The sequence below is a fragment of the Phycomyces blakesleeanus genome, assembly GCF_001638985.1.
Source record: "Phycomyces blakesleeanus NRRL 1555(-) unplaced genomic scaffold PHYBLscaffold_45, whole genome shotgun sequence".
NCBI classification, from domain to species: domain Eukaryota; kingdom Fungi; phylum Mucoromycota; class Mucoromycetes; order Mucorales; family Phycomycetaceae; genus Phycomyces; species Phycomyces blakesleeanus.
Window position 1 is genome coordinate 1 of NW_017265191.1, and position 261,060 is coordinate 261,060.

Below are 261,060 nucleotides of genomic sequence, written 5' to 3' on the forward strand. Positions count from 1 at the left end.
TTCTAGACCTACAAGAAGTCATTGCACGGAATGTACTCTTGTACTGTGTCTTCAGTGGTTCGCTGCTGATGTACATAGCAATTTTTTAAATTGCATAAGTGTCTAGCCGAGTTGGTTCTTGTGTGCGCGATGCGGTTGCGGTGTCAGCCGATACTCTAGAGAAAGCTAGCTGGTTGTAAAGGTGTAGGCTGACGTGCAGCGCTGCCTGAGCACTGGTTATCTTTCTCCACACTACCTTTGTCACTATTGAGGAGATTCTGTCTCCGAGGAAATACTGGCGTCAAAAGGTAAAACCAACAGATTCCTTTATCTCTCTGGGCGTTTAGTTCCCAGATGGGACCCCATTTCTTTCTAGACCTACAAGGGGACATTGCACGGAATGCACCTTTGTACATTGCAAGTATTTATACTTGCGCCAAGTGTCTAGCCGAGCTAGTTTGTCGTGCGTTTGATGCAGTTGCGGTTGCCAATTCGTACTTCAGAGAAAGATGGTTAGTTGAGAGGGTGTAGGCTGACGTGCAGCGCTGCCTGATCACTAGCTGTCGATCTCCGCACCACCCTTAACATGGAGGAAGATAAGTTCCTGTGAAGTGTTATTGTTCAAAGGGTAAACTAGTTCATTTTCCCTCCCCGCTGTCAGATCAGGTCTTCGTCCTGGGGAGGATGGATCTACTTTTATAAGTAGAGAACTAAGAATCTGACATTATTTTTTTTTCTCGTTTTTTTTTGCTAATAAATATAATATATTCTTTAGCCTTGACTTTAATTTTTTTTATTAATAAAAACCAAATCTTTTTAAACCATTCCAATTGAGCTCTATTTTAACAATGATTGTAATAAGCATTTCCCTATTAATAAAAGCTAGATATGTATGTAATAATTTAATTGATTAAAAAGACATTAAGATGAATATGAGATGTGAGTACGGTGAGACAGGAGAGAGTTGATTTGATTGAAGTGAAAGAGAGAAGAAGAGTGAGAGTGATTATATTTAAAGATATTAAGGAAACTTTGATGGTTGAGTATTTGTGTTGGGTGAAGTTTGTTTGGTGTAGAAGTGGTTATTTAAAGATATACTAGAAGGTGGAAGCTTTGAAAATTATGTCTGATGGGATGGGGGGCATTGGGATCGAAGAAGGTGTTGGAAGTATAAGCATATGAATGTTGTGTGTGTGCGAGAGTTGAAAGCCAGATTTGAGAATGGTGATATATGAGACCTTGGGCTTAGAGGAATATAATGTACGGTTTTGGAGTGTCGAAGTTTTATTATATGGCTATGATTTTGAGCTGTATCTTGTAGTGGTAATAAAAAAAAAAGATATGTTATGGTTGTTGGTATCAATTCTGATAGTATTTTGAAGTTGATGTTAGTAGTGTCAAAAAAAAAAGCGATATGTTATGGTTGCTGGTGTTAGTTTTGATAGCATTCTGAAGTTGGTGCCGATTCCAGTAGATTTGTAAAGTCAATGTATGCATGGAGGTTTGACTGAGGATTCCCGAAATGAATGAGGTATGTAAAAAGAAGATTCAAGACATTGCTAAAAAAAAAAGATTTTTTTTTGTTTCTGTTGCAGCTCTGTTAAGGTTATTTCTGATAGACAGTCCTCTCCGAACAGTATTGACTGAACACTAGACAGCATTTCAACCTTTGTATGGGCGGTAGTGTCACTGTGGATTGGCCTGCTATGTTTCTTTCTCTTATGGGTACACATAGGCTGTTTGCACCACAAATTGATAATTTTAGTCTACAAAAAGACTTTTGTAAGAAGCCGTAGACTCTAATTTATCAGTGAGCATCTACACAGTCTACAAGAAGACATAAAAAGCAAATCACCTTATACTCTATATTTTATTATGGCACAGTCAAGGTATTGGCAGAAAAGCTGGTGTGTGCGTCTTTATATAAAGAAAGACTGGGATTTATACAGTATACTTATACATCTTGGAGACAGGTATTTAACCCAAAAAAAGAAAAAAAATGCCCTGATAAATTTAAATTTTCCAAATATAGTACCGAGCCCGCAAAGATATCCGCCACGGCAGATTTTTTTCATGTAACATTTTTGTAATTCAGCCCGTGAGTTTATGTTACCATTTTGGGAATAGGTTTCTCGTTGAAGTTTCATGTTCGAAAGAATCGCAAAATTGAAAAATGGAATCGCAAAAAAAAATAATTGGCTGGTAAAATACGATTTTATTTATTTTTGTGGGTTAAAAATATTGGGAAAGATAATTTTAGGCTTCCCATACACTATACGCCTATTACTGGTTACATGAACAACACTTTTCATTGGTTCCTGAGAGAAATCGACTAGTTGTTTCAAGATGCAGAAAGAAATAAATATATGGTGGTCGTCTATACTCCTTTATCACGTTAGATAATACGTTGCATCACAAAAGCCCTGTGATGCAGCGTATTATTAACCATAAAAAAATTCTAGTGTGGTAGTCTTTGTTCCCAAAGGACCAGGTCAACACAATTTTGCCTTTGACGATATCGGAAAGACCTGCTCACTTTGTGATCAGGGGCGGTCGGCTCGGCAGTGTTCATGGTCTGTCTTTGTGACACTAGGTTTCCATCGGCATATTGAGAGCTGATATCGTTAGCAATATGAGCTGCTAACTTTTGATATCTGGTAAGATGACGTCGTAGATTCCATACCCGATCGAAATCTTTTCCACAATGACGATTCCGTTAACGAAGACCTACACGTTGAATCCGATTTGGAGGATGACGACAGCAGCGATGTTGACGACATGAACAGCGATGGCGACCATAATGTTAGCGAGTTTGAACTCGATTCCGGTGAGAGTATTATCGAGATGGATGAGGATACCAGCCCCTTTGAAAGCCCGAGTTCAGGTAACCACCTATACATGCATATAAGAAATTGTATGTTGTCTTCTGCATCCAATACCAGCTCATCGTTGGATGCAGATCTCGATTTACTGAGAGAAGCAACTGGATCGCATACGACACGGAACCAGTATACATCAGACACCCACCCGTTCCCGGATCTCCAGTCTATGGTACTGCTTGCCTTTGTTGATGGCGATAATGACATGGTATCTCGCAGGATCTTGAAAAAGATCCTGTTTACCATAAGTCTTGTCCTTAAGCTTCACGAGGAAGCTATCCGAAAGAAGTCCCCGTTCAAGTTACCTCGTTTGGATGCCCTCTTGAACTATCAGACCAGGAAAAAGTCCAAGATTCCTGTATTTCCATCCACAAAAGTCGATATCCAGTTGCCGGAAAACAAGACCACGTCTGCTTATATCAACTTGCCTTCAGACCACGTCCGGTTTCTTGCTGCCAGCCCCAAGAAAGCAAGAAACATGTTTTCCCTCCCTGACCGCACTCCTAACCAGTCCATTTGTCTACAACAAGGCGAAAAGTGGAGAACACATTGGTACTATCAACAACCTATGTTCACCCACAACGGCGCAGATTTTTGGTCTGGTGATATTGTTAACTTTATGAATGGTTCTACTCTAGCCCGTTTCCTAGTAGAATCATTCCATACCATGGATAACTCAGCCGTTTTTGTTCAAGGCTACATGGTTTATATTCTGGAAGGCGGTCAGTTCATTGGCATCGAAGTTGAATCTACTAGCATAAAGCTTGAAACTCTTTTCGGTGTTGACTCGACCCCTGTTGATGTTGCCCTATGCTACAGCGTCTCACCTGGGAAATTCTTTCATTTGATTCCCAGGCACAAGTCCTTGCTGGAAGAGCCTCATTTCTTAAAACGGCACGTACTAGACGAAACCGGAAAGCCGATAGATCCAAAGTTGTTTTACAAGGTGAGGATATCGCCCATTATACTCTTCACCGACGACACCTCCGGAAACCGATCAAAGCAATATAACCCGTACGAAAGCTGGTCAATGAAGTTTGCTGCTCTCTCCTACGAAGAGAGGTCTTCAATTGAAAACATCTACTTTCTCTCTGCTATTCCCAAGAAAAAGGGGGCAAGTGGGATGTCCTTGTTGCCTAAAATCGTTGAAGATTTCAAAAGGCTCGAAAACGGACTGGTGATGTTCTCTGCCAAAGACAACGAAAACGTCTTAATAGCATCACCACTCCTTTGGATCGAGGCAGACACTCCATGCCATTCTGAACTATGTGGTTTGCGCGCGCCGACAAGTCTGTACCCATGCCGCAAATATTATGTCCGTTTACAAAGATCCATGCCCAACCTCCAAAGCTCTTCGTATTATACTGGTAGACACACAGCAAGAACAAAGGCACACTATCTTGCTGCTGCGTCTACCTCGGGACGTGGATAGACTATTCCAGATGCTCTTTTACTTGAAAATGCTCTGACAGCAAGTGACCTATGCTTCGCAAATAGGGCAACAGATGCATTGTTGGAACTACAGTCATTCGATCCATCGACAGATACTCCAGTTGAAGTTCTGCATAACATACTTCTTGGAGTTGCTAAGTATCTAGTCAATGATTTGGTAAAGGTTGTACTAAAGAAAAATCCTAACCAAATGGCTAGATTGTCCAAAGCCCTCAAGGATTATGAAAACTCTCAAGGAATGTCAAGAAAGTTCACTCGAGAGTTACGACACTGTGGCTCATTCCTTGGGAGGGATTACAAAGTTCTTCTGCAAATTCTACCCGCTATCTTAGTTACAGAATTTGCAAATGATAGTATACTCTCTCTCATAACTCCATCTTTTGTCCGCCTTGGCCGTATTTGCTCCTTGGTGTTTGTTAGAGCAGTAAGGTATGATTATAATATGTATATCGACGAAGTTGAAAAGGCAGTTACAAGCCTTATCCAAGAACTGCATTATTATGACATTACCTGTGAAATCGAAGGACATAATCCGTATTCCTCGAAGCCCAAGGTTCATCTGCTCACACATCTGCCCGACGATCTACGAAGATTTGGAACTGCTCTACACTACGAGACCGAAAAAGGTGAGCAGTTTAACAAACACATCCGTGAACACCTAATGCATACCAATAGGTTAAACACCTCAAGAGATGTATGTCTCAAGTTCGCCAAGCAATCTGCAATGAGACACATCATTGATGGTGGTTCATGGGTGAGCAAAGACAAAATGAGAGATAAGTATGGTAATTCCACGGCAGAATTTCTTAAAGAAAACTTTAACGACAATGTTAAGAATATCCTGTTTGGTGGATCAAGAGACTTTGCTGATAATAACAACACTGATGACATTACAGCAAAAGCACTCTGTGACAATACCTTTGCGGTGTTCATGCTCAAGAAGAGTAGAGACCAACATGCCCATCCATTTATTGGAAAGGTCTCCTCTTTGAGAGTAGAACACTATCGAGTTGAGAGTAGTCCCCACGCTCAAGTTAACAACTACCTCCTCGCGCAAAGGGTTTCCAATGATGCATCTACTCCACTCGATCAGCTGAAGATTGTATGTAAGCTTGATATGCACACAGAATTTAACAACAAGCTTGTCATCAATCTCAGTAAATTTGGCTCCTACTGGTTCTTTGTTTTCTTGTTTTCGAATCGACAATATTGATTTTTTTTTATCTATTAATAAAAAAAAATTATTCAATAAAAAAAAATTGTGGTTTTCACCAAGTCATTTTTCGGTTTTGCCAAAATATTGAGAGAGTCCATTTATGGATACTTGCCCTTTTAAAATTGCCTTATGTAGTTGGCAAGTCTCATAAAATGGGTCAAATTCGATATCCCGATTAATCTGGGTTATATAGACCAATCAAAATGTATGTGAGTAAAATATTTCCAAATTTGATATCGAAAATCTCCCGTGGTGTATGACCCAAAGACCCACGCCATGGCCGGTGGCTTGGCCGGTATGGTAGCATCCTCAGTTACCACACCGCTCAATGTCGAAAAGACTCTGCTGCAGACACGCGGCCAGAGCCACGATTCACGCATCAGAGCTGCAACCGGCCTACGGGACGCAGCCAGAATCATCAAAGAGCGATACGGTCTCTGGGGATTCTTCTGTGGATTCAAGCCTCGTGTGTTGACCCACATGCCCAGTGCAGAAATCAGCTGGAGTGTCTATGAGTACTTCAAGTGGTTTGTAACCAAAAACGATAATGTCAACAACACATCCTCGTCAACAAACAATGACTCAGCCAACCTCCTTCACCTCTAATATATATATAACAAGATCTGAATGGATTTCAGCTGAAGAAAAAAAGAAATTCCCATTACACAGTACACAGTGCACAGTGTACACACAAAACAACCCTCTCTCTCTCTCTCTCTCTCTCTCTCTCTCACTCACTCACACACACACACACACACACACACACGCGCGCGCGCGCATCAACTTTGATTGATTGATTGATTGACTTGATTAGGAGACAGAAACAATGTCATCAACCAATCAACCAATCAAGAAAGTCAACGAAATCAACCAATCAAAAATGAAGGAAATTGTCGAAATCCTGCTTTTTCTTTCCTTATTCTTATTCTCATGGGCATACCTTTATTTCTCTTATTTTTATTTTTTTATTTTATTTTATTTTCGTTCTTTCCTTGTACTATACACATTTAACTTCTTTACCTTTCTTTCTCTTTTATTCCCTTCTTTATTATCATATTGGAAGTTAACTGGTTAGTATATATATATGCTTTCCTAAAAAAGAAAAAGAAAAAACCTTCCTTTCACAACCCCCACTTGTACATACTTTATTTTTACAACAACAACAACAATAAAAAAATAATCAATGCTGATTATATATATATATATATATTTATATCAATATGTCAATAGTGAATTATAAATAATATAAAGTCTTTAATATGTTATATCAACAGTCACTGTGTTTCTCTTTGTCTGTCTGTTACTCTGTCTGTCACTTTGCTTGCCACTCTCTCTCTCTCTCTCTTTCTCTCTCTATTTATTTATTTATTTATTTATTTATTAAGTGACAATGTCAGAGTCATCGAGTAATCAGACAGCAAAACAAGATCCAAAAAAGATGAATGAGAACACTTTGATCTGTGATCAAGAATCAATGTTTGATTTAGAAATGAAGCAATCATATGAAAATAATGAAGAAGAAAACAAAGGAACAGCAACAGCAGTAACAGAAGCAGAAGTAGTAGCAGTAGCAGAATCAGTAACAGCAGAAGAAACATTAGAAGATATAGAAATAAAAAAACCCCAAGTCAAAGCCAAAAATCATAATTTGGAAACCCAAAAACTTAATCAAAAACCAAAAGAACGATGGGTAGATAAAGACCCAGTATCCGGTATAAGACTTAAGTAATAACCAAATAATCAAATATTTAAATAAGTAATTATTTAAATGTAAAATTTACAGGTCTCGGACAAGTTCAGTAGTTGAACAAGAAATGCAACTATTGGACCTTGAGTTTATTCCAGTCCATTCATTAGAAGCCCATGCTTCGTTGTTTTATTCAACTCGAATTGGAACCAAACCCTTGACAAAATGGGGCACAAAGGGTGTAGTCGAGCGTATAATCTGTAGCCAAAAGTTTTCAGTAGCCAAGGTTACCAATCTAAGAGGAAACTATTTTCATCTGTTTCTGTTTGGACAAGCATTCAAAACCCACACAAAACGTATTACTGTCGGTAGTGTCTTGTGTGTCTGTAATCCTGTCGTCACTCGACCTACACAAGTAGGTAAAAAATAACAATAATAATTATTAGTTTGCTTTGGCTGTGTATACAAACTGTACTAATAAACCATGTTAATACCAATACCAATACCAATACCAATAATGATAATGATAATAATCTTGAAATATTTCTATGTATATATAAACATTCTTTCAAGTTAAACTCGGCCGTGGGATTATACGTATCTGATTCAAAACAGATTTCCGTGGTGGGAATGAGTATGGATCTAGCCCAATGTAATGCATTTGTAAGTGACACTAAACAATGTGATTCAATGATTGATAGGTAAGGATTTCTCTTTCTATATATATATATATATATATTTAAATAAATAACTATGTGAATTACATTACATTACACTATACCATACCATATCATACTATAATGTAATGTAATGTACAAAAGAAGGTTTTCTTGTTTGGCTTCCACTAAACACATATATATGTACTTGTACATGTACATCTGCATGTGTTTGAATTTGTATTTATATGTGTATTAAAAATATATATTCATCTATTATAAACCTAGTCGTGCTGGAGAGTTCTGTGATGTACACATCAAAAGAGCATTTGGCATGTCACGTAACACTCGCATGGAGTTAGCCTCTGGGTAAGTTATATACAAATATTCTCGGACATTTCAAAAACACTTGGCGTAAAGAGTACACTTGACCAATCTTAAATTCAATACAATACAAAAGAACTACTGGGTTAGATGTGTGTTGGATTCAAAAGCAACAATCTATCCAAGGCACTCTCTTCAAGGCCACGACAGAAAGAAAAAAGAGAGATCGCAAGGAAGATAGTTACATCATTGAAGGAAAGGGAACCTTTACTTCAGATGGCATTGAAACCAAAGTCAAATCGACGCCCACAGAGAAACCACAACCTCAAAATGAAGCAGACTTGCGGTAATAAAGTGACATAAATATGTACATATATATTTATCAACTAACTATCAAACAATCAGTGAGTTCTTAAAGGGCAAGTCAGATCCTGGTGCAGAAATGATCCGAAGACTAAGAGGAATTAAAGAAACAACAACAGGTTAGTCTGGATAATCACAGAACTTTATATTATTATATCTAAATACAACCAATTCTGTAGCGTCGGCCTTATCTAAAGAAGCCATGGCTAAAATGGGCATGAGCCGTAGAGATGTTGAGTTAACAAATGAAGATAATGCAGCAAAGGTAAAGTAATATAAATCAGTATAGTATATTTTCTCTCTTTCACGCACTAATTATCACTATAATTATACATATATTTAGAAACGTGCTATCGATGCTCTCATGGCAAGCCAATCAAAGACAATCAAAAAAGATCCAAAGAAGCCTCGCTACATTGACCTTTAGAGTATTTAAAATCTAATGTTGTGTTTAGTTTATTTAATTAAATAAATAATAAAATAAAGTATAAATATGCTATAAGTGTTCAATGTAAAATAGAGAGAGAGAAAGATATACAAAAAAGAAGAAGCAATAGTAATAAAGATGCTGTGATATGATATGATATGATAAAATGGGGTGAATGAAACTATCATGCAAAAAGAAAAAAAGAAAGGCAAACTATGGTAGTGGCGGTTGTGGTGATAATCTTTCTTTCTTTCTATCTATATGTATACTTCTTTTTTATAATTTCAAATTGTAGTCTTGTTCTTCTTTTTGGCTTTAGGTTCTGTCGTGTTTGGCTTTTGCAATGGCAAGGAGCTCATTGTACTCTCCACTACGGTGGCACATACTCTGGAACACGCCTCCTTCGCGAGTCATCAGTGCATAAGGAGTGTCATACTCAACCAACTTTCCATGATCCAACACAAGAATACGGTCATAATCTGCTACTGTACGGATACGATGGGCGATACACAACAGTGCAGAGTTCACAAACTCGCTACGAATAGTCTCTTGGATCTTGTGATCCGTGTCAAAATCAACAGATGAAGTGGCCTCATCCAGAACAATCAAAGACGATTTCTTGACCAATGCACGCGCAAGAGCAATCAATTGACGCTGTCCCTGAGACCAGTTGTTGCCATTCTCAGTAACCACGGCATCCAGTGAAATCGCATTCTCGGCTTCGCTATTGTTCTTCTTGTTGCTATCGCTACTACTTTCATTTTCATTATTGTTATCAGCACCAGTGTTAGTGAGATGTGCACGTTTAATGGCGGCCCACAACTCAAGATCGTTATGCTGTCCAAATGGATCCAAGTTGCTGCGAAGCGTGCCAGAGAACAAAACAGGGTCCTGGGGAATAATGGTCAGGCGCGAACGAAGATCCTCAAGTCCAATAGTATGAATATCAACACCGTCCACCAAAATACGTCCAGACGTTGGCTCCATAAACCGGAACAGCGACAATGCCAAGGTAGATTTTCCGGATCCAGTCCGGCCAACGATTCCAACCTTTTCCATTGGCTTGACACTAAATGAGATATCTCTCAGGACAGGTGGGTTCTCGGGACTGTATTGCATCACCAGATTCTCGACCTTGAGCGAGCCAGTGGCTGGCCAGCTGGGTGGCGGTGTTGTTTCTGGGATATGGACCGCCGGCTCTTCCTCGATTGCCATGTACTCATCCACACGTTCAATCGCATTCATGTTCATCTCGTTAACAGCATACATTCGAACGACCCACAGTACGTGGTTGGTAAATGTCAAGGCATAACTGAGCGAAAGACCGGCTAGACCAGGATCAACCCAGTTTCTAGAGGACACCAGTACAAACCCAGTGCAGAAACTGACAAATGCTCCTAATGTGTCGACACGGCAATGCAACCAGCGGTTGGTGGCCCACATCCACAGGAAAGGCCGGTTGTTACTGTCAATCTTTTTATAATTCTCTTCCAAAAAGCGGTTTTGGCTGCCAAAAGCACGGATTGTGGCCACACCATTCACTGTCTCGCCAAACTGCACATAAATTGGACTGCGCGAAACAGAGTTGAGGCGCTTCATGTCACGGGAGGTCTTGAGGTAGTAGGATCCGATCAACCAAAACAGCAGTGTGATAACCGTGCCAGGAACCAAAAACGCAGGTGTGATGCAAGAAATCAGAATAACCACACACAGGGTGGCGGCAGTGGCGAATAACAAAAACGACAGAGATGGGCCAACTTCTTGGTCAATGGTGGCCAGGTCGGATGAAAACCGGTTCACAATACGGCCCATTGGTGTTGTGTCAAAGAAACGGACCTTGGCACGCAGAATACGGTCCAGCAACTGAACATGGATGTTGCGCGATGCAGTCAGAGATCCTTGGTAGAGAATGTAGGTACGCAACGAACTGACCACAAGAGCAATCATACCAATCAAAAAGTACACGCCGAGATAGTATTTCACATCGACCTCATCGGTGCCATCCTGACCTACAGCATACGAGCCAAGTCCAGAGCTAATGCCAACAGGATGGCTGTAGCTTGCGGCCATCATGTCGGACCCAATTGAGCCAAAGCTAGCAATTGAAAATATTCCAACGAAAGACGAAGACGAAGAAGAGGCATTTTCATCGGCGATTGTAGCAGTAAGGTTGCTTGGGCTGGGGTTGGCACTGTATGCAGAAGCCCAGACCTTGATCCAGTAATCTTGACCCAGTACACAGGCCTGTGCGAGACAGAACAAAATCAGGACCGAAATCCAGAAGAAAAATCCACCCGAAGCATAAAAGTAAGACGCATAGACTGACAAGGCAACACTGCCGACTGCGCGGGACTCTTCCTGAGTCAACTTGCCAGCACCATCGAGTTTCTTGACCTTATCTTTTTTCTCGAGCTCATGAACACTGCGAATAGGACCATCTAGCGCAGCCTCTTCTTCCTCAGCTGCCTTTTCCTCTTCGGCCTGGGCAAGTTCCTCACCAAGAACACCACTCTTGAGCACCGATGCAGGATCACCACTACCAGCAACTTCACCATCCTTGAGAGCAACAATGTAGGCCGCAGCCTTGAGGCACAGACCAACATGATGAGTAACCAAAATAACTGTCCTGTCCTTCATCAATCGACCGGTCAAGCAATAATCAAACAAGTGTTTGGCAGTGTGGGCATCCACGGCACTAAGACAATCATCCAGAATTACTGTGGTCGCCTGGGAGTACACGGCACGAGCAATGGCAACACGCTGCTTCTGTCCGCCACTGAGTGTTATACCCTTTTCTCCAACTTCGGTCGAATCTCCAAACTCAAGAATGTCAATATCGCGGGTCAGTGCAGTCATGTAGAGCACGTCCTGGTAGCGATGTTCGTCATACGGAAGACCAAACAGGATGTTGTCCCGAATACTGCAGTTTTGAAGCCAGGCGGTCTGGGCGACGTAGGCAATTCCAGAGACAGCTCCACCAAGTGTGTTTGAGCGCGAAACGTGTTGGCGTGGCAGAATAGCTGCACCGCTCACGCAATGGGTCTCACCAAGCAAACTGGCCAAAAGGGTTGTCTTTCCAGAACCAGTTGGGCCACAGACAATCGAAAGCTTGTTGGCTGGGAAGGAAATGTTGAGGTTGCGCAGAGCCGGCTTGCTGCTGGTGCTGTTGTTGTTAGTGTCATCATTCTCGGTCTTGGTGGACGACTTTTCCCAGCTAAACGAAGCATTGTTGACGAATCCAGTGTAGACACCCTGGGTGGCTTTGGTTTCGACAGTCTCGACTTCTTCCTCGGCCAAAAACGCTTCGATACGACGGAGAGAGACCATGGCTTGGAGAATAAAAGAAATGAACATTGGCAACTCGTCGAGTGCAGAACGGAAAGTGTTGAAGAGTGCGAGGGCAGTAAAGGCTACGGATGCTGTCAGGACCGATGTCATGGTGTATATGTAGAACACAGTGACCATGATCATAATTGGGATAAAGAACCAGATGTTGGCCATCCACATGAACGCCATCAGTCTTCCACGGATCGCCTTGAGTTCGACCTCACGCGCCTCTACCACTCGGTTCTTGAACTGTTTTTCCCAGGCAAAGAACTTGACGATTCTGATGGCCGACAAGAGTTCGTTCATCAGTTTCAGGCGTTTGTCGGTAGCAGTCATGACGGCGTCCTGGAGGTTTTCAAAGTGTCTGCTGATCATATAGGTCAGGGGTTGCGAGATGACCATGACCAATACACCCCAAAGACTGGCGTTACCGAGAAGCTTGTAAAGACCGCAGATACTGATGATAATTTGGACTGGGTATGAGTAGATATAGAATAGATATGCAATGAATTCGGCAATCTTTTGGGTATCGACAGACAACAGATTGTTCACGTTTCCTTTCTTGTCTTCGCTGTCAGCTTCCTGGCTACCGGTCTGATCTCGGCGACGCAGAGATTTGCTGAACACTTCACCGATGAGGATTGATTGGACACGGATGCCTAGGGTACGACCGATGTAGAGAGCCTGCTGCATAGAGAGAGACTGAATTGTGGAGGTGACAAACAAGCCAAATACGTACAAAAATGCTGTCAAGGCGGGTACTTGATAGACCGGATCGCTGTACTCGATGTACTTGATGATCTTGTTGAGGAAGTAAGGTGGGCCAAACATGACAATAGACCAGAACATACAATAGACGAATTGATGAATGAGCGGCCACTTGAAGTTGTAGAACAGTGCAACTGCCATATTTGGTCGCTTGTACTTGCGATAGTCGGCCAGGGTGTGTTTGGCGCGGTTCTCAACAGGAAGTTCGACAAGATCCTTGTCATCCAATGTGCGCTTATAGCCTTCCTTCATCATCACGTTGACCCAGCTGAACATAAACTTTGAATAGATCGATGCCCAGTTCTCACTCGACAAGGTGCGTCCCGATTCAGTCAAGACAGGTGAGCTTGGAGCGAGTGGTTCTTCATGGAACACAAAGATAAGCATGATGAGATTCAATGTGGCACTGTAAAGAGTGACGCTGTAGCCGAGACCAATATCCTCGACACCGTGAGCATTATAGAAAGAACGCAAGTCAACCAAGCCAAACAAAAATGCACCGGCATAAAGAGCATTTAGACGAGTGCACAGGGCTGGAGAGAACTCGTTGGGTCTGGCGGATGTAATGAGATTTACGACAGCCAAGATAAATGCAATCAACTATATAATTATTAAAATAATTTGGAATACCCAAAAAGCCAAAAGAACGTATGTGTGTAAATTGTTAAGTTATCGGTTGTTTTTTTTTACTTCTTTCTTTCAAGTCTGTCTTTCACTTAAGACGCTAAAACTTACCCAAAATGTAGCTAAGGAAATATGTGAAATCAAGAGTTGAGACTTTGTGCCTTCGACAATATCAATAGGATAAGTATCCTGAACCAGTTGGACCAGAGATGAAATGTACATGGCAGCCTGGAAACCGGCCAAGAGTCTGATCCAACTTACGACTGTCCATCGAAGTGGCTTTTTCTCATAGTCAGGGGCAAGAGTACTTGCGGAAGCGGAAGAGGAAGTCGAAGAGGAGGCATCGTCGTCATTGTCATTGTCATTGCTGCTGCTATTGTGATTTACACAATCTGGACTACGTGTGGCACCATATGAGAATGTTGGCAAGGAGTCTTTGAGGGGGGTATAGAGAGAAGAATTTGATTTGCGGTACTCCAACCAGGCTTTTGAGATTCCAACGAGGGATGAGATCAGAAGAATGAGTGGGAATACGGAATCTAATACACTGAGATCGTTGTAAGGAGAATGAGGAAAAGTTTTTGTGTGTGAGTTAATGTGATAATAATATTATTACTTTGATAAACATAATTTATCAAAGTCGTTTATTATTATTATTTCTTTATTTTATTTTTTTGCGTTTGTTGTTGTTGTTTTTAAAGATCTTACATTTCACGGAAGCATGGAGTGAAATCAGAATCTACCCAAGGATCCTACGCAAAACTTGTGTGAATAGAGAACGACAGCAACAATAACAACAACAAAAAACTCGGGAATAATATTGTTCATTGTTATAGACATATTTATTTGAAGAAGAAGAAAGTTAGCTTACTGCAATAATACAGCCAATACCCATCGTGAGTGTAGAGGGAGAGGGAGAAGCGAAGACAGAGAGATGTCTTGAGAAGTCAAGAAATAAAAATGAAAATGAAAATGTATATATAAAGGCCAAGCAAGATAAGACTTGTCACAAACGAAAAGACAAAAAGACAATTGAGTCTGAGTCAGGAAATATGCAAAGAAAGGGTAAAGGGGTAAGAAGGAGAGGAAAAGACAGATGTCGATATATATATATATATATATATTGAAAATCTGTATAAATATATATATATATATATATAGTAGATAGATGTAGATAGTGCGTATGTGTAAATAAAGTCTATCAAAAAGATCACTGGTATGTCTACAAGAAATAAGCGAAAAAAAAATATTGGATGATTTAGACGGCGAATTAACGAATGTGTCTTTGGTAGTGTGGACTTAGCCAGTTTTACTCGTAATTACTCTATTTGTAACTATTTGATTCCTTGATATATATACATTTGTACACCATTTTATACTTCCGTTGGCTCGGAGATCACCCAGGTCAAATCATTGTATTCATTTTTATTATTTATATTGGGAAAAGGCTCTCAATAGTCTTTCCCATTTGACAGGTCATTAAACAATCACAATCGCAATCGCAATTACATACACAATGTATATATATATATATATAACTTATCTATATACACAGCTGAAAATATTACTCAAAGAAGTATGTGTATATATAATATTGTGTTTGTCATCAAGTTGAATTTGGGTTGAATTCGGATTATTATTTTTTTTTTTAAAAAAAAAAAAAAGATAAAAATTGGTGTAAATTTTTTTTTTTAATAATTTTACTCTATTTATTTATTTTTACTGCGGCAAGCATAAGATTTCAATAAACCCAAAAGGTAAATTGTATCTATATATCTACCGCAGTAAAATGTATATATGTATATATAGATATATCAAGAATAAATAATAAATGTCATTCTACTAAAATAGTGTTGAAACATCTGGAAATATGTCGTGAGCTTTGCCAAGCAAGTTCTACAGTACAAGATAATACAGACATTCCCTTTTTTAGACGACAATGGTTACAAGCCATGAGTCCAAGACCATGGCCATAGCACCCTGTAGCACCTGAAAAAGTCTTATTCTTATTCTTATTCTTATTGTTAGTGGTAGCGGTGGAATTTTAGTTGCAGGTGTTCTTGATAGATTGGGTCAAAAATGACATTGCTAAACCATGATTTGATAAAATCCTTGGCTACCACATAAACAGACAAACATATAAACAAGTAGGTGGAGGTTTATCGATATAGAGATATATTCCAAAGATAAAAATGAAATTTAAACAATGACAGTGTCCAGGCTAAGCTCAAGACCAAGGATAAAACTAAAACTAAAAAAATAATAAAAAAATAGAGTGTTTAATACATATAGCCGGGTAAGTATTACGTTGGATAGAATAGATTTACATATTCATGCTCATGCTCATGCTCAAAACCATTCTCTGGGTTCTGCTTGTGAACCAGTAATCAAAACAGGAAATAACTGATAAAAGATGTGTATAAAGCACGCTGTTTATCTGATATGATTTATGCTCTTTATCTCCACTAAAGGCAAGATATCACCAAATAAAGATCATTTCCTTCAAATAATTACTGCAATAAATAAATGTATATATATATATGAAAAGAAAGCGTACAACGTAGTACATTTCTTTTACTCTATTCTATTCTATTCTACTTTGCTTTACTTTATTGCTTTGAACCTTTTTTTTATTTATTTATTTATTTGATCTGTATCAATTAACCTGTTTTATTGCATTATTCTTATTATTTATTATTCCTATTATTTTAGTATCACAATATATTTATATATAGCTTTATAAAGAACCTTGACCACCTCATCTAAAAAAAACAAACTACTTTGACTGATTGAAAACATTCTCAACCAAAACAAACTAGCCAATTAACACAATACAAAGCAGATATTGGTGAATTAAACCTCACATACCAATAAACCAAAAATAAAATAAAGAGCATAAATATCATCAAGATTTAAAGAGAAAACCGGGGAGTTTCGGTCAATTACCTGTATTTTAACGATACTGTCTAGAAATCTCAAGCGTCCCATTACAGTAACACACAGTCCATTATTTCCTTTCCTTTTGAACATCATTCTTCTTTGCAATTTAGAATTCACAGTCAACCTTCTTTATTTTCTTTCCTACATAAAATAGCAATAAGAAGGAAGAAAGAAAGAAAGAAAGAAAGAAAGAAAGAAAAGCCTCCCCAAAATAAATACGGATATAATGTACAAAAATGAAAAATGAAATCAGATCAAATTTAAGTATATTATTATTTATTATTACTCTTATTCTTATTATGAAAATACCTGAATTAATACATGCATTTTATAAAAGTACAAATGTCTTTAATCTTTTGGATCCAATATACTACCCGTGATTTAACTGCTCATACGCTTTACTTTGTTTATTTTTTGACCCATATGCTATTTAGTATTCACAAAAAGAAAAAATTAATTGGTTACTTTGTGTCTAATGTCAATGGTAAATCTTTTTTATATATATAAATATCTAATATAATTAAATAAAACTAAAAGATTCGGATTTCTAAAGGTGCAAAACCCATATTTTTGGGAAAACTTAATCGCTTTTTGTCATCGTAATACAAATCTATATTATTTCTCGGTCAGTCTGGGTACAACACAACCAGAGATTTTTCTTGTGTAATCATATTCCCAAAAGGGTTTAACGTATCTGGGTTAATTTTATTTCTATTTATGGATTTAACAATTTTTGCGATAAATCCCGGCCGCAAAAAAATCGCGGATTTAAAGACGCGTTCTCGCAAATAATAATAAAAATGGTTCAAAATATAATATGTTTCAAAGTAGAAAAAAAAATGCAGAGGCACTTGTTCATTATAAATTTCTAGAAAACAAAAACTCTTTTAACGTTTGTAAGTATTGCCATCAAAGTTAATTATAATGATATGGCTGTTGTGCATAATTGAATTGAAATGGTTATTGAGTCCAGAACTAGCACTTAGCTACAGTCAACAAAAACACCAAAAAAAAAGAGGACTCGAAAAAGAGCAAGTCTTCTATAAAGCTGCAAGGTTATTGCGTCTAAAGAAAGCAAGTATAGACTTTTTTATGTTAAGAGAAATCTTGATTTTACAAGCAGTGGGACACGACCAGCTTCTAAGAAATTATCCCTGCAGAAAGAGTATGTTGCTCATCTCTTATTCAGTGTAAAACTCTAAAGTGTATATATGGAAGGCAATATTAAACATTCAAACAAACTTAAAGTCCTGGACTTCTCTATTTTATACACTGCTCATCTTTCAGACCGTTTCATCTCTCTCTCTCTCTCTCTCCTTATATCTTTTTTTTTTACTTGTACAAAAAATCACAATAATAAATATTACAATGGGCGCGTGTCTTCTCAGTTCAGATAATGAATTATTTAATGTTGACAAGGAGATCGCAGAACGATCTATTCTAATCAAGAACAAGTTGGAAGGTGTCTATTATAATTATTAGTAATATATAGTAATATAAAAGAGGATAAACATATACTTCTTTATGGAAAAGAGGTATCTCTTTTTTTTCTTTTGTTGTGTCTTGCATGTATTGGGATTAGATCTTACCTTTTCTTTTCTTCTTATTTTTTCTGTGTATATTTGTGATTAAAAAGAAATGGAAGAAAGCGATGCTACTATTCCTCTTCCCAGCGTCACTGCAAAGACCTTGCAGAAGGTAAATACAAATATATACACAGTTATATACGATTATTTTAACTAATCTATATTTTACCTACCTTTAAAACCCAATCTAGGTTATTGAATGGTGTGAACATCATCGCGAGGATCCCGTCACTCAGGATAGTCAAGAGAGACGTAATACTGACATTGAGGAGTGGGACGAGAAGTATATGGAGGTTGACCAGGAAACTCTCTTTGATATAATTTTGGTAAGGCAAACACACATATAAAAGGAATATATCGTGTTAGTCAATTGATATTCTTTTTATGGGTCTATCTGTCTTTGTATCTTGTACAATTTCTTTTCCTTTGCTCTCTTTTCCTTTTCTAGGCTGCCAGATTACCTTAAAATCGAGCTTCTTCTTAGTATTTGCTGCAAGACTGTTGCCAACATGATCAGGGGTAGAAATGCCGAAGATATGATGAGAATCTTTGATATCCCTAATAATTTTACACCACAAGAACTAGTTTTGATCAATCGGGAGAATGTAAGTCGTTTGATAGAATTCTTTCTTCCTAACTACAAACACACTTTGCGCACACTACACTTTAATGCCAAACTTCACCCTACTCTTTTGGTCTGCTTTGCTAGTATACTTTTATTTATCTTATTTAACTGCTTTAGGAATGGGCTGAGGACCGATAAGGTGGCGTAAATCTCTCTTTCTTTCTTTTTATTAAAATATATTGACAGCCCTTAGCATTTCAATATATATTTTCTGACTGGCGTAAAGAATTTTTTTATTTTGCAATAAGTCATGCAAAAACATCTTCATACAAACAAAGGTACGCGCATTTTCATAAATGTCATCAGAAGTGTTATCAATGTGATATTTGGTAACAATAATCATATAGAAATCATATTTCAAAAAGAATCCCCTGGCATAAAAGCTATCCAAACACTTGTTTGCCTAGTGTTATTCACTAAGAAACCCTTTTGTAACCATATTCGACTCATTATGATTTTGTATTATGGCAAGAATACTCTTGAAAAAAAATACTTCATTTTGCAATTGGCTTTTCATTATCAGCAGTGATACTGGTATGATGCTTGTTAAAGCTGCTTACAATTTATTTTACAGCACACACGTCTCCTATTTATATCAAAAACCCATTTCATTTAAAGAAAAATTTCAAGTATAGCTCTTGTATAGGGTCTGCTTGACATTACTCTAGGAGCAGAAAGAAAAAACTCTAAAATTTGCGACATTTTTGCTAAGATATATACCGTCTTATTTGTAAAAATATAGAACATCGAAATGTTTATAAGCGAATATGTATTTTAATAATAGAAAAGGTTTATTTTAAAGGTTGTTAATTAGTAAAAACATCTACACTCTTACCAGGCTTTTCCGCCTTCTAGTATTATGAGTTTAAAGATAAAGAAGTCTGCACTTTCTTTATGCAAGCTATATTATTTAAAGAAGATATTTAAATAGTACAGTGGTCCCTCGATAATTTCAAGGCCTAGGGGGGGGGGGCAGGTGCCTTGAAATTATCGAAGAGTGAAATTGACGAGTTCGGAGTATATCTTTCCCGCTAATGATGAGATGAGTTTAAAATATGACTTGTTGAATAAAAGAAAACTAGCGCTTATAAGCTATTAACTGCATTTTTTTTGCCAACAGCTTAAAAAAAAACGTTATTATTGATTAGAATTTGTTAAAACGATCTGTAGTAAGATATGTAGCGAAATCTCTGAGCTATTAGCTGGTTAAAATCATAAAAGGTCACCATCATAACTCACCACTATTTTTGGACACCTATATATAATCACTAAGAAACACATTTCAATAAACTCAGTCTTCTTCCTGATAAAATATCAAAAGCCCTACGCGTAACTGTTAGGCAGAATTTTCACTAAACTTAACCCCAACCATTGATCTATAAGATCGTAACTTAACCAATCTCTAATGCACCTAAGTGTCCTACGCCAAAAAGGTTCAAAGAGAGACGTTCTGTATCATAATCGATAAAGTACTATAGAAATAGCAATAATTATATCAAGTAGTGATTTGGTATGTGCCAATTCTCTGCTTAAATCCATTCTTGTTAAATGAAGCCCCCGGCTGTATTGGTGTTTTTCACCCTCTGTCTCATGATCTATTGTTTCCTTCGGATTCTTATTCAATCAAACAACAATTCGTGAGAACTTGTGTAGGTTGTTTATTTCAAAAGAAAGGTAAAGAATAATAAAATTCGATTGTTTTTCTACAGGGAACTATCTACTGATATTTATATATTTTTCTAATTTGTAATTCATTATGTGCTTAAGTAATCTTTATCACGATGAGTCATCTTCCAGAAGTATTGTTCTTCTGGAAAGATCCGGAAAGACCAATTGATATGATGCTTTTCCAGTCAGATTAGTCAGAGAGTTTTGGTAAAGAAGGGCATATATGTTACAATATTTTTTACTTTCTTTTCAATTTCAAAATACCACATCAACAACTAAATAATATAGTGAGTAAGAATAGTATGCATACTTGATGAAAGTAGTAAAGGAAACTCAACTTAAAAAAAACTCATAGTGACTTACTTTAAAAAACAAAAGTGATGATGACTAATCTTCTTCAGAAGGCAGAGATTGTTCAATAATTTGCTATGGTGACAATAAAAAGGCATAGTAAGAAACGAATAATCATATATATGTTTAATTATAGAGTAAAACCTACTTTAAAGATATACAAATTTTCAAAAAAAAAAATTCAATTGATTCGTAGGCTTTGTTTCGCCCTTGAATTTCAATTGTCTTAATAATTGAATAGTTGTATTCTCTATTATTAAATTGCAGCTTTGTCAGCTCTAATACCATTCCTATTTCTTTATATTAGCACAAGCATTTATTAACATTATAGGCACTCCATACCTCCAACAAGTATTCCAAATGTACAATGTTCTTTGGTTGATGAACTTGTTTGAAGGCGAAGGTGTAATTGCCTTTTGCAGATTTCGGCTATTCTTGCTCTGTCAATGTCTATAAGATCTCTGCTTTTTTTAGGAGGCTTAACCTCTCCACAGCCCACTTCAACACGTTCATAACAAATTATTATGATGTCCGGGCGTGTCGTAAGGTACTCCTTGGGCACTCCTTCTAGCAACGAGAAAGAAGAAGTATCTCTATTTAAATAATGATCCGTCAGTATTTTGCTACTATATATATAATCAGCGTGATATCTCCATTTACCAATCACTAGAGATTCTGTTGCTAGAAGCAAAGATGTTTTGAGCCAGAACGGAGGCAACTTTGATAATAAAGTCTATTTCAGACTGGTTATACTTGTATCGAACAGCTCTTCCGGTTTTTCTCGTCCATTCCTTGTCGAATAAAAACTTTTTAAAAAAATGAATGATGGCATCTTACTTTTTATATATAATTTAATCTTACAAGGTAGAGAGAATATTGGCAATTATCATTTCTTCTCTGTTTGTAGGAGGAGGTTTTTGTAAAAACACGTCCACTTTGTCATTGAGAGCCTACAATCTGTTTTTAGTGCACATAACAAACAATTTTAAACATATATTATAACCTTCTTCCAATTTTTTATCAAAGAATGGCTGTTATTAGGTAATTGGTATTCAGGAAGCTTTACTTGATTTGATATTTTAATTGAGGATAAAGCGCTAAAGTAAACAAAGAATAAATAACCTTTATTTTGCTATGTACAAAGTAGTATACTTACAGACGCTCTTCAACTGACAGAATCTTCTTTGTTTTATGTATTTTTTAGCTCCATAACATCTACTGCATTAATTTCCATAAAATCCAAAATATAATGCCAATCTTTTGTCTAATGAGTTAGCAACTAAAAAAAACAAAATATTTTCTTTATGGTTGTTACCTTTTTTTTATCTTCCTCTTCTTTTTCTCTTTCTTATTTTCTTTCTCTACAACTGCCTTTATTTTATTTTATTGCTATTTTCTCCCTCTGCTACATCGAATCTTCTTTTCTCAGAAAGCCTTCTCGTTTTGTTTTTATTCAAATCTGCAAATACAGACTCATCAACTTCAATATTAATACTCGATTGGGGTCGTTTCTGAACATAAGCAGCTTTTAGCATTTTGTACTGAGCGTTCTTTTTTTTCCCAAAAAAAAGTGTGAATGTTTACGCTAACATTAAGGGGACGACATTTTCAGGATGGGGCACTACCTTTTTGATGGGAAACATATTTTTTTTGTATGAGACAAAGTTTTATTATTAAATTGCCCAAAAACAGGTCGTACTTCCTAAAGAAAGAGAGGTAGATGTCTGGGGAGATATTGATGAACATACAAAGTGTGAGGACTATGTAATAGAACAATGCGTACAATGGGAAGAGGAAATGGTAAAATTACAGAGAAGAGGAAATGTCATTTTGATTTTATCTGACCACAAATTGTGACTTATTGTTCGGTATCAGATAATTATATCTGGTCCGTAAGGATTCATACTTATCATAATAAAGATACTTTAATATAAGGCAGGATAATAGCTTTGGCTAAGTGTAAAAGCACCCTCTTAAATATATAATGATATACTTAAAGCCTTATACTACCTGCAATATATTAACGAATATATAGAAAATAATAAAATAGTTACCTAACATTCTACTTCAAGACATAATATCATAACAAGAAATGACGTGCTCTTCCCTTATGACATATTCCAAGTACATTCGAGTTGGTTTACTCACTCTAGCTATAGATACAAACTACTGCATCTTTGAAATTACTATTGACATGCCACTGTAACTTTCAACTGGTGAAACAGGAAGAGGTTTTTGAGCAAAAAAATACTCTTCTCAATTGAAAAAAACAGGTATTTTTATTAGTAGGATTCATATTGAAGTGATTTCTAGAAAGTACTTATTAACACTATAATTTTTAATTGCTAATCAACAATGAGCAAAATAGTCTCTTTGCTATCTCCAAGAAAAATGATATATTTTTCAATACAATTAATTAATAGTTCTTATGAGATGAGTATAGAATAGAAAAGAAGGTTTTATATTTAAATATTGAGTTAAGAATTTCAGGACACATCGTTTTGCCCTGAAGGATTGGAGAAAAGACCTCGGACCTCGGACAAGTAGTCACAAAAGTTAGTATGGCAAAAAAAAATGTTGTCTCATCCTGAAAATGTCGTCCCCGTAAGATTGCTGATTTCACCTCTTACATGTAATAATACTATCACTGTAGTAAATGGCAAACACTATAATTCCTACGGTCACGGAGTTATAATGTTTGCCAATAGAATCTTGGATTTTAGTAAATTAAAAGTATTTACAGCGAATACTATTTATGGGAGTTAAAATTACTTTTTATCTAATCCAATAAAATCGTTTAAAGTAGCAAAATTATACCATTTTTAGGTACATATTTCTCTTTTTATAACAAATTTGGATAGTACAATTCGTTGGATTTCAGATCATTTTTGCATATAATCCAATCAAATATTCTAAATATGGCAAATCTATACCTTTTTTTTTTAGATATCTCTATTCTTATAATTGGTTCAACAAATACACGGTTTTATATTGGAATTTTATAGTTTTTATTGATCAAAATAATACAAATTGAATATAAAGAAGTATGGAAAGAGGAAGTATTATTTTTTATGATATTTAGTAGCAGTTTAAGCTATACATTCATTAAATAATATAAATATATCTATTTTTATGTGATACTTTTTACATTGTTTTATCTAAAAAAAAGCTATTTTCTAAGTACTATGATATTGATGAAGATATGTATATTTCTTAATTGATTCTTTTAATCAAAGAGTATAAATCTGCTTTGTGTTAATATTGCTATGTCTGATTTCTACTTTTGAGAAACCAGAAGACAGATTCCCTGCGATTCTCTAAATCTACCGAGATTTCTAATGAGCATGCGAGCAATCTTGACAACCAAATTGTACTTGATGCAGATATTTTTCTGTCAATTCTTCTCAAGTTACTTTCTTTTGTCAACTTTGCTGATTCGGATTTTATTAATACTAGCCTTCATAGTTATTAAGTGTGTTTCTTTTAGAGACTTTTAATAATTTTAGACCAGGTGAAAAAAAATAGAAACAAGTCCTTTTAGATGTACCAATCTAAATTGCTTGGAGAACATGGACGGGTCAGAGGTTATGCATCGTTTGTGGAATCGGGATCTTGCTGCTGTCCTGAACTTCTGACATATACTTAACAATCTGAGATATGATGGGACTATACCTGTAAGGTTCACCCGCGTCATTCGGATTGGACGTATCAGAAGGCAAGCAGAAGAAGATCTCCAGGAGGGTCGTCGTTTGAGACAAAGACTGACTAGAATTCAAAGAAGATGAAGAAATTCCGTCCTGGTTACCGCTTAGGACCCACCCAAGCTACCGCTGGTAAACCATTAGATTTGAATAACTTGATATTTAGTTTTGTAATGGGTTGAAAAAGCTAAGAAAAAGATGTTTTGCTTTGACTGCAAAAAACACGGTGGGGTAAAAAAATAAGTAGAATATAAAAGAGAGCGAGAGAGAAATTGGTGCTTAATTAAAACTCAAGTACAAGACACTTTAAACCCCGGAAAACTTGCAACAATTCACTAAAATCGTCTATTTTTTTTCTATAGGGTATACAGCATCAAAACACTGTTGGTAATACTTTGCTCTCTTCTTCTATGCTAAGAGTAAACATATATATATATATATATATTAGATATCTAAGACAATAAACCTGCTACGTTGAAATTCTACATAAATTACATAACCACAATTTAATTTCTTGATTGGTTGTTATTAGTTGTAGTAAGGTAGCTTTCAAGTTAGGGCAACAGAATAAGGGTAAATGATGGATCAAGGCCAGACCTGACTGAGATTGACTCTCAATCCCATAAATATCCAATCAGAAACAGCTGCCTCAAAATGAAAGCTAATTAACAGCGACTACACCTCCCCGCAAACAAGAAATCATTCACCCCTGTCATTTTCTTCTTCGTCTTCTTTTATTGCATGTGCAGTGTACAGTGTGTGTATGTGTGTGTGTGTGTACCTGGTTAAAGAAAATTAGAGAAAAGGGATCGTCAACCATCCAAAATGTTTAATAAATAAATAGAAACTCCGCTATATTCGAACAGACAAGTGAACAAAATGAATTACCAACCTTTGAGAATTTGTATAGTACAAAATTAATTTTTATTTTAATTAAATAAAATAAAAGCGTTGTTCATCATGTCCAGCTTCGACCATGTGCAATACATTCTTCTTGCCGAGTTTGATATTGATAAAGGAGCGTCTCTGAAATACCAGTATCCTAATGAGACCGGAACCGATGAACAGTTAATATTCATTCAATCTATACCTCAACTTTTGTTCCTAACTTTTAATTATGTTTAATCTACAGTATTCTATCCGAGCTGATGCTTCCTGATGGAGCTCATCTAAGAGCAGAAGATTGGACAATCTTTTGTCTAAACCAGATGATCCCTGATCCAGAAACCGAACAAGATGTCCTTCGTAGTGATAATGAGAAACCATTACTGTATGTTCTGAATCTGGTACGAACTAAACACGATGTAACAGCCCGAAGGTTCGTTTTGATTTTTCTTTTTCTTTATATATATATATATATATATTTATATATTTATCTTTGTTCGAAGCTAATCTCTTTTGAAGAGGTGCTCGGGTCAAAGCCATGGCGATTTGCACACACCATCAATTCCTTCACATATACAAAGTATAAAACCCCCACTCCAAAGACAAGACTTTTTATCATTATTATTACTTTTAATATTTTTTGTCTAATTTATATATATATGTGTGTGTGATGTATGTATATCAATTAATCAATTGACTTTTATATGTATTATATAGCCGGTATTATTGTTAGCCATGGAAAAGTATTTCGAGAATCCGTCCAGAGAAATCCTTGAATCACTTCACAAGGCTGTCAATTCAATGGACCTATCAAACATGCCAAGACTAACCTGGCATGAGCGTCAGATCCTGAGAGCTTCGGACAACAAGTCAATGTTTGAGGAGATGTTTGTTGGAGACGATATAGACAAACTGGCGCTGTCGCCAGTGACATCTCCATTAATTGAAAAGTCTGAAAACCGAACGCTTGAGGATGAAGAAGGAAAATGTAGGAGAGGAACCTACATTGATTTGGCATCTGGTCAAATGCGTGAGATCTCGGCAGCCTTGGGAAAAGATCGAAGATTCTTTGATACAAGAATCGAATACGAAGGCATAAAATTGCCTATTCGTATTCCATTAACTGTCAATGCAGAGGAAGTAGGAGATGTATGTCACCCCACATTTGAGTATATGTATATGTATCAATAACTATAACCTTTTTTTCCATATTATTCACTTGTTTATTTATTCTAGTTTTCTTTAATCAAACTCATTTCCACCTTTTCACCAGCAGCTCACAGTGGCTCGCCTAATCCACACCATCCTCATCTCGACAGTCCTGGTGCTTACACTCACCCAATAATGATTTTATTAAATGCGCTTTTGACACAAAAGAGGATTGTATTCTTGGGCTACGGACATCCTTCGGGCGAGGTAGCCAATTATGTATTGGCTGCATGTGCACTTGGCAGCGGCTGTGGAACAGTTCTCAGAGGATTCACAGAACGAGCATTTCCTTACACGAATCTGACAAGTGTTGATGACCTCTTGAAATGGTAAAAGACAAATTGAGAAAGGGATGGGTGAAATAGAAAGAGAAATTGTCCTAAGCTATGAGACTTTGTATGTTTTTTTTTAAAATATATATATATATTATCGTGTGGATTAATAGCCCAGGATTTGTGGCAGGCGTAACAAATCCCACGTATGAGGAGCACACCGGATGGTGGGACGTGCTTTGTAACATCAGTACCGGAAAAATAACTGTCAGCAAAGACATGGCCCCAGCAATTATTCGGAAAAACATACACACTGACGAGCCTTCTTTCTCTACACTCTCGATCAACCGTGCCTCGACTGCAGCCAGTCTCAATCTACGTATGGATGACAAGAGCAATCGTGAAAGGGAAATGGACAATGATTTTATGGCAGAAGTAAGTTTTAGACTTACACAAAAAAAATAGGATCAAATCAGGTTGCTTAGATAATAACTTACACAGCTTGTGCTCATTTTAACAAACTAGGTTCTTGCTGCTATTCATGCGCATTATGGCGAAACGTCGATCCGTTCCAAATTCCAGGAATATGTCATGCGTTTTGTGCGCCTGGCTGGTTTGTACGAAGAAGAAGTCTATCATCAGACGAAAATAGGAGGATCACAGCGTGAGGATGCCTTTGATCCAACCGGTCTATTAGGATATGGCCCTGTGTTCCCAGACGAAGCAACAAAACAACGTGAATTTGCTGCAAATGCACAACGTATCGAAGGCTGGAGACAGACTATATCATACAAATATTATCAGAAAGATTTTGTAGCACTGTCACAGAAGAGTAGTCTCAAGAACATTGATGTGTATCGTCAGATTTACAAGCTGCGGCAGTTGCGCAATCTTCCGGATACAGAGATCATTGCGATCTATGAAGCATTTCTTGACACGACTACCACTGACCGTCAGATGATTGAGGTTGGTTATCAGGGCTTGTTTCACAAAACAAAAAAGAACGATTGTTTAAGTGTATTGATTGCATTTTGAAAATTAGTTTTTGTCTTTCTTGCCACAGCACCAAGGAGGACTTGCGCCTCTTGGACTCGGATTCTTCCATTCTTCACCAACTGTACGCCGATGTACCATTGAGCTGTTTAAGCGGCTACAGAAAAACCCTGTATGTGTTAAAGAAAAAGAAAAAAGAGTTACATCAGTATACAATGTGTCTTGAAGTTCTTTGTTCACTCATCTGTATGCCATTATCATTCTTTTCTAGACTGGTGATAAGTTTATTCAAGGTCTATCTAAATTCCAGAGGCTTGCTTACGAAAGATTGTGCCGATCTACTTCCGTTGATGAACATGAGAATACCCCTCCAGTTTCTGTTGTGTGAAATTATATATAAAATATATATAATATATACCTTTAAACTTATCAACTGCTATTTCTCTCGTCATAATTTAATACCGCCTTTATTGAAATATACAAGTATAGCTATAAGCACTTTCTTGCTTCATTGTGAACTGTTATATTTTATCCATATATAAAATAAGGCTTATGTATTTCTTAAAAAGGATATATAAAGAAATCCGCAGTAAACATGTGCGGATAAGCATTTACTCTTTTATGGTTTAATTTGATAAGATTATAAAAGCTATATAGCTATATATATATAAATATATAAGCACTAAATCAAATACACATCATAGTTTAAGTGATTTTCATTAACTTATTACTAGTATTCAGTTTGTTTAAATAGAAAAGTAACACACCAATAGCTTCTTCTGTCGACCCCAGAATTTCATCTCAAAGACTTTTAATCAAAGGAGTTAATTAGGGTATCCTTTAATTCCCTTTTTATACGTTGGACCTCAAGAGGTTCTTTTTGTTTTGATTAAAAATAAAGAATCAAGTTATTGACCGTGAGCTAGGGTGAACCTTTCTACAGTTGAGATCATTAAGCTTGTGTTGTATATGCGAGGGAAGATAGAAAGGCAGAATTATACTATTTTCAGGACACAAGTATTCTGAAGATACTTACTTAAACACTGCTTGTTGATCTTTTAGACTTTAACACTTGTCTATTTTTTAGGCATGTCTCCATTATTTCTTAACCTTTGTGTGCTAATGTATATCACAAAGCCTTTTTCTTTTCTTTTCTAACTGTCTCTGCATTCTATTCATTTACCCGGGATTTTTCTTTTAAAATCAACTTGTCCGGCACTCATCAAAGTCTATTGTTTTCGCTCCTTTCTCTCTGTTTGGATGTGTGTGTGGTTCGCCTTCCAATTCCGATGCTTTCAAATGACATATCGTGTGGCAATTTTGATCCAATGTTACTTTTTGTGTAATTTTTTGCTCTTATACCTGCGCTAAGGTACTATATATCCTAAGTTTGTATAATTTATTTAAATACCAAAACTTAATAATAAAGAAGTAGAAAATAAAAGATTGTACTATACTGGGCGCTAATTGCTGAGATGTTATCGCATATTTGTACTTCCACAAATTGCCCTCTTTTATTTTAACTTTATTCTTTTATTTTCTTTTCATATCTTTTCTCTTCTTTCTAATCCGCAGTAAAATGATAATAGCAATTAATTAATAAAATCATCATAAGCTTTCTCTAGAGTAACCATAGCTCACTGAATATATATTATACTCAATATCTGATTTTTCTTTCTAGAAATCTTTTGTATATCAAATGGGTTGCTTCACAAAGACTATTTGCTTCTTCTTTTTTGGAGAAGAAGAAGAGGGGGAGGAGGAAGAGGAGAAAAAAGAATAAGAATAAGAAAGTAAATAGGAGACTGAAAAGGTACAACGGCATACACACACACACAAGCATGACTTTCTAGTATGACAAGAAATAGGAAAGCGTGTACAAGCTTTTTTGATCTTGGACTTTGCTAGTCTTAATATCAAACAAGAAAATGAACTTTTAACCTTTTGTAAGCCTCCAGTGACAAGACATATATTAAACCTTGTCCATTAAAACAAGAAACCATGCCATTCCATACCACACTTTCCTTTTGATCATTTAAGAGCTGCTAAAATAAGCTTTCTATATATATATATACATTTGGTACGTATATTTAATCTATATTGTTCAATATAAATGCACTTTTTTTTTTAAAAAAAAAAAAGAGTAATCAATTGAACACCTCCATTTATTTACTTATTTTTGTTTTGTTTCTTTTCAAAATATTATGTTGTATTTAATACACATATAGGTGCTCCATAAACGTCACAAATTATGTATATATGTATATAAAAAGGAGATAATTAAACAAGAGCTATATATTGAAAGGTCCCATCAAAATTCCTGATATATATATGACTTGTCAAAGAATAGCTTATTCAGTCGGTATGATTGGTTAAATTAAGAATCTTTTTCAAAATATATTCAATTGACTACCCTTTTTATATTTATATTTGTACCAATGTATAAATATATATATTTTATTTATTTTGTAAAAATACGGTATTGACTAAAAAGAGATGAGCAAGTCTACGTCATTCAAAAAAAAGCACAATGGTTATAGTTTGGTTATTTATTCTGCCCATCCTTCAGCCTATTTCTTCTTTCTTTTTTCTATCCTTTTTACTTCCAAAAAGAAATAACAATAATAAATACCACAATGAGTGTACATCTTCTCAGTTCAGATAGTGATTCCTTTACCGTTGACAAGGAAGTAGCCGAGCGCTCTGTTCTAATCAAGAACATGTTGGAAGGTAACTATTAGTAATATTATTACTACTAACAACAGTATATATATATATATATATACATATACATATACGTTATTATGAAGAGGAGGATTTTTGTTTTGTTCTCTCGTATCTTGCATGTATTGACATTAGATCTTACTTTTCTCTTCTTCTTTCTTTTGTGTGTGTGTATGTGTGTATGTCTGTGTGTGTTTATGATTGAAAAGATATTGGTGAGAGCGATGCACCCATTCCTCTTCCCAACGTCACCGCAAAGGTCTTGAAGAAGGTAAATACAAATACATGCATAGTTCTATACAATTACTCTAATCAAGGTTCAATTCATCAACCTTTAAAAACCAATCTAGGTTATTGAATGGTGTGAACATCATCGTGAGGACCCCGTCACTCAGGATGATCAAGAGAGACGTAATACTGACATTGAGGAGTGGGACCAAAAGTATATGGAGGTTGACCAGGAAACTCTCTTTGATATCATTTTGGTAAGGCAAACATATATATGTATATATGTATATATATATATACGCAACGCGTAAAGCAGTACATATATATATATAAGGAATATTTCGTATTAATTGATCTATATTCTTTTTTTGGTCTTTGTTTTTGTATCTTGTATATAATTCCATTCCATTCCGTTCCATTCCATTCTATTTCATATTCTATTCTATTTCCTTCCTTCCCGTTTCTTTTTTTCTTCTAGGCTGCCAACTACCTTGACATCAAGCCTCTTCTTGATGTTGGTTGCAAGACTGTTGCCAACATGATCAAGGGAAAGAGTGCCGAAGAAATCAGAAAGACATTTAACATCCCCAATGATTTCACACCCGAAGAAGAGGCTCAGATCAAGAAGGAGAACGTAAGTGGTTTGATAAACATCCTTCTTCCTCACTACCAACTCACCCATACTGCGCGCAATACACTTTAATACTCTACCTCACTCGACTCTTTTGGGATGGCTTTACTAATATATGTATATCTATTTATTTTCATTTGACTACTTTAGGAATGGGCTGAGGACCGATAAAGTGGTGTAGTTTTCTTATTTTCTTTTTCTTTCTTTTTTTTAAAGTTGCTTGAAAGTGTATTTTTGTATCCTGTGGGAGCTAATATACAAGGGCTTCATTGTTGCCTTTAAGATTCCTCTCCTTTTTATATATACAATATTTATATATATATATCAAATCAAACTAAACCAAACCAAATCAAATTATAAACAAAAATAGTCTTCACTTTACCAGTTTGATAGAATAATGAACGAGTTAATGAATGAATGAATGAATGAACCAAGTATCTAGTAGCTAGTTAGTCAGTTGGGTAGTTCTTATTTGATGATGCTTAGTGACCCTACGTTACACCTTGTGTAATTGATGGGGAAGGGTATTTAGGCTAAAATTCTGAATATCACAAAGAAAAAAAAACGAAAAGCCATGCCTAAGCCTTGTGTATTTTATTTTATTTATTATATCGAGTTGTAACTAAAGAAGTTAAGTATCACAAAAAAAAGATGAGAAAATAATGGTAACAATGCTGCTAATTCCTCTTTGACTGATCAAATACTCCCCAATATTTGATCCTTCTTGTTCTTCTTATTCTTGTTTTTTTTAGATCGATATTTTTGTAGGTTTCAAAGATTAATTTTTTTTAAAAAAAAAAGCAGAAATATATCATACATTTCATTTATTTTCTTTAATTATTTCTTGTCATTAAAAGGTTTATTAAGCAAGATATAGTCTAACCCCAAAAACCAAGACTAAGCAATGAAGATATCCTTGAAGCTCATCCGTGTTTAATTTATTTTGGTTGCCTATGAAAAAAAAATAGATTTTATGATAGTCTTTGATACAAAACCAAATCAAGTACCAAAAATTAATCAACCCTTTTTATAGATTATTCAGATTTATACATATATTAATTAAAGCCTCTTTACTTTTAAAAGGAAGAAAATGATAAAGAAAGCAATCCCCTATTCTATCAAAAATAATCATTGATCTTAATCAACCGAACAAAATGTTTGAAGAACACTCTACACTGTGTGTAGTTTGAGTGACTGGTTTTTCAATCAACCCATAAGAAAACACTTTCAATTTCTGATAATGCATGAATTTCTAAATACGCTCAACTTACCTTTGTTCAATAATGTCAGATGAGCTTTTAGAACAGCCTGTCAATCTTGTTCTCAAGCAATACGAGTTGCTAGAGGTAAAAATACAAGAGGCCCAATAAAGAAAACAACTATCTGAATGAGTTTTTTTTTTAAAAATAATAATAATAATAATAATATTCTATTTTATTTGTGGACTCACCGACCCATTTAATAGATCACAGGATTTCAAGAAACATGTACAATCAACATGGTTAATACCATGCCCTGGGTAATTTAATCAATGTGTGGATGCTTTGAATTTAAGCCATGTAACAACAAGCATCTCATTCTTATTATTATTGTCCCTACTTTTTTCTTCTTCTTCTGACTAGCGCATGAACCTCTGTGCTGCAAGCCAAGTCGATACCTCTACCTTTTATGTTGGTAAATACTAATAGAAAATACTGATAACAAATATATTATTTCCTAAACTTTGGAATTGTTAACCCACATACACAAATTGTGGATAGCTATGGATCGGTTTATATATGTCTACAAACGGAACCACCTACCAGGATCTTTAGGTCAAGCTATCAAAAAAATTGATAGCAGAGGGTCCAGACCATCAGAAGAAAGTCAAGTGGTAAGGAAACATATATAATACACATGTGTATTCTTTCTTTAATTCGACAATCATTATATACATATATTTCTGTTTTTTCTTTTTAAAAAAAAAGGGATATACTATCAATGCAATAAAAGTCGCTCAATTATTGGACAAAGAAGTTCTTGTAACAGTAGCAGAAAACGGCCATGTTGGTGTTTGGATAACAGAAGATTTGGATAAAGAACCACTGGTTCTTAGGTAAATTTCTACAACGAGTAAAACACGCACACAACACACACACCGATCTATATAAGTTTTGACTTAGGCATGAAGACGTTTCAACCTGGGGACTTGCTATACACAAAGATGGTCTTGTGGCCGTCTCCACGAACAACAAGATAGTCACGGTCTTCAACATACTAGAATTAACCAAAACCAGCAGAATGTTCGAAAACGATCCTGACTCCAAAAGAAAACGAAGAAAAAGAAATGCCCTCAAGGATAAAAAGGTCGTCAATCTTGTTGGGCATGAACACAATATACCAAATATCGATTTCAGTCACTCTGGAAGATATATCGCGAGCTGTTCTATTGATCGTACGTGTCGTGTCTGGGATCTTACTAAAGAAAAGGTGGTTACTCAACGCAAGACTGCTCTTAGTTCACAAGAAAGTGATTCTTGGTGAGTAGGAAAAATATATGTATATGCTTATATGTATATGTGTGTATCAACCTTATTTTACTTCTTTTATTTTTGATGATAATTAATGTAAATCTAAACGTATAAATGTATAAAACAAATAACAACAAAAGGGGGTGGTGCGTCAAGTTTATTTCAAAGGGAGACTTCAAATACACGGTGTGCGATAATGAGGCGATATGTCAGACAATTCGCAAAAAACTATCCAAGGGACGTTCTATTCACCTGTCCTCACTTGGAATGCGACATTCAGCCGCATTACCAGTTTATCGTTTCAATTCTGCCAGTCTTGAGGCTGACATTGAAGAGTATCGTTCCGAATTCAATGAAATTGGGTCTGAAATGGAAGCATGGGGTCAGGATCTTATGTTGGATACCTTTGTGAGCGACGATGAAGCACCACTTGGAGATTCTGATTTTGGGATGGAGTATGATCCTGATGATCCATATAATAATTATGGAGGAGACCAACCAGATTATAGTGAGGCGAATATCGATGCTCAGAACAACTCACCTGGTACCTCTGTCCAACAAGGCCACGAATTGTGGCTAGAAACGATGTTGGAACCTGATGAAGAAGAATTCGATATGCATGCAACTGACGGTCACTATGCTGCAGAGCAAGCGTGGTTAGATAGCAGAGTCGAGCAAAGGGATAACGACGATGAACATTACGACATGCAACTATCTGACGCATACGACCATGTAGAGCATGGGTGGGAAGATAGCAGATTCGAGCAAGGAGACGATGAAAATTTTATGGATGGATCTAACGACCTGGAAGCGCAAACATGGCCAGCTGCTCTAGGAACGCTAGATGGTGAATGATACATTAATCACCAAGTTAATCCTTAAATGTGGAACGCTAATATCAGTACAACGTGAACGATTATAGAGGATCCAATGCAGTCGCCTGATTTAGACAGAGTATATGGTAAGTGTCAACTAATCATCAAGCACCTTATATACAAAAGAAAACATAAAAATCTAACCTTAGTATACTTCACCTGAAGACTCAAGATCTCACTTGTGGCTAAATCCTAGAAGCTTAACAGACGGTAAGGAATAACGATGTCTTGATTAGCCTAAATAAATAAAAAGAAGTGTATTAGTATTAATACATGTTACTTTTTAGAAGAAACAACATGGCCAGAGTTTCCAGAAATACCGGATGGTGAGTTAAATAGTAGTAATAGCACTAACAGTAGCTAGTTGGTGTAGAGAAACTAATGCATATGTATCTAACACTTTATAAGATCCATCATGGCCAGAATCTCTAGAAATACCAGATGGTAAATATCATATATATATAACAAATCCCCAAAAACAAAAAAGTCAATGTCGGTATATATTAAGATTATGACGGGCGATCTTGGCCAGTTAATGATGAGGCGCAAAACGGTAATGGATCTTACTTATGTCCTACAAATTTACAAATATGATGCTGATAAATATATACTTTTTAGATGAAGAAGATTGGCCAGATTCTGCTGAACCATCATATGAAGGGGATTTTGAGTCTCGCCAACTAGACTCTACTATTTGGAATCCAGAAATAAATCACGATATGCTAGAATTAGATTCTCGTAGTGATGAATCCAGGTCTTCACATCCCAATGATGATCGTTTACGCTCAGGGCAAATACAATCGCAGGTTCAAGGTGTAGATGGTACAGATCAGTCAAGAGAAGCAAATAATCGTCCATCCGGTAACTTAGAGGGGGCGCAGCAACCTCACTCGGATGAAGCTCATTTACCTGGTTCCTCTAACCAAGTCTTCCCAAATGTATCCGGGGGCAACAGATTAAGTACAGCTCAATCTACACAGAATAGAGAGGACAATGCGGGTAATAGTGCAAGGCGAATTAACAGGGGGATACATGAACCAGGCAGACTCTTTCGACGCTGGCAGGAATTAGCTCAACAAGCAGAAGTGGAAAATCGGAGGAATACTGCCAATAATAATAATAATAATAATAATAATAATAATTCAGGTGTTGCAGAAGATGGGTGGCAGAACGACTCGTTAGATTCGGACAATGCATGGAACGAACAACCGACTGGTATTTTTGTTCCAACAGATCCACTTGTAATAAGGTATGGCGGTTAAGGCTTGACTGCATTGCAAAGTACAACGACAACGACGGCTCCCCTTCTAGTCTCCTAAAAAAAAAGTCATATTGAATAGACTTCTTCAACAGCGTATGGGACTGCCTAACTTACAACGGCAACGCAGAAGAGGATTTCTTGACGTCCCAGAGGGTAGCTGGGATGATGTTATTTCACCCAGCGCACAACAGCAACCCAACCAAGAAGAAGAAAGTGAGAGTGAGAGCGAGGATGAAGCAAGTTCAGATGAGGTAGTATCTTCTGGTCGTCGTATTCCACGTGTTGTACACCTTAAGACCGATCCAAAAATACCAAACGCTGGTGCAGAAATATCCGAGCAAAAAAAAGGAGAAAAGAAGAAGAAACGAGAGGTTGGTGAGTACCTTGTGTTTACAACAGCCAAGGATGTGTACCTCTTGAACACAACAAGACCGCGCATAACTACCATTAGAGTAGAACATGAGGCAATTTCAAAGATCGATGTTCGATCGGATAGAATGTTGTTGACTATGGATAGAATTAATATGGTCGAATGGATTCCCGAACTTGAACTTCTGGTGGCGGCTAGTCAAAAGGGCACAGTGGCATTGACCCGTGTATTACAAGTAGAATTAGATGATGGAAGGCAGACCTGCCTTTTTAACAATGAATGTTACCTTCCGCTCGGTGGTCTTCAACCCACTCCACTTTATGGTAATAATTCAAACAAACAAGTACCCATTTCTTTTAGAAATATATATATTACGGATAACAAATAGCTTACATTTTACAATTGGCCCTGTAGGAATGACCGTCCAGCGGATAGCCAGAGATAACTTGTCACCGCCAATATTTTACATATATCTCTTCTATTACGACGGTGCAGTTCTTGGGTACAAGTTGTCGCGTAACAAAACTGAAGTCGATGTCAATTCATTTATTGTTTAATTTGGCTTTGTTTTTGGAGAGCAAACTAATAATAATAAAGTAAATACACCCTACCTTCCTATGTCAAGTATGGTAAAGTTACTTAATTTTTGCTTATCCATTGATTTAAATTGAAAACCGTTTAGGTCCATTACTTAATGCAAGAATCGAGTAATAAGATTATGCACATCTCAATGTTTGACGTGAAGGTTTTAAATAAACACGCATACACAAAAATACATCTTTCAAACCTGTATTAGACCGATAGATAAGAAAAATATTAGAACAGTATTTTTAAGTATATAATTAATGATTTACAGACTAATCCTTGTGCCAATTCATTAAACACAATAGGCTTAATAATATCAGCCATTTCAACAACTCTTTTTTTTCTCGTTTTGAAAGCTTTCACTAAGAGTCATGATCTTAAGATTATTGTATTTTCTTATATATATAATATAGCTTATCAATTACTGTTAATCATACAAATAAAAAGTCAAGATAAATAGACCAAAGTAAATTATATTTATATATGTAAATATGTGGAAAGAATACAAAGTGAGTATTAATGTGAACATACAAAACAGCAAGACTGAACACCGCTTCAACAGAACTTACAACTTAATCAAGTGACTGTTATACTGATTCATTATAGAAAGGAAAAAAAAAGAAGGCCAAAATTAACCCAGAGAGGTCTGACTTCTTGGCTGAGAGGAGAAGGAGGCGTATTTCTTTTCTTTTGGTTATTGTTTTTTTTTCTTCTTTTTTTTTTTCTTTTTACCGAAAAGTAATGCCAAAAAGAAAAAGATCTCAATCCACAAGTACAAATCTGGTTCAAAAATGTACAAAAACTCAGAAACCTAAAGAGCCTTCTGGACCAGTGGCTGCTTCAAAGAAAAAGCCTAATGGCATAAACGAACCCAAGACAACCATAATATCCGACGTCTCAGAAACTACACTTACATTGAACCCAAGCATTCCATCTGCTGATCAACCTGGTTACATTGACAGCAATATAATTCAAAATAATCTCGCGCAAGGGCACACAAAGACTCTCACCATACAAGATCGTAATTGCCAGGTCATTATAGAACGTCGTTACAACTGTCGAGCATGTATAATGAAGAGGAATGGAGACGCTTGTCGATTCAAAGATTTTCGTGCAGTTGATCAGCTACTTAATAAAGGGGATACAGTGCCCAGCCCTTATTTTATAAGCACAGAGCTTGGGGACATGGTCCGGTCGAGAGTACAGAATAACATCGTGGCTCCTTCAGAGAAATTCAAAGCTTACGCACTAAAGAAACTCTCGGGTCCACTATACGACATATTGAAAAAAGAAAACGAATTCATTAAAAAGTACAATATATTAATCCGACGTCGTGCACCTGTCAACTACGCTCGTCATATATGCGATTACTGCGAGACAAGTATTCTCAACGCACACTTTACATGCGGAGTTTGTGGAAGTGATATGTGCTTGCATTGTTATGGTTCAGACTGGAGTTTGGACACAATAGTAAGATTAACAAGATGCTCCCGATATCGGGCTCATGCCAAAGAGCACTTTCTTCCTGTCACAAAATATGAGGAAAACACTATAAGAGAGCTTGCAAAAGAAGTCCAGAGTGTGAAGGATAGTCAAGAAGACTGCATTATGCAAGATAATCAAGATGAAGTGAGCTACAGTATGTACCTATTAACTATTACCATCGTATACATATATGTATATTTATGATTTCTTTATATTTCTATAATTACTATTGCTATTTCTATAACTGCTGCTGCTACTACTACTACTACTACTACTACTACTACTACTACTACTACTACTACTACTACTACTACTACTACTACTATTATTATTATTATTATTATTATTATTTAGAGGAAGTACTTTATATTCCAATAGAAGAATCAACCATTGATGCATTTCAAAGCGAATGGAGAAAAGGAAAACCTGTGGTGATACGTGGTGTTCGAACAAACAGTGATGTATCATGGACTCCTAGCTATTTTATCAAGAATTACAAAAAAGAAATCATTGAAGTGATCAATTGCAAAACAAAAGAAGTCGATGAATCAACGGTCAAGAAATACTTTTCCGGGTTTATTAAACACAGCAGACGTCCAGGATACAATAAATCTACTGGAGGATCGGACATATTAAAGATAAAGGTAAGCATATGCATCAAGGATTATGTGGTAATGACACTAATATTACCCAAAAAAAAGAAAAGGCAAAGAAGCATTTTTTGGATTCTATTAACGTTACTTTCTTAGGACTGGCCTCCCACCGAGAATTTTAGTGACCATTCACCTAAACTTTACAAAGACTTTATGGATATGCTTCCGGTTAAAGAATACTGTACCGCAGACGGATACTTTAATTTCTCCAATCGATTACCCGAAGAATATATTCCTTCTGATCTCGGGCCAAAGATGTTTATCGCATACGGTTCCGCGAATGGCGAAAAGGGAGTGGGTACAACCAATCTGCACTGTGACATGGCAGATGCAGTCAATGTGATGTGCTACGCAGACAAGACCGATGAAAATTCTGCAGCGGTGTGGGATATATACGCATATGAAGATCTCGCCGAGATCAAGAACTTTGTGGACAAGATTGCCAAAGAGATGGGCGTCAAAGGGATCCTTGATCCAGTACACAGTCAGTGGATTTATCTGAATGACAGTCTTCAACAGAGACTTCTCGAAGAACACAATATCACGAGCTGGAGAATATACCAGAATCCTGGTGATGCAGTTTACATTCCTGCAGGCTGTGCTCACCAAGTTTCCAACTACCACAGTGCTATCAAGTGTGCATTCGATTTTATCAGTCCAGAAAATATCGACCGGTGCATTGACGTTACCAATCAATTCAGACATAGTAAACGTGTAGATGCTCTACAGCTGAATAACATCTTGTTGTTTGCATGGAGAAGTATTTATGATGAGAATAATTCACAAAACACATCACTCTATACGGATAAGTAAACTCTAATCAGAAGCGTCCTGTCTCTTTTTATAATATTATTGATTATAAAAGAAAATGCTTCATCATTTCTTGGATTATATCATTCAAGAAGAGGTATCTTTTAACTATTTTCCTGCTATATTTCTTTTGTGTATTAAGATGTAACTGTAACTGTAATAATTGCAAATATAATAATCGACTTGTTAATAAATAAATATATCTTTACGACTGTTGTATTTAATTAGGGGAATTCAATAATCATAAACTTTTAGTAATATTATATTCTGTATTATATGATTGGTCGAAGTTATTCGAAGAGCATAAAAGTCTATAAGACTGTTGAACCCCCCCCCCCCTTTTTTTTTCCTTGTCTTTGCGACGTCGTCTCGACCAGAGCTTACATTCTTTATTCATTTTATCTTTACCACTGATCTGTGCTGTCTATGTACCCTAATTTCAATTACATATCTATTCAATTAACCAAACTTACAAATTGTATTTTGGGTGTTATTTTTATTAAGATTCATATTCATATTCTAAATAAAGAAATATCTCAAATTTTACTTTGAAATGCTTAAATACAAAAGAAATAGATAAAAAGGGAAATGAAGTTTCCAGATAAAAAACAAATCAAGGGACTATATCCAAAAGATATTTAGCCTCTTCAGCATCAGCAATTTTCGCTGCCTCATCCCAGTCAATTCCATCTTCGAACATATACTCATCCTCATCTTCTTCATTGACATCTTCTTTTGCCTCTGGTTTATCTTCACTTTCAGCTTCCATGGCATCAGCGAGTTTAGCCACTTCACACCAATCGATTCCACCGTCATCGCTATCAAATTCATTGTCTAGAAATAAAATAAATTCGAAACAAAGTAGTCTTCAATATGCAGTACAAGAATATATGAACATTCAAGATATATGCATATACATATACAAACCTTCGTCACTTGTGAATTCTTCAATCTCTTCTTCCCACTCCGAAGAAGGTAATCCATACCTGCTTGATGAACAAGCATCCATCACAGATTTTGGGAAAATAAACTGGCGATTCTCTAGATATACGTACAAGACAAATTACATATTCCCGTCTTCTTTTTGGCAATGCTTTTTTATTTCCTTTTTACCTTTCTTCTTTTCAATAATATCCCATTTTGATATTATGGTCGGTTTCTTCATACAAAACATCGATCCTTTCTTTTTAGGAGGGGGAATAGACATAATGCCACCTATTGTAGACGCAGCCTGATACATCAACGGGGCAGTATCCTATATTTCAATACATACATATTTGTATTTATTTAGACCTCTTTGCCTTCTTTTTTTTTAAAAAAAAAAGAGGTATATTATATTATTTCTTACCCTCCAATCTCCCAAAGAAGCTAATAAGTCTCCTTCACTAAAGCATTGCATTGCAGTGTTTAATTGACTTATATCGTCGCAGAAATACGGGGTGTTTTCATGTAAATAAGATAGGAAATTGTCCAAATTATCAGGTAGTGTTTCAATTAAATTCTATGTTTTATTTGATTTATTTGATTTATTTATTTATTCAAAAATAATTAATTTCACATGGCAATTTAAAACAAACTAGACAGACAAGGATTTTTCTTTACCTTTGGGGAAGTCTCTAGTTTTCCAGCCAGGTCTCCTAACGCAGTACATTAGAAGCATACTTCTTTATATAAAAGTATATATGATTTACGTTTTCGGTAGAGCGCCTTTCCAAGCGAATGAAACAGTCCCGGTATTTCTGTCCGTTCACTAAAGCTGTATCTTGTTAATTAAATGAAAGCCAAAAAAAAAGAGGGACCCCATCTCCTCCTTCAATTCTCCCTCTATATATATATTATATACTTTGTTTACCTTTCAGTCTGAGTGCCGTGTCGATTACGGCTATTGCGATTAGTTTTTAGTGTTGATGCCAATGAAAAAAAATTGGATTGTAAAGTGTTGATAGCGAATCGAATGTCTCCTTGACTTGCTTCAGAAATAGACTCGATTTCAGCTGAGCTCATACAGACCAACTGGTCCATGTTTTCTGTGACATTTCCAATGGATTTCGCTCTTTGACTCAAAAATGATTTGGTTTCTGCATCATGGATTTGGTGAAGGAAGGTAGATATTCTCTTCTTGGTTACACCATTCAACCTTGGATTAATGAGTGACATATATACATACAAGTACACACACTCATACGCGTGTGTTTGTGTGCATTTGTATTGATTATGTTATTATATACTTACTTTAATTCTTTGTAAAAAGGGCTGTTTTTTATATCCTCTGGTATAATATCTCGCAAGCCAATGAGTCTATCTCCGGATTGTATTTTCCAACTCAAGTCTGTCTCCATCCAAGCTTCACTGACAACAATGACTACCAACACCGGGTTATTGTTAACTAAACAAGCTCTCAAAATTCTATGAAATCGATCCTTGATTGCCGCAGTGGTAAGGTCAGGAATATCATCGAGCAAGATGACTTTTCTGGGCATTTTGGTATTTTTTGGAGCCATGCTTCCATTAAGAGTATCAAGCTGAATGGCACGCCTCATAAAGTCTTCAAAATCATCGATGCCCGACACATATTCGCTTGGGTCATAATGATTCAAATCGTAATCATTGGTTGTGTCGTTAATCCATTCTGATAGGGTGTATGGCATTGTTTTTGCTAGCAACCGAATCGTTGTACTCTTTCCACATCCAGCGTTTCCTGTGAGTGTGAGAATCTGAAATTTAATATTGCATGAAAAGCATTGTGAGTAGATATGTGCCTAATTAACAAATGCATAAAGAAAAATACCTTACACCTATTATGTGGTATACGCCCGGCTGCACTAATAATGCACTCTTTGATTGCATTGATTCTCCTTGGATCAACTGCAAGATTTTCCTGCGTTAATTGTACCAGCCAAAAGTAAGAATGTTGAGTATTCTTCTTCTTTTTTTATATTCTTTATATTCACGTCGATACCTCTATTTGTGGCTCATATTTATCAGCCCAGAGCTGGTTTGCTTCTGCCTTTTTATTTTCTAAAATAAGAAAAAAAAATATATATTTATTTAGATTGAATATTTTTATTTTATTTTTCGATAATATATATATATATATACGTGTTTTTGTGGGTGGGTGTGTATGACCTGATTCTTTATTCGAGGTAATATTGATATTATCAACAAGACGTGCTTTTAACTTGGTAGGCCTTGTCTCTGGCTGCCTATTCTTCCGTCGTTTCGTTTGGGTAGGTACATCTGGCATTATGAAATCCTAAGGAAACATTCTAATGATCACAATGTTCATTAAGTCTTGTACACATTCTTACCTCAGGATTGAAGGTCCATGGTTTTTTACTCATTATATGAAAGCTAATGATTTAGCTCAGAAGAGTCAAAAATTTATTTTTATTGTAAGTATTATTATTTTAGAAAGAAACAGTAATAATAACAACAACAAAGTATCTTAAATCATTTTGATTGACCGTCGCATAAAAGAGCTGGTGCGATAAAGTCACAAAGAAAATAATCAAATATGATATATGATATATATATAATAAGGAGAAGAGACTTTGGTCAATTGAAGGGAAGAAAAGACTGTGTTATGTATCATGATAATCCTAAGGTTAATATCCCACAAATTGAATCACAATATGCGCTCATATGTGTTATTATTTTATTTGAATAAGAGAAGAAATATACATCTTGCGTTTACGACTTGTGTGATCCAGTTTTAGTCATTTTGGACCTTTAAATGATCAACAGCCCAAAATATATAATGAGATTAATTTAATAGTCTATTTTATCTGTGCTAATTCAATCAGTAAAACTTGAGTAGAAATCATTATTGCTGTTGCTCTAAAGATATTGTATGTGGTTATTTACAGATACTTGCGTTTGCAAGTGATGAAGATATATTTTCACATTAACTGTAGCAAATTCGCCCTCAGAATCTTACGCTTTAGCAAGAAAAAATATTGAGTCTCAAATCCCAAAATGATCGTAAAAAGCAATATCCTACCATGTTCCTGACATATTCCGATGATATCATTGGACTTCTGAATACAACCAATGAAAATAGCTCGTGAAAAATAGTATTGGGCTATACATCTTGTGTATTCGAGAACTCTATGAACATATCATAACAGCAAAAAAATGGTACAATTGTATTTCTCTATTTGGTTGCAAGCAGCTATATAAATTTCTTGTTGTGTCTTAGCCTAAGCATATAATAATCACTTTAATAGCTTGTTTGTACTTGGACTGGATCTGGTAGTCAACACCCTTGTTTTTTTTTTGTTTTTGTTTTAGTTAGAAATAGCATGTCATTTGCAATCTTATCGATGATGTGTTTAGAAATAACCCCTCTCTTTGCCCATTGTAGACAGACAAACACAGGCATTTGTTTCGATTCGCATTCCCTGTATGTGAAATATATACGAAGCGTTTGAGGTATTCAACACACCGGTTCAAAACTCTCTAATTAGTAACAAACACAATTCTAAACGTTTTGAATAAAGATCTAAATCCAACTTGACAGACAAGGGGCTATGCTGTTTATTTGGTAAGTGTCAAGTCTAGTGAGGTCCTTCTTTTATTAGTGCTTGCGCAAATGTTATTCACCTTTATTAATTTAATCCCAGTCAGTAAATTGGGGTTAATCTTGATTAAATCCTTTAACACCCACACACACGCTATATACATTTATCCGATAGTGTTTCGGGCACCACATGATATCCAGTTCAACAATATTTCTTTGAACATTCGGACAGAATATTTCGTAGTGATCCAGAAGTCTAAACAACCCATTTTTGCCTTGTGCATGATTAAACCATGCTGAGCACAGAATGGAAACATAAAGAGAAATGTTTGTACAAAAAATTGAAACAATCGAGTGATTTAATTCAACATTGCAAGATAGAAAGAACTAAATAATACCAATGTTAGCATATAAAACACATAGTATTTCTCTGATTTAAGCATACTTTACTTTACATATTAATCCAAAGAAAAGGACAAGCAGTCTAAAGGTAAATATGGCTTTTATTCTTGTGTATACCGTACTTATCTATCATGATAAAAATGCTCATAAATTACAATCTTAACCACACTTTAACCTTTTTTTCCCCAACTTCTTGTAAACGGTGAATTTATCTAATAATCTTAACCCGAGATTTTTTAATTAAAAAAAGTTAAAGTAGAGTTCTTTGACGCACGTCATAACTAACAAATTATCCGTCCAAATTAGACAAGATGTTCGATCATCTCTATAGATAAAGATTAATATATAAAGGATAAACCAATGCAAATAAAGATAATTATAAATTAAAAGATTTTGAACCCCCCCCCCTCTTATGTCTATATATTCTTTGATATTATATTATGCTTGATATAGATGACAATCTTTAAGCTTTCAGAGCTAAAGACTCCATCTGCGAGTTTTAATTTAATACTAAATATATATATATATCTCGGCCTATTAATTCATTAATTGTATAGTCGATATATTCGAAATTTATCGGTTGCATAACTGAGATATAATAGAAAGAAGAAACCAAGTCATTGTGTATGCAATCTGTGAAAAGCATTTATTAAATATATTACCACTACTTTTTTTTAATAAAAAAAAACTTTATGAGATTTTAGGGATCTTTTGACTATTGGTAGATACCTATACAAATACAAACAAATATGTATATATATATATACATTCTCTCTGTCTATGTGTGTGTGTCAGAACAATCACAAAAAGAATCATGATTATAAAAGATAGACTGATAAGAGGTCCTCTCGGAATGTTACTACTGTTCAATTTACTCAAATACCAAAGGGGGTAGTATAGTTTCAAATCAATTATTTTTCTCAAAGAGCAACAAAACCTATACTACAATCATTTATATATGGGGCATTGGCCAGTCACAGCAGATCCACAAAATAGGGTTCACCACAACCCTCCTTCTTAACACTACAAAGTAAAAAAAAAAAAAACATATCAACAGCAGAAAAAATTCCTAATTTGAACGTAGTGCAAAATGTTATATATGGGTATTGCATATATAATTATAAATCGGTGTTGTAGGAAATACTATACTCCAAAGATCAAACCTTGCTTGAAAGAATGGCAAATAGAAAGCTCTTTATCTTGCATTTATTATTAATGGAGTACAAATATATTACTATTAAAAAAAACAGTTTTTACTAACCGTGATATGTTTTATTCTAATTTGACTAAAAGAGGTACCAGTTTATAGAGCAAACAAAAGAACGAAAAAAAAGGCACTGGGCAATAAGATAAGAAGTATTTTCACAGGCAGTACTGATAGTAGTCAAAATATGCTTCTATATATGTGTATTGGAAATATTTTATACCTGCTCTTTATCAGGCATTTTTTTTCGTATTTTCACGATATCGTTCCTTTTTTGAAAGAAATATACTTCTAAAAATGGACCTCTTTCTGCTATCGATAAAAGTTTTTTACTTCGTTGTAACATTCCGAGAGCAGCTTTATTATTCCGAGAGTACCTAAGCATTCATTTTTTTTTTCCTTTTGGGGTCCGAGTTTTTTCGTTTCAAGTCCCGTGTAAGCCACATAGATTATTGCGATTACTTGATCCGTGACGAAGGTACCCAGTTTTATATAGGTATATTCATTGCTACCATTCTTAATTCTTTTTTCTTCTTCTTCTTCTTTATTATCTACCCTTTTTAATTTTCTTTCTTTTTTTTAAAATATATATATATATATATAACTAGAATGCCTCTTGGTCTTTCACATGTTGTACTCAACGCACCTTCCCTAGAGGAACTAAACAAAGCTGTAGCATTTTATAATAATCTTGGTTTCCAAACCCTTTCACCTACAAAGGAAGGCGATGTTTGGCTCAAACTTCCGGCCAAGTGCTCGCAAAATGCTACTGACCTCACCCTCCGTATTCTTATCTCCACTGTCGATTTGTCTCCAAGACCAACGCTTGAAGAAGACTGGTCAAGGCTGTCGGGCGGGCTAGTCCTTTTATCGAATGATTTGGAAGTACGTATAAAGATGACGAAGGATACGCTTTGATCAAGGTTTTCCAACAACGACAACAAAAATCTTGCTAGAGAGAAAGATAAAGAAAATACAAAAGGAATACACGGCTGTCCTGTTATACTATATCTGTGTATATTTTATTATTGTTATTATTATTATTATTATTATTACTATCGTCGGCTCACATACTTTCAAATACGGTATTCTTATTATTGTTTTGGTAACCATAGAAACGAAAATCACATCTGAACAGTATCGACGCAAAATATCAAGAGTACGCCGAAGACGGTGAACTGTACACCCTTGACCCACTCAACAACGTGATTGTGTTTACCGATCGACCAGCACTTCCCAATTTGCTGGATCTGCCTCAAATTGACAGCAACTCATCCAAAAAAGATCATGCTGTACCACGAAAAATTGCCGTTCTTACCTCTGGAGGTGATGCAGCAGGCATGAACGCTAGTGTGCGAGCCGTTGTCCGATATGGTATTTCAAAGGGATGTCATGTATACGGTGTGTATGAAGGTTACCAGGGTCTTGTTGATGGTGGTGATCGTATCCGTCGTATGGACTGGAAGAGTGTACGAGGATGGTTGTCAGTCGTAAGTTATATTGTGATTATATATATATATATTTGTGTGTGTGTATATTCATAGCAAACAATAAGCTAAATATATATATACATGTGTGTGTGTGTGTGTGTATTTAGGGTGGCACAAGTATTGGTACTGCACGTTGCATGCCATTCAAGACTCGTGAAGGTCGTCTTAGAGCTGCCGAGAATCTTGTTCATCACGGCATTGATTCGCTGATTGTTTGTGGAGGTGATGGTTCTTTAACTGGTGCAGACGTATTCAGATCCGAGTGGCCAGGTCTGCTTGATGAACTCAAAAAGGCCAACAGAATTACAGAAGAAGATGCCACAACTTACGGTCATTTGACAATTGTCGGTCTGGTGGGTTCGATTGACAACGACATGGCTGGAACAGACATTACTATTGGTGCTGTTACATCACTGCACCGTATTTGTGAGAGCGTGGACTCGATTGGAACGACTGCCTTGTCTCACTCGCGTGCATTCGTTATCGAAGTCATGGGCCGTCACTGCGGCTGGTTGGCTCTCATGGCTGGTATTGCCACCGGTGCTGATTTTGTCTTTATTCCTGAGCGTCCTCCAATGGAAGACGACTGGGAATCGACCATGTGTGCCGTTGCTCATCGTCATCGTATGCTTGGCAAGCGCAAGACCGTAATTATTGTGGCCGAAGGTGCAATCGACAAGTCTCTCAAGCCAATCAGACCAGAATACATCAAAGACATCTTGACTGACCGTCTTGGTCTCGACACCAGAGTCACCACTCTTGGCCACACCCAACGTGGTGGATCTCCAGCCGCATTTGATCGTATTCTCGCGACTATCCAAGGCGTAGCCTCTGTGGATGCCGTCTTACGCTCTACTCCCGAGACACCATCACCTTTAATCGGAATGACAAGCAATAAAGTAACGTGTGGGCCATTGATGAAAGCCGTCGAGCTTACTCACGAGGTGGCAAAGGCTATCGGAGAAAAGAACTTTGCGCGTGCCATGGAATTGCGTGATCCTCAGTTTGCCGAAGAATTCAACGCCTACACTGCTAGCACAATTTTGGACGACGAGTCAGACCTGTTGCCGGCACACTTGCGTTTGCGCATTGGTATTGTCCATATGGGTGCGCCTGCTGGTGGTATGAATGCTGCCACTCGTACTGCTGTTCGCTATGCTCTCAACCGGGGCCACACTCCATTTGCAATTTTTAATGGCTTCCCTGGTTTGGTACATGGATCTATTGAAGAGCTTACATGGATTGGCGTTGATGGCTGGATTTCTCATGGTGGATCTGAATTGGGTACAAACCGTGCTGTCCCGGGTGAAGATGTCGACATGGGAATGGTTGCATATCAGCTCCAGAAATTCAACATCCAGGCTCTCATGATCGTAGGTGGCTTCGAAGCTTTCTCGGGTTTGATCAAGTTGAATGAAGCTCGTGAAAAGTACCCTTCGCTTTGTATTCCAATCGGTCTCATCCCTGCCACTGTTTCCAACAATGTACCCGGCACAGACTTCTCACTTGGCTCTGATACTTCGCTCAACTCAATTATCAATGCATGCGACTCTATTATGCAGTCTGCACGTTCTTCACGCCGACGTGTATTTGTGGTTGAGGTTCAAGGCGGAATGTCTGGTTACTTGGCCGTTGAGGGCGGCCTTGCTACGGGTGCTAACACTGTGTATATCCCTGAAGAAGGTATCAAACTTGAGCGTCTCCAGTCGGATGTTCGTCACCTCATGGCACTCTACCTCGATGATGACGCTGACAAATCTGAGGGTCGTATTATCTTGCGTAACGAAAAGGCCTCAAAGACTTACACTACGGATGTAATCAGTAATATTCTCAAAGATGAGGGACGTGGTCTCTTTGATTCCCGTACAGCTGTCTTGGGTCACATCCAACAGGGTAATACCCCATCACCCATGGACCGTATCCATGCCACACGCCTTGCAATGCGTTGTATCGATTTTATTGAACAGCACACAGGTGCTGCACTTGAAAAGGCTCATCTTTTGGGTGAGCCTGTTCCCATTGAACTCACTAATGTTCCCGAATCAGTGGCTGTGGTTGGTTTGACTGGTGCAGAAGTTCATTTCCCCTCTGTTAAAGAGCTAGTGCCAAAAGCAGATCTTGCTAATCGTAAACCAAACAAGGCATGGTGGTTTGAACATAGAGATCTTGTTGATCTTCTTTCGGGCCGTGGACTTTTTACTCCAGAAGCTCAAGAATCTCTCAAACAACAGTAAAGCTAAATAAATAAAGTGATTAAATAGAGCAAAAAAGAGACAATAGAGAATGTTAACCAAAAAAAATAAACTCATTAAATATATTTTACCTTGCCTTGCTTATTTTTCTTAAAATAATAATATTGCCTGTTAATTTTGATATAATTCAACTATACACAATATTTTTAAGATACTAAATAGATTACAGATAGTTTCATATAGTATTATACGTTATTTTCCGTCGTCTTACATTTTTACAAACCTTCCTTTCTTATAAAGAAACCCCGGCTACACAATAAGTTAGTTTCTTATTAATAATAGAAGCAATACATGAAATACCGAATTGAAAAACATTTCAAAAAATAAATTACAGGCTAAAAACTCCAAAAGAAAACCATGGTATATCAAAATGACATACGAAAAGTATATACATGCGCAATGTAAGTTAGACCCCATTGTAAAAAGAAAGGGGTAAACTAGGAAGCAATAGTTGTAGTATAATATCGACATACAAATGGTGGTAATGTATTTTAGTGAATAACAGTAATAATTAGCAACGATTACATTTTGGCATTTACCTGAGAATTAAGCATGGCTTCGTTATTCGCACATTACGCAACAATATAAACGGCTTGTGATTTTAAATTCTTTTTGTGCGTATTTATTAAACACAAACTTACAAAGAGATATGATGAATATTGATTTTGAGTATAGAGTGTGTTTATTTGAAAGCTCATAGAAGAATAAATTAATAAGCTCCCTATCTTTGTGTTTTATTAAAACCCTATGTCAGGCAGACCAACCAACCTTTTTTTTTCTTGTATCTTTTCGTTTTAGAATTCTGATTCGATGTTTGATAATAAAAAGAGTTCTGTTGGCAATGAGGTCAATTATAAAAGGCAATAAAAAACAGCAGTAAGGTCGATCAGCATAGTGGTGGTTTTTGGTATTATTTACGACGCTGATTAAGAGAAGGAAAATAATGTTGATGTTAAAATTTCGATCGAGAAGTTTGATGGTGAAGATCAGTGGTAAATAGTCAAACTATAAGAAAAAAATTGAGTGTCAATATATAGCTTTTATTTTATATTATAATGTAATTATGATTGTTACTTTTTTATGATTGAGAATTCAGTGCATATGTATGTCTCCAAACTTGCTGTTTGTTTTAATCATCAATTTATGATGCGAGAGAGTAATTGAGCACACTAGCTATTTTCATGGCAATTTATATAGAACTTCTGACCATCCACTATCTCCATTTACTCGATAACTGAGGTATCAATTAGCAATGTAGTCCGTTGTTTTTCTTTTTCGTAATACTACTATTCTGTAACAAGCAGGCACAATACGCCCACACGTATATAACACAATCAATAGCCTCTGTCATTTATTAATTATTGCCACCCCCAGATCCGACTTATTCCTCCACTTGTCTTACTCACGGATACAAAGATTATTTTACATTTGAAAAAATAAAGATTTCGATGAATCCAAATAGAGTACAGCGAAAATACAGGGTTGCAGTCTCTACTTACAGCTTATATTCAAATCATAATATCACTTTGTAAGTGCATTGGATTATTCTATCTCCATTGAACACTTGTAAAATAATATGGGGATGATGAAGATAGAGAAATACAAATAATTCCAAGTTTATTCCAAAAATCTCGTCTATCACAATAAAAAAGCAAGTTAGAGCTTACCAGCTCCCGGTATAATGTATAATAGCGCTGATGATTTTAGGATGCGGCAAGTGGTCTAGATTTGATGAAAAGCGGATGTGTTTCGACTTAAGAGCACGACATTAAGGCAAAAAAGTCGGTGATCATATCAGGTGGAATTAAATCGAGAAATCTGGTAAATGATGTGAGCTGCCATGAGAAAAGCGAATCGCTGTAGTAACTAGGAGGTCATGAGATCCTCCCTATGGTTTCTAAAATGTCAATTCCATACAGATGGGCGATGTTTATAACGTTTGACATCATTACTGGACAAAGGCTCAGGTATTATGATTATTATCTGGCTACTTTTTTTTTGTTTCTTTTACAACGTTTAGTGGATACATATTTAAAATAAAAATGCAAAGAAAAGAAAAGCACATTTTCAATTTTTGTGTTTTGAAACCGACTTTTTCATCATTTCCAACCCAAGTGGTACAAGTAAAAACGAATTATTTCACTTTCTCTTACAGTGTCGATAATTGTTTAGACCTTGGCTGTCTAGAGTCGTACTTGGCCCTATTCTTTCTCGACTTACTTTTTCTTTTCACTTTTGATATTCATAACTTTATCCGACAAGGCAACCTACATTTAATAAATCTTTACCGAGTAAAATTAATTTATTCTGCCATCATAGACACCCTCATTCAAAACACATCATACTGACAATGCGCATGCACAGGAATCAAGATTAGTTCCGGCTATAATTTCACGCTCGCCATAATCAGCAAAAATCATTCTGTTGGCTAATTCGATATACAAATACATACATTTCTCTATAACTGGGTAATCTATTCACGGACACGGCTTGTTCTAAAAGAACATAGTGTTTTCTTTGGCTATAATGCAGGCCACTTTTATAAAAGGGTGTTCTTTTTTTGTTGGGCGAAAATATCTTCTATAGTAAGATCAACCAGATTTAAATCCCATTTTTTCAAATAGTTACCCTTCTTGATTTTTTATCCTATACTATTCAAGTCTTTCCTATCCAAGTTCATTCTTTACACTCATGCCAGAAACAGAAATAAAAATACAGCAGCTATCAATATATCAAACAAAAGCCTGTTATTTACAACCCATATGTTGAGGACATTCTTTTAAAAAATGATCGTGTCTATCATTATTTTTATACAAGTGTATACGTATGCCTATAAAGTATAGCTTTAATCAATTCACTCCATGTCTCAAATATGAGCTAAATTATACCAAAGTATTACAATACTGATAATATGTGTGCCAATACGTACTTCTTGTAATATTAAACATATAATGGTCTTGTTTTTTTGTTAAAGAACAATCAAAAAATAAATAAAAACAAATAAAAACAAATAAAAAAATAAATATCGGTTTCAGTCGGCATTTATAATATTTTTTTTTTATTTATTTTTTTGAGAAATCAATATTTTATCAAAAAATAAAATTCATAATATTCTACTTTTCTCGACGTCTACTGATCGTATTTACATGCTTCTTAGCTATATCAATAGCTAATACAGAAGAGTAACAGAAAAATGGTATTAGAGGCGCATTGTCGGTCTTTAGAATTTGTCGGAGTGTGGCTCATGCTACTATTAGATTGCCGCCGTGGTTAGTTACAGTGCGCAAGTCAGTAGAAAACTAAAATAAATCGAACTGCTATTCAAATAAAACACAATCGTTATATAAATATATTTATTTATTTATTAGAAGATAAAATTGAATAAATTCACAAAAAATATATGCATTTACTTAATGTTTTTTTATTAAATAAACATTTATAATAGGTAAAATAAAATTAAAAATAAAATAAAATTAAATAAATATAATAATAAAACGGTTTTGAAAATACTTGTACATAAAATAAATATTAAAAAATATGAATGGCACAAAAAAAGACCTCTCAATAATTTTTTTTAAAAAAAAAAGAATACGTATAAGATGAAAATAAAATGGGGGTACTCAGCCAGATTGATCGATCAAATTTTGAATTCAGAACGCCATATTATTGGACTACAATTGTAATAGCGACGATAAAAATTTGATCGTCTTTTTGAAAGATTAAATTTCGATCAAATTTTGATCGAAAAACGTACGGCTCTCTGATTAACCTAATCCTTACTTTTTATATGCAATACGATACTGTTTTTATCTTTCTCCTTAATAAATCATAGAATTTATTGCCAACAGTTATATAATACTTCTTTCTCTCCATCTTACATGCCAAAATATAGTACAAAGCAACAAGCAATTGATGCCTTGAAGAAATCGCATAAAATCAGGGAATTTATTGTGAAAAAAAAACACTGGTAGAGTCTTTATCAGCAAGTGCAGACGAACTTATTAAAGATATTTTAGAAGTAATCAAAAAGGAAGTTAATATAAAGTTGGAGCAGATGACTGCCATGAAGGAGCTTAAACAAACACTTAAAACCAATAAATACATACACAAAGTTAACAATGTATTGCCAGATGTTGAGTAAAGGGAAAGAGCACTTGATTTCTTTGAGAGTCTAGATGCCTACACGTTCAAAGAAGAAATCAGAATGTGCAAAGATTATTCTATAAATGTTATAAAATCTATGAATTTTGTACAAATTTTGTACTTTTGTCTTTTGGTATCCTCAACTACAAATTGATACCATTGGCCAAGATTCACACAAGAATTTGATCGATCAATCTGGCTGAGTACCCCCAATATAGTTAAAAAATTGCTTATCAACCGATTATTTAGATTATTCACATTAAATCGTATTTTTTGACAGATTAAATACACTATTTCCTGAAATTATTGGTGCAAGAATAAAAACAAATTTGGTGAAAAATGAAATGTACCAAAAACAACAAAAAAGATAAATTAAGCAGAGAAATGGTAAAAAATACACCAAATTAAAATCATTGTTCAATCTTGTCAAAAAATATCAGATATAATATTTTGTTTCACAAATTGCTATATATGAAAGAAAAAATCTTCCATCACAATTTAATTTTTTTTTATTAATTGACATATATTTCTATATACGTTTTTTTTATTTTCAGCAAACATAAAGTAGTTGTGTATTCTTTTAACAAAACACAATGTTTATTAATGATTTCAAATATTACTTTGTTTCTTAACTAACAATCTCTTATATAGAATATTAATTTCATTATCTTATGCGATATACTTTTATTTTGTCTATTATAATATTATTTCAAAAATAATTAATTCGATTATTTACTATAAAACACAAATAAAATTCATTCACATAAAAAAACAGGTTTAAAAAGATTATACGACTAAATCTCTTGGATTACAAAAGTAAATGAAATAAAATATATCATAGAATGCTTTAATAATAACAAAAAGATTCTTTATAGTGTATTTTTATTAAAATCAGGAATTTTAGAATTTGTGTCAATTTTTCATTTAAAACACCGATAACAAAAACCAGTATTAAATGTCCGCTAGTTTTTGAAAAAAAAACTGAAATATTGAAACTTATACACAGGCACAGCATTTTATATTATAAATTATAAATTTTTATTTTTTTTATTTTTTTTAATCATGGATGCCAATGCTGCAGTGAGATTTACTGATTCTTGAGATGAATTTCTTCACCTCAGCATCAGCATCCTTAGCATCCAAAAACTTGCTGTAAGCTTCAATATATCTCCAAGTCTTTTTATAAAATCTCCTGATCATGGAAGGAGAACCAGCCACAGGAGAGGCACTGTCCAAGAAAGACAGGAGATTCTTTTCTAATGACTTGAAAGAATAATCGCAGTTTAGGCAAGCCACACGTTTGGCTGCACCCTAGTAATGCTCGATCCAATTGCATTCACAATGGAACTTGGGGTACAGCTCAAATATGTGACCCGCCTCTTCCACCACCTCTTGAATAGCTGACTTCTGTCCAGAAAAGTCGGGCTGAGAGGCCAAGAGGTGGCGGGCACAGCAACAGTGGTTCTCTGCTTCTTCTTCATTGCAGTCCATTCTCCATCTTCTAGAAAGATTGGATGGATCCAGTTCCATTCACAGTCCACGCTCCTGAAGGATCTGCTGGACACTAACAAATTGTCTCTTCTCCACCGGCCCCTTTCCTTCCCTTCCAGCTTCAAAAACTGTCTCATAAAACGATTGAGGGATAATACGTCCATCCCTCAAAAATGTTGTATCTTTGAAAATGACAAGGTCATTTTCAGAAACGACCTTTGGCTTTAGAACCATGCGGGTGGCAACCAAGGCATCTGTGGCATATGCTTTGTGGTTGCTGCTTTGGTCAAAAATGAAGACACCAGTGCATCCCTCGTGCAAGCTTTCGAACAGAGGGATAGCATGGTTCTTCAGCTGGTCAAGCATGTCTTCTCTTGTTCAGTAACTGTCATATGCTGCCCCAACGTTAAATATTCTGCAGGAGACCCATCCCTTCACTCGCATAATGTCATGACAAGCACACTGAAACTCGCTGACCATCAGAGATCTTCCCTGACCTTTTTTGCGGATGTGGCTTTCACCTTCCTCAAGCCACATGTCCACCTTTCCATCATGGGCATAAAAGGTGGACTCGTCATGGGTCACTATAACCAGCTTCTTCTGGTTCTCCAAAAGAAGAGGGGTCACCTCAATTTCTTCATCTTCCCCAGTAAAGTCTGACATACATTGTTTGTATCCCATCATTCACGTTGCCCAAGCATGGCAATACTGAACAATGTCTTGTCTTTTGTGTCCATCGTAATATACGTTCTGGTTGTTCTTGTGGTGGACGTACCCCCAAGCTCTCATGCATTTCCATGCTGTGCTTATGGCCACGTTGCCTTTTACACCAAGGTATGATGGAAAAAGCATTTCATCAAGATACTTTTTCAAATCCACAACAGTTTGTCTTTCTGCTTTTTGAGCACGAAGCCAAACGATTGCTTTCTTTTTAAGGTCTTCATTGTCTACAATTGAAGACCACTTGGCATGCTTGCCCTGTTGATGTTCAGAAATTTTGCCAAACTGAAGAAATTCTTTGGCCCAACCGCAGACAGCCTCTCCACGGTACTTGGAAGGTGTTGTCCAAAAAATCTCTGCTGCTTTTTCAGATGCCTCGATTTTCTTGCAATTGTTCAATAGGCGTCGGAAATACTTTTTCACAACAATGTATTTGCTTACTTCAAACGAAGCAAACTTGCCCAACTCGCTATCTGAACTGACTGGAGGCTTTATCATCTCAGAGGTTTTCTCATAAGCTTCACGAATCTCTTCAAGTTCCTCATCTTTCGATTGCTTGTATACAGTTAATGCTTCTGTTACAGGCGAAACTGGTGCAACAGGAACCGAGAAACTGAAATCAGCAAGTGTTCTGACCTTCTTGTCTTTATTTGTCTCAAGCTCTTCTTTCATTTTTCTCTTGTTGCGCATAATTGATGATCTCGAGTCTTCTTTGTAGAGTCCACGCAAATTTTTTTCTGTATCTGGTCTCCATGTCAGAAAGCTATTATAGTACGCAGCAATCATTGTATCTGTATCTAAATCTAAGAGCTCCCAGTCATACTCTTCTACAGGTTGATCTTCAACAGGTTTTTTTTCTCCAGCTTCCTTTTCTATATCAATAGTAATAATTGGAGACTTGGCGCAGAATTTTCCGCCCTCTCTTCGAGTCATTTTAGAAGTAAGAATAGAGCAAGTTTTTACGACCCATTTTTAAGAATTTGTTTTGGTAAAAGTAAAAGAAGTGTTTTCAGGGCAGTCTTGATAGACAGCTGTCACATCTAAAAACGTGGTTTATACTCCGCATGTTACATGTAATTACTAATTTAGGATATATAATTCTCTACATCTGCCTTGAGATGACATCAGAGATGTAGATTCAAGTCTCAATATTTCTCTTCCCCTGCTATTAAATTGGAACACTGCACTTTTTCAAAAGTCAAAAACTTTGTTGGAAATGTCACTACAAACAAGCTACTTGCACAGTTCTTTTCAGAAACACTTTCTCCATGTCCATGAGCGACAGTTTTTTTGTATTGACATTTCCGACAAAGTTTTTGCCTTTTGAAAAAAATGTCAGAGTCAAATAATTCTTCCTGATTATAAGAAAAATACACTATATATGTTGAACATTATTTTGATGAATCCAAGAAATCGGGATAATTGACCGCAGCAGTTCTGTGTGTCAAAGATACCTCATAGATAACAAACCACAGTAATGTCTTGTAAAGATTAACCACAGTAATATCTTCTGAGCATCAACCGCAGTAAAAGGACTTCTCTTGTAATTAAATAGAGTATAATAGTTTACTGCGGATAATGCGCAGTATTAGTTTAGAAAACTATATAAGACAATTCAATTCCTATCAATAAAAAGTACCTTTTATCCTCTCTTCGATTTTACATATACTCTCCGATCCCCAGTGGGTTTGACCTTTTGACTTTGCTATAGTAAAAGGAAGACCATCCCAGATCAGGAACAACAAAGACTTGACAAAAATAATGTCTAACAATATGAAAATTGTTAAAAGGCCCGAACCGGGATTTGAACCCGGGACCTCACGCATCCGAAGCGTGAATGATACCACTACACCATCCGGGCATATTGGTCTACCGCGTGTATTATAGGTATTTAAACAATGTACTTATTTTTAGTGTAAGGCACCAGACGGTGGGTCTCTGGTGCACTATGGCAGAGAAAATGGTAACATGTTACCACTTTGGTAACATAACTGCCATTTTTTACTTAATAAAAAATGGCAGTTATGACTCTGTATAAGGCCAAAACAGGCACTGTTACCATTTTTTACATAGTAAAAAATGGCAGTTATTTATTATGTAAAAAGCCAAAACAAGCACTGTTACTATTTTTTTCATAATAAAAAATGGCAGTTATTTATTATGTAAAAAGCCAAAACAGGCACTGTTACCATTTTTCAAAAAAAAATCAAGCGTCCTTCCTTTCCTCTATTACATTCTTTCTTTTGTTCTATTGCTTTCAATTCTAGCACAATCTCTTGTTTTTCCTTTGCAGCTTTAACAGAATGGTTTATTTTTTATTATACAATATTGAATCGGGTTTAATTGAATTGAATCTTTATTTCAATGCATGTTTTATTAAATGAAAATGATAATAATAATAGTAATAATGAAAAAACAATTCTATCGACCACTCACAATAAAAAATGATTCTGTTTAGCTACTGCAAAATATATGCAGTAAAACACTACTATTCAAATTGTATTTCATATACTTTGGATATTCTAATATATCTTAGATAGCACTTATTATTTTTTACCAATTTCTATAAATATACTAATATTAGAGAAAAAACTTAAAATAAATAAATAGATATAATATTATTATAATGCTTATCTTTATATAATATGCTTACTTGTTCAGTAAAATAAGCATTTACTCTAAGAATATATATATATATTAAAGAATGTATTAATATTTAAGATTTATATATAAGAAAAGCAATAAAACATAAGCACTATAGAAAGTCATTATTGTAGAAGAAGAAAAACTTGAGCAAAGATTCAAGTCATGTAACATGAAGCTAATTCGAATCTGATTCATACAACCGGAATGAGCATTTTGTTAGAAAGCTTAACGTGTTTATTCTACTCAATATACTTACATATAATAGAACAACTTCCAAGTATAATATATCAGTACAAAAATATTACTATTAATTTTTTTCCCCAAAAAAAAGGCTATATACTATTTCCTTTTATATTTGAATGTAGTGGAATTGTAAATGCTGTATATTAGCTTCAAATTCTTGTAATCACAACATTAGCAATCATATGAAAGAGGTTAATAAATTTTTTATATGAAAGAAAAAAGGAATAAAAAACATAAAAAGAAAAATGACAAGATAAGAAAAAAAATGCACTAAAGACAGCCAAAAAAAATCAAACTCGGCCAATCACAGCAGCCAAACTACGATCTTCGACTTCTCTTGCGAGCAGGCTTGACACTTGCTGTGGGTGGAGGAGACCTACATAAAAGAGTAAAAAGTTTATATTAGTTTTGTATTAACAGCGCATGAGAAAAAGCAACAATGGTAACTTACAGCACATCTGCCATTATGGGCGACTCAACATCACCAGTTTCTGACATATCAGAAGAAGAAAGCGAAGAATCACTTATGTCTCGCTGTGTCTATAGCATAATAAAAAGAAATGATGTTAATTAAAGTTTACAATATATAGATTTGTTAATTGATAAACTTACTTTGTTCTTCTCTGCCATTCTTCTCTTGTGCGTCTAGTTGTTGCTCTTGAAGCTTTCCCAAAGAAGGCTTCTTGCACACCACATTCTTTTACATTGGTGGATGTGGTATTTCAGATACAAAACAATAGAAAAATAAAATATTTGATAATAGAGACGTATAGAAATACTTTGAGACTGTATATAAGTTGTCTTTCTTCATAAATAAAAAGTGTCCCTTTTTATAAGAAAACACAATCTGCTCTTGTCATTACGTCTTAGTTTCTTAAGGCTTTCTTCCTTTACTATATTTGGTTATTAGAGTGTATTTACTGCTTAACTAGTGTTGGTGTTACAATTATGACATCAAGTCATAAATCGTATTTCTTTAGCTCTTAGCTATTCTTTTCTCTTTTATACTAGAGCTTTAGGACTTCCTACTAAATTAGCTCCATATTGATCTGACACAGTTTACCCAGCAGTATGATATAATTATCTTAACAATCTTTAAGATATTATCTACAGTACTAACTGTAATAATTATTGGGCTGATTACTTAATCATTTATATAAATTTTATACTGACAAGATGATAGCTACTACGCTATCCCAATATGAATATGCTCTTATATGTGATAAATCCAACATCTAAGTGTCTGGATCACCACAGTGGATGTGCAATCAACCATTCTTCGCCAACCTCTCCAAATGCATCATGTAGTATTCCCTGTTTTTCTCTGGGACATTCTTCCATTCTTTTGAGGCCGCAGGATAGTCTTTATCAATGATATCATGCTTTACCGTACGGCCTAATGTTTTGAGATGCAGTCTTTTTACTATCAAATCATGGTCTGAAAGAGGGACTAATGGGGGTAAAGGCTGCCCTTGTGCAACTTCTTTGCAGCGCGCCTTCCAGCCCTGCTCGTGAAGAATCTGAAGCAACAGATTATATTTTTGTGCTTTGTTTTTTCCTTTGAACTTGCCGCCAGTATTGATTACTTCCTTACTGAGCTGATCAGGGTACTCTGTGAGCTGGGCTCTTTTCACAGACTCGGCAATGCGCTCAAGAGCTATAAAAAATGTATGACAATATTAATAAAGTAAATAAACATCTAAGCACAGAATATATATGACTTACAACTCTGCTCAATAATGCTTTGTTGCATTGTAGTTAGATCTTCTACACTGACTGCTGGCGCAAATTGATTGCTGAATTGCCTTTGAAGCTCATGCAATGCTTGCTTGATTTCAGCAAGACTAACCTCAATCTTTTGAATTGAGTTGAGGAGAGTTGTGTTAATATCAGACATGTTTAAGTTTTTTTTTAGCTATAAGCAGTGAGTTGAAAAGAAAAGGTGATAGTTTAGACAAGTAGAATAAGAGCGATTTAAGTTTGAGAAAGGCAATGATTTATTACAAGCAATTGATAGCTATTTATATGAAAAAGATACAGACAGATATACAAACAAAACATATAAAAGAAGGGATGCTTATGCACTTGTATGCACCTGTCTGCACCTGTCTGCAGTAGCTCATGTGAACATGATACAGTCTTTTTGTGTCAACACAAAAAAATTGTAAGAAATATAAAGATAAAATGAATTAGACTTTAAATCAATATTATATGTATAAATGTTCATACTTTGCACCGTCTACATATTAAACATTTTAAAGTATATGATATAATAATATAACTCTATACATATTGCAGATATAGCATGAAATTTGGTTAAAGTTCTCGATGACAAAACCCTGTACCAGTTAAAATTATAACTTTAAATATACTCTACAGTAGCTATATAACATCTGAACATCATATAGTTAATTAGCCCCTTTTTATCAACATTAAAGTAAATGTTATGATACTCAAGCTCATATCATACTTATTATTATTATCGACTAAAACGCGTTTTGATTGATGCTGTCATCAAAGGTAAAAATAATTTTAACTGTCATTGCTATTATTTACCAAGGGGCATTTTTGACTGAAACCATACATTTTTGAAAAAGGTATGCTTTAACTCACATCGGCACTTTCAATTAACACCCCTTTCGATCAGTAGTGCTTATCTTGATGATGTCAGTAAAAGAGTATCAGACTATAGCCCTCATTATCTATATCTATTTCTTTAAGTTTTATACATAAACAAGAAAATAATGCTATTAGCTAAATATATATTCACTATCTCAAAAATATTATTAGTACAACACAGATAATATAAATATGTCTTTTCTACCAATGTGTTTAGACAATACTACTTTTTTTTAACTGTTAATTATTAGAAGGCTGTTTTTCTTTGCCTTTGGTATTAGAGAGTAATTGATAATTTATTTAAAAAAAAACATAAATTATTTGGTCATTAATTATCCTAAATATACATATACCTCTTTATAAAGCCCAAAGAATATCTAATCGCTCACAAGTAAAGAGTATGTGTCTGTTTCACCGGTGCTCTTTTAATGGTACCCCCTTGTCAACCAAGAAGTATTTTAACTTACATCATAATTATTAATGAAGAAGAATCTTTCCAACCACGGGAATTATTTACTGACAGGTGTTTCACCTAGCATTGACATTACTGTAATCATTGCTATATCATCACTATGAGAGAGAAAAAGAAAAAGAGCCACAAGCATTTTGGTTAAAAAATAAAGAGTATATAAAGATGTCTTTTACATTTAATGAATAGCACCAAAATTCTCTTCGCAGCTTTATTTTATATATTATATACGTACCAACCCAACCAATATGTCTTCTTCCAACGCCAGCCAGCAAAGATAAAGAATATCTACACAGCAATACCAATGTGATCAATGTGTCTTGTTTTTTGATAACTACCAGAAGCTGCAAAACCACAAGAGAATTCACAAAGAAGATTCAGCAACAATGACTGAAATTGACCAGTCTATTCTGGATGATGTTGACATGTACCATGACGAAAATGATACTAGTAATGAAGATGAATCTGTTAGCAATTCAGGTAATGAAAAGAGCTGTAATTGTATTATTTATTTTCCAATTACTAAATAATGTATTACAGAATATACTATGGAGTCTATGGAGCTTGATAATACTATTTCATATAAGTGCGCATGTAATTTTGAGGACAGTGAGGGTGAAGCTCACATTTACAACAGCAGTCGAATCAGTACAAATACTTTTACCAAGGCCGAGTTGATGAGTATTCATCTGTCTCAATTGATGCTACAGCATAGAATTGCTAGAGCAGCATATAGAGACATTGTTCAATTTATAAACACTGTCATCCGAGGCCATGACAATATAATGATGGGTAAAATATTATATTTTCTGTTACCTTGTACTTTAATTCCAGATCACTAACATGTAGTGATATCGTTTTCTTTAGAACCTGGGGCTAAGATCAGTCATGGCGAAACTGTTGATGCTTTGCTCAAGTCAAAGTCAAGTGTCAAGGGCCATGAGTATGATGTCTGCTCTAGTGGTTGTTGATTGTATGGCATTAATGACGACCAGGAATCTTGTGTTGACTGCAGCAAACCGCGATACAAGACTGATTCCAATCAAAGTCAGACACCAGCAGCCAGTATGAAACTTATGTTAGTTGGGGATATGCTTTCTCAAATGTTGGCAAATCCAGCCACAAGAGAACTCCTCTGTTACAGAGCAAACCGGAAATCTGTAGCTGGTCAGCTAACCAACATTTTTGATGGTGACAATTACAAGCAGTTGGTGCAGCAGGGCCTGTTCTCCAATCCCGATGATATTGCCATTGGGCTTTATACTGATGGGTTTGTCAATCAAAAGAAAGGCAAAAACTCATATACCATCATCCATTGCATAATATTCAACCTAGACCCATCCATCAGATAATTAATTAATTTATTACTATTTATTATTATTATTACATTTTTTTTTAAAAAAAAATTACTAATAAAATACTTAGATATACCAACAAATACCTTTTGCAACTGGCAATCTTGCCTGGCCCCAAGAAGCCAACTCATTTGGACTCCTTTCTTATACCCATCATCAATGAATTGTGAGATCTTGAGGCACATGACTTGGTTGTCAAGCACAATGGAGTGGAGCTTTGCAGATCCAAGGTCTATCTTCTGCTTGCTTCTGACGATATTCCAGCTGTAGCTGATATGGCCCACATTGGTTCCCATACAAGTTTATTTGGTTGCCGTTTTTGTGAGACCAAAGGCAAATGTCCTACTAACAGACGGCATGGCATGTACTTTGATGACATTTCCGCCTGGTTAAGACCTTTGGAAGACTTCAAAGTAGGCAACCCTGTAAGTATACAAATGTTTAATTAGCCATCTTTTTCTCATACTAAATAACTGCTTGTAATAGTCGAAGAACATATACCAGCCGAGCATATATACCCAACTCTCAACCTTCTCTGAATCATCATTTTTTGCATTAGATGAACTTCATTTAATTGCAAGAGGGATTGGAAAGCTTGTGTATGACCTGATTACCGTCACCCTCACAAAGGAAACCAAATTTTATTATACCCATCCAGACAATACCCTCAATACCATCGAATACCCTTTTCATATACCAAGAGCAGACCTTGTAACAATTGGAAACTGTATCACCAGCTCACAAAAATATATACCCACCTCATTTCAAGGCAGTTTCGACAACGTATTTGCCAAGATCAATGGTATTCATGCAGTGGACTGGCTTGACTTTCTCTTATACCTTGTCCCCACTTTGGTCGTGCCTTATTTACCAAATAGGGCTGTCAAAACAGCTCTATTATCTCTCGTGAAAGGTTGCGCACTTGCCTTGCAATGGACGTTGACATCAGAATTGCTTGATGAGATGGAGTCGTAAGTTATTATACGTCTCATATATTATCATTACAAATAGCTGATTGTTACCATTTTTTAAATATTAATAATAGACACTTCAAGCACTAGTACTCGTTTTTATACCAACAAGTCCAGAATAATACCCTGTCTTGTAGTGTTTTCCGACTAGTGCAACATTACCTGGTCCATATACCCTATATCATCAAGCAGCAAGGCCCCCTGCGATGCTACTCCACTTGCTCAATGGAGAGAGTAATTGGCATCTTCTTGAAATTGATAAAGTCCAAATCAAAGGGTGGCCAAAACGCCAGTTTTCTTGTTGAGCGATTTGCAATTCACAATTATACCAGCACGGCAATCAGCATCTGTGATGAAATCAACCTCATTTGGCCAAAGCCATATGGAAGAGAGAGCTACATGGACCTTCCTAATGATCCTAGTGGTGCGCAGTTGTGGGAGCCATTTCATCAGTTTGTTAATTTGAACGATGATTCAGTGGAAGGTGTAGGTGGCCCTAGTGTGAAGGAAGCTTTATTGAAATACTACCAGAGAACAACAGACTTGACTGGCCACGAGTTTGGTGACTCTGTTGTTGTTGTAGCTGCACGTCTGTGGATGGACTCGACTGTATATTCCTCATGCATGTACCAAAGAAAGAAAAACAAGACCAGCCGTAGCAACCATTACGTGATGTTTACTTGCCCCTATAGAAAGTAAGTATAATATTTTTCGATATACAATCAAAAGTTGCTTACATTCTATTTATTTATTTATTTTAGCAACCGTAATGTAATTGTTCACAGCTGGCTCGTCGGTACAGTACAGTTCTACTTTCAGCATGTAGATTTCTATGGCTTCCCACACTTTCTTGCTTTCGTGGAGGTCATGAAGGAACATGACGTGGCTGACCATGACTCATCAGTACCTATCATCAAACAACAGTCACAAAGCACCCGTACACTAGGCCACTAAATGCAACCGACTTATGCAGTTATAAGTGTAAATGACATTTGTCATCAAGTTGGTCAAGTCCAATACCCACCAAATGGAAACCAGTTTTATGTAATCGCACCCTATTATATCTTTAACAACAACATGCACATTACTAAAGGCAATCTTTCCATTCTGTAATCCTTTTTATTTTTATCTTATTTTTCTATATGCTCTATATCCTTATATCTTTTATATTTTTTATATCATCCTTGTATCTTATATTCTTTTTTTAATTTTCTATATTTCTTATGTTTTTTTTAATCTCTATATGCCCCGTCTTTCTTTTCTTCTTTATATACTCCGGTTTTTTTCTATTCTCTATACACCTTATGCTTTTCTCTTCATTCCCTATATGCTCTATACACCATTACGCGATTTAAATAAAATCAAATTGCCAATTCATCAAGATAAAAAGAATATCTAAAAAAAAAGAACGTAGTTTAAAAAATAAAAAAATGGCAGTTATGTTACCATTTTGTTCACACATTCCAAAAATTATTAATCTTAATAATTGTTGACATCTTTGATATTCAATAAAACATATATTTCAATACTCAAAGTGGTCGTTACAACTTACAAACATTTTTTACAGTATTGAAAATATTGTACAGCAACAAAAAAAGTGTTTTCATGTTACTTTTTTAAATTGCTACGAATGACATTACCATCTTACAACAAACAGCGGAGATTTTATTGGGTTTTGACCAAAAAAATGGCAGTTATGTGCCTACTTTCAGCCCAACTGCCATTCATCCCACCGTAGTGGTAGTTTGGGCCAGCAGTTAGGCATGATGGGCCATATCAGACTCATGGACATTGATGTTGATGATAAGTCAACTAGGTAATGTGTCTTGGTGTACAAGAGTGGTCCCTCAGGTTTCTTGGAAAATTTTGCTTCTGATACTCCTTATTTCTAAATTCCTAACTTATATTCAGCTCTTAAAAATTAAAATATCCATCTATATTATTACCTCAGAAACATCTGTCACCTACTAAAAAAACTGTATTTTTTTCCCCTAATTTTATACACTTCTTTGTTGCCAATATCTCTTTACAATATTTTTATTTTATTTTTATTATTTTATTATTATATTATTACTATATTTTTTTACTTTATTTCACTATATTATTATCATATTATTATTTTACTTCTATTCTATCTCACTATATTTTTACTTTACTTTTATTTAACTATTATACGTTTATTATATTCTTTTTCATTCTCTTTATATTTTTATTATATTTTATTTATTTCACTTCTATCATCAATATCAGTTGCATATAGTAAAAAATTTCACTTGACTTTCTTTTTCTTTCTCTTAAAAAATATTTAACAAAATATTTTTATTTATAAAAAAAACAATTTAATCACACTACGGGAAAAAAAAGTGGGGTTTTATGGCTGCTTTATGGCGGTTTGACAAGGCGGCTTTGTGGCGGTTTTTTGCCAAATATCCACTTTGCCCCCCTGGAGTTTAAATACATATTACAGATCTCCGCTTTCTGATTCTCCTTTGTTGGCTCTTCTATTGGACAGTGTTTCATTCTTTATTATATAAAGTATATTATATAATCGATTACTTTTATTGGGTACTCTCTTAAATGTCATTTATTACTTTAATATTTTAGCTTAGAAAGGAATTCTATTGGACACTAGTAATTTTTTTTTAATGTTACTTTTATGAAAACAGTTTTTTATTGGATAATATACATGTAAGTGTTTGATCATTTTAATAAATACAAATTTTTATTGGTTATTACAATAGAAGATCATTTTTATTAATCATTTTTATTGGTTGTTATGACAGAAAAAAAATTATATTGCTCATTTTACTGGTTATTATGACAGAAAAATAAATAATATTGTTTATTTTATTGGCTGTTAAAGCATAAAAAAATCTATAGATACATTTTATTGGCTATTTACTATTTAATATTCTAGGTTTTCATAGTAAAATATCCTATTCAATTCCACTACACCGGATTACTTACGAGACTGTAATCTTTTATGGCGGTCCCTCCAGAGATGTGCAACTCTTGCAGTTGATGCCCAGTTTCCGAGACATCTAGTGAAGTCTATACCAGAATCCTTCATTATATTTGCGTGCCTGGCACACATTTCTTTCTTAAGTGCTACTGGTATAGACCCCCAGCTAGGATTAGGACCAAGAGCGATCACTGAAGGATGGGCAGCCATATCATCACATATAAGCTTTGTACACATATTGAGTGTGGCCTTTTCGTTACTTGTTACTTCAATGTCAAGGTCTTCACTTATCATCTTGAAGATATGCTTTAAAGTTATTTCACGGAATATGCTCACCGGTTTGCGGATGGTATTAGCACTAGACTATTAAATGACATATTAATATATATTCAACTCGTTTTATTTTTTGTCTTACAATGGCAGAGACAGAAGGCAAAGTGTGTTGGTTGGAAATGTTTCTATTCTCCAGTTGGCTCTGGAGAGCAGTAATCTCCAAATTCAAATCTTCGATGCTCGTCTTCATTTCGAGCTTCAACTCTTCGATCTGTGCCTTCATTTCAAGTTTGGCCTTTTCTTGGCCTGCCTTCAAAGATAGTATCTCATTGTACATGGCGTGTAGCAAAGAGATGGAATTGTTATCTGTGTTATTTATGTTGAAAGTTTGGTTTACCTGAGAAAAAGGATTGTTGTGAAAGAAAGATAAAGGCTGAAAAAATTTTCTATTGTCTATTATTAGTTTCATATAAATGAGTTTAATCTATTGGTCCAACCAATATTATTATTGGGCTACTGTAGTTCTAATAACAGCTATTACGCAATGTTTTAGCTTCTGTTCCTGAGTTTATATTTGTATCATCTATGTCATTGCCTACTTGTAGTCATTAAGTCTATACAAATCCCAACGCTATTAAGTATAAAGGCATATTATTTAAAAGGAATTATCAATATTCATACCTTTATTCTTAAGTGTTTATTTCCAACCTAAAAAATGTCTTCAAATTCAATCCTTGATAGTTACCAATGCAATCAATGCAAAGAGCGTCACACCAATTTAAAAAAAGCCAAGAGTTGTAGAGCTCAATGCTTTAAGAACCGTCATAGAAGACATAATGATATCCAGACTTCACAGACCACGCCTGTTCCTGGACAAGTCAGTGTTGTTTTGAACACTGTCTCGAACGACACTATCGAGTAAGACTACAAATCACATACATACTATTAGAAAGTGTAATTAATTATATTGTTACCTTCATAAACAAGCAGAGAACATACTGATGCAATCGAAGATCAGATCATGGATACACTCAACAGCAAAGATAATGATGATCCAATTATGAATATCTTCAGTAATGATGACAATGATGAGTCTATGGTAAGATATATATATATGTCTTATTATATAATGCTAATTATTATTTACCTTGTTAAAGTATGATGCGGAACTTGGCAACGACATGGATATCATTGAAAACGAAACATCTCCTTTGGTTTTTGACTTCAGTCAGTCTGCACCTACCCCTGACAAAGATGATGCAAAGAACCTTGAGTTTCTCAAGATCATTAAGGATTTTGGTATCTCCCGCAATGCTCATGAAATGATAGTCAAGCATTTCAACAGCATTTTGGAAACGTTGACTTGTATTACATACAGAGCATGTACTCCCCATCTTGGCAAAAAGCTTTTGAAGCGTTTCTCGGGTGTTGAAGAGACAGTCCATGATATCTGTCAGAGGGGATGTATGCTCTTTACCAGTCCATCCCAGACTGAGTGCTCCAACTGTGGACAAAGCCGGTACAAAACAAGACGCGGAGAAACCGAGGGTGGTGATCTGGTTGCTGCTGCCACAATGATACAGCTTCCATTGGCGAGACAACTGGCTCTTGCGTTAGCCAACGAGAATACAAGAGCAGATATGCATTACCGCCATAATCATGAGCCAAGCTCGGATGGAAGTAAAACCGATGTGTTTGATGGCCAGGTTTACCAGCAAGTAAAACATCTGTTTTCCGGAAAAGATGACATTGCAATTTCGTTGTCTGTTGATGGATTCACGCCACACAATGTTCCTGGTTCTGTAACGATCCTCCATGCCACCATTCTTAACCTGAATCCCATGGTCCGGTATGAGAGAAGCAGAATGCTCCAGATCGCAATGATCCCAGGTCCAGGTGCACCTGCCAATTTCTGGTCGTTCATGGAACCAATGATGAAAGAGCTCCTGGTGTTGGAGAGCGAAGGGATGGTCATCAAGACACCGAACGAGACCATTCGTGCCAAGGTACATGTCTTAATGGTCACTGGTGACATTCCCGCCTTAGCAAAGTTGGCATGTCATTCTGGACATATGAGCAAAGACGGTTGCCGTATCTGTCATGTTGTTGGCCAATGTCCCAAGCACGGACAATACTTCAGAACTTTGCCCAGCACCAATATCCATACGCTGGAAAGTTTCCAGAATTTTTCCCAGGCCAGTGCATCCAGCCACAAAGGGTTAAACGGACAATCCCCCCTGGCAACATTGAAGGTATTCTCTGGACCATTGTTTTTTGCCCTCGATGAGATGCATGGACTTTGCCATGGAATAAGCAAGCAGATCTGGGGTTTGGTTTCTGGTACCTACAGAACAGACCATTGTTTTGCTCTTTCTTCTGGTGTTCAGAAGGAGATTGGTACAGCAATGTACAAAACAAGAAATACCATCCCTACATCCTTCCATGGCGATTGGAGGGATGTATACAAGAACCCCAGGTCATTCAAGGCCGTCGATTGGGCAGACTTTCTTCTGTTCGTCATCCCTACGCTGGTGGCAGAGCATATTGGAGATGCAACTGCCCGGAACGCGTTACTTGGCTTGGTTCAAGCATGTAACCTACTCATGAGCTGGGAGTTATCAGCAGAGGAACAAACCTCTATCAAAAGGTATATTTTAGTAAAAGCTATGTGTTATTCTATTATTTATTCTAACTATTTTTCTTCAGTAAACTTGAAATATGGAACATGTACCTGGAATCGCTGCTTACAAGTGGAAAAATCAAAATCAATATTTTCACTATAAACCAGCATCTTCTTCAGCACTATCCTCTCATGATTGACGCATACGGCCCACCTTGTGCATATAGCGCCAGATCCGTGGAACGGGCAATCGGTGAATACTCAAGGACTATCAAGAGTAATTCTGCTATAAATGTTAACGCTGGCAATATCATGCTTGGCTTAGCACAAATACGACAAGCAGAGGCCGGAGCCACTGTCATGATTACAGAAGCAAGAACAGCACAACACTTACAATATGAAGATTCCACTGCTGGTTGGCCGTTGACAGATGAGGGTGAGCGTGTTGGTGCTGGGTCTGATATTGAGTTCTGGGAACCTTTGAGGAATAGAACGATCCGAGATAGTTTTGAAGGCATTTCTTGTCTTTCGAAACTTCTTGAAGACTTCTACAAATCAAAGGGGGAAGAGTGTAGTATGATTGAAGCAGCTATACAAACTAGCCACAAGGCATTTGTCAATGGTTGTGTAATTGACTCTGCACTTGACCAAAATTGTGTAAGGGAGGCACATAGCATCAGATTACAGATTCAGGTTGATGAAAACCGCAACATAAATTCTGCATACTCCCCGGTTTACAAGGATTTCTTCGGAAAAGTTGTTGTCTTCTTTGAGCACAAGCTCAACAACAAGAGATGGCCGCTTGCTCTTGTAGAGATTGCGGCAGTCCGTTTGGTAAATGGTATACCAGTTGTTAACAATGGGCAAATGAAGCCAAAGGTAGTTCACCTGGCAGATGTCAAAGAATTGGTTGGTTTGGTGAAGTCGGATGCGACTATAAATACAACAACAACAACAACATACATAGTGTGGCCAGAGCTTAACCGCGGCCCAAAATTGTCACTTGGTTCTCTTGCAGACCTATAATTTGTTTTTTTTTTGTAATACATTTTTTTTTTCAAATTGTCTTAACATATTTTATTTTCTCAGCAGAAAGTTTAGATATTTTCTTCTCTTTTTCTTCTGACTTTTAATAGTCATCAAATGCAATCTACATTTACTAAAAATGAAAAGTCTGTAGTTAAAGCTTACTTTTGTCTATCAGGAGATTTAATTTTAGGTGGTCAATTTGCTTTTTGTCAACCTTTTCAAAAAACAGAGATTTTCTAGTTTCAAATTAGATTTTTAGTGATTTTTTAATTATTATAGGCCGAAAACATAGTCACAAAAGCAAAAAACCGCCATTTTTTCCCGTAGTGTCATTCAATAAAATTCTTATCCTATTCTTGATCTTATTTTTTTGTCAGTTATTATTATTATTCTTCATTTATACATATTGTTCTTATTATTTGAAGTGTTATCTGTCAATCTTAATTTATTTTGTTTTTTGTTTTTCTTCTTTTATCTCTCACAACTTTTGTTATTGCCACAATTTTCATTTTCATTTTCTTATTTTTTCTACTTGTCTGTCACTAATTTTTATCTATCAAATTATTTATTCTTTCCAATTATTTCTGTATTCTTTTTCTTGTATTTTATAATTCATATTATAATTATTTATCAAGTGATACTATTACAATACACAATGAACAAATACATCACATATCAGATCTGTCTCATGTGTTATAAGCTCGTCTGATACTTAGATATGTTATAGTATCTGATATCAGAAAATCAGTCTGCTTGATGAGTTTGTCTAGTGGTTTGTCATGATATATCATTCTGGTTATAAAAGACTGATGTTAATAGTTTCTTGATGTGATTTTGTATCTTTGGTGATAAAAAAAACTTCTATGCACTAGAAAATCTTATTTCTATTCCATGTTGTGTTATTTCAGATACAAAACAATAGAAAAACAATAGATTTGATAATAGAGACATATAGAAATACTTTGAGACTGTATATAAGTTGTCTTTATTCATAAATAAAAAGTGTCCCTTTTTATAAGAAAACACAATCTGCTCTTGTCATTACGTCTTAATTTCTTAAGGCTTTCTTTCTTTACTATATTTGATTATTAGAGTGTATTTACTGCTTAACTAGTGTTGGTGTTACAATTAGGATATCAAGTCATAAATTGTACTTCTTTAGCTCTTAGCTATTCTTTTCTCTTTTATACTAGAGCTTTAGAACTTTCTACTAAATTAGCTCCATATTGATCTGACACAGTTTACCCAGCAGTATGATATAATTATCTTAACAATCTTTAAGATATTATCTACAGTACTAACTGTAATAATTATTGACCCGATTACTTAATTATTTATATATATTTTATACTGACAAGATGATAGCTACTACGCTATTCCAATATGAATATGCTCTTATATGTGATAAATCCAACATTCGAGTGTCTGGATCACTACAAGTTACGTTTAGTAAAAATTCTGTCTAACAGTTACATGTAGGGCTTTTGATATTTTATTAGGAAGAAGACTGAGTTTATTGAAATGTATTTGTTAGAGTATTCATAACAGTTTGTATAATTAAAATATTTAAGTCAAACCAAAAACACATATTTAAATGAGATAATTTAGACTATTCACAGCTGGTTTATTTAAATCTGAAGTTGCATCTTTTTTATTGCTTAAATGTTTTAGTGAAACACCAAATTCAAACGGCTACTAAATAAATATCAAAATCTTTTTGTTAAAACATTCACTGTGGTAAATGACAGCATTTATAACTTTGTACTTGTAGCTTTTATATGCACTTTTATTGAATGTATATACTTGTAGATATGTTGGGGAAGATTTTTCAGCTAATAGAACTATTAAAATATGAAGAGCTTATAGCTCCAGGCTCATAGCTTTTCTATGCACTTGTATCAAATCTACGCTCTTGTAAATTCTCCAGAAAATGCGATTTGTGAGATTTCATATTTTTTTGTATCTAATCCAATCAATTGCTCTAAATATATTCGATCTATACTTTTCTAGGTACTTGATTCTTCTTATAATTGGTCCAACAAATACATGATGTTTTATATGAAAATCTTTTTATTAAAAAAATAGAAATCAATGAAAAAATAATAGAAAATAAAATTAAAGAAGTATGTTAAGAGAAAAGTTTAGATTATATCAATCTCACTTAAAAAGCCTATAATTTGATTTCATCAAATAAATTAATTAATGTGTGTGATTTTTGTTTCAGTAACCAGATGTAATTTCTTTGAATAATATATTATTATTTTAATAATTAATAGCTCATTATTACTTAAGTATACCTTTCTCTTTTTTCTCACATTATTAATTATAGTTCTCTACTTTTGAGAAAGCATGTAATATGTTGTCCATAATTCTTGAAATGTGTTAAGGGGTATATTTTTCTGTGCGGCTTTTATTTCAATCTTTTCAATAAGGATATTCTTCTGTATTGATGTCAAGTAACCCCATAAAGAAATAATTTCCTCCTTTTGGAAGTATACTTTGAATGTGTTGTTCATCACATTTCATACAATTCTACCAGCTACATTATACATATCTTGAGCAGCATCTTTATCACCTTTAGTCAGATGTCCAGCTATTATAACATTCATCACACTGGCCAAGAGAATCTATGACTTAAGATTATGATTATTATCTGGCCATGAGATGTCTCTATTTTCATCTATATTGCCAATTTGCCATGGAGGAGTCTCATGTGGCTGAATGTATGGGCTGTATTTTCTGGAAATACTTCCAGAATTAACCAACAAACTGAAGACAGAGGCTCTTTCTGTCACAACCCCTTGGAAAGCAGTTGAACTAGCACTTGATTGTATGTTTTGAGTGTTTGACATTTTTATTTTATGCTAAAAATGAAGAAATAATTATTTAAATTATGAAAATGTTAATTAAAATATATATTTTCACAGTTATGATTATGCTTAGAAACAAGCGAATTATTATATAAGAGTTCAATTTTAATAAATTTTTTTTAAAGGCAATGCATATGATGATATCCATGTAAAATCATAAACTTTTATTTCATACAACTTACAATCTTAATATCCTTCTTTAAACTCTTCTTTATAACCATATCTGAAGCAAAAATGAATACCAACTTTCTTACAACTCATTCATCTGGAAGTGACAGCAACTTTAGTGAAGCTGATTACATGAATATTGCTCAAGAGGTTTTCGCCCTTGCTTCTTCTCAACAAGAAAGAATTTAAAATGAGCTTAATCATGATGATGGAGCCTTCTTGACCGCAATCCATGATCAAGACATGACTAGCACAGAAGAGAATGACTATGAAGCATTTGTAGCTGCAGGAGAAGTACAAAACACTGGTGATCCAATGGCTATTGAATTTGAAAGCAATTATATTAAAAGCAACGAATATGGAAGCAATAACTACGATAGTGACAGTAGCAATGACTATTCGTCTGGTAAGAAGAAAAAACAAAAGTTAAAATAGTCTTACAAGGTTTGATTATACCAATATTTATTTATATATATGTATGTGTGTGTATTTAAGAACATGCTCATGGTTATTTGCATATTTGCAACCCATTAAATTCCAGAAATATACCAATTGAGTCTGAGGTTACAGAAAACGGGAATGAAGAGACCCAAGTTTTTTTTTACAAGGCAAATACTAATGCAGAGGCTGCCACATTAGAGTTATTCTCCATATTTGTCAAAAATAACATATCTCATAATGTTTTTGACAAGTGTGTCAAAATTGTAAATAAGTATATGATAGAATGTGAATTGCATAAGTGTATAGTTAACATTTAATTATTTATATTATGAAAGCTTATCAACATTTTAGCTACAACCAGTTCATTTATGACATACTACAAGAAGAATATGCTGCTGAAGGAGGAATACACTGTCCATACAGATGTTTATGATATGTATAAGAAAGGTTGTGTGTGCTTCTGTGTTGTAAAAGCTGGACATCAGGTAGATGGGGAAGAACAGTGTTCTCATTACAATAGCCGATGATTTAAACGTGATAGAGACATTCTAATTTCTGTACAGATATTCAAGATTGTGACTCTCTCACAACAGTTGAAATTCAAACTAAGCCATAGCCAGAAACAAGCCAGAATGGCATATGGTAGAAGCTGTATCATGGCTGATCACGTCAGTGAGTTTTTGGATGTGTTCAATGGTAATGTTGTCTACAGACTGTGTGAAAGCAGTATAGTTGGCCAGGATAACATTTTGATTACTATATTCATTGACCAGTTCAACTCATTTGATGATACTAAGATGTCGGCAACTATAATTCATATTGTCAATTTTAATATTAATCTAGAAGAAAGGTATAAAACTCAATAATATATATAAATTTACTAAAAGATATATATATTTAGATATAAGAGTGACAACATGATACAGCTGGCAATTATATCTGAATCAAAGCATCCAAAAAATATTGGATCCTTCTTGGAGTCAATTATTCAAGATTTGCAGATACTGACAACTTCAGATATCTGGATACAGGCCTTTACAGAGCAGGTGAATGTAAAAGTTCATCTTACAATAGCAACTGGTAATACTCCAGCTGTGACAGACTTGATGAACCTGTTGCATTACAATTCATTCTTTGGATGTCAAAATTGTCTTATTTGAAGAAACACAGAAACAAGAACTATGTGTTTTGAAGGAAGTGATATTATGGCTGAAATGAGAAGTGTAGAGAGTCTCTATCAGTTCGAAGAAAACATAAATACTTAATTATAGAATAATTGAAATATTAATACTTTATTTTCAGAGATATGGTTTCAAGGGTCTAAATGTGTTCAGAGATCTCCCTACGTTAACCAGCTATGTTTTCTTTGGGCTTGATGAGATGCATCTACTTGGATATGATATAGGCAAACAACTATATACAGCATTGGGTGGCAAGTTTCAGATTAGTTCAGAGATCACACACAATGAAAATCAATAACAGCAACAACAGCAACAGGAGCAGCAGCAGCAAATATATATGTTTTCTTTAAATGTGTCTATTGTCAAGATCAACAAGACAATCAGCAAGTCCAGAGCAGATATCACAGCAATATTCACTAACAGTTGAAGGTTACTGAACAAGATAACTGGCAGACAAAAGGCAGTCAACTGATTAGATTTCCTTTTGTTTGTTGTTCCAACGATAGCAGTAAAAAACTTTGTCCTTAGCAACTCCAGAGAGACAGTAATGAACCTAATCAATATCTGCTCTATTGTCTAGCAATGGAAAGTTACAGAGAAAGAGATCCAAACTGTTGTGGGGAGTGTGGTGATCCAGACACTCGGATGTTGGATTTATCACATATAAGAACATATTCATATTGGGATAGCGTAGTAGCTATCATCTTGTCAGTATAAAATATATATAAACGATTAAGTAATCAGCCCAATAATTATTACAGTTAGTACTGTAGATAATATCTTAAAGATTGTTAAGATAATTATATCATACTGCCGGGTAAACTGTGTCAGATCGATATGGAGCTAATTTAGTAGGAAGTCCTAAAGCTCTAGTATAAAAGAGAAAAGAATAGCTAAGAGCTAAAGAAGTACGATTTATGACTTGATGTCATAATTGTAACACCGACACTAGTTAAGCAGTAAATACACTCTAATAACCAAATATAGTAAAGGAAGAAAGCCTTAAGAAACTAAGACATAATGACAAGAGCAGATTGTGTTTTCTTATAAAAAGGGACACTTTTTATTTATGAATAAAAAAAACTTATATACAGTCTCAAAGTATTTCTATACGTCTCTATTCTCAAATATTTTATTTTTCTATTGTTTCGTACCTGAAATACCACAGGGAGAAAATAAAGCAAAATATAATATAGAGGAAAGAATTCGTAAGAACTTGTGTAGGTTGTTTATTTCAAAAGAAAAGTAAAGAATGATAAAATTCCTTTTTCTATACGAAACTATCTACTGATATTTATATGTTTTTCTAATTTGTAATTCAGTGTGTGCTTAAGTAATCTTTATCACAATGAGTCATCTTCCAGGAGTATTGTTTTTCTGGAAAGATCTGGAAAGACCAATTGATATGATACTTCTCCAGTCAGATCAGTCCAAGAGTTTTGGTAAAGAAGAACATTTATGCTATTGGTAATATTTTAGTATTCCGACCCAGATACTTGGGTAATGTTTCATAATATTAAATAGTTGTAGTTGTAGTCTCTCAATTAAGTATTTGTATAATAAAAGAAGTATGTAGATGAAATATAATGATTCCATATATATAATGTATATGTATTTGTATATCCCATGTCATGGTGATAATAATAAATAATCAATTATGTGTATGATGATCTGTGTATTAGATAATATCATAAAGGGAGATCCGTTTGACTGGAATAGCTGAGGATATTATTTTATCCTTCAGTCTTACTCTCAGATTCAGCAGTAATCAATACTCATTCACAACACAAACAATGAAAGAGTAAGTGAATTATATATATAAAAAATGGTTATTTAATCACATTTATAGATCTATTACTTGATGGCATTCTTTCCTTCACAACGAGATTGGAGAGAAAAGACTTAAGTCTACCATCTTTATAATCAACCAACATATGCTTGTATATCTTGGATATATAATGAGAGAGATGAGCTCACTGCGAGCATACATCTGCTGCCTGATTGAACATACTATTGGCTCATACAGAACAGCAATTGAGTCGAGAAAAGAGCCAGAAAAAAATATAGAAAATGTTTTATTTCGCAAGACTGAGATATGTCATTACCTCTGTGGTCAGTCTGCTGTTCTGAAACCAACCAATAGAAGAACCAGCAATTTCGAGGTTGTGAGTGATGATGTTGCTAGTTCCCAGCTTTGGTCTAGCCTAACAAGAATATCTCTTGGTACTGTGGCAAGGGAAACCGGCATAGATCATGGTAATTTGGTGGGCCAAATAGCGTCTCTCTGGGGCCAAGACAACCAGACTCTGTTAGCAGAAAATGAGGAGGTCATCTGCACTACTAAGATGTGAAAGGATGATATGATGTACAGAGTCCAGTCCTTATTTGACAGCAGACATATTTGAGCCAATGATCTTGTTGTGCTTGGAGGCCTGTGGGAGTAAGTAATACAAGTTATATTTTATGTCATTATAATATTAATCCTGCTTCATTTTTATTTTTAAAAGGTATGGATTTGTTTGAAGATTCTTCTCTCATTCTGTCTTGGGAGAGATGAGACTCTTTGCTGTTATTAAGCATCTGTGTGATGCTTTGGCTGGTAATAAAGAGATGTTTTCTGTGTGGGAAAGCCAAACAATTGGTGAGCTGAAGGTGGTGGAGGTGAAGTCTATCAGGGGAATGGCTGGTCTTGTTTATAACATCAACAATAAAACCATTAGACATGTGGTATTTTTACATTCATGTCATTATGAATAGTTTTTTCTTTTTTTCTACATATACAAATATAAACCCTATTTTTTTAACTTAATTACTCACTACCATGAAGTACATCAACATGATTAATTTTAATTATTTGAAATCGGAGTCAATACTGAAACTTAAATTGAAAATATATTTAGTGAATTGGTTATGTTTCTATTTTCGACTATTTTTAAAGAGAAAAAAATAGCAAGTCCTTCTATTTTTACTCAAACTGGCTGTCTAAATTAAAAGTAAGAAAATAAAATAAAATAATATTGCTGAAAGACTAAAATAAATTTAAAAGCTTCCAAATCTAGAAAAAAATTGCTGAGATTAAAACAATGTATATTTTATTGTTATAATCAGCAGGCTGTTTCAAATACTCATAGATTTTTTTCTACAGTGATTTATCCAGACAAACTACTGGGAATGAAAATATCTAAATTTTCTGTCTAAATTTAAATTTTTGGCCAATTTACATTAATGGCTTTGGATTCTCTTATACTCAGAAAATTAACCAAAGGACGCAAATATCTCATACAATACAACTACACTGTGGTAAATGACAGTGTTTATAACTCAGTACTTGTAGCTTTTTGGTGACAGTAATTCCCTAATCAGAAAAGCAAGTCACACATTTATTTTCATTTGTTTTGTTTGGGCAAACTTTTATTACATGCTTACCCCTTTATATTTTTTTTCCAAACACACCTTTTTTTTATCAAATCTCAAAATGTCAACCTTTAATATTGCTGCTAATTACAATAATCGCATAATTCCAGATTATATAAAAGCTGTTGACTCCTTTGACCTTTCCTCTGAAGATGAATTTATAAATTAGTTAAAGGATATAACTAAAAACGCTAATATTAGGGGGACAACATTTTCAGGATGGAGCACTACCTTTTTGATGGGAAACATTGTTTTGATTTTACCAGACCCAAATTGTGACTTGCTGTCCAGTATCAAATAATTATATCTGGTCCCTAAGAATTCATACTTATTATAATAAAGATACTTTTATACAAGGTAGGATAATAGCTTTTTCTACGCTTCTTTCCTCTATGTAATCATGTCTTTTCCTTCTCCACTCATGCGTATTAACTCATTAAATTGCTCCAAAACTTAGTGCATTCATCAAACTGTCTCCAGGCATATACCTCTCCTTCTTTAGGAGACACAACCTGTTTTTAGGCAAAATGATAATAAAAAATCTTCTCATACAAAAAAAATAGCTTTGATTAAATATAAAAGCATTGTTTTATATATATAATTCTATACTTAAAGTTTTATACCATATGTAATAAATTAACTGATATATATATAGAATAATAAAAAACTATCTAATATGTTATTTCAAGACATTATATCCTAATAGAAAATGTTGTGATCTACCCTGGAAACATCGTGCCCCTCCCTTATATGTCTGAGTTTATATTTTAGTCAAAACATTGTCCCCCATCTGGAAATGTCGTCCCCCAAAAGTCACGACTTTTCATATCTTGCCTATTGAAAAAATACCTTATAAAATTTGAAATTTCTTTACTAAATACTTTATTAGGCTTATAATATCCTTTAATGTAATAAACATTACCTTTTGTTAATACTTATTTAAGATAAACACTAATAAAAACTGCTAAATCTTCTTCAGAAAAGATTTTTATATAAGGAGCCAAAGGCTCTGTTTTATTGGGTAAAGCTTTACACTACTAGGTAATAAAGGTGGTCACAGCTTGTTTTTGGGTTTTCTAATTTTCTAATTGTTTTTGTGATTTTGTTTTATATGTGGAAGTAGTATGGGAGGGGGACAGAAACTAAATTGACCCATGGTCAAGAGCAATCTTGTTCTGGAGTCAGTTAAGGAGGATATGAGCGGTAGACAAGGTGGCAGATGGGACAAAAGGAACTTGATCAAATACAAAGAGCCAGTGGTGTCGCCATATAGCCAGTAGTGTGCACCCAAAGATAGAGGCAGATGAGAGACTGGTGTCCTTGGAGGGTGGAAAGTTGAGAAGGTAGAGACAAGAGTGAATTGAGTCGGAAGTGATGGGAAAGGCAAAGAAAGTGGTCCAGATGGAGGACCAGATCGCAAGCTTGGCAGGGTAGTCGAACAGAAAGTGAGTTTGCGAATCCAAGTCCCTGGAGCACACGGCACAAGTGGGGTCAGGGAAAGCCAGCAGTATTCGGGAGTGTAGGTGAGAATGGCAGGGTATCTTCTTATGCCAAGCGCGGTATCACACGTTGCGTGCGCCGTGGGGGAGGGGGATCGACCACCAGCAATGGAGAGAGCAGGGAGAGATAGTGGGGACAATGGAACGAGTGGGACTAGGGTGGAATTTGCATAGGGAATGGAAATCTTTCAGGGTGAGCAGTGGCCAAGCGGAGCCAGGGACAAGTCCATTGAGAAAAGGTTGGACATTGATGGACGAACCGGTGGGCAAGATGAGGGAAGGATAGCGGACGGCAAGGATGTTGGCGGGGATCATTGCTTGGTGAAGAAGAGGATGTATGAGGAGTGAGCGAGTGTAAATCCTTTTGAAGAAGCGATGGAGGACTATCGGTCAACAGGGGATGCGATGGAGGGGGCGTGGTGCAAGAACTGCATGGCGGCGATCCACCTCATAAGCATCAGATACCCGGAGATCTTGCCAAGTGGATGGGAAGGTGGGACAGTTGGGGGGGACTAAAGACATGACTGAGAGAGGAAGAGAGAGACAGGTAGGTAGGTTGACAGTAACGACTGTGAAGTCGTGTGGAAGAATGTCAATTGCAGCAAAAATAGTATGTAATGGAGAGTTATAATCCCGTTGATGAGGTGAGTGGAGGGGTGGGAAAAGAAGAGGAAGAAGCAGATGTTCAGAGTGAGAGTGAAGGCGAAGTAGAAAGGAAAACCAGGGAGAAACCAAACCAGACTGTCGCTGGGGGAAAAGGATCAGAGGACGAAGCCAATGCAGTTGTAGGGCGGCTTGCTGGACTTGAGGATTGAGGATTCCTAGGCCACCGCGACTGAGAGGTTGGCAGAGTGTGGCAAGAGATATGGAAGGAAAGGTACAATACTGGAGGAATTTACTCATTATGGAGCAGAGACGATGGAAGAACAACATGGGTACTGTGGTAACTCGTAAGACATGCCACAGTTTTGAGAGAACCAGAGTGTTGAGAATGGTAGCCCGTCTACGGATGGAGAGGGACCTAGAGTGGTGGATGTGGTATTCTGTCTCATTTTTGGACAGCAACATCTCGCAAAAGGAGGTTCATTGTGGCAGCGATTGTATCAGGGGGAAGCCCAGGTAGCGTAGAGGAATGGGAGAGGATTGGTCAGACCAGGCAGTGATGTCGAATTGGTGAAGAAGTGGATGCCAATCTGAGAGGGGGCGACCAGACAGAGAAAAAGCTTCAGTTTTGTGGAGGTTGATACGAGCATTAGAGGCATGCGAGTAGGTGATGAAATGATAATGGAGGCAGTGGAGGTGATTGGCACCGGGAAGAAAAACAAGGAGGTCGTCCGCATAGGCCAGAAGTTTGACAGGGGGTGGGGGTACTAGGGAGAGGATAGAAGCCAGAGAGAAGCCTTGGAAAGAGGGGTTGTGGATGATGCGACGCAGCAGAGGTTCGAATGCAAGGTTGAACAACACTGGTGATAAGGGGTCGCCCTGCCGGAGTCCGCGAGCTTGGGTGAATGGTCTGGTCAGGTGGCCGTTGACATTGATCTGGATCTGGGCTGAGAAGAAAAGCTGAGAGATGCAAGTGACAAGAGAACGGGGAAAGTTAAAATGGAGAAGAGTTTGACAAAGATAGTCAGGGTGTACTCAGTTGTACGCCTTCTCTTGATTCAAAAGTAAGCCTATACCAGCAGAGTCATCTTGTTTAGCCTGAGACATGACTAGTTTAGCAAGCATTCCATTGTCTGCAATAAAGCGGCCCTGGACAAAACCGGTCTGGAAGGGAGAGATAAGGGAAGAGACGGCCAGGATTATGCAGTTGTTGATGAGACGAGTGAAGACTTTAGCATCAGTGTTGATGAGTGCAATAGGCCGCCAATTCCAAAGCGAGGCGAGATCACCTTTCTTGGGGAGGAGGCAGATGCTGGTGGATAGCCAGGACTGGGGGAACACGCCAAGAGCAAGACCGTTGTTGTAGACTCGAAGGGTCAACTGTGCGCAGGCTGGATGCGCCATGATCAATCGTAGTATCTCGTATGGGAGTCCATCAGGACCAGGGCTGCTGGAATTAGGGGCACGGCTAGCCCCAGCTTGAATATCGAAGAGTGCGAGAGGTAGAAGTAGAGAGGCAGAGGTAGTCTCAGACAGATGAAGGGAGGGTGGTAGATAGGTGAGTAGGTTGTCAATTGCAGTTTGTGAAGGAGCATCAGGGGTGTATAGGTTCTGGTAAAAGGTTGCAGCAGCATCGGTGAGGTCCTCTTTGGAGGTGCAGAGTGTATCTGTAGTGGAGTGTCGAAGACTGGTGATGGTCATGCGGGCTTGACGGTTGGTGATAGTACGTTTCAGAAAACCAGCCGAAGTTTCACCTTGTTTGTGTCAGTGTCTCCCAGCTCAAAGTGCGAGAATTTCAATGCATTCCTGTTGGATTTGTTGGATTTGACGTTTGACAATGGGAAGTTGGAAGTTCTGGGAGGGTTGGTGGCGAAATCTGTGGATCAGGTGGTCACGTTTACTTTGCAACTTGACTTCCAGTGTAGCGAGGGAGGGGTGGGATTTGCGAGAGAAAGAGCGAGTGAAATGAGCCACTTTCTGTTTGAGGAGATCCCATTGTATTTGTGGGGAGGAGTTATAGAGGAGAGTTGGGACAAAAGAGGTCAGACAACGAGAGAGGGCGGAACAGAAGGATGGATTGTGAGCTAGATGCAGGTTGGCACGCCACAGGCCTTTGCCGATGTTGGAGAGGGTGGGAAAGCGAAGACAAGTCTGGACAAGGCAATGATCAATCCATAGTGGCTGCACGTAAGTGATTGTGGAAGAGTCATAACAATGAGCGAGGTCGGTAGAGACGTAGATGTAATCAATGGTGGATGAGGACATGTCACGGTGGAAGGTGGGCATTGGTGCCAAGAGCAAGGGGGTAATGCAATCGACGAGAGTATTCGACACGAACTGTAGCCAAGGCTTCGGAGCTAAACGGGCCCTGGGGGGTGGAGTGTGGGAGGCGTAGTTGAAATCCCCAAGCATTAGAAATTGAGAAGGTTTAGAAGGGACCAGGTGGGGGGAAGACAGAAGAGACGTAAGGAAGTCATAGCAAGGGCGGACGGTGGCCGGTGCATACAGAACGCAAACACGAAAAGGAGAGAACAAATTGGAGGAGTGAACAACAGTGGCCGTGATGCATTGGCCACACAAAGAGAAAAGGGGGTCAGTGAAGGATAGAAAAGGCGACAGGGAAACCAGTCTGCAGTGGGGAGACCACAAGGAATCTTTGGCTTGAAATTGTTGGGTGAATGTTTGTTGGAGGTCTTCTGTGTGGGCATGGGTTTCCTGCAAGGCTAGGATATCTAGGGTGAGTGAGCAAAGGTAGCATATAAAATGGGATCGAGTTTGAGGGTTGCCAGATTTGACAAGCCCTCGACAGTTCAGAGTGGCAATGTTAATCATAATTGGGGAGTAGTGGTGTCCTCCATTTCGTCGTCAGAGGAGGGGGTGCCATCAGCATCACCGAAGGCACTTTTGTGGAATTCTTCATCAAGGATGGTGGGACTGGAACCGGAGCCCTCTGGGATGAAGGCAGTCTGCAGGTTGTGGTAAAGAGGAGTGAATGGGGGATTGGCGGGGTTGGTGTCGGATTTCTCCTGAGTTTGAGCCATGTGAGATTCGGCTGCCTTGAAGATTTCAGCGAGTACTGCAAAAGGATTGGCGGTTTCTATGCCTGGGGATGTGTGTGTAGCATAGGTGCGCTTTGGTTGAGTTGTCTCAGAGAGGGACAATGTCAGAGGGTTTGCCATCTTAGATTGGGCTGCAGAGTCAGGGTGTGAGGCTGGGGGAGGTGGTAGGTGGGTCTTTGGGTCTTGGGCGGACAAAATAGTCCTGGGTAGTTTCCGGGAGCATTTGGACGGTCTGAATTCTGTAGTGGGTGTTCGTGGACATGTGTTTTGAAGGTGACTGGTTTTGTGGCAGGTAAAACATTTGCGGGAGTCTTGGGGGCGGATAGGACAGGCTTTGATGTCATGGCCCATGGCACGGCAATACGTGCAGTGAGAACCCATGCGTGTCCACATAGCCAGGAAGTGGGTGGAGTCGGAGGTAGGGATCTTGTACAATAAGGGGAGAAGTGATGTTGTGGGTGTTGGGGGTCGTTTGACGTAGGCGTATCCAGTGCTATCAAAGCAACTGTGACAAAGATAGATGCCAATTTCGTGGACAATACCATACTTGACAAGGCTGTTCTTAATGAGCTGTTCAAGGTCTTGACGAGGGAGGAAGGGGAGTTTTGTGAGGTAGAGGCGAAGAATTTTGGTACCAGTGGGTATTCCTTGGGAAGGGAAAAACCATTCATTGTTGACCAGGAAGCCTTTGGAGCAAATGTCCAGACATGTAGTAGAGTCGGTAAGATGCATCTCATGCATCGTAGATTGTTTGAATGGGAAAGACACACCGATAATCTTGTTGGCAGGGACAGAGCCAAGAAGTGAGTCCCAGAAAGCATCTTCTTGGGGAGTGCCGACTGGAGGGTTGAAGAAAATAGAGTGGGGTGTGGTGCTTTTGCGCCAAACATGAGAGGGCGAGGCAGGGAGGGTGGAAAACAGGATGGATGTGATCTGAGTGGGTTTGATGGATGCGGTTTAAGCATATGATGGTAGTGGTGGATTGATAGCTATGGGATTAGCGTTGGGTCGACCTATTGTGGAGTTGGACCCCTGAGGGGGGTCTGAGTCTTTAGCGGGAAGAGCTATGCTTCTTCAGAAAAGAAAAACAAAGTCACAAAATGTCTGAGAATACATATAGTATTAATTAATTTCGCATATATTAAAAAGTATATCTAATAATTGTAGAATAAATGTAGTTTACATTAAAAAAATATATTAGATAAAGTGACAGCTACTTAGAGTCATAATTAATAGTTAAACACTAATAAGTTTACTTCTTACTACAATTACAATATAATATTATAAGGCAAAGAAACAAAAATAGAATCAACTTATTATACAAAAATGGTAACTAAAATCAAGTATTTGTAAGATATAAGATTTATTTGGCTCCTGTCAACAAATCACATATCTGTGACTACTAATGAGTCATATTTTTATAATTTAACTTGAGACATAAATCATATGTTTTTATTTTATGTCATTTAAGTGGTAAAGATTATAATCTATATAATTTACATTTTTTTCAAAAACTTTCATAATGGATATAAAGATAATGAAGCCTTTTATACCTAAGAAAGTTTGCATAGAAGCTAAGCAAATATATATTTATAAAATTCATGTTTTTATTTTTTATTTTTTATTTTTATTTCTTTTGTAAAAACTCTTTCCATCATTTCCTTACAACTTGTACATGAGATATTTTATCAAAAATATAAAAAAATGAAAAATATTCATATAAGACCAAAAAGGGTCTCTAATTACATATATTCAGATGACATATGAATCCAGTAAAAGTTTCATAAAAAACAAATAAGAAAAAAGTAATTCTACAAGCAAATACAATATTTTATTTTATTGAAAAAAGCAAATTTTGAGATATTATGTTAGTTTTCTCATGATTGACCCTTTCAATTCAACTTAAAATTCTAGAACACATACATATATCTATACACTATTTGGATCCAAAGTTATAGAGAGCTAAGACTTGAATTGATAAAATAAATAGATGCAAATGCATAATATAACATATTCAAAAATAGTTTGGCTCTATCTCTGTAACACCACCTGACATTTATGTTTTTTAATTCGCTGGATATATGTGTAACTCGTAGGGTAATGTACTTCCCACAAATGATTTCTATGAAAAAACAGAGCGGAGAGTCATTTAACTCACAAGTGATAGATAGCTTATGCTGACATAAAGAAACAGATTAATAAGATTCATAAAGGTAAAAAAAACATTGTCTAACTAATAAAATATAAGAGTAAATGAGTATATAAATAATAAGTTGTCTAGCTAATGAAGTATAAAAAAAAACATAATAAAAATAAAAGAAAAAAAGAAGAAAAAAAGATTATGTTATAGTGGGATGAATATGTTCCTCTTGATTGGAAAGAAAAGAGAATATCACATTTCTACGATCATACTTATTAAACTCTTTAAACTTGTTCCAGTAAATATCAAAGTTGTTGGGAATCTGGTTTCTGACACAACCCAAAAAGAATAACTCAGGAATGGTTGACCATTTCCTTGAGACATTGTGGGAGAGGTGTACTGTTGTCTAGTGGTTATTGTTAACATGATTGAAAATCAAAGGTTGTTGATGTTTTGATATGTTTTTGGAAAGGGTGAAGGGAAGGAACAATACGAAAGGGGTGTTGGGATTGTCTGAGTAGACACAGACTGGTTGTGTATATGTGTCCGCAGCTAGTTGAGCACAGTCAGATGTGATAAACCACATACTAGCATCTAAACACGCTGGGATGAAGTTGGTGTTAATGATGCAGAGATCAGAACCATGCTTTATAATGTCTTCTAATTGCTTGACATTGGTTCCAAACGTACTGGAGTAAATGCTGCTGTATTTTGGAAGGGTAGCAAGCATATCTCTTTTCACAAGAGGGAACTTTTCTTGATCTTTATAGATCAAATGGGCAAGAACCCGAAAACCACACCACCCATCAGCAGTAGGGTTAAACCTACCCTTAACGTCATTGACTATCTCATGAGAGACAGGAAAACCAAGCTGGAATTAACCCTCTTGCCAACAGAGGTGCAATAGTCATATTGGTAATCTTCTTGAGCTGTAGCGGGTCTTTTAAACCCTATTTCTTTTGTGGCATTGACTAAAGAGCATATAAGTATACAACAATATTTCTCTTTATGGATTCAATTACACTGAAAAATGAGAAAGAATATTATCTGGGTTGAGAGGCTCTTGTTTTATTTTTTTGTTTTGTTTTTGGTGGTATCGACTAAAAAGCATATTAGTATAAGGTTAGATTCCTTTTCATGAATTCAATTACACTATAAAATAAAAGCACATATTATCTGGATCGAGAGACTCTTTTTTAATTTGTTTTATTTCGTTTTTGGTAGCATTGACTAAAAGATGTATGTAAATATATGACAAGATTCTTTTTCATAAACTCAATTATATGTAAAATAAAAAAGCATCTTACTTAGGTCGAGAGGCTCTTTTTTGCTTTTGTTTTGTTTTTTATTGTTTTTCGTTTTTTGTGTAGCTGCAGGCTTTCCATCTCTTGTTCTAGCCCTTAACCTAACCATTGCCTTAAGGCCGGCCTATTATTTCAAGATACATATTATTACTTTGTTATGTTATATTTTTTTATCTTACATGACCAGACAAAACACTGATCTTCCTCCAGTTTGCCCGACCAAAGTCTTTGGGAAGGTATTTGGGACGTCACCACCCTTTCTTCTGCCAGGATATTTAATTTTTTCTGAGGCTTGAAAGTTAATCGAAGGGTGCCCAGTTTTGCCTTCGAATTCAGAAGTAACCTTCTTGATCTTTTGAAGGAGGTTGGCCACTTGCTGGCTGCCCTCACAAGAGCGGAAAAGAGCCTCAAGCTTTACAATCTTTTGCATCCACTCTTCTGGCCTCTTGGTAATTACGTGCACTGTATGACTTTCTTCAAAAGATGTCTCTTTTAGAACAGGGTTTATAATCCATCTTTCAGGAACATCATCAAGGGTGAGCTCCCTTCCAGCTGGCAGCAAGTGTCTGCAGGGCAAGCCAAACTCAAACCTGTTTTTGCAATGTCAAAATTCATTGTCTCTATTGATCAAGCAAAGTTCTTGATCAATAACAAGCAATGCTCTCTTAGAGACTTTCATAAAAAGTCTAGAAAGCTGCTTGTTGCGGCCAACCAAGACGTCAACAGTTGTCAATTCCCTGATTTTTATAGCATTGAAGTTTCTTTCGAGGCTGTCTACATAAGAGTTGACAGCTTCAAATGCAAGCCCAAAAGACGAAATTGCTGATATCTCTCTTTTCAAAGCTTGGTGTGCGCTCTTGACTCTCCAGGTAGTTGTACACCCAAAATGCATTTGCTGACTGGTCAGATATCCTGCTCACTTCTCCTGGCACTTTATTCATCTTTTGGCAAAGTAAACCAATACATCTACCTTGGACCCTCCTTCGTCTACTTCACAACCAGAAGATACTGCATTGAACTTCATTAACGCAACCTCAAAATCTCTTCTGGTACTGCTGTGAATCATGGAGTTCACATACTCCATAAGGACCTCTTTCTCTGCAACTGACTTGAGTTTTCCAGCAAAAGCTTTCTCAACGCTATTCAACATATGCCAGTAGCATAGCAATTTGACATTTTTTGGGAATACAATGTCAAGTGCATTCATTAAGGCCATACATTTGTCTGTTACAAATAGAGAACTGCTTTTCTTATTCTCAAAAACAAGTGCCTTGAGCTACTCAAGGAACCAAACGTAGGTCTTCTGTTTCTCATTCGAAACCCAGGCGATGGCAATGGGAAACGATTTAAGAGTGCCTCCCCCAAGGTTATGGACACCTTCCACGCATACAAGAGGCATTTCAAAATTATTGGTTGAGTAGGTGGCATCAGTGGCCATGACTTCTGGGAAGCGACGGGCTCTTTCTAGCATCTTTGGGTGTGAGAAAAATACTCTTTCAAGAGATCCATATTTGCTGGCGTCATAGCATACAAGATATCCCTTAGCTTCCATGGTTTAAACAAGTTCAGTACCTGCATCCTGAGAAGTGGAAGCAGTAGCACGAGCAAAAGCAGCCTTGATATTGTTAATGTCATTCACATACAACTTGTGGCTGACATTGTCCTCTTCATTGATTGCCTTTTGGATCTCACGAGTCTTGGTTTTGGTCTCAACAAGCTTCATGATTTCCCTAGCATCATCGACAGTAACCTTTGACAAAAAACCTTTCAAGGTAGATTCCAGGCAGTCATTATCAAGAGGGTGATTGTGGTAGTCTTCAATCTCATTGGTAACTTTCAAAAAAAGATATTCTTTAGCGGCCTTCTTGTATGATATTTTCAAGAGATAGGGGCATCCAGTCTTTCCACTAGATGGAATTCTCTTGCGTTTGCTGTCTTTAATATTCCATGTGTTCTTATAATGACCGCCCTTGGCACACTTCAAATACACTTGAGTTGGTTTACTATCTCTAGTTATAAGTGCAAAATTGTTGGCAAGTGCATATTCCCACATCTTTGAAATCGCCATTGTCATGTCACTGTAACCATTAACTGGTGAGACAGAAAGAGGTTGTTGGACAGGATAATGTTCCTTTCCATTGAAAAAGTGGATTTCTTTATTAATAGAATTCATATTGAAGTGATTTCTAGAGAATACTTATTAACATCATGATTTCTAATTGCTAATCTGCAATGAGCAAAGTAATCTCTTTACTATCTCCAAGAAAAATTAATATTTTTAAGTGCAATTGATTAGTAGCTCTTACGAGATGAGTATAGAATAGAAAAGAAGGTTTTATATTTAAATATTGAGTTAAGAATTTCAGGACACATCGTTTTGCCCTGAAGGATTGGAGAAAAGACCTCGGACCTCGGACAAGTAGTCACAACGAATTAGTCTGGCAAAAAAAAGGTAGTGCCCCATCCTGAAAATGTCGTCCCCATAAGATTGCTGAGCTAAAAAACATGCCAATTGGGTTTATCATCGATTTTACAGTCATGAGAAGAACATGGTCTTCGTTGGGAAGCCTCTTGAAAATCCTCTCAAAGTAAAGACAGTAGTTTACTTGTGTGATTATACTGGAAAACCACAAGTGAAAAAAACTTCTCAGCCTGCTCAGAAACGTGTTAGAACAACCAAGTCCATCAAGATTGGTTGTTCTGCTAGTATCTGTAAGCATACCATGACTGATGGTACTGCTTGTATCAAATACAACTGGCAGCACCCAAACCATGATCCATTTAAGATTTAAGAAATCAGTTTGTCAAGATTGCCAGATGAATTAAAACAATGGGTAGAAGGGCTTGTCAGCCAAAACATGGATTGGAAATCCATCAAAAATGTGCTTAGAATGAGTGAAGACAGACTTCTTGAAGTAAATATTATATAGTATATTTTGAGAGACTTTGCTTATTTAAAATTATATAGCTTGAACAAGCTGGCAATAGATCTTCTTTCTCTTCTTCTCTTCTTATTGATTATCAATATGTGAGAAATGTTATCAATGCTTGAATGATGAAACTCTCAAGAAAACATGTGGATCATTATGAAAGTGTCAAACTGTGGGTTCAAGAGTTGAACGAAAGTGAAAATACTACTCTTTTCACAGTTTATAAGAATGACCCCTTCCTTGTTTTGTAGGTTTCTGAGTGGCAGAAAGAAGTAAGTAACATGTATTATTTATATTTTATTCTATACACCTATTTATACATCTTATTATTGTATTAGTTTCTGGAGAATTCAGAAGAGTGATGTATTGACTCAACACACAAAACAAGCAAGTCATTTAATACTGTAACTGGTAAAGGTCCTGAAGATTGCTTTCTGTTTACAATTGTTGTGCAAAACCCTATCACCAATAAGGGATTGCCTGCCTGCTTCTTTATAACTGATCATGAATATACCTCAACCTTGAGTCAATGGTTAATATAGGTAAAGAATACCTTTACATTAAAGGTGAAAAGAATAATAATTGATGGCAGCCCCATCGAAATTGGCACAATTGAAGAAGTCTTTGACAATAGTGTTAATATCCTGTTATATCATTGGCATATTAAAAGAGCATGAGAAGTTAATGTAAAGAAGCATGTAAGTAGCATATATATTTAAAATTGTGTATATCTTATATAACACTATAATATAGATTAAAGTGCAAAACTCAACATATGCTTTTAACATAGCTTGTAACAGTGTTTGTGCTGTATTGAGTAATATAATGCATGCAACAACTTCTGTTGCCTATGATATATTGTATAATGAATTTCTTGTAAAATTTAGGGAATACAAAAACTTTATTTTGTACTTTAACAGAATGTGGGTGCTGAAAAAAGAATTATGGTGCAAAGCATAGAGATTGGTATGAAACTTTATTGCTTATTAGCCTGTTTCTAATATGTAATATAAATAATAGGCTGCAACTTTTCACACCAATAACTTGATAGAGTCTTATCACAATCAGCTGAAGACTTTCTATCTTGGACGTACAAGATCTCTTCGAGTAGATAGACTTATTTATCTTCTGGCCAAAGTCTTCACTCTTGACTACAGACAAGAGAATGGCAAGACATTATATGGATTCCAATCAGTACGTCTTATATGCCAAGAAGAGCAAAAAAGACGAAATACATACATGTTAGATAGCAATGCTGCTATAGAAATGGTTAAGAAATTGAATGATACTGCATTCACTTGCAGATCATTCACAGTTGATCTTTTTATATACAACATTGAGCTACAGAATGATTTTCTGAAAAACTGCACTTGCCCTGATACTTCCAAGCTTTGCAAGCATATCTTTCTCATCAATCGTATGCTAGACATTCCCTACTCTTTGCGCCAAAGTCTTTTCTCCTCCTCCTCTGCTGTCCATGTATCTAATACTGATACTAAAGCAGTAGTTGACACTTCCCTTCTTTCTGACAAGATAGAAGCTGATATCATGAAGTATTGTCAATTATACTCTGTTGGACTTGACAGCAAGATAGCCGATTACAAGAGAATTTCAGAAGACATGAGCCAGTTCTTAGATACATTGAAGTTTGCATATAACAAGCTAAAAGAACATGGCTCTCTCTCTCAATCCCATCCACCTCGACAAACATAATTTTTTTTATTATTTTTTTTTTATTATCAATTATCAATTATATATTATCAATTACTATCTTTTTTATTTTATTTTTAATTGTTATTTTTTTTAAAATTGTCTTTATAAAAGAAGTCAAAATCAAAGAATCTTTTAAGTTGTGACTTTCTTTTCTGATTAGGGAATTAATGGTACTTGTAGCTTTTCTATATGCTTGTATCAAATCTACGCGCTTGTAGATATGTCAGAAAATATTTTTCAACCAATAGAACTACTGGAAATTACATAATTTATAGCTCTAGACTCGTAGCTTTTCTACAAGCTTGTATCAAATCTACACACTTATATCGCATCTATGAGCTTATCAGTTCTTCAGCAAATGCGATTTGTGAGATTTTATATTACTTCTGCATCTAATTCAATTGATTGCTCTAATAAAATAAATTTATACCTTTTTAGGTACTTTAATTTTTCTTATAATTGATCCAACAAACTTAATGTTTTATAGCAAAATATTTTTATTTTTTGACTTTATTAATAATAAAAGTAATAAGATAAGACACTTTTTAGCCTTCTCATATCTGTAGAATTGTCTCTAACGAAGGGTACTGAAAATAGTAGGCAAATGATAGAATAAGTATGTAAAGAAGAAGACTATGATAATTTTAAATTAAATAATAAGTATAGTAAAAGTCTAATTTAAATTGTAAGATCAGTGTCTTTATAAACTACTAGATATTGCTTTGGCCGGAAATAAAAAATGGAGTTTTGTTTGTGACTGTAATGAACAGTTATTGTCTTTTTTAAATTCAGTCTTAATTTTATTGTTGTATTTCATACCCACTGAAGTTTCTCCTAAATATAGAAATTTATTGTGTAAACCAAATTTTCTATTGGCTTAAAGTATGAATTGAGATTAAATATGGAAAGCTACAGATTTAGGGGAGCAAAATAATGAGATTTGTGCCAAAAAAGAATTAAACGTATTTTTTGAGTTACTTAATTGAATTTCAGACAAAAAAACTTTAAAATGGGTGAAGAAAAAAAGATTGCTTTGAAGGAGAATATTTTATCGGTTGATATTTTTTTTTGTTGAGAAAAGTTTTTTTTTGACAAGTCATTGTTTAGTTTATATTGGAAATGTTTACTAACATCCACCTCAACGTGCCAAACTTTGCGACGTTAAGCAGCCTGTGGATACTATCAGATACAAGAGTTAAATGCATGTCAATGGTCTAAATCACAATTACTTCATTCTTATCAAATTCATAACTAGTTCTGTAATGTATAACTTCAATATTGTCATAACTGTCAGTTACTACATTACGTGAGTAGACTGTACTGACATTAAAGCCAGATATTATTTGATACTCTTGCATAATACACATTTTTCTTACTAGCTTTCCTCTCTCATCTCTGAGAGCTTTGATAAAAACCTGACCAAAAAACTATCAATTATCTTTCTGGAAGACACCTGCCAATTTATTATACAAATTAGGAATTGATATGCCAGAGTTGTTGCTGTTTGCATGGAAGCCAAAAAAATGAAGATTGAATTTTGGGAAGTCAATAGGAGCTTGTTTAACAAAGTCACCAACACTCAATCTCACAGGCCGTGTACTACTGCCAATATGTTTCTCTACATTGTAAGGGCCTCCATTGCAAAGGTGACAGCAGATAAATTGATTTGCAAATTTTTAGCAACATCTCTGGAAGTTGCTTGACAGTTCGTTTTAAACAAATGTTTGCAAATGAATTTGTTAAATTGCTTGCTGTTTTCTGTTTCATACTGTAAGACACAGCCAAAGCAAAACATATCTTTGGTAAGGTGGTGTAAGAGACGAAGCTTTAGTTTAAAGCTGAAGTCCTGCTGTTGGAAAGTCTTGAGATTAGATATGATAAAAGTGTTTAGCACTAGAAACACTCTTGTAACTTCGTCAACATCACTTCTAATCTTCAAAAGATAGCTATCAAAGCCTTCATAGACTCTACAAATGTAAATTAAAGATGCTAATCTGAAAACTGTATGGAAAGCTGTGATAATAAATGTCAGATTACTATCTCTGCAAAAAAGCTTGCTCATGACACCAGATAAGAGCTGTATCAATTGCTTGAAATCACATCTCACAAAAGAGTCAGAGTGGCAAAGCTGATTGCAAAATGTTCAATCGTAACTCTTACAGAATTGATAAGAGGACAGTTCATGTTGCAGGCTATCCTTTTGAATGACTGTCAAGATGGGCTGCTTTTACAAGAAGATTACCAAATACTTAATTAATCCAAGTGAGATCATATGGAGAATCTCATTTGGTATGTCTTTGATTGGATCAAAAGCTTTGAGTCTAAGGAAATCTTTGCTTCTGTTCTTCACATAGCTTAAGCTTTGCCCACTTTTGTATATGTCAGATTGTTTATCAGAAGAGGCAAAAGCAGAAAGAAAAGCCTTTGATTGTTGGGGCCAGTCATAGTGAGCAACATGAGAAAAGCAGGTGACACTCTTTATATGTTTCCAATCCAGATGAGAAGAAAGGATTAGACTCTTTTTCTAAAACCGTTTTGAGGCTGTTCCCTTATGCATCGCAAGCTGAGATTGGTGAGAATTGTCACTCATAAAGAGAAGCAAAGAAGTAACTACCAGTACATGTTTGCCAAGATCTTGGGAATAAATTTGGATATCTTTCTCTAAGGTAACAAGATCATTAACAAGTGGTCCCAGCATATTAACGACATTGAGAACATGGTTACATATGCAAACAAACAAAGTGTTCTCCTGTTTGTTTTGCTTTTCAAGGGTCATCACAGCAAAGTACATCAAAAAGCTGTTATACACATTGTATTGCTTTGAATCATTCCTGGAGGTATCATCAGAATATATTTTTATTAAGCAAATGATGACTTTCATTAAGCCAGATCCAGAAAGTCTTCTCTTAAATCTTTTGACAATAGTAGCATTGGTCCATAGGCGAAGTTGGGCACCAACAAGAACACGATTGACAATCTCAGTTGAACATGAAGAGACTGATATGTCAGAGCCAAGGAAAAAGTTACTGTCTTTTTAAACAACTGATAAAAATGTATTTACATTAATTTTGTACTTTGGAACAGATACAGCAAAATTTGTGCAGTTTTCACACAATCAGAAGTACATGTCATCAGGATGATTGAGCACAGGTCCATAGCCACCATATATCTGATAAGCATTGGCGTATGTGAATCCATTTTTTGTAAAAAAATTCTCTATGAGAAACTGGTCCAGAGATCCTTGTATTTCTATAATATCGCCTACCCAATAATCTGATTCCTGGATCGTGAGTATGAGATGTTGAAGAAGTAGGCTTTCTTTCTATTTGTTCCCTTGGTTGAGGTGCAGCCTCTGGTTCTCTGTAAAGTCTGGCAGTGCAGAGAGTTGCGACGTTTTTTCAAGGCATGTCATAATATGCTTCATATATTTAGATAGAATGTTAATCAAAAATTTGTGTACCATGGATTTTTGATTTGTATCTTTGGCTGTAGAGGTCTTAAAAACCAGAATATTGTTTTTTGCTCTCAGGTTAAAATTTATTACTGCATCTGGCTTTGGGAATTCTATTTATTTTCCAGCACTTTCACATACCTCCAAGAGCATCTCCATTGTGTACATTATTTTCTTTATCAATATTTCAGAAGCCAGATCTTCATCACCATGAAATAATGCATGCAAAATGAATTCTGCCTTCGACTTGAAAGGACTGATATTTCTAGTAAGTATAAAAATATCTTCTATGCTCTGGTGAGAAGATTCACTGGCTGTAACTCTAGCAGCATAATCATTCATACTTGTTGAAAAAGACTTAAGGACTCTCATATGTGTTTCAATATGAATAGTACTACCTGTTATTTCATTGTCTGCATCTGAAGTCTCAGCTTTACTTTGGTTTATTCTTTCTTCAAACAAAATAGAATCAACATGGATATCACTAAAAGAAATTTATAGTTAATACTTAATTCACTGTACATTTAGACTTAGTTACTTACGTCAACCTAGGATTATTCTTACATTGATTCTCTTCATCAGAGGAGCAACTGTCGTAGTAATCCATGGAATTCTCTATGACTATCTCCACATTATTCTCCAAGTCAATGGATACAGCTGTAGAGGTATCCCCATGTAATTTAATCCTAACATTCAAATAGAATCAGAATTAATATTGTCTATTTATAAGATTGTAATACAGTTACTAATTTCTTTCTTAAAAGAACATTGCTATATTTCTCAGTACTCTCTTCAGAATGATACTTATTAAGATATTTCTTAAAGCCAACTAAAGAAGTATATATCGTCAAAATTTGGCAAAGATTACATTAATATTTTTTCTCAGCCTTCTTTCTATTTCCTTTGGTAAGGTAAACATTCTTCTTTGCAGTGTATTTAGATGTCATTGTTTTTATTTAATATTCTTTGTAAACTTTGAGAGACAAAAGAATAGGAACGTGTTAATTCAAGTTATATTATTATGCATAAGTCAACATGACTGCTAAAAAAACAGCAACAAAAAATATAACAAAATTTCTTTTGATTACTAATTTATTTCTTCTGTATTCTTTTTTATTCTCTGGTAAAAGGTAAGACTTATATGCATTCTAACAAAAACAATATATTTCAAGAAGCAGAATATATCCAAGTAAGTATAATATGGGTTTTGTATTTCATCAACTCATTTCTGATTGACAATGTGATTAGATCCAACTAACATGTATTGAAGTCCCAAAAGACTTTATTAATAATAAAGACAAATAAATATATTTATATTTGACTGTACAAGATATGTATCCAAACTACAATAAAACAAAACTTATTTCTTCTTTATACTAAGTCCTTTTTTATTTCTTTAGGTAGGTTGATCTTAACAGATAGTCTTGTTATTTCAAGCATAAAAAGTAAAGTCAGATTATGAGATCATTAAGTAATTCTTGCCAATAATTTTTTATTATATAGCTGCTTGCTCTTCTTCTATATAAGATATTATTCTCAAGAGACTATTACCAGCAAGAGGCTACTGTTTAGTAGAGGATGCTAGTATAGAATGGCTGCTAATATAGAAAAGCAGCCTAGTAAACTGTATGCGTATTCACAGTGTTTTTTTTTGAAACAAATAAAAATATATATTTTAAAAAACCCAAATTATTTTTCCAATATATCCCCTTCCCCATTTTTCTATAAAAGAATTCTGTAAATAAAAATTGTTGCATAGTTTCTTTCTAGGAAGGCCCCCCTCTAAACTTGTCAGAGATTTCCAATAAGACATGTACTATCTAAACCATTTTTTCTTTCTTGTTGCTGAGATTAAAAAAGCTCAGTGGGTGTGTTGTGAAGCCACCTCACAAATCTGGATAACAATTTTCATTTATCAAAATGCAAATTTCCCCCGCAAAATTATTTGTTACATTTGCTAACTGCATAGTGTTATCTAGTTATCTAGTTATCTAGTGTAAGGCTAATAATTTTACCATTAGTTACTAATAAATTACAATATATGATTGGTAGCAAAATCAGGTTCCCATCAGATGAATTGACACGTCATCTGGTCATTATTCCAAAACAACTGAAATAATTGTTTATTTTATTTCATATTCTTATTATTATATATTAAATACCTAAAAATGAACGTTAATAGCTTCTTAAATGATGCTGCAAACTTGTCAACCAATGCAGTAGAAAAACTATGATTAGAATTGCAGTGTAGAAAAGAATTCAAAATTAGCTTTGCTATAGAATTTAATTTGCAACAAAAGGTTGTTGAAAACATGACTGAAGCTGCCTATAATTTCAGCAATACTGTTTTGGGGCCCAAAGAGATTAAAAAAAATCCTTTTAATCTTTACACTAAGGAGATGAAGAACAAGAGAAAACTTGACAGTAATACAATTAACTGCATTGATTACAAGTAAAACAATAGTTTTGTAACAATTCGAAATATATTTTTAGGGGAAAACTACAGACGTGAGGAAATCATTGATTTGTATAACTTGATGGGTCCTTTAGAAAAAGGCAGATATTACGAGATGGCGAAAGAAGATTCCGCTACTCTTCACCAGGAATCTTCTGTCCCTGATGTCAATCGTAGTGCAAAATCCATATTGACCATCATAGACACAATGAAGCTATCAATGAACTACAATAGTCTGTTTCTGTTCTGAGAGTCAGGCATCAGCTCCAGTCAAAAGATTGGTCGCCTCTTGTCAGGAGATACGTCTTCTATATTTTTTAAGTGTATTGAGGAAGATGGCGCTCTGGAGAGTTTCTTGGAAGCAATGGGAAACATCGAAAGACGCCCAAGTAAGTATTATATAATAGATGTATTATTTATTTTATCTTAATCTATTTTTCTGTCATAGTGCAAGAAATACAACCCGTGACTATTGCTGCCAACGACTTCAGGAATAAGATGAACAAACGTTTGATAAGCTTGTTCAATGGTAAGTCTATAAAATATCAAAATTAACATTTACTTTATATTATCAATTTCTTAGAAGAAACCAGGGAAACAAGAAAATCTTTCCCTTGGAAAGCAATTGAAAACAAAAAAGGCATCATCAGAGCCGTTGGATGGCCAGAAAAGATGTCTTTTGTGCCACTCAGTCTTATGAAAGATATTGTGAAAGAAATGTTAGTTGATGCCCTGGACAAAGGGCTCATTTCTTTCTCTTGCTCTTTAGAGTAAGGCTTGACAAGCTTAATAAAAGTATTTTTTGTCTCTAACTTCTATAATTAATAATTTGTATGCTAAACTTATGTGTACATCTTATCCGAAGGCTTTCCAGTGTTGTACAATAGATTCTTGCTTTTACTATTTGTTGTGGCTTGTTTTTTTTATGTATTTTAATTTTCAAAACAAAAAAAATGACTTCAAAATTTTTTCTTTCCTAATCTACTTTAATAATATACCCGTTATAAGTATTTTAAGTAATAAATAAAATATTACCCTTTGCCATCATTATCATCTTATAACATGTATCAAACACTTGATTGAATGGCCTTATAAATCTTGTCATAAACTTCTTGTAATCATGCACAAACAGTTAAAGACAGATGAGAGCGCTAGTCAAGATAAATCAGCAATGGAAAACAACTACCCAACGATTTTATTTGAATATTAAGATCAACAAATAAACTTGGAGTAAGAATAGATATATATTAAAATTTAAGTCTTTGGAAGTAATGGTTTTGATAAACAATGCTTGTATGACCTTCTGTTTTGCTTTACAAAAGATAGTATGTATTTTTAAAATAATCTTAAGGCTATCCTAAAAAAAAATGTTTTTAATGCTTTGCTCAATTAGCTTTCTTTCTCAATAGTGTTAAGTTTTTTTTGGTTCATCTAATGTTACTGCTTAAAATTATAAAAACAATGTCATATAATTTATTTATTTTTGTAAGGGTAAACTTTAGACTTTATTTTTTTTCAAGCAAAAACAAAACAAAATCTAAGGAAGTAGAATACATGTTTATACTGATGTCTGGGGTAATAAAGTTATTGTTTTTTGACATTTTAATTTTGTAAATAAAAATCTTCTTTCTTAAATAAATTCCAGTTATGCTTATCAATATTGTGAATGAATCAACTCTGTGAAAATTATATTGAATATTTATTTATCAATTGCACTTCATCAAGGACAGATATTAGCAAGTACATGTTTTATAAAACTAATATGGCATGTCTTGAGTTTTATTGAAATTCTTTTAGCATCAAGTATTATTACTAGATAAGTAAAAAAACGCGTCTTTATATAAAAAGAAAGGGCGAAATATTATCATTTCATAAGTTGGTCTTTATGTACATCACTTATTAATTAACTGGCTTGTCTTATTGATTTTATATTTATTCAATCATAACATTTTATTAATGTAGTCTATTACTTGCAAAGTCAATATCATTGCTAGCTTTATATAATAATTTAAATAATAATCAATATTTATATATTTATCTTTGATTTAACTAACTCTTCCTGTCTACTTTTGTCTTTAGTCTTCATGTTGTAACTTTTGGCCTTGTTTAATGAAAGCAACTAGCACCCTCCCCGATTTTTATTAATATATTCTTTCCAGATATTACAAAAGCTGATAGCTGCAAACAAAGTCCTTATCTTATACTTTTAAATATACTCACTTCAAAAAAAACAAGCTGGTATTAACAAACACTAGTTATATATGATATTGTTTTATGACAATAATAATAATTATGTTTAGCCCATTATTTTTTTAAAGAAAATAAAGTACATTTTATTAATAGAAAAATATGAATAATTAAAAGTAAAATTTATTATTTTATTTGACAAACAGTGATTCTGAAATGCAGTAAGACTATTATGTTACTTTTTGCAAATTAAGAAAACTACCATCCTTTATGTAAAGATCTAATGTAGGATCAATTATAAATTAAATTAATAAAAGTACAAATTGATTTGAATAGAATAATTACAAAATGTAACTCAAAGAACAGAGTTCAGAAGTGACAGAAATAAAAAAGAAGATTGAAAAAACTTTGGATACAAATATCGAGTGAGTAAAATAAAGAGAAGGCTATCAATTTCACTTGGGACAATTGAAGTTATAGCAGAAAACATACTAGGAAAAGGAAATAGAATAAAATAAAAGAGAGTTTTGATCATGTCAATCAGAACATACAATGAACATAAAAAAAAATAACATACCAGACAAAAAAATAAAAAAAACATAAATAAGAGAAAAGAATATACAAAAAGAACGAAGACTGTGGCTTAACATTGAGAAAATGTGACTTTGGATGTGACCATGCCAACATCTTACAGTGAAAATGAGTGGAAAAAGTGGCTTGGTAAAAAATACTATAAAGCTATATTTTAACTACTCTATTCAAAACTTTTGCTATAAATTATTCGTTGTCACTTTTGACTATGATAGGAACAACCAAGATTTGACTTTTGCCTGATACATTTTTTTGTTGTTGTGGTGGTTGAAGTTGAAGAAGTTTTTAAGAGGAAGAATTGAAGATTTGAAATTAGGAATGAAGATTCGTGAGAACTTGTGTAGGTTTTGTTTATTGCGAAAGATTTTGTATCAAAGTTTGACCAGGTTCCTACACTGAACTACTACTGCTATTTATATTATTTTGGATTGGGAAAATTATATGACTGGGGTCAGATAATCGATCCTATCTGAGCCTTAATCAGAGCAACGTGATCTTGGGATAATTAATGTATGATTAATTATATAAATGTGTGTAGTCCCAATGAAGTATTAACATCGAAAGTAAATGTGTTTATGAGTTATACTTATGCTTATAATAATCCACTGATGTATCCCATATTATGGTGATATCATCATATGAAATATAATCACTATCATGCATGCTAAACCTGTGTGTTAAATAATAAAGTAATTGGTAGACACCTTTGACTGGAATAGCTGAGGCCTTATATTATTTCCTTCAGACTTATTCTCAATTACAGCAGTAGTCAATACTCATTTACAACATTTGTATTTTTTTTGAAAAAAAATTATTAATCTTTCTGTTTTGCTAAAAAGAAAAATGAAATGTTTTGAATATTTAATGAATTGTTTTATACTATTTATTCTTTATAAATATCTTAATGTTATGCGAAATAAAATTATATGTTTTTAAAGTAAAATAAAATAAAATAGCAAACGAAACAAATTTTATTTATGTAAACAGAGTTAAACAGTTAGATACAAATGAAACAAGATAATTTTTAACAGTGTAACTTCCTGAATAAGAAATGCTATTTACTTGCTTTTGAAAATAATAAAATAAAAAATAAAACATGCAAAATACTAATAAAATTAGATAAAAACTTGATATTTTATTATCTCAAAATAAGTATGTAGTTATGTGTATTATTGAATTAATTACTGATAGACTATAATGATATAAGTAATATATATATATATTACAGAAAGAAGTAAAATAAAATCTTGAAACATAAAACATGTATTTAAAATGGACATTTTTTTTACTTCTTGATTAAATGTAGAAAACAAGAAGTATACTTCAAGCAATAAAAATTAAGCTGTCAGCTTCTCTATAATTTTATGATATTTATACTTGTAAAAGCTATTATAGCATTTTACAGATTTGAAAAAAAATATTATTATTATTATTAAAAAAAATATTAAAAAAAAGAAGAAAAGAAAAAAAAAATGGGTGAGAGTTTGTGTTATTCTAGGGAAAAGAAACTTACCTTAGTTATCAACTTTAAATGCTAACAAATAAACTAAATAGACTTTTTACAATAATAGAGTAACTTACCATATATTGCCTCAGACTCAAATACATTATTGTGTTATTCGTCTTCATTGGCATCGTCATTGGCATCGTCATCATCATCATCATTGTTGTCATCGTCATTGTCGTCATCATCATCACCTTCCACAACAAAAGCGATACTAGCTTCTCCATCATCGGGGGGTTTATGTCTTCAACGATGAGTGAAGAAGAAGAGACAGAGAAGGAGGCAAAAGGAACGGAGGAGAAGGAGGCAAAAGGAACGGAGGAGAAGGAGGCAAAAGGAACGGAGGAGAAGGAGGCAAAAGGAACGGAGGAGAAGGAGGCAAAAGGAACGGAGGAGGAGGAAGCAAAAGAAATGGAGGAGGGAGAGGACGAGAATTCCAGAAGGAAACTGGTCTGAGCAAAGACTGCTCGCTCCCAAGACATAGAAAGCCAAAGCTTTCTAGCCAAAAGGAACTGCATCCCGCAAAGAACCTCTTTGTCCAGAGTACCTACAGCATTGTCAAGGGCTTTTAGCCCTTGCTCTCTTAAAGTCCTTTCTTTTGTGGCACAGTGTTGGAGCCAGAAGGCATCACACTTGAAATTTTATATATTAGTTGATTTATTTTTAAAACCTTTAGCATCTTTATATTGATTATTACCTTCAGAAGTGCAACTTCTTCTTCTGCTCTTTTCTTTGCCAAAAAGAGATGGACTTCGGGACGGATTTCCGCATCCCAGAAAATATTTTTTTTATTGATTATTGAATCAAAGGTCAAAGACTCTTTTAAAAAAAACAAGTATAAAAGTAAGAATAACAGTTTTATATGTCCATTGTGAAAAGTCTAAAAATCACTGTTACCATTGAATTCAAGGTTAAATGCTTGTAGGAGGTAGATAATTTGTTTGGCCTGTTTATTCAGGCTGGTTTGGTGTTGTTTTGATTTTTTTGTGCCTATATATATATTTAAAAGCATTAATTTATGAAATAAACACAATCACCTTTTCCCCTTCTTACCAATATGGCCAGATTTGTAGAACAATGTCGAGATATCATGATATGCTCAAACATTGGCTCTAATTACATCTTTGAATATTTTTTTTGTAAGCTAGGAACTCGTTGTACCCTAGCTGGACATTTTCTTCTATATATATTATGAGGTTTGTATTTTCTTCATCAGATTCTTGGAAGCCCTCAACTTCCTTCTGGATCTTCATCTTCAACTTCTCCATTTCATACTTCAGCCTATTGATCTCATCTTTCACATGATTTCCATTGGCATCATTAGCGAGCCTACAATAAAATTGATTTTTTAATGACAAAAAACATAAGAAAAAAGCTCTAAATACACGTACTCTCTTAGTCAGCGCAAAATTGTAAAATTTACAAGGAACAAAGCAATATTGCCTTGAACCTTATGGCTGGACTCCATCAAATCAGCAATGTCAACGTAGTTCTCTGACTTCTCTACCTTGTTAACATGTTGCTTCCATTCTTGCTCAATCACAACACAGTCAAATCCCTCCAACGCCTTCTTGGATTTTTCTATGATGCGCTTTGCTTTGACATACTTACTCTCCAACATCAAGCCCAACTCAACCTTCTTCGTCTCATTGCAGAACTTGATGGCTCTGTACAAGACCAACTTCCGATTTGCTTGTCCCATCTTTCTGGTCATTGTCACAAAGCGGTTAAGATATGACCAGAGGCGTTCCAAACATTCACCATCTGTCAAGCCAAACCCATCTCTACATTTAGGGTTGAGCTTAACCTGGCAATGTTGAACATGAGCATACACATGGAAAGTCGGAACTGCTAGTTTTGATTTCTCCATCAGTCCAGGAAAGTTAGCCTATGTTAAGTATTGTTACTATATGCTTATATATTTAACATGTACATTAAAAATAACTCTGTATTTACCTTCAGTGACTTTGCCAGCTTACAGACAACATCATATATCACATTGATGTTGGGAGAGTTATCAGCAGACTGGTCATCACTACCTGAATCACCAAATAGTTGATTAATTATGGAGAGAGGATACTTAAACCCTTCACCAGTTTCCATGTCTACCAACTTAATGACTGACTCATGGCGTGCACAGCTTGCTGCAAAAAGACCTTTAATAGAGTATTTTATGGACTTTGCCAAACCACCAGAGCTAGCATGGAAGTTGCTGTCAAACTGACCTATCTATAAGTATAGAAAAGGCTTAGTATGTATTTAATATCTTGTCACTTTTTATTACTTATGCCTTCTTCAGCTCTCTCCTTCTCATACATCTTCATCACGTCATCACCAATCCACACCTGCTTGAGTTGAGCCTCTAATTGCTCCAACTCTTAGCCAACATCACCCTCACCATCTTTCTTCCTCTCACACTTCAGGCTAAAATTGCCATCCATGGCAACATATTGACAGTCGTCAACGGCCACATTGCTGTCAACCTGATATAAAAATACAACTTCAATACTTTGTTGCAAGTAAAATATAACATATTATTCACTTACATCCGGACAAGCAGGGCAACAGTTGGATTCCCGGAATCCAGACGAAAGCTTCTCTACCTTGGCCTCAACAATCATCATAAGCCTGATGAAGACATGCAGAAGATTTTGGTAATATGCATTTGAGATCTGTCTCTATTTATTTTATTTTAACACAATATTTAAAATCGATTAGTAACATATACTGATGTATAATTTTTTTCTTACCTCAGCACCCAGATTGATCTTATTGTACAGATTGGCCAAGCCCTGGCCAGAGATGGCAAGAACATCTCGCATGTCTCTCATAAACTCAAGAAGTCCGAAATGAATTGCATATTGGACATTGTTGAGGGAAGCAGGGAGCATACCCATCTCAACCAACTGCTTGGGAATGGACTTGCATCTGCAAAAAACAACCTCAAATGTTCCTGAGGCTGTGTACACATATAGGATGTTAATATATTAATCTAAGGGCAGTTTTTCTTGAAAAATTAATAATGATTGCTTACAATACAAAAAAAAACATGTAAATGTTTTTCTTAGAGAACTTTGTGCAAGAACAAAGGAAATGAGACAAAAGAGCAATAACCTTCTTATCCAGACAGCCATCCTTGCATCTTCCAAGGTAACGCAGGAAGGAATCAGCTAACTGGGAAAGCAAATCTACCCACTTGTTGTAGAGACTTCTTTTCTGGGTCTGACTGGCTTCATACGTATCGAAATCAATTTTGACGTCTAAGTCAATCTGAGAAGCAGCAATGTTCTTGGAAGGCATTTCTATGGGGGCTACAGCCATGGTTCTTGCTCTCTTCTTGCGCGCATATGTATATTGTAGGCGAAGACTATTAAATTCCACCTCAGAAACAGATGGTTTTTTAGTGGGAATATAATTCAAACCACTTATTGGAGCGTCTTCAGAAAAGTAATCCAGTAAGAACTGAGGTACAGCTGTTCTCTGTCTTCTTTTGATAGTATGCTTACTTGGGTTGTACATGTTTAATTTGCTTGTTAAATTCAATAAAAAAATAGAGTAAAGGATTATGATACTCTAAATGAGTTCTGGTATTGGTAACTGATTGCGTCACTAAAGTGGACCGTTTTGTAAAGCTCAAGGGCTGTAGAAAACCATATGGTAGCACGAAATTGACTAATTTAGAAAAACAAGTAACAAGTGGTAAAATTATCAGCCTTACATTAGATAACACCACCAGAGATTTTTGTTATCATTTTGGGTGAAAATTGGCACCTAAGCAATATGATTGGCTTAGAAGCCAAAATATTGTAATTTGTTTTTGTACTCAATTTTTTTCATCCAAATAAAGGATAAAATTAAGTTCAGTACTACTTGTGGGCTTTTAAAGTAAGAAAAAAAACTGTTAGGGAAGTCAGAAAGTGTTCAAGTGAGACAAAAGATTTATTAATGAAAGTTGGGGGTTGGTTTGAGTAACCAAAAAATGACTTCACAGAAATTACGCAAAAAAATTGATGTTGAGAAGAAGAAAACAGAAGGTTCAAATAATAATTATAATAATAATAAAGAAGTAGCATCATTTTATTCATCAAAAAGAATATTATTGAAAATGAACCAGTAGGAACCGAACTTGCTCAAATTTACAATGTAAAATAGGTTGCGGAAAATGTGTAAATCTAACTTACAAACGAGATTCATGTTAGCAACATCAGAATGCTCACCTGTCATTACAGCCTTGGCATAGTTATTGTTTCTGTCATTATCCGTACGAGGAACAATGTTAAGAAACTTAACAACAGAGCCTGAGACAAGTCCTATACGAGGGCAAGAGATTGGATCATCTTTAAAAACAAACGCAACAAAACTGTTGTTTTGGACGGCATCATCTTCAATATCTCCAGTGTCATTGTTGTCCTTTAGCTCTCTCAAGATGCCAAAGAAGGTGTAATTGAACAAGGATTCATTGTTGTCCTTAATGAACCTCTCTATTCCAGTTCCAGACTTCTCTCAGTTGCCAGAGCTATTAATCTACAACCCGCTGTCAATTGCATGTTGCAATGCTATCTGCTTTGCAAACTTTAGGCAAACATCCATGGAAGTGTTTTGGCGATTCGTATGAAACAGATGTTCGCAAATGTGCTTATTGAACTGTTCGCCCTTTTCTGTTTCATAATTGAGGGCTGGGCCAAAACGAATTATATCTTCCTTGAGATGTGTCAAGTAATGAACTTTCGGCTTGGTGCAATATGCCTTGTGGAGCTCGTTCTTGGTTCCTTTATTGTAGTCAAATAATGCTCTGATCAAGCGCTTCACTGTATTATCTACTCTGATAATATAGTTATCAAAGTCTGATGTCACCTGACAAATGAATACCAGAGAACACAATCGGTCAAGTTCAACAAAGCATGGTATTACAAGTTCTAGCTCATGATTTCCAGAGAATTCTGTAATCAGAATTACAGGAAGTATTTGAAGCAGAACCTTGAAATCTCTACCGAGGAATGAACTACTATGTCTCAAGTTTTGGGTGAACTTTCTTGATAGACCAGTTGATTGCGTGTAATCTGTCAAGAATTCTGAAAGTCTTGCTATTGTGGCTGTGTCATTCTTAAGCACGACCTTAACCAAGTCAATCACCATATACTTTGCAACACCAAGAAGTATTGTGTGGAGGATTTCCACTGGTGTATCCTTTTCTGGATCAAATGACTGCAATTCTAATAAGTGGCTAGTCAAACGATCTCTAAAGCTTATCTTGTTTGCAGGCGTGTTCATTCCAATTTTCAGAGCATTTGGGATCTCAGTGTCTCTGCCAGGTGACGAGTTTGCAAGAACATAGTGCTCTCGAGTTTGTCTCTCATGGCACTCACAGAAGTAGGACAAGTCCTTCACAAAGTCTTTTGCACGTCTAAGTTTGATGTAGCATCTTCTGCAAGGAAATGTGATGGCCAGCCCAAGCAATCCGCAAAGTTCCGAATGACATGGCGTGTCAGCCTCAATCCAAAGGATGGGAGCAACAACCAGAACATACTCATTGTCTTCAGCAGAGAACATTTTTACACCTTTCTCAAGTTTCTTAAAGTCATCAACGATTGCTGGCAGAAGAGACATACCATTTGCACCATCTTTCTTAGGGATTGTAGAAAGAAACTGGATGTTTGCTATCGAATTTCGATCCTTAAAAGGCAAGGCAGCGCATCTCATTAACCAGCTTTCAAATGGATTGTACTGCTTTGAACGATTGCCAGAAGTGTCATCTGTAAAAAGGATGATTGAAACAATCCTAACTTTGTAAAATACTGCATCGCGATCTACATTACCAGGCAAAACAGAAAGAGGCATAGGCTTCTTCATTGAATGAACTCCAAAAAGAAGAAAGTCATGAGCAGGACTCAATCTGGTAAGGCTACTTGAGATACTGTAGTAGTGATCTCTTTTAACAGGAGTGGTGTCAACGTGAGAGATCTGCTCTACTCTAAGATTGGTAACAGCAACCTCAATGCCATAGCATACAATTGAAATCGCTCTGACCAGATACCCTCTCGCAAAAATGTTTTTATTTGCCGTGTGGAACGATTCAACCAAAAAGCAGATGCTGCAATCATTTGTCTTCAAGTAAACGATGTTTCCAAACCAGACATCTATACCATTTACAGTGTGCATAGGCTGCTGAAAGAGATGGTGGGTTCTTCACTTTTCACCTTGTTCCAAACAGATCGATTGGTTTGGGGTACAATCAGGCATGAATGAGATCAACTTGGATTTCTTTGGGTTTGCCATACGAAATCTCAAGTGGTTGGGCGGAAGATTAATGTGAGCAAATGCGTTTCTGTTTGATCCAGGTACTGATATTCTTTGTGAAGGAAAGACAGGCATCTTGGACTTCTTTCTTGCCTGATAATTTAAAAGAGCATCCAAACAAGGTAACTTAAATGTTCTTCCTATGGGAGTTTCTTGCTGGATCTTACTGATCAAGTTCATCGCAAGCAGTATCTTCTTCAACATTTGCTGGGAGATCATGTCATTATCCCCATTGATAAAAGCAAAAAGGATCATGGTTTGAAGATCGCAAAAAGGATAACAGCTTGTAAGGTCATTTACAGCACCAATTGTCTCAAAGACTTCTTCCGGGATCTCAGAGTCATCATCAGTCATTGATACCTCATCAGCAGCAGCAGCAGAAGAAAAAATGTCAAAGAATGCATTGAAAACTGGATTACTGTTCATTTCAATATCAAAGAAATTATCGACAATATTGTTTTCCTCATCTACAATGTTGTTTTCTTCATCCCCAATACTGGAGGAGTCATCTTTGTCACTTGAGTAATCAAATACATTAGCATCCGGAATAGTGTTCTTGACTATCAATTTGGTCTGTTCGGGTTTGTTGAGTACAGTATTGGTTGCCATTTGATTACTTATATGGTGAACCTTTGAATGCCTTTTCAGTAACCAAGGCTTTTCGAACTCTTTTTTGCATTCAGAGCAGGTAAAAACACCTGAATTGATGCTAAAGTTAAGTTTGCCTTGCCTTTTAGGGAGGTGAGTCTTAACGATTTTATATGTTTCTTGTCTTGTATTCTTTTGCATAATAGTAAATTTATTGTAAAAACAAAGGGGGGGAAATGACTTTGCGAAAATAATTGAATTTATAAAATGTGCAAAGATCAATATTTAATGTCAGCAGACCAATTAGAATTTTTTTTACTTCTTTTATTTTAAGAAAATATCGCGTGTTTTTGTCTTCTTTTTCATTTTACTTTTCCACAAAATATTTATTATTTGCATGAGCTTCCATTTGTAAGATATTCCAGTATGCTTATAGTATTTATAGAAGCAGAATTTTGCTTAAAGACTGTAAGCTCAAAGATATTTATGCTATCAAAGTTTTTTATGTCATTGTGTTTATTAATCATACAATTCTAGTTTATAAATTAGTTTTTCATCATCTCGGTAAATCAATAAAGAGGTAATAACTACATGTTCCTCTTACAAAGCAACAGAAGACTAACTATTTACTCCTCACTTGCAGAGATTTGACTGTCTTTTATTGCAAATGCCTTAATAGAGTCAAAGATAAAATTCTGTTAAATATATATAACTAAGTTTAATTACTAATTATTAGTTCTTCTGCTTTAGCTTTTCTTGAAATTCAAATCTTTATGCTCTTTGGGTTTATTGGCATTTCTGGTACCAGGTCTCTTGGATTAGCTAGACATAGTAGTTTGCAGCAAACCAATCGCTTAATTTACAGGCATAAGTACAAACAGCTATACTACTAGTGTTTCTAGTGGTATGGATATACTGGTGTGCTACTGCCTGTGGATTTTATGGTCCAGTCTAGATTTTTTTTTAGCCTAATTTTTTTTCGAAAATAAAAAATAAATTTTTTACAACCCAAAATTATTTGAAACAAATTAAAAATTTGAACCATTTTTGAAATTGTGCAGTACATTTTTTAATCGAAATCTATTGGCCGAGAGTAGTCCCCCCATCCCCCCACTTTTCAGTCCCCCAAAAAAATGAATTTCCTGTTATGGGCAAAATTCGCCCCTTATATAAGAATCCTTTTAAGGAACAAGATTACACAAAAAAATCTGCTGTGGTGAAATTTAGAGCAATTTAAACCCTTTTTAGAAGCTCTGTACTGGTACTCATAATTTTTTGGGTTGTTTAACTCAGACAGCTATTTCACCACAGCAGATTTTTTGTGTAACAATTTTGTAATTCAGCCCGTGAGTTTATGTTACCATTTTGGGAATAGCTTTTCATTGAAGTTTCAGGTCCAAAAGAATTGCAAAATTGATAAATGGGATTGCAAAAAAAAATTGGCTGGTAAAATACAATTTTATTTATTTTTATGGGTTGAAAATATTGGGGGTAGATAATTTGAGGCTTCCCATGCCTACCCTGCAGTAGCTGCTACTGTAGGGTAGGTATGCTTGTGCTAGCAGCTAGAAATATTTAATAGCTACTCTGAAAATGTTTCCAGAAACAAAAGCAAATAGAATTTTGAAAAACCCAATTGCATGTTTGAAAGCAAAAACTATATTAATGCTTTTAAAATAAAAGCAAAGAAGCTACTGGAAGGACAAGTTTCAAATCCGAGTGAAAATGTCAAACCTGCAAAAAAAACAAAGGTCATTAGTACATGGACTTTTGATGAAGATTACTATGTTTTAGATGACTTACCACATATTAATTGAATCTAAAACAAAAACAAAAACAAAAAACAAAACAAAGCAAAAAAGAAGAAGACATATGTTTATGTTAGTATGGATAAAATCAGTATACAAGCAAGATTCTTTACATATCTCTTTATGTCAAGAATTCACATGCCCTATTATACTTCAATTAGATTTTATTAATCAGAACTCGTAATAGAATCACATCATTAGCAATACCTTTTAAGATCTTAATCATGTGGGAGGATCAGAGTTGATCTGTAGTATAATTAGCTAATGAGTAGCAAGATCATGTGCCATTTGTTGCCTGATTTTTAGAAAAATGAAAAAAGTTGTATGAAACAAAAAAAGACACTCAATGTTTATTTTTTGTGTCAAGCTAAACTGTAACAAATTAATGAATTTCATTGGTTTTTGAAGACCATTATATGCTTATTACTGGTTACATGAGTAACACTTTTCATTGGTTTCTGAAAGAAATCAACTTGATGTTTCAAGATGCAGAAATAAATAAATATATGGTGGTCATCTATACTCCTTTATCACGTTAGACAATACGTTGCATCACGAAAGCCCTGTGATGCAGCATATTATTAATTACCCAAAAAATTCTAGGGTGGTAGTTTCTGCTCCCAAAGGACCAGGTCAACACAATTTTGCCTTAGACAATATTGGAAAGCCCTGCTCACTTTGTGGAAAAGATTTCAATTGCGTATGGAATCTACAATGCCACCTTACCAAATATCATAAGTTAGCAACTCATATTGCTAACGATATTAGCTCTCAATATGCCAATAGAAACCTAGTGTCACAAAGACAGACCATGAACACTGCTGAGCTGACCGCCCCTGATCACAATGATGATTCTGTTAACAAAGACCTACACGTTGAATCCGATTTGGAGGATGACAACAGCAGCAATGTTGACAACATGAACAGTGATGGCAACAATAATGTTAGCGAGATTGAACTCGATGCCAGTGAAAGTATTATCGAGATGGATGAGGACACCAGCCCCTTTGAAAGTCCAAGTTCAGGTAACCACCTATACATGCATATAAGAAATTGTATGTTGTCTTCTGCATCCAATACCAGCTCATCGTTGGATGCAGATCTCGATTTACTGAGAGAAGCAACTGGATTGCATACAACATGGAACCAGTATACATCAGACACCCACCTGTTCCTGGATCTCCAGTCTATGGTACTGCTTGCCTTTGTTGATGGCAATAATGACATGGTATCTCGCAGGATCTTGAAAAAGATCCTGTTTACCATAAGTCTTGTCCTTAAGCTTCACAAGAAAGCTATCCAAAAGAAGTTCCCATTCAAGTTACCTCGTTTGGACGCCCTCTTGAACTATCAGACCAGAAAAAAGTCCAAGATTCCTGTATTTCTGTTCACAAAAGTCGATATCCAGTTGCCAGAAAACAAGGCCACGTCAGCTTATATCAACTTGCCTTCAGACCACGTCCGGTTTCTTGCTGCAAACCCCAAGAAAGCAAGAAACATGTTTTCCCTCCCTGACTGCACTCCTAACCAGTCCATTTGTCTACAACAAGACGAAAAGTGGAGAATACATTGGTACTATCAACAACCTATGTTCATTCACAACGGCGTAGATTTTTGGTCTGGTGATATTGTTAACTTTATGAATGGTTCTACTCCAGCCTGTTTCCTAGTAGAATCATTCCATACCATGGATAACTCAGCCGTTTTTGTTCAAGGCTACATGGTTTATATTCTGGAAGGCGGTCAGTTCATTGGCATCAAAGTTGAATCTACTAGCATAAAGTTTGAAACTCTTCTCAGTATTGACTCGACCCCTGTTGATGTTGCCCTATGCTACAACGTCTCACCTGGAAAAGTATTTCATTTGATTCCCAGGCACAAGTTCTTGCTGGAAGAGGCTCATTTCTTAAAACAGCACATACTAGACAAAACCAGAAAGCCAATCGATCCAAAGTTGTTTTACAAGGTGAGGATATTGCCCATTATACTCTTCACCAACAATACCTCTGGAAACCAATCAAAGCAATATAATCTGTATGAAAGCTGGTCAATGAAGTTTGCTGCTCTCTCCTACGAAGAGAAGTTGTTATAAATAAGTATTGACTACTGCTGTAATTGAGAATAAGTCTGAAGGAAATAATATAAGACCTCAGCTATTCCAGTCAAAGGTGTGTACTGATTACTTTATTATTTAACACACAGGTTTAGCATGCATGATAGTGATTATATTTCATATGATGATATCACCATAATATGGGATACATCAGTGGATTATTATAAGCATAATTATAACTCATAAACACATTTACTTTCGATGTTAATACTTCATTGGGACTACACACATTTATATAATTAATCTTACATTAATTATCCCAAGATCACGTTGCTCTGATTAAGGCTCAGATAGGATCGATTACCTGACCCCAGTCATATAATTTTCCCAATCCAAAATAATATAAATAGCAGTAGTAGTTCAGTGTAGGAACCTGGTCAAACTTTGATACAAAATCTTTTCTCAATAAACAAAACCTACACAAGTTCTCACAAATCTTTGTTCCTAATCTCAAATCTTCAATTCTTCCTCTTAAAAACTTCTTCAACTTCAACCACCACAACAGAGGTCTTCAATTGAAAACATCCACTTTCTCTCTGCTATTCCCAAGAAAAAGGGGGCAAGTGGGATGTCCTTTTTGCCTAAAATCGTTGAAGATTTCAAAAGGCTCAAAAACAGACTGGTGATGTTCTCTGCCAAAGACAACGAAAACGTCTTAGTAGCATCACCACTCCTTTGGATCGAGGCAGACACTCCATGCCATTCTGAACCATGTGGTTTGCGCGCACCGACAAGTCTGTACCCATGCCGCAAATGTTATGTCCATTTACAAAGATCCATGCCCAACCTCCAAAGCTCTTTGTATTATACTGGTAGACACACAGCAAGAACAAAGGCACACTATCTTGCTGCTGCGTCTACCTTGGGACGTGGATAGACTATTCCAGATGCTCCTTTGACTGGAAATGCTCTGACAGCAAGTGACCTATGCTTCGCAAATAGGGCAACAGATGCATTGTTGGAACTACAGTCATTCGATCCATCGACAGATACTCCAGTTGAAGTTCTGCATAACATACTTCTTGAAGTTGCTAAGTATCTAGTCAATGATTTGGTAAAGGTTGTACTAAAGAAAAATCCTAACCAAATGGCTAGATTGTCCAAAGCCCTCAAGGATTATGAAAACTCTCAAGGAATGTCAAGAAAGTTCACTTGAGAGTTACGACACTGTGGCTCATTCCTTGGGAGGGATTACAAAGTTCTTCTGCAAATTCTACCCGCTATCTTAGTTACAGAATTTACAAATGATAGTATACTCTCTCTCATAACTCCATCTTTTGTCTATCTTGGCCGTCTTTGCTCCTTGGTGTTTGTTAGAACAGTAAGGTATGATTATAATATGTATATCAACGAAGTTGAAAAGGCAGTTACAAGCCTTATTCAAGAACTGCATTATTATGACATTACCTGTGAAATCAAAGGATATAATTCATATTTCTCAAAGCCCAAGGTTCACCTGCTCACACATCTGCCCGACAATCTATGAAGATTTGGAACTGCTCTATACTACAACACCAAAAAAGGTGAGCAGTTTAACAAACACATCCGTAAGCACCTAATGCATACCAATAGGTTAAACACCTCAAGAGATGTATGTCTCAAGTTTGCCAAGCAATCTGCAATGAGACACATCATTGATGGTAGTTCATAGGTGAGCAAAGACAAAATGAGAGAGAATTATAGTAATTCCACAGCAGAATTTCTTAAAGAAAACTTTAACAACAATGTTAAGAATATCCTGTTTAGTGAATTAAGAGACTTTGCTGATAATAACAACACTGATGACATTACAGAAAAAGTACTCTGTGACAATACCTTTGCAGTGTTCATGCTCAAGGAGAGTAGAGACTAACATGCCCATCCATTTATTGGAAAGGTCTCCTCTTTGAGAGTAGAACACTATCGAGTTGAGAGTAGTCCCCATGCTCAAGTTAACAACTAGCTCCTCGCGCAAAGGGTTTCCAATGATGCATCTACTCCACTCAATCAGCTGAAGATTGTATGTAAGCTTGATATGCACACAGAATTTAACAACAAGCTTGTCATCAATCTCAGTAAATTTGGCTCCTACTGGTTCTTTGTTTCCTTGTTTTCGAATCGACAATATTGATTTTTTTTTATCTTTATTAATAAAAAAAATTATTCAATAAAAAAATTGTGATTTTCACCAAGTCATTTTTCGGTTTTGCCAAAATATTGAGAGAGTCCATTTATGGATACTTGCCTTTTTAAAATTGTCTAATGTAGTTGACAAGTCTCATAAAATAGGTCAAATTCGATATCCCAATTAATCTGGGTTATATAGACCAATCAAAATGCATGTGAGTAAAATATTTTCAAATTTGATATCGAAAATCTCCCGTGGTGTTTAATTGGGAAAATAAAGAGGACTATTGTTTTTTGTTTGCAAGTTTGATCAAAGTCAAGAACACAGCCAATCAATTAGATATATTATAAATTCAGTTTTCTGACATTGACAATTTTTAAATCATATCACTGTACAAATCTGGATAACAATTTCTCTATCAAAGTGCAAATTTCCCTCACAAAATTATTTGTCACATTTGCTAACTGCATAGTGTTATCTAGTTATCTAGTTCACCACAACAGATTTTTTTGTGTAATCTTGTTCCTTAAAAGGATTCTTGTATAAGGGGCGAATTTTGCCCATAACAGGAAATTCATTTTTTTGGGGGACTGAAAAGTAGGGGGATGGGGGGACTACTCTCGGCCAATAGATTTCGATTAAAAAATGTACTGCACAATTTCAAAAATGGTTCAAATTTTTAATTTGTTTCAAATAATTTTGGGTTGTAAAAAATTTATTTTTTATTTTCGAAAAAAAATTAGGCTAAAAAAAAATCTAGACTGGACCATAAAATCCACAGGCAGTAGCACACCAGTATATCCATACCACTAGAAACACTAGTAGTATAGCTGTTTGTACTTATGCCTGTAAATTAAGCGATTGGTTTGCTGCAAACTACTATGTCTAGCTAATCCAAGAGACCTGGTACCAGAAATGCCAATAAACCCAAAGAGCATAAAGATTTGAATTTCAAGAAAAGCTAAAGCAGAAGAACTAATAATTAGTAATTAAACTTAGTTATATATATTTAACAGAATTTTATCTTTGACTCTATTAAGGCATTTGCAATAAAAGACAGTCAAATCTCTGCAAGTGAGGAGTAAATAGTTAGTCTTCTGTTGCTTTGTAAGAGGAACATGTAGTTATTACCTCTTTATTGATTTACCGAGATGATGAAAAACTAATTTATAAACTAGAATTGTATGATTAATAAACACAATGACATAAAAAACTTTGATAGCATAAATATCTTTGAGCTTACAGTCTTTAAGCAAAATTCTGCTTCTATAAATACTATAAGCATACTGGAATATCTTACAAATGGAAGCTCATGCAAATAATAAATATTTTGTGGAAAAGTAAAATGAAAAAGAAGACAAAAACACGCGATATTTTCTTAAAATAAAAGAAGTAAAAAAAATTCTAATTGGTCTGCTGACATTAAATATTGATCTTTGCACATTTTATAAATTCAATTATTTTCGCAAAGTCATTTCCCCCCCTTTGTTTTTACAATAAATTTACTATTATGCAAAAGAATACAAGACAAGAAACATATAAAATCGTTAAGACTCACCTCCCTAAAAGGCAAGGCAAACTTAACTTTAGCATCAATTCAGGTGTTTTTACCTGCTCTGAATGCAAAAAAGAGTTCGAAAAGCCTTGGTTACTGAAAAGGCATTCAAAGGTTCACCATATAAGTAATCAAATGGCAACCAATACTGTACTCAACAAACCCGAACAGACCAAATTGATAGTCAAGAACACTATTCCGGATGCTAATGTATTTGATTACTCAAGTGACAAAGATGACTCCTCCAGTATTGGGGATGAAGAAAACAACATTGTAGATGAGGAAAACAATATTGTCGATAATTTCTTTGATATTGAAATGAACAGTAATCCAGTTTTCAATGCATTCTTTGACATTTTTTCTTCTGCTGCTGCTGCTGATGAGGTATCAATGACTGATGATGACTCTGAGATCCCGGAAGAAGTCTTTGAGACAATTGGTGCTGTAAATGACCTTACAAGCTGTTATCCTTTTTGCGATCTTCAAACCATGATCCTTTTTGCTTTTATCAATGGGGATAATGACATGATCTCCCAGCAAATGTTGAAGAAGATACTGCTTGCGATGAACTTGATCAGTAAGATCCAGCAAGAAACTCCCATAGGAAGAACATTTAAGTTACCTTGTTTGGATGCTCTTTTAAATTATCAGGCAAGAAAGAAGTCCAAGATGCCTGTCTTTCCTTCACAAAGAATATCAGTACCTGGATCAAACAGAAACGCATTTGCTCACATTAATCTTCCGCCCAACCACTTGAGATTTCGTATGGCAAACCCAAAGAAATCCAAGTTGATCTCATTCATGCCTGATTGTACCCCAAACCAATCGATCTGTTTGGAACAAGGTGAAAAGTGAAGAACCCACCATCTCTTTCAGCAGCCTATGCACACTGTAAATGGTATAGATGTCTGGTTTGGAAACATCGTTTACTTGAAGACAAATGATTGCAGCATCTGCTTTTTGGTTGAATCGTTCCACACGGCAAATAAAAACATTTTTGCGAGAGGGTATCTGGTCAGAGCGATTTCAATTGTATGCTATGGCATTGAGGTTGCTGTTACCAATCTTAGAGTAGAGCAGATCTCTCACGTTGACACCACTCCTGTTAAAAGAGATCACTACTACAGTATCTCAAGTAGCCTTACCAGATTGAGTCCTGCTCATGACTTTCTTCTTTTTGGAGTTCATTCAATGAAGAAGCCTATGCCTCTTTCTGTTTTGCCTGGTAATGTAGATCGCGATGCAGTATTTTACAAAGTTAGGATTGTTTCAATCATCCTTTTTACAGATGACACTTCTGGCAATCGTTCAAAGCAGTACAATCCATTTGAAAGCTGGTTAATGAGATGCGCTGCCTTGCCTTTTAAGGATCGAAATTCGATAGCAAACATCCAGTTTCTTTCTACAATCCCTAAGAAAGATGGTGCAAATGGTATGTCTCTTCTGCCAGCAATCGTTGATGACTTTAAGAAACTTGAGAAAGGTGTAAAAATGTTCTCTGCTGAAGACAATGAGTATGTTCTGGTTGTTGCTCCCATCCTTTGGATTGAGGCTGACACGCCATGTCATTCGGAACTTTGCGGATTGCTTGGGCTGGCCATCACATTTCCTTGCAGAAGATGCTACATCAAACTTAGACGTGCAAAAGACTTTGTGAAGGACTTGTCCTACTTCTGTGAGTGCCATGAGAGACAAACTCGAGAGCACTATGTTCTTGCAAACTCGTCACCTGGCAGAGACACTGAGATCCCAAATGCTCTGAAAATTGGAATGAACACGCCTGCAAACAAGATAAGCTTTAGAGATCGTTTGACTAGCCACTTATTAGAATTGCAGTCATTTGATCCAGAAAAGGATACACCAGTGGAAATCCTCCACACAATACTTCTTGGTGTTGCAAAGTATATGGTGATTGACTTGGTTAAGGTCGTGCTTAAGAATGACACAGCCACAATAGCAAGACTTTCAGAATTCTTGACAGATTACACGCAATCAACTGGTCTATCAAGAAAGTTCACCCAAAACTTGAGACATAGTAGTTCATTCCTCGGTAGAGATTTCAAGGTTCTGCTTCAAATACTTCCTGTAATTCTGATTACAGAATTCTCTGGAAATCATGAGCTAGAACTTGTAATACCATGCTTTGTTGAACTTGACCGATTGTGTTCTCTGGTATTCATTTGTCAGGTGACATCAGACTTTGATAACTATATTATCAGAGTAGATAATACAGTGAAGCGCTTGATCAGAGCATTATTTGACTACAATAAAGGAACCAAGAACGAGCTCCACAAGGCATATTGCACCAAGCCGAAAGTTCATTACTTGACACATCTCAAGGAAGATATAATTCGTTTTGGCCCAGCCCTCAATTATGAAACAGAAAAGGGCGAACAGTTCAATAAGCACATTTGCGAACATCTGTTTCATACGAATCGCCAAAACACTTCCATGGATGTTTGCCTAAAGTTTGCAAAGCAGATAGCATTGCAACATGCAATTGACAGCGGGTTGTAGATTAATAGCTCTGGCAACTGAGAGAAGTCTGGAACTGGAATAGAGAGGTTCATTAAGGACAACAATGAATCCTTGTTCAATTACACCTTCTTTGGCATCTTGAGAGAGCTAAAGGACAACAATGACACTGGAGATATTGAAGATGATGCCGTCCAAAACAACAGTTTTGTTGCGTTTGTTTTTAAAGATGATCCAATCTCTTGCCCTCGTATAGGACTTGTCTCAGGCTCTGTTGTTAAGTTTCTTAACATTGTTCCTCGTACGGATAATGACAGAAACAATAACTATGCCAAGGCTGTAATGACAGGTGAGCATTCTGATGTTGCTAACATGAATCTCGTTTGTAAGTTAGATTTACACATTTTCCGCAACCTATTTTACATTGTAAATTTGAGCAAGTTCGGTTCCTACTGGTTCATTTTCAATAATATTCTTTTTGATAAATAAAATGATGCTACTTCTTTATTATTATTATAATTATTATTTGAACCTTCTGTTTTCTTCTTCTCAACATCAATTTTTTTGCGTAATTTCTGTGAAGTCATTTTTTGGTTACTCAAACCAACCCCCAACTTTCCTTAATAAATCTTTTGTCTCACTTGAACACTTTCTGACTTCCCTAACAGTTTTTTTTCTTACTTTAAAAGCCCACAAGTAGTACTGAACTTAATTTTATCCTTTATTTGGATGAAAAAAATTGAGTACAAAAACAAATTACAATATTTTGGCTTCTAAGCCAATCATATTGCTTAGGTGCCAATTTTCACCCAAAATGATAACAAAAATCTCTGGTGGTGTTAGAAAGGCTAATAGGAGTTTTAAATATGTGCAAAGATTTTGCAGATGTACAATTTTTTTTTGGAAATCCTTGCACATTATTTTCTATAGTGTTATCTTCTCTTTTCAGTGTTACAAGAGTTCCCTTTGTTTAACCAAGCTTACATATTTCTAGTCTCGTTTATCTACATCTATATCTTATCATTTCTTCTATTAATAATTATGAGTATAAATATCTCAATATCTCAATTAATAAACAGTACCTAAAGTCTACTTTATTTTTTTGTTGTAAAACTTCTTGAAAGATTCAGCTCTGCTCTTTAGCACTGACTGCACTGAGATTGAGAATCTGGAACTATACTTCAAATTCCTAGCTGTTGTCTAGACAAACACTCTTTATAGCCAAACATCATACGTCACACGTTCAACATTACAAGAACTATAGATATATAAATCATTATATCTATAAAATATATGTATGTGTGATTATCTTGTAAGGCTTTGATAAAAGGTTTTGTGTTATGGATCTCTTGCTTAATATTGTTATTGTCTAAAAGCTATAAGTTATAAATCAGTTAGTACTTTGTAAAGCCTCAAAGACTTGTCAACAATAGTAATAGTGAGAAGAAATAGAAAGAAAAAGACTTTACGAAATAAAAAACAAGTTTGCAATAAAAAAATATTAGTAGGTATGACTGTTTCTGGTATAAGCTCAGATCCAAGGTATAGAGTTCATAGGGTTTGTTTGACTCTCTAGTTGATTCTTCTTTAATCAAGCAAGCGGTTCTCTTTATTCAGCAATCAAGATGGTTTCCTGGGTTGACGACGAGACTTTCATCTTCAAAATATTTCTCTAGAGCCAAAATAAAATAGAAATATTCTAAACTTGGTAAGTGCTAGATGGTGTTCAAAAATCTGTCATTTCTTTCCAAAATTAGGCAGCTTGTTTCAAATACTCGTAGATTTTTTTCTAGTGCTACTTGCTTTCTTGTTACAACACACTCGCCCAATTTGATACTATACCAATATCCTGCATCCCAAGACGCTGGAAAGAAAAATATGTAGAAAAAGAAGGTAGTATATATGATAATGGCCATAATTATGTAATAATTCTCTCATATAATATATTATTATGTAGATCACTCGACTATCCAAAATGCAACACCAGTACCACCAAACAACAATAGAATTAGATCCCCAAACCCTAAATTTGCTTATGACTTTGAGCTTGTCTACAAACGTTTCAACAATGCGCAGAGCAAGCAAGAACAGATCACAGTCTACCAACTGATAAAAAAAACTATTAGAACAAATCAGCACCCAAAAACTTGAAAATCTTAATGGCCCAACAATAGTGAGAGCCATTAAAGGCCGACCAAAAAATATCAGACACAAGATGATTGTATTAGGGCATTGCATCAAAATCAAAAAAGAAAAAACCCCCGAAAAAGAAAAGACTTTACTTGTAAGATATTGTTTAGATTTAATTTGCTGAATTTTCGCTCTGTTTTCTATAAAAAAATATCCTCAGCTAAAGAGGAAAAATCCATAAAAATTATTCTTAACCTTGGGCCACTGTGGTATTTCAGGTACGAAACAATAGAAAAATAAAATATTTGATAATAGAGACGTATAGAAATACTTTGAGACTGTATATAAGTTGTCTTTATTCATAAATAAAAAGTGTCCCTTTTTATAAGAAAACACAATCTGCTCTTGTCATTACGTCTTAGTTTCTTAAGGCTTTCTTCCTTTACTATATTTGGTTATTAGAGTGTATTTACTGCTTAACTAGTGTCGGTGTTACAATTATGACATCAAGTCATAAATTGTACTTCTTTAGCTCTTAGCTATTCTTTTCTCTTTTATACTAGAGCTTTAGGACTTCCTACTAAATTAGCTCCATATCGATCTGACACAGTTTACCCGGCAGTATGATATAATTATCTTAACAATCTTTAAGATATTATCTACAGTACTAACTGTAATAATTATTGGGCTGATTACTTAATCGTTTATATATATTTTATACTGACAAGATGATAGCTACTACGCTATCCCAATATGAATATGTTCTTATATGTGATAAATCCAACATCCGAGTGTCTGGATCACCACAGCCACCATGTAATCCCACATTACTAAAAAACCTCACAATCGCACCAAAACATATATCTATAATCTTTTCTCCCGAAGCAGGTGGAAATTGTGTGTACAGGATGGTAGAAATTGAGGTGCACCAGGGCCAGGAGGAGTGGTTAAAAGTAAAGGACAAAATTTTAGAAACATTCTTAAAGCATCAACACAATTACTACCAAAGAAGAATGGAGCATATACATATGCCTGCATCCTCTAACCCACTTATCTGCAGTCTCCAAGACAAGCTCTCACCTCTCCCCCAGCTACATTGGTTCGATACATTCGACCATCCTCAACTTGCAGCCGATACATTTAACAGAACAGTGGCTGTATATTGTAATACTCCAATTGAAACAGGCGCTTGTTTTTTTGTTCCATTAGCTTCCTTGCCAGAAAAAGTGGAGCCGATAAGTATTATTTTAGATGTAAACCACTTTCTTCTTGCCAAGCGCAAAAACACTCGAAATTTCTGCTGGCCAAACATCAACCCCTTTCATAAAAGAATAATTCAAAAACATGGCCTTGAGGGTTATTCTTTGATGTACTAACAATCAAGGTATGGCCTTCAAAATAAAAGCATCTTGAATTATACTAACTTTTCATTTATTTTTTACTTTTTAAATCTCTATATGTATCTCTATTATCAATACTTCTTTCCTTGTCTATTCAATTTCTTCCTATATCTATATTTATATATATCTTTATATTTATCTCCTTATTATCGTGTTTATGGGATCCGTAGCAATAAAGATAAAATGGAGTATTACAAAAGGTGATTGAAGCTGATCACTCCTTTTAAAGCTCGCCAAACTGTCTGTAGATCCGATTCAGACTACATCACAGCTTCACAATCCAGAGCAGACACTATAGTTGCCAATTAACCTGGCAGGGTCACATCCCAGAAACGTAACACTCTCCGGACATACATACGCTTTACACTGCTTCGTTGATAGTCAAACATTAATTAACAGATATATTGATTTAGAAAACCAGCTATCTATATAATTAGCTGCGATATGTTTTAAATAAGAAACAGCTCGTACAGTAACTATTGTTTTCATTGCAAGTTATTCATTTTCTCGATAAAGTCAAGCTTTAAATATAAGAATTTGAATAAAGAAGTTGTAGTATTACGTACGTGCGTAAGATATGCCATCATCTATTTTATTTTTACTTCATATTTTTAGCTGTGCAGATGTCAGAATCCTGTATCTTAAGACTGAATATCAAAGGAACACATAATAGAATCCACTAATATATCACACATTGGATAAGATTGGAATACAATTTCAATATACTGTGCGTATTTTAGAAATCACATATTCTATATATTATTTGTACACCCTAGTAATATAAACGCCTAATTAACAATTACAAAATCGATTGGTCCTGATTCTGCAAGTGCCAAAAGACCTTACTAATAATTCATTTAATGAAAAGCTACAAGGGGGTACCAAATGCAAAACAATAAACATCACCTTAGTTCAGTCCTACATATTATATCGATCATCTCTCGGATGCATTAAACAGCCCAGATATAAATGCATATCCCACAAGGATTATAAGAGGTAAGAGTTGTATAAGAGAAGTCCACCAAGGATATGTCGTTTGCTGTGCAAATGTTTGTGTTGTACGTCCTCCAGCTCCACCACCCGTGTAAAATGTTTGTGTACGGAATCCTGGTCCCACAAAGGTTGCACTACTGAAGCCAGGTCCACCAAAGCTTTCCCCAAAGCCACCATTAAAGAATGTATTGAAAAGATCTTCTGGTGATATTTCTTCTCCCATTCCCCCCCGTTGAAATCCTCGCGCATTACTAAATGCAGAAGCAAAGCTAGCTCCAGCATTGCCTCTCTGTTCAGGATCACCTCCAGATGAGTCATGGATGGCTTTCTTCCGAGGATCAGACAAAACTGTAAATGCCTTTGAAATTACTATTTGGAATTAAAGTATATTAGCATACAATTATACAAAAACCAAAACCAGAGCAAAACCACTACTCCCCAACCCACACTTGAAAGCTTCGTCTGCGCCAGGAGCGCTGTTCTTGTCTGGATGAAATTGCAATGCAAGCTATAATTAACCACAACGTTAGCCAAGCCTAATGTGTGCCTTTCCTTTTCGACATACCTTACGATAAGACTTTTTGATCTCTATCTCGGTACAATCTCTTTTTAACCTCAAAACCTTGTAATAGTCCGTCCCACATGCCAGTATTTCTTTCACTGCCATTGCTTGTTCAGGTGTATATTTGTTGTCAGATGATGTCTTCACTGATTGGGATCCTGCTCTAGGTCTTTGTCGTGTCCCAGAGGTTGATGATTCATTTATTACTGTTGCTGGCTCCGCCATCTTGATTTCTTGGAGAAAGTCTTTGGCTTAATCAGAAGGAAACAGGCCAAGTGATTTCTTTGTCAGGCTTAGCGCTGCAGGAATTTTGCCATTGTAATACTCTGTCTTAGCAATCGAGAGGCAGGAAAATGCTTCTTTTTATTTTGTATCCATACGCTAGATTGATGTATTCTAATATACCTTTTACTTGAGAGTTGGAGAAAGAAGAATGGACGTTTTCATGTGTTATTGTGTCGCCTATAAGAAAACTCTATGCAATCAGCTGTTTTTGATTGGCTACAGTGGAACGGGCGTCCAAGAGAATGTGAAGTTCGGGGGAGGGAGTTTTTTTTTGTGAGATTTGATCTTCATTATTTTTGGTTGAATTTCATATTTTCTTACTAGATATTTTCACACCTCAACAATTAGACACAATGAATTGATCTAGATATATATATATAAGTTTAAACTATCGGTTTCGGTTCAGATATATCGATGTTTATAGCGATATATTTATTGGCAACTCGAATGATCACGTAAGAAAAACATGTCTATTTCGATGAGAAAATACATTATAATATAGGCATACGGCATGAGAGACAAGTGGTGATTCATACCGTGATATTTTAGTATACAATGTATTTTCGCCGTTGTAAGTAGAACATAATGTAAAAAGAAATGCTATTATTAGTACTTTTGGATGAATTATTGGCACCATGCTTTCATGGGGTTTCTTCAGCCATGCTCCAATAACTAACCACAGTCTCTTAAGAGTAACTTTCATTTTTCCAATTTGTTATTCAATTATTTGAGTATTACGGTCCTAAACGAAGATAATTCGCCAAGAAATATCTTTTTGTAAAAGTACTATCCCAAACTCAACCTATGAAAGAATGGGCGAGAGAGGGCTTGATAAACCGTTATAATATATGCTGTCAAAACGGATAATCTATTCAAAGTTTATACCCTTCTCAGTGTACTATGACATAAAGATATACATACCATTATGTTTGTACATAAAGTAAGCTATTAAGCATTTTTCAACGGTGTAAGTATAAGATAAATGTGTTACATTTGTTAATAACCATTGCTTTTTAAATGATGCCTCCGAATATAGTGGTTATAAAGCTCATCCACACCGGTAAAAATATATCTCAGATTATTATAGAAAGTGTTAGTGATCTTATTTACTATAATTTGTTTGGACACACTAAAAATTTCAAAGAATCAAACGACTCTACCTAGCTAGTCTTTTTTAATTACAAATTGAATCGAGAAGAGGGTCATGTCTTTGATGGAATAGGTGCGCCACAATGTAAAATCCCTAGAAAACTCCAGAAGAAGATGTCTTTATCTAACGGAAGATATGATATTATGAGTACTGTATTTTTAACTTTTATGCATCTGAACTAACTTGAACTATTTTTTGGAACTTTTTAGTCTTTTTAGACGAAATTTAGACACATTTTAGGCAATTGATTATAAGTAGTTATTGAAATATTTAGAAACCCCAACCTTTTAAGAAATAAAGAAGTTTAGGGTACTAAATTTTCAACTAGAGATCGAGATTATTCTCGAAAACAATTAGACAAATGAGATATAATTTTCAGACGCTACAACGGCTCTTAGATAGTCCAGATTGGTTTTTTTATACATGTCCCTTTTTTATTGGACAAATAATATCAGCGTCTAAAGTTTCTTTTAATAATACATAGCAGTTAACCCTGGAAGTCAAAATAGAAAGAGTAACAAGAATTTAATATCAATGTTATGTAAGCACTACAGAGACAATAAAGAACCGTTGGAATACGACTATACTGCGAACAATAAAAAAAAGGAGAGGGAAGGAAGACAACTCCACTGATAACATGGTGTGAAGAGAGCATGGGAAGAAATAGTAAGCATATTAGTGAATAGCGGCAGAAAATACAACAAGAAAAAAAAAGGAAGAACATAAGATACAGTAGAAGGAAGCGGAAGGAAAAGAGATACCATTAGATGAAAGATATAGGCAAGTATAAGATTAACAATCAAGGGTAATACATACATAGTATATTGATACATCTTTAGAGGCCCAATTACCGTGTTACTTCTTATTAGTGGGAGAAGGTATTGGCAACCGAAAACAAATTAGCAATATTCCATCTAAATTGCCTATCATTGCTTTTGGTACTGGCTTGAAAGGCGAAAATCCTGTCAAGTTTGAAGGTTACCGTAAAGGATCTGTAGTGTTCTTTACCGAAAAATGAAGAATAGATAAAGTGGCGAAGAGCTTCCTGTGGCCGCTGTCAGCGATCTTTGGACCTCAAAGGTAAACCCAGTAAGCTTAACACATTTTTAAAGCTCGGTTAATAATGCTTTATTTCTTTGTTCTAAAGATTTACCACTTTTGTAACCAAAACAGCCGCATGGATGCTTTAATTGATTTTACGAGCATCCTCGCTTGCTAAAGTTGCGGAACGGTATGGAATAGAAATATGAATGCTTCCAAAAATATTTAACAGATTGTAGAAGCTTAACATATCCTTCATCGATCGCTTCCTTTCTCTCGAGATGAACAGCTTTTTCTCAACCATTAATATCGGCGTATTGAACATGGTTTTCTTCAAAGATATTTAGATTTTTACAGGTAAACTGTTCTTCAATTTTTTTTTAAAAAGATAACAGTGATTTCTCTCAATCTTATTTTATTTTTGTCTAAAGCCGAATTCTCATTGGTCTAAAAAGCCCTTATTTTCTTCAATTTTAAGTAGAAACATTGTATTAAACTACTCAGAAAATCGCTATTTTTTTGCCACCTTTGCATTGTTTCTTTGATGACAGCCTTACACTGGGAGTTTATGTCTCCTGCCAACATTTCCAAAAATTATAAAGGTATATGACACCACTTATCATGAAGGACTGCTTCTAATTAATCAATGTTTTGGTTTTTTTTTAATATCTATTGATTTCAATGCGCCTTTCCAAATAATCGCAAACGTGTTTAACTGAATTGAGATGCAAGCTTTGCGTAAAGTGAAAAAAAAAACACAAAGAAAAATAGGAATAAAGAAAGAATAATAAAGAAAAACTTGGAAGTTATAGTAGTAAACAAAAAGCACGAATATATTCAAAGTAAGTTCAGGAAACATAGAAGTGGTTCCTATATTAACCTTAGCATTTCGTTAAAAGATCCAACATATACCGGAAGCCAGAGCAATTCTAGCACCATGTAAAATAGGGAGACTATTTTCTAGTTCGGATCTGAACAGTATGTCCGTAGGAGGAGACGTGGGGTTTACCTTATACTCTAAATTTTATGTAGCACCAATAGGGAGTAGGCTAAGAAAAAGGGTCTCAAACCATTCTAATAAATTCAGTTCTCTTCCCTTGTTTTGTTGTAAAGGGTATCTTGATAGATCCCTGAGCGAGAATATAGAGATAAGAGTGACACTTTGTTAAGACTTTAGTGGACAGTTCTGACCGATAACCTGGAGACTATCCCTTTAACATACAACCCATCCGTGTGAAAAATATACATAATATGGTATAAGAAGCTCTCCACCAGCTACGACCCAGTGTGCTTCATCATCCCTTACTCACGCGAAGCCACGGCTATCTATTTCTTTTTCCGTTTTTGAGCCGAGCTTCCCACATTCATCCCTCTTGAACTCCTTGATACGTCCGCTTTGCCCAATATTATACTTCTAAGTACAAATTACCCATAATATCTTTTGGTAACGGAATATTTGGAAAGGATTCTGTCAAGGTTAATCTCATAACTGGGGTTACAGAGATATTTTGGCATAAGTTTAAATCCAAACAAAAATCCGATGATTTATTACTTTCTATTGTAGACGAATGTCATACTTCAGAGGTAATGTCCTGATCTGTTTTTATTTTACAATTATATATTTAACACTTTTACTTATAGATATGCACTTCATGTAGCAAAATGTGTCTTACTGCAGCAATCACTGTTTTACATAATGTTTTCGCTTGCATAAGTTGTGGAATCGTATGGCAACGTGATGTCAATGCTTTAAAGAACATCAAGATTTCTAAAGATGTAATCAAAAATCACGGGCGCCAAAAAGCGTTTTCTCGAAATCAGTAACTTTTGTTGCCGCCTTTACTAAACATCCTCTTGAGCATGGATTATTTTTTATGAAGATTTAGATGTTTACAGGTAAAAATAAATAAAAATAAAGTGAACAATAATCTCTTCTCATTTGTTTCAAAACTTAATTTCTTTCTGCCTGAATTTTATTTTCGTTTTGTTCAAAAAAGGTGAACAAATTTTCTGAAAATCAATTTTGATTCGTTAAAGAAAAAAAGCTAACAGCGTCTGCATTTAAAGTATAAGCACTGTATTCTAAGACCGAAAACAAAAACCATCCACACCACCAGTGTGTCAATCTAAAAATTAAAATTTCGTACATTGAATGAGATGGGCAATATAACCGCTGAGGATGCTCTAAGTACTTTGAATTATATGGTCTGGATCCCTTCCCCCTTTTTTTGTGAAGTTGTTTCCGCAGAATGATACTGATGAACAGAAATTTGAAGCTGAAATTATAAGTATATCAGTCAATCGGTAAAGAATATCAAGGACCCGTTGTGGAGATAAAGCCTTTAAGAGTCATGCCTATAAAATATTTAAAGGCCTTGTGTATTATCGAGAACTTTATTAACAGTAAATCAATGCGTTTGTCCTATTTTTTTTTGGTTTGGTTTGGTTTGGTTTAAATAGCCTTAATATACTACATGTTATTAATGTTAATGTTAATATTATTTACTAGTGTTAAAAAATTACGCCCTATGATTTTTGCGAATATTTCGTTTCTTTTCATTTCAATTAATCATTAATTCAAGGTAGAAATTAAATATAGACGAAGGATGTGTTGCATATTTTCAGTCAACGAGACACTACTTCATGCGATATACTGATACGCATTGACATTTCTCATATTTGCAAACCCGAGTATGTTCCATGCAAAGAATAAAGCTAATGAACAACACAAAAATAAAAACCCTTTTTCAAGGTGTCTACTATAAATCTATGCAAGCATACATACTCTCTTTGTTTGGGTGGTAGGTCCTCCATTTATTCCCAAGATATTTACAATAGTCTAACTGATAGAAGAGAGAGAAAAAAGAGCGACAATAAAGAGATGAGAATGTAAAAAAAAAGATAATGACCCTTCGATGGCAGTGTTTACTTGTTGCGGACGTATTTTCCGACTACAACAGCGTGGTCTCTCTCATAGGGTTCCAGAGTAAGCTGTTCCTGGGGCTTAACTCTCTCCTCCTGGAGCTTCTTAACTTCACGAGCGAATACCTATTAAATTAAATTAATTAAATTGAACACGAGCTGAATATGCCCAATTCGACTTACAGTGGCAGCATCGACAGTAGAGTCGATACAGGATGCCTTGATAGAGATGACAATGTGGCCATCGTTCTTCAAGAAGTGATGGGCGTTCAAGGCTATTTTTTTTTGTTTTAAAAAATTAAACAATTATTAAACTTACTCGAACACACAAACACACACACACATATATATATATATATATATTCGACTCGTTACTTACTGATAATACGGGCCTGATCGGGCTGAGCAACATCAGCAAAGATGACATCGACCATGGGTACCAACATACGGTACTTGTGGGGGTGGCGAGCATCTTCAATGATAGGAACAACGTTGGTACGCTTCTTAGCCATGTTGATAAGATCACGGCCGGAGCGGTGAGAGAATTCAACAGCGTAGACAGCACCTTGAGGACCAACGACATCAGCAACGTGAGAGACGGAAGTACCAGAGGCAGCGCCAAGGTAAAGGACCTTCTTTCCTGGGGCAATGTGAAGATGGTCAATACCACCGAGAACGGCAGCAGCAATCTTAGATCTGAAAGGATTCCACACACGGTACTCGATCTTGGTACCCTCGGCACCTTCTACTGAAATACGCTTCTCGCCATAAACTGACTCGCCGGGAACAAGGTTCTTAGTGACCAAAAGATCTTCCTTGCCACGGGCAACAAAGATACCCTCGTGTCTGTGAGGTTCAATGATAACCTTGGCACCACCACGGGCACCACCGGAAGCACCACCGCGTCCACCACGGGCACCACCTTTGAATAGAAATTAAAAGAAAAATTAATTATGAGATCAATTGAGTAAATACAGCATTGTTTATATAAAATAAAGTAAAATAAAATAAAAAACTTACCACGGCCTCCACGAGGAGCACCACGGCCACCACCGAAACCGCCACGGCCACCGCCACGGCCTCCACGATCGCCACCGAAACCGCCACGGCCACCACCGAAGCCACCACGGCCTCCACCACGGCCTCCACCGAAGCCACCACGGCCTCCGCGATCGCCACCGAAACCGCCACGGCCTCCACCACGGCCTCCACCACGGCCTCCGCGATCACCACCGAAACCGCCACGTCCACCTCCGCGTCCACCTTCGTATCCCATAGTTGTCGTTTAGGGTTTGTTGAGTATAAAAGTTGTGATGAGATCTCAACGAAACTGTCGAGAACTGGGTTTTGTTGGGCTGTCAAGAAAGAAGGGAGAATGAAGCTGAAAAAAAAATTCGAAATTTGAGTGAGAGGTCACGCAGAGGCTTTTTTTTTCACATCTTTCATTTCAATCGAAAGTCACTTGTGACGCTCTCTTGACATAAAAGAGCGGCAAATCAACTGTTAAATAAAAAGGTACAGTGTAAAGCTTGCGCCAATAAAACTGCCAAATCAGAAACACAATGCGATCTAGTGGATTAATTTCTCGAACTTTTTGTTTAACAAGTTTTGAAAAACAAGGTTTCTATTCACCATTCGTTTGTTTCAGAAAAGTAAAAAATATATGTATATAAAGCGATTCCGATAACCAGTATAATGCAATTTCAGTATGAAGTAGATTTTATAAGCTCGTATTATAAGATAATAAAAAATAGTATATATATATATATATGTGTGTGTATGAAAATAATATCATAGATTAAGATAAATTATAAGTAACAGAAGATTCACAATCTGGAGCTGTCATGTTTGGAAACAACTCAAACAACCACATAGTTACACCGTTTGTCCAACCAAACCCAATTTGAACAGTATCTAAATGTTAAATAGTCAGTAAGATAATTATAAAGAAATTGGATTTCATTTCTTTGGGCTTACATTCACCACCAGAACCGGCGCCTCCGATGTTTGTCACATCGAATTTCTCAAACATGTGTCCATCATCTGTTGCACCTGGATACTTGCTCAACAAGCCAGGTATTTTTCCTCCAGTTTTATACCAAGAGCAGAACGCGGTTGCAACGTTACGTTCGGCCAGAGTATACATCATAGGAAGGATAGTATCATCTTTGTGATTCTGCTTATTCAACAAATTATCAACGTTCAACATGGCTTGCATTGTTATGTATTGAAGAGGAGGCCAACCGTTGGGCCAATCCCACTGCATTGTGGTGTTAAAGAGCGATGTAGTTAGAATACCCGGGTATTTCGACAATGCGTCTCGGACTTGATCAAACACATGGGTCAAGTGTTTAGGAGACTTAACGCGTTCTGGAATTGCATTTAACCTTATATATTTACATCAAATAATTAAAAGAAGAGCTTGTCAATATATTTGTGTACTTTAGAGTTGAGAATGTCATACCAGAAGGGATACATGCTTGCAGGGGAAAACTCAATGGCTTGTGTTTTGCTGGTTAAGTTGTAATCACAAAACATGTGCTCTTCATCATTCCACAGAATTTTCTCCATAGCGTCAAGTCGTTTGTTTGCTTGTTTCTTGTAGTAATTTGCTCTCTTTGCCGATCGAGAGGACCGCCCTCCATATTTAGTATGCCACTCTGCCAAATTGCTCTCCATGCTCCACAAGAGAGCGTTAAGGTCAACGGGGACAATATTGCGGGTATTCAGCGTGCGAAGGATAGCATAGCCATTTTTATCTCCAACCTCAGGGATTCTATTCTTAGACCATCTAGATGAATAATCCCAGCCCGACTCTGCACCAGCAGCAAGATCAGAAAAAAGGTCAATCACTTGGGTTGTTGTAAAATTTGTGCCATCGTAGGCTGTTTTATAGTCCTCGGCATACGACTCTGGTCTTGGAGAAGTATTTTCGACGTTGTATCTGTTCAATTGATATCTCTTTCCAGACACAGAATCCGCAATGCTTACGGTTGTATTGCCAATCCAAAATGTGTACTCCTTGTCCAAAGTAGGGAGAGCCTTCTTTACAAATGAATCGTCACCTGTTGTCTCGTAGTAAGCCCGCACCATCTCGACCAAAAATGGAGGCTGAGATCTATTGAGATAATATATGCGGGCTCCATTTGCTGTAAAAGAATACACATTAGTCAAACGCTTAAGAAGAAGAATATAAACTTACGGATGAAACCATACTCTTGGATAAAGTCCAAGAAATTCTCGATCATGCCTTTGGCCAGTTCATTTTGGTTACTCAGTAATAGACCCTTAATGACAAAGAAACTATCCCTGTTAACAAAATACAAACATTAGAGTTTGTATTTTTGTGTAGTTGCATATTTGGAAATGATTATTAAGGCTGGACTTTACCAGTAATAAAACTCTCGGAATCGACCACCGGGTACAACAAAAGGCAATTTAGCTGGCAAGGTGCTGGAAACACAACCATCGCACAAGCCAGCTGTATTAAATTCAAATATCAAATCTCCCCATGCTTGGTGCAGATATTCAATCCAATTCTTATATTCATCGTCTTGGATTTCGTTCACCCATGGAAGAGGCTTCGGGATGGTCATATTGAGCTTATTCAAATCACTTCCAGCCGACAAAAAATTTTCGTTAACAAACACTCGCAATTCATCTTTAGTGGCATTGGAACCGCCAATACTATCGAATATAGACAGAACTTTGTCAACAGGCTTTGAAGTGGGCTATACAATGGGATAAATAAATGCACAATCAAATAAAAAAATTAGGAAAAAATAATGTAAATATATGTGTGTATGTATCATATTACTTGAATAAACAAAAACTGTAATTTACCATGTCAACAAAGGTCTTTGAATCCGGAAAAAGTTCAGCGAGTTGAACTGCTCTCAAGAGAGGGCCTTCACAATAGATGGGAGAGTCGCATGAAGGGAACCCTTTGGTATTTGATTGCTGATGACTAGTAGCAGCGTTAGTTACAGCAATACCGAGCTGTAGCAAAGCAACACCAGAGATAAAAGAGAGTCTCATGTACACAAAGAGTTGAAGGTGGAATGAAGTAAAGAGGCTCAAGATGCGCAATAAACCCTTGGACAAATAAATGAGAATTTATAGAGAACAAAAGGGCCGAGAAACATGCCTTCCTGTCTCACTTTCCTTTGCTTATGTTTTGAGTCGGAAAGTACAAGCCTAGACAGTTTCTGGATTGGAGGTAATCGTGAGTAAAATTAAGTAAAGTGCAGGGGTTGTATATCATACAGATTACGCATGGTATTAGTTTGCTGACCTTGCAGAAAACCGGATTTTCCGGTGCCGGTGGGACTATAAAAATAATTATGAGTTCTTGGACAAATGGATTGCTTGAAGTTTGTTATATTTTCTTTTACTTCACAGAGATTAGTGTATTAAGTTACACATTGACGTGTCAAGTAGACGAAAATCGAGCTAACGATATTGATGAAACGCGTAGTAATTAATGATTACACATTGTTTTAAGCAAAATATAATAATTAAATCGTAGCTTGGAGTCTTCTTGACGCTAAAATAGATCGACAGTGGTGAGGTATCAGTGAATTTTGTCAAAATCTCATATTATGGTGCTTAAAGTAGTATTGGGTTGGAGTGAATATGCAATTGATCCTTTCACGCTCTTTTCGCCAATATACTAAAGCTATATATATGACGGTTAGATATCCGATGGGATTATTTGGATTTGAAGAATCATATCTTATTAAAGTGCAACTATCAGTTTGCTTTCTAGAGTATACATGATGTCATATGTTATTTTCCCGTAATTTACTGCTAAGAGGTACAGCCGATCAAGAGGATGTACTCCATAGGCGCAAAATGAATTCAAATTCGCACGAAATGACCCTTGCAGTGCTGACAGCGCCAGTTGACGGGTTTTTAAAATTGAGGACGGAAAAATATCACTACAATAAGCGGCTTTTAATTTTCCAATAGACGGCATTTTTCTTTTTCCAAAGACGGGTCGTAATTTAAACCATCATTCTGGGTTTTGCGACTGATTTCACTCCCTAATTTATTTTTTTGCGCTTTGGTGTTGACTTTTTTGTATTTATTGGACAGCTACTCTTTGATGTGTATTGAACCCGTATAATAACAGGTTTTCTAACCTAGTTTGAGCTAAATCCTTATTTACCCATAAAACACAATCCGACATAAGGTCTGCTTCTGCAGCAATCAAAAGGAGAATTGTATTAAAGTGTAAATTTAAGGTGCAAGATTGGGTCATTAACTGATTAAAAACGACAATTCACATAGCCTGAGCAACCTTAATTAGTATTTTGTAAAGCTAAAAACACCTATGGATTAGATTTTTTTTTCACTTTTCTTTTTAAGTAATATTGTATTTGAAGTTTTTAATAATACATATAAATACAGCATGTAATATCTATGGTTTTGTGCCTATGGCTAAAGTATAATACTTTTTTTCGATTTTTTTTATATCATCTAAGGGAAGCAAATCAATCCTTGTCATTCCACACCTATAAGTATCATGAATTGTGCATTTAAGAATATAAAATATTTGGCGAGAAGGAGTAACATCGCTATATGGACGAGATGTCGAATGTAAAAGTCATTTTTTGTACTGACGATATCTTGAAAGGCTATAGTTATCCTTATATATGTTAGAAGGTCCAAAGTATTTGTAACAAATTAACAAATTATTAAAGTATTTATACCAATATTTCAGCGAGAGTATATCTGTAAAGCGCGTGTTTATAATCTATAGCTTAATCATTGCAATAAATGAATGAATGAATGAATAGAGTGGACTTACATGTATTGAAATGAAAAGATATTTTATTGAATTAAACTATCACCGTCATCCAAAATTGCCTACTGAGTAATGTCTGAACAAATAGAGTCTGACAAATATAATATTAAGTGTCTTTGTAGATTGGACCTTCTGGATCATAAGATAGACCAGTTCGCAAAAGCAATATTTCCAATAGAAATTATGGAAGTGTATCTATACATAGAGACATATGGCTCACTAAGTTGAAAAGCAGGTTGTCTAAATATGGATCAAAAAATTATAACTTCAAATCCTTTATAAATAACAGGTCTTATGGCTAAAAGATTGCAATACATACTTACTTGAGAGTAATTTGCTTTTTTGGTACTTATTTCTCTTAGTCTTGTTAAGAAACTTGGTATACCTATAGTATTCCTACCAAAGTTTGCACTAATAGTTCCTCCAACTACTTAATGGTTCTGGGTTAACACGGTCTCAGGTACACATAATACTATTTAAAGGATTTTCAGAATTTTTTTATTAGAGTGTAAGGACTGCAATTAATCTAAATCATTTATCTCAAAGCTCTTATACTATTTTACTATTGCTGCATTATGAGGTATATTTTTTTTCTTGGGTCAGATAATAATATTCAACTTCCACACAAATACTTCTGTAAGGTATCCTTACACATTTACCAAGATTTACTGCATATTTTTATGCATTAAAGCTGGAATCAAGAAAAAACATATACTAATATCTCCTGACTAAAAATATTCCAAAACTTTAATAAAATCCTATCTTTCTTACATATTATGAGAGAAACGGTTGTACTCTCCTAATAGCTTTTTTTTTGCCCCATCTATCTTATACTCTTCCGAGGTAGCCTCGCACATTTTCTTTACTCAACCACCAAATACAGGCCCCTTTCTTCCAAGTTCCCAAGTCCTCGGAGCAGTATTACGTGCTGTACAACGGGCGTACTGGACTTTAATCTTTGACATGTACTTTTAGTTTCTTAAAGTTATATCGGCTGCACATGATATACTTCATACCAGTCTTGACCAAGTGCACTTCATTTAATTTTACTTTACTATTCCCCTTTTCTCTTTATCCCCTCTAGTTTTATATTTGTATTTAATCTCACATCTCATACACTGTATATATTCATAATTATATATGTGTATTTGGATATAACCAATTCATTCTGAAAGTTTTCTTTTAAGAAAAAAAATTCTAACACAATAATACTGCTTATAATTCGGTTTTTTTTGGTTTTGTTAAATACTTTTTCGCTTTATCCACACCAACTGTTTTCTAAAATAATAATAATAATACATATTATGAAAGAGAAAGAGAGAGTTCCACGGCAGTACTTCTTGTTTCTTTTTTTCTGTTGGAATAAATCCAATTGTTCTTCTCAAAACATTCCCAATGACAGCCATGATAATAATAATATTCTTATCACAATTATATATATATATATAATTGTATATAATTCTAACTATAATGTATATTTATATTTTCAAATCACTTGGAAGTATCCATAGTAATTTGTTGGCTTGTTTTCTCAAAATGAACACATAATAGGCGCACTAAAAGAAAAATGCTGGGATAATAAGAATAGACTGTTACAGTCTATTTTGTTTTCCTTTCACCAATGTTTCGAACGTTTATCCATCACATTTTTCCCTTTGTTGAGTGGGATCTAGCTGTCAAAATGCAAACTAAATAACTTAATCACACATTCTGAATCTCAAATAAAACCTAAAAACGTGATGATCGTAAAAAAACCAAAACCAAAAGTTAAATTAAATCGTATGGCTTTTGAAAAATGTGATGTAGTTTAAACTAAAAATTGAGTTGCTTGGAAAATTAAAACCCGTCAATTGTAAGGTTAACTCCCGCCTTTTCATTTTAATTTCAGTTTTCCTTTATTAGCACTATTTTGTACCTGTGAACTTTGGTTGTTTCCCAAGCACAATTGGTTTTTTTTTTCATTTAAGTAAAAAGCATAAAAATCGTACAAACATAGTAATGAATAGGTCACAAAGAGGTACATCCAAATTTGACCCTAGTATAAGCCCAACTGTGGCCACAACTGAAACTGTGGGGCCGGAAGAATTTTAACAAAGGAGAATATGCGAGGAGTATGCAACCTTTTACTATTGACATGACAGCTACATGTTTCAAATAGTAACTGTCAAATTTCGCCGGCAAATTTCCGTCGAGGTTTATAGACCCACAAGAGTCTAACAGCTGCCATACCAATCTAACTGCAGGCTAAATCTCAACGTGTTATTATAAAGCTTCTTTGAAATAAAAATATCACAATATATCATTCAAAGGTGTGTCCGACAAGACCACTCTAGACCACGGGACATAATATTCCCAATGCTCAGATAATGCACACTAAGCTCCCATTGAAAGCCCCTGTTTGTTTCATAGAATACGATATATATATATATAATTGATTACTTGTATTTAATTCATCATCATGTATTCTATTTGTTTCTATTGTTAAAGTACGTCTTTCAAAGACGCATTAGCAGATCCTCGCTTTTTGGGTTTGGGAGTATCAGGAGAGGGCTTCCATCCGATCTACAGATGAAAAAATTAACAACTCAACTCTATGGAAAAGTTTAAACATAATAATAATGTTACCATATAAATGATCTGAAAGGTTGCTGGGATTGATCCGTCTGGGTTTCCGTGAAGCTCTGTACAAACATGTTCAGTATACTGTATGTGAATCGATTCAACACAATATTGCTTTACCTTTATAAATAGATGCCGCTGCCAAGAGAGTATCTCTCTGTAGCAGAGGACGGCTATGCAAATATATAAAACAGATAATGCCATTAATGAGTGCTGACACATTTATTAATCACCTTATATTCCTTACCGAGACAAAACCGCATTACTCTCACCCATAGATCTAAGATCCTGCATCAGTTCAAAGGCTGATGGATAGTTCACCTGAATCTCATCAACATCAACGGTTGTCAATGTAAATCCTGCTCTTGTGAGAAGTCGAGAGATATCGCTAGAGTCTACCTCAAATGTATCAATGTCACTTTCCAATAACTCACAGTAGCTAGTTACTATAATTATTACCTGTCATCGGGGACACACGGGGGGACACACCACTCTCTCGTTCTGTCTCTGCCAGTTGCAAAGAAGTTCTAAGGAGGAGCGTAGTATACAATATCAGCTGTTAATATCAAGAGAAAGTAATACTCATAAACTTACCTCAGCTCAAACAATGTATCTCCTCCAAACATAGCACCAATAAACACACCATCAGGTTTCAACGCCTTTCTGATTTGAATAAGAGCACCTACAACGATAAGTGAATAATTGCAACAGAAATGTCATACTTCACTAACTAAACCTACCAGGTAAATCATTAACCCAGTTGAGAGAGAGACTACTCAACACAGCTTCAAGACTGTCCTCTTTAAATGGCAAATGTTCTTCATCCACCACATGTCGTTCGATTTCAACTTGTAATTTGTCATATTAAACTTAAATTTCTTTTATTGAATTATTTACAAATCCTTACTACTACAGGGCTGGTCTGCGTCTCTAAGTAATGCCTTTTCTGATGTATATAAATATAAACAAATACACATAGAAGCGTGTCAGTGCTTAGTTATCTTTTGTATATATATATAATCCATGCACAAAGCTTTAAAGATTTCTTCATTTCTCTCTCTCTTACCTGATAAATCACACATGATCAGTTTCTTGACCATTGTTGGATCGAGATGTTTAACAATATGTCCACATCCAGATCCCAAATCAACAACTTGACTAAAATTGCGTTTAATGTCCTAATCATATGCAAGCAATATGGTTTAAAAGGTAACTGGGCTGTCGGAATATGTTACCAATAGTCTATCAGCCACGCGAGCAGCCACTTCGTCCTTGATGTAGTCAACTTCGCGACTGGACTCCACTGAAATTGCGGCTCGGTCTTTTTGCATTTGCTTTACATGGCGATCAAACACCTGAAATGCAGGTGCACCAGGAGGTACAGTAGCATAGGCGCGAATGACATGAGGTTTAACCAGTTTTGAAATTGAAAGATTAAATCGAGTACTTCTGATTGTATGAATCATTAGGCGCAATTAAATAATAGTTGTGACAGTAATAATGATATGCAAAAAGGGATCTTGATTGTATTGTTATTGTTTTCTTAATGCGCGCATACTTTTTGCGATAGGGTCTTGGAAGTTATGAGAGGGAGAGGTGACTGTCATCTCTGACAGTAGAAAGGAGATAGGGAAAGGGCTGGTGGTGAGGTAAAGGGTGAGTAGCGATGGTGTGGAAATAGAATTAAAAAAAAAACAAAAGAAAAACAGAGGTAAATATATATATATAGGAATAAATGACATAGAAAGATGTTAGACATGGAAACGCTTATTCGCTGGGTGAAAACACAAGAGAAAGTAGTGGTTCAGGATCGATGTGTTTAAGCTTGTACGCAGACCGGAAGCCGGCCTGGACTTCCTTTCTCTTGTGAATTTGCTTCTCCTTCTTCACTTTCCGCAGCATCAATTCATCGATGTCTTTATCACCGAACATCTCAATGTTTGCATCTGGTACCCAACCCCTGAAGATAACAAAATCCAATTTTAGCTAACCTAAAAACGCGTCCATACAATACAATACTTCTTCTTATTTTCTCTTACCAAACTTCTGTTCTAATAACATCAATAAAATGAACAAGATTGTTGTGGTTTCGGCGGTGTTTGACTCTCAGGACATGTGGCGGGATATTATTTTGTGTTTTATCCACAATCTACCCACCCAAACATTTAATAAAACAGACTTCTTTACAAACTTATATTTATGAAACTATACCTTTGCCGGATGAGATGGGTATCCAGGAACCCGCGCCCATACAATATCTCCTGGCTTCAATACTGGCCTTATCCTATTACCCATTATGTCTGCTACAGTCTTTTCCCGACGCGAGACCTTTTTTGGTCGCTTTATTTCCTCATCTGTCTCATTACCACCATCATCAGCATCATCATCAACCACGTATATCCATCCGCGCGCTCCAGGATGTTTGGGATCTTCTTTGAAAACCGGCTTCTGATTCCCTGCCATACTGGATGGCCAAACCAACCGACGTGCTTCTGCTGTACTTCGTTTGGATAACTCTTCTTCGGTAGGTATTACCAACCCCTTGGTACCCATACTTCTCGTAAGCCGGCGCGGCTCCATTTTGTTAGAATCATCCTGGACTTCTGTATTAATTTCCTCAGGAGAACGACGATCTTGGATTTCCAGATGAGAAGATGACGATGATATTTCCAATACATGCAATTCATCTGATACGTGCGTTTCTTCTGAAAGGCATGACGAGGCTTCAACACTTGATAATCCTTTTTTCTCGCTTGTTTTTAACAGCTTCGGTTCTACAACATCAACACCTTCCAAGACATCGTGATCCTTTTCTGTAATGATCTGTGCTCTATCTGTCGATTGATGCTCTTCTGGCGGAGATTCTTCTGAAAGATGAGCATCTTCAGATAAAGATGATGCTTCTGAGATTAATAGGCCTTCCGACAAAGGTGATTCTTCCGATACTTGAGAAACGTCCGCAGAGGATGACTCTGGCTTCCGTAGATCTTCTACTACTTCTACTACTTCTAACAGAGGTGATCCATCTGTATTCGGAATATCCCTAGTTTCTTTGACTACTTGAATTTTTTGGATTTCTTGGGCTACCTGAGCTACCGAAATTGTATGGTTTTCATGAACACTTTCAATTGATTCTATTATCTGGGTTTCCTTGGCTTCCTGAGCTTCCTGAGCTTCCTGAGCTTCCTGAGCTTCCTGAGCTTCTTGACCTGCATTGATAGGGTCAACGACGACCTGCTTTTCTTCTTTTTGCCTGGCCAAGTCTTCGGCTAGTTCAGCTTCTTTCTTAACCTTTGCTTCATTCGCTATTCTTTCGTCTTCAAGCTTTTCAGCAGCAATCTCTTCTGGTGTTGGAGGCTCGGTGTATTTATAAGTGAAAATTTCAGGATCAATAGGTATATCCAAGATTCCAGTTTCTTTTGTAAGTTTAAGCCCATTGTAATCAACTCTAGCTTGTTCCATAAGCTCTTTAGCCAATTTTTCGAGTTTTTGGGCTATTTTGAAATACATCGTATCAGGCTTGTTGTATGTCATACTGTTCTTCCATATTAGCTTGATGTCACCCTTTAGGAAAATACTAGTGTTAAGCCATTTTCGTTATACGCGTGGCTAATTACCTACCTCGAATTGATCTAAGCTGATGTACTTGTGTGCAGACAATCGTTCTCGGATATCAAAGAAAGACATCGGGGTTTTGATAATATCATTATAATCTGGAGCGACTTCAGCTGTTACCGGATAATGAAACAGATCTTTCTTGTCAAGTCTAAACCAAAAATACATGTTTAATTAAACTTGTGTATTTCTTTGTTGGAAAATCCAACTTACTCCATTAGCTGTACCAATATAGGCTTGATAATATATTCGACAGGAAACAGTATCGTCTCAATGTAAGCTTTCTGTTTACGCATTCGTTCCAATTTCTGCTTCTCTCTTTTACGCACTTGTTCAGATAACATTCGAAGCTTCTCTAAATCACCACGTAGCTTTTGGGTAGCCTAATCGAATATGATTATTTAGTACTTTAGAGTAAAAATAATAGTAATAGACAATCTTACTTTGTTCCGACGAGCCTTCTCAACCTCAGTTTGTTTATGTTGAGAGAAAGAGGCTGTCCAAGGCTATACCAGAATTATTTGTCAGTTGTCATACTAAAAAAATATATAATTCTTTAATTTTTTTTCATTATTTACCTCTAGATGAAGGCGCTTCAATAGAGGTGCTCCTCTCCTTGATTCTCGCTTTAAAGACCAATAGCGACATATGCTTGTAATCAATTGGGGCTTTTTCCGAAGATGGCTTGCCTGTTTGACACACCTCAACTCCTCCAATTTAGATATGATTGATTCAGGTGCTATAGGTGCTCCAGCTGAATAATGATGTTGATGAGCACGTGCTGCCTTTGAGCTTGGTAAAAGCTGTGCTACCGTATTCCCCCCGCTATTCAAACGTGGGTCGCCATTTTCATCTTGTGTAAATCGCTTTCGTTTCTTATTATTTTCATTCGTAGATTCTGTTTCTTCTTCTGACGGAAGGCTAGATGAAATATTCAAAAGTCGTTCGTCTTCTAAATCTTCATCCACATGGCGTCTTCGTGGTATTCGCCTCTGACTTCCTTTCTTAAGCCGTGCATCACCATCATAAAACGATTGAGCTGCTAGTAAGTTTCGATCAACATCTACTTCTTCACGGTAGTCTCGAGGTGTGTGCCGATCACAGAATGCCTTTAATACCACTCCATCACAATGTAAGCTGTGTGATTTCATACGCATGCATAATCTTGCCCAGCGTGCACAAGTGACGTGAAAAGCTACAAAGCACTGCTTATGGTCACACTGGATACATGCACCTTCTCGCCTGCGGCATATATAGCACGTCAACTTCCATCGACTCCTCGGAACCTTATCGATATTATCGATCGGCTCCATATACACACTGTTACTCAGTCCCACCTCTGGGATCCAAATGGCACACAATAAATGTCCCCATTTGTTGGTATTGGTTTGTTTAAATGCACCTCCTTCGTTTGGACAAAAGATACACGAAACAGGATTTTCCGGTGATACCATACACTTACGGCACAACCATTGGCCTTCTGGTATATATGGAATTCCATAGCAATCTGTATACACCATTTTGAATAAGTCTTTTCGGATTTAAGCCAGTCCATCATTTGTTTCTTTACCTTGATGAACTGCAAGATTACAACCATCACAAAATACAATCGCATTACTGTTCTCACACTCGCCATCGTCGCATATAGCACATGTAGAGTCTTCAGGAAGAGTAGGTTCATCACTGGTTTGTTTTGGCAACGTTTTGATCTGCCAGGTAGTCCATCAGTTCATTTTATTAAAATTACTAGGCGACACACCAGCACGGTCACTCACCAAATCAAACCATTCTTTCTCGAGCTGGTCTACAATGCTCTCAAAGAGATCCCCTGAGACCTCACCAAGATTCTCGCTATTTCTCTCTGTATTCAGCAATTGAAGCCATGCCTCGTCTAAGAGCACCTTTTTACATTAAAGTAACCGTTGTACATATTGTACATTTTTCTTAGCTTCACTATGAGTTACCTTGCTCGTCCATATCATACTCCACTGTTTCAAATAACTCTCCTTCAGACGGCTCTATCCAGATTATATCAGTTTATTATTTTTTAATGATTTCGGTCACCCAAAATATGCTTCTATCAATTTTACCAGTGTAGCGAATATAATGTCTCTCTGGTCGACGGAACCCTCCAATCTCTCCGTCTTCATCTTCAACCTCGTCTTCATCTTCGAGCTGATCGTCTTTTTTGTCCTCTACAATCTTACTGAATAGTGGTTTTGGAAGCATGCCTAAGTTGACACCCAATTGCTCATCTATCCGTTTTCGATCCTGTGTCACTAAACCTTGAAGTTCAACAGAGTTTCGTGGTGGCTGTGACGAATTACAAATCGATGTGGTATCCAATTCCCTTTCCAAAGACTCAACCCTCTCTTCAAACTTGGGCTCACCCAGTTCTCCGGTCTCAATTTCTTCCATTGGCTCATCAGTAATATTAATAAGAGATGATTCGCTTTGGTGTTCGAACATGTCATGTGCATTGCTCTTTGGCGTAACTAGTTTGTAGGCTTCCACCTTCGGCTCTCTATCACGTGATACAGCCACTGAAAAAGAATCTTCTGAGGATGGAAGTGCGTGTGAAGGCCATGGAGTGAGACATGGAGAGAGAGGGGTATCTTTGAAGTGTATGGGAAGGGCGTCTTTAATGTTAAGGTCAGGAAAGAGGTCTTTGTAGGATCGCTCTTCCCTGGGATTTACAGAATGTGTGGTGTGTGTGATTTGGTGGATGCCCGGAAGGTCGTTTGGTGTGGTCTCGAGAATGGGATGTTCCATCATCACCGAGGTTTTCCGCGGACGACCGCGTCGGATTCCTCCTTTACGTCCTCGTGTCTTGTGTGTCATATAGCAATTCAGGGCTGATAATCAGTCGAATTGACAATTAAAAGCAAGACAACACTAGGAATCGTTTTACGAATATGCGGTGACCAAGACTGTCGACCCTGTTTGAGGTAAAAGGAGACGCAGCTTGGTGTATCGCCCTTTTTATTTTATTTTATTTTATTTTTTTATTTTTTATTTTTTCTTACAGTGTCAAGCTTGTGGACCACAGCTAACCGCACCTCACTCTGGACCACACAGCTAATTGCATCGTACTCATGCACCGCTTGTGACGTAGATAGCTCTATGTGACGTAGGTATGGGCCGTGCACTGGTTTTTAAGCACTATGTGCAGTCTGAAGGATGTCAAGAAAACTGGCCTTAATTATCAGGACACGATACTTCTTTATGGGTCACGGTTTTTTTTAGTTACCGGCTTTGTTGTACTGTCAAGCCGGACTTTTTTTTCTCTATTGCAACTTTTAGTCCGGCCTCTTACAAATTATATCTGGTAGCAGGATTTTAAAGTAAAAATGGGACCATCTCAGTCCATTCTTTTTTGTATGGTTTTTTGGACTACTTTTGAAAACATGGACTTTATGGATTTTTCTGTGATTAAATGACTCTAGCTTTTGCCTTTTTCTTCTTCTTTCAAGTTAGAGATTTTCAGAAATATTCATGCTAGATCATCCCAAGTCTGGGGCAATTTCAACCACAAGAACTCGTGTATGAAGTTCTACTGTTGAGCAAGATCATGGATCAGCTCTTCTTCAAACAGAGAATGGATCTTAGGATTCAAATCACCATCTTTGTTTTCGGTATTTAAATAATACACCCGGAGTACGAAATGGAACGAGAAAAAAAGAGTGGTGTAGACGAGTGAAGAGAGATAAAGATATAGTGGAGGCCATAAAAGAAGAATTTATCATCCCTTGTTATGGCGCATCTATTAAGAAGAGAAGGGTCTTGTTAGTTATTAGCCAAACTGTAAACACTTTACAGCTTGAAGGTCTTTCCTCACAATAGTATCGTAATCAGTTATACTGCCTTTTACAAGTACCCTACTTGTCCCATTTTTTTTATCAATTACTGTATTGAATGTGGTTCCATCTTTGATATATATATATTTACTAGTGCTATATATATATATATATATATATTTATTTCCTCTATATTTTCAAGTAACTAGTAAGAGTGTAGCAATAAATTTTGTGCAAGAGAATAATAACATGTGCATATATATATATATATATTTATATATATGGATATATATAGTTTGGTTGTTATTTTGTTAATTGAAGATGTAGTCTGAAAAGATGATTTATATAATCAAAAAAAATTATGCCTTTCTACCCTTGCGACTTGGCATCATTCTGGAGGCTGCGCTTGTGGTTGGAGTTGGCCGACCGGTGCTTGTAGAAGGACGAGCAGCATTGGGTCCCGAAATAGTACCGTTGGATCCGCCTGAACCTCCTATACTTATTCTTCTGAATCCCATAGTAATATCTTCTCTAATACTACCTTGGCGAGAAGGCCCGGTAGGGGCTATACTGCTTGAGCCAGATGCAATTCCGGAACGTAACTTGCGTGATCTGAATGCATTGGTATTCGAAATAGAGTGTAGTGCTAAGTATTTTGATATTAGTATTATAACCAAAATTTTCAATCACATTAAAGTCATTTTAACAAGATAACAAATAGTAAAATCACATACCCTGACGTCTTTGCCTTTCGTGTCTTGCCTGTACGTTTTTGAAATGTTGTAAGAGCTCTTGATATTTAATTACAGGCTCTTCGCTCTGTTTAGAGCTTGCACTGCTACTGGCTTTAATGTTTTGTCTTTTTGGGACTTCAGTAGAAACAGTCGGGGGACTATATATATATATACAGACAAGCTTATATTAAGTAAAAATTCGTAAAGATATTTGAAAGCTGGAGGTTAGCACGAAAAAAGTCTTACTTCTTTGGCATTCCATGCAAAAACCCAAGTGATGATACACTACTCAATCTGTTACGAAGAGTAGAGAATGCTGATGACTGTGGAAGCAGCATTAAAATTCCGTAGAGACATTTGTACAAATACGGATGTTTTTCTGGCTCCAGTAATTGGAGACGTAAATCTATAAAGAAAAAGGAGTGTAAGTTTGTTTGATTTTATGATCTGCAATATTTTTTATACACACAGGTAAACACTGGAGACTCAAGGAGTTGAACAAGCTTATCAACTTGTACAAGCATGCTTACAGTAATATCCATCTCTGCACTAAAAATCCCAATAAGAAAAATAAGTACAATTATTGAAAACTATGAGCAAAGCACCTACAAGACCTGGAGCATGATAGCAGCATGTTCATATGCTTGTGCCAAAAGACAAAGAGAAAATGTGGCTACAGCATTGTGGCACCACGATTTGTACAAAGCAATAAAAAGCCTTTGATTATCCTATATATTATATATATGTATGTGTGTATTGTATCATTAATACTTATTCATTGTAGATATTTCCTAAAGACCCTATTTACCTTGTTATCCAGATTTCGCAATCTTTTTCTAAGATCCGATAACTCTGATGAAGTTATTAAAATTATATTGAGCTGTTGAATCATAATACTAGCAAACTCCAGGTCCTTTTGTTAAATAGTAAAACATTAAGTCATGAAATGAGCACTTAAATAATCATATCATAGCTCTCTTTACCTCATCATTTTCTAATATGTCCGCAATTGTACAATAAATTCGTTCGGGATCAAGACTCATGCACAGCTGACGAATAATTAAACTTCCTCTTGATTCAAGTAGGCGGCGGTCAGTACTGAATAGTAGAAGCAAATTGACCATAAAGCTTCTAAAGTACTCATGGTCCGAATGAAACGAAATTTGTGCAAGTAGCTGCAAGTCACGTCTAACAACCTAAATAATAACACAATTAAGTAAGAGTAAATCATGCCTATTCTTTGTCAATAGATTCGGTATAGTATAGATATTAAATAAATAGATAGGTAGGTAGATAATTTACTTCTTCTGATGAATCTGATAGTGTTTTTAGCAATGCTGGGAAGATACCATCATCTGAAGGCAAGATCTATAAGAGGTAGTGAATTAGATAAGCTGTTTTCAATCATTCGATTGTGAAAATGCAATTATCTTACCTTGCTAGGTGCTTTCTTATGAAGCATTAGTAGCCACTCAAGACTGGCCACACGGGTCTCTTCATGCTCATTAAGAAATTGAAGGCATAGATTGGAAACTGTTGCTTGGTAATCGAATGGATCACCCGAGATACTATGAATTCCATATCCAAAGTCAAGTCGATTTGTACGACGCAAGATGGACAGATTGTTTCCACTATTGTGGGAGAAGTCATCCAAGTCTGTGGCTGCCATACTATGTGGACTTCCGGAAGGATCACTCATACTTGCGGAGGGTTCTGGATATGACATAGTTGTCTCAAGGACAAGCTTCTGAAGGTTTTGGTTGGTTTCCAGCGCGTACATTCTGATTACACTGACAGGATGGGCAAGTGACGGTAAGACAGCCTTAATAATCTTTGGAGTATACTGAATCACGATATCCTTGGCAATTACAATGAACTCATTGATCCACTGAAGAGCTGTACGTTGAATATCTTCTTCTTCTGAAGACAAATGAGGTAGAAGAATTTCGATGATCTTGCCGTACTGTACAATAACACCTTGCCCAGGTACATAGCTTCCTTTTCCGTGACCATCACTTTCTACGTCTGTAGCTTCATTATCGTCGTCGTCATTCTCAACAGCATCATTTTCCGAGGGGACTGGATGATCTTCAACCTTTTCTTCCTTCTTAACTTCCTTATCCCCTTCATCTCCTTCCTTAGCTTCAGATACGGAATCATTATGTTGCTGTTTCTCTAAGCGCGAGCTCTGTTCCTGTTTTTGCTTTTGCTTCAATCTCTGTTCCTCTTGGCGTTTCTTTCGGTTGGCTTCCAAAGTACGTCTGTATTCCGATTGCTGCTGCTGTTCACGTACTGTAGAAGCCTGTTTAATTTCATCCAAGAAGTCTGTCAATAGAGCGCTGACACCCACTCGGATGTCATTGCTTGGATCACTTAAACATTTAATAAGACCATCTAGAAACTCGGGTAAGAATGATACCAGCTCAAGATCTGGTATAGAATCAAGAGCAGAAATCCACGACACAAGGTAATTACGTGAACTAGAGTTCAGTACGTAGATACGTTGACTGAGAAGTGGAATAAACCGAGGAAGAGAAAATGCTGTGTTTCTGGGTAAAGATGAAGGGATGACAAGCGCTTCTTGACCCTCTTCTGCGGGGTTGAGAGGTACTTGATGAGGTGAGACATAAGTCGTAGAAAGTTCAGCCACAATGTCTTTGATGAGACGATCAAGGAGCTCTGCTCCATTCTTTACGGTAAGCTCAGAATCTGCCGATAGCTAATAAGACAAAACAAGTTTGTGTGTATTGAAAAAAAAAAGATATTTGCTACTATAAATTTTTTTATCCAGGACAAATCAAGATAGAAATATAGGAACCTTGCCTTGCACAATGCGTCAAAAATACTGTTGAAAAAACGCAAAACTTCTCCTTTGGCTACTTTCGCAATGTTGTACATGCTCTCACATGCGTAATAACGCACTTTCTGGTCCTGATTATTGAAGCAGGACAGGATGGGTGGGACGATGATATCAAGGTATTGAGCGATGGCCTAGAGATCATTGAGCTATGAATAACACAACACCTTGGCATCACAACCTTACTGGTCCAAGGGCAATGGCAGTTGCTGCTAATCCAATCAAGCCGCCGTAGCGAGCATTTGGATTGTTTGAATAAACAAAGTCTTGCACAAGCTCATTAACGATTTGCTTGATTCTCTCTGGTGCTTTGGCATTGTCCTTGACGAGTCTATAGTAAGATGGATCAAGTGACAAATTCTCAGGATTGGTTCTCAATCTTTTCTTCTTCTTCTTCTTGTACTTTTATACGTTTAGTACCTTTCGATCTCAAGTGCGGCTGATTTTCTCTTATCATATATTTTGTCGGTCAGTCCTTTGACTAGAGCGGCAGAGAAAATGGAAGGCTCCATAGCAATTAGATAAAGGAATGGAGAATCCTGACTTGAGCTGTAGTACTTTTTTGTCTGTTTATTTTTAACGCACACACGCACACACACACACAGACACACACAAGCAAAAAGTTCAAATGGACAAAAGAGTTATTGGATTAAATAATGATTGGTTGAAGGCTGTGGATCTATTGTCACACCCAAGTTTATAAGTATGGAGATCAACTATTTTTTACTTTCTTGGTTTCATACATATTTTATTTCTTGCCTTGTTAGACGATTGTCCATGCTAACTCTATAGAGCCTCTATTTAGACTACAAAGAAAGTGTTGGATTTTGACTAAACGTTTGGCGCAATTCAGAATACTCTAGAGGTTATTAAGAAACATTTGCACTAAAAGAGCTAATATAATATTAGTTGAGAATAATGAATGACTTTGGTAGTTTAGTTTTGTAAGGATACAATCCAGACTGCTAAAAATTATACATATAATAAAGTAAGGGTCCAAGTAATAATATAACTTTATGTGATTTGTACTTTAGCGACATTAAACCTTTATGTATCAATGAATGTATGCATCATTAAAGGCAGGAGAAGGCAGTATATTTCTGGCATGTTCATTGTTTGTGTATTGTGTGCCCAAAATATAAAAACAATCAATAAAGTCTAGCATTGATAATAATCAATCCGCATTTACCAAAGCGGGAGGGAGAAAAATCACGGGTCTAGGAATATGTTTATTACTGTTTCTGAAGGTCTGTATTTTTTTATGTGTATACCAGCTATCCATTTTTTCTTGCCCTATATTTTCATTAGATAGCCTGCTTATTATATCAAAGAATTTAATAAAGAAACACAACTATTCTATGAATTCGATATATCTTCAAAAGTAACATACATAATCCTTTGATCCCCAGACATAGTTGTATCCCAATATATATTTTTTTAGCTTATTTTATGCCTTGCAAAGGGGTTTTCCTTATAAATCATTTCAAGCCAAACCTCAAGTGTTTACAAGATTTTAACTGCTATGCAATACTCGACTTTTGGTCCAATATACTATACACTACAATGGAGCGCTTGGGAATAACATTACTTACCCATAACTTTGGTTCAATGATCTGAAATAGATATAGAATCGAGTCCTTACCGAGTAATTACACAGATATATAATACATAACGGAGAGTGTAAAAAGCACTTGGTTAATTCTAAGTAGATTTGTTAGCAAATATTAAGATCTTACTATTTTTCTTCTTTACATGCTTCTTCTATTCTTTTCGCGTCAGCCAAAACTGAGTTTTCGGAATGGATAAAAAAAAAGAAATTTATAGAATCCCAACCAAGTATTGTAAACTTACATAACCACTAATATCTTGTCTGCACAAATTAACAAAGGAATATAACCATGACTTTAGCTTTATTACACATCTACTTTTACTATATACTCTGTATTAACACACGCAGATATATATGCGTACTTTTGTGTATATATTACACGCAAAATTTTAAAACTTGAAGCCAAACAGCGAATATAGAAACGGTGTATGGATATAGATCATTACAAGCAGTTTGAATACATTGTGGTATAATTATTAGAGGAGTTCAATGTCCTCTATACTAAAACAGAAAGAGCATAAATGCGTTGCTTCCTTCTATTCGTTCCTGAGTAAGTTGCCTGATTCTCAAGGCAAAGATGATGCCAGAACCACTTACTCATACACACATATATATATATCTTACGCCGCTTTAAAATTGAATACAGCTCAGGTACCTTTTTCCAAAGCTGTAATGAGAAAAGCAGTAAATGACGTAGGGATGATAGCCGAAAACACTACTTCTTTTGTATGAGACAGAAAAATGAAATTAAAAAAATGGTAAAGTTACTGCATCTATCAAAGACTTCAAGGCACAAAACTCAATAATTCTGTTAATGACAGGGGGGCTGTGCACACTCGTACAATGTCTATTCACGGCTAAATAATGCGTGTCAGAATCACGCGTCTTTTGCTCACATCAAAGTGATACAGAGTCGAGATATGGAGGTTTTTGGCCTATAGTGTAGATATTTATCCTATGACGCAGCGACATGTGTTTGCTAGTGAGCAAATTAAAATTTAAAATCTTATATAAAGACTCGAATTAATGGATTACTTATCTTTATCTTTATAAAAAAATGTTTGCTAAATCTGCCCTTCGTATCTCTTCCCGTTCCATTGTTGCCCGTCGTGGTATTCAGACCACTCGCGTTGCCAAGACCGAGGGTGCTATCAACACCTCCCGTGGTGGTTTCAGTGACAAGGAGAAGGCTGTCGAGAACCAGTGGGCCTACACTCACGTAAGTTATATATATACATACATCTTTCAGTAGCTTATTCTAATACCCCAAAACAGGATGCCGAGAAGCTCAAGAAGTTGCGTGAGACCTTGGCTTTGACCGAAAAGCATACCGCTGAATTGAAGAAGCATCTCGATGAGTTCGAGCAGTCTATTGTTAAGAAGTAAATCCCTTGCACACCGCATTTCTTGTACATTATACTCTCTATATCTCTATCTCTTTCTCCCAAAAACAAAAAAGACTTTATACTACATAAAACCGAAGACAACCGATTTGTTATAATTTATCATTTATAATTTTTGGCTTTTTATTTATTTATTTATTGTATTTTGATCTTCAGGGTAACCCCTTATCGGATACATTAATTTGTTGTTGTTGTTGTTGTTGTTATTGTTGTTGTTATTATTGGTGGTGTTGTTTGACGAGATTACTTTCCAGAAGCTCAATATGACCTCGAAGTAGTACAGTGACTGACTAAGACTAAAATAGTTGATTATTTAGAGCTTGGAGAGAAGGCCAGTCTTGTCGTTCAAAAGCTTTACAACTAATGCGCTAGAACCCCAGCTAGATTGATAGCCTAGTATATTATCAAATATTCAAGTAAGTTGTGTGGATCAAAGAGCGTAAGTAAAAATAAGTAGCCAATAATACGTACCGTGAGAACTGTGGCCATAGTTGTGGCAAACTGTGTACTTTTTACCATTGGGAAGGTCTATGATTGATGATATAAGTACATGTAGAGGACAAACAAGGGATATACTTACAGCGAGACTCCTTCTCAATACGAATTCCACCCTTGCGTCCAGGTCTGAAACCAACGTTAACAGAGACAATATCAAATGCTTCGGGTCCCTTGCCATGGGTGATGTCAGGATAAAGGTTGCAGCAGTTCTTGAGTATTGTCTTGGTCAATTCAGCATCAGGCTTAGGATCTTTGTTTACCAAGTCCATGGTACCACCACAGATAACGTTTCCATCAGCACGAGGGATGATATAAGTGAAATATCCATCACCTAAAAAAAACAAAGCGAAACAAAAAATGGATTCAGAATGCAAAAAATATATGGGATTATATAGAGTATATGCTTTTGAATTTTACCATCACGATAGAACTGTTGCTTAACGTGGGGAGCGCGAACGAGGACAGTCTGACCACGAAGAGTGTACATATTATCATCCAAAACATCCTTCAGGTCGCGGGCACCCATAGCAGTACAGTTGATCAGAGTATCTGCATCCTTGTATTTTTCCATTACTTCTTGGAGACTTTCAAAGCTACCTCTTTCGAGGCGACCTCCAAGACTCTCAAGAGTGCGAACCAACCATGCGAGATAGGTAGGAACACTTGTAGTGACTATGAAGAATAAAATGAGTCACTTTGTTAAAACAAAAAATTCTATCGCCGATAAAAACAATACTCACACGATACAAAACGGAAACCAAATGCTGTTCCCTCAGGCAGTAAATCCTTAGGAATCTCTTTGAACTATAAAAAGATGAATTAAAGTTGGCCCTATTGATTTCCCACAAGAAAAAAAATAGTACACAAACTTACCTCTGCATAGTGATCACGAACCCACAGGCTGTCCTGTCCGGGCATATCTGGTAGGTCATTGTACTGAAGACCGGGGCAATACATCACACCGGCAGAGAAATCTTCGTTTGCCAACCGTTTGAATTCTTTGAGTGTGTATCTGTCGATTGCTAAAAGAAAAGAAAAAAATCAGAAATCGAAATTAAGATCAAAATCAAGATCGAAATCAAAATCAAGTCAATGAAAGTCTATGTATGGCATTTTTTTTTTTTTTTACTTTTAAATATTCTACATTACCTTGAAGGCGCTTATCAGTGCTGGTAGCAAAGCTGAGAACGGAAGCACCAGCCCAAGGCGAAGTGTATTCGTGAGACATGTCACCGGGAATATGCTTGCCAACGACTACAACATTTTTGTGACCATTGCGCAAAAGCATGATGGCTGTAGTGAGACCACTAACACCAGCACCTAAATCGATTGATTAATTAATTAATATTAATTAATATGTGGCTGTATTATTATTTGTTGACTTATAGAATCTTACCGAGAACAACAACACCAGGCATGATTTAGGTAGGTAGAAAGAAGAAAGAAAATAAATGTAAGGCGCCAACCAAATTTGATATTTTTTTCAGCATTTTTATACAGCACAAGCCTAGTTTCCAGGAGAGAACTGTTACACCAGATTGTCCGGTATGATTTTACCGCACAGCATACGTCCGATCCATGCCTATCCATTTGAGATAAATAAAAAATAAACTGCTACCCATACAAATGGTGATCTTTTATCCATTCTGGGGTTGAGGAACATTAACCAAAACGGGGAGCAAGTGACTGCTGTTCTGACAGCTGGTACAAATCAAAAAGTCAATCTATTGTTGTGTTTCAAGCAAACATCTTGGAGAAACCAAGAGATGCTACACATACAAGAGCATGTATAATAAAGTTGGTTTAAGGAGCCAATTGAGATACAGGATAAAAACTACTCATGAGCTAAACCTTTTAAATGATAACGGATGATAAAAAAAGGTGTATTGAGTAACCAAGACTTGTTTTTTGAAATTTAAACACGACTTTGTGGGTAAAGATAAGTCGGATACAGGATTAATACCCTCTTTCTTGTTTAGATAGCAAGTCTATCAGCTCGCTCCGAGAAAATCCATTATTTCAAACCGCCAGTCAGTAAATAAAGTAATTCAGATCCTCAGATAACATTTAATACTAGGCTGTCCTGGCAAGAAATCATGATTTATTAACATTACATATTGCATGTTTCTTTGAATATAATCCCACTGTAATTATAGATATAGCACTAGCACAATAGTCATTTCACGCCAAACATTCTGTAAATATTGTGATTTAAAGTGTTTAAAAGGAACCAAAAGGATCTAAAGGTGGCGTTCTTGTGGAACATCTAGGCTGCCTTTTAACACAGTACGCAAACTGGTAATTAGCCAAAGATAATAAAGAGGATTTATTATAATTTGCCTATAAAAAAACACCCCTTCTCCCACATTTATCTCTAGTCCAAGCGCTGTCATTATTGGTTCATAGTAAATTTTTGCTGCTTTTTATACTGATCTATTGAGAATCGAATGTTAATTCTTTTGCTTTATATATTTCCCACTTTCTTTCTAGCTCAATTGTCTTCTTCTAGTCAGTGTATAAAACAGACACATTTTATAAATGCTTAGAATTGAAATTCTAAAATGCAGTAAAACGACTGGGCAATGGTCAGTTAAAGTACCGCCTCTTTTCTTTTTACGTCAGAGGCATAGAATGACGCAGTGAATGAATGAATTCATCTGTTCACCTTTCTCTTCCTCTTGTTCTTGTACCGCCCACTTGCCCTTGAGAAAGGTAAATTTCGTTTCTCGTCCTATGAAAGAGTCGTCTTCCTCTCTTTTCCCGTATATACCTGCTACTTCTGGTTCCTGTCTATCGTCAGACGTCCCATCCTCTGTCTGAGTCCTTCATACGCGAAAATATTGGTGTGATCGCAACTGATGAACAAAAAAAAAGAACCTGTGTTTCTTGGTCATCATTACTTTCTGACGTGTCATTGCTTGTTTTATTGCCACGGTGTTGATCCTTTCCCTTTTTACTTTTCTATACTCTCCCTATTGATCTATAATTCCAAAGATGTGCTACGCCTCATAGAATCTTCCTTTTTCTTCTTCTTTTTCCTTCTTTTTATTATCATTTCATCATTCACTTCATCACTTTCTTAACAATCATCTTGTGTGAGGAGGATTCTGGATACACGGAGGAAAAGGAATACCAAAAATACGTGCATGTCATTCGGGACCAGAGAGAGAATGAGAAACTTTCATTGTGGTCGCGCCTACGTCCTTACTAAACTTTCGGTGATATCCCTTCTTTTACCCCTCTCCAGTTCTTATATACAACAATGTCTGCTGCCGACCACACCGACGATCTTATCGATTACGATGAAGAAGAGGAACATATTGTTCAACCCAAGACAACCCACAACGAGCCGGAAACAACCGGTGCAGATGACGAGTCAAAGAAGGACAAGAAAGGTTCCTATGTTGGTATTCATTCTACTGGTTTCCGTGATTTCTTGCTGAAGCCTGAATTGTTGAGAAGTATTGTTGACTGTGGTTTCGAGCATCCATCTGAAGGTAAAAAAAAACTATCCGCCAAATACTCGGTTTCAATCGACAATCGACAATTCAAAATCTACGAACACGTTGAACTAACACAAGACAAATCACCAATTCATAGTTCAGCAAGAGTGCATTCCTCAGTCTATCCTCGGCATGGATGTAATTTGCCAGGCTAAGTCTGGTATGGGTAAGACTGCTGTGTTTGTGCTGGCCACCCTCCAGCAGATTGAACCCGTCGACGGTGACGTATCTGTTGTTGTCCTCTGCCACACCCGTGAGTTGGCTTTCCAGATCAAGAACGAGTACGCACGTTTCTCAAAGTATCTCCCCGAGATCCGCACCGAAGTGTTTTACGGAGGTGTACCTATGACCAAGGATGTAGAAACCCTGAAAGATAAGACCAAGTGCCCTCACATCCTCGTCGGTACTCCTGGCCGTGTACTTGCCCTTGTGCGTGACAAGTATCTCAAGCTGGGAAATGTTAAGCATTTCGTCCTCGATGAATGTGACAAAATGCTTGAGCAGTTGGGTATGTACAAACAACGTGTATTACAAAAACAACGTTGATCATTAATACAATACAAACGTAGATATGCGTAGAGATGTTCAGGATATCTTCAGATCTACCCCCCACCACAAGCAAGTCATGATGTTCTCTGCTACTCTTGCAAAAGAGATGCGCCCAGTGTGCAAGAAGTTTATGCAGAACCCTCTTGAGATTTATGTCGATGACGAAGCCAAGTTGACTCTCCACGGTCTCCAGCAGTTTTATATCAAAATGGATGAGCGTGAGAAAAACCGAAAACTCAATGAGCTTCTTGATACTCTCGAGTTCAACCAGGTCTGCATCTTTGTGCGGTCCGTTCCTCGCGCCAATGAACTTAACCGTATTTTGACTGACTGCAACTTCCCCAGTATCTGTATTCATTCCCAGATGAGCCAAGACGAGCGTATCAAGCGTTACAAGTCATTCAAGGACTTTGAGAAGCGTATTATGGTAGCTACTGATATCTTCGGTCGTGGTATTGATATCGAACGTGTCAATATTGTTATAAACTATGACATGCCCGACAGCGCCGATACTTACCTTCATCGCGTGGGTCGTGCTGGTCGTTTTGGTACCAAGGGTCTTGGCATCACCTTTGTATCGGATGACAAGGATTCAGAGATCCTCAATGCTGTCCAGAGTCGCTTCGAGATCAACATTGTGCCATTGCCCGAAGACATCGACATCAATACCTACATGACTTCTTAAACAAAGTGCAATCGTCTTTCAAATAAATAAGTTTGGTCCATCTTTGTGTTCTATTTGATTACAGCTTTCAAATAATTTTTGATTATAAAAATAGAAATAAAACTACTTGTACATGTCGACCGAAAGTGTCTGCTGTATTTTGAATAACCACAATTAGGGTACTGATAGTATGTTGTTATTATAGAGAAAAAAAAACTCATTAAAAAGGTATGAAATACACTTAGAATGAATAAAAGTCTTGTGGATATTCGTAGCTCTATGTGTATGTATGTATATATATATGTGTGCTACAAACATGGTTTTGGTTGGTTTTAATGTTGGATATGTATAGTATTTTATAAATATAATCTTTTCAAATGACTATTTGATTAAAATTCAATAACACCTTGTTAATACTCAATTTTTTTTGATTCTTATATCTATATCAAAAGATACTCAAAGTACTATTTTTTTTTTGAAAATAAAATATCATTTGCAGTAGTGTTTGGATCTTAGCTCAACACTTGTTCAGTTTAACATAATTGCTCTCACACAGTCATAATACCAGAAAGTGTGGTAAGCTAATCTATCTAATCAAATTGAAATTATTAAGAGCTATTAACGTTTAAATGATGCCATTAATTGAAACCCCAAGACATATGCTCTTTCCGAGTAAATATCAGCTCTACCTTTGATTTCTCATACGGGGAGAAAATATGAATTTTGCGTCAGGTCTTTAAACAAGCCATATTGAAAGAGTTTTTTAATGAGCCCTTTGAGCAATATCTTTCTTTATATTAAATTTAGGATCCAAAATTTAAAGCTATACTTTATAGAAATTATTCTCTTGATATACAGTAAAACACACTATACAAGTCGGACAATTCGAGAATACAAGGCGTATTTCAATATTGTTTAAATAATAATAGAAAATAACAAGTCAGTACACCTAATGCGTAGAACATTTGAGATAAAATTTACACTATAAGGATGTAGGAAGGAGTTATATCAATCATACAGAAGAAGGCTGGTGGCCAGGGTTGGTTTCAGTTTGGCGCACAGAAACATCAGGACGTTGGTTGTTGTTTCGTGAAGAAAATAAGAAAATGTCTAAAATATTGTGTACAGCCATAATGTCGCGATTCCATACAATATTGCAAGTGGTTTCTTGGAGCTGCAATATTGCGTGCACTCTTCGCTTCGACTTGCTGTTAACTAAGTTTTCTACATTTCTCTTCTTGAACTCATTGCATACTTGGCTGGTCAGGTATTCATATAACATGTACATCTCCATGTTCATGCTACAAAATGTTTTAAAGTCTTCTTAACAAGATGGGTAGGTGCCGCTTTATTTCCCCTGAGGGCATGGTTGAACACACCATCCCCAAAAGCAATGCTTGTTTTTACGGGAGCCTCAGTATGGTCAGTGGAGGCAGGAAGAAAGAATTTATTCTTGTACTTGTGTGGTGCCTATATCCCTGTGGATGTGTTCTTATTCTATTTGGTGCTGTTGTATACCAAACGCTTGCAAATCTCATTCAGTCCTTTCTGCTTCCGCATATAGCATTTAAATTTTAATTTGGATGACCCAGAGGTGTATTAGTATAAAAGAAATTAACTAAATGACATATTTTACACTGAACAATTATTTTGACTATAATATTTTGTAATGGTATCATACAAATCAAGTCGTTCTTTACATACTTTTAGGAGATCTGCTTCGTTCGTGGTTTTGAGCGAGCTCAAATCAGATATATTTAAATAGTTATCCAGATGTTCCTTCTTATATACTGTACATCATTAAATCCACGAAGATGATAATATTCATTCACGCTTGTCGTTCTTTGTCTCCCAGATGTATCGATAGCGGTGATGATATCACAAACACCAGGGTCAACAGCCCAAATCTGGCAACCTTTATCAATATCGTTGATAAAATCTGCAGGTTGTTTTTGAGCAGGCGCTTCCTTTTTCTTCTGGGCGACACGGGAAACCAGAGAATAGATACAATAACCGTCAGTAATTATTAAGTTGCTAAATACGAATTTATTAAAGTTAAACATTCTTCTAAATAAATAAATAAATAAAAATCTATACCTGAATTGTTTTTTCCAGTTGAAAGACTGTTTCTTGTACGGAATCCTAACTCTGAAAAGTTGCAAATCTGATGATAAGAATTTGTGAGGACAGGCTTGCTTTTTTCCCATTTACAGTTATTACAGCAAAAACAGAAGCGAATAGACTCTGGTCGATGGTTGGGATTAAAAGACCATCAGCAGGCATTTTTATGAATAAAAAGTTGACAAAAAGAGCACCAACATATACAACTTTGTTGGTATAGTCTACCTTGCGAACCAGTTCTTGAACAAACTCCTAATTATTGTAAATATTTTTCAATGATGTCTTGATAACGAACTGTTCAGTTCTTTCGTCTGGTTCACATGAAGAATCCTTAACCTTTCTGTTGGGACATAGCTTGATTGCTGCCCGCGCACGAGTGCTTAAATTTTAAGAAAGGCACCGTTTTTCTATATCGCTTTTACTGTTTTAAATTCTAAATTATAGCAAAGCATCCTTCTTATATATTTTCTTTTGAATTTTTTAAGATGTTTCTGGCCTTGATGAAGAAGCTTCCTCTGGATCTGTAGAATCAAAAGATAAAAAAAGTAGTTAAATAACTGAATATTATAAAAATGTATATTATATCTTATCTTCATCCACTTTAGTTTCCTTACTTGTCTGCTCCGTATGTTGGGATTCTAATTCTTCATAAATAAAATACACATAAATTCTCAGCTCAAAGTTGTTCTTTATTGGTTTTTAAAAGGCTTTAATGCTGATATACATACATATACGTCTTATAGAATATAGTTTTGGCGAGCAGAACATCGACAGGAAAGGACGAAAAGAGGAAACAATCGACAATGCGAGCGCATTTCTTAGAGTTTGAGTCAACAACTAGAATTTTTTTAACATAAGAGACAGTCTTATTTTATGCTCTCTTCTTAAAGACTTATGCCCTTTTTAATAAGATCCCAATGGCATTATCTTCATTTCAGTAACATCCACAAAAATATAGTGAAAATATTAGATAAGTTCAATTTATCTGAATTTATTTCTTTTTTTGTCTGATTTTTTATTTTGCTTTTCCAAAATAGGTATGCTGTACGTCTAGAAATACAGAAAAACACATTTGTACGTCGCACAATTCGAAAAAATAAGGCGCATTTTTGGGATAAATATTTTTCAAAGCTTTTTATATTTAAGCAAAAATTTGAGTATACATTATAAAAATCGAGTGTCAGAATGTTTATTATGATCCTTAATAGCCTAAGAATGCCTCTCTATGCGGTTTATTTGAGAGGAAAAAAGATCCATTCATAACGGTTAGGAACTCTTAAAAATACGCCTTGTATTCTCGAATTATGCGACTTACAAATGTGTTTTAGTTTATTTTTGTCAAATTTAAACTTCACTTTTTTGTATTTATTGGTCGGCTACAGTGCAAAGCACAGCGATTAGCTTAATATGCCTGAATTTTTATATTACAAAATTTATATGAGAGGGAAAATGTAAAAGGAGATTAAAAGAAAAAAACTATTCCAAGGGACTCCTTATCACCACAAGCGCCTCGGTTGCTATCATACCAGGAAGGAAGGACTGTTCGTCCATGACTGAGGCCCAGTGAGCTCGCCAAATGGCATTTTAAACTTCACTTTGGTTTGCTACCTTTTATAAAATTAGATTTAAAACACCGAACATAAATTTTGTGAAAAGAGAAAGAAAAAAAAGGGGAAGACTGTAAAAGATCAAAGGCTTTTTTCAGAAGCAGCCTGATATAATCACACGAATCTCTTTTAACTTTGCCGTTTGTTGACCGTGGTAATGAGAGAGAGAATTATCTCATAATTTTGATGACCTTGTTTTTGGAGTTCCATAGAAATTCCAGAAGTTAACGATGTCCATGAACATTGGGTCATTAGGCCAAATGACCTGACCTGACCTGACCTGACCTGGCCTGGCCTGGCCTGGCCTGGCCTGGCCTGACTTGCTTTGCCTTGCTTTGCCTTGCTTCGCCTTGCTTTGCCTTGGCTTTTCAAAGGTTGAGTCGGGTTGGGTTGGGTTTGGTTGGAGTCGGGGTTGAGGTGAGAGTGAGAGTGAGAGTGAAATGGGGTGGAGTTGGTTTTAAGACGAGTTATTTTTTTTGGACGCGTGTTATACATCCAATCCTTCCCTTGCTATTCATCATGGCTTGTATTAACGCTGGAGTGTAAGAACGAAAGCCAGCCTTTTGAAGATGCTTTATAATTATGCTTATATCCACGGCCTCGTCGTCTGTTTTCGAGTTTGTTTTACTGGTATTGGAACTTGTAGTGGAGGTTGTATCGGAAGAAGACGACCCGATAATGTTTTTCTTGATACGCAATCCTGGGCGACTCTGATACTTTTCAACAATTTTCTTTGGTCTGCCCGTCCTTGGTTTCAGCTCAGTAGTTCCAGTTTTCTCCATTCGTTTGATTACATCGCGAACAGTTGACTTTGGAATCTTCATTAGATTGGAGATTTGGGGAACTTTCATTCCAGAGCGATTAAGCCAGATGATGCCACCACAATCAAATTGAGTTTTTGGAGTACAGCCAACTCGAGACTTTGGATTTCCGTCGGTCGATGACATTGACGGCTTCTGTAATAAGGCGAGTGTCGAATAAAGTAAGAATAAAATAAAAGGACCAAGAAAAAAAAACACACGCACACACACAGAGAGAAAGAGATAGATAATAGAAGAGAGAAGTAGACCCATTTTTGGAAAGATGCGACGACTTTTTCCTAGTGTGACTGTAGTGCTGTTGTAAATTATGTACACTTTCCAGATTTTTTTTACGTATACTCTGTGTTTACGTTTACCGTAGCTTGTTACGCTAGACGTAGCTCTAAGTTACTCGTCCAATCAGCTCTTGTTACGCAGGGCGTAACTCTCGGTTACGTTTACCGTAACTTTGTTACATTGAACATAACTCTCAGTCACGTCCTGTTTCTTTCTTGCTGTATTTTTTTGCATCGTTTCCATGAATAAAAAGATCAGTAATATTTGATTTTTTAATGTTTATTTATTCAGACTGTTGTCTTCTAATTCTTTTTTATCACTGCTGTTGTATTTGACATATTTTGAGTAACCATCGTGATACAAGAATACGAACAAGTCACTATAGTCTGTTTACCCAATGGAACGCTCATCCCGCATAATAGTCATTAAGAATATAGATACTCAATGTGACCGGGTAAATCCCGTTACATATAAAGACTCAATTAAATCACTCTTTTTTCAGTCAGTTCGATTCGACTTATATGCCTCTTAATAAACTCTCCTGTGTCTCAAAGTACTTATCAAGTCTTCCCTTCCATACCTAAGTGCAACAACTATCCCCCCCCCCCCCCTTTTTTTTTTTAAGAAAAATAATCCCATCCAGAGGATTTGTTGATTTTCAAGTTACCTAAAATTTTTCGCCCTGAATCTGTCATACTATCAAAAAAAACCATGTGGCAATATTAGTATACTATTGATATCTCAGCTTCTTTTTTCCATCTTGGCAATAATGCCTATGTAAATGAATCTTCTGAATTACCGAAAAATACGCACTGCGATACTTTATTCATACCAAAACCAATCACGCAGAGCAGCCTACCCCCAATTGAAGAGCATACAGATATCTCATCACGCTTTACCTACACTGTAGATATGTTGGCTACAATTTCTGGGAACATATCTTCAAAAAAAATGGCAAGGCTATGGGCTGAAAACGTCTCTTAAATGTAGCCGCAGAGCAATCCTTTATTAAGGTCTATGCAACCAAAGAAATCTTACGTGAGATGTATTCTAGTTATAGAAAACGGAAGAAATAAATTATACTTGCTTTCTCTACTTCTACTCCTCTCCTCCTTTCTTTGCATACCCCTATATTTTTGGAAACTCGTGAAGATTACATAAGAAAAGGAGTTGTATCAGTTCTGAAAAAAGCGATAATCAGTGATCATCTCTGCAGAAGACAAATGAATATCGCTTTTTATTATAATGATATATTCTTCACCTTTATAAAGCATATTTTCGGTCTATCTTCTTGGGCAAATGGTGCTTTTTTTAGTACTGAAAAAAAAAAAGGTGTCGCGATCTATGATCGCGGTATAGGAAAATTATAAAATGTTTGGCTACGCCAAACCCTTTTTGATCACTGGGCAAAGTTTATTTTTAATAATAGGCATATAAACACCTGCACTTAACGCAAAATTTTAAACAGAGTATACGAAAAAAAATCAGAAAAAATGTATACGCTGAAAGGTACAATATTCGGGACGACGCGAGACGTGTTTTATATTCTACTTTAATTGTTCGAACCAACTGTTACATTATATATATATCATAAGCAAAATATGGGGTATATTAGACATTAAGTAGAGACGATGTTTTATTCTGTGATAAAGAATAGCGCCGTTATTGTATACTTTTTTTTGGGAATAACTATTTACTGGGTATGTCTTGACGTTTTGAGTTAATAAAGAGAATATGGTAAATTATAGTATATTATGAAATAGCTCACACAAAAGGTAATTAGCCGAGTGGTTTATTCTATAAACCATGTCACACTGTTTTATACTATTATATGATATGTCATACTACACTATAATACACTATACCACGCTATATTATGTTATACTATGTTGTATTATACTATACTACTATACACTGTTCTCTTCTATCGATTTATTTTATAATTGAGTAATTGGGCTATATTTTGTACTAAACTACAGTTAGCTAAGGAAAAGACGAAACTTCCTGTATATCCAAGAGTAGCAAGTATTCAAAATATAAAGCAGGTTGTGTCCCTAAATTATATATTTTGAAGTCAAGCTGCTTCTGAGGCTATTTAAGAACGAAAGCGCATGGGTTCTTGTCAAGATCATTGAGAGGCTTTTATTGTGTAACTACAAGTGTGTTTGGTCGTACGTGAGGTCTTGACAAGCCTTCCTGTTTTTCTTATTCGTCACATGCGACACAAAAGAATTATACTCTATTATATGAAAATAATTTATCTTCCACGATTTTATGTAAAATATAGTAACTACACGTAGAGTGTACACTTCTTTAAACATGTATATAATTATATATATATATATATATATGCGTGTGTGTGTGTGTATGTCTGTATGTGTATATTTGGCTTCTCGGCATACTAATAAACTATTTCCCCGAGCATTACTCAGATTATCAACATTTATCTTCTTTCACAACTAGTCAACACACATTTACATATACATCTACAGCATTAATGATTATTATGTAAAGGAAATGTTCAGTGCTTTAAAGCGAAAATCTTGTGATTTAAGCTTTACCAACTTGAAAGACGAATGGGGATTTCTCCGTTTATCAAAGAACATTTGCTGCATACAACTATCCCTTACAGCGGAGTAGGCTTCCAATCTTACTCAGAACATCTATTTTAGCCAATTGCAACTCTATAATAAAAGAGTAATAGAAACAGTAAAAGACAAGGGGATAAAGAAACTCCTTAAGGAACAGGGTCTTATTTATACTTGTTTATTTCTGTGGTTGATATTGTGCATATTTTTTTTGAATGAGAGACTAGGTAAAGATGGTCAGTATGGAGACCACTGCCAAGAATATACATAATGCATACATGTACCCAAGTATTTAGAAATGATTTATTCAAAACCTTTAGTACATTATGGGATAAGAATAGTATATTATATTATTGTTTTCTCATTTCTCCAGATTTAAGCAGTTTAATAAGTATTTGTTAAGTTTTGTAGCATCTGTGGCCCAAGAAATAAATAAATATAGATACAAATATAAATACAAATACAAATGATTTAAAAGTCACTTTTTTCTATGCCACAAGAATCACTCCTATAGTTTTTTTTTGACACATACGCGCACGCACACGCATATAGAAAAGAGCATAGTCAATAGTATAGTAGTTACTTTGGCTTACCTATGAAAGTATTTGTGAGGCGTGTGGACATTGTAGTTGCTTTCTTTGTTCTTTATTGATTTCTGTGGTTATGGTTTGATTGGTTTGATTGACAAGTAGTTCCTCTGATTTCTATCTATCAGGTATTTTCCATTCTCCCTTTTTTTATGTGTATGCATATATATATATATATATCCGGCAGGAAAAGAAACCAAGATGATATTCACTCGTTGCAATGAGGTTAATTATTCTTTGGCTTGAAGCTTTCATTCAAGTCTTGAGTACTGTTACTACTATTTGGTACAAATGTTGATGAGGTGGATGCTTCTGGTGATGGGTGACCTAGAATAGAAGTATAAGTAAAAGTAAAAGTGAAAGTATAAACGTTTATATATGGACATAATTTAATAGAAGAAGAATAAAGAAATAAAGCAAAACTCACTATAATTGTTTAAAAACTCATCCATATTCACATAGTTCAGAGCATCATCTTTGGGCGAAAACTTATTTGGATCAAACCCAAGATGCTGTGTCAGAGCATCAAGGCTGTTTCCTAGTGCGTCTGTGTCCCGATTGATCAAGTGGGTAGCTTCTCCTAGATGATTTGGTCCCATATGGCCTTGGAGTAGAGGCATGATATCTGGAATGCTGGTAGAAATGTGAGGGGTGTTTGATGGTGTGATATTATGGATTTTTGTGGATGTGGTGGATGCAGGGCTTTGTGAGATTTCTGGAGAAGAAGATGAGGAGGAAGGAGATTGGGCTGGATGATGATATAATTTTGAATGATCTATTGTGTTTAGTCCTGATCCACTCATATTACTGTAGTCTACGTTTTGAGGTAGGCCGGCACTATAGAATGCATCATTTGTCAATTGACTGAAAAGAGAAGGGTTTGTCTGTGCCAGACTAAATAGGCTCTGAAGCCCTTGTAGCTGTTGAACATTGAGAAGAGCAGCAATATCTGATGGTGATGGTGATGGTGATGGTGATGGCTGAGAAGGTTGAGATGGGAGATAGCCTGAATAGAGAAAGAAAAAGAAAGAGAAAAGAACAATTATAAGAATCCCATTTCTAATACCTTTAACTTTTTTTTCTATAAAATAAGAAGCTCATCACTATCACAACAACTAAGCACCAACCTTGAACTGTGCGCTGTTGCTGTTGCTTTGTCTGATTGTTCAAGGCTATTGCTTCTGCAAGGTCCGCAACAGGACTATCCGAAGGTGGTACAGGCGGAGATAGACTTTCCGGAAGTGTGTGTCCAGACGCACTGGACAAAAGTGTCTCTGCATCATACTCAGAGTCCTCTGCTATACACTCTTTAATTTTGTTTTTTGTCGATTGGCGTCGGATTTTTGCCCGGGATCTTTCTTCTTCTTCGTAATCATCCTCTTTACTATTGTTCGTATTCATATTTGTGTTTGTGTTTGTGTTTGAATTGTTCTTGTTCATATTCTTGCTCCTATCATTTCCACTATTATCACTATCGTCATTGCTGTATTCTGTATTCGTATCACCAATCAAATAACGTCTTTTACGTGGAATGGAAACTCTTTTCTTTTCACTTGAAAACACAGACGCAAGAAACCTAAGAATCTTGTCAATTGTCTCTTGATGTCTTTGGTGCTTTTCTCTTGTCGCTAAATTCTCTTGCCAGAGAATCTGATTGTCGTTCTGGACACTCTTTAGATGAGAACTGATGCTCATTTGATGTTTTTTGATGGCAGATATCTCGTCCAGAATGTGATTCAAGTCATAGTTTCCATGTTCCTTTTCGTCTGAATCACGTCCTTTCTTTCGGGTTACAAGAAGCAATAAGTCTGGTTGGTTGCGTTGAAAGTGTGGATTACTAAATTCCCATTGCTCCGACTCGTCGTCTGCCTGCAGGACGCCTTGCTGGAGATGAGGCACCTTGTGAAATCCATACATATTGAGCTGTCTGACAAATGATGAAAAGTTGCTATGCTTGAAGAATCGAGGTAAGACTCGCTTAGCAAAATCTACGTGCCGAGCAACAATAAAAGACGTTCCATCAGTGGCCCATCTTATCAAGTCGTCTGAGCCTGGGTCTTCAACCATACTAGGGAATGACACGGTTAATTTTTTGCATATATACTTCATTCTTTTATAATGAAATATTTATGTATTATAGTTCTCTTACTTGTATAGCTTATTTAAGAACGCTGGTACGTTCTGCATCTTGGCTCGTTGAGTCTGGTGCGGATTGCTGATAACTTGAGTTGTAGAAGACGGTAAAGCCTGTGATTCTAATAGGGTCTCCATTGATTTCGTTTCAGATGGAGTTAAGTTGGCAGCAAATGAATTATTTGCATTGCTTGTAGAAGACTGGAGGGAATTCAATATTGCACTGGGCAAAGGAGCAATGTGAGCCGGAGGGTGACTCATTAAACAATCGAAGGATTATACGGTTATGAAAAGGTTTCTAACAATGAGTAGGTTTTTTTTGTCCTTTCTTCTTATTTCTTTCTTTCTTTCTTTTTATGTATATATATTAATAAGAAAGGCAATTAAAGAAAACACAGTACAATGCAATGTAATGCGATACAATATATATATAAAAGAATGAGTTGAATTATTGATCGTTCAAGATCAACAAGGCTTACTTTACTTTCGTATACTTGTGGCTTGCAAGATCTGACCGGTTTTGGGAAGGTTGTTTTTTTTTATTGGTGGAAGGAAAAATATTTGTTTCTGGCTTTACACCTGTCATAATCAAATAACGTTTAACAAATCGTCCTCTATCATATTCTTGTGGTTAAGACACACCGAAGAAACAGATACTAACTCCTAAATGAATTCTAGGCATAAACACTGAATTACTAGAGTCAAGGTTGTTTATACATATAATATATACTCACACTCTCAAATACACTCAGGTATGAAACTAAGGTGTATAATTAGAAAGCTAGATTCTTGCTTTTCTTATTTATTTTTTTACGTATATGGAATGGTTTAGCCAAGTACCATTATATTGTATAAGAATATGAGTGCGTGCGTTTCGACATCAGTGTGTTGACTAATAAATTCACAAAAGAAAGGGGATTATATATATATATCTCAAGAGGATGTTCTACTAATAAGCAAGCATATGATATAATGGTTCTTATTTTTGTCTTCCTTATAATTCGTGAAACGCAGATCTGATTTTGGGGTAAAAAAGAAACAATATCCATTCAAATTACGGTTGAGGCCTTTCCCCCCCCTTTTTTTTGTTAACCCCACTAAGGGAAAATGAAGATATGAATTCGTAAGAGTTACGTATATCTTGTATATTAATACACAACAAGAAGGTAATATCGATGATAAAACAAAGGTGGCACGATCTTTAAGAAAGTACACACACATATATACATGTATATTTTAAAGATCAAGAAGAACATATTCAACAAATCGCCATGTGAATATCATGAATCTTTTTTTGGCAATCTTCGTAACCAACTTATTCGATATTTCTAAAGCTATCCTTAATCTCTTTATTAGCATCAATTAATAATAAAACACTTGACAGCCAGCTCACATTTCACTGCCCATTCAATTTCTTTAAATCCTTTTCTGACGGTTAATTCAACCAAGAAATTCGTACAAATATAGATATACATGTGTGCGTGGGTATAGTATTTATATTAATATTTCTATCTCTTGTGCTGTTTATTTGGAATATTCTCAAAATTACTTAAAGTACTTGGGGAATAATCAAGGTTAAAAGTTTACCAATGACAATGATAATAATAATAATAAAAAAGATAAAAAGAGTAAACCATGAATTCGGGATCAATTTCTTTTTCAAGGTTAATTTGGACGACTTCTCAATAGAATTACCATTACACAGTATATATTCATTTTAAAAAATAAATAAATATTTTGTAATGAATCTAAGTCTGGTAAAAGTTATTGGTTAGTAAAAATGTTGTGTGTGTATATATATATTTACTATGTATATACTTAATCTTGGTTCAATTATTACCAAAAAAAAAAAACAGGGTAGAAATCTCTTGAAAGAAAAAAAAAAGGCTATTTACGTTCAATTGAGCTTAAACCCATACTATCTCTTAGCAACAAATCTAATATTTTTGTAGTTAAAGATATAAACTGACAAACGATAATGGGGTCGGTAATTGCAAAATAAAGAATAAAACAGACAAATTAAAAGAAACTTTCATTGTAGAATATATAAATTATGTATATACCAAAAAAAAGAGAGAAATCTATGCAGAATTTTATTCAATAAAAAAAATGGGTGGTACTCGGTCCAAAGTAGGAAATTTTATCTATACACAATCACAGTGTAAGATCCAGAAACGCTTACCAAAAGATTTTATTTATTTATGCTTTATATTATATACAGTTATATATATATATATATATATATATATATTTAAAGTGACTCTTCGTGGAATTCATGGAATATGAAGTCAATATCAAAAATTGGTTAATACAATTCTGTTGTCAAACTTTAACCTTGTACGATAACCAAGGTGTTAAAGAAAAGAGAAGAACACATATATACACACAGTAGTATATACATCTACGTGTGTGTATGTGTATGTACATTTGTGGAATATAAAAACAAGGTGCTGGTACTTGTTATAAAATAAAAATAAAGCTGAAGATCCACAAGATTTTATGTGTTACCAAAGAGAACATTAAGGACCCCGATACTCGGTGATTTTTCTCCCCCCCTCCTCCCCCAAAAAAAGTAATTCGAATTTCTTGAGAGTAAGTTTCCAGGTTATAATAGCATGTTTTTGTACACACTATAAGTTAGTGTTTGTACAAGTATGCAAGGGCGCAAGGATTTAAGGGCGCAGGGATGTGTGTGCATGTTATAGCTGATAGTTACTCAAATGACTAATCTTGCTAGTGAGATCTGTCTACTGAGAAAAAAAAATAAGAGCTATAGAATAATTGATGACAATATCATTTCACTACCAGAATAAACAATATTATTTGGTTGAATATATTTGAAATAGGAGATTTTATTTTTATTGTTTTCAATATACGAGGGGCGCACATAATGTAGCAAGAAGGCAAACGATTTTTTTTGGGTTTGTTTTGCCTTCTTGCAATGTCATCTTTTTTATATTCTTTCGATGACAAGCGCCTTCCGCCCCACGATGGTGATACGCAGTATATAACATTAAATACAGCGTATATGTTCATCGCAGAGGCGCGTTATATACTGCCGGTTACTCCAATCTCAGATGCTATTTCGCGAAATCAATTGCATTAGTTAAGATATATTCTTGGCGTCGTTAATACTCTAGTTTTTTTTTAAGAAAAAAGAAAATATTGAGGGAGGAAAAAAGGGGGGAGATAGACGAGCTTTACCGATCAAAGAGTGCATTACTACAGCATCGTCATGCATCAGGAATCATGCATGACTGGTTGACCAGGGATAGATGAGATTGACTCGACTATCTGATTTTCTTTGCAAGAAAGAAAGATACAAAGGCGAGTTTCTATATAAAGAGAAACATAGAGCGAAATATAAATCCAAATATTTAGTTAGGCCTTTTTTAAAAAAAAAAGTATTCCCTTTTTTTGTGCTAGTGTTGTTGAATTTCTTATTGAGATTATATACAAGAAAGGTAAAATAAATTATAGATATATCTGTGCGTATATTTGTGTGCATTTTATAGCAATAAAAGTGTCAAAAATGACGAGTATATCAGCGTAAAGAGCAAGTAATATACCTTGGTTTTGATAGAGTGAAATGAATGGAATGGGCTGAAGAGAACAGAGGATGGAAAAAAAAAGTAGGGAGCAGAGAGATTCTTTGAAGAGGGAAAGATTGATTAATTTAGGCTATGCATTTATACTGTTTATTTGGAACTTGACGTATGGCTTGTCTGAACATCACACACATATACACGCTCACACGCACGCATAGTAGGTGACATTTTCTGTGGCTAATTATGAAATACCATAAATAACTTACGCCCTTAATATTTATTATATCCGCGCTAAATACTCGTGATTGCATAGTCTTCAAATGACATGTGTACCTTTTTCATCTCCTATTTCAGTTTGATAAGGTAGCACTTGCTGTTTAATCGTATTTTTTTTTGTTTAACACACGTATATATGTATGTATATGTATATATTTAAGTATATAAAAATTCAATAAAGATATCGATTTTTCTTTAAAAAAAACGAGAATAAAATAAAAGTATTTCTCATTCAAGGTCACAATCTGTATATATAAAGTATAAACCTTAGTTAGAAGAATCACAAACCTCCAAAAGGAGATAGTTTATATGGCATTTATATATATATAAAGATGTTGAACGGAGATAACGTTTTATAGTCTAGAGCGTCGCAGAAGGTACCATTAAAGAAACAAAGTGACTTTTGAGGTGGTGTACAGAACCAGACTTCGAGTTTGTGTACAATCAGGCTTGTGGGTTTTGTCGATTTGAAAAAAAAAAAAAAAAATTGCACTATGGGAAATGACAGGGTTTACAACTCCGGGCTAGTAAAAATAAAAATAAAATAGAAAAATACACGCGTATATATTTTATTTAGCCAATAATATGCAGGATTCTGGCACATTAGTCTCACTTTATTAGCAAATGGAAGCTATAGTATTCTGAATCATTTTACATTTTAGCCAATTTATCTTCTTAAAACGGTTAATCTAAGCCTTTTTTTACTTATTTAGGTACTTCTAAAAACCCTCACATTCATTCAATTAATATATGGTGTTTTATATAGCGAAATACCTTCAATTTGGATTTTATTATTGTTCAAAATAGTAGAAGAACAATAGAAGAAAGCCAATTACTTTATACTCAATAGTAAGTCTAGTTAAAGTATGATATATTTACAACCATATGCCTTTATAATCTACTAGATGTTGGTTTTTTCCCTCGAAAGTCAGACATAGGGGTTTTGTTCAATAATTATAAGAACTATAGATTACACACTAGTTTACTCATTAGACATGTGTAGTGTGCATATATACTAAAGGTTTGATATAATTTAGTGTATAGTAGGATATTGCAATAAGTTCCTGGTTCAATATTTTCATCTTCCAAAAGTTATAAATTGTATATCGTTTAGTGTTCTATAAAGTCTCAAAGTGGTGTTGACAAGAATCATTGAAAGATAAAGACTCTACAGAATCAAAAAATCAAGCTCGCATTTTTGAGAATACATACTATTAACAGATATTGTTGTTCCTAATATAAAAGGCAGGTATACGTTTAGAGTGAAGATATTTCGGCTCATAAAATCTATTACTATAGAGCATTTTGGTTTTGATCTTTCATTATTTTCATTCAGTAGAAAGATCTTCCTTCAATACTGCATAATAATTTTTGTATATTTCATGCCCTGCGTTACAAATAATATATACACACTAATCTTATAGCTATTTTCCTACGCAAATGGTGTAGAGGGGTACAACAAAAGAAAGGGAGTCAAAGGAGATGGAGAGAAACCATAAAGTCATTAAGCAGGAATGGGCTCTTTCTTTTTGCAAAAGGATTTCAGTATTATTTGATGTTATACTGTATAGCCTTTGAGCCCAATATGTTTGTCATGGAAAACAAGTTAGTAATCTTCTGTAAATTAAAGAGTGTTGTACTGGTGAATGAAGAGATGTAATAGAAGCAGAAATTCCAAATGATAAAAGTAAAGCGTAGTTGTACAGTCATCCTTTAGGCGTGATGAACGAACAAAGTTATGCCAGAATTTGGGACATTAAATTGGCCAATTTCTAACATGGTATGGAAACAACGGTCATATTCTTGATTCACAAATAAAATCAGGCGAAACCCTGTAGCTAATAATCAAATTTAACGTTTAAGGACCCCCCTTCTACAAAAACTATCCTCTTTGTTGAGCCTTACCATTAACTCGGGAAGAAAATATTGGATGGTTGTCTTTTTTTCTAGGGAAATTTACTTGGTAGGACAATAGGCCTCATTGTGTCGATACAAAACAGTCGATCGGTTATACTGCCGTTCCTAGACTTCACTTCATCATGGTACAAGGGCGGACGAGTCTAACTTGAACTGAACGATAATGAACACGATATCGTCAGGTCGTATTTGACGCACTGTTTCTTTCATTTTATTTGCCCAGCACAGCAGAAAGTTCTTGGTGACCCACAGATATTGGGATAAACAAAGTGTCATAGAACCATGTTTGCAAGTCAACCTCTTCAAACCTTCCCTGATCTGCGATAGTGCTTTGTAGCATATTAATGAGCCTATATTTGCAGAGTAAGAATATAACAGAAGAAAAAGTGAACCAATAAAAGCTGAACAAATGTCATCAGAAAACTTGCATATCAACAATAGCTCCTTATTATATTTTCACGGGAGACTTTTCTGTTGGATTTTAGGGTAAAAAGTCCAGGCTTGGCTTAAATTGGGCTCATGGTTTTTGTATCGATTGCAGAAACAACGTCAACAACGCTCATGAATACGTTTAGAGTAAACCAAGGGTAACGAGACAGCCTTTTTTTTTTCAAGTAGCAATTTTTCTGATGTAATATTCCTTCGTTAAGAAACCCTTGGCAAAAAAATACCGCCTTTATATCGCTGTAGCTGTGTTTGGGATATTATAATATTAGATATCGTATATGAACTTAGGAAAAATGCTTTGTAAAAAAGAACAATATAAACTATTATAGTGTATTTTTCTTATAATCGACAAAAACAATTGTACTCCGATCGTTTTTTTCAAGACCTAAAAAGTGTTGTCGGAAATGACAAAACTGAATATCTTTTCTGTTTACTTTGTTAAGAAACAGTTTCTCTACAAAGTAAACAGAAAACATGGTTAGTTTTGTCATTTGCGACAGCACTTTTTAGGTCTTGAAATAACGCAGTATTTGAATTTAATAGCAGAGAAAGAGAAATATTGACACTATATTTTCCATTTATAATGGCAGACGACGAGAATCGATCCCCTAAAATAGTAATATTATGAATTAGTCGGTGTTTAAAAGATCTTTTGTTGTGAATATATGAAGTTGTGACTGCATAAAGTTCAATATTTAGGATTTTTTAAAAAACTGGCGGACATTTAATACCATTTTCATATATCGGCATTTGAAATAAAAAATTGACACAAATCTTGAAATTTGCGATTATTAAGAAAATACACTATATTCAACGTGAGACTCTTATCTGAAATATAATAGAAGTATGTCTGATTCATCATTATTGGGAATGTCTTTAGAAGTACTTAAACTAATATTACAAGAGAGTTTACAACAACTAATATCCGGGGTGAATGTATGTATCTCAATAACTACAAATATTGCTGGTAAAATAGTCTTTAACAACTAAATTTGATTTTGACTTGGTCTCTCCTCAAATACAATAAAAGAGCCTTAAAATAATTATAGCCCCAAATTTTCCTAGCCACAAATGTCCCAGCTATGTTGCTCTAAAGTCAAAAGGTAATAATGATTTCTAAAGCTAAGATTTCTTGGATGTTGGACTTTAATGAACAAGGCTTTAAAATGTTGACTGCCATGTACTACTACTGTCAGAATTTCTTGGTGATGGGTCAATAATCTAATAACTATGTATGTTTGCTATTGAAATAATTACTGATACTGGTGCTAATGAATCAAACTCGTCTTTGTTTGGTGTTAAAACAAGTCTGTCTGGAATTAATGGTAATTGTGATTGTAAGATAGATATGCTTATGGCTGCTGAGACTAGTGGTACAGAAGTGCCTGTGAGGCCAATTGGTGAGGCAGGTGGTGGTTCAGACAAATGATAGTTCGCCATGGATAACTTGATCCCTTGTGTGTTGGAAATAAAAAGACTGTTCAAAGCCTCTGAGTAGCTGTCATTTTTTTCTGCTAAACCTTGGGTGCATCTTTAGTTGCCCCATAATTCAGTACAGTCTATATTTTTTCGTCATGCTTCAGAATCGTCTTCAAGTCAATTTGTGTACTTTTCTGGTATATGAGGCTCTAAAATTATAGCATAACGCGAATGACAATGCTTATGACCATAGTGATTGGACGTGATTGCAATTTTTTGGAAAGACAGATTAATTACATTGTTGATGCACAAATAGACATCATCATCTTTTAATGCGTGATCGCTTTCTGGCTAATGTTGATAATGACGTCTTATGTCTAACGTTGCTTTCTTTGGCTAGTTTTGTTTTTGTCTCCAATTCTTTGTCCATTTTTAAAAGGTAGTTTTATTTGTCCTTACTCAGTAACACATTACACTGATTGACGATTCTTGGAATATCCTCATGACCTCAAAATTATGAGAAAATTAAATAAATTGAAGTATAAATATATACAGTGTATGAGGGGCAAAAATAACTACAGGTAAAAAGAGGAGGAAGAGGAGGAGAAAATAAAAAAGAATACAACAAAATCGCGCCAAGTAGGTTTGCTCAAGACAGTTATCGAATAAAGAATATAGAGCTGAAGTAATATTATAAGGAATTAAAAGCACATAATCAGATATATACGCCTAGTGTGCATGTCATACTATAGCCTTTATCAATTGTTGAGCAAAGCAAAATGATTGATCAGTCATTTTCCAGCACTTTTTTATTTGTTGCCTGGGCATACTATTTGTATCAAGCAGACGGAGTGTGACTGCCAAAGTTAAACGGAAAAATAAGACTGTTTTCTGTTTTCGTTCATCTTTTGTAATTATTTGGTGTGGACAGATCAATCAAAGATGAAATAAAGGCCAAAATTTGAAGCTATATTATTGGACTAGGCTATCTTCTTTTTAAAAATAAAATAAAATAAAAAATAAAAAAAAGTTCAAACAACTCTGAATGGCCAGTCTTCTTCCATTGCTAACTAGGTTGAAAGAAAACATAATACTTGATGGAAGGAAAAGTATTATAAGTATTTAACTTTTCTATCTTTTATGCAGTTGAACTAAATTTGCGCTTTTTTTTAAAAAAAAACGGTGCAAACAGATATAAATTAATTCTATTGGATAAGTTTATTATGACCTTTATTTCAGTTTTTATTAATCTTTTTGATATGTTCACACCAATTGTTTTAATATCTTGTAGACATTAAGATTTTTGAGTCAGTATGCTGCTCATTTCACCAGCTGAGCATCTTTCTATACCAGCACTTTGGGCTGCATCACAGAGCCTGTCTCTTAGAATTGAGTTATCTTCCTTTACAAAGGGTTTATTTTGGAGTTCTGTTCGTTGATTTAGCGCTAATTTTGTATTTATTTACATGGAGTGGCACCAATACAAGTTACAACCATAAAATTTAAAAGCCAAGAACATCATATAAGCTACAAAACCCTACAAACAAGCACACTTGGATATAGAGCCAACTACACAGTATATATTATTTGCAAAAAAAAATGCCACTACGACTGTTTTAGCCGTGGGATTTTAGAAGTTTAATGCAAACAAAGAAAATAAAATAAGGTCCTTTCGCACAAACGCAGAAGTATTTTGTAAATAAGACATAGTAATATGTGTAACTTTCCTAAAAAAAATCGTATATGTTTATCTAGCTCTTTGGTGAGCACTTTTATCACTGTTGATTTTTTTTTTAAATAAAAATACAATATTTTGATGATTGCTGCAAGATTGTTCTCATTGGCAATGTCACCTCTAAAATGCCTTTGCGCGTCCTACGCTTTGGTCTTTGGCCTTTGGTAATATATTCTTTTATAGCGTTTTTTTTGAAGATGCTTCTTTTAGGTATATCAACAACACATTCTATAACAGTCTTCTAATATATATATATACATTTATATGGTTTACGAAAATGTAAACTTCCGGAGAGATTTGGGGGAGGGTACAAGCTAATCTTTGGGAAGTACAGTTGTTCAATGTTTATGTCAGACGTAAATAATGACTCAGTTAAGCAATATATTCTCTAAAATGGTATTGTTGTGGTCCCTTAAGAATATATACTTATAAGGTTGATTCTAATGAAAGGTATGACAGGGGAATTGTCTCTTTTTCTTTTTACATTTCTTTAAAACTAAGCGGTCTTGGTAAGCATAAAGCATGATATTTACTGTACAATACAAACAAAGAAGAATTTAGTCGGCCAAATGAATCTTCAATTTAATAGTCGCATATACTCACAGAAAGTTTCTTATTCTTTATTAGGTTGCTTTTGCTGTTTTACCCGTAAAGATAATGAGTAGTTTGTTTTGTAACACATGTAATTAGTGGGCTTATATCTCAATGACACAAGGCTGAATAATCCCTTGGCTATCTTTTTTTTCCCAAGGAAGTTTAGCTAGCCATTTTTATGGATATCTCCTTGTTATTCTGCCAGATAAATATTCGCTTAAAGTTACTGGATTTAGTCACAAAGAAAGTGTATTTTACAATGCATCATTTATTATTATTGTATATTGTATATTGTGTCGTATTGTATTGTATTTTTAATATTGTAGACCAAGGCTAATTTCTCTGTTTTTTATTCACATGTAAGAATTTTGATTTCAAAAGTCAGAAATAAATAAATCAGTCGTGTGGGTCAATTCTCCTTTATATTATTTGGTTGTTGTTAAGAATATTATTGTTATTTTTTCTTGCTTTTTTCTTTAAAAAAATAGCATGTCTCCAAAGAGGTCTTGCCTGTATTTTCTGTAGAGACAAAAGGTTAGACATATTGATAGGTTTTATAATGCCTGTCTGTGTGTTGGTTTTGAAGTAAGAATAATGCAAGTGTCCTAGTTTGGAATAGGTCCGTACTTTTGTTCCAGAGCTTTTAATGCATATCTGTTTATCTATATTATATAAATGTGTGTGTGCGTGTGTGTATTATCATACTTATACAAGTTTCGATAAATAAAAGGTCTAATTTTTATATTAGAAAGCTAAAGAAAAATACACGCGTATTATTTTTGTGTATTTTAAATAACCTTATGAAATTATAATGTATATATATATAATAGGTAAAAAAAAATTGCATAAAATAAAAAAGTATGGAATAGAGGGAATTTAGATGTATCTCCTCTGATAAATAAGCCAAAACATATTTCACAGAGGCTTACAAGTAACTAGCTATAAGTGTAGCTTTGCTATTATCGATGGTAATATATATCATTTAGACTTAAGCTCTGGATTACCAGATTTATTTTTATTTTTAACGCAATTATAGGTTTGGTTTGTTTTGCATTGTATTGCCAAGATATGTCTTCGAACCTACAGATAATTTGCAATAGTCAAATAATATAAAGCCAAAATAATAAATAGCGTGTGCTACATCATTAGCAATAAGAAATAAAGTCTTTATAAACTTAACCCCTTTTTCGTCTTGCCAAACCGATTTTCTTCTTTTATTATTTCACACTTTTAACGCCTTAAATAATTTGACCTTTACATTAAATTCTCATAAAAAAGCAATAATATACATATATACAATATCCTTTACTACGTTCGAATGATATGTGATTTAACGCAATAAAAGTAAATCTTCCATTTTAGGCTTGTACATTAAGATAACAAAGTATTTTTTTTTTGGTTTTTGGTTTTTGATTTTTTAATTACATGCTTCTTTTGATTGAATTCAAGAAACTTGTAGCAGCCCTTAAGCTTTACTATTTGTTAAGTAAAAATGCTGTATATATATATATATATATATATATATATTATGGATTTAGTAATAATGCTATCATACGTATCTGTACTTAACTAGAATGAGTATATAATCTTGTTAACACCCACACATATATATAGACTTGCATTTATAATCATCAAGGAAACTTCAATCAGACTCTAAATTTCAAGTACATATTATTTCTCTGATATTTTTGGAGGGATGTCAAGAACTTGAACTATCTGAATCCTGTTATTTAAAGAGCTCTTTATATTTGAGTGGATGCAATAAAATTATGCAAGATATACATGAAAATTGTTCACGGGTTTTAGTTCGTTCGTTCGTTCGTTCGTTCTTCTTTAAACTTATTATTTTTTGCTTTACCCAGAATACATCTGACAATAGGCAGTATTACTCTAAAAATATTTAATATATTATAAATATTCATACACACAATGGCCGAGAGTTCCATATACTCATAGGTACTATTGCGCATTGGAAAGTGGTTTTTTTTTTGCTTTTAGATAGATTAAATTAGACCAATCATATCTGTTACATTAAACTCAGGCGTACAAATCTAAAAAGTCTACAATTGTTGAACCCCCCTATTGTGTTTGTCACAGCGTAAGCTACACAAGTTTGGAAACTAGTTTTTGTTTAAGTCCTTATAGTAGTACTATTATACACAATATGCAAATGTTATTTACTATGGTAAGTATGCAAATATCAGTCATAAAGGAATAATAGTAAAAGACTTCATCTATATATATATTCTTTTCTCTGCCACTCATTCATATTATGCAATATTACTAGCCGAAAACACTCTGAGTATAACCTCATGTTATCCCTACTTCTTGAACTTTATGATATGTTCCTGATTAACGAGGGAAAGTTATGCTAGTATTTTTAACCAAGGTATATAAAAGAAAAATTAAGTAAAAATAGAAATAAAGAGAGAATGAGAGGATATGTATGTATGACTGTGTTTGTGTATGGTTGCCTCACAAATAAATTCACATATTTTGGGTTATCAAATGTCTACTCCAAGAATCTATAGATTAACTAATTAATCGATAAATAAGAATGGTTTATTGGATCAGATAATTAAAGATATAAACTCGACTTTTATCTAAAACCAAGCCTTTTTTTCTCCCTTTCACAGTACAGTTTTTATAGATATAGAGATATTATACACCTTTTCTGTATGTGATTTAATTATGTATAGCTTTTGGCCTCAAAGTATGAATGTCTGAATCACTAATTTAATTACATTGTCTATCACTCCAAGGAGTTCAGACAATTTCCGTTATTTTTCATTTGCATTTTTTCAATATAGATTTTTCTTTCGCTAAAATGTTAATTTTGATTTGAGTCTCAGGTGCTTATGACGCAGTAAATGCGGCGAACATGAATATATATATGTGTATATATATATATGTGTGTGTGTGTACCACACGATCTACAATTGTATATTTTGCAGATGAATCAACGCGATCGTATTCAAAAGCAGCGAGAGAGTCTTCCAACGTATGAATACAGAGATGAATTGATTGAAGCCATTCGAGAATACAGCATCCTTGTTGTAATTGGTGAAACTGGTAAATGAATCCATCCATTGTTTCGCTCTAGATTCAACTGACATTTACAATAGGTTCGGGTAAAACAACTCAGATTCCTCAATACATTCTCGAATCTCTTCCAGACGTAAAGAAGATTGGCGTAACACAGCCTAGGTATGATGAAGTAGAACTCTCACCTACCCACACGCTATATATATAGATACATGTGTTTGTCAAAAAAGAAAAAGAAAGATAAAAGTTCATGACAATTATTTGATATCTTCTTTTAACATTAACAATAGCATTAGAATAAGAATTAATATTAACATGAATAAAATTAGTAAACTTACTTACATTCTTTCGTTTTTGTTTTTCTTGCTTCCTAAATTAGACGAATTGCTGCAATCACAGGTAATTACCCTGATTTTTTTTTTTTTTAAAATAATAGATTTATTTAACAACAGAAAGAAGAAGAAGAAGAAAATAGAGATTTTTTGTGTTTTAAAAATAGAAAGGTTTTTCTTCTTTATACTATTACTAGTGGCCAAGCGAGTGAGCGAAGAACAAGACGTTAGTTTAGGGGCAGCTGTAGGATACACTATCCGCTTCGACGACCGTACTAGCTCATCAACCAAGCTCAAATACATGACAGATGGTGTCTTGCTTAGAGAAGCTACTCAAGATCCACACCTTAGCCAGTACTCAGTTGTCATTATCGATGAAGCACACGAACGTACACTCGAGACAGATGTCTTGTTTGGTCTGTTGAAGCAGACCCATCGGTTACGACCTGATCTCAAGATTCTCATCATGTCAGCCACCTTGGACGTCGAAAAATTCTCTGATTTCTTTGACGAGTGTCCGATTTTTGAAATCCCAGGCCGTACTTTTCCAGTTGACATCATCTACCCCGAATCTTCCCAGCGACTGTCGTCCTTAAAGTCACTAATGGTGGATCAGGCTGTTGATACGGCATGGCAGATACATACCCAGGAAGCTCCGGGAGATATTCTTGTTTTCTTGACAGGACAGCACGATATCGAACGAGCCTGTAAAGCCTTTGAAGACAAAGAAAGGAAACTTAATTATAAAAAGGGAGTCAAGTATTACGATGATGGACATGGCGTGAAAAATGCTGTCGTATTCCCACTGTATGCTAGTTTGGAGACATTTGACCAAAAGGCAGTGTTTGATCCTTCTAGAGAATCTGTGCGCAAGGTAGTATTTGCGACAAATGTTGCACAGGTAAGATACAAAAGGGTGGTAAAGTTGGGTTATAATAAGAAAGTCATACTTAAGTGAGAAATGGTAAATGTTTCATTTGTGTGTGTGTGTGTGTGTGTTTGCGTTAGACTTCAGTCACTATACCTGGTATCCGTTATGTGGTCGATGCAGGATTTGTCAAGGAAAAATCTTTTGATCCAAATACAGGCATGGATGCTTTGTTGGTAACCGAAATTAGTCAGGCAGCCGCAACCCAACGAGCAGGACGAGCAGGAAGGTAGGTTATCGTATAGCTTAATAATAGCTAAATAAGTAAATAAAGGGTTGTCCATCTAATCGGTATATTATTTATATATGTGTGTATGTGTATGTGTATGTGTGTGTGTATGTGTGTGTGTGTAGAACTGCCCCTGGTAAAGCATACAGACTTTACGATGAGGATAGCTATAACCGTATGTTACTAAACACAATCCCCGAAATCCAACGGAGTAGTCTGTTGAGTACGGTGCTTTCATTGAAGAAGATGCACATCATTGATGTTCTCGGGTTTGAATTCATCGATCCACCAGAGGAAACACTTGTCAAGAATGCCCTGAAACAACTTTATTTACTCGGTGCGATTGATGACATTGGCAAGATCACTCCAATGGGAGAAAAAATGAGTCACTTTCCCTTGTCGCCTTCACTGGCACGGGTGTTGGTTAGTTCTGCGGAAGAATATGGCTGTAGCCATGAAGTCTTGACTGTGGCGAGCATTCTTGCTGGCGAGAATGATTTGTTCCGAGCACCAAGTGCACGAAGCAAGGGTGGCGAAGAAGCAATGGTGAAAGCAGAAGAGTGCAAACTTCGATTTGCCCACCACTCTGGAGACCATATGACGTTTTTGAATGTGTGGCATGAGTGGAGACAACATGGAAAGGACAGACGATGGTGCAAAGACAACTGGATTAATAGCAAAGTGCTAGAAACTGCAAGCAGTGTCCGTTCTCAGCTGATTGATGTGATGGATAAATGCCGTCTTCCGATTAAGCACGCGCCAAAGATTAAGGCCAAGAGTTCAAAGAGTAACAAACGCAAGATGGGGCAAGACGAGCGAGGGGAAACTATCGATCCCGTTCCTATATTAAAGTCATTCCTGACTGGATACTTTACCAATATCGCCAACAAGGGTGTGAATCGAAGCGTATTCTCTCATTATTCTCCAGATGAGCATCTTACTGAAGGCATTTCAGCAGACGAAGGGTCTTTTGGAGTACGATCGAATGCCTTGGTGGCCCTCCATCTCCACCCTCTTTGTGCATTTTCTGATATGTTGGATCGGAACAAGATTAAGTATGCCGAGCTAGACTGGGTTATGTACACTCACGTAACATACACCAACAAGGCTGTTATGAAGGGAGTTAGTAAGATACTGTGGGACTGGGTGAGATCAGGGGATGGCCAGGAGCGAATCAAGAAGCTTCCCAAGACTAGGTTGAACGGCGGAGACGGACCGAATGTATTAGAGATGGACGACAAGATGAAGGAAGAGAGTGTGGTCGTGATGGCTAATATTGATTTACCGGATGATACCCTGGTGAAACAAAAACGTAGAGCTGATGAAATTGAAGCAACAAGACAAAGAGCTTTAGCTAGACGTAAACTTCAATAATAATAATAATGCATACGCAAACAATAGCAACATAAACATCAACATCAACACCAACACCAACATTAACCAAAGCATTTTTGTCACTATCATAATAAGAATAACATAGCATGTTTTACTAGAAATATCTTTATGCTTTATTTTACACATCAAAATTGTGCTCAAAGGCAGAATTTTGTATTTGGTAAAAGAGACTCTATTGGTCAGACTGTTTTTTGTTTACAGTTTGATTACAATTCCACAAACAAGAATTTTGCCCTAGAATGGAACAAGCCGCACAAAAATCACTGTCAGGTTTAGGGTTGGTTAGGAGGAGTATCAAGATACATATATATATTCTCTGTGGCCACATTGACGAAGCACATAGTATACACAGAATAAACTATTGGATCATGAATATAGAATAAATGAAACAAAAACAATAGCCATCATTTATTTTATATATTCTATTTTTGTGTGTATCACTTCAAAGATAAAAATAAAAGTAAAATTACCGTTACCATTACCATTACCTTAGCCTTCACTCCAGCCCTATAATTAACTGCGGAGGGCAAGCTACTTGTATGGAAGTTCCGCTACCAAACGTGGCTCAACCGTAACTCTTCATTTCTTATTAGTATTCTTTGTCTGGTGTCTATCCGGTTGCATTGGACCATACCCATGTAGTTGGATTTCGTACTCAATTAGAATAAAGGTACGGGACTTAAAGGTAAAGATTCGCAACCTCGGATTTTTTGAAAATATCTTTTCGCTTTATTAAGATAGAGAACCTCTTTTGATATCACCAATACGATACAGTAAAGTATCTGTATGATTATATAAATAAAAAGATGTATTAAGGAAAGAATATCAGCGGAAACCCAAAGAGAAACCATAGCTATACAAATGAAATTTATACTAGTTTTTGATAATATATATGTGTATATCATGAACCCGTTTGAGAGATGCAAATTCCCGAATTCTCGGGTCTATGAGGCATAAAAGCCGTATACATGAGTGGCTATAGTGGGTAATGATTTCACAAGAAAAGAGAGGCTTTTGTTCTTCAATAGTACTCTTATATCAAATAAATTGGTAGCAAGAAGAATGAGATTATGCAGGGATAATCTTTTTCCACAGGAATATGTGGCCCTAAATAGACTATGATTATCATGTTCATTTCTTTAATACTGATCCTTGTCGACATCGACATCGACATCGTCTTCGCTTTTTATTTTTGGTTAAAGAACACTGTGGAATCTATTGAAGTTAATTCCGTATTAATAGACCCAGAACTTCCAATTAGGCACTTATTGAGAACAATTGACATAGTCTACAGACGCAAATAACCTTCTTTGTCTTACTTCCTCACTCCTCCTCTCCTCTCCTCTCCTTTCCATTTTCTCTCGAGCTTCACGGGCATGTCTAACAAATTCTTTATTTGTAGTAGACCGAGAATTACACCGATGTTTCTGGATAGGAGTTAAATAAAATAAAGCAAAAATACTATTATAAAGAAAAGAAGAAGAAGAAGAAACATACATTTCTGCCGTAGTATTCATGATTATATTTTTATCGACAATTTATTAATAAATATATATATATATGTATTTATGGGACGTTTTGTGAAATGATTGCTCCTGCATCAGATTATAGTATATGAAAACTAGATTTTTTTAACTCGATTATTATTATTTTATACGTGCCTATAAAATAGGTATAAGTTCGGTTAAATTGATGTAAAATAAATTACAACAGCAGAAGAAAAAGGAAAAGCAAATGTTTTTTTTTTTCAAAATATATATATAAAATAAAAGAAAACATGGTAAATTCCACATCTTGTCCTTGATTTAAAGAAAAGAAAAGCAAGCTCACTCTTGATAAGAATGAAGTGGCCAATAATTTTCAATTTTTTACTATTTATTCTTCTATCATTTATTGTACCTACCCGCTCTATCGACAATCCAAATCCAAATACTTTGGAACTTGTTGAAGACTTTAGAGTCTCAAAGAATATAGTCTTTTCATGCCAGGCTGGTGGGTCATCTCACATCAACTGGGTGCTCCTCATACTTGAAGAACTAGCAACAAGAGGACACAATATCACATACATTACTCGGGTAAAAACAACAGCAATATATATATTGTCTAATTTGAAATATTAGATCATATACTGATACATTATACATATATACATATATATATATATGTGTGTGTGTGTGTTTATGTGTATATAGGATGATCATCTAAAATTTGGCAAGCCTTATCCTAAAATCAAATCTGTTTCAATTGGAAAACGTTTGGTGCAGAGTTGGCTTCCAACTACTTCAGGAAAGCGAGGCGATTGGATAGAGAGGATGAAGGTTGTCGAGGGCCCTATAAGAAGCGAAACAGAAAAAGGTAAAGCAAAACACACGCACACCAAAATTGCATATATTATTGACGCTTTGTTGTTATTGAATATTATTATAAATGTATTTGAACTGTGTTCCTTATGTTTTTCCCTGGTTCTTAATCTTGGTTTTGGTTTTGTAGAGGTTGCTTTTTACCGCTCCTATTTTACTGAAAATAATGTAGACGTTGCCTTGTGCGATATGTTCACAACCATATGTGTCCTTGTAGCACGCGAAATGAAGATTCCTTTTATTATTACATCTAGTATAGATATATCTCCCGGTAAGTTTTTCTTTTATTTTCACTTTTCATTACAGATCAATACACACAAATAAGCTATATGGGAATGCTTGAGTAATAACGCATCGATAGACTCAAAGGCACCATACATCAATAATGGAATAATGGATATGGAGGATCCAATAACCTTGTACCAGTCATACTTTAAGCGTCTGTACACGACCACAATTCTGCCGTATACCACCATCTACCGCACTATGGGATATGCCAAAGAATTCAGTCGTAAACTTGATTCGGTCGGCATATCAGGATTCAATGGAAATGAAATTGGTCTCTGGAAAGATTCTTTAAAGATGGTCAATACCGTATTTGGGTTTGAACCCGCCCGCCCGGTTGGACCACTTGTCGAATTTGTTGGTCCGATTATTCCACGAAACCACCAGCCACTGACAGACTCTTTGAAGAGCTATCTCGACACCCATCAACGAATTGCTTACATTGCTTTTGGACAGCATGCCACCCCAGAACTTCACGACACTCGTTTGATACTGACTGCCATGTTTGAAAACATAGAAAACGGTGCTCTTGATGGCTTTGTGTGGGCCACAGTTCACTTGACAAAGGACTTTCCTACCTCGATCACGACTTCATCCAACACAACTTACTACTATTCAGACCTGATAAAAGACAAGATTCCCTCTTCTCGGCTGGTCCGATGGGCTCCACAGTACGCAGTTCTCAATCATCCATCTACGATAATGTTCATGACCCACGGTGGTGCTGGATCACTACACGAAGCCTTGTTTGCCGGCAAACGGTTGGTTGGGTACCCATTCTGCGGAGACCAGCCTGGCACGGCACGTAATATCGAAAGGTCCAAGCTGGGCGCTTTTGTGGACTACAAAAAATCTCAGTTGGAAGCAAACAAGGCAATTGAGCGAGTGGTTAGGGACAAAGGTGGGGTGATTCAGCAGACTGTCAATCGATACAAGGCGCTTGTTCAAATTCACACTCAAACCGGAGTTCGGCGTGGTGCCGATCTAGTTGAAGAAGTTGCTTTTGTAAACGTGGATGGTGCGTTACCTCATCGCTATGAGGTCGCGAGAAAAATGTCTTTTGTAAAGGCTAATAATTTAGACGTCCATGCTACGTGGATTTTGGCAGTCCTTGGCTTGTTTTACTTAATTGTCCTCGGTGTTAAAAGTGCGATTCTCAGTATTTATACTAGTGTACATCGTTCTAGAAAACTAAAGACACTTTAAAGATCTACCTTTATATTTATCATTATTTCATTAAAGCCATTATATTATATATATATATTAATAAGCTACTTTTGCTTACTAGCTGTTAAACATTTGAAGAAGCTATACAGAGTTTTTAATTGATTTCCATTTCTCTCTATCTTCAAAGTATTAATGGCCAGTACATGGATATGTATATATATATTATATATAAAAACAGTTTATCAAAGGAATTCAGCTGTCAAAAAAAATCAACCAGCGTCCAAATGCAAAAATAATTTTTTTCTAAAAAAAAAAAGAAAAGTCAGAAATTTATATATGGTTTTAATGTAACCATGGATAAAGATTAACTATCATTACGGGAAAGAATGTGTGTTTAGGGACGTATTTTTCTTAATGTGCTTATAGATATATTTTTACCCAAACAGTTTTCCAATAATGAGGTATCCACAAGGTGTGTATACTCAATTATACACTCTGTAAACACCTTTGTTGCTTAGTTGTTGCAAGGAAGTACCCACGGTGACTGGCCGATCTATTACTTTACTGCAATTGAATTCAATAGTATCCTTTTGTACTTCTTTTCGATCCTAATGGTCCTCTGCTTTTTGATAATCGTTCTTTTATAACATTTCCATAGCAACAAATTAGGTTCTCTTTGCCGAATTTTCTCTATTTTTTTTAAATAATAATAATAATAATAATCGATTACCACAATTGCATATAAAGCAGCAATTCTTGAGTGTACCTTTTTTTTCTGTTGAACTTGAAGTTTTCAGCTTGTTATTTCTCTTTCTTTCTGATTTGTTCTTTGCCATTACGAAACCCCCACTCAATTATATTAGGGAGTTTTGGGGAGTGAAAAATATCAGTCTACAACACCTTTTCTTTGGTCCAGAAAGTCTCGGGTGCGAAATACGATTGTTCCAGAAATTGTGTCCTTCCTGGTACGTCTCCGATAATCACCTCGCTCGTCTTTTTTTTCGCTATTATTTCACCTTCCCTTTAAACTATGTGATTGGTTCTGTTATAATGTTCATGCAATCTGATACACATACTGAGTCAAGGTCTTTGACAGTGTTCCTTTCCTTTTCTAACACTGTCACTTCCAAGAGAATAGCTGCTATCCGAAAAGCTTATGTCTTTACCACTAGCTAAATAGGCTTTATGTCTCCTTTCTCCTTTTCCACTTATTTAGGCATTTCAAAGGCCGTGCATTGTATGCGTTGACAGTGCCAATAAAATAGAATTAAAAAAGAAAGTATACTTGTAAAAACCGCCAATATTTTTATCAGCCTCTGTCTGTCTGTCTGTCTGCCTGGCTGTTTGCATGTCTGTATGTCTGCATGCCTACCTGCCTGACTGGATTAGACTGTACACATACAAGTTAACACTTGGAATATATAACTACGTCATTGTATCAGCACTAATTCGATTTCAGCGCAATGATGGTTTCAATAGATTTTGTTATATATTGGGCAACGGGAATTCTTTTATGACAAAGTTTGATTTGAATGAATATCTAGGCCAGGTAAGGAGCAGAAGAAATACGTACACACTCCATACAAGGTTTGAAAAGAAGTAATAAAGGCTCGGGAGGTGAGTAATATAATAAAGATGTAAAAGAAAGTAAAATAAATAGTTCTTTCTCAGTGAATACAATCGATGCAAAATTGACCATAGCGGTCCCATGTCCTCTGCGACAAAGTTATACTTTATGATAGAGAGAATATATATATATATATATATACATGATGTGTGTAAAATGTGTTTTATTTAGTAGTCTCGTACTAGGTTAAAATATTATAGTGTCTACGGTTGTACTATCTTTTGAAATATTTACAGCTTCATATGGGAGTAAACCACCCCTCAGACTAGGCCAAACCAAACTGAACAGTATGTCTACCCAACATAGACAGCACCACATATGCAATAAACAATCATGGCTCTTATTCCAATATACACACTAGCCACAGTACGCCATACATGGAGTTCCAAATTTACTTCACCAACACTTAAACACTTCTCTTCTAGCTATTTTATTTGTTAGACAAGTCAACATTTTCATATTTGTTTGTCAAGCACTATCAAGGTTTTGAGTGGAGATGTTATTTGTATTTTATATATATATATAATGTCTTGATTCCCAGCTTAAAATTACATATGTTAATATCAAATTTATGTGTAAATAAATAGAAATTATGTATACTATTTTTCTCTATATATTTTGGATCCAGCATATAGTCTGTTGTTTTATCTATCTATATATCTATATAGCATATTGTTAAACGCATTATTTATTCTTTTTGAAATAAATTGAAACAAAAAGGTAGAAACTTCGTTACAACCAGCAGTCACAATACCGCTAAACGGAACCAAAAAATGTAGTGCCACGGATTTCCTTTCCACTACTCTCCTTTTCCTGATAGAGTCCCCTCGTCTTTTTTTTCCCTCTCTCTCTCTCTCTTTCTTTCTTTCTTTTTTATTTTTCTTATTTTAATTGCAAGTGCATTACAACCAAGATAGCTCTTATTCTTGTTCTTAATATTAATATTTACCACTTACCACTTACTGCTATTACTATTGATATCAGTATCAGTATTGATATTGCTGCTAGTACTACTACTACTACTACTACTACTACTATTACTGTTAGTATTGAAAATATAACAAAAAACAAAATGCCTTCTGCTGCACCAAATATCGAATCTGGATACGATTCATCCTTTCCATTTTCTTCTTCACCCTCGCCCATGTTTTCTGCCCAATCCATTGAGAGCACACTTCAGTCTGTAGACTCTGACCGAACACTTACTATAATCAGTACACCGCTCGGTCCACCTCCTCCGCAGATATACGCGCGCCCGGCCCACGTTCGATTCTCGGAAGCAATAGCCAGAGATCCTTCTCGGGTGTACCAAACCCCAACGCCGCAGCCACCACCAACAACCACAACAACCACAACCACAACAACAACCACAACCACAATTGTACCTCCAGCACAAGTCAATGATTTTCGCTCTCTTCACATACAAACAATACCAAGTCCTCTCATGGGTAGAGCCGAGGCCCGCCGTACGTTATCATCAGCAACATCAACATCGTCGTTGTCGCCGTCGTTGCCGTCGTCGCCGTCAATGTCATTTATTTTTTCACCAACACCATCATTATCATCGGATCAGCAACACAACAGCAGCAGTAACAGCAGCAGCAATAGAAGCATCAACAGAACTAGCAGCAGAACTAGCAGCAGAACTAGCAGCAGAACTAGCAGCAGAAGTAACAGGGGAAGTAGTAGAAGAAGCAGCAGGAGAAGCAGCAATAGCAACAATAGCAACAACAGAAACAACAACGACAGCAGCAACAGAAACAGCAACAGTAACAGCATGCCTGTCGACAGCCCCTTTACTCAGTTTCTTACTGCTAGACATGGAAATCTGGCATCTTTTTTAGACCCTTTTTCGGATGATCTGACTGAATACGGTGAAATTGATGAAAATAATGAATTCCTTGTCGCAGATAATCATGATGATAATGAAAACCAAAACGAAAATGGAACCCAGGATAGCATAAGTTTAGTGTTCGCTAATGTTAACAGCAACATCAACAGCAACAATAATCTTAACCGTTACAATAATACTGTAATCTGGCCCGGCCGTGGATCATTTGGCACAGCGGATGGTACACAATGTCCTACTGAATATGCGGTTGACCTTTCAAAGTTGTGTAAAATTGCCACTGAAAAGGACTCTAGCAGTATGGAGCATGTAGTCCTAACGTTTGGGATTGACATGGATGACGGCGGGAGTTATGGGTAAGAATAACACACACACATATATCTATATATATAATTTATGCACACTGGTCCTTTTGGGTGACAGTAATATTTAACTACCGACTACAGCTCATCATATGGAGTTGAGAATATTTTACGAAATGATGCTTCAGTTTACTGGTAAGAAATTGCATTATATAAACTTATGATATGCATATATACACAGTACAGTGTAGAAGAAGACCCTTGTCCCATTTTGTACATGTTTGTATATAGGTATGACATTTTAAAACAATACGTTAATTTTCTTTTATATGTATATATTCTGTCTGTGTTGAATTAGCTCTGGTAGACATGGTACAATCAACGTTGTACTCCGTTACGGTGGACAAACAAATACTACCACAAGCCAGAGCTGCGTTGTTTCTAATGTAGTAATCAAATCACCTCAGTACGGGTAAGTTGATTATTTTGATTTTTATTATTATTTTTATTATTATTATATAAATGTATTTGATAATTAATCTAATAATCTAATTGCTGTAGATTTACAGCACCATGTAAGACTTTTTTTTTTACTTTCTATATTTGTATAAGAATTATATATATATGATTCTGTGATTAGAATATCAGTTTCTCTCTTCTTGGCTTGATTTTGTTTAACCAAGATAAGACCCATATTATATATAATCATGTACTGTAGGTAAAGAGGGAATGATTTTCATTTCTCATCATCCCATAAAAACAGAAAGTAAGCTTTATTGACAAGACACCTACCTATTGTGTTTTGCTTCGATTCTACTATAGATTAAAATCAATCAAACTGAACTAAATTGAATTGAAAGATATCAGAGAAATAGAAAATAAAAAACAGAGATAAAAGTTTCCACACCAAATCTAACGTATATTAAATATTTATGTGACAGGTACAGCAAAGTTTGATCGTTTCACAAGAGCAGACTATGAAAAATATGTAACAGCCAAAGGTAGAGATTACCTTGAAGATTCTGATCCTGTGGGCTGGTTTAGTGCGACGCGGTTAAACCAAGACATGGTGTCTGTTGGTAACATGTAAGTAAATCTAATATATATGTATATATATATATATATAATTAGATTATGTACCTTATTAAACCATTTATCAATATACATATTATTTTAGCTCTGGAAAATACGTTTTGATTAAATTACTTCGGGATGAATCAGACCATGAAAACATTGACCTTCAGTACGTTGGTCTGATCGGATACACAGGCCCACGTTGTTTTGCAAGTGCTCAAATATTATAAGAATTAAAAAAAAATACATACATACACACACATATATATATACTTTTCCCTTTCCTTTCCTTTTCTTCTTCTTTCATTGCATATTATGCTTGCTGTATTTTGAACACACACACACATATATATATATATATATAAAAGTCGATTAATCAATCAATCAATTAATAAATCAGTCGACCGATCAATTGCTCGGATTATTAATCGTTCAATCATTATGGTTTGTTTGGTTTTCTTACTCATGGCTCTTCTTTATATTTAAAATGAATCAGGCCATTCACTCTTTTAAAAGTATTTTCAAATAGGTTGCACATAGAATATTACCTTTTACACTAATCAATCAATAAAAACAAAAAACAAAAATAACCCTCAGACATATTTCAGAGAGCAGATTCTTCTGATATAAAATATATACTTGTATAACAACTAGTAGAATTCTACCGAAAGAGTCCCAAGCAAAGTGTTAATGATTATGAAATAATATGAACAAAGATATGTAAGCTAATGAGGGGTTCTTTAGTTACATATTCACCCTTGGTCAAAGGAAGATGAAAAGGAAAGGAAAGAGGAGGTAGAAAAGGAGTTAGATAGGAAGGAGAGACACGGGGAACACAGGAAGAGGGGATTTAGTCCAGCATTATATTCTCTTTTGCTTAAAGATAATAATGATAACAATGACTCTCATTTAATTAAAAGCCAAAAAAAAATCATGCACTTTCAAATATGTATAATATTTGAGTGAACCAAGTAATGGCACAAAATTTGTATTCCACCAAAGAGAAGAGATAGGGAGATAGATATGAATTGTACGCTTATAGCCTAAATATCACAGTGTATTGTCAAAAAAAAAGAGCAGCTTAATATTATATTTCAAATAGAAATAGAAATTTTATGTAATTACTTGACCTACTTCAATGCTATAACTATTTTGGATTAGACTTTAGACTTCAAAGAAATGTACTATTGTTTGATCAAAGCTGTGATTACCCAACCAAGCAAAATTCCTACCAAAAAGAGATTTACTTCTTGCCATAAAACCTCTTTTATTGCCAACACAAGAACCAAAAAGGAAAGCGTATCAGTCTCGGAAAGTACTGATACTTTCAAGTACTAAGAAATCATTAAGACTGTTTTATTTGATAGAAAGAACTTGTTTCAAATACCAATAAATACAGACATGCTTATTATAGACTGCTTTTATATATACATAACATACATACATACATAGCATACATACATACATACATACATACATACATACATACATACATACATACATACATACATACATACATACATACATGTTACATACATATTTGTATACATGAATATTTGTATACATACATATTGGTATACATATATGTATACACCAATACACCCATTCATAAATGTACGTATGTATGTATGTATGCTATGTATGATTATATACATTAAAGTACAATAAATTAATATTATGCGTTATTTTTCCCTTTTTTTGTTTTCTTGTATGTGGTTCATTACGGTCCAATAAAGCGTTGCTACTTTAATGACTTTTGTTTGGTATTGCGTTCAGCTATACTTTGGTTCAATTTACTACGTAAGGTCTTTGCCATTTTGATCTTTGCTTTGTCGCCACTGTTCTTCATACTGTTGATAAGTCCAATAACAATTCGATCACTAGATTATTATCATTATTATTTGAATAGATAAAGAGATAACGATAAGAATAATAGTTTATCAATTGAAAATATCGGTTGATTGATAGATTTGACCAAATTACTGTCTTACTTGAGTGCGCCTTCTTCTAAAGAAGTCTCTTCTTTTCGTAAATCAACTTTGTCAAACATAGAGTTTTGCTGGGCTAACCCAAAATGTCTCAGTTCAAATCCACCCAAGAAAGTATTATCAGAAGGATCACGGAATTGAAGCGATCCGTGGCTATCTGCGTCTTCGTCCTCCTCGGGTGTAAAATCTTCATCACGCTCTACTGTGCCCGTCAATGAAATGGAACTTGAGCCAATAATTATAAATGTTTTTTTTATGAATATATGAATATATGAATATACGAATGAATGCATGAATATATATATATAAAAGAAAGAGAATAAAAGAAAGAAAGAAAGGTAAACTGTTATTTATTCTAAGCCCAATATGCCCCCATTTTTGTTTTACCAAAATTATTTATCTAAAGTTGAATTCAGTGGAAACTACCACCTACTTGGCACCGGAAACTCTTATGGTTGCTTCGTCTTCTTCAGTAAGAAAGATGCGTAAAGGTTGGTTCTCAACCTAAGAATATAGATAAACACACATCAATAAACCAGGTAATTAATTGAATTAAAATTGAATTGGATCTACATCTCTTCTCTCTATTCTTATAACTATAACTATAATAATTCTCCTAGCTATTTACTCTCCTTACATTGTCAGCAATCAGTGAGCAGATCGCGTACTCTAGTCCATTAACCTCTAGTAAAAGAGTAGTGCGCCCTTTTTTGGCATGTGGCATAAGTGTTGCCTGTATTGTAAAATAAATAAATAAATAAAAAATGACAAATGCTAAATAAATTCACACTTGTATGCACAATTTATACAATATTATATATTTTTTCTTTGTTTTTCTTTTTACCATTGACAGGCAGAGAACGCCATCGATGTCTACTCTGCATCGTTCTTCTGGAGTAATTACCTCGGCTATACATCAATTGAAGACAATTACAACAAGAAAAAACAATAATTAAAATTCCTTTGACTTATAATCTCGAATGGACCTTTGGAAATTTCAAATTTATTTTACCCCAAATACTATGAGACATGATCAATGAACAGTAGTAAAATGTTAATAACGAGAACAAAAAACAACAACAAAAAAAGCAAAATTAAAAAAAAATAAGCAAGAAATAATCCGTTAATCTTATTATCAGTCACGTGGAAAGCACTACCAAAAAAAAAAGAAAAAAAGAAAAAAAAGGGACCTTGCTTGGTTCACATATTTACAAATGTATTTATGTATTTGTCTATGTATAGCTACATATATTATATGATCGAAGCATAAGAATAAAACATAAATATTACTTTTCTTATCACGCAACCTAGATTTTATTTTGAGTCTATAGAAAAGGTGATATTGATGACATCGATATTACTAATCATAATATATATATTTTATACAAAAAAAGAGACGCTCTTTCTCTTTTGTGAATGTTTTTTAAAGTACAAAGGATGTATAGTAAAGAAGTATAATGCATATGTAAATATTAGATGCTTGCATGCACTTTATTTTCTTGTTGAATTCTTGCTTCCTCCCACAATGTCTTTCCTGAACATGCGCAAACCTTTTTAACATTTTCAAATGCACCTGCACTACGGGCAATTATACCACACAGCAGACCAGGACCACTATTTCCATCCCACTTTGTTGTTGATGAAGAAGAAGAAGTACTTTCACCCTTTCCAAGGTCATCTCGGTTTTCTGTAATGACCATACTTCTGCCAATGATGTCCCAGACCTTCACTCGCTTACTCTCGATCACCAAGTCTCCCCAGCCATTCTCGTCGACCTCGATATTTCCCAGGTCACCAACATGGCCAGATTCGAAGTCACCGTGATCTACATTTGTGGGATTAAAGTGGTCTCCAACAGACATCCAGCCCTGTGATATGTCACCGCACTCGTGGATATGAACACCATGAAGTCCGGGCTTCAATCCTTCGACTGTCAGGTCAATCAAGCATGTGTCTTGATCAATTTGAACAAATCTAGCCAACCCCTGTGTATCTTGGGGTACTGGATTCAAAGGATTGTCTCCAAAGGTATCAAAGATACAAACAGCCGCACCCGAATGTCCCTGTCCATTAGCAACACCTTGACCTCGTACAATAACTGTACGGCCAGTATCTTTCAATGCTCGGGATATCTGGGAAGGAGGGGCTGTACAACAACAGCGAGACAAGACAAGACAAAACAATGATTTATTGTTATTATATATATATATATATATAAGAGGGAGGAGAATTACTTACCACTACCTTGAACAGTAACACGTTGGTTCTCTAGACTCACATCGAATTCCTTGATATCTAAATATAAGCAGAAAGAAGAGAATGTACTCTAAATAAGATATACGTTTTATAGTTACAAGTCAAACAGATGTGTAGACCTACCTGGAATCTTCTGGAGCACCTTGGTAATGTCATTTACGCATGACTGGCAGGTCATTTCGACTGCGAACTCTGTCTATGTATATATATATATATGTGTGTATGCATGTAGACATTTGACATGTCAGACATTGGTTAGCTCGAGTACTTTTACTATTACTACTACTGATATTATTATTATTTTCATTTTAAAGTAAAAAATCTATATGCCTACTTACCTTGAATAGCTTCTTGTCGACACTTGACATTGTATACTGTATTCGTTTTTTTTGTTAAAATAAAGAATAAAAAAAAAGGACGTACGGTCTTGCTTATAAAGCAGCCTCTTACTCTTACAACGGTAGATCACGTGTTTAAGTTATACAAACTTCTTTTACTGTCCAAGCAACTTGTATTTATTATGTATGTATATGTATACACTGTAGAATTCAAGACATACATATATATGAATATTTAATTAATATGGTGTATATGTGCGCCTTTTTCTACTATTTCATACGAAATAATAGATATTCTTTTTCATTAACCGTCAATAAGGATGTTATTGTATGAATATCATTTTCATGCATGTGCGCATACATAAATTACAAGTCATTGATTTTCACCATATCATTAATTCACTGTATTGAAATGCATTTGATTTGTTCGTTGGGTGTTACTTCTCTTCTTTTGAAGTGATCTTTTTCTTTTCTTAATTTAATATTCATATATCTCTTATTGTACTAAAGAAGAGTACGAAGAAGAAACAGGGGACACTGTCAAAGTTGGATATAACGATAATTAGGAAATCAAAATTATAGCATTGTCACCATACAGAGCATTACCATGACTACTATGTGACTTTTTTTTTACCAATATCTGCTGTACCGCCGGGAATTTAAATAGCATCTTTTAGTGGTGTAAATATCGATACTAGCATTTTTAAAGCTATCGATATCTCCATGAATATTGGCCTGATGTTGGTCAAAAAAGCACTGGCCGTCATCATTTATCTTCGTACACGACTTTACTTAGTAAAAGAAAGCAAAAATTTCTAACTGTTTTTTGAGGTGTACGTCCTGAGGAAAAGTGGGTATCCAAAATGGACTTTTGGTGCAAATAGCCAAATCTTTATTAGTAAATTGTTTTTTTAGAGTGAAAAAATAGGATATTTGAATCAGTTTCTGCCCAATCAATGTCAAACAGCTTTTAGATGGTGGATCTTTATGTGCTTTACTAGGTCTAATATAGATGTAAAGCTACTTTACTTGATCAATTTCGATTTATAGCTTATTCTCTGTATTTAATTTATGACTTTTCTCAGAAACAATCTTTTTTTTTTAGTAAACCATTTTCCAAAGTATAATTTATTGTTCAGATTTAAATATGCTTTCAGAAATATTTTCGTTAAGTGAAAGCGGATAAGCTATTATGAGTGAGTTAAAGCGTTTTCCTTGTACTCTTGATGAGGTTGGTGGAATATATAGAAAGCATGATATCCAACAAATGAGTACCTCCCAAAAAAAAAGCTCACTGTGCGTTGGCAGGTTTTATAAGAATTAAGCAGAGTGTTATCAAGATATATAACCATAAGAGTATGGTAATATTCTGTAATATAGAAATTATTATTATTATAAGGCTTAAAGATAATAAGTAAAACGTCTTTTTTTTTTAAAGTAATAATAATAAATGATTATGTTTCAAATATACACTTAACGTTAAATATAGTGAGAATGAACAGGAAAGGGACTAAAAAAGCTCAAACAGAAGGTATCACCATATAGAATATCATTACATAAATATTTGATTGTAAAGAAATAAAAAGTCTATTTGGCTACGGCACCCACACACACAAATAGTGTTATTCTCTACATATCTCACGGTCAGTTATTAAAATGTGCAGATTTGACTTGTGGTCATGTATATAATCTCAATAACGTCCACAATTTTGACGAACAAACCTTTTTTAAATGTATATATATAAACATTGAGTTTATTAATTTAAATTGCTTAGCCAATACCAAAAAATAATACATAATAGTCAAAGAATATATATATATATATATAATACTACTGCTACTACTATGTGTGTGTGTGTGTGTGTGTGTGTGTGTGTGTGTCTTGTATATGTATATGTTTACGACTTGGAAAGAAGAAAGAAGACATTTTACATGATAGACAAACTATGGTGCTGTGTATTTTAATGCTCTACTTTTTCACCATCAAAGTCTCGATTACTGATAGAATAGTCCATTTTCGGTTCTCAGCTTCAGGAAAAACAAGTGAACGATCAGAGTAAAAAACCTAGATTGATATATAAGATCTCTGATTATCATAAAAGATAAAAACTTACTTCATCATCAACCTCTTCTTGTTTTCTTGGGAGACAATGCATAAACACCCAATCAGGCTTGGCTTTTCCTCGCTTAGCAAGGTCCATTGTCACTTGATAACCAGCAAACTCTTTTAAGCGAATAGCCTTTTCGTCTTCCTGGCCCATACTTACCCTATATATATATAAAGGTAGGTATATATGCGATTAGATAATTAATAGAATCAGAATATATACATATATATATATTTGGAAATATAAATACCATGTGTCAGTTACAAGCACATCAGCATCCTTGATGGCTTCTTCAGGGCTTGTTGTAAAGAAGACCGTGGCTCCAGTCTTTTTTGCATCGGCTTTTGCTATCTCGACCACATCCTTGTCACATACATAGTTTGGAGGACATGCTGCAGCGATACTGATGCCAAGCTTGGGAAATGAAACCAACATTTCCTGCAGTATATTGTTTGCATCACCAACCCATGCAACACGTAGACCAGGAAGAGTTTCGCTGGGGTGTTGAGTGTGTGCACTGTACTGGCCCTTTGCATTACCATTGTTACTGTTGCGATGGTTGTGGAAGTGCTCATGCATGGTCATAAGATCAGCAAGGATTTGTGTAGGATGGTACTTTGAAGATAGAGCATTGATGACCGGAACAGTAGACTCTTTTGCTAAAAGCTGTGACATGAATTTGATGAGTGCTTGTTACAATGTTTACGTATGTACAACTAGTGTACCTCAATTTCTTCGTGTCCATTGACACGGGCCATGATTCCATTGACCATAGAGCTAATAACCCGAGATGTATCCAAAAGAGATTCATTGACACCCAGCTGGATATCCTGGCCTCCAAGAAACATGGCATGCCCACCTAATATATATATATATATATATATACAGAAGAAAGAAAGAGAAACAGATATATAACGAATTTAATTATACGGACGGCAATAAATGGAATATAGACACATAATAATAATAAGAAGAAGAATAAAATCATTATTACCTAGGTATGCCATGGCTGTCTCTGTTGCTACGCGGGTACGAGTTGATCTCTTTGAGAACAAGAGTGCAAGCGTATTTCCGGTCAAGGGACGGTCTGTTCGCGCATGTGGATGATTGTATTTGGCTTCCACCTTAAGCTGAATAGCACGATTGACAAATTCAAGGAGTTCTTCAGCAGAAAAATCTGCAGTAGAAATGAAATGTTTTGGCTTGGGGGTGTGAGAAAGCATAAGGTGTTTGTTTGAGGGGATTTGGTTTGGTCAACAGAACAAACAAGATGAAGAAGAGGAATAAAGAAAAGAGGAAAAAATAGGCTATTTGAATTATATAGTTATGGTAAAAATAAATGCAAAAATACGAGAGTCAATTTTACTTGTTATTTCATTAAATAAAAGTTAACCAAAGATCTGCCAAACTGGATTATTTGTCGATTAAATATAAAATAGGGTATCAATGTGACTATGAAATATAATCTATGACAAGCCTCTTCCAGGGTAACTATATCATAGTTGTGTACTTCGTTACTTGGCTATTAGTATATGCGTGGTGTATCACCACAATAGTACTTGAATAACCCTAGCTTTATTATATCAGTCAGCCATGACATTACTTCTCAATAATACATGCATACATAACTTGATCCAAACTACTGTAAATAACCCTAATTTTAATACTACAAGTATTACATCGGAGAGAAAGAATTAATGCCTAGGAATTTTATTGACTAGAAAAAACAAACAAACAAACAGATAAGCAAACAAAAAAGCAAATAGAACAATTATGCGACATTACGCTACAATACAAATTTACTTATATTACAAGTATATATCTTGTAAGGAGTTGGTGTTAGTTTAGACTCATTAAGCAAAGAATAAATCACTAGTTCTTCTTCTCCTCATAACCGTTCTTTATTTTTTGGGTTTTGGGTTTTGGGTTTTTGGGGGTATTTTTTTTCAAGTCTTAGTTTTAGTTTTGGCTTTAACTTTAGCTTTGGTTTTGGCTTTGGGTTTTCTTCTTTCTTTTCTAATATTATAGATATATACATTTAATGAAGAGCTGGTTATTGAATAAAAGAAAGAAAAAAGAGTCAAAAGGTCCATCATATTTGATAGCTTGAGGTATATTATTGAAATGCACCCATCATCATCTTAAGAAAAAATCAAATTCAAATTCAAATTCAAAATAATAAAGTATAAAAGAAAGAAAGGAAGGAAAGAAGGAGGAGAAAGTTATGTGGTAATCATGCTTTTGTTTTTGTTTGTTTGAAAATTGGGTTTATTCATCAAGGCTGGGGTAAAAACCTTGTAGCATTTTTGACAAGGCAACCATTAAAACTAGTCCTACAAATTACACACTACACATAGTAAATAAATATATTTATATATTTATATATGCAATGAGATCAAAGGAGGCAAGCTATTCATTTACTCAAGTGAATCTTTCAATCGAGACATTAGTCATTGACATCATTTTCAATTAGAATAAACTAAAAAGATGGGGAAGGGAGGGGGGAAACTTTATGTACAATTATGTTTTGCAGTGCATAAGATGATCTCTTGGAATGAGATGCAAAAACAACGTAATGATTACTCTGAAAATAATATATAAATATATACACAGCTTAAGTACTTTGTTTGATTTTAATTTAGATTAAAGACATGTGATCACATTGGACTCAATTAAACAAAAGAAAGAAGTTGAATCTTGTTACTTTATTTCAAAATAGAATAAATAAACGAATTATAATATCTGAATCCTTATTGAACATTGGCAACTATATGATGCATTTAAGAACAAATGTCTTTGCAGCATTGCATAAAGAAACTGTGGAAAGAAATAAACTTTAGGTTCTGAGGTTGTACATTGTTGGTTAGTTAGTCGGTTGATATTGTGCTTGCGTGTGCGGGGGCTTCTGTATTAAAAAGCTTTGTTAGTTAAGCCAAATGCTAGAGAGAAAGCAAACCGCAAACGGATATAATCCAGAAAGAAAATGCACTTTGATTTTATAATAATAATAATAGGTTGTATATATATACAAATACAAATTTATTGATTTATTGCCATGGGGTCTTTATATCTACATATCTCTACATGTGTATTACTTTATGATTTACTCGTACATGTATACTAGTGCTTATAATACCCGGTGGTTAAGTATATTGAGAACATGTGGCAAAAACAACAAGTCAAATCAAGTCAAGTTAGAGTTCATGTTGCTCACTTATGCTGTAGTGCGTCATTTGTGTCAGTGGATTGAAAGAAGAAGAGAAGAAGAAAGGAAGAAAATATGACGACTATTCAACAAGTAAGGCAAATTCTTAGTAATCATGATAATTCTAGTACCTTGCAATTTGTTCTCTTTATCCTTCTTCTTTTCTTTATTACTATTTTGTGGGTTTCCTTTAATAGATGAGCAGACTCATGTGCCTGTGGAATGGACAATTGGTATATGCTTGTTACTTTGGAATGAATATGACATCGACCCACCCACAAAAGAAGGATTGTGAAAAACAACGATTCTTTTATGGTTATTTATGTAGTTATATTCGGGAAATTACACATACACACAGCGATAAATGAAAGAATAGAACAATTAGGTGTTAAGTATATATATATATATGAGAGAAAGGCTGATCAAAATAACTGGTTACATTTTGTATGTTTTTTTTTGTACACAAACTAAACCTGTGATAAGTGGCGCTTTATTTCACTATTTTATCTAATAAAATGTCACAAGAAATTGTGCTAAATAACAGCCATAAAAAAGAATACATAAAGAGAGAGAAATACTATTTTTTTTCTCTCTCCTTTTGAACAAAGATTTCTATTACGATTGTTATGCCTGTTATTATTTGGGAAGAGAGCATGGGACGTATAGCAACGCAGGATGAGTGGCATTTGTACATCTCATGTGATTATATCCCTTGACTCTTTGGTTGGATCTATCAATATAGGAAATCTGTTGTGAATCAAATCAAATCAAATTGCTTTTTTTATTTTTTTTATTGTTTTACCTTTTCTCTCTGTTCGTATCCTTTTTGAGAAGGTGTTTTTTATTTTTTAAAAAATCATTCCACATAGTAATACTAAGAAGAAGAAGAGCAAATATATCATTTAATCAACCAAAAGAAAATTGATACGGACAACCATGGTTTTTCAAACAATCAATAGACATGTCGATGATTCTCTTGAAGTTTGTAAAATAATAATGATAATACTTATTTCTATTGTATGCGTAAAAACTTACATCAAGTAAAACGTGTATTGTGCTTTATTATTATCAATAACATAGTCTCTGAGCCAGGGTGATCTCAATAAGATGTTATTGGCAGAAGTTATTGAGTTCTGTCAAGAGAGAGGTGCTTATAACCTACATTAATAGCCTTTCTATATCATATCCTTAAAAGCGTAGCAATAATAATATCAATGAGAATAGGTCTACCTACAGAAGGAACTAAATCAGAATTGATTAGTAACATAATGTTCTGGGTAAGAGTTTTTTTTTGGTTCAAATAACATGAATTTGCATATTTTCTTTAGTAAAATCATTTCAAATAATAATAAATATATACATACATACTGTTTTATGTAGAAGCAAAACACAAGCCCTATTCCAGCTCCTTCAACACCAAAATTAATATGCTCAGTCCTACCAGAAAGCTTACCTCAGACGGTTCAAGAGGAACGACTAGAACTCAACTCACGAGAATTTACAGCATTGTTTTTGGATGACAGCGCACCCGGGTTCGATATAGCATACAAGGATCTCACTATAGGAGACAAGTTGGGTAGTGGGGGGTTCAAGGATTGTTTCAAAGGTAAAATGATACATATATATATATAAGAAAGGAAGAAGAATATTTAAATTGACAGTATGCTTACAATAATCCGTTTATTCAATAATACTAATTTTAATAGGCGTCTATAAAGGGGTAAAGAAAGAAAGAAATTCAATGCGATAATTACATGTTAGAAAAAAGGCTAAATAACAAAAAATGATATGTATACGTAAAATAGGAAGATGTTGCTATTGGTGAATTAAGATTGGCACATTTTAGTGCAATGGACTTGGCTGAAGTCAAACACGAAGTCAATGTACTCAAGTAAGATTCTATTCTCAAATTTAACAAGAGATATATATATAAGTATTTATGTATTCAATTTCTTATTATCACAGACAACTTCGGCATGAAAATGTAATCAAGTTTATTGGAGTCTGTACAAATCCACGCCACTTGTCTATTATAACCGAAATATGTGAAAAGGGTGATCTATTTGATGTCATTAGAAAATACAAGAAACCTAGTTTTGCCCAGCAAGTAAGCTACAGACAAACCAATAGAGAAAAAAGAAAGCATAGATCAACATAAAGACAAAAAAAAACAGCAACAGCAACAACAGTACTAAAGCTGATACATTTACCATTACAAGGTAATGTACATGTATGATATTGCACTTGGGGTTTCATATTTACATACAAGAAGGTAAATTACCGATATATATATGCGTCTGTTTAAATTTCGTTTTTTTTTCTTTAATACTTTTATTATTTATCTGTAGACCATCCATAATTCACAGAGTAAGGGAGCACAGTTGCATAATATACATAAATACTGTTACCATCACCACTACTACTAGTAATATTAATTATTAAATACATGGTTTGTTCTTTTGATTTAGGATTTAAAATCAATGAACATATTGGTGAGTAACCAACAATCCAGCAACTTTTATAAAAGCAGATATTGATACATATAAGCGTGTGTGTTTATTATCCAAATTAGATCTCAAAAGATGACAGGGCAAAAGTTAATGACTTTGGTTTGGCTCGTATTCGTCCAAAAGCTGGAGCAGTTATGCATACTCAGTGTGGTACTCCAAACTGGTAAGATTTAAAGAAAAAATGTAGACGCCAATCAATCAATATTATTTTCTTGCTTTTACATATATATATATATATCTGTTTGTGTGTGTGCGGGCATATACTCATAAAAACTCATTCTAGGCAAGGTACATTACATGCTTTTTTTTTAAAAAAAAAAAAGGTCTTTAAACCAGATTTTATTTATATTATATTATTTTTCTTGATAAATTAGCACCAGAGTTTTGGAGTATAAAGCCTAGTTATACAGAAAAAGTAAGTCGTGTGTAGATTGGTACTTTTGTACAATAAACTCAATAAATGCCCATATTTTATATTAGGTTGACGCAAGTATACAGTTATATATATATATATAATATCCACAGAACAGGGCTTATTCATTTTCTCTTGTTTTGTTGAATTATAGGTTTATGCATGCGGACTGATATTCTGGGAGATTCTTACATGGGGAGCTCATGGATACCCATATCAAGGCGAGCTATTATTATTTTTTATGATTATTAAAATCTAATATATCTATATACTTTTCATAGACATGTCTGAACATGCACTATATGTCCAGGTTAAACAATACGACAAACGGCCACCAGTTTCTAGACTCGTATCTGTCTATCCTCGAAATCTATTGATCTTAGTGACAGAAATGTGGGAAGGAAATCCTAGTGTGGTAAATATCTTACATTTATTTTATATACAGTACTATCACATCAGCTTGGTTTTCCTTCCTTCTTTCTTTATTAATATCATTATTTTCTATTGTCTTCTTTTAGAGACCTTCCATGTCTCATGTAGTCGAACGCCTTTCAACATACTTGGCTTAAAATATATAGAAAGAAGAATTTTATATATATATACATATATATATATATGCATTTTTAACACAGTTATATTGCTCAATCTATCAAAATTTACTTTTTGTAAATATAAGTATATATTTGTTTTCTTGCTTTCCTATTCTTTATTTTTTATTTTTTATTTTCTTTTCTTTCATTCTTTCATTCTTTCATTCTTTTAGTTTTTTTTTTTGCTGGTGATGTTGTTGTTGAAATGTAAAGAAAAAGTGAATAGGAAATAAGGGAGGAGGGAGTGAAGGAGCGAAAGAGTGGAGAAAGAAAGATAAAGTAACAGATATAAAACTGACAAAGAAATATAAAGAGACAAATTGTTACAACAAGGGTGAATTATTTTTTCCCTTATTAAGTAAAAAGGTGGGTAAGAAAATAAAATTGAGCAAGAAACAGGAAAGAAAATAGGAAGAAAGTAGAAGTCGAAAACAGGACAACATTCTAACATCATTTACAAACAAGCACAAGCACAAGCACACAAATTAATAATGAAGTGAAGCAAATGAGTGAATAAATGAGTGAAAAGAATGAATAGGGAAAAATGAGTAAATGGAGAAAAGAAAATATATAAAGAAAAAAGAAAGAAAAAGAAAACAATAGTAATAATGATAGTAATAGTATTTTTTTTTCTCAATCAATTTCAACGTCTTCCTCTTCCTCGGTCTCTGCTTTTACTTCTAGAAGGAGATCTGCTCATGCTTCTACCGCGTCCTCGTCTAGGACTGTCGCTTCTTCCACTAGAGTAACTATCATAGCTTCTGCTTCTGCTACCCGAATAACTCCTGCTTCGTGAGTAGCTTCTGGGAGATCTGCTACGAGAATAAGAATAGCGTCTTCCGCGACGAACAGGAGATCGGCTGCGAGATCTGCTGCGAGAAAATCTTCTTCCACTACCAATGTAACTATCTACACGAGGAGCTCCTCCGCGACGTCTAGGAGGTGGTGATGAATAACGACCTAGCAAAAGAATTATTATTATTATTATTATTATTTGATATGGTTTTCCATATAATCATAAGAACATCCTTTTCATCTTCCTTTTTTTCCATTAATAGGTTTAAGTATCTAATTATATATATATATATATATATATTCACTACACACACACACACACACACACACACAGATCCACACAGAAATATATACACAATCACGTTTGTTTGTTTTTTCTAGTCTAACCTCTACGATTGACAGGAGATGCTGCTCTGCGTCGTGGAGCTGGAGGTGGAGAAGGCAAGCGGACAGGAGCAACCTCGCATGTTAAATGTTTACCGTCCAATTGTCCCTAATAATGCCAAAGCAAATCAAAGCAAAGAAAAAAAAATAGAAGAATATATATATATATATATATATATTGTCAGCCTTTTTACAACTTTCACCCTTTACTATAATCATTATAATTATTTGAGAGCTTACTCCATCCATGTGGCTAATGGCCTTTTTTGCTTCCTCATCAGTTTCAAAGTACACATATGCTTTACCACTGTTGGCATTCACTAATATATAGAGAATATTATGTACAAATGGACACATATATTTGGAATGAGCAAGAAATTTGTTAGAATATATCTTATTTTGTAAAAATGATATAATTAATAATAAAATACTAATTGTGATTTTAATCGCTAAATCATTAATTGTCTTACATCGCTTGTTGAAAGGAAATTCGAGCTCGACAATTGTGCCATATTGAGAGAAGATCTCTCTCACATGCTCAGATGTAACATTGCGCGTCAAGTTCATGACAAGCACACCATTGCCTTTTGCTGCAGCTACTGGGCTGCGAGAACGAGCGCGAACTGGCGACAAAGAACGGTCTCTGCCTGCGCGGGAAGAACGCGAATAGCTTCGTCGTCTAGGCGAACGTGAGCGTGAACGTGAGGGTGAGCGTGAGGGTGAGCGTGAGCGGCTAGGCGAGCGGCTATACGCAGGCGAACGACGACGACGGGCAGGAGAAGGCGATCTAGACGAACGAGATCTGGAGATTGCCCTGTTTGTGTTTACATTGTTACTTTCGCGTAATTAAAAATCAAATTTACTTTACTTTCTTTATCTATAGATATATACTTGAGGTACACTTAAAGCTTTACTACTCTTTTCTCTTTTTATATGTCAATTTCTTTTCTTTTTCTTTTTCTTGTGTTAATCAAACACTTCTTTTTATAACACTCTTTTTAAAAATAATAGTAGTAATAAAAATAAAATATGTGCGTGTGCATTGACGTGTACATGTATATAAATATATATAAATATATATATATAAGAAATAAACCTACATGATGCAGTTGTTGTAATAACTGGATTGACTCAACTGTACAAGTCCTTCTTTGGGACTTACGAAGATTTTTCGCTGTATGTGAAAAGACGTCAGCTACGTCACACACCTTTATCCTCCGCCCCCCTTTTTTTAATATATAAAATATAATAATTTAATTCAAAAGACACTAGCAAATAGAGACAGATTCATAGAGAAAAATGTATATATAGTGTATATATATATATATATATATATATATATTAGATATGAGTTTATTAGTAATATTACAATTTCAATGTAAATGCAATGCAATGTAAAGTCTTGTTTTTGGTTTTGGTTTTGGTTTTGGTTTTATGTTTATAAAAAATAATATAATATGTGTATATCACTTTCTTTCAATAGTTGCATGTATTTTATATATGATTTTCCCCTTTATTTTCTTCTTTATCATCTTCGTTTGTTAGAAAAGAAAAAAGATATAAAAAAAAATGGGTTTTTTGGATGCCTTTCTAACATGATTATTCTTTTGTACAGATGAAAACAAGAAAAGCAAAAAAAAACAATATTTGCGCTCTACAATCCGCCGAGTACTTATTATTACTATTATTATTTCGTTGTTGCCTTGCGTTGCGTTGCGTTGCGTTGCTGTTTTCTTGTTTTGGTTCTTTTTCTTTTTGTAGGTGTGTTTTTTCTTTTCTTGCTTTGTAAAATTTGGTGTGGTTGGTTTGTTGGTTTTGGTTGTGTTGGTTAATTGATGTGGCTTTTATAGATCGTCATAGGTTGTCAAGGCTCTTCTTCCAGGTACAGGACAAATATCCCGGGGATCTTTATTGATTTAGTGTGAAATGACCAATGTAATTAGTAAAGGAGAATAAAAGCCTAATAAAGCGTTTCTATTTCTAATTCTTACCAGGCTTTGTAATGGGTGAAATATCCCTACTTGCAGAGTAGCTCTGCATTTCTTCCTTTGCTAATGCACCGTCTGCAAATAAATAAGTAAGAAAATGTTCATTCATTCATTAATGAAATGGTGCAATAATGTAAACAGAAAAGAAAACCTAAAAATTATAGATATACATATAATTCATTAATTCATTAAAATTACCTTCATCTGTCCAAGGTACATTTCCAAATCCAACTCTGTTTCTCTCTGGTATCTTTGCACGATTGACTAAGTTTAATTGTTAATAAGAATGGATTTCAATTACCTTTGCTATACAAAATCAGTCTTAACTCACCTTTAATGCGACGTGTACCCAACAATGCACCATGCATACTCTGAATAGCAGCAAGTGCACTTGGCTTGTCCTCGTAAGTAATAAATCCATATCTAAAAGTATCAATAATATGAAAAACAACAACAGCCAAATCCACGCACGCACACATAGAGAGAAAGAGGTACAAAAAGAAACATAATTGGTTGGTGGTTAATTAAACAAGAAACAAGATACTCAATTTTGCACTCATAGCATATAAATTACTCACTCTTTGCCATCAACCATTCTGACTTGTCGAATAGGTCCAAACCGTGAAAATGCCTGTTCAAGTTCATCTCTGGAAACCCGTTCAAGATCACCCACATAAATCTTTGTGGGAAAGAATTCAGTATCAATATAACGTGCAGCAGCAGCATAGGGCTATTAATATTAAATACAAAACACAAGAAAGAACACAAATAAGAATAAGAATAGTAGTAGTAGTAGTAATTATAGAAAAAGAAGAACATTTTTAATATACACCCATACACTATACTAAACTACATTTATATTATCTATATACCACATAAAGAAGATAATATAAAGAGAAAGTAATAATAATAATAATAATAGAAAATATATATATTTATAAATATTTACATCTCTTGCATCTGGGCTGTGTCCTCTGTAACCATGGCTCGATCTTCGTCTTCGTCTTGAACGGTCATGATCCTTTTCATCCTCAGAATCCGAGTGTCTGGATCTTGGAGTATATCTACGTCGTGGTGATGAAGATCGTCGTCTGCGGTGGTGGCTGTGGTGCTGTTGTTGATGGTGCTGTTGTTGCTGTTGACTATGGTGGCTATGATGGCTTGATTGGTAACGTCTGGGGCGGCCTTCACCATCACTGCCAGAATCATGTCCGTAATCTCCTCTAGTGTGTCTTCGGTCGTCTTCTTCTCCATCGTATTCGCCATCTTCGGTGTCTTTACGTTCTGATGTAAATTTATGTCTACGACGCTTTACTCTTCCAAACTCGTCCAATTCTTCTTCTTCTTCTTCTTCGTTATTTTCTTCTTCGCCTGCTTCGACATCGCTGCTGTGTGATTTTTTATCTCCTCGAGGTTTACTGATAAAAGTAATATATATATATATATATATATATGATTAAAATCTTATCAGGTTATCAATCTACTCTTCTTTTTCATCATCATCATTTTATCTTCAAATAATAATAGCAATAACGACAATAATTCTTACGTTAATCTACTCTGATCAAATTTGCCTAATCTGCCAAGTCATTCGAAACCAGTTGGTGAGTTTACTACTGTCATGTTTAATTATCTCGGTTCAAAGTCTTACGGTTGCTTAGTAGGAATTTCGGCAGGGAGTTTCTCAGAGTCTAAATTGCCGGCTTCATCAATGTGAGGAGTGTCTTTGGGAGGTGAGTCCATGCGATCGGTCTAATGGAAAATAAAAGGTTGTTTCAAATTTAGAAACAGAGACATATGCAAATGTACACATATATACATACACATATACAAATAAGCACAAAGTGTGTATGTATATACTCATATATATCTTCTAAAGTACTAATAAAATTGTCAATTGCTCATTATTGTCTATCAAAAACTTACAGTGGTTTCTAAAGACTGCATTTGTACAAGAAACTTATTAAGTACATGTAAAAAAAAATGAAATAAAAATAAAATAAAAGTTTTTGAATCAAAGAGAGGAACGCGGACTGTTGTGACTGCGCATTTTGCCACAAGTGCATAATTTTTGTGCCCACGGCAATATATTTTATATCTTTGTTCTTTATATTATGCTTTTTATTAGTCCAAATGAATAAGGTAAGCAAGTAAGTATCTTGATTATTTCCTTGATCGTTTGAAGTGGTATAATCTTTTATTCTTAATATAATTACTTGATTGATTCGATTAGATTAGATTGAGTAATTGTTACAGGATATACAATTGTAGAGAAAGAAAAAGAAAAAAAAAAGGGCCCAAAATTATTGTAATTTTGGTTTTTATCTACATCTCTTCCAAATCATCATCTTCTTCTTCTGACATTAAGATATCCTCCTCGGGAAAATCACCTGTAACCACCTTGTTCGGTCTAACAAAACCTCCACACTTTGGTGGACAAAGGAAGTAGCGTTCGCCCTGAACACTACCATCGTTTTTTCCGAGAGGTTCGTCATACTGAACACCTACCCACAATCCAGGCTGAAATTCAGTTGTGCCTTTTATATACATATATATATACATATAAAAAGATTATTATATTATACAAACACACGCATATACTTTTTATTCTTATTCTAATTATGGTTCTTACCGAGGAAACGAACCCAGCCTCTTCTTTTGATGGTGGAATCTTCACCCATCTGGATCTCACATCTTTCTCCGACCTTGATTTTCATGGCTGCTTCATTATTTTGGCGTTCAAGCTCTGCCATATCTTCCAATGCCTCTTTAGAGAAGCGACCTAGTTTATTACGTTCCTTAAAGGCACGCACACTATCTAATAAAAGCATATATACGCATATGCATAAATAAATGAAAATAATATATATATATATATATATATATGGGTGACAATGTACTCTTGGTATTGACATTTACCGTTACGATTTGCATATTCTTCCTCGGTCAATTCAAATTTTTCTACTAGTGAAACGTCTGTAAATTGGTTCTTGACACGATGAGGATTCAAATCCGTAATCTAATTCAATTAATATATATATATACATTTATGTATAAGTACACAAAAACAATTGTTTAAATATCATGGTTGCATTGATTGATAAAATCAATGTTATGTAATATAATATATAATGTAAATTAATTTTATTTTATTTTATTTGGACCATTTCCTTATTACAGGGTATAAGAAAAACTTACGTGAAGGCGCATGTAATTTTCAACGGGATATGAGCCCAGCATGCGATCATCATCATCAAGTGGTCCGATGAGGTTGTTTCCTCTAAAGAGCTCGATTTTCTGGGTACCAGCGGGAATTCCGGTGATTGGTTCAAGTTTGCACTATCGTATTATAGATAATGATGTTTAGATGTATGTAATGCATGTACATTTTTAAAAGAAGCATGTCCTTTCTCTCTTTGTCCTGAAAATATAGGATGATGTATAAAAAAATATTTGATATAGAATCTAACCTTGAGGTCAAGAAGTGTCAAACCCTTGTCAAATCGTCTTTCGGATTCGATATTCTCAGATGTGCTGACAATAACTGTTACAATTGACATGTTTTATTTTTATTTTACTTTGATAATTGTAGTAAGATGAGATGTGTATATGTATATATATATATATATATAAATGTGTGTTTCTTTTATATATTAGATTTTTTTAAAAATATATATATATATAAAAATAAATTAAACAGTAGTGAATCTGCTTTCGATTCCATCAAATCGGTTCAGGGACGACGTCAGCAATAAAATTTAAGCAAAATAATTAATTGTCCGACCATATTTTCAATTTTTTTTTATGTATATAAATTTTATAAACTCAGAATGCAATAGAGAGAGAGAGAAAAAACAATTTAATTACCTCCACCCCCCCCCCCCCTCCCTCACCAAAAAGGACAAAACAAGTCATTATTTTTTTATTTTATTTTTATTGGCGCGACTGCAACAAACCTCTAATTTTCTAATTTTTTTTGGGAACTTCTTTAACCTTTATTACATTATGTTGGGATCTGTTCACCGTTTCGCTCTCGAGAGACCTGTCATCTTCTGGTCATTCGTCATTGGCTCTGCTGGTGCGTTTTTTTTTAGATATAAAAATAAAAATTTGTAGAGAAAAATAAAATAAAATTATTTTATAATTAAAATTTACGCACGATTTGTAAATGCAATTCATTCACATAATTTGTGGTCTGTTAATGTGTAAAAGCTAATGTAATTTACAAAAATAAGAAATAAGAAGGGAATGATAACGACCAACTGACGCGATTGTTGAATGTTTTATAGGCCCATTGATGGTTTGGACTGTGCCTACCATCCGCCGTGAATACTTTGGCTTCAAGGGTGTTGAGCGTCTTCCAATCACATACCCCCGTACGTTTAAAATTCATTGATTTCTTATGTGTATATACACATAATAGACGAGTAAAATGAATGAATGAGTAGACAATAAGTATATGGAGGGAGAATAAAGAAAGAAAGAAAGAAAAAATAGTTAATTTTCTAGGCAATTGGAGAGTCAAGAAACTGATATTAAATAACTTGTCAATTTTATATATTATCTACGCACACGTACACACATAAATACGCATACGAAATTTTACGAAACTTTTACGAAAATTTTACGAAACCGTTATGAAATCCTGCTACAACACATGCATTTATATATCTGCATACACGCACCTACGACATCAACACATAACTATATACATATATAGTTCCTAACCGTGCACGCAACCCCCCTGCTGGCTACGAAGATTGAGCATAATTTGATTGCAACCGTCCGTTCCCTCTTTCTTTTTGTACATTTTCTGTAGAGATATGAAGAAGAAGAAGAAAGATATTTACAAAGGGAATAGACAATGATATATATTTATTCATATATCTATCTATTCATATATAAACATATATAAATATATTAAATAATAAGAAAAAAGAAAGAAAGAATATATATATATATGTGTGTGTGTTTTTTATTAAAAAAATAATTGATTGATTGATTGATTGATCTAATTATGTCTAGTAAAGGACGAGCTTGTCTATTGGTGGAAATATATAGTAAGAGAAAGAGTAGAGAGAGAGAGAGATACGATCAAGGTTTCAAGGAGATGGGCGTGTGATAGTGAGGACACGTTATTTGTGACCCTCTATTGATCCACAAGGGATGATTTATCTTTCTTGTGGGAGCGTTTTTTTTGGGTTATTTCATATTGAATAAATGGCGTGAGTTTAAAGAACGAAAAATAAAAGAAAGATTAAGAAAGGCAATCTACGGGTAATTTAAATCACTTTTTTTTTGTATGGGAAAAAAATGTCAGATATATTATACTCTACTATATTATTGGTGTTTGATGTCCTTGTCCTTTGTCCTTATCCTTGTTCTTGCACCTATACTTGTACTTGTACTTGGTATTATTATAATTATAAATAAAATCAAAATAAAAACGCCCGGTTTTGCAATTCATGTTGTTTTTGTCATTGGGTTCAATTAGTAACAGTAACGGTAACAGTAACAGTCATGGCTTGTCATAATGAGAAAGGAAATAGAGTTTCTTGTTTAATTTTCTCTCTTAATTATCAATCGGATAATCTTTATATTGTACAATGGTGTGTAAGGAAAAAAAGAGAGAAAGATAATAATAATATATATTATTGTTACAATTTAGACTTTAAGACCATCAAACCAAGCTCTTGGGTCACCAATGAAATTTATTGGCTTTTGTAATCTTGACAAAAGAAAGAAAAAAAACATCATAAAAAAGAGAATGAGTGAGAGAAACTAAAAATTCCAGGGCAAAGAAAGAAAGAGACAGCCAACCAACCAAAGAAAGATGTACAAAATATTATTGTGGTTTTTGTTCTTCTTGTTAAAGAAGCGTACCAAATAAATATATATCTATTGGATATATCATGTTGTAATAAAGTTTCAAAATAATTAGAGTAAGAAAATAAGGATATTTTGGAAATCAAGGTATGTTTGAATGGAATCAACAAAGGACTGTTATCTTTAAAGAGCAAGAGAGAGAGAGAGAGGGAAAGGAGAGAAATATGGACTGTGTATTTCTCTCTCTCTCTGTGTGTGTGTAGAGGGAGAGAAAGGTACACAAACAGCCAGAGGTGGAATCCCGCACAATGTAGCCTATAATGGTGAATCTCCACTACACACAAATCAAGACTTGACCTTGTAATTATGCGTACAGTTGCTACAGTACACAAGCCCAAGTCATCAGATTTCTTAACAAACCAACCAAGCCAAGTCAATTCAAACTAAAAAAAAAAACTTTATGATTTTGAACACACATCTACAAACATCTACAAACATGCACCTGTTGAACATTTTCCTTTTTCTTTTGTTATAAAAAAAAAGAACAAGATGTTTTTTTTTTCTTACTCTGATTTTTCTTTCTCTATTTATTTCAAAGTGAATAAATGAATAATTAAATGAAAAATAAAGAGGTGACTTGATAATATTTTCTATACTTTTTTTTTTTTAAAAAAAAAGAAAAATCTAAAATGAATTTAAGCTTGTGGTTGTCATGGAAAACATGCTAAATATTACTATGGAAACAGAAAAAAAAGCAAAAAAAAAATGTATGTGACCTTTTAATTTTATTTTCTATTGTTGTGACAACCGTTGCTATGGTTAATAAAATGAATATGTGTATACATAAATGCGTGCGTGCGTGTATATAAGAAAGTGTCATGTATTTCAAGCACAGAATAATAATAATAAATAAATATTAAAAAAAAAAGACCATGAATTAATAATATCAAAAAAAAGGAGAAAGAAAAAATGGGACGTAACACACATCTGTTAATCGAATATATATATATATATACGTGTGTGTGTGTGTATCTGTGTCTGTGTCTGTGTGTATAAAAGGTATGATCAGTCGTGAAGATTAACGCAAAGATAATAATGATAGTAATAATAAATACTTATTATTATTTTAGCTTTTGGCCAATTATACTCCTTTACTACTAACCACCACCAAATAAAGAAATAAAAAAAGGGCAATTGTACTCTAGAGATTCTTTCAAGAATAATAAAAATAAAGAAAACTTTAATAACCGGTTGTCGTGTGTTGTATCGTGGCAACCATATTGCTTATCCTCTATATATATACAAATTTGAAACAGAGAGTTATTTTTTATTCTTTAATTTTGATGTCACCTATAAAAATATAGCACTTTTTTTTTTGATTTTTTTGTCGTTATTTTACAGAGGCATCAAGACAAACACACGCTCGCTCGCTCGTTCGCGCGCACATGTACATGTACACATATCAATGCATAAATTATTGAGTATTTTATACGTAACTTTTAGTCAGAAAAAGGAGACTATTTATCAATAATATTAATAAAAGAAAAAAAAAAGATTATTGTATTATTATTGTTATTTTCTAAATGAAAATATATATATAAAAAAATTAATAACGGTGAAAATATTATATTCTGCGAAGTTGTTGAGACACAGATATTTCCTTTTAATTTATCCAATCAGACAACCGTGTGTAAGAACCCTGTCCTTTTAGTTTCTATTGCCATTTTACTTTTAATACTCTCAAATAAATAGCTTTTCTTGGTAAGTTTGCCGCACTAATAATATAAGCACATAATACTTTACCATCAGCAACAACATCAACAACACATATTAAAGTATTTGATATAAATATCAAATAAATAAAATAAAATATAAAAATATAATAAAAAAGGTTGGGGTTCGGTCCAATGGACCTTGTCACACAAAAAGGGATCTGCTGTGTGAAGGGACAAGGTGGTTGTAGCGACAGTTAGTATTGGTGGTGGTCCTTTATTAATATATTTTATTTCCAATACTACTACTACTACTGCTACTACTACTAATAATATTACTAGTACTATAATTATTAATAATACCATCACTTTTGATATACCTTTATATTTATATATATACAATCTATAAAAATTATGTATATTATATTATATTTGTGTGAACAATGAGGTTAGTGCGCAAAGCAAAAAAAAAAAAAAAAAAAAAAAAAGACAGGTAAAAATCAGATGTTAAATGTCTAGAGGGCGGGGAACCGAGGATCTCAGAATTGGCCCACTTGAAGTCTTTAGCTTTGTTTCGGCGACCTAAAGAAGGAATAGAGAGAGAGAGAAAGAAATGAAAAAAAAAGTATAAATTATAATTCTTATAATACGTATTTATTCATATAAATTATGTAGAAATTGTATGAGGTGATTTGATAGATTAATTTATTATTATTTATTATTTTTTTTTAAAAAAAAGTAAAGTAAAATGGCTGTAAGATTAATAGATTAAACTGATAACAAGATGAAGACTAATTCATGTGTATGAATGAATTAATGTACGTATAAAGAGTAACGTAAGATCAAAGAGAAATTGTAAAAAAAAGAAGGCAATGCAATGTAATATAATATAATTCTTGTAGGCGTAAATCATTAATAAGAGTATATAAATTGATCTCGGACCAGGTCGAGGTTAATCACAACTACCAAAGAGTTACCAAGGCACCAAAAAGAAAATTAATAATATTAATAAAAAGGAAAAACATAAAGGCATTCCTACTTTTGGTGTGGCAAATTAATCATGCAACCCTATCACTCCACAATGACGGGTGATTGCGATAAAGATCATAGATTAAAAAAAATATTAGCAAATTCATTTAATAAACCACTTAAAAAAAAAAGACACCGTTTTTGATATCCTTCTTCCTCTTCCTCATCGCACACTCGTCTGTTAAGGAAAGCAGGAAAGAAAACCAGGCCTATTCGTCTCGATCCGCTTCGTTTTACTCTTTCTTTCTTTCCGTCATCACAGCTCGGGAATACACACTACACCACAAGCACTACAATTTATAACATACACCCACACCAATTTACTTTTTCTTTTCTTTTTAAGAAAAAAACAATAACCACCACTACCACCAATACAACAATTCCTATTACCGTCCCTGCTACCGTCACCGTTATTGTTACCGTTACCAAGACAACAGATACTACCAGCAACAGCAACTCGTTTTATTATTATTTTTTATAATTACTGTTTACTATTATCTACTACTCTATTGTATTATATTTTATTTTATTGTATTTTAAAATAAAACCAAAATAAAACAACCATGCTCTCAGTCAACAGTATGCTCAATCGACACGAGCCAACGTCTCATCAGACCCACAGTCGGCGACCATCAGCTCTGGACATTGCTAGCCTGCTCTGCCCTCTCGATCCTCCGACAAAAAGCCCTCTTTTGTCTCCATCGATCACCTTCTCGCCCTCGAGTATTTCGTCCTACTACAGCCCGTCTGACTACACCCACCACTCGCCTGAAGAAGAATGGGAGCAAACCCACCAGCAAAAGTCGTCGTCTATCCACCACAACAACCTGCTGCCATTGCCATCCCTGTCGATGCCTCGAGGACTATTATCCGAAAGCTTCACCAAAGATCTCTGCCACCGGCCTCGTTCTCGGTCAATCTCATCTTCTTACTCCTTCTCAGAGCCCGAAGACCCCACCAACCCTGACTCTGTTGACGAATGCCTCAAACCAAAACGGCGGAGAGCCAATGCAAAGCAATTGGAGGTCCTGAATCGCGTGTTTGAGCGAACATCGTTTCCTACGACTCAGGTGCGGAATGAACTGGGGCAGCAACTGGGTATGAGTCCCAGGACGGTGCAGATCTGGTTCCAGAACAGACGCCAGGCCATTCGTATGCAAGAAAAGAAGCAACCCAAAGAATCCAAATCAACGCCAACATCGACATCGACATCGACACCATGCTAATGATTTTGATTTTCTTATTCTTATTCTTATTCTTATTTTTACTATTATTATTCTTACTCTTACTCTTACCTTTACCGTTATTCATTCAATCATTTGATTCTCTCTGATTTACCATACTTTATATTACGCACCCACTTCTACACTCCTTTTTTGATTCCCTTTTTATTTCTTTATTTTCTTTTGGCTTGCTCCTCTTCTTCTTTTCATTATTTGATTTGATTTTATTTTGTTTAGACGGCGCTGTATAAACACAGCTGTAAATCATTCAGCTAAACCAAACACCACCAACCACCAACCAACCACCACAACTACTCCATTGTCATCATCATCATCGAACTCTCCTCCTCCACCTCTCTATCACCTCCTACTCTTTCTCTATTCCTTTTTTTTTTTATCTCTCCTGCTCTCCATGCCCTCACTATATTGATACTTATTTATTCTCGCTTGTATGATTCCCTTTATTATTCTATATCCTATTCACACACACACACACTCTCTCTCTCTTTATCTTTTTGATATTTGCTCCTCATTTGTTCAGTATCACCTAGTCTCCCCCCCTTTTTTTTATATTTTCTATATAATATATATACAGTACACCGTTACAGTTCAAATTTTCTTTTATTATATAATTATAATTATTATTATTATTATTATTGTTGTTTGTTTTTTCTACTTGTGAATACTAAAGAAAGATTTTTTTTTAATTAAAAAAAAAATCGCAAAACAATAACAGTAACAATAATAGCAGTGTCTAAAATTCAATATGATTCATTGCTTGCTTCTCTGAATGGTTACTTGAAAGTTTGAAAATAGTAAATATTTAAATATTATTATTATTAATTGTTGTTTGGTGTAACTTGTGTTTTACTCTCTGTCTATCATTTTTCTTTCTTTCTTTATTTGTTTGCGGAATCGAATGTATTGTTAAAGACCATTGTATTTATTGATTTATTTTTTTAATATGAAAACCATAGATAAGTAAAAAAAAAAATTATATATATAAGAGAGAAAGATCTTCAAAAGATGTCAATAACATGCGTGCAAATATTATATATGTATATTAATAAGAATGGGCGTGGGTCGATGTATATATTTGGCCCAAACTTTAAAATCCTTGTGGTATCTTTTTTTTATTTGAGTTGTAAAATAAGCAGTTATTTACAGTGTATACACTCATATGAATATATATATATATAACATAATATAAGAAACATGCCACTTTTTATATAGAAATATAAATATAAATAAAAAATTACTAACCTCTCTACGCATTTTCATTTTCTTAATAAAAAAAAATTATGAAATAGAATTTAGACCTGTACTCAGTCAGTAGTTCAGTCAGCCATTTTATTCAAGTAAAGTTATCTATCTATCTTTACACACGCACATTCCACCCACACAATTAACCCTTTTTATTTGTATTCATAAGAATATGAAAAAGAGGAAGCAAAATTTATTTTTATTTATTTTCAAATTTTAATTTTATATACACTAATTAATTATACACAACATCTAACATCTAATCCAAGCCACCCGTCAAGAAAAATGATAACCTAAGAAAATTGAAACAAAACAAAAATAATATTTAGTTTCAATGTTCACAATTGTGTAATAAATGAAGATCATTTGAGACAAAAGAAATATATATATTGAACACAAGTGTCTGCTCAGTGATCTTGGTAATAATAATTAAAACATCAAAACTCTTCAGCTGCATTTTTTTAATCATTGCCCACACTTGTGTTTATATATTTCTTTTCCAAATTATCTTTTTTAAAATCTTTTTTTCTTACCATTTTTTTTGATATTCTAAAAGGCAATATATGTATGTACATTCAACCTTGATCAATATTTAACAAAAAGAAATATCACGATTGGAAATTTCACTTATCAAATGAAAAGTCTACAAATTTCATTTGGAAGAAATGTAAGTTTTTTTTGTACTTTTTTTTTTTTTTAAAAAGTATATAAATATATATATATATTTTATCAGGAAAAAAGGTGGTTTCATTTCCACGTCCCCGCATAATGCACCGGCGAAGATGCGCGTAAGAACGTGAGTCAAACGCAAATTACAAACATCATATAAAATATATATATATATATATATATATATATACGAACAATAACTACTTGGGGATTTTAAATAGACTTACCAATTCAACTTCTTTTCATGTCTAAAATTGGATCATGAGAATCGAAAATATTAAATACATAGATATTATACATATATATATATAAAAGAAAAAAAAATAAGCAAGTGAAATTTTAACAGGGATATTTATATAAAAAAATAATTAATTTTTTTTTTCAGAAAAAATTTATTTAGATCGGACTACAAATAAGAAATAGTAAGAGAGAGAAAAAAGAGAGTCCTCTGGTTCCCATTTATAGAATTGAGATTTGATTCTGGTTGATTTGATTGGATAATTAATTAAAATTTTATGTACATTGATATTTATACATAAATTATACTATAGTATATAAATCTATATAATAGATCCCTTTTTTTATTTTTTATTATGATGTGTGTGTCCGTAGTGTGGCAGAATGTATAAAGCGAATGAAATGTGGCCAACAAGGACAACAACAACAAACAACAGGATATTTTTTTTTAGCACCTTGCACAAATCCACGTCATCGCTCATTGTACACTTTAGTTTTTCCGATAATTTAGTTTTTTTTTTATATATGTTAATATTTGCTTGGCTTAATACGATCTGTACGCACACTTACACTATACGATGCTTGATACACTCACACAAACAAAAATAATAAGAGCAAAATAAAGAGAGAGAGAGAGAGAGAGACTTAGTTTCATATCAATAAGTGTGTGTGTGTGTATTGCTCTCTCTTGCTTGTGTATCCAAAAGATACAAAGAAGTGTGTAGATAAACTTATGGCAATAAGCTTTGTGGCTTGAGTCTTTTCAATTGCACTCAGCATTACGAGCATCTTTGTTTTTTGTTTAATTCTGTAATCATGCCATTAACCAATTCAATTCAAAAACTGATATTAAAAGCCTTTTTCTTCTTCTTTTCTTCACACGCCTTTTGTACTTCTTTATCTTTTTTTTACAATTGAAAAATATATAAACTCTTCAGCTGCTTGGTAATCTCTTGTTCTTCTTCTTTTTTTTTTACTACTCAACAAAAGGCAAGAAAGTTTGGCCCTTTCTTTATTTTCATCAGCATCATCAGCATCATCTTCTTTTCTTCTTACTTTTTTCTGTATTTTAAAACAAGGGAAAATAATAATAATAATAATATATATATATAATTTTTTTAAAAACCCTGGAATTTCAATTTTCTCTCTTTCTCTTTCTTCCTTTCTTTCTCTCTCTCTCTCTCTCTATCTTTTCCCCCTCTTTCATATATATATATATATATATATATTATATACATATTGGTATAGTTATATATATATATATATATATATATTTATTTATTATTATTTTTTAAAAAAAAACCATTCCCTCCATTATGGCTAATGGTTACAGCATGGACCATCCACCAGCTGCCACAGAAACACCACTCTCATTAGACGCTGGGTATGTATATGTATTTAAATACATTGCGCATAGTGTGTATAGTGTGCGGGTCTGTTGAGTGTGAGTGTGTGTGTGTGTATCTCAAAGCGACCTCAAGGAACCATCAAGTAAAAAAATGAAAATGGAAATGGAAATAAGGAAGGAAGGAAGGAAGGAATAAGAGTAATGCTTTTATTTTTAGAATCACACACACACACACTTATACACTTATACACTCGCACGCAAAGACGCGCTTCTTTATCACGCGTCTTTTGTGTGTGCAAATTAGTGCTATTACTATTACCTTTTTCTTTTTTCTTTTTTTTTAAAAAAAGGCACTAAATTCTTATTAATTTTTGGGAATCCAATAAATATTGATACATGTAACTTATATATTTTTATATGATTTATTCATTCAAAAACAATTCAATCAACCAATCGATCAATAGACGAAGAAAAGTCAAGAATGACGACGACGATGAAGAAGAGAAACAAGAAGAGAAACCCACAAACCTCAAGAAACGACCTAAACTTGAACATGTCAAGAATAACACCACTAATCTCTCAAAGGTAAAGAAAAACACAATCATGACCATGATCTTAATAATTAAACTAACTGAATTGACTTGACTTGATCAACCAACCAACCAACCAACCAACCAACTGACCAACCGACCGACCGACCTACCTACCTACCTACAAAATCAATATCACACAATCAACAACAATCAATAATCGATATCGGTATATATAGATCGCTATAGAGACAAACATGACAAAGGATCAAATAAAGTACTGTGGAGCAATCATCAGACACTTAAAAAAGCATCGAGACGCTGCTCCGTTTCTTCATCCGGTCGACTATATCAGTCTTAATGTACCAGACTACCCGAAAATCGTCAAGCACCCAATGGATCTCAATACTGTCGACCGAAAGTTATCCGGCCAAGAGTACACCGATGTGGAAGACATGATTGCAGACATCAGACTCGTCTTCTCAAACTGCTACAAGTTCAATGGTCCCGAAGCAATGATTTCAATGTTGTGTCAGAATGTCGAGTCTGCGTTTGAAAAGAGTTTGCGTCAAATGCCGCCTTCAAAACGCGAGGTAGTGAGGTCTGACCTTCTCTTCTTATGGCTAATCAACAACTCTGGCAATCTTTTGCTCTACTTTTTTTTTTTGCTTTTTCTTTTGGGGAATGTTAATGTGTAGACATCACCAACACCTCCACGTCAACACTCAATGTCAGACAAAGTTCACCGCAAGAAAAAGATCCAACCATCGTCTTCTCCTCCTCTTCCTCTTCCGTCTACTCCTCGCTATCATTCTCCTCCTGTCTCGACCTCTAACGCTAATTCTAATGCTAATCATTCAAATTCAAATTCAAATCAAAATTCAAATTCAGTTTCCAACTCTGCTTCTGCATCAGTTGCTGCTGCTTCTGCCGCTGCTGCTCGTCGTGCATCAGAAGACGGTAGACCCAAACGAGAAATCCACCCGCCGCCGTCTAAAGACTACCCAGAAACGATAACCAAACGGCGAACAATGATGATGAACCCTCGAAAGAATGATGTGGAAACAAAGTTCTGCTCACAGACCCTGCGAGAATTAAAGAAATCAAAATACCGAGATATCAATTTCCCTTTCCTTGCTCCGGTAGACATCGTTGCCCTCAATATCCCGGACTACCCCTCGATTGTCAAAAACCCGATGGATCTCTCGACAATTGAATCCAAGCTTGCCGAGGGATTCTATGATTCTCCCGAGGCATTTGAGGCCGACATCCGCCTCATGTTTAAAAACTGTTACCTCTACAACCCCCCGGCCGTACCTGTCCATCGAATGGGCAGGGAGCTAGAAAAGGTATTTGATGAAAAGTGGAAGCAGAAGCCTGTGCCTGTCCAAGAAACCTTTGAAGAGTTTGAACCAGTTGAATCAGATGAAGATGGTAATACACACAAATACATATATACCTTTTATACAACAACAACAGCAACAACAGCAGCAGCAACAACAACAAGAACAACAACAAACTTTGTCATTGGCATTGGCATTGTCATTGTCATTGGAATTGGATTTAGTGTGGACAGGGTATTCGAGTGGGATTTTTTTCTCTTTTGTTATTGTCGCCGTGTGTTTATGAATCATGTTTATAAATTATGTAGAGAGAGACCACAGAATCTCGGAATTGGAACGTCATATTGCCTCACTCGCACAACAGATTGCTTCCATAAAGTCAAAGAAGAAGCGACCAGAGCGACCACAAAAGCCTGTCAGACCTCGTCCGATGAGTCCAAAAGACAAGAAGCCGTTTTCTAAACGCCATCGTCTGTCACTAAAGACCAAAGAGGAAGAATTGCCCGAATTCACATTTGAGCAAAAGAAGGATCTCAGTGAACGGATCAACAATCTGACAGGCGATCGTCTTAACACGGTTGTAAACATTATCCAGAGTTCTATGCCTAATCTTGATGGGGTAAGAAAAAGAGAAAGAAAAAAAAACAATTTCCTATAAGTGGGTATGAGTTGGTGTTTATTGATACATTGTCTTGTACATGAATGCATATAGCAAGGGCAAGAGGAAATTGTGCTGGACATTGATGCTCTTGATCGAAAGACTCTGCACCGGCTGCACGAGTTTGTGACTGGAAGAAGCCTTATACCTCCTTCATCATTACTATCGTCATCGCCATCGCCATCATTGGGCTCTCACAAAAAATCGGCGCCGAACATTAATAACAACAACAGCAGTCATAATAATAACAATAATAACAATAGTCATAATAATAATCCAAGCAGTAAAAACAATCAACATCATCATCAACAGCAGCACTCCCAAAACAATAGTACCACAAATGCAAACACAAATAGTAACAGCAGTAGCAGCAGCAGTAGCAACAACAACAAGAGACCAAGAACTCATTATTCAGAGGCAGATGCTGACCGTAAGATTAAAGAACTTGAAAATACCCTTCAAAAGTTTACTGGTTCAAAACCTGACACTTTTTATGGTAAGGCAACTAATTTTTTTCTCTCTCTTTATTTTTTATTTTTTTTGTTTTTCTTTGGGGGGTGAATTTGGGATATCTATCTATCTATCTATCTATGTATATATATATATGTGTATTTTTTTTTCTTGGTACTTTTTTTTTTAAAAAAAAAAATGTATATATGTGTATATGTATGTATTTCTTCTATAGGTCAAGAATCTTCCAGCGAAAGTGATTCGGACAGTTCATCAGGGTCTGATTCGGATGACTCTGGAAGTAGTTCCGATTAGAAAAAAAAAAGAGAGAAAAAGAGAATTGTTATTATTTAATTATCATTTTTCTAAATTTTTTTTTTTAAAAAAAAATATAGTAACAACATAAAGAGGGAAAGAGAAAAAGAGCAAGAAATAATGATAATAACGATAATAATGATAATCAATGTAGATACCAAAGAACAAAGAACAAAAAAATAAAAAAATAAATCTAATAAAAATCTAAATAAATTACATAGTATTTTAGGCAAAGATTTGTTCATCTTAATAAGAGTTTCAAATCCTTACACAGATTTAAACGGCACGTTAATTTCCAAAAAAAAGCTATCATGGTTTATTTTCCGTTTTCATTTGTTAGAGTAATTTTTTCTTTACAGCTTCGGAGTCTGGGTTTTATATTTTAATGCTTGATTTTAATTGTAGCTTTTAGCATCCCGAATGCATCACCAGGAGACATCTTCTGATAACTTCTTTATACTTCCTAAACCCTTTTATTCTCCTTCTTCTTCTTTTTTTTTTTTTTTTTGATTATAGACTTCTTTAAAGCATGGTGCACAGAATAATATATATATTTAAATATATAAAGGTATTTGAATTTTTTCTTCTTTGTTTGGTTTGTATTGGTTTTGTGGGTTTTTTCTTCTTTTAATTGGTTAGAAAGAAAAGAAAAAGAAATAGGGAAAAAAAAAAGATTATTTGAAAGAAGGAAAGAGAAGAAAGATGATATATATTGGTTGTCGTTTACTCGTTTGTTTGTTTGTTTGTTTGTTTGTCTGTCTGTCTGTCTGTCTGATTTTTTTTGCTTCTTGTCATTAAAAGGTTTCATCATCAAACTCTTCTTCATGAGCATCTTCGCCTTCTGGAGGTACCTCAAAGCCCTCCTACAGATAAACAAAAAGAAAACAAAGTTTAATACACATAAATAAATACTACGCACTTTTTTTTTTGTTTTTGTTTTACATATAGTATATATACACCAAAACAAAAACAAGAAGCAAAGAAAGTCATGGAGAAAGGAGGATTGTGTATGTCTTCCATTCTCTCTTTTCTTTATCATTCTTCATTTCGCTTTCTTTCTCTTTCTTTCTCTTTTTACCTCTGTGCTGTATAGAATGGCTTGGATGTCCTTGAGAACTGGCACCTCAAGAGGTTCCTGGTCAGCAGCCTCCTGCTCAATGGCCTCCATTTGTTCCTGAACAATGATTTCGATATCCCGGAGTTTTCCAAAATAGAAATCGCGCTCCTTTTCAAGTCCATCTACTGTCATCTTGAGCTCGGCAATCTGCTTGTTAAGCTCAATAATCATGGAAGCCGAGTGGTTGTCAAGGGTGTTGGCACTGGCACTATTAGAAGACACGCGACCAGATGTAGTGTTGCGACTGGCACTACGAGCTAATCAATCAAATATAAGCAACACATTACAATGTATATACATAACAAGAATGAATAGGGAAGGGGGAGATAGAAAAAGGGAAGAAGGAGAGAAATTGGATGTGCAAAAAGAAAGAAAAGTTAAAAGAAAATAAAAATTAAACGCGTGTATAATATGTAATGGACATCTTTTTTTTTTGTAATTGTTGGTTCTTCTTTGTAGTAGTAATAGTAGTAGAAAGAATTATGGTTGTGGTTGTGGTCTATTCTCGCTTCTATTGATTTATATATAACCAAGAAAGAAAAGAAAAGAAAAAAAAATTACCAGATACTCCACTAGATGCTCCAACCGGCTTACGAGCAGCTGCAGGTGCACCAGTTGCGCGAGGACCTCCTGAAGGTTTTCCTGCACCACCGGGACCACCCTTGCGTCTCTGAGCTGCCTCATAAGATCCTCCAGGAAAGTTCTGGTCCCAGAATCGCTTGACCCACTGCATGAACTCAAGGTTGTCTTGGAACTTGCACTTCATCAGACGGTCAACGGGAATGATCTTTTTATATTTTCAAACATAGATATAGATATAAATACATAAATACCCACGTACGTACCCACGTACGTACGTATAAATATATATATATGTGTGTGTGTGTTTGTAAGTAAATTAAATCAAAATATACACCAAGAATAATAATTCAAATGTCTTCTATTCTTCTTCTTCTTTTCAATTAATTCTATCATTTATTAATTCATTCTTGTTACCTTGTCAACCCTATTAACAAAACAGAATGATTAAACAAATATTCACACATATAATTTTGAAAAATAAATAAATATCATATATATAAAGAGAACTTGTGTAGAGCGGGGGAATTAAAGTATCGAGTAACTGATTTGATTTGGTGGTTATGATTTACTAGAAAAGAAAACCATTTACAATATATGTAGAAAGAGTACAAAAGACCTTGCAATAAAAATAAAAAATAAAGCGCTTACTTGTGCTTGTCAAAAGTGTGCTGGAGAATCTTAAAGTTTCCAACGTATTCATACTCATGCTTGGTGTCAAACTTGACTTTGCTCATGTGCACATCACCTATTTATTTTATATAACAATTATGGCCATCTGTTAAATTCGATTTCTATACATTAACAAATCACCACATTTATCATCTAACTCTTACCAAAGATGGAGTCCATAATCTGACAATAACCAGCACCTATAAAGCAATAAAACAACGTAAACGGAACACCATCATCATATCATCAACACCATCAACATCATCAACATCAGCATCGTATAAAAAAAAAGAATAAAAAAAAAGTGAAAGGGCAGGTTAGGATAAAAGATATATATATATATATACATATACATATACATATATACATATAGACAGATGCAATAAGTTAATCTCGAAACACCATCATCTGTACCTGTTCCAGCCTGTTCGATCTTGGTATAGTTGAGTTGGAGGAGGTCGTTCAACCATGCCAGTAATTCAGTTCTTGATTCTCCCATGTTTAATAAAGACTACGCGTTCTAGATGAGATGTAATGCGCCCTTTTCCGACTTTGTTTCCGCCGCCCCCCCTCTTTCTTTCTCTTTCTTTTTGGATGACAAGAAAAAAAAAGTCTACAACCTTGTTTTATGATGACATCAAACCCCTCTTTCAATATCCGCCTCATATGGCACATGTACATACATACATTTATATAATTAGATATACAGACACATGTAGTTGTGTGTACTTGGGTGCATATAAGAATACAAACAAGCATTCGCATACATAACTGTATGTATTGGACTGTATTGTATTCTGCAAGCTAATAATGAATATATATACAAAAGAGAGGGGGGATTGTATTTCTCTTCATTTGAGTTTTACTTTCTTTTTTGTTGTAAAATACAATATCCAAGATTTCATAATTAACACTTTATGTTGCAATATTTTAATGAATGAAAGTATCATTATATATAAGGCGCATTATTTTATTTAATTTTATTTTATTTTATACACAACTTCTTTAGTTCTTATCGACTACTGTCTTCAGCTGTCAGGACACTGAGTCGCTCTTCAAAGAATTTCTCTAGCTTATTGGCCAGGCGGGTGTAATTTGTTGACTCGGCATTGTACAAGCGACAGTTGTCAAATATTTTTTGAACATCTTTGGTAAAATCTTCAAGGGTCATGTAAACGCCTGCTTCTACATTATTGTGTAATGTTGTGAGGTCTAGAGTATTCAACACATACAAAGATAATTTTGTTAGTAACATTAATACTATATATATATATAAAAAAGTGTCTTGATATTATTTACCCATAGGTTCCTTGATAACATCATAATAATCCGTCACCTCGTCTGCATTAACTGGATCAGAAAATGGCCAAGACGATGGATTATCATTAAGCTCAGAAACCAAATGCCGCATAATAATATAATGGGATGGGTGTCTTGGACGATTTGACCTACAAATATACACACATACACTAGTTATTGACTATACAGTTCATCATGACAGTAACAGTGGCAGTGACAGCAAAAATGCAAATGAAATTTCCTTACAAAGCATCCATTTCTGGTGTCCAGCCCGATTCACCTATTATGGTCATTATATTTGACACACATACACAAAGAAGAAAAGGCACATGTGAGCCTTCCTTTTTGTTGTTTTTGTTGTTGTTGTTCTTGTGTTTCTTATTTATCTTTGGGCTCAGAATTTCTAAACAAGATAGTGTAACCCACAAACTTACGGACACCTGGGACTTGGAGCGGGTCTATACTGCGATTGCCATTCTCGTCCACAGGCATATTTAATCCAGCGTACACATAGTGAGAGGTTGATTTTTCCTTCATTTTCTCATGCACTGCTCTTCTCTGGATAGCCAATATCTCTGATACCTTGAGGTACTTTACTTTTGGTACCATTGTGCACTAACCCATCAATACACAGGCCTATTAGTAAATATATCCACAAAAATGCGCAATATATATGAATTGACTTACCTGCATAATAGTACCACCTTCATAATCCTTTATGTATCCAACCCATTTACGCTTATCAAGTGTAATCTCTGTAGTAAAGCCCTATAATGAAATCAAGTTAAATAAAAGTAATATTATTAATATCAATATCAATAATATATATATATATATTGTATGTAAATTTTTCAAATGTTTCAAAAATTCACAACACACCTGTCACTTGCCTGCTTTTTAAAGTAACCAATTGCATAATTATCAGCATATGTCAAAAAGTGCTTCATATTTGTGTGGCTTGATATATAGTCTTTTAAATGATTCATCAAAAAGGAACCATAACCCTTTTGTTTTTTTATTGTTTTTTATTATTTTAATTAGAAACCAAACAAATTAGCATTGATGTCTTTTATACATATACATATAATTATGCTTACTTTGACTTGTTCTGTTGATGCAATAGCACAAAACACAATTTCTGCAAACTCTTGAGCGTCAAATGGCCGGTAGCAAATACCACCAATCACTTTCATTGGCTTTCTCACTAGAGCAATACTTCGATGGTTTCTAAAGTTATAGGTAATAAAACCCATAATTATTGTGATTTTTGTGAGTATTATGACTGCCCCTAATATCATTTAATTTCTTTCTTTCTTTTCTTAAAAATATTTGTATCTTGTGTGCAATTGCGGTACAAACAAAATCAAGTTACTTATCAAAATCATTTACCTATCATATACAAGGCGAGCAATATACTCCTTGGGCATCTTGGGCAATTGCTTTTGGAAAATATTCTTAAGTCCGGTGAGAAATATCATACTCTCGCGACTACTGTCATTCCCAATAACTCTAATCTCAATTTCTCCCTTTCGTTCTTCAATCATTGCCGCACTCTCTTTCTTCTCTGTGGGCTATTATATAAATACATAAATATATGTTGTGACCAAGTTTGTTATTTAGGCTATCTGGTTATTTGGTTAGCCATTTTCTTTTTCACAATATTTACCATAAAGTCATCTAATGTCTTTAACATGATTACACTGTTTTCGGTTGGTTCGTCTTTTGTTATCACGGATTTATTTACTGGGCTATCCTTTGCAAATTCACCGTCAATATCCATAACTTCTTCCTTGATAACCGTCTGATCTGTGATTGGCGATGGAGCTGTAAAGCTGACATTGGTCTTTCGACTGCTACTGCTACTGCTACTGTTGTTGTTGTTGTTGTTGTTGTTGTTGTTGCTGATATAAGCATTGCTATTGTTGTTGATACCACTACTAATACCAGTAGTAGTACTGGTGGTATTTTCAGCCGTAATATTAGTTCCAGTAACAGCACCAGTGCTATTGCTATTACTATTACTGACAGATTGCGTTTGTGTCTGTGGTTGAGTATGTGATTGTGATTGTGATTGCGGTTGTGATTGCGGTTGAGTATGCGTTAGTGATTGTGATTGTGGTTTTGGTTGTGTCTGTATCTGTTGTTGCGGTTGTGTCCGTTGTTGTGGCTGTTCGTGTGATTGTGGTTGGGGTTGCGTTTGTTGTCGTGTATGCGTTTGTTGTCGTGTATGCGTTTGTTGTTGTGTATGAGATTGTGGTTGTGGTTGTGGTTGCGGCTGTTCCTGTGGTTGTGGTTCCACGGGTTGCTGTGATCGTGATTGTTGTTCCGCACTTGACTTTATCGCTTCTGTGTCCTTCATTTCTTCGTCTTCGCTTATGTGACAAGTACTTTCAAGCTCTTCTTCTTTTATCTTAACGTCTCCTCTTTTATCTTTTTTAGGTTGGATATTTTCCGTAGTTTCAACGATTTCAACATTTTCAGCATTTTCAGCATTTTCGGTAACTTCATTATTTCCCTTCTCCCCCTCTTCATCTTCGTCCTCCTCCTCTTCGTCCTCCTCTTCTTCCTCTTCTTCATCTTCCTCCTCCTCTTCTTCTTCCTCTTCTTCGTCTTCGTCTTCAACATGATCTGAGTTTTCTCCATTTTCTTCACGCTCTGAAGTTTCGGCTTGATTTTCATGATCCGAACGCTCTTCCTCTTCTTCCTCTTCATCATCATCATCTTCCTCTTCTTCTTCTTCTGCTTCCTCCTCTTCTTCGTCTTCCTCTTCCTCTTCATCTTCTTGATCGTCGTTTTCACCATACGAAAATCCATGAACCTGGGTTTCGTTTGTGTGCTTGTCTTGATTAAATCCAGCTTTAAATCGTTTATGATCTGTGTCTCGATTGTCTTCCGAGTGTCGCTTCAAGTATCCTTCATCTAATATATATATATATATATATATATATATATATTTAATTCTCTTTTGTCTTGAAATAATAGTAATTGATTAATTAATTATTTAATTTAAATTTACCTTGTCCTGTAGCAGTAGATGAAGATCCATCAGAGATAAAATCCCCTGAATGGGCACGTGATGCGTTGAACTGGATCTGTCTAATATTCATTATGCATACAAGTATTTTTTTTGTCAGTCTTTTTCTTCTTCTTTATTTTCTATCTACCTATCTATTCATATATCTTGTATTGTATTTAATTTGCATATACACCCACACCAACACACAAACACACACTGTACAATGTACAATGTATAAGGTACATTGTGCAATGCGAAGTGCGTAGTGTGTAGTGTCCAATTGAATACTTCTTCTTTAAAAAAAACAATAATCTTGATCTTGATCTTGTTTACTAAATTATATTAACTGATATTCGTATATGGGTGTATGTAATTGAGTGATAGACATACTTGCGTAAGGACTGTATATCTTCGTCAACGTAGCTAGTATCATTGGCTTTTCCTTTTTCCTATCCGAAATAAGCACACGGATACGTAAATGTTATATAGACTTATTTGTCTGTTTGCATTTATTTATTTTATATTTTATATTTTATATTTTATATTGAATAATCATATAATTATATATACTGTTTTATCTATATAATTATACTTGTAATGGTAATAGAGATAGAGATATAAAAGTTGCTAACCTCTAAAAGCTCATTTATACGCAATGCTACTTTGAGTCGACGTGTCATGTCTTGTTTGTTGTCGACATGAGTGTATATATCATGCCCACATACACAAGTATTGTCAAAGGATACTTGGCTTGATTGAGCAGGCTGCCATCCATGGCAATCCGAACAATGATCGCATGGTAAATGGCGTGCGATGTACTTGCACTTTTCTTCTTCGGTTAATTCGTCTAGTTGTGGAAAAAGAGCTGCGAATGACACAGCAGAAGATGACATTGTAGTACTCTTGCGGATCAACAAGTCAATCAATCAATTAATCAAATTATAAAATAATGATAATCGACAGAAAGAAATAAAAAGGTATTAACACGGTGTACAAATGTACAAAATTGTGGTTGTGTTATAATATAATTATATTATATTATAAATATATTATATTATATTCTATGTATATAAAAGACAAAGAAATAAAGAGAGGGAGACAGATGTTGAAAAAAAAGCAGGAAAGGACAGGACAGGACAGGACAGTCTCTTTTTTTTGCCCTTTATCTATCTGTCATTTCTTTCTTGTATATATATATATGTGTGTGTGTGTGTGTTTAGATATTCAAGTAAAGACTTGGATTAATATATAGATTAGTATGTATCATTTGTTTCTATTGTGGCTGTTGCTTTATTTGATTTATTCAGAACCTTGGAAACTCGTAATAAGATGAACTTGATGATTTCATGTTCATATTCATTTGGAGAAAAGAATAAATTTGTGTGTACATCTTTTGATAAACCAAGTGATTTTTGTTCTTGTTTAAATCGAGCTTTTACAAATTACCTTCTTGTACGAATGGTTTATATATTTGGCGTAGAATATGGTTGGTATATATATATGTATGTATATATTTACATATAATTATTTGGTTAAATTATTCAACCAGAGATTGTCTTGGTTTGTTGAATACTCGTATCAATACATAGATACATGTGTCTATTGACATGAATGGACTCAATAGATTCTACTATAGTTATACATATCTATAAACTAATAAAGTAAATTAGTATTAGTACTACTACTACTACTACTACTACATAATAATTTTGAAAAATTGATTTTAGACTTGTGGTTTCAATGTTGAAGCGAAACCTTTGTTCTACTTACTGTATTGCTTAAACATTAAAGTTGGCATGGCAATAAAATGGCTTTTTTTTTATTTCCAAGTATGCCATGATATATACATACTATATTTGAGTACACTATTTAGATATAATTATATTCTCTGATATCCAAAAGATCAAGCCCTCAAGTGCCAGTACTTGAGTTGTTATGCATGTAAAAAGAAACGTCATCAACTTATACTACAGTATAAAAAGGGCTATTTTAGTAAAAGATTTTCTTTGCAAGAATACACGTCTAAGCATATTTTGGAACACTTAAACAATATACCCCTAAACAAATACTTTCCCTTTTTTTCCCGTAGTGCTAGTCTGCCTTCTATTTTTGGAGATACTTTGAGCTATTGACATTTTACATGATTTTATGTATATATGTACATTACATATATTAATAATATGCCATGGGAAAGGAACCTGGACCTGTATTTCCACATGACTATGGAAATTGTGTGCAAGTCGTGGGTTTCCAGAACTCTGTGTTGCATTGCACAGTTGTTCCATAACCCATCTAGTATATGGTTTTATTTATTTATTATTGTACATGTATCAATAAATAAAATAAATATACTTGCGCGCGTATATATATATATATATATACATGTGCGTGAGTGTGTTTGTGCAGACTTGAAACACGTCCTTACTCTCAAATGCTTCGTGTGTTTTTATTTGCAATAGGCATTTCAAGCATAACCTTGTATATGAATTTGTATACCTCAAAACGCAACATAAGAATATACGTATATTGGTGCGTACAATTGTTTATATATATATACAGCTAGTACTTTATATATCAATCAATCAATCAATCAATCAATGGATCAATCGATCAATCAATCAAGTCTTGATCATGTCAGGTATTTGACAAACAAAATATAAGTTTGATTGGGTAACCCAGCCAGTTCTTCTATTTTCTTCCATGTCTAACAACACTTTACTTATTCAAACTCTTTATTATTTATTGTACTACAGCCACCAGTAGCCTTACTCAATAGTTGAATGGGAAGAAAGAAGGAGATGTTGAAGAAGTAAAGATAATACGACACCACAAAATTCAGATGTATATATATCGTATTTGGATTGAATTGATATAGATAGTCAAGTTGGTTTTTTTTATATATTTTATTTTATGTTATTGTATGTTATGTCATGTTATTTTAGGGTAAGATAGGGCATGGTGTGGTATGTTATTTTTTGCTTTAACTTTTTAGTAGAGTGTATTATAGTAGCAAAAAGAAAGCTGTTTCCTTGGCATTCGCACTTTGACTTGACTTGACTGGAAATGATATTATTGCGGGAGACTCATATTTCCTTTTAGTTGGATCTCTTCTTCATCTTCTTTCTCTTGTTCTTGAGTCTTCTCTGCCGCTTTTTCTTCCACTTTTCTCTCACTAGAATTTTAACAAATGCATTTTTAGAATCAAAATTTATAAAGAGATAGTAGATAAGAATATGGAGAGGAATGTCACTTACTCTCTGTTTGGTTCTCTTGGTTACTTACTATTAGACTATCTGTGGAATATGATAAAGGTAATGAATATAAAAGAAAATAATATGAAAGAAAGATGCGTAATTTGTCAAGCTCTCAAACGCATTGAATAAATATGCAAATCGGTAAACAAAAATCCCACTCTTTTCTTGTTATATTCTTTTTTTACTGCAATCAAAAAGTTGATGTCGTAAACCAATTGAAGATGGTGTTCTTGTCCAATCAAAAATTGATTTCATAGACTAATTTAAAAATAAATTTCGTCGGGTTCCTAGAAATATTCTTGAAATTAGGTTTATGGTAAAAACTTTGCTTTAAGAAAAAACAAGACAGATTCCCTGCAATTCTCTATATCTATTGAGATCTCTAACGAGCACGCGAGTAATCTTGACAACTAGACTGTACATTATACAAATATCTTTCTGTCACCTGTGCTAAATCTACTTTCTTTTATCAACTTCACTAACTTAAATTTCATAAATACTAGCCTTGATTACTATTAAGCGTGTTCCTTCTAAAGGCCTTTAACAATTCAAACTTTTTTATAGCTAAGATACACCCAAAATACCGAATAGTAAGCTATTAGATCTTATCTGTAATAATTGTACTGGGTTGAAGAAGTTGGAAAAAAGATGTTTAGCATTGACTGCAAAAACTTGGTGGCGTAGAAAGTGGAACATATATAAAAGAGACAAAAGTTGGTACTTAATTTAAATTCCACTATAAAACACTTTAAACCCCAAAAAACTTGCAACAATTCACTAAAATCGCCTTTTTTTCTCTTAGGGCACGAAATAGCCACTGGTCCTATAGCTTCCACTTAGGGTTTCTGTAGCCTATTAACTCACATAAGCAGTGCATATGGATTAGTTTCCCTGGTTAATTTGTCAAAGACAGAAAGAACACAAATGAATACGATTGTTTCAATTATCATTATTTTTTCTTCTTCTTCATGCCTATCACTATTTAATTATTTTACTTACTGTATAACACCACCTTTGCCAAGACAATTAAACCCAAGCCCAGTTCTTTAATTTGGTATATGGATATTTTGGGCCTTCAAAAAAAACAGTAAAAAAAGCTAGAAGCCTTTTAAAATAAGTTCCGTGACTGTTCCTTTTATCCTCCTAGTGTTACCAGACCTACCAAGCTTAATGTTTGGCCTTATACAATTACAGTATATTTATATTTTATTACTCAGACAAAATGCGCACCTTTTCTCTCTACCTTTTTTTAACCCTGGTAAAGAAATAGATATACAATAAAATCAAAAAATAAAGGATTACCTATACTTACACATACGTATCTTCCTTAAAAGTTAAAAACGTAACACGCCTAAAGAAAGAAGGAAAGAAAGAAAGAAAAAATGAATATCCTTCGTTCGTCTGTCACTCGCACTACACCACTCGCCCGCTCCATTGGACGCGTACCTATTCGTCAGGCACGACTCGGTCAACGAACCTATGCCCAGGCAACACCTAGCCCTAAGAATGCCGGAACCAACACTCCCTGGTTCCTTGGCTCCTTGATTGTGTTTGGTCCTCTCTTGTTCAAACTCACCTCGCCACCTCCCAAACAAAAGAAAATCGAACATACTCCTGTTGCCGCTACCGCTACCGCTACTGCTGCTGCTGACAAACCTTCCGAGCCTGTCAAAAACTCTGCCGTGATTCCTACTGAATCTACTTCCGACAGCAACAAAAGCACAAGCACACAAAAACCCAAGGTTCAGAAACCATTTGTACTGATTGGTGGTGGCACTGCTTCTTATGCAGCCGCAAAGGCCATTAAAGAAAAGGACCCTCTGGCAAACGTGATCATCATTGCCGAAGAAGCCCAAGCACCTTACATGCGCCCTCCGTTGTCAAAGGAACTCTGGTTCTCAGAGGATCCCAAGGTTACCCAGACCCTGGTCTTCAAGGACTGGCAGGGACATGAGCGCGAGACCATCTATCAGGATGCATCGCTTTATGAAGTTCTCCAGGATGCAGCTGGCTCAGACACACCTTCGGAAAAGGTCAAGTTGCTGCTCAACAAACGTGTTGTCAAACTCAATATCGACACTCACACTGTGACTTTGGATGACGGCAGTGAAATTTACTATAACAAGGTAAAACAAAACAACAACAAAATGTTATTTATTTCTCAATTACCCCTTTACCTTTATATTTTTCTCTCTCTCTTTTTTTTGGTGGGTTTGGCTGGTAGGTATTGTTGGCTACCGGTGGATCACCCAAGAAATTCCCTGGTGTCCAGGACGCAAATGTAACCACATTCCGTTCGATCGAGGATTTCAAGTTGTTGGACAGCAAGGCTAAAGAAGGTGCTCACATTGCTGTTGTTGGAGGTGGTTTCCTTGGATCTGAATTGGCTGTTGCATTGGCCCACAGAGGTAAGATATATATGTGTATATATATATAAACGAATGTTAAAAGAGGGTGTAAGTGGGATTCTTTTTCTTAGAAAAGAGACAGATTAATTATTACCAATTTAAAAAATTGATGGTTTGATTCAATCTTTTCTTTTTTTATATATAAGCTGAAAAACAGAACATCAAGGTGACCCAAGTCTTCCCAGAAGGTATGAAAAGCCTGGGATTTTTACCACACACATTTAAAAAGAGTTAGATAGACATGCATACATACATAATAGATTTGTGTGAATAGAAATAGAAATAGGAAGCATATAGTATGCGTTTATGCGATGTGCAATGCGATGAATTGAATGTCTAATTTATATCGCTTATAATTATAGAGGGCAACATGGCAAATGTGTTCCCCACCTACCTCACCAAGTGGACAACTAGCAAGGTTCGCGACCGTGAGTAAATAAATAATAAATAAGATATATACATATATACATCTTTATTGCTATAGTTACTATTATTTTATTGACTCTTTGACAAATATACTATATTTATATACTTATTTTAGTTGGTGTGGATGTGAAATCCAACAAGTCCATCAAATCTATTAACTCTGGCAAGGATGGGAAGGTCGTACTTGACTTGGGAGATGAAAAGTTGAGCGTTGACCATGTGGTTGTGGCCATTGGTCTCGAGCCCCGTGTCGACCTGGCCCGTCAGGCTGGTTTGGAGATCGATGAAAAGAGAGCTGGTGTAGTGGTCAATGCTGAACTGGAAGCCCGCTCGGATGTATTTGCTGCTGGTGATGTCGTGTCTTTCCATGATGTCCAATTGGGTCGTCGTCGTATTGAGCATCATGATCAGTAAGTTGTTTGTTGTTATCTATTCCAACAATTATTTTTCAAGATATAAAGGAAATCCATAATTTTCTCTTTTTATATGATATATTGGATTTTTAAGATGTATTTATTTATTTATTTATCTTGTCTATAGTGCTGTATTGAGTGGAAGACACGCCGGTGAAAACATGATTGGTGGGTCAAAGCCTTTTACTCATCAGTCCATGTTCTGGTAAGATATATAACTTTCTTTATATATATATATATATGTGTGTGTGTGTGTATGTGCGGCAATTACTCATTTATCCAACCTATTTACAATATATATATGTGCGCGTGTTTCTTTGTGGATAGGTCTGATCTTGGCCCTGAGATTGGTAATGTATTATTTTTATCATTAATTGATTCAATAGAAAACAAACGCAAGAAACTAGTAAAAAAAACGATAATAATAATAATAATAATAATAATAATAATAATAATAATAATAATAATAATAATAATATAGGTTATGAGGCTGTTGGTCTTGTGGATTCCCAGCTGTCTACTGTAAGTGTGTGGGCAAAGGCTACTTCGAAGGATACTCCCGCTGTCGGAGCTGGATCTGAAGCCGAGAGTCCTCGTACTGCTGCCTTGGGATCTGATGCACCTATTTCTGCTGCTCCCGTTTCACCTATCCAGGTTGATCTCAAAGATGAAAAGGTAATTATTAGCATCAGTATTAGCATTATCAGTAGCATTATAATTTTCATTATTAATACTTTTATTGGAAAAATTAGTTTGGCAAGGGCCTTGTATTTTATGTTCGCGACCAAAAGATCGTTGGTCTTTTGTTGTTCAATGTGTTCGGAAAGGTTCAGGAAGCTAGAGACATCATTAATGCTGGATATACATCAGACAAGATTGACGGCCTTTTGAAGCAGTAAGTACCTTTCTTTCTCTTACTGTTTGTGTTTGTGTGTGAATATGTGTAATGCCATTTAATCAATTTTTTTATTTATTTTTATTCTATTTTATTGTATAGGTTCGATCTTCACAGTGAATCCCATTAGATATAGAATAAATACAAAAAATAAAAATAAACCAACAAATCAAAATCAAAAACGTAAAAATAAATGTATATCAGAAACTTATTACAATAACAACAATCATATTCACTTTTTAAAGAATAAGAAAGAAAAGGAAATGGAACATAACAATGGTGTATTCAGAAAACAAAAAAAAAGAAGCAGAAATCCCACAGTTTACATAAACAGCTCTTGACTTTTGGTGCTCTCAACAACGAAGCAGTATCATTAACTAGAAAATGAATTTGGAAACGTACGTGTGTATGTGCATACGTTTCGGTTGGCCTATTCCCATCGTAAGTAGAAGTTTTTAGGTTCACCATATAAAGTAGAGCCAAGTTCATTCTATCAAAAACAGGACCAAGATATACTGTAAGAGTATTTTTGGTGGGTCATAGCCTGACTGAGCTTTGTTCTCATTATTTTTGGTGCGATGATATTGAGCATAAAGATACCCCTTTTCAAAAAATTAGGTTTACTTCCCAAAAAAATCCAAATTTGTTAATAAAAAGAGGGTAATTTCGACGTTTTTATCATAATGGATGTCTTTATTTTAACATGAATATTTGTCGACTAAAGACACATAATTCAACAAAGACTACTACTACTACTACTACTACTACTAAAATGCATATTTATTGATAGCTTTCCCGCCTTATAATGCTCCAAAATATACAATTATGGATTAGAATTACTTGTATTTACAAAGAATTACTACTCATACACTTTTCTGGAAAGACATACATAAAATAAAGGCAAATAGCTCGATGTAACAATGAAAGGAGTAAATATTTATGTAGAAGGATAATTAAATGAAGATAAGCTTATATTTTTTTATGATAATCTAGCTCTATATTTATCTAGAGAGATTCCAAGCTGAATTTGGTCATTCTCCATCCTTTGAGCAGCTTTTTCAGACAATATATTCTCTAAATCTGTAATTTAATTAATGGCATCGTACAGCTCTTTTTTTCTACTAAAAACCCTAGATCCTTAACGATCTTTTCTCCATGCAGTACCATTATTATTTTTAGGAGTTGCATAGATGGGTTGCTATTAAAACCGAAAGCATATTCTCTCTACACATCAGTAACAGAGAAAATCCTTCGGATCGTTGTATACTGCTCCGGCTGTTTTGGATGTGATGACTGTTGAGGTGCTACAGTGCTATGTAGAGAAATACTTTGTGGTGGTGGATGTAATGTAATAATCTTACGTTGTAAAGGTAGGTCTGATGGTGGTGCAATTGTAAAATTACAAAATTAATTGGATCAAAGAGCAAAGAAATCGGTAAAATTGTTGTTTGGTCTATTGATAGAGACGACATGTGAAGATAGGTGGGTCCATATCATGAACTGCATCAAATTTATAGAGACACTAACCATTCCGAAACCAGCTCTGACAATATCTACCATCTCTGACATAAACATATCCTTCCTGTTATTGCTCATAAACACATCTTATTCTCACTGTACTAGGAAGAAAGCTTGCTGTTACAAGATGTTGTATTCCTCTGAGCTGAAGATAGTACATGTCCAAAGATAATAACCTGGGAATTTATTTTTCAGAAGAACATAGTCCTAAAAAAATCAGCAAAGAAATATTAATTAGAGAAGATATTACAAACAGTGCTTTAATAACAACATTTACCTATAGAAATATCGCTCGAAGACATAAGAGTGAATCCAAAATAAAAACCGGGCCAGTTATGTCCTCTTGGACATCCCCATTTGCAAATTTCTGTCTCCAAAATTCGATCATCGGAAAAGACATTGGTTGTAAAGAAACCAGGAGTTGAACCACTGCACGTGTCAAAAAGAAGCTATTAATATGCTTGGAGCCCTGTAAAAGCCTTCACTGCTTCCACAGACAATGTTGCCATATAATATCCTACTATTCAGTCGGTTCCCCATCTTTAAATCATTAGCTTTTGGTCCCCAAAAACGTTCTCTTGGGCAATCATGCTAAGAGGACTTTTGCGGTTGGTGTGAGTACCATTTAACATGTGGATCCCGGCTGATTTGAATGTCTCGAGGTATATTTTATGTTGCGTTTTGTATTTTACGGGCGTAAAGCGATCATCGCCTTTAAAAAGAGCTGCTCCCTACCATTTTTTATGATAAGAAAAGTCGGAAAATAGCTCATGGCCAATGCACAGACGGATCAGACTTTAACTTGACGATGACACATTAACTATCCGTACTCACTTTTCCATGCTGGTTGGGTTTCCGAAGGTAATGGTTGCCACCAGAGCAATACATTGTGTGGCGTCTTGGTTATCTAATTACAAAGAGAAAATTTCGGCGAATTCCATTCCAAGAACTGTTTGACTTTAGGATATCAATGCATGACTTATAGGAAAGCAAAGTCTATCTCCACATGTGCGGGTATCGTTTTTTTATATAAAATATTCACTGATTCTTTCTAATTCTTGCTTGGTTTATCCATCGAAGTATATTTTTTCCACGATCTTCAAAGTCTTTTTTTTTCTAGCAGCCCGCTCGCGTGTCTTTTTTATGGTATCAAGGAATGCACGGACAGGTGGTCCTCTTGCTATACCATTGGGATTTAATTCAAGCGCTTATTGCTTACCACAGATATCAAATATTGTCTTGATATATGGCGATACTGATGCTTTGTCTAATGGAATTGGAGAGACATGTTGAGCCCTCTATAATTTGCGTCTTCTCTTTAAGACATGATATATCATGAAAAAGCTTGTTTTCTGATCATTCACAAGTTCACTGTCTCGGATTTTACTACTGAAACATCATTGCTGTTTAAAATTTAGATAAAGTACTTTTAATAGATTTTTCATACAGCAAATAATATTATGCATACTCTCCATTCTTCTTGCTTTGCAAAATATGCTTTTTGCGAGTTCGTAGAGCTCTAGTCTAGGTTTTGAGCTAACATCAACTGGTTTCCACTTTTCATTGCTGCTGTACTGTCCATCCGACCCTGAAGACTTTGATCATTGATGTCGACTGCAAAAGACTCCCAATTTAAGAATTTAACATATTTTATTTTTGGCTGTAATTTCTGATCTGCTTTTTTTATATATGTAAAGTTCCACTGTCATCACTTTCCCCTCTGCATTTTATACTTCTCTATTAGCATTGTAAGCTACACTCAAGAAATATTTGTATTAAAAGTATCGTATTCTTAAATAAAGCTAAATATTTTATATACAATATACCTTTTGCCTTCTCTATAGACAATAAAATAAACATTATATTTGTTTAATTTATTCTATATAATAAATATAAACGGAAGAGCAAGTACTTGCTTAAGCTATTTGAAGTGATATTAATTTAAGTGTATGCTAAGAAATTTTGTAATTTCATATTTGCTTCAGTGATATTTGTTATGTCATTTTTTCTTTTGATGTAAAGAAGAGAAAAAGAGGAAGAAGAATCTCAATCGCTTTAATAATTCTGTAAATTTACTATAAAGATCTGAGTTCTTATTAACCCACTTCTATTTTCTTACATTATTCTCTTACTATGCACCCTATAGGATGTTCAAGAAAGCAAACGCTAAAAACAAGTATTAGCAGCCAGTGTCAGACAACTAAATAGTTTTATTTTCAACCATTCAAAAATCAATAAAGGCTATTTTTTTAATGATATTCTATCTCTAAAGCGTCATCTTTTGAAGATGTAAATATACTTTTCAAAAGATATTGAGAATCTTAATCTTCTTTAGATCCTCTATTACAGAGTTTTTTCTTCTATTAATAAACATTGATTCAAGCTTATATTGCTTTCAATAGGTGACTATATTAAAGAACAAATACATATAAAGGTATATTTGAGTAGAGTTTGTGACTATAGATAAATACATAGCCTAAATGCTAATGAATTACAACATTGCGATTTTACACGAGCGCAATTGTTAATTGCAATTTCTTATATAGTAGTATGTAAAGTATTATCATTGACAAACCCAGGATCCCGTTATTAAAACCTAGCATTGAGTTCATATACGCTTATCATTACAAATATTTTAGATCTTATTATAAGATTTTTTTGCAGTGTAACAAATTTAAGTCTTCAACATGATCAAGAATTGGTATTAATCCAATTTATTAGACCGTATACAATCCTGGTTCGAACAATTTCATAATTTTCTAATTTTCCATTTCAGCCTTACGCTTGGAATCAGGGCATGAGGAGCCTTTGGGTATCTCTTTTGATTGCATATTCAAGATTCATGATGCTATCAAAGATGACTTTTGCCTCCCGCAACACTTTTTTATGGTCCTTAGCAAACTTTCTTGGTGCAAGCGACCCATTGGTAAATTCTGCTGCTGATACATCGTACATGTCATCATTGCCTTTTGTCAGGACACACATATCTACTCAATCTCTCATTGCTCCTTCTTCATTTAGTTGCCTTCTTTCTGTGGAGGAGACAAGAGGAGCACTGTCACTTATATTGATGCTTATTATACAAATTAATATACACGGCTAATAACTTATCATTTCAAGGTCAAGGCTTGATTATAGGTGTTCACACCTCACCAGCATAATCTTGTGCAATAAGCTTTTGACACGGTGAATTTTATCCACCGATGTTTCTTGTATAGTTCATTGCAGTGAGCTTGGAAGTAGTCGTAGCTGTAGAAATAATAAGGTATTAAAATAGCTCTTTTTATTTGTTCTTTAATAATTTTGTCTTTTTATTTGTATCTATTTACTTGTCACTGAGTTGAACATTTAGATCACATAACCAGCCCACCATGCGTCAAGTAAATGTTGATATGAGAAGTTATTTACCAGTACCATGGCGGGAATTCCTCTAGCCAAAGGTTCTCAGTTGCTCCCGTTATTATCTATTCCTTCTTTCCATTAATGGTGTCTCTAGAAGGAAGTTTTTGTCTCTCGCCGTTTTCTGTTGTTTTTTTTTGCTGTGAAGTTCAGACAAGAAAATAATCACAAGTTCACAGTGAAAGTAATTGTTAATGTGTCCCTTTCTGGTAATATATGTACTATATGTGAAAAGACAGAGTCATGATACACGTAAGAAGGTTAATAAATAGTAAAATATCCATCAATATTGCGTCACACTTTAAGGACAACAACCTATAACTCTTTGCATAATTGACTATTAATATAGTGTTTTTTTTACTGATAGTTATTTCTTTATTGACACGTCTAAACTCAGAGTTACTAATTGAATATACAAGGGGTTTCTTTGTATGAGACACCATTTTGTCATTAATTCGCCTAGAAATAGGTCTAATTCTCTAAAAGATGAAGATAAAAATATCTTTGGGAAGGTTCATAAACACACAAATTTTGGTGAAAAAGTAGTAAGCTAATACATACAATGAATATTTAGAGTTTTTTTTTGGGAATATCATTTTGCCCTGATTTTTTTGTAAGTAGAGGAGGCCTCACATTTTTATTGCTTACTCGTCACAATGAGTGGTGTACATAATTTGAAATAATAAAATAAACGAAAAACAGTCTGTAGGACAGCTCGAGGGTACAAGAGAGAAGACAGGAAAAAAATATATAAAGAGAGACAATTTGGGAAAAAGAACAAGAGCATAAGAAAAATAAAAGAGGCAAAGAGTCATTTCGCCTTTTCAGCTACAAATACTAGAATCAGGTTAAACACCCTGTTATGTGGCACATACCGGGCAATTAGTAGGTTCGGCGAGAACTGAAAGTAGAAAAACCGAGAATCAGGCGAACTAGGTTCTAATGTAGTAGGCACGCATTATGACCAACCGTTATATTACCCGAATACATGAGTTACAAATAAATCATCTTTTTTTCTCGTAAAGTCTATAATTGTCGCAGAGGACATAGGTCGCTTTGGTCAATTAGAATCGTCTGTAACGAAGTGAGAGTTCCCCTTATCACTATCTTCTTTATTACTACTGTGTTGCGCCCCTTTTCCCCCCATCCCAACTATCTCTCTATTCGCGTGCGTGTAACTCCTCTTCCTTATCGAAGAAACCATCGAACACACCGCACCGTAAATAAAAGACCTATCCTACATCCCAATATTACAATTCCAGCAATGGTGGATTCCACCAAAAATGAAACGTCATAAAAAATACGGCGACAATGGATACACAAAATGGCTAGTATCATACTTGCCACCGCTTGTTTGGAATAAAGAAATGAAGGTGAGATGGAGCGAGGGAAGGACAAACTAGAGAGTACATGTTGGACGTTGGACGATAATGGTTGAACACCAAAGAAGTGATTTCACACCTCCAGCCAGACCGACCATTTTTACGGACAAAGGAAGATAAAGTGAGCTGCTATATTGGATGTGTTTTGACACAGACGGCATTTTGGATAAGGAAAATTTGCAGGTAGAATTTCATTGAGACAGAATCTACAAGAAAGTTTGTCAAGGAGAAAACGATACCAGACGTTCCATGAAGAGTGGTGGATGACCATGCACCAGAAAAACTTGCATTTAGCCAGAGAGATAACTGGGCTAAAGGTAGTTGGAGACGGAACAGAGAATACAATGATACGAAAGATTTTGGGAGTAATGCTATCAACAGAGCAGTGTGGTGCAGCCACTCACTCTAGTACATGAGAGAGATCGATTCTACCAATATCTTGTATCGTATTGGTCGGAGAAGGGTCAGGTATACAGTCCCGTAGTTGAGAACCAATCAGAAGAAGAAGTCCTCTCTGATGAGATTTACGGAAGTAAGAAATATGATTACAAAAACGCACTACCTCAGAGGGAAGAAGATGATGAAGACAGCAGAGAATATTGTCATAAATAAAAGCATCTGACAACATCACTTTACTGTGCCCTTTAGATGTGCCGAGACCTTGACCAACTGAAACCTAAACAGAAGAAAGGGGAAGTGTCAAACATTTAGTGGCAGATAACAAATAGTTCGGTGGAGTAAGGGGTAGAAGATTAAAAGTATCTATAAGAAAACCTAGTGAGTGTAAGCTGGTAGTGAAATACTGGTGTCAAAGAGAAGGATAAAGCAAAGATAAAAGTGGATCTATTGTATGACTAAGACTACAAGTAATATAGCTAATATAAAAAGAGGCAAACGAAGAGGGTTCCAAGCTCACAAGAAGTCGTATCCATCGTAATTGTAGAGCAAGCTGACGTCACGTGGGATCCAAAATACCAAGCTCTCCTGCTTTTTTTTCGGTACACTGAAATAGTCATTTTTGATTGAAGGGAACATTTGGTGCATGAGAAACTGATATCCACAAGAGCGTACTTGATGTAAAATGTCTAATGGAAGAGGTGTCATGTGTAGAACATCCAAGAGTGTGAAGAAAATCAACATATTAAGCACTGCGACTTGACCGAGAACAGAAATTATACACTGGGAAAATGGGTTCACATACACATGTGCGGAAATGGGTGTGTTTAGTTTAAAAATATGCTTCGATTTGGGTGACCTGTAAACTATGGGCAGAGTACCTTAGACACTAGGTTCGTGACGAGCTGAAGACTAGTGTGGTGTCAAAGCAAGGTGCCACAGATATGAATAATTCGTATTCTCCATATGGCAATTACATATGTACACTATAGGCGTTTGTCTAAAACTTATAGTTTTATTAAAATACTTAAAAGTGCGAGCTGATCCTGGATCTGATGGGGTTCCCCTTACTATAGTTACACATATCTTCAACACTAGAGTATAGGAACTTATACACTACTTTTTGTTCAAATATATCCAATCACGATAGCCTCTTTATTGCTCTCAACCTGTAACACACTATCGTAAATTTGATATCTCCTTAATATTACCATTTTGATGGCCGTGTTTAATTGTAGAGAGTATTTTTGGCAATATGGCCTATAAGAAAGAAAGAAAAAAGTTAGAATAATTTTATAGGATGACGGCATAAAGTATATTTACTAACCTTGGCTAATCCGGATGGCCATTGTGAAGAGGATGCATCAGAAGAAGTTAAAACGCGAGTGTCTATGACAACAGAAACAATTATTATTTTTTAGTTGTATGTATATATATAGTATTTTAAAGAGATCGTCTTACCAAAGAAAAACGGAGGTATATAAAAGTGCAAGAGAGGCAGAGTAAGTGTGTGCTTGCTTATTGCAGTAAAATAAATTAATTATTTTAATGTTTGTAAGGAAGTATTTTATTTTGTCAAGAAAATATGTCTTACCAGAAAAACGCGTGAATATAATAAAAGTTGGAAAGAGAGAGAGAAAAAAAGAATACAAGAAAAAATGAAACAAAACCGAAATCAGAAAAAAAAAAAAAGAATAAAAAAGACAAAAGGACAAAACGGGAAATAGGAAGGACAAGATAAAAAAAGAAAAGAAAAGAAGTGTGTGTGTTTGAAACAAAAAAGAAAAAAAAAACCAATTGAGTCCAAAAAGATAATATAATGACGGATTGTCATCCCAAAGTTACAAGCGGATATTTTTGATATATTTACAGTTCCATTTAGTATACTTATATAAAGAAGTTGTTTGGAATATCATAACACTTCTTGCTTACACACACACACATACTCTCTCTCTTCCACTTCTTCACTTGCTCACATACATACTTGCTTGTAAGAAATAAATCATTAATTTGAAATCAAACATTGTGAATTAAAAGTTAAAAATTAAACAACTGAAAAATATACTTTATTTAATATTATAGATCATGACTGGAATACGCCAAATTGCTCCTAATCCGTCTGATGAATACAAAAATCTTTTAGCCAAGATGAAAGAAATGGAGAAATCCATGGTCGATGTACGTGGTGAACTCACCACGATGCATAAAGCCATTTGTGCTGGCTTTGGACAAGGAAATGGACCCCAGACATCTGCTTCTGTTTCTCTTGATAATCCTTCCGTTGCTGCCAGTTCCATTGTCAGAATTCCTGCTGGCATCGCTTCTGAAATCAGCTGTGAAAACAAGGACAAAGTCTTTGTAAGTATTACTATATCCAATATTTCAACCATTAACCATTTTTGTTAAATAGAAGTTGATTCGAGGGTACATGCGGAGGGACAAATTTACTTCCAATGATCCTGCCCTTGTCAGCGCCATGCCCTTGTCAGCGCCAACGAGGCAAAGCCAAGGTGGGAAACGGATGTCTTCTTTAATAGAAGCCCCAACAAGGAGATCGTTGCCAATCTTCTTAGTTACCTGCTCCCAAAGTTTGTTGGGCAGGGTATAAAAACAAGCGAATTCAGTACTATGGTGCACACAAACTTCTGGAGCATAACTCGTAAGGACAGGGAAGATCCTATGGTGAGAGCTGCCACTAACGCTCGTGGAAGACGAGCTGCAAGAGAAACTGAAGTGAGTGTTGTTTTATATTTCAGCCCAAATTCAACCATAGAATTAATATTAATATATAAAACAAAATTACAGCACTTCAACCGCCGCGTAATGGCATATGTGTCAAACAAGGATTCAATTGATGCTTTAATGAAGAGAAACTGTTCTGGGCTGATGATCGAATCAGCAATGTCTGAAGGCGAGTCAGAGGACGAGTTTCTTGGGAGACCTTGCAAGCGCATTGTATAGGTTACCAGTCTTTTTTGGAGAAGTGATGAGGTAAATAATTTTGCAAGAAATAATTTTCTATATTTGAATAATATTTAACATATTATATATAAATATGTTTTTAGTTTAATAGCCTCATCTTCAACATTGATGAGATTGTGAGAGCAAACTTGGGTAACAACATTCGCCAATTGTTAGACAGAAATCTCACTAGCCTGTCTGAGAAACCAGTTCCCGATGACGTCGCGTTGTGTTTCCCTCCGTGGACCCTTAGAGATGGGCCACAATAAAAATAATAAAAATTATTGCTTATCTCATCTTATTTATTCTCATCTTCACAAACTCAATGCTGACGATTTATATAGAGATAGTAATTATTTTTCTCTGTCCTTTTTTGTTATCGTCATTTACTATTCTTTTTCTTTTTTAAAAAAGAAAGAAAGGAAAGAAAGGATATTTATTATTGTTTTTTAAGCATAAAGCTTTTTTGGTAAGGCAATTACCAGTTTTTTTTTTGGACAAGTCGTGTTGCATGATTAGCAATTGCTACTTCTAAAGAGATTTTATGTATAGGTAAAATTGAATGATAGTTTGATGGCAAAGGTGTTAAACCACAAATGTCAACTCCATCTTTCTCTCGTGATTTATCTCCAAGTAATGGAAGCCAGTTGACAAACGCAAATACATGTTGATCATGATGAGTGGAATCGGCTTCATAGTAGGGCGACGTTGGAGGAGGAGTAAATGAATGAATGAAGATATACTTGATTTGACAAGTGAAGGTTGTTTCTGTACTTCCATCACTGCCAAGAAACAATGATTGGACATATGATCCGCGGCCAGTGGTGCCATTATTGCCATAGTACACTTGGCCAAGAATATTGATTGATTTCCACTTTATAATCTGATTGTCGACAAAAAATGGAGAGGCAGCAGCATTTTGATAATGGACGAGATCAGGAGTGAGGTACGCGAGTTTGTAGTATTCCAACAAATGGGGATAATCAATATCACCCATTGAAGAAGGTTTACTAACTGAAAGTGGGAAGGATGTAGGTGGGAGAGGTTCGTTGCCTAAGATAGGAATTCTGGTAGTTTCAGAAGAATCCACAAATGCTTGCAAAATGAATGGTGGCTGAACAATTGTGGAGGAGGCATATGGCGAGGTAAGGACAGGTGTGGATAAACAGACAAGTTTGGAAAGGACAGGAAGAAAGGGAGCTTGAGTGGGACATGTGAGAGCAGAATTAACAAAATCACTTTTGTATATATCTTCAACAAAGCATCTCATAAACGTGGCTTCAAAACCGTCCTTGCCGTTTGTGCTGATATTCTTGAGTAGGCCATTGTATCTCTCGAATGCAAAAAATCAATAACTATACACTGGTCCAAAATCGAGAATAGTTTCTCGAAGATGGAGGTGTAAGTGCATATTACAGGTAAGGATCGTGGCGGTGTAAATCTCGTTGCATTTTTCACAATTTTTTTCGAGATGTCTATGGGCGGTATTAATATCATCAAATGTAATGCTGGGCTTTACGAGGTGGCGGCATGCATGGACAAAATCAATCCAGTTATTGAAATGCAAGGATGAGAGCACCGACTTCATCACCACAGGAGAATACACCAATACCCACGACTTCCACTCGTCTGCTTTCATAAATGCAATTTTTTTGCCGATTTTGCTTCTCAATGCAGTATATCCCCTTGGCACAATCATCTTATCAGCTATATTTTGCATGGCGGTGAAATCTCTGTCTCCAAGAATACCACGTTCAATCCACTGATCCATCGTTATTTTTGCTGTCCTTAAGAACAGGTTGTGCATGGGATCAATGATCGTTCCACGTACTAGATCAAAGTATCCAAGGCAGTGCAACTGCGACCATCGAACACCATTTTTGATTTCCAGATGCTGCCTTTCTGAGATGGTAACTGCGTTCTTCCACTCCTCAGCATGCAGCCTATTTTCCTCACAGTTACGACGACACCACTCAGACTCTTTAAATCCACGGAAATCAATCTTGCTTGTGCTGTCAAGACGAGTGAAATGACGGTTGCACTTAAAGCATGCGCAAGTGCTATTGTGCGCAGTAAATCTGCTTGTATTTCTGGCAGCTGGGATGTCGCAGGCAACCATCATCAATGCAGCACGAATCATTTCACCAGCAGGAGACTCGAATGTTGGGATTCTTACTCCACGATACAGCTGTATCAACTCATCTACAATTGGCTCAAGATAGTTATTTATCTCGTCGGTTTTAGGCACCTCGGGACTAGGCATAAGTCCTACGAGGATTACGTTCTCGGCTTTAAACCGGTCACTGCGAGGCAAGTTGTCGATGGTCAAGTAGATTGCACCACAAGAGTATGTCACTTTATCAAATGGCTGGAACCAGTCAATATTGAGCGTCAGCATCAGCGAACGAGACTGCTCAACAAATGAAACGCCATTACTATCCTTGAGTTCTTTCCAAACCGCACCATCGTACACATCGCACATTGTGTCCACTAATTTTGGTCCTGTATTCCATTGACGTATCTTTTATTCGAAGCCTGGACGATTAAAAAGAATCTTGAAAGCATTTTTGATGGACTGGTAATGGAAACTACGCTTGGGAACCAAAGCACCAGACGAAGATTTCTTTATCAATTCACAGTTACAATCTGCACGAGCACCTTTCTTTACAAAGACGCAGCAAGGAGGAACAGATTGATTTTCTTCGTAAATTGCATGACAATCCTCGCAGGCCACAAACCGTCTTATGCCCTTGGAGAGCTCACATAATCCCGTCATACGCTGAATACCAGGCAGACTTGTGGGAAGCTGGAAGTCCCGCTCGTAAATCTTCAAGAGCTCGTTGATGAACTCAATCAAGACAGCTGCACCCTTGTTGACCACGTAGCGGGATGCAAATAGCACAGTGAATGTTGCGATGAATCTGTGTACAGGATTCTCAGGCATACTACTGTTTGAAAACACGCCTATTTAAAAATATTAATTTTTTTCACTTTTTTTAGATATTTTTTGACTTTCATACGAACATTCAGTGTCAACTTCTTCAACATCAATATCAACAGTATTTTCTCCATTCTCATTGCTCTCATACTCAAAGTCCATGTCATTGAAATCGACATCGACCTCATTGTCAACTGACATAGGGGAGATATCCAAAACGGGTAAGTCAGACTGACGTGCAAGAACTTCCACGGATCCAGATTCTTGGACTACAATAGCTACAAATATGGAATATAATAAGAAAGTTGTTTTTTTTTGATACCCAAATAAAAATGTCTTACGCTCCACATCAATGTTCATTACACGTCTCTGCGCACCCGTGTTTAATATAAAAGTTATTAGTATATAAAAAGGCAAATTTTATATTCTAAAAGACATACCAAGTTCACTTCTGATAGCATCTTTTAAAGCTGCTTTCTTGCCATGACGCTGGGCAGTTCTCTTTGACACTAAGGTGTATCCATTATAATTTTTAATGCACTCAGTACAATAGCACTCTTCAAAGTTTTGTTCGATAGTAGAAGACATGACGTTTGTGTTTTTTTAATAATGAAATAAAAGGGAAACAGGTGATAAATTTATCTATTCACAAAGACTTTATAGTAATAAATAAAATAACTTTTGTTGCTTGTTATATCCGAGCCAATAGAATGTAGTAAAAGTAGGTTTTTTTTTTATTTGAACACAAAAAGTGGTGATGAGATGAAAAATACCCTACATATACACTATCACTGAATTATTTCAGGACTAGTGTATTCAGAGGTGCTTTTCCAGTGATATAACCATTCTGATAGTGGTGTCTAACAATGAAAACGCCAGAGTCTTGGAGAAGTTAATCTTTGTGCTGAAGGCCTTACTATATAGGTCAAGTCAGTAGTAAAGGTGATCAAGATCGTAGTTTGTTTGAACAAAAACTAAAGCATCATCTGCATAGGCTAGACGTTTGATGGCAGGTGGTGCGGGTGGTTAGAAGACAGCACTCTCACGCCCAAAAGAATAGCCTTGACATTTTGCCCTGAAGGATTAGAGAAAGACACTAAACTCAGGACATGCAGTCACAACAAATTAGTCTGGCAAGATAGAAATGTTGTATCCCATCAAAAAATGTCGTCTCTGCAAGATTACTAATAAAAAATATAAAATGAATTTTTCACAGTGGGGCAAAATGAGTTGTAGTTATTAAAAGAAAGTTTTTTTTTTCAAGAACAGAGATATAATAAAATAATTCGTACTTCTAGATATATTTGCTTGACAAAGGCTAGCAGTTTACAGTAAGAGATTAAAAGAGAATACTATAGTATACTAAACTCACTCAGCTGACAATAACAGTAAAGAACATATATTATGTTAAACAGAAGTATACATATTCTGTTTTATTAAAGTTAAAATAATGGTCTACAAAAAGCATAACTAAAGATTTATAGACTCAGTTTGAAATAACACAAATTTATATCTTTGTACTTTATGTAATTCAACTAAATGCTTGATTATCTCGCGTTCTAGTAATTCGTTTTTGCTGAAAACAAGTGCATTAAAGAGCTAGAGACGATAAAAAACGAGTGGAATAAGAGGCGCGGCGGGCTTTTAAATAAATCGAATTTTCGGAGTATGAATTAGCTTGAAAATTGAAATCCGCTACTTACTCCTGCAGTGGGAAAGTGTTGTTTTCAGTCTCCATTCGAGTAGTATTAAAAGACAGAATAGATACCATTAGGGTGTTTTAAATGGAAATATTTCCATCGGCGAGTGTAAAAGGTAAGTCAGCTTCAAAAAGGATTCTGAAACTAGTGAAGTATATGTAAAAAATATGTAAATCAAAAAAGCTTCAAAAGGTTTCTTTTAGATTTTTAGAAGTTGATTATTTTTTACAGAACTTTACATAAGGAAGTTCAGTAATATATTTTTATATTAGATGTTATTAGCTAATTAATAGAGTATGGATAGAAAATAAAAACCTTGAATTCCAAGATCTTTAAACTTGAAACACCCTATTTTATCAGACACGGATTTAATATGAAATGTCAAATTGGACAATATGCTCCCTGGTTAAGAATTGTAAAGATAGACGAAAAAGAAAATATATTCTTATTATAAGAGCTGTATCTTATCAGGTTTAATAAAATATATATGTTTATTTGATTTATATAAGATTTTCAAATATATTTAACTGAAATAAAACAAAACTAAGAATCTTATCAACTAAGAATTTAATAATTTTATTTGATGTTGGAATATCAAGTTTTATTGAAAAATAAAAAAAAGGAAAACACTATTATACAAAAAACACTTCACAACTTATTGAGAACAAGTATACATTCTAAATATCAGTTAAATATTGGATATTATCAATAATAATAATAATAATAAAAATAAAATCCAAAGAAAAATAAAAAAAATATAATTAAATATTAAAAACAATTTATCCTTCACTTGTTTATTGAATTTTTTAAACATCTGCTTTGATTTGATTAAATCAAATCCGTTTTTATATAAATTTATTTTATTTATAGACACGGAGTCTTTGTTCCCTTTAATTCTCTCTGATATTTGTTTATTCTTATTGTGTTTAAAGAAGACATTGCACTTGCGATTTATATCAGTTTACTCTTATGATACCCCTGACTTAAACAATCGATATATATATTGAAGATTGTTCTGTAATATATACTTTTCTTTGATTGTATTCTATATGTTTGATTATTTCTAAGAGCATCTCTAACGATCAGGTAATTTTATCTTTTCTTAAAATCAAACATCACAACTCTAGATAAAAAAAATCACTTCACCCATCAGTTCAATTTAGTTTTTTTTAACATAAATTATGGGAGTATTTGCATCAATAAATTTTAAATCCTTGTCGAAGTTGCCACAAAGATAAAAAAAAAAGGCTATATTTTTTCCATAAAATAAAATAATTCAGACTTGTGAATATAACGCTTTACCAAACTTTTATATTTCAGATAGAAGCTGATATAAATTTGACTGTTTGAGATATGCGAAGATAACAAATTTTAAAATAAAATATATAGAGCAAATAAAAATAAAATGTTGATAATTAATATAAATGAAGAAGAATAATTAAAGAAGGCTTGTACTAGTTTAAAAGCCTTGATTAATACAATAAAAAGAGAACCTGGTTTGGTCGGGTAAAATTCAATATATATATATATTATAGTCATTATATATGTATCCGATTAGTTCCTGTGCTTACTTTAAATATAGTTCAGACGATAAAACGATTGTGAGGTTACACGTAGATAGAAAATACAAGAAGCTTCTTTTATAAAACATATAAATATATTAATATAGTTTGTACTTAAACTATAAACTCTGAGCCACTTTACTATACTCAGACATTTTCTTATAATAAACCATGTGTTTCACAATTGAATACATATACATCACAGATATATATTATTTTCGGTAATGTTTTCCGTAATATCTGAGTTAGTACTCACTTGAAGCTGCTAACAGTCCAAATTGGGAATTATAATAGAGGTCGCAAATCACATAAATATGGTGTACACATAAATGTTACCTAAACAGTTCTTTTGTGTACATTATACTTTTCCTACAAATGGCCTGATGTTTTTGTTTAATAAAACACAAAGCCTTGTATGAAGTAGTCGCACTTTATTAAACGAGTGAATCTAAGTCAAATTATGTAGTAGCATATATCAAATGTTGCTTGTTGAAAATTTTAAATATGAGTAAGAGCGTCATTGGGATCGAAGAAGGTGTCGGAATTATGGTGGTATGAATACTATATGACTTGGAGAGTTGAAGGTCAGCTCTGAGAATGGTGACATATAACACTTCAGGTATAGAGAAATATTGTATATGACTTCCGAGTGTTGAGGTTTTATTATATGGCCATTATTTCGATTTTTATTTTTCAGTGATTATAAAATAAAAGAATAATATTGTTGGTGGTGGCGATTCTGGTAGTTTTGTAAAGTTGATGGCGGGATGGTGGGATGGCGGGATGGAGGGAATGTAGGAAGAGGATTGACGCCATCGTTAAATAGAATTTTTATTTTATTTTGGTTACGGCGCAGTGAAGGCCACTTTAATATACCGTCCTCTCTGGGCGATTGTAAGTGATCACAAGACGGTCTTTCAACCTATGTATGGGTAACAGTATCCCTGTCAATGGACCCTGCTATGATCCTTTAGCTTAGGGATACACAAAGCTGTCTGCGCAACCAATTGGTAATACCAATTTACAAAAAAGTGCATTCTGTCCGAATTATCGAGTAGAATCCTTAGGTTGTAAAAAGACACAAAAAGAAATAGACAATATGTATATTTTGTATCAGTGCAGCAATTGTATTGGTAGACAATTGGGCGAGTGTGCGAGTGTGCGTATGTGCGTGTGTTGGATAAAAGAAAAGAAAAATATATGATAGTAAGCCCAAAATATGATAGCAGGTTATATATATATAGTTTGGGAGTAGCTTCTGGTGTGTAACCGTATATTGAATAAAAGGAAAATAAATATATATGATAGTGTATCCAAAATATGATAGAGGCTCGTATATATATATATTTTGGGAGTAGCTTTTGGTGTGTGTCCGTGTGTTGAATAATAATAATAAAATATACAAGATAATATATCCAAAATATGATAGAGGCTCATATATGTATATAGTTCGGGAGTAGCTTCTGGTGTGTGCCAGTGTGTTGAATAATAATAATAACATATATAAGATAATATAATCCAAAACATGATAACAGTTTATATATATTTAGTTCGAAAGTTACTTTTGGTTTATGAATATCACCCTTTTCATTTTGACTTGGTAATATTTTTCTGTAGGCTCTTGCTTTTTTGGTGTAAAATGTTTGATGCTTTTTGATCCAATTTCATTAAGTATAATTATAGAAGAATGTGTATGGATCTGGATAGTGTGTTATTTATGAAACATACTAGAAAACATAGTTTAAATTATATTATTATATATAGCTTCTATCATACATTAAAAGTATTAACAAAAATATAAATAACAATGCGATTGTGAATGATTTGTAAATATATACCGTGGAATAAAAATCGGCTATAGAAGTATATTCCAATATATCTTGTATTATTATCTATAGATTAAACCCAATCTAATTTTAATTAGAATCTTGAGGAGACAGGATATATGAACAATTTTGGAATTATTTGAGAGAGGTATGATACAAGCTATATATTTATAAGAAAGCAAAACTATTATTACTAGCATATATGTTTTTACGATATTATTATCTTCTGGATTCCGACGGCCCAAGATTGCTGGAAATATCCCTTCAGTCCAGATCGAGCTCAATAGGCGGCCGATCCGGACAGGACCATATTGCTGATATAACATATTCGGTTTTTATTGGTTAACTGAAATTGTAGTTCTTATTAATCATACATATGTTTTATTTTTATACTGGGCCGACTTCTGTCTACTATGAGATGTAATATTATATGAATGACGATTCCCAAAAGGAATGAATATTCTCAAAAAGGATGACGGGATGGATGAATGGGGGAATGTAGAAGGAGGATGCAAGCCACCGTAAAAAAAAGTTTTTTTTGTTATGATTATGGCGCAGTGAAGGCCACTTTAATATATCATCCTGTCTGAGCGATTGTAAGTGAGAACTAGGCGGTTTTTAAGTCTATGTATGGGGAACAGTATCCCTGTCAATTGATTCTGCTATGTTATTTTAGCTTATTGATACACAAAAACCGCCTGCGCAACCAATTGGTAATAACAGTTTACAAAAAAGTGCATTCTGTCCGAATTATGGATTATAATCCTTAGTTTGTAAGAAAATATAAAAGGAACATACAATCAAGTATATTTTGTACCAGTTCAGCCAATATATTGGTAGACAATTGGGTGAGTGTGCGTATGTGTGTGTGGTGGATTAAAGAAAAGACATATATATAGTATCTGTCACACATTTAATATATTAATAAAAAGAAAAAAACAATGCGATAGTTAATGATCCATCGAGCTATTTCGTGGATCAAACTGTTATAAGAACATATTAAATTAATTCCTATTTAGTTTATATAATTTTCAGTAAGATATTATATCACTACAAAAAAGGAGCGATTCAGAGAGTGATTTTAAAAGCTATTATAAGCATTCTTTATAATCATTAGTTGAATTGCCAATTTTTTCTTAGTGGATCTATTTCTAATAAAGATCTCAAGCAGTGCGATGAACATGATGTCAGTTTATTAGAGTGTTCAGAATAATTTTTTTTTCTATATGCGCTTTCTTTCTTTCATAACATTTAATTATATAACTAAAAGTTAATTCTATGATATATATTCCATATCAAAACCTTTATATAAAGTATAGATTCCTTTTATTCTTATATGTTTTATTAAAACATTCTTGTTATTATATTTGCTTATTATCTAATATAAAAACCCGATACTCTCAATATTATATATTACTATGCCCAGTTGTGAAAACTTTTAGTTCTCTTGTAATACATTTATATATATAATTTAAGACTAGATATCTGCTCTTATCGACTATAGCAATTCGGTAAATAAAAAAAAAACTAATTGCATTTTAAACATGTCAATAATATTTTTAATTTATGAGACTTGCTTTAATAAAAAGCTGGGATAATATAAAGAGTCTCTTGATATGCTCTTATAGTCTATACATATATATATATGGACCACTTTCTCTTTCATATTCCAACTAAAGTGGTACAGTTTTACAACCTTTCTTTTAAGAAATAATATATTAATATATAACATATGTGTCAAGTAAATTTTTATATAAAATCAATTCACGAAAATGGGTAGCCATATAAGAAATTCGGGTTTTTAAAATGAAAGTCTTTATATTGCTTCTAGTCAGAGCAATCAATCCATTGATCTACAATTTTCTATGCATGCTGCTATGTCATCATCTAATGACGAAAGCATAAAATTTTTTCACAGTTATTTAGTAAGAGTGCCAGCCAGACCATCTCTGTTTTCCTCTTGTGCATGGTAAGTCTATTATTTCCTTTTCATTTGTGTTGAGGGAGTAGTATAGTCTATAGATATACTAATCTTGACCTTTTTTCTATGTGAATCAGCGGCGTGTCGGATGGATGGGTGTTGGTGTGGTGTGGATGGGGGGTGTGGTGGGTGTGGTGGGTGTGGTGGGTGTGGTGGGTGTGGGGTAGTTTAGTTTCCCCTCTCTAGTTAGTTTACGTAGTGGGTAGTCTTTAGATATAGCTTTCGTTTATCCCTTTAGCTTAGCTTAGATTGATAGTTTCGTTCCCTGTTCACCTTTTATTTTTTAAGCCCATAGCTAGCCTCACACCCCAGCGTTCCCGATCTCCTCCCCACTCCGTTCTCTTCCACGAAGTCAGGACAGGTCTACGCCCTGTGGAGGATGGATCCGCCTTTATAGGTGGTGAACTAAGATTCTGACGATATATTTGAATATTAATAAAATTTTTTTTTTAAACCATTTTTGTCTGCCCATAAATACAATGTCTGCTTTACAAATGATTGAGAGAAACACTTTATTATTAGAAGAAAACTGAATAAAACAATGCGTGAGAAAAATAATATGAGTTTATTTTTTATTTAAAAATATCAAGTTTTAATAGTAGTGTATTTTTTATATGGGCGAGAAGTGGGCGGTGTGAGTGGGTGATCCGTGTGGGTGGTCCGTGTGGGTGGTCCGTGTGGGTGGTCCGTGTGGGTGGTCCGTGTGAGTAGTCAGTCTGACAGAGTTTTGACATTCATGGCGCATGCTAATGACGAGAGATTAACATCGCGAGACTTTTTGTTAGGTGGCGTCCGCTTGGTCTAGACCCAGTCGCGTAAAAGTATACTGAAAGGCGTGAGCTTTGAAAATTATGTCCGATGGGATGGAATTAGATGGGATGGGACGGAATTGAATGGCGTCATTGGGATCGAAGAAGGTGTCGGAATTATGGTGGTATGAATACTATATGACTTGGAGAGTTGAAGGTCAGCTCTGAGAATGGTGACATATAACACTTCAGGTATAGAGAAATATTGTATATGACTTCCGAGTGTTGAGGTTTTATTATATGGCCATTATTTCGATTTTTATTTTTCAGTGATTATAAAATAAAAGAATAATATTGTTGGTGGTGGCGATTCTGGTAGTTTTGTAAAGTTGATGGCGGGATGGTGGGATGGCGGGATGGAGGGAATGTAGGAAGAGGATTGACGCCATCGTTAAATAGAATTTTTATTTTATTTTGGTTACGGCGCAGTGAAGGCCACTTTAATATACCGTCCTCTCTGGGCGATTGTAAGTGATCACAAGACGGTCTTTCAACCTATGTATGGGTAACAGTATCCCTGTCAATGGACCCTGCTATGATCCTTTAGCTTAGGGATACACAAAGCTGTCTGCGCAACCAATTGGTAATACCAATTTACAAAAAAG

General features: G+C 35.0%; 70 protein-coding genes and 1 non-coding gene across 71 annotated transcripts; 30 read left to right on the forward strand and 41 right to left on the reverse strand.

The window, feature by feature from the left end:
* Nucleotides 1-85: 85 nt before the first annotated feature.
* PHYBLDRAFT_153458 (hypothetical protein) lies at nt 86-395 on the reverse strand (the record flags this gene model as incomplete). The annotated part of the gene is made up of 2 exons (XM_018433156.1): nt 86-243; nt 362-395. 2 exons carry the CDS (start codon nt 393-395, stop codon nt 86-88), a joined length of 192 nt encoding a protein of 63 aa, XP_018283412.1.
* A 1,003-nt stretch (nt 396-1,398) lies between these two features.
* Nucleotides 1,399-5,523, forward strand: PHYBLDRAFT_153459 (hypothetical protein; the record flags this gene model as incomplete). The annotated part of the gene is made up of 4 exons (XM_018433157.1): nt 1,399-1,457; nt 2,442-2,572; nt 2,642-4,225; nt 4,301-5,523. 4 exons carry the CDS (start codon nt 1,399-1,401, stop codon nt 5,521-5,523), a joined length of 2,997 nt encoding a protein of 998 aa, XP_018283413.1.
* Nucleotides 5,524-5,781: 258 nt separating this feature from the next.
* On the forward strand, nt 5,782-6,074 carry PHYBLDRAFT_14134 (hypothetical protein; the record flags this gene model as incomplete). The annotated part of the gene is made up of 1 exon (XM_018430571.1): nt 5,782-6,074. A coding segment is annotated over one exon (293 nt), but the record flags the coding sequence as incomplete, so codon positions are not given.
* An 842-nt stretch (nt 6,075-6,916) lies between these two features.
* Nucleotides 6,917-8,983, forward strand: PHYBLDRAFT_72484 (hypothetical protein; the record flags this gene model as incomplete). Its single annotated transcript, XM_018442661.1, has 8 exons — nt 6,917-7,251; nt 7,310-7,628; nt 7,787-7,914; nt 8,158-8,238; nt 8,330-8,539; nt 8,599-8,675; nt 8,736-8,821; nt 8,900-8,983. 8 exons carry the CDS (start codon nt 6,917-6,919, stop codon nt 8,981-8,983), a joined length of 1,320 nt encoding a protein of 439 aa, XP_018283415.1.
* A 3-nt stretch (nt 8,984-8,986) lies between these two features.
* On the reverse strand, nt 8,987-14,755 carry PHYBLDRAFT_189572 (hypothetical protein). The gene is made up of 4 exons (XM_018439678.1): nt 14,574-14,755; nt 14,411-14,454; nt 13,814-14,249; nt 8,987-13,678 (listed from the first exon to the last, which is right to left on the reverse strand). Exons 1-4 carry the CDS (start codon nt 14,595-14,597, stop codon nt 9,299-9,301), a joined length of 4,884 nt encoding a protein of 1,627 aa, XP_018283416.1. The 5' UTR covers nt 14,598-14,755; the 3' UTR covers nt 8,987-9,298.
* A 3,255-nt stretch (nt 14,756-18,010) lies between these two features.
* Nucleotides 18,011-18,991, forward strand: PHYBLDRAFT_72482 (hypothetical protein; the record flags this gene model as incomplete). Its single annotated transcript, XM_018442660.1, has 5 exons — nt 18,011-18,104; nt 18,279-18,340; nt 18,420-18,511; nt 18,677-18,833; nt 18,971-18,991. 5 exons carry the CDS (start codon nt 18,011-18,013, stop codon nt 18,989-18,991), a joined length of 426 nt encoding a protein of 141 aa, XP_018283417.1.
* Nucleotides 18,992-20,244: 1,253 nt separating this feature from the next.
* PHYBLDRAFT_176146 (hypothetical protein) lies at nt 20,245-22,407 on the reverse strand (the record flags this gene model as incomplete). Its single annotated transcript, XM_018437671.1, has 8 exons — nt 20,245-20,325; nt 20,764-20,796; nt 21,158-21,168; nt 21,215-21,465; nt 21,734-21,822; nt 21,876-21,969; nt 22,029-22,054; nt 22,282-22,407. 8 exons carry the CDS (start codon nt 22,405-22,407, stop codon nt 20,245-20,247), a joined length of 711 nt encoding a protein of 236 aa, XP_018283418.1.
* Nucleotides 22,408-24,450: 2,043 nt separating this feature from the next.
* PHYBLDRAFT_153465 (hypothetical protein) lies at nt 24,451-24,714 on the reverse strand (the record flags this gene model as incomplete). The annotated part of the gene is made up of 2 exons (XM_018433158.1): nt 24,451-24,637; nt 24,701-24,714. The coding sequence occupies 2 exons, from the start codon at nt 24,712-24,714 to the stop codon at nt 24,451-24,453; spliced, it is 201 nt and encodes a 66-aa protein (XP_018283419.1).
* An 819-nt stretch (nt 24,715-25,533) lies between these two features.
* On the forward strand, nt 25,534-28,320 carry PHYBLDRAFT_26314 (hypothetical protein; the record flags this gene model as incomplete). The annotated part of the gene is made up of 10 exons (XM_018439888.1): nt 25,534-25,640; nt 25,706-25,891; nt 25,978-26,038; nt 26,176-26,349; nt 26,410-26,607; nt 26,695-26,996; nt 27,113-27,374; nt 27,465-27,905; nt 27,982-28,104; nt 28,204-28,320. 10 exons carry the CDS (start codon nt 25,534-25,536, stop codon nt 28,318-28,320), a joined length of 1,971 nt encoding a protein of 656 aa, XP_018283420.1.
* Nucleotides 28,321-30,533: 2,213 nt separating this feature from the next.
* On the forward strand, nt 30,534-31,895 carry PHYBLDRAFT_128968 (hypothetical protein). Its single transcript, XM_018429252.1, has 5 exons — nt 30,534-30,662; nt 30,866-30,927; nt 31,007-31,141; nt 31,363-31,518; nt 31,666-31,895. The coding sequence occupies exons 1-5, from the start codon at nt 30,569-30,571 to the stop codon at nt 31,684-31,686; spliced, it is 468 nt and encodes a 155-aa protein (XP_018283421.1). The 5' UTR covers nt 30,534-30,568; the 3' UTR covers nt 31,687-31,895.
* Nucleotides 31,896-36,090: 4,195 nt separating this feature from the next.
* PHYBLDRAFT_160832 (hypothetical protein) lies at nt 36,091-37,153 on the forward strand. Its single transcript, XM_018434267.1, has 3 exons — nt 36,091-36,149; nt 36,241-36,854; nt 36,946-37,153. Exons 2-3 carry the CDS (start codon nt 36,257-36,259, stop codon nt 37,086-37,088), a joined length of 741 nt encoding a protein of 246 aa, XP_018283422.1. The 5' UTR covers nt 36,091-36,149; nt 36,241-36,256; the 3' UTR covers nt 37,089-37,153.
* Nucleotides 37,154-38,801: 1,648 nt separating this feature from the next.
* PHYBLDRAFT_137734 (hypothetical protein) lies at nt 38,802-40,271 on the forward strand (the record flags this gene model as incomplete). Its single annotated transcript, XM_018429873.1, has 2 exons — nt 38,802-39,245; nt 39,351-40,271. 2 exons carry the CDS (start codon nt 38,802-38,804, stop codon nt 40,065-40,067), a joined length of 1,161 nt encoding a protein of 386 aa, XP_018283423.1. The 3' UTR covers nt 40,068-40,271.
* A 406-nt stretch (nt 40,272-40,677) lies between these two features.
* Nucleotides 40,678-43,405, reverse strand: PHYBLDRAFT_153470 (hypothetical protein; the record flags this gene model as incomplete). Its single annotated transcript, XM_018433159.1, has 12 exons — nt 40,678-40,898; nt 40,992-41,105; nt 41,178-41,319; nt 41,413-41,565; nt 41,667-41,701; nt 41,756-41,826; nt 41,917-42,201; nt 42,297-42,778; nt 42,853-42,942; nt 43,024-43,082; nt 43,191-43,317; nt 43,373-43,405. The coding sequence occupies 12 exons, from the start codon at nt 43,403-43,405 to the stop codon at nt 40,678-40,680; spliced, it is 1,812 nt and encodes a 603-aa protein (XP_018283424.1).
* Nucleotides 43,406-46,754: 3,349 nt separating this feature from the next.
* Nucleotides 46,755-50,023, forward strand: PHYBLDRAFT_137735 (hypothetical protein). The gene is made up of 4 exons (XM_018429874.1): nt 46,755-47,074; nt 47,305-47,679; nt 47,787-49,683; nt 49,726-50,023. The coding sequence occupies exons 1-4, from the start codon at nt 46,799-46,801 to the stop codon at nt 49,911-49,913; spliced, it is 2,736 nt and encodes a 911-aa protein (XP_018283425.1). The 5' UTR covers nt 46,755-46,798; the 3' UTR covers nt 49,914-50,023.
* Nucleotides 50,024-55,130: 5,107 nt separating this feature from the next.
* On the reverse strand, nt 55,131-57,218 carry PHYBLDRAFT_153472 (hypothetical protein; the record flags this gene model as incomplete). Its single annotated transcript, XM_018433160.1, has 5 exons — nt 55,131-55,385; nt 55,461-55,575; nt 55,609-55,938; nt 56,029-56,171; nt 56,280-57,218. The coding sequence occupies 5 exons, from the start codon at nt 57,216-57,218 to the stop codon at nt 55,131-55,133; spliced, it is 1,782 nt and encodes a 593-aa protein (XP_018283426.1).
* Nucleotides 57,219-58,074: 856 nt separating this feature from the next.
* On the reverse strand, nt 58,075-58,146 carry PHYBLDRAFT_t301. The gene has a single exon. It is a non-coding gene; the product is annotated as a tRNA-Pro (tRNA).
* A 1,346-nt stretch (nt 58,147-59,492) lies between these two features.
* On the reverse strand, nt 59,493-59,804 carry PHYBLDRAFT_153473 (hypothetical protein; the record flags this gene model as incomplete). The annotated part of the gene is made up of 3 exons (XM_018433161.1): nt 59,493-59,550; nt 59,626-59,714; nt 59,787-59,804. The coding sequence occupies 3 exons, from the start codon at nt 59,802-59,804 to the stop codon at nt 59,493-59,495; spliced, it is 165 nt and encodes a 54-aa protein (XP_018283427.1).
* Nucleotides 59,805-60,442: 638 nt separating this feature from the next.
* On the reverse strand, nt 60,443-61,071 carry PHYBLDRAFT_176155 (hypothetical protein; the record flags this gene model as incomplete). The annotated part of the gene is made up of 2 exons (XM_018437672.1): nt 60,443-60,831; nt 60,900-61,071. 2 exons carry the CDS (start codon nt 61,069-61,071, stop codon nt 60,443-60,445), a joined length of 561 nt encoding a protein of 186 aa, XP_018283428.1.
* A 1,577-nt stretch (nt 61,072-62,648) lies between these two features.
* PHYBLDRAFT_176156 (hypothetical protein) lies at nt 62,649-63,614 on the forward strand (the record flags this gene model as incomplete). Its single annotated transcript, XM_018437673.1, has 4 exons — nt 62,649-62,742; nt 62,803-63,054; nt 63,130-63,205; nt 63,278-63,614. 4 exons carry the CDS (start codon nt 62,649-62,651, stop codon nt 63,612-63,614), a joined length of 759 nt encoding a protein of 252 aa, XP_018283429.1.
* Nucleotides 63,615-63,979: 365 nt separating this feature from the next.
* Nucleotides 63,980-65,542, forward strand: PHYBLDRAFT_176157 (hypothetical protein; the record flags this gene model as incomplete). Its single annotated transcript, XM_018437674.1, has 4 exons — nt 63,980-64,042; nt 64,104-64,588; nt 64,726-65,283; nt 65,350-65,542. The coding sequence occupies 4 exons, from the start codon at nt 63,980-63,982 to the stop codon at nt 65,540-65,542; spliced, it is 1,299 nt and encodes a 432-aa protein (XP_018283430.1).
* A 2,005-nt stretch (nt 65,543-67,547) lies between these two features.
* On the reverse strand, nt 67,548-68,160 carry PHYBLDRAFT_153476 (hypothetical protein; the record flags this gene model as incomplete). Its single annotated transcript, XM_018433162.1, has 2 exons — nt 67,548-67,913; nt 67,966-68,160. 2 exons carry the CDS (start codon nt 68,158-68,160, stop codon nt 67,548-67,550), a joined length of 561 nt encoding a protein of 186 aa, XP_018283431.1.
* A 378-nt stretch (nt 68,161-68,538) lies between these two features.
* PHYBLDRAFT_176159 (hypothetical protein) lies at nt 68,539-71,469 on the forward strand (the record flags this gene model as incomplete). The annotated part of the gene is made up of 5 exons (XM_018437675.1): nt 68,539-68,741; nt 68,811-68,922; nt 68,981-69,435; nt 69,964-70,470; nt 70,530-71,469. The coding sequence occupies 5 exons, from the start codon at nt 68,539-68,541 to the stop codon at nt 71,467-71,469; spliced, it is 2,217 nt and encodes a 738-aa protein (XP_018283432.1).
* Nucleotides 71,470-74,753: 3,284 nt separating this feature from the next.
* On the forward strand, nt 74,754-76,430 carry PHYBLDRAFT_72469 (hypothetical protein; the record flags this gene model as incomplete). The annotated part of the gene is made up of 6 exons (XM_018442659.1): nt 74,754-74,916; nt 75,006-75,214; nt 75,287-75,436; nt 75,515-75,801; nt 75,853-76,003; nt 76,254-76,430. 6 exons carry the CDS (start codon nt 74,754-74,756, stop codon nt 76,428-76,430), a joined length of 1,137 nt encoding a protein of 378 aa, XP_018283433.1.
* Nucleotides 76,431-77,480: 1,050 nt separating this feature from the next.
* On the forward strand, nt 77,481-78,689 carry PHYBLDRAFT_176161 (hypothetical protein; the record flags this gene model as incomplete). Its single annotated transcript, XM_018437676.1, has 5 exons — nt 77,481-77,599; nt 77,829-77,933; nt 78,096-78,388; nt 78,504-78,572; nt 78,640-78,689. The coding sequence occupies 5 exons, from the start codon at nt 77,481-77,483 to the stop codon at nt 78,687-78,689; spliced, it is 636 nt and encodes a 211-aa protein (XP_018283434.1).
* A 1,941-nt stretch (nt 78,690-80,630) lies between these two features.
* PHYBLDRAFT_176162 (CCHC-type zinc finger transcription factor) lies at nt 80,631-86,228 on the reverse strand (the record flags this gene model as incomplete). Its single annotated transcript, XM_018437677.1, has 5 exons — nt 80,631-81,230; nt 81,493-82,088; nt 83,550-84,380; nt 84,542-85,640; nt 86,208-86,228. The coding sequence occupies 5 exons, from the start codon at nt 86,226-86,228 to the stop codon at nt 80,631-80,633; spliced, it is 3,147 nt and encodes a 1,048-aa protein (XP_018283435.1).
* Nucleotides 86,229-87,253: 1,025 nt separating this feature from the next.
* PHYBLDRAFT_176163 (hypothetical protein) lies at nt 87,254-88,581 on the reverse strand (the record flags this gene model as incomplete). Its single annotated transcript, XM_018437678.1, has 4 exons — nt 87,254-87,694; nt 87,730-87,818; nt 88,155-88,275; nt 88,336-88,581. The coding sequence occupies 4 exons, from the start codon at nt 88,579-88,581 to the stop codon at nt 87,254-87,256; spliced, it is 897 nt and encodes a 298-aa protein (XP_018283436.1).
* A 2,625-nt stretch (nt 88,582-91,206) lies between these two features.
* PHYBLDRAFT_72465 (hypothetical protein) lies at nt 91,207-92,794 on the forward strand (the record flags this gene model as incomplete). Its single annotated transcript, XM_018442658.1, has 4 exons — nt 91,207-91,328; nt 91,420-91,444; nt 91,835-91,957; nt 92,102-92,794. The coding sequence occupies 4 exons, from the start codon at nt 91,207-91,209 to the stop codon at nt 92,792-92,794; spliced, it is 963 nt and encodes a 320-aa protein (XP_018283437.1).
* A 1,618-nt stretch (nt 92,795-94,412) lies between these two features.
* PHYBLDRAFT_72464 (hypothetical protein) lies at nt 94,413-95,992 on the reverse strand (the record flags this gene model as incomplete). The annotated part of the gene is made up of 5 exons (XM_018442657.1): nt 94,413-94,807; nt 94,955-95,015; nt 95,037-95,270; nt 95,409-95,824; nt 95,869-95,992. 5 exons carry the CDS (start codon nt 95,990-95,992, stop codon nt 94,413-94,415), a joined length of 1,230 nt encoding a protein of 409 aa, XP_018283438.1.
* Nucleotides 95,993-96,116: 124 nt separating this feature from the next.
* PHYBLDRAFT_72463 (hypothetical protein) lies at nt 96,117-96,852 on the reverse strand (the record flags this gene model as incomplete). Its single annotated transcript, XM_018442656.1, has 3 exons — nt 96,117-96,212; nt 96,387-96,729; nt 96,788-96,852. The coding sequence occupies 3 exons, from the start codon at nt 96,850-96,852 to the stop codon at nt 96,117-96,119; spliced, it is 504 nt and encodes a 167-aa protein (XP_018283439.1).
* Nucleotides 96,853-98,286: 1,434 nt separating this feature from the next.
* Nucleotides 98,287-99,474, forward strand: PHYBLDRAFT_72462 (hypothetical protein; the record flags this gene model as incomplete). Its single annotated transcript, XM_018442655.1, has 6 exons — nt 98,287-98,337; nt 98,546-98,669; nt 98,739-98,933; nt 98,958-99,089; nt 99,149-99,229; nt 99,284-99,474. The coding sequence occupies 6 exons, from the start codon at nt 98,287-98,289 to the stop codon at nt 99,472-99,474; spliced, it is 774 nt and encodes a 257-aa protein (XP_018283440.1).
* Nucleotides 99,475-103,093: 3,619 nt separating this feature from the next.
* PHYBLDRAFT_153485 (hypothetical protein) lies at nt 103,094-106,501 on the reverse strand (the record flags this gene model as incomplete). Its single annotated transcript, XM_018433163.1, has 13 exons — nt 103,094-103,226; nt 103,276-103,445; nt 103,513-103,614; nt 103,680-103,801; nt 103,880-103,972; nt 104,103-104,311; nt 104,413-104,870; nt 104,939-105,207; nt 105,267-105,344; nt 105,381-105,465; nt 105,529-105,660; nt 105,733-105,941; nt 106,069-106,501. The coding sequence occupies 13 exons, from the start codon at nt 106,499-106,501 to the stop codon at nt 103,094-103,096; spliced, it is 2,493 nt and encodes an 830-aa protein (XP_018283441.1).
* A 558-nt stretch (nt 106,502-107,059) lies between these two features.
* On the reverse strand, nt 107,060-110,068 carry PHYBLDRAFT_176169 (C2H2-type zinc finger transcription factor; the record flags this gene model as incomplete). The annotated part of the gene is made up of 3 exons (XM_018437679.1): nt 107,060-107,402; nt 107,511-109,119; nt 109,180-110,068. 3 exons carry the CDS (start codon nt 110,066-110,068, stop codon nt 107,060-107,062), a joined length of 2,841 nt encoding a protein of 946 aa, XP_018283442.1.
* A 2,175-nt stretch (nt 110,069-112,243) lies between these two features.
* PHYBLDRAFT_176170 (C2H2-type zinc finger transcription factor) lies at nt 112,244-113,767 on the forward strand (the record flags this gene model as incomplete). The annotated part of the gene is made up of 1 exon (XM_018437680.1): nt 112,244-113,767. One exon carries the CDS (start codon nt 112,244-112,246, stop codon nt 113,765-113,767), a length of 1,524 nt encoding a protein of 507 aa, XP_018283443.1.
* A 589-nt stretch (nt 113,768-114,356) lies between these two features.
* PHYBLDRAFT_153488 (hypothetical protein) lies at nt 114,357-115,640 on the forward strand (the record flags this gene model as incomplete). The annotated part of the gene is made up of 4 exons (XM_018433164.1): nt 114,357-114,600; nt 114,676-114,934; nt 115,277-115,428; nt 115,483-115,640. 4 exons carry the CDS (start codon nt 114,357-114,359, stop codon nt 115,638-115,640), a joined length of 813 nt encoding a protein of 270 aa, XP_018283444.1.
* Nucleotides 115,641-117,405: 1,765 nt separating this feature from the next.
* PHYBLDRAFT_153489 (C2H2-type zinc finger transcription factor) lies at nt 117,406-122,076 on the forward strand (the record flags this gene model as incomplete). The annotated part of the gene is made up of 4 exons (XM_018433165.1): nt 117,406-118,294; nt 118,355-119,963; nt 120,072-120,310; nt 121,883-122,076. The coding sequence occupies 4 exons, from the start codon at nt 117,406-117,408 to the stop codon at nt 122,074-122,076; spliced, it is 2,931 nt and encodes a 976-aa protein (XP_018283445.1).
* A 479-nt stretch (nt 122,077-122,555) lies between these two features.
* PHYBLDRAFT_176174 (hypothetical protein) lies at nt 122,556-123,431 on the forward strand (the record flags this gene model as incomplete). Its single annotated transcript, XM_018437681.1, has 3 exons — nt 122,556-122,575; nt 122,619-122,676; nt 122,784-123,431. The coding sequence occupies 3 exons, from the start codon at nt 122,556-122,558 to the stop codon at nt 123,429-123,431; spliced, it is 726 nt and encodes a 241-aa protein (XP_018283446.1).
* Nucleotides 123,432-124,193: 762 nt separating this feature from the next.
* PHYBLDRAFT_189578 (hypothetical protein) lies at nt 124,194-125,427 on the reverse strand. The gene is made up of 4 exons (XM_018439679.1): nt 125,416-125,427; nt 125,014-125,309; nt 124,896-124,956; nt 124,194-124,817 (listed from the first exon to the last, which is right to left on the reverse strand). The coding sequence occupies exons 2-4, from the start codon at nt 125,233-125,235 to the stop codon at nt 124,390-124,392; spliced, it is 711 nt and encodes a 236-aa protein (XP_018283447.1). The 5' UTR covers nt 125,236-125,309; nt 125,416-125,427; the 3' UTR covers nt 124,194-124,389.
* Nucleotides 125,428-126,315: 888 nt separating this feature from the next.
* On the forward strand, nt 126,316-127,463 carry PHYBLDRAFT_153492 (hypothetical protein; the record flags this gene model as incomplete). The annotated part of the gene is made up of 2 exons (XM_018433166.1): nt 126,316-126,355; nt 127,285-127,463. The coding sequence occupies 2 exons, from the start codon at nt 126,316-126,318 to the stop codon at nt 127,461-127,463; spliced, it is 219 nt and encodes a 72-aa protein (XP_018283448.1).
* Nucleotides 127,464-130,297: 2,834 nt separating this feature from the next.
* Nucleotides 130,298-131,627, reverse strand: PHYBLDRAFT_128975 (hypothetical protein). Its single transcript, XM_018429253.1, has 4 exons — nt 131,474-131,627; nt 130,788-131,330; nt 130,592-130,683; nt 130,298-130,534 (listed from the first exon to the last, which is right to left on the reverse strand). Exons 2-4 carry the CDS (start codon nt 130,918-130,920, stop codon nt 130,412-130,414), a joined length of 348 nt encoding a protein of 115 aa, XP_018283449.1. The 5' UTR covers nt 130,921-131,330; nt 131,474-131,627; the 3' UTR covers nt 130,298-130,411.
* Nucleotides 131,628-132,206: 579 nt separating this feature from the next.
* PHYBLDRAFT_120119 (glycoside hydrolase family 37 protein) lies at nt 132,207-134,446 on the reverse strand (the record flags this gene model as incomplete). Its single annotated transcript, XM_018428727.1, has 6 exons — nt 132,207-132,322; nt 132,386-132,795; nt 132,873-133,557; nt 133,611-133,717; nt 133,799-134,139; nt 134,261-134,446. 6 exons carry the CDS (start codon nt 134,444-134,446, stop codon nt 132,207-132,209), a joined length of 1,845 nt encoding a protein of 614 aa, XP_018283450.1.
* Nucleotides 134,447-138,698: 4,252 nt separating this feature from the next.
* PHYBLDRAFT_156821 (hypothetical protein) lies at nt 138,699-140,302 on the reverse strand (the record flags this gene model as incomplete). The annotated part of the gene is made up of 10 exons (XM_018433519.1): nt 138,699-138,779; nt 138,843-138,898; nt 138,957-139,009; nt 139,084-139,231; nt 139,296-139,363; nt 139,431-139,518; nt 139,577-139,684; nt 139,744-139,782; nt 139,903-140,014; nt 140,072-140,302. The coding sequence occupies 10 exons, from the start codon at nt 140,300-140,302 to the stop codon at nt 138,699-138,701; spliced, it is 984 nt and encodes a 327-aa protein (XP_018283451.1).
* Nucleotides 140,303-140,340: 38 nt separating this feature from the next.
* PHYBLDRAFT_160839 (hypothetical protein) lies at nt 140,341-141,215 on the reverse strand. The gene is made up of 3 exons (XM_018434268.1): nt 141,048-141,215; nt 140,876-140,985; nt 140,341-140,796 (listed from the first exon to the last, which is right to left on the reverse strand). The coding sequence occupies exons 1-3, from the start codon at nt 141,129-141,131 to the stop codon at nt 140,604-140,606; spliced, it is 387 nt and encodes a 128-aa protein (XP_018283452.1). The 5' UTR covers nt 141,132-141,215; the 3' UTR covers nt 140,341-140,603.
* Nucleotides 141,216-141,507: 292 nt separating this feature from the next.
* PHYBLDRAFT_128978 (hypothetical protein) lies at nt 141,508-144,895 on the reverse strand (the record flags this gene model as incomplete). The annotated part of the gene is made up of 10 exons (XM_018429254.1): nt 144,542-144,895; nt 144,416-144,469; nt 144,227-144,342; nt 144,022-144,160; nt 143,519-143,958; nt 143,030-143,455; nt 142,895-142,957; nt 142,665-142,834; nt 142,458-142,602; nt 141,508-142,400 (listed from the first exon to the last, which is right to left on the reverse strand). Coding segments are annotated over exons 1-10 (2,772 nt in total), but the record flags the coding sequence as incomplete, so codon positions are not given.
* A 1,712-nt stretch (nt 144,896-146,607) lies between these two features.
* Nucleotides 146,608-150,351, reverse strand: PHYBLDRAFT_156822 (hypothetical protein; the record flags this gene model as incomplete). Its single annotated transcript, XM_018433520.1, has 12 exons — nt 146,608-146,894; nt 146,983-147,140; nt 147,229-147,388; nt 147,452-147,531; nt 147,592-147,710; nt 147,791-147,895; nt 147,966-148,178; nt 148,285-148,350; nt 148,418-149,701; nt 149,806-149,973; nt 150,026-150,170; nt 150,260-150,351. 12 exons carry the CDS (start codon nt 150,349-150,351, stop codon nt 146,608-146,610), a joined length of 2,877 nt encoding a protein of 958 aa, XP_018283454.1.
* Nucleotides 150,352-152,505: 2,154 nt separating this feature from the next.
* PHYBLDRAFT_184159 (hypothetical protein) lies at nt 152,506-152,959 on the forward strand (the record flags this gene model as incomplete). The annotated part of the gene is made up of 2 exons (XM_018438894.1): nt 152,506-152,667; nt 152,724-152,959. 2 exons carry the CDS (start codon nt 152,506-152,508, stop codon nt 152,832-152,834), a joined length of 273 nt encoding a protein of 90 aa, XP_018283455.1. The 3' UTR covers nt 152,835-152,959.
* A 485-nt stretch (nt 152,960-153,444) lies between these two features.
* PHYBLDRAFT_4549 (hypothetical protein) lies at nt 153,445-154,679 on the reverse strand (the record flags this gene model as incomplete). The annotated part of the gene is made up of 5 exons (XM_018440188.1): nt 153,445-153,680; nt 153,767-154,021; nt 154,090-154,153; nt 154,223-154,371; nt 154,499-154,679. Coding segments are annotated over 5 exons (885 nt in total), but the record flags the coding sequence as incomplete, so codon positions are not given.
* Nucleotides 154,680-156,028: 1,349 nt separating this feature from the next.
* Nucleotides 156,029-158,237, forward strand: PHYBLDRAFT_160840 (hypothetical protein). Its single transcript, XM_018434269.1, has 3 exons — nt 156,029-156,846; nt 156,950-157,360; nt 157,422-158,237. Exons 1-3 carry the CDS (start codon nt 156,612-156,614, stop codon nt 158,084-158,086), a joined length of 1,311 nt encoding a protein of 436 aa, XP_018283457.1. The 5' UTR covers nt 156,029-156,611; the 3' UTR covers nt 158,087-158,237.
* Nucleotides 158,238-159,077: 840 nt separating this feature from the next.
* Nucleotides 159,078-162,740, reverse strand: PHYBLDRAFT_153500 (Homeodomain-like DNA binding domain-containing transcription factor; the record flags this gene model as incomplete). The annotated part of the gene is made up of 8 exons (XM_018433167.1): nt 159,078-159,366; nt 159,441-159,535; nt 159,862-160,041; nt 160,163-160,207; nt 160,286-160,438; nt 161,687-161,754; nt 161,985-162,303; nt 162,390-162,740. The coding sequence occupies 8 exons, from the start codon at nt 162,738-162,740 to the stop codon at nt 159,078-159,080; spliced, it is 1,500 nt and encodes a 499-aa protein (XP_018283458.1).
* Nucleotides 162,741-167,811: 5,071 nt separating this feature from the next.
* PHYBLDRAFT_128985 (heat shock factor-type transcription factor) lies at nt 167,812-168,639 on the reverse strand (the record flags this gene model as incomplete). Its single annotated transcript, XM_018429255.1, has 2 exons — nt 168,215-168,639; nt 167,812-168,133 (listed from the first exon to the last, which is right to left on the reverse strand). Coding segments are annotated over exons 1-2 (567 nt in total), but the record flags the coding sequence as incomplete, so codon positions are not given.
* A 5,096-nt stretch (nt 168,640-173,735) lies between these two features.
* PHYBLDRAFT_176186 (hypothetical protein) lies at nt 173,736-174,877 on the reverse strand (the record flags this gene model as incomplete). Its single annotated transcript, XM_018437682.1, has 5 exons — nt 173,736-173,860; nt 173,928-173,968; nt 174,088-174,289; nt 174,611-174,682; nt 174,751-174,877. 5 exons carry the CDS (start codon nt 174,875-174,877, stop codon nt 173,736-173,738), a joined length of 567 nt encoding a protein of 188 aa, XP_018283460.1.
* A 670-nt stretch (nt 174,878-175,547) lies between these two features.
* PHYBLDRAFT_153502 (hypothetical protein) lies at nt 175,548-175,826 on the reverse strand (the record flags this gene model as incomplete). Its single annotated transcript, XM_018433168.1, has 2 exons — nt 175,548-175,607; nt 175,644-175,826. The coding sequence occupies 2 exons, from the start codon at nt 175,824-175,826 to the stop codon at nt 175,548-175,550; spliced, it is 243 nt and encodes an 80-aa protein (XP_018283461.1).
* A 10,078-nt stretch (nt 175,827-185,904) lies between these two features.
* On the forward strand, nt 185,905-187,914 carry PHYBLDRAFT_153504 (glycosyltransferase family 1 protein; the record flags this gene model as incomplete). Its single annotated transcript, XM_018433169.1, has 4 exons — nt 185,905-186,138; nt 186,256-186,418; nt 186,554-186,694; nt 186,785-187,914. The coding sequence occupies 4 exons, from the start codon at nt 185,905-185,907 to the stop codon at nt 187,912-187,914; spliced, it is 1,668 nt and encodes a 555-aa protein (XP_018283462.1).
* A 6,518-nt stretch (nt 187,915-194,432) lies between these two features.
* On the reverse strand, nt 194,433-195,784 carry PHYBLDRAFT_184163 (hypothetical protein). The gene is made up of 6 exons (XM_018438895.1): nt 195,728-195,784; nt 195,560-195,624; nt 195,353-195,448; nt 195,149-195,219; nt 194,719-194,940; nt 194,433-194,607 (listed from the first exon to the last, which is right to left on the reverse strand). The coding sequence occupies exons 1-6, from the start codon at nt 195,744-195,746 to the stop codon at nt 194,469-194,471; spliced, it is 612 nt and encodes a 203-aa protein (XP_018283463.1). The 5' UTR covers nt 195,747-195,784; the 3' UTR covers nt 194,433-194,468.
* Nucleotides 195,785-196,232: 448 nt separating this feature from the next.
* PHYBLDRAFT_128992 (hypothetical protein) lies at nt 196,233-197,348 on the reverse strand (the record flags this gene model as incomplete). The annotated part of the gene is made up of 4 exons (XM_018429256.1): nt 197,310-197,348; nt 197,095-197,167; nt 196,954-197,010; nt 196,233-196,861 (listed from the first exon to the last, which is right to left on the reverse strand). Coding segments are annotated over exons 1-4 (789 nt in total), but the record flags the coding sequence as incomplete, so codon positions are not given.
* Nucleotides 197,349-199,278: 1,930 nt separating this feature from the next.
* Nucleotides 199,279-200,793, reverse strand: PHYBLDRAFT_184165 (hypothetical protein; the record flags this gene model as incomplete). The annotated part of the gene is made up of 5 exons (XM_018438896.1): nt 200,412-200,793; nt 200,143-200,276; nt 199,668-200,083; nt 199,424-199,577; nt 199,279-199,374 (listed from the first exon to the last, which is right to left on the reverse strand). Exons 1-5 carry the CDS (start codon nt 200,638-200,640, stop codon nt 199,279-199,281), a joined length of 1,029 nt encoding a protein of 342 aa, XP_018283465.1. The 5' UTR covers nt 200,641-200,793.
* A 2,790-nt stretch (nt 200,794-203,583) lies between these two features.
* On the forward strand, nt 203,584-206,113 carry PHYBLDRAFT_176193 (hypothetical protein; the record flags this gene model as incomplete). Its single annotated transcript, XM_018437683.1, has 16 exons — nt 203,584-203,607; nt 203,703-203,769; nt 203,847-203,899; nt 204,003-204,228; nt 204,329-204,342; nt 204,428-204,513; nt 204,588-204,729; nt 204,842-204,894; nt 204,971-204,989; nt 205,091-205,114; nt 205,195-205,295; nt 205,416-205,420; nt 205,507-205,547; nt 205,613-205,622; nt 205,826-205,959; nt 206,063-206,113. The coding sequence occupies 16 exons, from the start codon at nt 203,584-203,586 to the stop codon at nt 206,111-206,113; spliced, it is 1,050 nt and encodes a 349-aa protein (XP_018283466.1).
* Nucleotides 206,114-206,237: 124 nt separating this feature from the next.
* Nucleotides 206,238-211,248, reverse strand: PHYBLDRAFT_189587 (hypothetical protein; the record flags this gene model as incomplete). Its single annotated transcript, XM_018439680.1, has 13 exons — nt 206,238-207,094; nt 207,317-207,422; nt 207,554-207,620; nt 207,784-208,127; nt 208,177-208,190; nt 208,522-208,538; nt 209,305-209,376; nt 209,500-209,565; nt 209,633-209,724; nt 209,880-210,031; nt 210,251-210,719; nt 210,953-211,053; nt 211,228-211,248. The coding sequence occupies 12 exons, from the start codon at nt 211,246-211,248 to the stop codon at nt 207,398-207,400; spliced, it is 1,440 nt and encodes a 479-aa protein (XP_018283467.1). The 3' UTR covers nt 206,238-207,094; nt 207,317-207,397.
* A 378-nt stretch (nt 211,249-211,626) lies between these two features.
* Nucleotides 211,627-212,861, reverse strand: PHYBLDRAFT_120120 (hypothetical protein; the record flags this gene model as incomplete). Its single annotated transcript, XM_018428728.1, has 5 exons — nt 211,627-211,838; nt 211,934-212,119; nt 212,221-212,320; nt 212,500-212,640; nt 212,772-212,861. 5 exons carry the CDS (start codon nt 212,859-212,861, stop codon nt 211,627-211,629), a joined length of 729 nt encoding a protein of 242 aa, XP_018283468.1.
* Nucleotides 212,862-213,211: 350 nt separating this feature from the next.
* N19M (NADH-ubiquinone oxidoreductase subunit NI9M) lies at nt 213,212-214,327 on the forward strand. The gene is made up of 3 exons (XM_018434270.1): nt 213,212-213,379; nt 213,591-213,677; nt 214,022-214,327. Exons 1-3 carry the CDS (start codon nt 213,307-213,309, stop codon nt 214,063-214,065), a joined length of 204 nt encoding a protein of 67 aa, XP_018283469.1. The 5' UTR covers nt 213,212-213,306; the 3' UTR covers nt 214,066-214,327.
* A 4,527-nt stretch (nt 214,328-218,854) lies between these two features.
* PHYBLDRAFT_95167 (Homeodomain-like DNA binding domain-containing transcription factor) lies at nt 218,855-219,049 on the forward strand (the record flags this gene model as incomplete). Its single annotated transcript, XM_018443884.1, has 1 exon — nt 218,855-219,049. A coding segment is annotated over one exon (195 nt), but the record flags the coding sequence as incomplete, so codon positions are not given.
* Nucleotides 219,050-223,395: 4,346 nt separating this feature from the next.
* PHYBLDRAFT_90195 (hypothetical protein) lies at nt 223,396-224,487 on the forward strand (the record flags this gene model as incomplete). The annotated part of the gene is made up of 2 exons (XM_018443746.1): nt 223,396-223,705; nt 224,096-224,487. Coding segments are annotated over 2 exons (702 nt in total), but the record flags the coding sequence as incomplete, so codon positions are not given.
* A 2,011-nt stretch (nt 224,488-226,498) lies between these two features.
* On the reverse strand, nt 226,499-228,820 carry PHYBLDRAFT_160843 (hypothetical protein). Its single transcript, XM_018434271.1, has 7 exons — nt 228,687-228,820; nt 228,437-228,472; nt 228,252-228,348; nt 228,018-228,027; nt 227,583-227,808; nt 226,983-227,278; nt 226,499-226,767 (listed from the first exon to the last, which is right to left on the reverse strand). Exons 1-7 carry the CDS (start codon nt 228,769-228,771, stop codon nt 226,699-226,701), a joined length of 819 nt encoding a protein of 272 aa, XP_018283472.1. The 5' UTR covers nt 228,772-228,820; the 3' UTR covers nt 226,499-226,698.
* Nucleotides 228,821-229,284: 464 nt separating this feature from the next.
* On the reverse strand, nt 229,285-231,115 carry PHYBLDRAFT_58032 (hypothetical protein; the record flags this gene model as incomplete). The annotated part of the gene is made up of 8 exons (XM_018440269.1): nt 229,285-229,484; nt 229,572-229,720; nt 229,818-229,851; nt 230,006-230,186; nt 230,259-230,339; nt 230,444-230,575; nt 230,669-230,798; nt 230,961-231,115. The coding sequence occupies 8 exons, from the start codon at nt 231,113-231,115 to the stop codon at nt 229,285-229,287; spliced, it is 1,062 nt and encodes a 353-aa protein (XP_018283473.1).
* A 6,059-nt stretch (nt 231,116-237,174) lies between these two features.
* On the forward strand, nt 237,175-240,204 carry PHYBLDRAFT_80363 (hypothetical protein). Its single transcript, XM_018443578.1, has 11 exons — nt 237,175-237,967; nt 238,066-238,249; nt 238,293-238,297; nt 238,407-238,437; nt 238,612-238,677; nt 238,791-239,085; nt 239,216-239,293; nt 239,416-239,438; nt 239,570-239,763; nt 239,841-239,983; nt 240,086-240,204. Exons 1-11 carry the CDS (start codon nt 237,224-237,226, stop codon nt 240,111-240,113), a joined length of 1,791 nt encoding a protein of 596 aa, XP_018283474.1. The 5' UTR covers nt 237,175-237,223; the 3' UTR covers nt 240,114-240,204.
* Nucleotides 240,205-241,399: 1,195 nt separating this feature from the next.
* On the reverse strand, nt 241,400-242,389 carry PHYBLDRAFT_153519 (hypothetical protein; the record flags this gene model as incomplete). Its single annotated transcript, XM_018433170.1, has 5 exons — nt 241,400-241,565; nt 241,626-241,677; nt 241,779-241,950; nt 242,074-242,232; nt 242,336-242,389. The coding sequence occupies 5 exons, from the start codon at nt 242,387-242,389 to the stop codon at nt 241,400-241,402; spliced, it is 603 nt and encodes a 200-aa protein (XP_018283475.1).
* Nucleotides 242,390-244,291: 1,902 nt separating this feature from the next.
* On the reverse strand, nt 244,292-244,918 carry PHYBLDRAFT_153520 (hypothetical protein; the record flags this gene model as incomplete). Its single annotated transcript, XM_018433171.1, has 3 exons — nt 244,292-244,467; nt 244,703-244,750; nt 244,864-244,918. The coding sequence occupies 3 exons, from the start codon at nt 244,916-244,918 to the stop codon at nt 244,292-244,294; spliced, it is 279 nt and encodes a 92-aa protein (XP_018283476.1).
* A 1,464-nt stretch (nt 244,919-246,382) lies between these two features.
* On the reverse strand, nt 246,383-247,422 carry PHYBLDRAFT_72427 (hypothetical protein; the record flags this gene model as incomplete). The annotated part of the gene is made up of 3 exons (XM_018442654.1): nt 246,383-246,653; nt 246,687-246,958; nt 247,258-247,422. The coding sequence occupies 3 exons, from the start codon at nt 247,420-247,422 to the stop codon at nt 246,383-246,385; spliced, it is 708 nt and encodes a 235-aa protein (XP_018283477.1).
* A 1,341-nt stretch (nt 247,423-248,763) lies between these two features.
* On the forward strand, nt 248,764-249,908 carry PHYBLDRAFT_176203 (hypothetical protein; the record flags this gene model as incomplete). Its single annotated transcript, XM_018437684.1, has 5 exons — nt 248,764-249,036; nt 249,089-249,162; nt 249,216-249,411; nt 249,484-249,633; nt 249,744-249,908. The coding sequence occupies 5 exons, from the start codon at nt 248,764-248,766 to the stop codon at nt 249,906-249,908; spliced, it is 858 nt and encodes a 285-aa protein (XP_018283478.1).
* A 1,520-nt stretch (nt 249,909-251,428) lies between these two features.
* PHYBLDRAFT_102312 (hypothetical protein) lies at nt 251,429-251,956 on the reverse strand (the record flags this gene model as incomplete). The annotated part of the gene is made up of 1 exon (XM_018427705.1): nt 251,429-251,956. A coding segment is annotated over one exon (528 nt), but the record flags the coding sequence as incomplete, so codon positions are not given.
* A 207-nt stretch (nt 251,957-252,163) lies between these two features.
* PHYBLDRAFT_153524 (hypothetical protein) lies at nt 252,164-253,165 on the reverse strand (the record flags this gene model as incomplete). Its single annotated transcript, XM_018433172.1, has 3 exons — nt 252,164-252,603; nt 252,664-252,855; nt 253,018-253,165. 3 exons carry the CDS (start codon nt 253,163-253,165, stop codon nt 252,164-252,166), a joined length of 780 nt encoding a protein of 259 aa, XP_018283480.1.
* Nucleotides 253,166-259,719: 6,554 nt separating this feature from the next.
* On the reverse strand, nt 259,720-260,635 carry PHYBLDRAFT_153525 (hypothetical protein; the record flags this gene model as incomplete). The annotated part of the gene is made up of 4 exons (XM_018433173.1): nt 259,720-259,828; nt 259,920-260,059; nt 260,379-260,447; nt 260,591-260,635. The coding sequence occupies 4 exons, from the start codon at nt 260,633-260,635 to the stop codon at nt 259,720-259,722; spliced, it is 363 nt and encodes a 120-aa protein (XP_018283481.1).
* Nucleotides 260,636-261,060: the final 425 nt, after the last annotated feature.

Excerpts from the sequence above, each read along its gene's own strand:
- PHYBLDRAFT_160839 (XM_018434268.1), bottom strand. The coding sequence starts at position 141,131 with ATGGGTAATAGGATAAGGCCAGTATTGAAGCCAGGAGATATTGTATGG. Across the intron at positions 140,986-141,047 it reads ACCCATCTCATCCGGCAAAG|ATTGTGGATAAAACACAAAA; the intron begins GTATAGTTTCAT and ends TTGGGTGGGTAG. Across the intron at positions 140,797-140,875 it reads GTTATTAGAACAGAAGTTTG|GGGTTGGGTACCAGATGCAA; the intron begins GTAAGAGAAAAT and ends TGTTATCTTCAG.
- PHYBLDRAFT_189572 (XM_018439678.1), bottom strand. The coding sequence starts at position 14,597 with ATGGGTATTGGCTGTATTATTGCA. Across the intron at positions 14,250-14,410 it reads ACTCCATGCTTCCGTGAAAT|TGTATTAGATTCCGTATTCC; the intron begins GTAAGATCTTTA and ends CAACGATCTCAG. Across the intron at positions 13,679-13,813 it reads TTTCCTTAGCTACATTTTGG|TTGATTGCATTTATCTTGGC; the intron begins GTAAGTTTTAGC and ends ATAATTATATAG.
- PHYBLDRAFT_160843 (XM_018434271.1), bottom strand. The coding sequence starts at position 228,771 with ATGGGAGAATCAAGAACTGAATTACTGGCATGGTTGAACGACCTCCTC. Across the intron at positions 228,473-228,686 it reads GATCGAACAGGCTGGAACAG|GTGCTGGTTATTGTCAGATT; the intron begins GTACAGATGATG and ends ATTGCTTTATAG. Across the intron at positions 227,279-227,582 it reads AGCATCTAGTGGAGTATCTG|CTCGTAGTGCCAGTCGCAAC; the intron begins GTAATTTTTTTT and ends TTGATTGATTAG.
- PHYBLDRAFT_128975 (XM_018429253.1), bottom strand. The coding sequence starts at position 130,920 with ATGGCTAAGAAGCGTACCAACGTTGTTCCTATCATTGAAGATGCTCGC. Across the intron at positions 130,684-130,787 it reads CGATCAGGCCCGTATTATCA|CCTTGAACGCCCATCACTTC; the intron begins GTAAGTAACGAG and ends AAAAAAAAATAG. Across the intron at positions 130,535-130,591 it reads CTACTGTCGATGCTGCCACT|GTATTCGCTCGTGAAGTTAA; the intron begins GTAAGTCGAATT and ends TTAATTTAATAG.
- PHYBLDRAFT_80363 (XM_018443578.1), top strand. The coding sequence starts at position 237,224 with ATGAATATCCTTCGTTCGTCTGTCACTCGCACTACACCACTCGCCCGC. Across the intron at positions 239,439-239,569 it reads TGATCTTGGCCCTGAGATTG|GTTATGAGGCTGTTGGTCTT; the intron begins GTAATGTATTAT and ends ATAATAATATAG. Across the intron at positions 239,764-239,840 it reads TTGATCTCAAAGATGAAAAG|TTTGGCAAGGGCCTTGTATT; the intron begins GTAATTATTAGC and ends TGGAAAAATTAG.
- PHYBLDRAFT_160832 (XM_018434267.1), top strand. The coding sequence starts at position 36,257 with ATGGGACTGCCTAACTTACAACGGCAACGCAGAAGAGGATTTCTTGAC. Across the intron at positions 36,855-36,945 it reads TCAACCCACTCCACTTTATG|GAATGACCGTCCAGCGGATA; the intron begins GTAATAATTCAA and ends TTGGCCCTGTAG.
- PHYBLDRAFT_128968 (XM_018429252.1), top strand. The coding sequence starts at position 30,569 with ATGAGTGTACATCTTCTCAGTTCAGATAGTGATTCCTTTACCGTTGAC. Across the intron at positions 30,928-31,006 it reads CCGCAAAGGTCTTGAAGAAG|GTTATTGAATGGTGTGAACA; the intron begins GTAAATACAAAT and ends AAACCAATCTAG. Across the intron at positions 31,519-31,665 it reads CTCAGATCAAGAAGGAGAAC|GAATGGGCTGAGGACCGATA; the intron begins GTAAGTGGTTTG and ends TGACTACTTTAG.
- PHYBLDRAFT_184163 (XM_018438895.1), bottom strand. Across the intron at positions 195,449-195,559 it reads GCGTTCTCTGCCTGTCAATG|GCAACACTTATGCCACATGC; the intron begins GTAAAAAGAAAA and ends TTTACAATACAG. Across the intron at positions 194,941-195,148 it reads ATAAGAGTTTCCGGTGCCAA|TTCCATTTCATTGACGGGCA; the intron begins GTAGGTGGTAGT and ends TATTGGCTCAAG.
- PHYBLDRAFT_189578 (XM_018439679.1), bottom strand. The coding sequence starts at position 125,235 with ATGGCGGAGCCAGCAACAGTAATAAATGAATCATCAACCTCTGGGACA. Across the intron at positions 124,957-125,013 it reads TCAAAAAGTCTTATCGTAAG|CTTGCATTGCAATTTCATCC; the intron begins GTATGTCGAAAA and ends GGTTAATTATAG. Across the intron at positions 124,818-124,895 it reads CGCAGACGAAGCTTTCAAGT|TAATTTCAAAGGCATTTACA; the intron begins GTGGGTTGGGGA and ends AATTCCAAATAG.
- N19M (XM_018434270.1), top strand. The coding sequence starts at position 213,307 with ATGTTGGGATCTGTTCACCGTTTCGCTCTCGAGAGACCTGTCATCTTC. Across the intron at positions 213,380-213,590 it reads ATTCGTCATTGGCTCTGCTG|GCCCATTGATGGTTTGGACT; the intron begins GTGCGTTTTTTT and ends AATGTTTTATAG. Across the intron at positions 213,678-214,021 it reads TCTTCCAATCACATACCCCC|TTCCTAACCGTGCACGCAAC; the intron begins GTACGTTTAAAA and ends ATACATATATAG.
- PHYBLDRAFT_160840 (XM_018434269.1), top strand. The coding sequence starts at position 156,612 with ATGTCTGCTGCCGACCACACCGACGATCTTATCGATTACGATGAAGAA. Across the intron at positions 156,847-156,949 it reads TTTCGAGCATCCATCTGAAG|TTCAGCAAGAGTGCATTCCT; the intron begins GTAAAAAAAAAC and ends ACCAATTCATAG. Across the intron at positions 157,361-157,421 it reads CAAAATGCTTGAGCAGTTGG|ATATGCGTAGAGATGTTCAG; the intron begins GTATGTACAAAC and ends ATACAAACGTAG.
- PHYBLDRAFT_137735 (XM_018429874.1), top strand. The coding sequence starts at position 46,799 with ATGCCTCTTGGTCTTTCACATGTTGTACTCAACGCACCTTCCCTAGAG. Across the intron at positions 47,075-47,304 it reads TTTTATCGAATGATTTGGAA|AAACGAAAATCACATCTGAA; the intron begins GTACGTATAAAG and ends TGGTAACCATAG. Across the intron at positions 49,684-49,725 it reads TGAAAAGGCTCATCTTTTGG|TGGCTGTGGTTGGTTTGACT; the intron begins GTGAGCCTGTTC and ends TTCCCGAATCAG.